Below are 243,645 nucleotides of genomic sequence, written 5' to 3'. Positions count from 1 at the left end.
CTAAATTCTTCTTACCTAAACTTGGCAAAACACAGACACCATTTGCTTCAAAATATACTTTTGTCTTCATCTAAAATTGCCTAAAATGCACAGGAGACTGCTTCTCTTTGGAACGAAACATGCCCTCTTCTACAGCAGACCTTACTGGGAGGAGACACGCAGCACACTGCTTGTCATGGGTGAACGTAAAGGATCGTTCTTCCTTCCCATGCTGCGCCCAAGACCTCTAGTCAGGTGTCCACGCCATCACACAACCAACCTCTTCAGTGAAAAAGTGGCTACTTCTAACTCAAATCTGAAAGATGGTATTTCCAACTTTCTCCTTAAGTATTTATTAAGACTTAATTTTTTTTTCCCCAAGATCTTTACTGGGGCTAGAGTACATGTTCTTCACTTCTTGTTAGAGATCTGTTACTTTACTGTGTGCCAGGCACTATGTTGAGTCCCTTAAGGGCATAATTTCATTTTGTCCCTGTGGTAACCCCCCAGGACAGGTCCTGTTGTCAGCCCTGGAACAGCAGGGGCCTTGCGCACCTGTGACTGTCCAGAGAGCACTCCAGTGAGGTCTCTAAGTTGTTAACTTGTCCAGTTTTCCTACATTGGCTGAATTTATTTAAAATTTTATTTTTCATGGGATGTTTCATCTTTGAAGATATTTGAGAACCAATTTCACAGCTGAGAACAGGTGGGGCGGGAGAAGTGAAGTCACTAACTGGCCTGTGTCAGAAGCAATACTGCTAATCTGACTACCGGGTTCAGATACAATGATGCAGGGCCCCTGGGGCCACTCTAATCAGCAACCAGAGAGACTCCATTTGGCCTTGGTGGTGTTTCTGACTCGGAGGCATAAACAGATGGCATTGAGGTTTAAATGGCTTCTAGGTGAGTGGCATTTCCTTAGCTTTGGAAAAGGAACACCAGAGAAGCAAATCCTGCGTCTAGCCTGTCTGTCCACTAGATGGCGCTAAAAGGATTGGGAATTAAAAAAAAAAAAAAAAAAGGACCCCTGCTCTTGTGCTTGCACAAAATAAATTGCATTGGTCAGGATTTACATGATATATTTACCATAATCACCTAAATGTTTCTAAACTTTCAATAATCCAAAGTGTATCGTGCCTCTGAGTTGTGGCTCCTTGAAGAAATTCTTTTCAATGAAACTGAGGGAAACAGCCAACCAGCTGCCTGAGATTCCCATCATCTCCAAACCACCCAGTTAGTTTTCAAACTGGGGTCAAAAAGTGTCCTCTGATGTCAGCCTCATGTTTACAGGATAAAAGAAAACAACTCATTACTTTAAAAACTGGTGTAGCTGCAAAAAACCGCTTGAAATGTACACATGCCTCGCTCTATTCAAAAGACAAGTTTGCAGTTAGTAGAATTTATCATAAATGAAATTATTCTTTGGGGGCTAGTGTGCAGGTTGTTGCTATGCTACTGTCTGCTGTGAGCTGTGTCAGGAGACTTGCAGTAAGTGCTATGCAGCAGGGGCACTCATCCCCCCCCCCCCGTCCCAATTCCAGCGCCCCCCAGCCCCAACCTTGGGTCACACAACCCCCATGTGGTCTGACGGTAGCACAAGGCAGACAACATCCCCCTACTCTCACCCTGAACTTGTTTCTAAAAAGCAGTCCTTGCCCTTGGCAGCTGGGCTCTGCCCTGAGTAATCCAGACGATCTCTGCACTGTTCTTCGTGAGCCCCTGTAAATGACATCTGAGATGTAACATGGTGCCATAGTGCTAACTAGGACTAAACTGACAGTAATAACTGCTGTGCGTGTGCATGCACACCCATCCTCAGCACCCACCATCTCATCTACTTCTCATGGCAGCCCTGTGAGGTCGGTCACATGATCCCGGTTTTATAGATAGAAAACAACACAGAGAGGTAAAGCGTATTCTTCAAGGTCACACAGCTATCGGGAGGGGAGCCCAGCTGTCTGACTACAAACAAAGCTCTCCCTTCTCCTTTGGTATGCACCCTAAACCTTGCCCACTTAGGCAGAACCTCTTGTCTATTCACTGATAGGTGTCCGGTGTGATCGGACCTGGCAGCATAAACGGAACTTGTTGGATAAGCGCCAAACAGAAAGTGTATTTAAAGCAATCCAGTGGCCAGGAAGCATTTATTTGGTCCTCCTTATGAATGCAGCCTCAGATCAGGGCTTCTTACAAAGGCAGGTGACATAGAGGTCCAGCAGAGGGGTGTCTGCCAACGGGCACTCAGAGGGTGGAGCGTGCTCTCTGGCTCAGAGGGCTAAGGAAGGGCTTCTTGAGCAGAAAGCCTAGAGCTGGACTTTGTGGGGAAGGCTGGAATGTTCTAGACTCAGAGAGCAAGGTGATAGGAGATCAGCAGCAAGATGGCACCCAGGCATCTCAGCCTCAGCTGGGGGAGCGTCCCCTGTCTGAGAGCCCAGACCTCAATCTGCTCCCCAGCCAGGCAGCCCCACTGCCCGGGCCTCTGCTCCCCAGCCCTGTCTCCCCCACTGCCCGGCCTCTGCTCCCCAGCCCTGTCTCCCCCACTGCCCCGGCCTCTGCTCCCCAGCCCTGTCTCCCCCACTGCCCCGGCCTCTGCTCCCCAGCCCTGTCTCCCCCACTGCCCGGGCCTCTGCTCCCCAGCCCTGTCTCCCCCACTGCCCGGGCCTCTGCTCCCCAGCCCTGTCTCCCCCACTGCCCGGGCCTCTGCTCCCCAGCCCTGTCTCCCCCACTGCCCGGGCCTCTGCTCCCCAGCCCTGTCTCCCCCACTGCCCCGGCCTCTGCTCCCCAGCCCTGTCTCCCCCACTGCCCGGGCCTCTGCTCCCCAGCCCTGTCTCCCCCACTGCCCCGGCCTCTGCTCCCCAGCCCTGTCTCCCCCACTGCCCCGGCCTCTGCTCCCCAGCCCTGTCTCCCCCACTGCCCGGGCCTCTGCTCCCCAGCCCAGTCTCCCCCACTGCCCGGGCCTCTGCTCCCCAGCCCTGTCTCCCCCACTGCCCGGGCCTCTGCTCCCCGGGCCTCTGCTCCCCAGCCCTGTCTCCCCCACTGCCCGGGCCTCTGCTCCCCGGGCCTCTGCTCCCCAGCCCTGTCTCCCCCACTGCCCCGGCCTCTGCTCCCCAGCCCTGTCTCCCCCACTGCCCGGGCCTCTGCTCCCTAGCCATGTCTTGGCATGTGCGTGCGTGGAGCTGTCCATTTGGGGCTTTCTTTATCTGGAAGAATCCCCTCCCCTCCTCCTGTTCAGGGTCAGGTGACTGGTCACAGCTACAGTTAGCCCCGACAGAGAAAGAAGGCCAAAAAAGAAAAGCAAAGAAACCAGAGATGGGCTGTAATTTCCTCGCATTCAGTCCTGCCCCTCCCCATGCCGGCCCGGACTGCTGCCCTCGCATAGGCCTTCCTGGGAGGATGGAGACGGGATCGGCCAGTCAGTGCCCAGGCAGGAACTCCTCTCGTTTCCTGATTTGTCACTCAGGCTGCATGTCAGTCACCCAAGTGGTCCGCTCTCCCCTCATCAGAGGCAGAGGTGGTGGCTGGGTGGTGTCCTGGCCGATTTATTCATTAGCAACTTCAGTGTTTAATTTTCACTGCCAGGCGCCAGAGGCCAACGTTATCTTGGGAGTCGCCTTGGAGCCACTGGCCTGCAGGCCCTGGCGGTGCGAGGAGGGTCCTGGGCCCACCACAGGCTGAGAAGAAAGGGAAACGCTCCATGGCCAGGGGTGAGGTCCCCTTTTGTTCTATTTATAAACTGCTGGTTGTGTTTGCTTTTGGGGGCCCCCATATCAAAATAATATCACATGACCCTCCTGACAGGCGAGGCAATAAAACTGCTCATTAATCCCAGCCCCCATCACTGCCCCTCCATGCACCTCAGCAAGGTGTGTGAATAGCCTGGCCTTTCCCTGACCCCGAAAAACCAGCTCAGCAGGGACTGCTTTGTCAACTCCGAGAAAGGGGGTCTCAGAGACCCTCTTCACAGAAGGTACTTTCGTCCTACTCCCCTTCCCCACCGGAGTGACTCCCTTAGCATGCACCCACCTGCGCACATACCCACACACCCATGCACATCACTGCTCCTGTGCACATACTCCTCCCACACCTGCGTGCATGCACACCCATGCAAACACATGCTATTGTACACACACACATCTATGCACATGCACCCATACTCACGTACACACATGCCCATGCCCACCCATGCACACATACCCCTCCCACACTCATGCATGTGCACACCCATGTTCTCACACACACACCCCTTTCACACTCACCCATACTCACGTACACACACATCCATCCACACACATCCCTCTCCTGCACTCATGCACACCATTGCTTATGCATGCACTTACATCCTTACTCACACACGCAGGCTCATGTACACACCTCCCATACCCACCCATGCTCATCCACACCCCTCCCACACCCATGCTCATGCACACCCACACTCATGCACACCCAGCTCACACATACACACATGCTCATGTACACACACCCATGCACATGCACACCCATATGCACACATACACACCTTCCCACACCAGTGTGCACATATACACTTGCTTACTCCTGCTGTGAGTCCATACAACACACACTCATATACACCTAAAGAGACTCTAGAGCCTTCCATATCTGCAGAGTGCCGAACTGAGGAACATGCAAAGAAACATCCTTCCAACTTGAGCAGAATCAGCCCGAATTCCATCCCCTACCAAATAGCTGACATTCCTCCGGGGAGATGCTCTCATTGGCCTGTTTCACCCATGAATGCGAATCTGCTAACAGCCCCCTTGAGAATACTTAGAGGGGGCACCCATGAGTCTGTAGGAGCCCCACACCCATGGCAGGGGACGGGAACACTGCTGATGTGTCCTACAGCACATGCCACAGGTAATGTGCTCACTTGGGAAGAGACCTCAGATTGCCCTGCAAACTGTCCCAATATCACAAGTTAAAGGTCACTGTCTTGGCTGCAAGTGATGACCACACTTTACAGAGGGCAGACACCTGAGTCCCAGACCAACCACAGGACAGAATAATGCGGCCCTAGATGCATGTAAGCAGGTCAGATGTGCCTTGCTGGCAGAAATTCCTGTCAGCTGAGCCTTTGGGCAGGTGCCTTTGATTCCAACAACATGGGATGTCATGCGCCACCCCCCAGTTCTCACATACAATCTTCCCATCAACGAGCCCCACCTCCTGGGTGAGAACCCCAGCTTTCTCTGAGCCGGGCCAATGGCACCTCCCTGCTCAGCATCTCAGCTCGACCTTCTCCAGGCATCTTCCTCAGCATACCCTGGCCAGGCTGGCTGGGAAACCTGATAGTTCTGTACCCCAAAACGACGAGGCTTCCTAAGCTTAAGAGAATAAATTAGCACAGAGTTCACGTAGGCACAGCTGCGGCACGTGGGCAAATTGATTTGTTTGCCATCTGGGAGATTAAATCCCACTGCCCCAAAATGGCAGCAGGTAATGAGCTGTCAGTCAAACGGCACAGAGCCTGGGCCGGGTGCATAATTGAACCCCGGCAGCTTCTCATTAGGTCCCCCGTAGGTACTGGCTACAGATTCCCATCTTGAGGTGGCTTCTGAGCCCCAGCGGAGAATGCACTTGTCCTGCAGCACATGCTCTGAAGGGAAATGCCACCTTGGGCCAGGGCAGGGCCAGCTTCGAGGAACTTCCACTTAACCAAGCCCTTATGATTTGTCAAGAGCCACAAATAGCCCCTCAGGGTTTAATTATGGGCAAATCCAAACAATTGAAGGGTATCAATGACTTTCTTTAAGATGATACCCAAGGGACCCACTGCCCATGGGGTCCTTGCCTGACCCTCCTGTGCCTCCTCATGGGTCCCCGGTCACCCCAGGGCTTCTCAGGGGCAGCAACCCAAAACCATCTCCACGCTGCACTCAGCCCTTTAAAGTATATAAGACACACACATGCACACTGCCGGCTCAATTCCCACAGCGCCCTGGGTGACAGTGTTGTATCTCCACTTGTAAAACAGGTAAGAAAATAAGGGCCCATGGAAGGTCAGAAGCTGCTTCTGAGGTCTTCATAGGCCTGGGACTCGGGGAAGGCTGGTCATCTGCTCTGGCCTCACCGCACCCCTCTGTGAGGCAGAGGCGTCTCTCCACCTCTCCTAACTGTTTGGGGCCACTCCACTCTTGCTTTCAGGCCTGTGCAAACGCCAGTTCCTTAGCTAGAACACGACACTGCCACCACTTATTTGCAATGCTGCCCAGCCCCTCAGGTTTCCCCTTTTAGATCTCCCTTCCACCTCTTCCAGGAAGCCTTCCCTGGTGAAGCTTCTGTCCAGGCTACATGTCCTCTCTTTAGTACACTCTGTACATCCACTAGTCACAGTACTGTGCCTCCTAGACAGCTGTCATGTGCTGACATGGCTGTCTCCCCATCAGACAGAGGGTGTCATTCATTCACACATATTCCCCGAGCCCTCTTGGCCAGGCCCTGTCCTAGGCTCTGGGAAGACTGCAGTGAGCAAGCAAAGGAAGCCCTGCCATCCCCCAGGCCAGGGACAGCGGCTCCTGCACCCTGTGGCACCCTTGACCCCTCACCCAGAGGGCGCAGGGCAGGAGAGGAGCTCTCAGTGGCTGTGTGAATCACGAGTCAAGTGGAGCCCGCCCGGACCTCACAGACCAGTCAGCAGGCAGACTGCCTGACTCAGAGAAGGCAGCAGGAAGGTTAGGGAGAACGTGGTCTTCTTGGACCTTCAGCCCTGTGGAATAGCCAGGGGTACCATCCCGCTGGCTCACTCGCTTCATGTGGCACATGGTGGCCTCAGAGTGAGGTCTGATGTTGGCACGAGGTCCCCGCTCACACCCTCTTGCTATACTGCTAACCACAGCCTGGTGCTCAGGGCATCTCTTGATTTGAAAAGGCCCTGGACCTGGGACCTTCCTGGCTCAAGGCTAAATCCATAGTGCCAATAAACAAGGAAAACATTTGCAAGAGAGACTTGCGGGTTAGGGCCACCGATGAGCTCTTGCCTCTGTGCCAGTGAGCTTGGTGCACAGATAGTACAGGCAAGAGCATTGGCCACAGGGCAGGTGTCCTTGGGGGGGACTAACAGCATGTCCTGAGGATGCAACATACAAGCCTGAGTCAGACAACTTCTCACAGCCTCAGCCTGGGCCAGGAGGACCAGATTCTGCTTTCAGCACAGTCCAAGGCCTGGGTCCTGGTCCCAACAGGCTCCTGTGCCAGCAGAAAGAGGCTTATGGTCACAGGGACAGACAGGTGGGCCTTGTGCATCTCCAACATGGCCCTGATGGGATGCATGCCCAGCCCTCTGCTGCCTGGACCACCACAGCATAGGGGCAGAGTCACATGGTCCAGGGCCCTGGAGAGGCCTAAGACATCTCCAATGACAGTAACCACACAGCCAGAGAGGTGACCGAGCACTGGCAGTGGCAGAGGGGCAAGCTCTCAGTGGACTGAGAAGTCTGCACGCATTCTCTTACTACATCCTAATGAACATTTAGTGTCCCTGTTCTCTTTGTGAGGGAGCCTGGATCAGAGAGGTAAAGTGACTTGCCCATGCCACACAGCAGGAACCTGGCAGGACCAAGATTCAAAGCCAGGAATGGTTAACAAGTCAACTCACGCATTCTGGTATGCTGCCTCACCAAGGCCTCCAAAGGCACATTATCCCATTTAACAGATGAGGAAAAGTGAGGAGAGGATCAGCACCTTACTCAATGCCATAGAGCTAGGAAGGCATGCCTGGGGCTTCCCCCGGACTTCCCAGTGAGACCAAGGAACCCAGCGGAGCCTAAACAGACATGGGAAGCAGCCTTGCTCTGCTCCTCCACAGGCTGGGGACCTGGTCGGGGCCTTCCAGTAATTAGTGGGCTCTTGTTAAGACCCAGCCGCGCTGTTCTTGGGCCAGGACTTGTTTGTATTCCCATGTGGAGGCCCTTGCAGGAAGGCCAGGCCCACGTGCACAGCCCCATAAATCCAGCCGGCGTCGCTCATTACAACGTTCCGCTTCACGACTCCACCAGGCCCCACCAGGCCCCGCTGCTGGGCCGAGCCGGCTGGCCGCCTCCCTGCAGCCAGGCCCGGCTGACCCACGCCGCAGACATGAGCTCATCCAGCACGGCATGTGAGGAAGTGGCCAGGCGGCACTCAGCAGTGAGGGGACAATGTGCCTATTAATGCTGTCAGCTGTCACCCCCCGCCCCCGTCATACACCCGCCTACTGAGGCAGGGCCACCCCTCTCGGCCCTGCCCAGCCTCCAGTCCATGTGAGTGTGCCCCACAGCGGTGGCCTGTCCTCTCTGAGAGTGGCCACAAGAAGTCCAAGTGAGGCAGGGAGGACGTGAGTAGCGGGAGAGGTGGGCTTAGAGCCAGCCGGCCCCCGAGTGCCGTTCTGGCTCCTGGAGGACTGACCAGTGCCCTGTGGGAACTGGGCAGGTGCCTTGACCCCTCAGAGCCTCCATCTCCGCAGCTGTAAAATGGGCAGCTACCATCCGCCCTGGCCACCCATTGTTAGGAACAAATAATGAGACAGAAGTCTCGTAATCAGGGAAGCACCATGGTAATGGCTGGACAGAGAGAGTGGCCCCAGGCCGAAAAGCCCTGCTCTGCAGCCTGTGACCTCGAACCTCTGTACGTTGTCATTCCAGCAGTACAAAACTTGGCTGGTCCTTTATGTGGGGGAGCTGATGGGTCAGCAGGAAATGAAGAGCTGGGCAAGTCACCCACCTCTTGAGGGCATTTCCTCATCTGTAATAGAGTTGGCAGCACAGTGCTGGGGACAGATGCTTAATAAACAGGAGCCACTCCTTCCTATTGCTCTGATTCCCATCCAGGTTAGAAGCTATGGACCTGCTGTAATTAAAATCCGGCTATGGTCAGCATTTGAGAGTATCCAGCTTCTCTGCATGCAGGCCAAGTTCCAGGAAAACCAGCTGGGCAGTTATCAGTACCAAGTATTCCAACACACCTCTGTTGTCTGTGGCTGAGGGTGCTGGGGTCCTCAGCAGCCCCTCCCCCAAACTGGGGCTCTCACGGCTCAGAGAGGAGCTAGGCAATATCCAGTCTACAGGGAAACTTCTAGAACTCTGCAGTTCAACATGATAGCCATTAGCCACATGTAGCTATTTAAATTTAAGAGTTCAGGCATGTGGATATCCTGGGTTCAATTCCTGGTCAGGGCACACAGGGGAAGCACCCATCTGCTTTTCCATCCCTCCCCCTCTCCCTTCTCTCTCTCTCTCTCTTTTCCTCTCCTGCAGCCGTGGCCGAATTGGAGCAAGTTGGCCCTGGGCGCTGAGGATGGCTCCATGGCCTCTGCCTCAGGCGCTAAGGAGAGCTTGGTTACTGAGCAACAGAGCAACACTTCAGATGGGCAGGGCATCACCCCTTAATGGGCTTGCCAGGTGGATTCTGGCTGGGGTGCATGTGGGAGTCTGTCTCTCTGCTTTCCCTCCTCTCATTGAATTAAAAAAAAAGAGAGAGAGAGAGAGAGAATTCAGTTTCTCATTTTCATTAGTTGCACTAAGTGCCACTGTGTTGGGTGGCTTTGTTCTAGAACAGTCCAGGGAGGCCTTCAGAGACACCTCAAGCTTCACACACTATTTAATTTAGTGTGTGGAGTAGAAGCCATGGCCAGGGCATTTCCACCAGCAAAGGGTTCCGTGCCACAAATGGTGACAATGATGGAGGTTGATAATCATGATGGTGGAAACAATAATCCATGTATGGAACATTTCTATGTTCCTGGCACTGGGCTAGGTGCTCTGCAGTCATTATATTTAATTCCTCCTCTCCAATACTCTACCAGGTCTACCATCAGTGACCTGTTACTGATGACAAAGTGGACTCGGGGAGACTAAGGGACTCCATCCAGCAAGGTGATGGGCAAATCCAGCGCTGACAGCAAAGCCTGCCTGCCTCTCAGGTGCAGAGCACGGCCTGACCTTGTCCTATTCTCTGGCTGATGTGTACCAAAGAGGTGACTGTGTTTTCCCAAAGGTGTCTGTCTGCCTTCCTGTCTTTCACTCAGCGTTAAACACTTGCTCCTCTCGGGAAAGCTCAGACTTGTTTGAGCTTGGGCTGGGGGTCCCTCAAATCCTTGGCTGCTATATGGGATCCCATGCCCTAGACAGGCCTGTGAGGGCTACTGCTGGCCACGGGGGCTTCCCAAAGGGCCCAGCCAGGGCCAGGCACCACAGGGAAGACAATGGATGGAGGTCACAGCTGTGCTGCCAAACCTTCAGAAGGAGCATGGCCTTCTGCAAGGGTCAGTCAGGTCAGGGCTAAAAGGGACACCAGGTGTCAGGTGGGTGCCCCAGAGTGTGCCTACGAGCAGGAGCCGCCCTGGTATCCCGGCCCAAAGCCACACCCATGGCACACACAGGACAGAGAGCAGGACAGCGTGAAGGGGCCAGGCCCCTGGAGAGAACCCCTGGCCCCTTCATTTGGTCATCCATCTATCGGCCATTCACTGAAGCGAGAAGCGCCAGGTCCTGGACTCAGTGCCAGGTCACCTCCTACTGATTCCTCTGGGCCACAGAATACCTTTCACCATCCCCCAAACACGCTCTCACTCAACCCCCCAAGAGACTGGCAGGCAGGACAGGGACAACCCTCCAACTTAACAGATGGAGAAACCAAAGCTTATAAAGCAAACGCAGTCTCCAACGGCAGCACTCCGCCTCCTGGGCTCCCCACAGGGCTCAGCACCTGCTAGCCAAGTCTCTATAAAGGAGCATTTGACTGCAACAAGGCACACAGGGGCTCTGCAGCTCTACAGGCCAAACAAGGACAGCAGAGGTACAACGTCCGGTGTCCTTCTCTCCATCAAGGGCCTCATATCCTCTCCCTCTCCCCCACTAGCCACCCCAGGACCCAAGCCACTGAAGAGGATGGTTGAGCTCAGTTGGCCACTTACTGGGGACCTGGGACATTTTCTCTCACCCTCTGCTCGTTTAGAGACCCTGGGATCTCACACACCTCCGCAGGCCCAGGGAAATATTTCTTGGCAAGGGGAACTCTCTCGATCTCACAGCCCCAAGGGCCACACAGGCCAGCCAGCCTTCTCCAGGGACTCACTGCAGCAGCCTGCAGGCCTTGGGCAGAGCTATATCCAGAACCCTCTGCCTGCTGGCGTGAGTCCACTGTGGTCATGCTGGCCAAGCCAGAGTGCCAGGCTGCAAGCTGAAGCCACATCCTAAATGGACTCACACCTCCGTGCTGAAGGTAGAGAGACAGACTGTGCCCGCCCCCAGGCTCTGTTCTACATTTTTCTTGCTGAAGCCCTAGGACTCCAGTTTAAGAGCCTTTTTATAGACTCCTATAAAGGAGAAAGTGAACTTTTAACATGTTTACACTCCACTAAGTCAATACACATAAAAGGGACAACAGTTGAGCTTCCTCTGCCCAGATGGGGTCCAGCAGGCCTGGAGGGCAGCGTCGGTGCCATTCCAGCTCCTGCGGGCACCTGTGGCCATTTCTCATCACCTATGGGCCTGGATCAGGGTCCCCAATTAGCAGGTCACTGTCCACCAGGGCCATGACAAGCACCAATGAAGCCAGAAACTCCTCCCCTGGCTGAACTAATGGGTGGCTCCTGGCCTCACTCAGCCAAGACGGCCGCCAGCTGCACGGTTTCATGGGAAGATTTAGAAGAGGGGAAAGGCGGAAGTTGTAAAGTTTTACTAGGAATTCCCAACCATCCTCCTTTGGCTCAACACTCATGCTGCCCTTCATTTTTAAGAGAGCTTCCTTTCTGCTCTGAACTTACCCCTTAAATCTAAGCAACCCTGTGTCCGCCTCCAGGATCTAGATCTGGGCTCAAACCGTGAAGATGCCCGCCCACCCAGGAGGAAGAGGAAGAAACTGCTCGGGCACCCCAGCGGGCATTCTCCTGCCCAGCCGCACCCTGAAACAATCCCCAAGGATGCCATCTGCCTCGCTGCCTTCAAGCCAACACTGCGGGAGTCACGCTTTCCTGCCTGAGACCTGAGGCACACCTGGAAGTCAGGTTTTCAGATATCACACACAGCTCTCTCTTCATTCTCTCATTTGTCCCGAGCACCTACTGTGTGCAAAGCACAGACTAGTGATGCCCATATCAGTCACTGCTGATTGGACATTTGGTGGGCATTATTTTAGTACTTAAGAAAGCAGACAAATGAGGCCCTGGCCGGTTGGCTCAGCGGTAGAGCGTTGGCCTAGTGTGCGGAGGACCCGGGTTCGATTCCCGGCCAGGGCACATAGGAGAAGCGCCCATTTGCTTCTCCACCCCTCCGCCACGCCTTCCTCTCTGTCTCTCTCTTCCCCTCCTGCAGCCAAGGCTCCATTGGAGCAAAGATGGCCCGGGCGCTGGAGATGGCTCTGTGGCCTCTGCCTCAGGCGCTAGAGTGGCTCTGGTCGCAACATGGCTACACCCAGGATGGGCAGAGCATCGCCCCCTGGTGGGCAGAGCATCGCCCCATGGTGGGCGTGCCGGGTGGATCCCGGTCGGGCGCATGCAGGAGTCTGTCTGACTGTCTCTCCCTGTTTCCAGCTTCAGAAAAATGCAAAAAAAAAAAAAAAGAAAGACAAATGAATGAGTACCTGGGTTCGAGTCCCAGCTGTGCCATTTACTGGCTGTGATATTGAGTGGGTCACTTAGTTTATCTGGGTCTGTAACTTATCTATAAAATAGGAACAATAATACTTCCCTACCTCTGCACATACACACACCATGAGGTTGCTGTGAAGATTAGATCTCTGGTGCCCTGCATATAGCAAGTACTCAGGAAATGGTAGCCGATAGCCCCAGCAACTCTGAAAAGGATATCATTCTCCCCTTTTTGAAAACAAAGGAACTGAGAAAGTTAAATGACTTGCCCAAAGTCATGGAAAAGAGAGACAGAACTGGGCTTAAATCTCAGTTCTTTCAGACTCCAAAGCCCACAGCCATAAACACTAATACAAAACACCCCATGCTTGGGGGGAGCAAAGCAGGCCCCTAAATCAGTAAGAAAGCTCAGTGTCAAGAAACTTAACTAATGTTTTGCAATCAGCAAATCTCCAAATGAATTAGTTTAATTTCAGCATCATGGTTTTGTGTTGTTTCTTCGTTTGCATTGATGATGGCAGAGAGGGAGTGGCATCACAATGTTTTCAGTGGTCTGGGGAGTCAGTCTAGTGCATGTGGCCAGATTCTTACCTGCAGGCTCCTGAGTGCCAGGCCCTGTGGCATCCTAGCCCACAGAGGGCCAGGCCAATGGAAGTCCTTTGTGTACTCAGGGAGGGCTGGAGAAGGGAGGGATTGCAGACAGGAGTAAGGGCCACCTGGCATCCCCCTCAAAGAGCTAGCATCTCTCAGCCACGTTCTGGTCTGGATTATCTGGGAAATGGACATCTCTTTGCAAATTCAGAAGGCCTGTCTGCTAACCACCTTTGCAGAGTTCTTACTTTCTAGAAGAATTTTTTAGAATCATTCCTATAGTTTCTCCTTGTTTCTGAATGGATCAAAAGCTCCACAATGAGACGTCATATGCACTGGCCTGAAGTGATGCCCAAGCCTGGAATCAACAGTGGTACCGGGCAGGAGTGAGTGGACCAGGGGGAATACCTGGGTAGCAGCTGGGGAAACCAAGGCCTGGGAGCCGAAGGGCTGCTCGGGATCCTGGCAGTGGTCTCGTGTCACTGCTGGGCAGGTGAGCATCATTGTCTCGGTCTGTCTGCCTTTCTGCCCCCCCCCTTTATAACAGCCTTGAAATGCCCAAATCCCATGGTAAGTGTGCTGAATTCCTCTTTGGATACAGCGCTGGTTTGTTTCTCTAAGTTGTTAAAAGGTTGGGGATGTGTGGATCAATCAGACTATAGGAGGAGGCCCCCCATGAGCAAGGCTGGCCTGCTACGGAAGATTCCTGAGGCCTGAAAACAAGCAAACACTGAGCTGACCGCCCCAGCATCCCACCCTCATCCATCAGCACAACCCGACAGCTCTCTCCACAAAGCCCGTTGTCAATTAATTGCATGCTCTCTTTTCGCAGATGCGGTGAAGATGTCACTTTAGCACTCGCTCTGACCACACTGAAGCCAGAGGCATTTCTGAAGAAAGAGTGCCCGGGTCCAGCCCCGGGGGGGTTCCAGGGGTCCCACAGGAGGAGACGGCGTTGGCGAAAAATTCTCCACCTATCCTCACCCTGTCTTTAGTGGAGTCCTAGCCATCCCGAGACAACGAGGGGAGGATTACCTGTGAGTCCCTGTTCGGGCACCAAATGCCGGGGTCCAGCCCCAGGGGGGATCCAGGGGTCCCACAGGAGGAGACGGCATCGGCGAAAATCGAGTGAGAGAGCCGAATTCTTTTCTTTCTCTTTATTCTCTGGTTAGCATTTACTGCCAGGCATCTCTACCAAATGCTAGTATAGCTCCCTTTTTATACACGCACACCGAGTTACAATCACATGGTGTTAATTATTATTTTTGTTTTCACTATGTTTGCATGTTTCCGGATAACAGTTAATTTACATCTATGAGTCACAAATCAGGTAGCAAATCATTCAAAATACAAAATAACTTGAATAGCAATAACAACATCAGTAAAAGCTTTTAGAGTATTAGTTCTAAAAGTTAACTAACTTTACTACTGTTGTGAGTTAAGGGGCAGAGAGAGATTTAGCAGACGACTAACAATGGACCACCGCTTGCTCAGGTAAATGGCCTTGAGTTTATGCAGTGTCCTACTTTTTCTCACAAGATTCTAAAAGGCTTGCCTCTAAAGAAATTAACATAACATCAAGAATAGCTTTCATCCAAAGATATGCAGAGTGTACTTGCAAGATAGCCCAACAGCAACACAAGACATTCCATGGATTTCCCTACATTTTTAAATCTCATGAGAACATCTCATTGAGAAAGCCTAGCAATTGCCTTTAGTCAAAAGACAATTCTCTTAGTAAAACATTCTTTTCTTGCTGACTACGCTCTCATCCTAGGCCACACAATGGGCCATCCTACTATACCTTACCTAAGATACTATTGTCTAATCAAATATTACTTATTTATTATATTTAAACACTAGTTAAGTTCTGACTCCATTCTTCTCAGAATATACCACTATTTGCAGATCAAAGAAGAAAGGAATGTTTCTCTACTTATCACATGAAAAGGCTAGGGAGAAAAAATGTTAAGTGAAGGCCAAGGGTGCTCTGTGCACAGCCACTGCCTCCTAACCATTCACAAGTCACAATCTATTCTTTTTAACATGATTAAGAAGGAATTCTCCTACAAACTTAACCCTTTACGAGGGATATCATAGCCAGCCTCTTATGTCTATGAGCCCAGTTCAAGGGGCTTGCAGGCTTTTCTGTGGAACTCACACCCTCTGTCTCATTTCCAAAGAAATCACTACGAATCTACAGGGAAAGCACGGTACTATTATCCCTGTGCCACAAATAATAGCACATACCCAGAAAAGGGGGGATATAAGGCCAGATTAATTCAAAAAGTCAAAGGGGGGAGTATCGTTGTGCCTTTCCTTTGCGGTGACTTTGTCACCTCACAGCCATTGGTCTTCACTGCAGTGACTTTGTCACCCCGCAGCCATTGGTCTTCACTGCAGTGACTTTGTCACCCCGCAGCCATTGGTCTTCTCTGCTGTGACTTTGTCAATCAGCAGTTTTTGATCTTCTTCTGCTGTGACCTTGTCAGCCAGCAGTTGTGGGTCTTCTTCTGCTGTGACTTTGTCAGCCAGCAGTTGTGGGTCGGCTCCTGACAAAGGAGCACAGATCCCACCATAGTTCGGCTTTCTGTGCTGGCCAGGCCCCTTGAGGAAGTTGTGGAGGCACCCCCCAACCACCTGCTTACCCCCCTCTGCCTCCCAGATGTCCTCCTCCAGTCACCTCGCCCATCCCGGCATCTCGGTTTCTACACTGAGCCCCTGGGTTAGAGCGCTTTCCTCTGGGCATTCCTCCCACCACTCAGAGCAGCCCAGCGCCACTGAGCACCATGGGATCCGGGCTCTCTTCAGCATCGACAACCACAACAAGAACCAGGCGCAAAGACCGAAATCCAGGCCTGTGTGATAACACTGCTGTGACCCTTGGGAATAAGTGCTGATTTTAAAAAGCACATCTGAAGACCCTGAGCCTTTGGGAACCACTCAACCACACAGCTGCTGGTGGTCCCTCTGCTGAGGCCCAGAGTGCAGCCTCATGGCCAAGCCCTCATCCACGTACACACCTGTTTCTCAACCCAAATGCCCACATTTGAGCCTCCAGGGGCTCTGGGTGCCAACTTTAAAGAGGGCAGGCACCTGGCAGCCCCTCCAGCCCAACCACACCACAGCTCTGTGCATTGCACCCCACTGAAGAGCTTGACTTGTCTGCTCCAATTTGAAGTCCTACAACCATCACGGACAGGAAGGGGGAGCCCAGGAAGCCCTCGCCCACTGATGCCCAGAGTCAGCTTGCACACGCATGCTCAGATACAGCTGTGCGAAGGGGACACGCAGCCTGGCCACCAGTCAGCTCACCTGACTTCTGAAGAAGCAACAAAGACAGAGAGAAAGAATGCAGATCCAGAAGAACAGATGCCAAGGAGCTTTAAGAAAAGCAGGCTGAGACCATTCCGGGCAGGGACAAATAGCACCGTGTGTCTGAGGCACAGGACAAGGTCTAGTGCATCATCCATGCAAATACATTTTTTAAACTTAATTTTTAAAAAATTTTTCAATTACAGGTTTATTTTACTTTTTAATTTGAAACATTTTAATTGGTTACCTTGGCCTGAATTATTATAATGAATGCTAAATGGAGATTTTTCTTACCCTATCACTTCTGATCAGTTGACATTCTACTCTAATGAGGGTTTTTTTCCTCTTCCACATTTATTTAAACCAGTGTGACCTCACAGGTGTCTGTTTAGCGAGTTCTAACCCCTTACTATCAATATTTATTATGATGCCGAATTGTCCCAGACTGCGCCAGTGGGAGCCCCTTCAAGTTGATGTTCATGTTTCTTTTTTGATCCCTTTAGAGCAGGGGTCCCCAAACTTTTTACACAGGGGGCCAGTTCACTGTCCCTCAGACCATTGGAGGGCCACCACATACAGTGCTCCTCTCACTGACCACCAATGAAAGAGGGGCCCCTTCTGAAAGTGCGGTGGGGGGCCGGATAAATGGCCTCAGGGGGCTGTAGTTTGGGGACACCTGCTTTAGAGGAAAATGGAACTAAAAACCATTTCCTGAGCAAGTAGGTGTGCTATTTGCTACACAGGTGTCATTGTTTCTTGGCCGTCTTAGTGGAAAGAGCTCAGCAGTATTTGTGTGTCACATTTACCAATATGCTCATTTCTGTATTTATCTATCTGGAAGATCATGCATTTACACCAATGTCTCCAATTCCAGTCCAATGATATTCGTTCTAGCTTTTCCCTTGCCTTACCTGGGACGCCCTCTTCTAACAGTGAGAAAACTGGCCCCCATTGTCCTTACCACATGTGCGTGTCTGCTCAGTGCCCGTGTATACCCAAAGTCTCAACCCCATGTGGCTGCCACCGCACTCGACCACCTTTCTCAGGTGGCTTTCAACCTCTTCTGGGCAACATTTATGTTGGAGCTGTGCAAACGCTTTCTTTCCTTCAAATATATAGCTTTAGTGAATTATAAATTACGGACATAAAATTAACACAACTTAAAGGTACAATTCAATAATTTTTTTTGTTTAAATTTCTAGAATTTTGTAACCATCACCACAGTTCAGCTTTAAAATACTTCCATCGAGCCCACAGACTTCCCAGTGTCCATTTGTCGCCAGTCCCCCTTCTCCTGTCTCTGTAGATATGCCTCTTTTGGAAATTTTATATAAAGATAGAATTATATAATCTATCTTCTGTATCTGACTGATATCACTGAACATTATGTTTTAGAAGTTCATTCATGTTGTAACATGTATCAGTAGTTCCTTTTTATCGCTGTATAGTATTCCGTTTAAAGATATAGCATACTTTTTCATCCATTAACCAGTTGACGTACATTTGGATCACTGCAAGTTTGGGGCTATTATATATAAATATAATGCTGGTACGGACATTCACATACAAGTCTTTGTGTGGGCACATATTTTAACTTATTCTGGGTAGTGTGGTAGGCAGAATAATGGCTTCCAAACATGTCCAATTTGCTAGTCATCTGACTTTAAGAAAGCAAGATTATCCTGAATTATTTTACATTATGCCCATATCCTAATCCCCAGAACCTATGACTACGTTATGCTACATGGCAAAGAGGAATTACAGTTGCAGAGGGAATGAAGGTTGCTAACCAGCTGATATTAAGAACACAAGATTATCCTGGATTATCTGAGTAGGCCTGTATTCACAAGGGTCCTTAAAAGTGGAAGAGGCAGAAGAAGAGGTCAAAGTGACGCAATGTGAGGACTCAGCCTTCCCTCTGTTGCTGGTGCTGGTGATGGAGGGAAATTCATAGGAACCAAGGCGCGGTGGGTGGTCTCTGGAAGTTTCTCCATTAAAGCCTCCGGGAAGTAGTGCACCTACTGACACTGTGGTTTTAGTCCAGTGAGACCCTGTTGGAACTCTAACCTCCTGGACTGTAAGGTAATACTCTTGTGTTTTCAGACATGAAGTCTGTGGTGATTCGTTGCAGCAATGACAGAAAACCAATAGAGCAGGCACCTAACAGGGGCTGTTGAGTTGGAGAGTAAGATTCTATTTAACTTTTTAAAAAACTGCTAAACTTTCCCAAAGTGGCTGTACCATTTTACATTCTTTATTAAGTGAGAAGTGGGGAGGCAGAGAAAGAGACTCCTGCATTTGTCCCAACTGGGATCCACCTTGCAAGCTCCCTATCGGACAATACTTTGCCTATCTGGGGCCGTTGCTTCATTGCTCTGCAACCAAGCTATTGTAGCACCTGAGGGCAGGCCATGGAGCCATCCTCAGTGCCTGGGGCCAACTTGCTTAAATCAATCAAGCCATGGCTGTGGGAGAGGAAGAGAGAGAGAGAGAGAAGGGAAAAGGGGAGGGGTGGAGAGCAGATAGTTGCTTCTCCCATGTGCCTTGACCAAGATCTCAAATGCAGGACTTCCCCTTGCTGGGCTGACGCTCTATCCACTGAGCAAACCAGCCAGGGCCCATTTTACATTCTTACCATAAATGTATGGTTTTGATCAGTTCCTAGCACCCTGAAATGGTTGTTTCTGACAAGTTTGTCCAGTTTTATTTGGGGAGATGATTTGCCAGGCATCTCACTGCACTGCACTAACACCTTGTGGCTTTTGGACTGATTTACTGAAGAAGGAAGGAAAGGAGAGAAAGAGGGGGAAAAGCCAAATAATTTTAATTGACTTACTGGCAATACGAGAGGACAATGGATTTTGAGGGCTCAGACCTCTCCCACACAGCTGTATAATTAGGACACACTGTCTCACTCATTTGAGCTTTAGTTTCCTTACGATAAAACAGAATAAATGCCTGTCTCCTGGGTTTGTGATGAGGGTTAAATAAGATAATACGGGCAGAGCACACATTCAACGTTTGGCCTCTAATAGCTATCCTTGCTGATAGTGTTTATAATGGCCCACTCAACAAGAAAAGGTTAAATGTTGCCTGCGATGCTCTATTTAAGAAGATAGAAGGGCATGTAATTAATTACAAAATACAGAGTATGGGCTCCTAGAAATGTAAACACTTGCCCTGGTTGACATAGTTTCCAAGTCAGGCACAGCCTCGGAAACCTAAAAGTTAGCTCCAAAAATTTGCAGTTCATCCGTGGCCAGTGGTTACCCTACACCACCATGTTCTCCCATCAATAACAACTCTATTTCTGTGCGAGACTCCATATATTTAAGTATCTGTTCAGTACGTATTTCCATGTGGTCTTCAAAACAGCCCAGTGAGTAGACAGAATAGGAATCATCACATCTGACAGATTAAGGAAACTGAGGCACAGAGCTGTCAAGGGATTCCCTCAGCACTCTACAGAGACGTGGACAGCTGCTGCCCCCTTCTTTTCTGCGATGCATGTCCCTGGTTTCTAGCTGTGGGTATGCTCCCACTGCCTTCACTGACATAGCTGACCCATAGGGAGTGGGGAGAGATTAGGGTTTATCACATCCAGAGATGCCAGCAGCACGGTCACCGTCCAGGAATACATGCTGACTTCATTACCACCCTGCTCATCTTGCTGGGAGCGGCCATGCATGGCTTGGTGGAGATTCAAAACTCCATTAGAGTTCAACTGGCATTGATTCTGAGCCCTGTGGCAGTTTTAATGCATTTGTGAAGATGGAAATGAGTTGAGGCACCCAAGGCCGATTACACAGGGCACGTCAGACAGCTCCAGAACCCAGTGAAGGCCCTGTCAACAACTCCTCACACCCCTCCACTCGAGGGCGAACCCTCCTGTAGACCTCTTCCCCTCACACAGCCCTCTCATACCCACCACAAGGCAAACCTTCACAAGGGCTTCATGATGTAAGTCCTGCCATTTCTCTGTGTCACAGATGAAAAAGCAAGAGGCTCAGAGAGGTTAACTGGCTTGCCTAGGTCACACAGCAGGCCAGTGGTGGAACCAGGCTCAAAGTCAGGACACTGATACTCAGAACCCCATGAGTTCCTCATGTCTCTCCCCAGGATCCCTTGCCATTGAGACCTCCTAGTCTCACCTCCCTATTGCTCCCTGGGTCGCTTATCACTCTGACTCGAGGAACACAGCCTACAGGATGGATAACTGCACAATGCCAAGGAAGGGGTGTGCATGCCAGCCCCCGAGGTCATTTCTGTGCAGCCTTTCCCTCCAAGGTTCACGGACAAGGTCAATTTCTGATTTGAGGCCCTCAAAGCAAAAAACACGTGGAGGTAGAAGCCATTGTGCAGAAGAGCAGTGCCTGAGGGCCTTTTATTACACTTGTAGGTTTTGATTTTATTTTTTTTATTCTGTTTTGGTTTTTGGTTTTGCTGTTCTGGGAAAAACTAATCCATCAAATGAACAGTGCTTTGTTCTCCTGAGCCAAGTCTAGTCTTCAACTTTGCTGCAGAGCATGGGGCAAGTATAGAAAGCCAAGAAGTAACACAGAGCCTGTTTCAAACCCAAGGTAGGAAATGCCCACTGCCTCACATCCCCTCTCCCTTCCATGCACACAAGTACAGGACCAAAGTTTACATTCTGGCCCCGAAGGACAGACATTTCCTCAAGGCTCTGCTCCAAAAGCCTGAGAAGGGCCGTCAGGCGATCTCTGAGTGGGAGGGGTCACACCGCAGGAACCAGGATGCCATTGGGGGCAGGCCATGTCTCCCACTTGTCTTCCAGAAAGAGTGGGGGGGGGCGTACCTGTAGCTCCCTGCTCCTCTGGTCCTGGGCTGCTCCCCACAGTTCCTAGGGGCAGGGCTGTTAGGGAGATGGAGAAGGTGAACAAGCGAGACTTCACAATTCTAAGAAGAGGCGTTATCCAGATTGATCCAGCCAGCCAGCCAGCCAAGTATTTTTGGCCAGCTGTGCAGCAGGCCACATGCTAGGAATCAGTGAGGAATATTATTAGCACAGCACTTCACAGTTTCCAAAACCATTTCATACATGCCTTCTCGGGTGACTCACATAGTACCCCTATTTGGCAGATTAGTTATCGTGCCCATTTTACAGATAAGAAAACTGATGTCCAAAAGTGATTTGCTCAGGTCTTAGAGCAAGAAGTAGCAAAACCAGGCTGGGAACTTGGAAGTGAGGCATGTAGGTCGACTTTCCTGCCTGTCCCCTCAGCCCTGGGGACAGCCCTTACCTCACCAACCAATCCCTCCCGGCATTCCCAGGGTGGCCCCAAAGACAGGCCTCGACTCCCGTTCCTGCTCCACAATTTTCTAGCTTTACCTTCCTATGCCTAACTGTCCTCGTCTCTAAAATGGGCACAAGAAAGGCTGCCTCACAAGATCTCTGCAGTGACTGAGTGTGGTGAAACATGGGCTGTGCTCTCAGGCACCTGTGAGTGCTCCATGGATGCCAATCGCTCCGTGCCCTGCCTGGGCTCACGCCAGGGTCTCGGGACTCCTGCTGGGACTGACCGGGGCTTCCCTGGTCAGTGATCTGATTTCTTCCCTGCCCTACCCCCCCCCCCAGGAAAAGAGCAGAGGCTGGAGGGGGGAAGGAGGGAGCTGGCGAGCAGGGTCCGGGGCCCACCTCATGGCCGGCCGGCTGGCCCTCCCGGTCTTCGCCTTTGTCTGCACCCCTGTAACTGAGAGGTCTGTCTAGACTGAGTGGCTACTGGAAGTAATCCCGGGAAAATCTCCCTGAAACCCGATCTCTGTCCTTATCAAGGGGCAGGCAGATTAGCCTGATTGATTGAACAATAGACGCCTGGCCTTAACACAATCTCCATGTGTCTGCCGTGCAGAGGGCCTCGTGGAGGAACCTGTCCTGCGGGGTCAGCAGGCCAGCGGCCTCCTCTTAGCCTGCTGGAACAGGGGGCTGGGAGGACCCACTTCTACCAGGGCCAGAATGTAACCTACGACTCCTCCCAGCACTGAGGAGCTGCTCACCATGACCCGGGGTCCCGCTGGGGTTCACATGCCCCACACTGAGTGTTGATCATATCTTTGCCTTCCCTGTTTCACAGGTGAAGGCACTGAGCCTAAGCACCTTCCACAGGAGCCAGGGCACAACCATCAGCTCCCGGCAGTTTGACGTTGAGGCCTGAGCTGTAACCCACACTCCAGTCCTGCTTCTTGGCACTGTCACAGCTGCGGTCAGCAAGCCACAGGCCATAGTCATTGAACAGGTCAGGCCGCTGGGCTCTTCCACGTATCCCTGGGTGTGAGTGGGCTCTGTAAGTGGCTACCTGCACCGCTGAGCCAGTGTCGGCACCAGAGGAGTCATTCTCTTCTGTTTTCTGGCCCATGGAGCTTGGGAACTAACTATAAACAAATCAGTGCTGCCCTGGGTCGTCTCCTGCAGGGCCTTCCAGAGTGAGTGTGAGGTGCAGAGGGCAGGGACACTGGTCACACATCAGGCCATCAGGTCAAGAATAGCAGATCCATCCGCACCACACAAAGCATCACCACGGGGTGGATGCAAGGAAACATGGTCGGGACATTCTGTGATCTTGTGCACAGGGAGGGGCAGGAAGAAGGCGGGTGGACGAGCCACAGCCCATCGTCCCATGATGCACACGTGTAAGACTTCCAACTCTGTCCACATGGTCAGAGCAAGGCCTGCTGGCTGAGCAGCCCCGGCAGGAATGCTCAAGTGAGCCAAGCCAGGTTTCCACCCTCCCTCTCCCATTCATCAATATGACCTCGGGACAGTCACCTGCCCTCTCTGAGCCACATCAACCCCATTTTACAAATGAGAATACCAACCTCCACCCCTACCCTGCTCTGAGGGTTGCTAAGATTGAAGCAGACCCACCTGTGCCCTGCGTGTAGATCAGGCATGGCAAGAGACGACCCCACCCAGAGACTCTCACTGACACGCAGAGTCGATGTAGCCTGTAATGAAATGTAACTAGCTGATAGCCGTGCTCAATCTGGCCCCGAGAGTGACTGCTGATGTCCAGGATCCACCAGTGATGCATACCCGAACAGCCCCTTCGCCCTCCGTCACTGCCCCCAGGGGAGAGTCTCTCTTCCCTGGACACCACCACCTGTGTGGTAGGAAAGCTGCTACACCAAGGCCTCACGCCACAGGCAAGGAAACTGAGGCCCAGAGCTTTCCCCTTAGGATTCAGTGCGAGGTTCCCAGGGACGCATTATCAGCTCATTAACTAGAGTGGGTAATGCTGATCCCCCAGTAATACCTCTGAGGTCTTTTGCAACCTGAATACCCAACTGAGTCCTAATTCATTTTAGCAAATGGTATCCAATGTACTCCTGTCTCTGTGATCTCAGAATGGATAGCCCCTCTCCTCCCATTTCCTGCTAGCCAGGTGACACCTGCACTCACAGAAGTCCCCCCACCTGCCCTCTCCCGTGCCCCTGTGGTTCTGATGTCCATTCTTGGCCATCCCCATACCTTATCCAGCATCTTCCATATCTGTCCAGAGTCAGCCAGACTCTTGGCCCAGGGCTGGGCCCCATTCCACCTTCTGGAAGGCGGGCCTTGGGGTCATCTTTCTTTTCCTGCCCCAGCCTGCTAGCCTGCCAGCCTGCCCACCCCAGAGCCAGTGTCTTCATCTCAAATCACCAGCCAACTCTTCCTGTGACTTCACTTCTATGTAGGGAAAGGCCACTCAGCCCGGCCCTCCCTGCGGGATGAGGCCCATTACGATCGGGGAAGGGTCTAGAAGAGTCCTGACACCATGACGCACTTTGGGTACTAAGAATAAAGGGGCAAAAGGGTAGGTTTTTCCATACCTGCCATTGTGACAAGCATTAGTAGAACACCTACTATGTGCCAGTTCCCAGGCAAGCAGCAGGATGGGAAGACAAACAAAATACACCCCCTGCCCATCTGACTGAGGCCAAGCATGCCAGGGGCCAGAGGGGCTGGCAGAGGAGCTGTGATTGGCAGGACGGGCCTCGGAGAGTGGCTCTGAGAGATGGGCAAGAGGCCTGGGCTCAGGTGTTCTGGGGGACGGCAAGTGTGAGGAAGGGGAGCCCAGGGTCAATGGGCCCAGTTCAGTGGGACTCTGGCAGGAAGGAATAGCGGAGCTCAGATTACAGCATGAACTTTGCAGACCAAGGCTGGGTTCTAGAAAGACTACTCTGGTGGCAGAGCAGCTGATGAATTAGAAAGGTGCAGGACCAAAAGAGTAAGGCACTACTGCAATGGTCCAGGCAAGACAGGGCTCCAGGACCCAAGTGCTTTACCCCTTATAAGCTCTGTGACCTTGGGAGGGTTTCTTAACCTTTCTGAGCCTTAGTCTCCTCCTCGGCCAAATGGCTGTCATGTGGATTCAACCTAATAATACATGAAAAGCATTTAGCATGATGCTTGGCACACAATAAATGCTCAACAAACGTTTGCTTAGAAAAACAATACGTCAAAGGCTGACTTCTAGAGCCTTCAACCTCCCCAGACTCCCCAATCAATAAAAGTAGTCCTTTTATCTAAATCCCTGGGACCAAAGGGAAACCAAACACAGCAGCTGCAGCTCTGCCTCCCAAGATCTGCCGCCTGGGCTTCTCCCATGGGACCCTGCTGCCTCTGCCCCTGCAGCCCAGAAAAGAATGCTGGAGCTGTGACCTGGCCATGAACCTTCCCCCAGCCTCAAACATGCACAAAAACATTTCTTCTGCTCAGCAACAAGCTCCACCCAGTCCAGCAGAGCCTGCCTACAGGGAGCCCATGGAACCAGGGTGATCCGTGCAGAATTACACACCTGCCTGGTTTTGCCACCTGTTACCATCACAGGGGCAGCAGGACAAAAAATGAAAGACATGTTTGCTCTTACTGTTCAGTGCTCTGGTGGTATTCTGGTGCACAGGGCTGAATTCCCGCATAAAGAGGAGGAATTCAATCTGGTGTAAAATGTGTTGATAGAGGAAGGGTAACACAAGCTCTCAAAACCCTGAGAACTTTCGGTTGGTCTTTTCACAAGAAACTTGTGGCATCTTCCCAGTTTCTGAAAGGTTGGGAGGCACACATTCTGCAAAATTAGGGGGGATCACATCAAGCCAGACTCTCAGGGGCTCCAGAGACAGGCCCTGTTGGTTGCTGCTGGGGGGGGGGGGGCAACATGGTAGTAGCACGTCCCAGCTGTGGTCTTTACACCTGCTACACAGTGGTGGGATCCAAATAATATAACAACTGGTTCTCCGCCCTAATGACCGTTTTCAGTATATATATATAAAAAATAATATACCAAAAGGCAGTTTATTTTTTATGCCTTTAATACTAAACACGAACAATAAAAGAGGTACACAAAACTAGATTATGTTATAAGAAAGAGTTTTAAAATGTTAATGAAAAAAATATTAAATAATACCTGACAAAAACAATGAAACTGTTATTTAAGACATTTCCATATTGCTTCTTGATTGGTGTCCTCACTTGCAATTTTTTTCACCTATGGACAAAATGAACATTACTGTGGGTGCTTAGAATACACTGTTGCACAGATGAACATTAAAAAAGAATAAGGAGCCTGAACTGTGGTGGCACAGAGGATAAAAGTGTCAACCTGGAACCTGAGATTGCTGGTTCAAAACCCTGGGCTTGCCTGTCAAGGCACATATGGGAGTTGATGCTTCTTGCTCCTCCCCCTTCTCTCTCTCTCTCTCTCTCTCTTTCTCACCCCTCTCTCTAAAACGAATAAATAAAATCTAAAAAAAAAACCAACTTAAAAAAAAAGTAAGGAATGTAAATTTGTGATTTCCACTTTGGGCAGCTGCTCAGGTGCCCGCCTTAGAGAGCACCTGATGACAAGTGCCATTTTAACAGGTTTGCCGAACTCAACACAAAATTAGGTATCAGTTCTGCCGAACCAGTGCGAACCAGCTGAATCCTTTCACTGCCCCCATGGAGATGCAGGTGACCCACTGCAGGCAATCCAGGCCGGTGGCATTTCAGCCCTGGTGAAAGTGGGATTGCTTCCTTAGCCGTCTCTGGGCCATCAATGTTTTTTGTAGTGAGATGTAGCACAAAGATCATGGGTTTGGGTGTCAGTGAGCCCCTAGGTTGGTTTGAATCCAATTTCACAATTTAAGAGCCACATTGCTTACCCAAGCTAACTCTCAGCTACAGGTGGAAGATAGAAATTAGGAGGTGCCTGACACGAACATTGAGAAAGTAAAATTAAATAATATGCCCATAAAGTGCTGAGCCCCATGCCTGGCACATTGCTGGCACGCCGTTAATACCTGTCCCAACCCTTAAAAGAAGCATCCACGTCAGAACATGGTACATCTCCACCACCACCCCCAAAGTGGGCCAGAGGATCAATTGTCTGAATAAAGCAAAACACTTAAAAAAAAATGACTGTCACTAGATCATTGAAATAACAAGGATTTTTCCCCATGGAAATTATCTAAATGGCCTCAAGTTTCCTGTGTGTGTGCCACAGACAGGGACTGATAAACAAGGGACCCAGTGGCCCTGGATGGAAAGCCAGCCCTTGTCATATTTCCAGGAGTCGGAGGAACAACCTTGCATTTGCAGAAAGCAAGATGAGTACTTAAAACTAAACATGCAATCCCTGTCCCAGAATCACCGCTCAGTGAAGAGAATCAATCCCATTAGAGAGAATCCCCAGAGAGGTACCGAATTCACATCAAACAGTGGTGACGAAAAGTCCCCATGAATGGGACCCATCACCCCCAAGAGTTCCCTCATACCGTTATACAATCAAGTCCCCTCATGGCCAGCTAATGATGAATGTGATTTCAATCATCATCACTAGAGTTTTGCTCCTCCTAAAAGATCATGTAAACAGGATCATATAAGATACACTCCTCTTGCAGTCAGCATAACGTTTTAAAGATTCATCTATGGAGTGGTATATGCCAGTAGCTAGTTGTTTTTTATTGCTGAATAGTATTTCATGTTATGAATGTGTCACAGTTTGTATATCCATTCACTTACTGATGAGCATTTGGGTTGTTTCTAGTTCTGGGCTCTTACTAGTGAAATTATTATTATTATTTATATAGAAGTCTTTTGGTGGACATATGTTTTCATTTCTCTTGAGTAAATACTTAGGAATGGAATACAGTTAAGTGTGTCTCTAACTTTAAAAGAAAACTGCCAACCTATTTCCCAGGGAGGCCATACAATTTTACACCTCAACTATATATGATAGTTATCATTACTCTGCGTCTTTGCTAGCACTCAGAAATGAAAGATAAGTACCATATGATTCCACTTATATGTGGAATCTAATGAACAAAATAAACTAACAAACGAAATAGAAACAGACCCATAGATACAGAGAAGAGACAGACAGTTGCCAGAGGGAGAGGGGTCTGGGTGAAAAAGGTGAAGGGAATAAGCAAAAAACAAAACAAAAAAACCACAAACAAACTCATAAACACAGACAATAGTATAGTGAATATTAGAGGAAAAGGGGGTGGGAGGTAGAAGAGGGTAAAGGGGAGAAATGGTGTTGGAAGGAGACTTGCGGGGGGGGGGAGTGAACACACAATATAATACACAGATGATATATTATAGAATTGTACACCTGAAACCTATATAATTTCATTAAACAATGTCACCTCAAAAAATTCAATTAAAAAATTTCAGCTTTTTCATATTTAAAATATTTTCTTATTCTGCAGATGTATTGAGGTATTAATTACAGTCAGTAGCACTCACCTATGTTAAGGATAGAGTTTGATTAACTTTGGTGGTTGTCTATGTTCATATAAGCACACCACAGAAATTATCTGGGACACTGCCATCACCGGAACACTCTCCTGCCCCTGGGCAGCTGGTCCTCTCCACCGAACCTTGGTCCTCAGCCAACACAGGAATGCTTTTTGCGACCCTAGTTTTGCCTGTCCCAGAACTGCATGCAAGTGGAACCACACATATAGTCTTTTCACTGAGCTCCATGTTTTTTTGAGATTCATGCATTTGATGTGTATATGAATGTTTTGTTTCTTTTTATTGCCAAATAATATTCCATAGTATGAATACACTACAATTCGTTTACCTGGCTGGTCATTAGGTTGTTTCCAGTTTGGGGCTATTATGAATAATGCAAAGAATGTTCATGTACAAGTTCTTTTTCTGACTGCATTTTTTCATTATTTTGGGGTAAATGTCAAGAAGTTTAATCACAGGGTTGTATGGTGAGCATATGTCTAACTCTGTAAAACACAGCCCGACTCCTTTTCAACATGGCTGTATAATTCGCATCCCTGCACAGAGCAATGCAGGAGCACTCGAGTTGCTCCACATTCCTGCCTCTATCACAGCGTCGTCCATCATGAAACTTTTAGCCATCCTAGTAGATGAGTTATCTCACTGAATTTCCCTGCTAAATAAATACATTGAACATATAGTCGTGCACTTGTCATCCATTTATATATGTTTTTGTATAAAGTGTATTTACAGAATCTAATGCATAGATGGTGGGAATGTAAATTGATACAGCCACCATGGAAAACAGTATGAAGTTTCCTCAGAAAAAAACAAGCAAACAAACTACCATATGATCCAGCAGTTCCACCCCTGGGAATGCACCCAAAAGAAATGAAAACACTAACTCAAAAAGATACCTGCACCCCTATGTTCATAGCAACATTATTTACAATAGCCAATACATGGAAACAGCCTAAGTGTCCATCGACGGATGAATGGATAAAGAAGTTGTTTTATTTATTTGTAGATTAAAGAGATAGATGATAGATAGATAGATAGATAGATAGATAGATAGATAGATAGATAGATTATTCAGCCATACAAATGAGGAAATCCTACCATTTGCAAAAATATGGATGAACCTTGAAGGCATTTGCTAAGTGAAGAAAGTCATACAAATGCCATATGATCTCACTTGTATGTGGAATCTAAAACACACACATGTACACACACCAAACTCATAGCATAAGAGATCAGATGTGTGGTCACCAGAGGCAAGGGGCAGAGGGACCAGACACATAAGCACTGGGAATGTGACACAGGACACGATGCCTCCAGGTCACATCCCGTGTGGTACACAGGGGCATTAAAAGAGTAGATCCTAAGAGTTCTCATCACAAGGAGAATTTTTGTTTGTTTCTATATTGTGGCAACCATTTCACAATATAGGCAAATCAAATTATGACTTTGTATGCCTTAAACTTACACAGTGATGTATACTACTTGGGGGGGGGGGGAGAAAATATCTTATCCCCCTCAAATAAATTAATTTAAAAAGAATTATATTTCAAGATTTAAATTTTGCCCCATGGAAGTAAAAGGTTTATGTAGAATTGGTCCTGGTTGAAACTCCTAAATTTGATTTTTTTTTGAAGACAAATGTTAACAATATTAAAATGTGGAGAAATGATAAAGCTATAAAAATAGTAACCACTAGGGTGACACACAGACTGAATGAAAAGGCTAATAACTTGTTAAAAATAAAGTGGAACAGAGTCTGAAGAAAAACATCGATGGAAGACCTGAAGAAACACCTCATCAATAAAGATACACAGAAGGCGTGGAAGCACATAAAATGCCCAGCAAATACACGTGACCACACATTTCAGAACACTCCTACACTTTATGGATAAATACATGAATCAAAACTTTCACAAAACCATACTCTTACTGATGTTCTGTACTACAAGGGATTGCTTTTGTGATACTATTTAAGAAGGCAGGAAAGATGGGATGTGCATTATTTGGTCTAGAAATGTGTTTTAATTTAGAGTTTGTTGCCTAAGAAAGTAAACTTGTATTATCTCAGTAATTCATTTCAGTGGAATATTGAGCCCCTAATATTATTGTTTATAATTATCATAATAATGATTGTGATATTAACTAAAAATGTCTTAGTATATGGATGCAAGCTACTAGTCACATATACAATTTGTTCAAATTCTTTAAAGTCTACAAAGTAGAGATAGTATAACCTCCATTTTACAAATGAAGAAACCAAGTGTCTTAGTCTGCTCAGGCTGCCATAAAATAATAGGCTGGGTGTCTTAAACAAGAGAAATTAACTTTCTCATAGTTGTTAGAGGCTGGCAAGTCAAAGATCATGGTGCCAGCACAGTTAGGTTATAATGAGAACTCTCTTCCTGGCTCGCAGATGGCTGTCTTATCGCCGTGTGCTCACATGGGAGTTGGGAAGGAGGTGGGAGATGACCAAGAGAGCTGCATAGGGAGGAAAAAGAGAAAGCGAGAAAGCTCTCTGGTGTCTCTTCTTGTAAAGGCACTAATCCCATCAGGAGAGCCCCACCCTCATGACCTCATCTAAGTCTGATTATCTCCCAAAGACCCCACTCTTCCAATAGCATCAGATTTGGATTAGAGCTCCAACATATGAATTTGGTGGGACACAATTCAGTTCATAGCACTGAGGTTCAGAGAAGTTAATCTGATCAATTAAGAAAGTGATAGCGGCCAGGCTAAACCTTTGTCTGCCTGACTTGAAAGCTCATGTTCTCAGTAGACAACTTTCCTATAAAGCTGGGATTTGAGACAGCCTTTCTTTATTTTAACTTTTTAATACTTAAATTTAATGAGGTAACACTGATCAATAAGGATACTTAGGTTTTGCCTGACCAGGCGGTGGCGCAGTGGATAGAGCATTGGACTGGGATGCAGAGGACCTGGGTTCAAGACCCCAAGGTCGCCAGCTTGAGTGCGGGCTCATCTTGTTTGAGGAAAAGCCCACCAGCTTGAACCCAAGGTCGCTGGCTCCAGCAAGGGGTTACTCAGTCTGCTGAAGGCCCGCGGTCAAGGCACATATGAGAAAGCAATCAATGAACAACTAAGGTGTTGCAACGCGCAATGAAAAACTAATGATTGATGCTTCTCATCTCTCTCGGTTCCTGTCTGTCTGTCCCTGTCTATCCCTCTCTCTGACTCACTCTCTGTCTCTTTAAAAAATAAAAATAAATAAAAAAATAAAAAAATAAAATAAAAATACATAGGTTTCAGGTAAACATCTCTATAGGATTTGAACTGCTGGCTGCATTGTGTGCCCATCATCCAAAGTCAGCTCAGTTTCCATCACCATATATTTGTCGCTCTTTACTCCCCTCCTCTACTCCCTCTCCTGTTAACCACTTTACTTTTGTCTATGTTCGTGAGTTGAGACAGCCTTTCGATTTGAGTTCTTGCTTTTATGAATGCAGCTCACAAACTGAAAAAGCCAAAGACGAGCAAGCAAAACCCCAAGACACTACAGAAGCAGTTGTAAGAAAGAGCAGTGTCCGTGTCCACACACCACATCCAAGTGCCCTTACAGGGAAACCCTGGGGGAAGCAGTGGAGTGACATTGGTTAATATGCATGTGTGGGTCAAGTAAGTTTGTAAATGTGATATATATGTTTGCTCACTTATAGTTTGCAGTGGGTGTGGGGAACAAGCTGTAAGCAGGCAGGGTCATTATAGCCTAAGGCTTTGTTTTAAGACTAAGCCTTTCCCATCCTTTTAATACTAAGATCTTCTCAACACTAAGCTTTTCCCCACACCCTTGACTGTTGCATGATGTGGGGCGGTGCACTCTTATGAGGAATCCCATTTATGCCTCAGAAAAGTGGCTTTGTATCAGAGACTTCTTTATTTGTATATTGGCTTAAGGGCTTTAATTTCTACACTATAAAATAAGGGAGACTAGGGGCTCTCTCTCTCTCTCTCTCTGTTCCTATTAGCATTGCAGAGAAGAGGCAGCCAAGATACTGGAGTGCTGAAGGAGAAGCCAGTTTGTGCAGAGAAGGAGATGGGAAACAGAGGTGAATAAGGCTGGTGAGGTAGAAACCTGCCGGGGTCCAGCCCGGGGGGGGCATCCAGGGGTCCCACAGGAGGAGACGGCGTCGGCGAAATCGAGTGAGAGAGCCGAATTCTTTTCTTTCTCTTTATTCTCTGGTTAGCATTTACTGCCAGGCATCTCTGCCAAATGCTAGTATAGCTCCCTTTTTATACACACACACTGAGTTACAATTACATGGTGTTAATCATTGCTTCTGTTTCACTATGTTTACATGTTTCCGGATAACAGTTAATTTATATCTATAAATCACAAACCAGGTAGCAAATCATTCAAAATACAAAATAACTTGAATAGCGATAACAACATCGGTAAAAGCTTTTAAAGTATTAGTACTAATAGTTAACTAACTTTACTGCTGTTGTGAGTCAAGGGGCAGAGAGAGATTAGCAGACGAAATCATTAAGGACTAACAATGGACCACTGCTTGCTCAGGTAAATGGCTTTGAGTTTAAGCAGTGTCCTACTTTTTCTCACAAGATTCTAAAAGGCTTGCCTATAAAGAAATTGACATAACATTAAGAGTAGCTTTCACCCAAAGATATACAGAGTGTACTTGCAAGATAGCCTAGTAGCAACATAAGACATTAACTGTTATTACTTCTATGGATTCCCCTACATTTTTCTCATTATCAAAGAATCTTGGAAAGCATATAAATTTCATGAGAACATCTCATTGAGAAAGCCTAGCAATTGCCTTTAGTCAAAAGACAATTCTCTTAGTAAAACATTCTTTTCTTGCCGACTGCGCTCTCATCCTAGGCCACACAATGGGCCATCCTACTATACCTTACCTAAGATACTATTGTCTAGTCAAATATTACTTATTTATTATATTTAAACACTAGTTAAGTTCTAACTCTATTCTTCTCAGAGTGTACCACTATCTGCAGATCAAATAAGCAAGAAGAAAGGAATGTTTCTCTACTCTATCACATGAAAAGGCTAGGGAGGAAAAATGTTGAATTAAGTGAAGGCCGAAAGGCGCTCTGTGCACAGCCACTGTCTCCTACCCATTCACAAGTCACAATCTATTCTTTCTAACATGATTAATAAGAAGAAATTCTCCTACAAACTCAATCCTTTATGAGGGATATCATAGCCAGCCTCTTATGTCTATGAGCCCAGTTCAAGGGGCTTACAGGCTTTTCTGTGGAACTCACAGACTCTGTCTTATTTCCAAAGAAATCACTACGAATCTATAGGGAAAGCATGGTACTATTATCCCTGTGCCATAAATAATAGCACACACCCAGAAAAGGGGGGATATAAGGCCAGATTAATTCAAAAAGTCAAAGGGGGAAGTATCGTTGTGTCTCTCCTTTGGGTGACTTTGTCAACCCGCAGCCATTGGTCTTCTCTGCTGTGACTTTGTCAATCAGCAGTTTTTGATCTTCTTCTGCTGTGACCTTGTCAGCCAGCAGTTGTGGGTCTTCTCCTGCTGTGACCTTGTCAGCCAGCAGTTGTGGGTCTTCTCCTGCTGTGACCTTGTCAGCCAGCAGTTGTTGATTGGCTCCCGACAGAAACCTTTGATTCTAGAAAACTCGGATAAGTCAGTGGCTTTGGGAGTCCTGAATGGAAAGGGTTTTCCCACTGTGTGTATTTTCTCACCCGCTGGGTGCAAGTTAAGATTAAAGCTAGTGGCCCACCAGTTCTTGGCTCTGTTGTCTCATTACCATCTGTCCGAATCAAATGCAACCCTGCTTGGGCCAGGTGGCTGTGATGGTGGCCGTGGCTACTGGCTTTACAGCATGTATAGCTGTCAAGTGTACAATTCTTTAATACATCATCTATATATTGCTTTAATCACATCCTCCTCACTCCCACCCAACCCTAACCCAGAGCCTCCCCATTTTAGGACCTCATATTCAGAGCACAGGGGTGGAATCAAGGACATCAACTGTTCACATCATTAGGTATTAAAACAAACATTGTAAGCTGAAATTTTAACATATTTTAAAATGTTCTTTCTTTAGACTGTCAAAATGTTCCAGTGTCAAAACAGCCAAGTCAACATGCCATGCTCCTGAATAGCACCATTGAATCAGTCAGGTTAAAATGCCCAGCTGAACACTTCCCTGGGTGCTATCCAGCTTATGTGATGGACAACTAAGCCACAGCCCAAGTGCCTGCACGGGGGCGAGGGCACCACCCAAGACTGAGTGCACTAGAGGGTCTTGCTGTGAACCTTTCTGTGCTCGAGGTGGTGGGAGGGAGGGGGTGCTCTAGGAGGCAACTGGAGTCACATGACTAATAGGACCCTAAGTCTGCCTGTTTCTGTGCAAATTCAGGGGACAGTGAAGAGAGCACTAGGCTGGGCCTGGGATTCAGACCTGTCCCTGCCACTGAGTGCCTGGGCCTCAGGATCTTGGTCCTGCTCATCTACTAAAGGAGGCATTGCTCGTAATTCACAGCCAGTGCCCATACAAGTAGCTATTAATCTCATCATCCCCATTACCATTATCATCTTCTCCCTTCCTCCTCTGTCTCCTTCTGCCCTCATTTCTCCTTCTCCTTCCAGGGAGATTGTGAGCATTAAATGAGATCATGGATAGAAAAGGGCTTTAGAAACAGCTGTACACACAGCAAACGACTAACGTAAACTGACTGATTCTGCCGGCCCCAGACAGCAGGGAACACAGCTTATCTCTTCTTCACTACAGTAGCCACAAGAGTGAACCTTTCAGTTTTGAGATTAAAAAACAACAAACAACATACTTCATTGTCCCCAGTGACCTCCTGTAGGTTAAGCCCCGTCTCTCACATGTAACAGCTCTGCTGGGAAGAGATTTGGAGCACTTCTATTTCTGGACGTAACCAGGAGGGACGCGCATAACTAGATCATCAGAGAAGTGAAGCAAAGACTCACTTAGGTTTTAAGTCAACTAACTGGGGCTCGTTTTAATTCTCAGGACTGATCCTGGGAAAGCTGGTTGGCACCTGCGCAGTGAGGAATGCGCCGTGCAGTGCTTCACATGTAGGTGAGACATGTATACTGAGTGCTTACTAGTTTTGCTTTTATTTATTTATTTGTTTTTATGTGTTAAAATATTTAATAAAATATACCACAATAATATTTCAACAATGTAAAGTCGACAGCAGTATTAACAACCATAGCACTGTTATTAACACATGAGAAGCGACTTTAATGTTTAAATATTCTTTTTTTTTAATTAATTGTGTTTACATAGATTCTAGGGTCACCCCGAATGCCTCCCCCCTCCCCCCTATTCCCCTCAACATCTCCCTTGCCCCCTCCCTACAGTGCCCTCCCCCCTTCCCTTCAGGTTTATCCCCTCCTATCATCCCCTTTCCCTCTGTCCTCTTTTCCTCTGTCCCTCTGATCCCTCCTCTGTCTCTATTCCATTCCTCAGTTCACATTATTCCTTAGATTCCTCAAAGGAGTGAGGTCATATGATATTTTTCTTTCTCTGCCTGGCTTGTTTCACTTAACATAATAGTTTCCAGGTCCCTCCATATTGTTGCAAAAGGTAATATTTCCTTTTTCATAGCCCCATAGTATTCCATTGTATATATGTACCATATATATACTAGTCTTGCTTTTAAAAAATTGTATCTAATTCCCACACTTACATTTTTCATGATTCCCACCCACCCCTAGAATATAAGATGCACAAAGAGTGAAATTCTTGCCCGCCTTTTTCTTTCATTATCATCGGCCCAGTGCCTAGAACAATGCCTGACAAGGCAACTACCACATGAATAATTCTTAACAGAATTAACAGCATCCACATCAGGCATTTTATATAACATTTTATAGATGTGGGAATTCAAGCTCAGAGAAGTAAAGCTACTCTTCCAATGTCAAAAAGCTAACAAATGCCAGAGACTAGACTTGTACTTACTCTTTCTGGCTCTGTCTGCCCCAGAAAACAATTAGGCTAAGGCCAGTTAATTCCCAATGCCCTAATGCAAACAGAGATCAAAGAAACAGGCTGCTTGGGAGGCAGAGAACCCACCTTGTGTGAATCTGGGAAGCAAGAATATTCCACTTATTATACAGAAATGGGATCTTTCTTTCCATCAGCCGGAGTTTTCTGGGTCCGCATGTACCGCACATGTGGTGTAAGGGCCCACGTGTGAGCTGGGAAATGCAGAAAGGACAAGGTCCCCAAGGTTCCTACCAAGGTGGAGTAAGCCTCCTGTAGCCTCTCCCACTGATTACGACTGTCAATGTTGGACAAAACTCAGAAGAGCAGCTGCCTGAGGCTCCTCATAAGTATGTAACAGCAGGGCCCTGGCTGGGCGGCTCAGCAGAGGAAGTATCATCCCTGCGTGCCTAATTTGTGGGTTAAATCTCTGGTCAGAGCACACACAAGAAGCAACCAATGAATGCACAGCTAGATGGAACAACTAAGTGGAACAACAAGTTGATGCTTCTCTCTCTCTCTCTTTCTCTCTCTTGCTCAAATCAATGGGGAAAAAAATTTAGCGAGAGAGAAAAACAGGGCGGGTTGAGGGGGGAAGACAAAGGAAGGGAGAGAGATGAGAAGCATCCACTTATAGTTGTGGCACTTTAGCTATTCATTGATTGCTTCTCATACGTGCCTTGATGGGGGGGGGCTCTAGCCAAGCCAGTGACCCCTTGCTTAAGCCAGCAACCATGGGATCATGTCAATGATCCCACACTCAAGCCGTTGACCTTGGGGTTTCAAACCTGGGTCCTCAGCATGCCAGGGTGACATGCTATACACCAGGGGTCCCCAAACATTTTACACAGGGGGCCAGCTCACTGTCCCTCAGACCATTGGAGGGCCGGACTATAAAAAAAACTATGAACAAATCCCTATGCACACTGCACATATCTTATTTTAAAGTAAAAATACAAAACGGGAATGAATGCAATATTTAAAATAAAGAACAAGTAAATTTAAATCAACAAACTGACCAGTATTTCAATGGGGACTATTCTCCTCTCACTGACCACCAATGAAAGAGGTGCCCCTTCCTGAAGTGCGGCGGGGACCAGATAAATGGCCTCAGGGGGCCGCATGCGGCCCACAGGCCATAGTTTGGGGACCCCTGCTATACACTGTGCCACCACCATCAGGCTGGAAAAAACAACTTTTTAAAAAGTAACAGCAGGTAGATTGTGGAAAAAAGTCAAAAACTTCAAGTACAATCAGTACAGTGGCAATGAGTTATGGGTTTTTGTTGTTGTTGTTGTTTTGTCTTTTTTCCCTTTATCACTTTGCTTCAACCCAAGGGTGAATCAAACTAGGAAATTTCAGAGGCAAACACTTCAAGAAATGTCCTCCTTTGGGCCTGCGTGGCCCCGGAAAGCCAGAGATCATGCAGGGTCCTCATTGTTCTAAATTGCCTTTTCCTCCCCTGGCCCTGCCCCAAGGCCGCTGTAGTCTAAGAAGGCAGGACCATGCCAGCCAATGGTGCCAATGCAGCACCAAAAGCCCCTGCCAAAAGCCTGTCCCTTTGGGAGGGGGGTGGGGGGCCCTATTGTGCAAAGAGCTCTATTTTTCCTCTTTTCTATATGCACTTCACTATTTTCCATGAGCCCTGTCACCCCAAACTGTGCAACAATGCCAGTGGCTAAACCACTAATAAAACCCCAGCCATCTAGCAAAAGGACCAGGACAGGGAGCCCCTGGAAACTGGAGAATTGGGAAAAATCCTATGGAGGAGGGATCAGGAAAAGGTGACCCCTAATTCCATGTATCAACCAACACAAACCCCAAGTGCACTTTTCCAGGCTGCATGGATGTAGAACATACTCAAAGAGCATCCAGGAGGCTGCCCACAGTGGGCGAGACAGAACTTGTCATGTGAACCTAACCAGGTTGATGGCCTACTAAAGCAAATCAACATCCTCTATATTTTAACAGGACCCAGAGCCTCACAACATAATGTACAGAATGCCCTGGGTACAATACAAAATTACTCAACATACCAAGAAGCAGGAAAATCTGACCAATTCTTAAGGGAGAGACATCAACAGATGTCAACCCTAAAGCAGATCAGATGTTAGAATTATCGGTTTTTAAAGCAGTGAGGTCATCATCCCCAATGAGGTAAAGATAAATATTCTTAAAGTGAATGGAAAAATTGACATGTCCAGCAAACAAACAGAACCAAATGAGAATTTTAAAGCTGATAAATACAACATCTGAATGTTTCTAAACCACTGGATGGGTTCAATAGTAAGATGAAGATGACAGGAAAAAAAGCAAACCTGAACACAGATCAAGAGAAATTACCCAAAGTAAAAGCAGAGGAAAATTTATTAAGAAAAAAAAAAAATGAACAGACCTTTAGAGACTTGAGTGCCAATTTCTTTTTTTTTTTCTTTTTTTTTTTTTTTTTTTTGTATTTTTCCTAAACTGGAAACCGGGAGTCAGTCAGACAGACTCCTGCATGTGCCCGATCGGGATCCACCCGGCATGCATACCAGGGGATGATGCTCTGCCCATCTGGGGTGTTGCTCTGCTGCAACCAGAGCCACTCTAGTGCCTGAGGCAGAGGCCACGAAGCCATCCTCAGTGCCTGGGCCAACCTTGCTCCAATGGAGCCTTGGCTGCGGGAGGGGAAGAGAGAGACAGAGAGGAAGGAGAGGGGGAGGGGTGGAGAAGCAGATGGGCGCCTCTCCTGTGTACCCTGGCCGGGAATCAAACCTGGGACTCCTGTATGCCAGGCTGACACTTTACCACTGAGCCAACCGGCCAGGGTTGAGTGCCAATTTCAAAAGGCCTTTCATGTCATTGGGGTCCCTAAAAGAGAAAGAAAGATTATCACAGAAAAAAAATACATTTGAAGACATGTCAAACTTAGCAAATTTGGTCAAAACGCATAAATTTTCAAAAAAACAAAAAGTTAAATAGACCTAAAACAGAGTAAATACAAAGAATAGTACACCCAGACATATCTAAATCAAACTGCCAAATACCAAAGATTAAGAAAAATAAATGTTAATCCAGAATTCTATATCTAGTGAAAATATCCTTCAGAAATGAAAGCAAAATAAGTAAATTCTCTTAGGTTCCTTTACTTGAGAAAGGAATCAAGAGAAATTCTCATCAGCAGAACTGCTCTAAAATACATGCTGAAGGAAGTTTTCTAGGCCGAAGGAAAATGACCCCAGAGGGAAAGTTGGATCTTCAGGAATGAAGGAAGAGAAACAAGAAGGGTAAATATAATATAATATAATATAATATAATATAATATAATATAATATGATATGATATGATATGATATGATATAATACAATATGATACTATAAATATAATATAATAAATATAATATAGTAAATATAATATAATAAATATAATATAGTAAATATAATATAATAAATATAACATAATATAATATAATAAATATAATATAATTAATATAAATTTTTGCTCTTGTGAGTTTTTAAAAATACACATTGCCTGTTGAAAGAAAATATGATAATCTACAGAACTCTGAGAGGAGGACTCAGTATGCATATAATACCTATGACAACTATAACATAAAGAGGGAGGCTAATAATATCTTTACAGTTGTAATACTTTTGTATTTTACTTGAAATAGTAAAATATTAACTTTTACTTCCTCAAATATTTAACTTAAGGAAGAAATAATACCCCACAATGTCATCCATAAAATAGAAAAGAATGCAATGCTAGTCAACTTGTTTTATGAGGCTACCATAACCCTAATACTCAAACCAGAGAAATATATTACAGTTGAAGAAACTACAGAAAAGTATCTCTGATGAACATAGATGCCAAAATCCTCAACAAAACACTTGCATATTCAGCAATATATAAAAACATGAGTACATCATAACACTATACCAAGTTATCTTAGGAATGTAAGGCTGGATCAACATTTGAAAGTCAACCAATATGATGCCCTGTATTATTAGCAGAATGAAGAAGTGAAGCCATGTGGTCATCTCACTATAAGCAGAAAAGCATTTGATAACACCCCCAATCTATTCATGATAAAAACTCTCATCAAACTATTATTATAGCAGAAAATTTTCTTAATAGAAGGCATCTATAAAAACATACTGCTAATAACATACTTAATAGTGAAAGTGTTTTCCTCTTAGGATTGGGAACAGGCCAGAATGAGCTCTCTTACCATGTCTATTCAATAGCACACCGTGCTGGCCAGTGCGATAGTCAAGAAAAAGAGACAAAAGGCATGGAGAGTAGAAAGTAAGAAATAAAACTGTCCTCACTATCAAATTTCATGATTTTCTACACAGAAAATTAAAACAGGCGCTGGCTGGTCTGGTCTGTTCAGTAGACAGAGCATCAGCCCAGCATGTGGATATCCCAGTCAGGGCACACGTGAGACACAACCATCTGCTTCTCTCCTCCTCCCTCTTTCTTTGCCTATCACAACCAGTGGCTTGGTTGGTCTGAGCATCTGCCTCAGGCACAGAGGATAGATTGGTCGGTCACAGCGCATTAGCCCCAGATGAGGACTGCTGGGTGGATCCCAGTCGGGGCACATGCGGTAGTCTGGCTCATCATCTCCCCTCCTGTCACTTAAAAAAAGGAAGAGGAGGAGGAGGAGGAGGAGGAGGAGGAGGAGAAGGGGGAGGGGGAGGGGGAGAAGAAGGGGGAGGGGGAGGAGGAGGAGGGGGAGGGGGAAGGGGAGAGGAGGGGAGGAAGAGGAACAGAGCGAGAGGAAAAGGGAGAAAGAAAAGGAGGAGGAGGGGAGGGGGAGGGGGAGAAGGAGAAGAAGAAAGGGGATAAATATCATATAAGAGCAAAGATCGATGAAATAGAAAATGAATAAGCAATAGAAGAAAGCCAATGAAATCCAAGGTGAATAGTCTAAAATGATAAAAGTTAAACTAGTTAGACTTTTAAAGAAAAAGGACTCAATTATCAATACCAGTCATCACTACAGACTTAAGAACCTTAAAGTGAGACTTAAAATAACATTAAAATGTGGCTAAGGTAATATTACAAACAACTATGGGCCAATAAACTTGGCAATAAAAAAATACACTAAAATGTAAATAAAATTGAATATCTGAAAGTTAAATAACCATATTTTCATTTTATTTTTAAATTAACATACAATAAATTGGCTTTTTGATGTATACTTTCTTACATCTTTTTAAAAAGCTGAATTCATAATTTAAAATATTCCCAAGATTTCAGGCCCAGATGGTTTTACTAGTACATTCTAACAAATACTAAAGGAAAAAATAATACCAATCCTACTAATTTCCAAGTAATTTTTTGAAAACAGCATTACCATCCTGATGTTAAAAAAATACAAAGTCAATATAAGAGCACTACAAACTATAAAACATTGTTGAAAGAAATGTATAAAGAGCTAAATAAATAAAAAAAAAATCCCATGATCATGAATCAAAAGATGTAGTATTGCTAATATGGCAATATTCTCTAAATTAATCCATATAGTTGACATAGACCCTATCAAAATTCTTTCTGCTTCTTTGCATAAGATTGCTAGAAGCTAGTCCAAATATTATAAATTGATAAGCTAGTCCAAATATTATATTTATGTGGAAATGCTAGGGATTGAGAATAGCCAAAGCAATCTTGAAAAGAAATAAACAAAGTTGGAAGATTTATATTTCCCAATTTCAAAACTTTTTACAAAGCTACAGTAAATCAAGAAAGTGGGCTGGGTAGCTCAGCGGGTTAGAGCATCATCCTGACATGCCAAGGTTGTGGGTTCAACCCTTGGTCAGGGCACATACAAGAATCAACCAGTGGGCCCTGGCCAGTTGGCTCAGTGGTAGAGCGTCGGCCTGGCGTGCAGAAGTCCCGGGTTCAATTCCCGGCCAGGGCACACAGGAGAAGCGCCCATCTGCTTCTCCACCCTTTCTCCTCTCCTTCCTCTCTGTCTCTCTCTTCCCCTCCCGCAGCGAGGCTCCATTGGAGCAAAGATGGCCTGGGCAGTGGGGATGGCTCCTTGGCCTCTGCCCCAGGCGCTAGAGTGGCTCTGGTCGCAACAGAGTGACGCCCCGGAGGGGCAGAGCATTGCCCCCTGGTGGGCAGAGCGTCGCCCCCTGGTGGGCGTGCCGGGTGGATCCCGGTCGGGCACATGTGGGAGTCTGTCTGACTGTCTCTCCCCGTTTCCAGCTTCAGAAAAATACCAAAAAAGAAAAAAAGAAAAAAAAGAATCAACCAGTGAATTATAAATGAGTGGAACAATAAATAAATCTCTCTCTCTCTCCTTCCTTTTCTCTTTCTTTCTCTCTCTCTCTCTAAAAATAAATAAATTTTTAAAAATTTAAGTGTGGTACTGGCATAAAGAGAGACATATAGACCAATAGAATAGAACTGGCAATCCATTAAAAAAAGCTCATATATCTATGGTCAACTGATATTATTGACAAGGGATGTTGTCAAGACAATTCAGTGGAAGGAAGAGTAGTTTTTTTCAACAGATGATGCTATGACAGCACAATATCAACAGGTAAAATAATGAATTTGGACCCCACTAAAACTCCTGATAAAAATTAAAAAAAAATTATGTGTGTGTGTGGGGGTACAGATAGGGACAGACAGGAAGGGAGAGAGATGAGAAGCATCAATTCTTCGTTGTGACTCTTTTTGTCTCCTTAGTTGTTCCTTGATTGCTTTCTCATATGTGCCTTGACTGGGGAGCTACAGCAGAGCAAATGACTCCTTGCTCAAGCCAGCGACCTTGGGCTTCAAGCCAGTGACCTTTGGGCTCAAGCCAGTGGCCATGGGGTCATGTCTGTGATCCCACGCTCAAGCCAGTGACCCCGTGTTCAAGCCAGTGACCTTGGGGTTTCAAACCTGGGTCCTCCGCATCCCAGTCTGATGCTCTATCCACTGCGCCACTGCCTGGTCAGGCTAAAATTTAATTTTAAGGTGAAAAAAACCTAAATGTAAGAGCAAAAAATGATAAAGTTCTTAGAAGAAAACTTAAGTATAAATTTTCATGACTTTGAATGAGGCAAAGTCTTTTGTTGTGACTTTAACAAAAACAAAAGGAAAAATAAACCAGATATCTTAAAAATTAAAAACTTTTATGCTTCAAAAGATATCAAGAAAATGAAAAGATAACCCAAAAAATGGGAGGAAATTTTCAGAAATAATATATCCACCAAGGAATTTTTATCTAAAATATACATATATTAAAAACTATTATAGCTCAATAACAAAAAGACAAACAACCCAATTAAAAAAAAAAAAGCTAGGCAAAGAAGCTGAGAGATAATTCTCCAGAGAAGATAATCAAATAACTATAAGCACATGAAAAGATGCTCACCATCATTATCCATCAGAGAAATGCAGATCAAAATCACAATAAGATGCTATACTCATTAGATTGGCAATAATAAGAAAGACTTCACAAAGTATTGGTGAAGATGTGGAGAAACTGGAACTCAAATATTTCTGGTGGAAATGAAAAATGATACAGTCACTGTGGAAAAGAGTTGGGCAGTTTCTCAAAAAGTTAGACATAGACTTACCATATAATCCAGAAATTCCACTCCTAGGTATATCCCTAGGAGTATTAAAATCATATGTCCACATCAAAACTTCTGTGCAAATGTTCACAGCAACATTATTCGTAATAGCTGAAAAGTGACAATAATTCAAATGGGCACAACTGATGAAAGGATAAACCAAATGTGGCATATCCACAGTGTAACATTGAGCCATGAAAAGAAATGAAATACTGTGAAGTACATGCTACAACATGGAGGAACCCTAAAAATGGTATGCTAAATAAAAGGAGCCAGACACAAAAGGCCACATGGGGTGTGTTTATAGGAGCTATCCACAATATGCAAAGTCACAGAGACAGAAAATAGATTAGTAGTTGCCAGGGGCTTGGGGAAGGGAAGAATGAAGAGTGACTATTAATGAGAACAGAGTTGCTTTTGGGGCTGATAAAAATGTCCTAGACTCAAATAAAAGTGATGGTTGTACACCTTGTGAATATACTAAAAACCACTGAATTGTACACTAGTTTTAAAATGGTGAATTTTATAGTATATGAATTATGTCTCAATAATAGACCAATATCCCTCAAACACAGATGCAAAAATCCTTAAGACAATATTAGCTAATTGAATCTAACAATATATAAAAACGATAATAATTATGACCATGATCAATGTAATTTACTACATTAACAGAATAAAGGATATAATCATCTCAATTGGTACAAAAAAAGCACTTGACAAAATCAGGTGTCAATTCATTAGGTGAATTAAATTAGGTGTAGAAACTCTTAGTAAACCAGGAATGAAAGGAAATAACAAACCATCATCTCACAGTTTCTGGGGTTGAGAATCTGAGTGTGGCTTAACTGAGCCTCTATGGCTCAAGGTCTCTCAGGAGGTTATCGTCAGGCTGTCAGGGCTTCTATCTCCTGTGAACACGTACTGGCAGGGCATACATTTCTAAGTTCCCTCACATGACTGTCGACAGAATTGAGATCTTCATTGAGCCGTAGGGCAAAGACCTCAGTTCTGCACTACCTTTTGGCTGGACACCTCCCTCAGTCCTTTTCTATATGGGCCTCTCCATAGGGCAGCTCCCAGCATGGCATCTGGCTTCTCTCGGAGCACGCTGGCAAGGTGGAGTGAGACTCAAGAAGACAGGCACAGTCCTTTTATGACCTTAACTTTAAATTGACATGCCATCACTTCTGCTGTGTTCTGTTCATTAGAAGCAAGTAAATAAACCCCAGCCCACATTCAAGGAGACTGCACATGGGTATCCACAAGGAGGGGGATATCTGGGGGCCATCTCAGAGACTGCCTACTACAAAGGGCACCTGCGACAAAATGACAGCTAACAGTATGAATATTGCATTTCACTGTGAAATATTTAAATCTTTCAACCCTAAGATAGAGAACAAGGAAAGGATATGCATTCTCACTAATTCCATTCAACACTATATACTGGTGACCTTTTCAGTGCATTAAAGCTACATACAGAAGTAAACAAGCAAATAAGTTCAGTAATAGGGTACAAAGATCAGTTAGAAAGAAATAAAACACTCTCTTGACGATATATGATTCTCTATGTAGTAAACTGTAAGGAATATGTCCCTACCCAAACCCCATAGTACTAGAACTAATAGAAAAATTTTCAAAGCCACAGAATAAAAGTCAAAATGCAAAATATAAATTGCATTGCTACAACCAGGTACTAAGCAGTAAACAAATGGTATTTAAAACACAATACTTAGGGATACATAAATAACAGATGTGCAAGACCTCTACACTGAAAACTATGAGCTAAGAGAGAAGTTAAAGAAGCTTTAAATAAATGAAGAGCTATACTATGTTAATGGATTAGAAGACTAAATGGAATTAAGGTATTGATTTTCCTCAAATTGTTTTATAAAGTCAACACCATCCCAATCACAATCCCAGCAAGTTCTTTTACAGATACTGGCAAGGGGATTCTAAAAAGGTATTTGGAAATTCAAAGGACCTAGAGTAGGCAAAACAACCATGAAAAAGAACAAATTTGGAAGATTCACACTATCTGATTTTAAGGCTTGTTATAATCCCACAATAATTAAGACAAGGTTGGCATAAAGATCAGCAAATATATCAATGGAATAGAATGAATGACCTAGAAATAGACTCTCAAATGTGATCTTTGACAAAAGAGCCCAGTCAGTTTGACTGAAAAAAGAACATCTTTTTGAAAAAACAGTACTATGTCGGGGGTAGGGGGGATATTGGGGGTCTGGGTGAAAATGGTGAAAGAATTAAGCAGTATAAAATGATGGTTACAGAATAGCCACAGAGATGTAGATTAGAGCACAGGGGAAATAGTCACGAATGGATTAAGAATGAAATCAAAGAAAAAATTAAAAAATTCCTAGAAACGAATGATAATGAGCATACAACAACTCAAAATTTATGGGACACAGCAAAAGCAGTACTGAGAAGGAAGTTCATAGCACTACAGGCACACTTTAAGAAGCTAGAAAAAGCTCAAATAAACATCTTAACCCTGCATCTAAAAGAACTAGAAAAAGAACAGCAAGTAAAGCCTAAATGTAGTAGAAGGAAGGAAATAATAAAGATCAGAGCAGAAATAAATGACATAGAGACTAATGAAACAATACAGAGGACCAATGAAACTAGGAGCTGGTTTTTTGAAAAGGTAAACAAGATTGATGAACCTTTAACTAAACTCACCAAGAAAAAGACAGAGAGGACTCAAATAAATAAAATTAGAAATGAGAGAGGAGAAATAACAACTGACACAACAGAAATACAAAGGATTGTAAGAAAATACTATGAAGAACTGTATGCCAAAAAACTAGACAACCTAGATGAAATGGACAAATTCCTTGAAACATACAATCTTCCAAAAATCAATCTGGAAGAATCAGAAAACCTAAACAGACCGATTACACCAAATGAAATCGAAACAGTTATCAAAAAACTTCCAATAAAGAAAAGTCCTGGGCCAGATGGCTTCACAAGTGAATTCTACCAAATATTCAAAGAAGAACTAACTCCTATCCTTCTCAAGCTATTTTAAAAAATTCAAGAGGAAGGAAGACTTCCAAGCTCCTTTTATGAGACGAGCATAATTCTGGTTCCAAAACCAGGCAAAGACAACACAAAGAAAGAAAATTATAGGCCAATATCCCTGATGAATATAGATGCTAAAATCCTCAACAAAATATTCAAAATATTAGCAAACCGGATCCAACAATATATGGAAAAAACCATACACCATGATCAAGTGGGATTTATTCTGGGGAGGCAAGGCTGGTACAATATTCACAAATCTATCAATGTTATTCATCACATAAACAAAAGGAATGACAAAAACCACATGATAATTTCAATAGATGCAGAAAAAGCATTTGATAAAATCCAGCACCCATTCATGATAAAAACTCTCAGCAAAGTGGGAATACAGGGAACATACCTCAACATGATAAAAGCCATCTATGAGAAACCCACAGCCAACATCATACTCAATGGACAAAAATTAAAAGCAATTCCCCTTAAGATCAGGAACAAGGCAGGGGTGCACCCTTTCACCACTCTTATTCAACATAGTCCTGGAAGTCCTAGCCACAGCAATCAGACAAGAAGAAGAAATAAAAGGCATTCAAGTTGGAAAAGAAGAAGTAAAGCTATCATTATTTGCAGATGATATGATATTGTATATAGAAAACCTAAAGTCTCAGTCAAAAAACTACTGGACCTGATAAATGAATTCAGCAAGGTGGCAGGATATAAAATTAATACTCAGAAATCAGAGGCATTTTTATACACCAACAATGAATAGTCAGAAAGAGAAATTAAGGAAACAATCCCCTTCACTATTACAACCAAAAAAATAAAGTACCGAGGAGTACATTTAACCAAGGAGACTAAAGACTTGTACTTGGAAAATTATAAAACATTGATAAAACAAATCAAGGAAGAAACAAACAAGTGGAAGCATATACCGTGCTCATGGTTAGGAAGAATAAACATCATTAAAATGTCTATATTACATGTTTTCTTTGAATATATGTACCCTGATTTATTAATGTCATCCCATTACCATTAATAAAAATTTATTTAAAAAAAATGTCTATATTACCCAAAGTAATTTATAAATTCAATGCAATACCAATGACATACTTTAAAGATATAGATCACATATTCCAAAAATTTATATGGAACCAAAAGAGAACACGAATAGCCTCAGCAATCTTAAAAAAGACGAATAAAGGGGGAGGTATCACACTTCCTGATATCAAGCTATTCTACAAGGCCATAGTACTCAAAACAGCCTGGTACTGGCATAAGAACAGGCACATAGATCAATGGAACAGAACAGAGAACCCAGAAATAAACCCACAGCTCTATGGACAACTGATATTTGACAAAGGAGGTAAGGAAATACAATGGAGTAAAGACAGCCTCTTTAACAAATGGTGTTGGGAAAATTGGACAGCAACCTGCAAAAAGATGAAACTAGACCACCAACTTACACCATTCACAAAAATAAACTCAAAATGGACAAAAGACTTAAATGTAAGGCGTGAAACCATAAACATCTTAGAAGAAAACATAGGCAGTAAGCTCTCCGACATCTCTCGCAGCGATATATTTGCTGATTTATCTCCACGGGCAAGGGAAATAAAAGACAGGATAAACAAATGGGACTTTATCAAACTAAAAAGCTTTTGCACAGCCAAAGACAATAAGAACAGAATAAAAAGACAAAGTACACAATGGGAGAACATATTTGACAGTACATCTGATAAGGGGTTAATAACCAAAATTTATAAAGAACTTGTAAATCTTAACACCAGAAAGACAAACAATCCAATCAAAAAATGGGCAAAAGAAATGAATAGACACTTCTCCAAAAAGGATATACAGATGGCCAATAGACATATGAAAAAATGCTCAACATCACTAATCATTAGAGAAATGCAAATTAAAACCACAATGAGATATCACCTCACACTGGTCATAATGGCGCTCATCAACAAAACAACACTGAATAAGTGCTGGCGAGGATGTGGAGAAAAGGGAACCCTCCTGCACTGCTGGTGGGAATGCAGACTGGTGCAGCCTCTGTGGAAAACAGTATGGAGATTCCTCAAAAAATTGAAAATCGAACTGCCTTTTGACCCAGCCATCCCACTTTTAGGAATATACCCCAAGGACACCATAGAACGGTTCCAGAAGGAGAAATGCACCCCCATGTTTAAAGCAGCATTGTTCACAATAGCGAAGATCTGGAAACAGCCCAAGTGTCCGTCAGAGGACGAATGGATTAAAAAGCTTTGGTACATATATACTATGGAATACTTCTCAGCCATAAGAAATGATGACATCGGATCATTTACAATAACATGGATGGACCTTGATAACATTATACGGAGTGAAATAAGTAAATCAGAAAAAACTAAGAACTATATGAACCCATGCATAGATGGGACATAAAAATGAGACTCAGAGACATGGACAAGAATGTGATGGTAACAGGGAGTGGGGTGGAGGGGTGGGGAAGGGGCAAGGAAGGAGAGGGAGGGAGGGGGGAGGGTAGGGGCACAAAGAAAACCAGATAGAAGGTGACGGAGGACGATTTGACTTTGAGTGAGGGGTATGCAGCATAATCAAAGGTCAAAATAATCTGGAGATGTTTTCTCGGAACATATGTACCCTGATTTATCAATGCCACTGCATTAAAATTAATAAAAATAAGATAAAAAAATTAATTGTGATAACTATGTACAGGGCCAGGTGGGTATTTGAAGCATTGTGGGGGACAACTGTGTAAAGTACACACTTTTCTGGCCCCTTTGCTATACCTCTGGAACTAATATAAAATAGTGTTGGATGTGAACTATAACCAAAAAAAAAAAAATAGTGCTAGATAACAAAAAATTATAATAATGCTAAAACAACTGGATATTGCCATCAGAAAAATAAACTTTGACTACTACCTCACACCTTTTGCAAATATTGATCTGTAATAAATAGAAGGGTCCTGCTTTACTTTTCCCAAACCCCTATCCAGTTATTCTACCTACTCTGCCTCTCCAACATTGGATATTCTCAGGCTTTCTCATTTTTACCCGTTATACTGTCTAGTGGAAGAGGATCAAATAGAACCTCCGTGTATTTCTGGTTGACAGGAAAAAACAACTTTTGAAAAATTTTGGCACTTTTTGTGATGTTAAACATATATCTACAGGGTGGAGCTAAAGTAGGTATACAGTTGTTTGAATGGCAAACAATACGGTAATTAATAAATTATAATGCAAGAATAAACTCTCGTTTTACATACTCTTAACCGCAAACCTATAATAGCTCACCCTGTCTTTTATAACCAGCAACTCTACTCTTACCCAAAAGAACAAAAATACATGTCCACAAAATCTCTTGTCCAAGAATGTTTATATCAGCTCCATTCATTATAGCCCCAAACCTTAACTACAATCTCTTTCAACAAGAAAATCAATAAACTGTGGTATTTTTATACAATGGAAACAACATTCGGCAATTTCAAAAGTGAACTCCTAAGGCACATCACAGCATGGATGAATCTTAAAACATGCTGCATGAAAGAAACAAGACACAAACAAGCATGCACTGCATGATTTCATTTATAGGAAGGTGAAGAGCAGACAAAGCTCATCTATGGTTATAGTAATAAGAACAGTTCAGTATCAGAGGTGAGAACTGACCGCAGGGGGACAGAGGCAAATTTTCTGAGGTGATAAAATGTTCTATGTATTGATTGTGGTGAGAGTTATGCAGGTGCATAAATCTGTCAAATTCACCAGATTACACACTGAAGTAGTGTGCATGTCACTGTAGGTAAATAATGTACCTTGAATTAAAAAATATGCTAGCTGCTGTGTGGGGAGTGGGGCATGATGGGGCTAGAAGGAAGTGGGCAGCACAGCTGGCAGGATCCAGGAGCTATGTATGCAGGAAGAGATGACAGTGACGTGGACTGATGTACTGGCAGTGCAGCCTGGGACAGATTCAGGGTAATAGCATTCTCTAGACATCTTCCATAAGGTAGCTGCTCACATATCTCTCCTCTCAGTCTCCCATTAGGTACCGCTAGCCCCAATACATTAATTCCAGTCATCACTGAACACTCATGCCAGGTACCTAATCATTTTTCCACTTTTCACATTTTGGAACACTGCCTGCATTCCAAACCAGCCTCTCTACCACTTACTAGCTGTGCAATCTTGGGTAAACAAAGTAACCCTTCAAGTCTCAGGACCCTGTTGTAGAAATGAGGATAATAATTATACATACCTTGAGGCTTATTGTGAGGATTAAATTTAGGTAAAATACATGTTCATCCTTAGGTAAATAGGACATTAATAGAAAAGGGATTAGTTCATCACCTGGCACAGAGTTGGCAGTGAAGAAATGGCGGGTTCTTTCCCTCTTTCCGGCTCTCCCTAACTAGACCACGAGCTTCCCAAGGGAAGGGTGAATCTCCTTCTGCTCTTATTACCCACTGGCTCCGTACTCCGCAGTGAGAGGTATGCTGCAGGTGTGTGCGTCAAGCCACAGTATGTGCTTTCTGGCCCAAAGTGCCATGGAGCATGATGCTTGATGAAGTGGGTTCTGGGTGCAGATATGCTCTTCTGGGAAACAGAATCCAGAAGATTTGAGTAAACCTGGGCTTGCCCTAATTAGAACTCAACAAAAGTCAGGATTTCAAATGAAACTCAGATCGCTGGGAGTTCAGTTCAACTTTGTGGTTGAAAAGTTTTGAAAAAAAATATGGTTCTAAATAAAAGCTAAGGTAAAAAGGCTTACTTAAGGAAAAAGCTAATAAAGGATACTGACTTAAATGGTGCTTTATGAAGCAATATTATGATGCATTAAAAGCAAAAACAAATATGAAACATATGGATTAGATTCTCCTGGAAATATATCACATTTTAAAATATAGGGAAACAGTGTTCAGGAAAATGTGGAAGCTTTGTTCAACTCAAAACACAAATCACTTTCTGAGTTTATTAAAAAGCTTTGCATATTTGTGATAAGCTAAGGATATGCTCCCTATCCTTTGGTCAAGTGATGTCAGACTTTTAATCCTCGAAAACCAATCAATGCACCAAAATCAAACATCTTTGGATGTGAGAGTGACATTTTGTAAAAATACCAGACTTGGAGGAGAAGCGAACCTGGAATCAATGTTAACTCAGTAGATGGGTTTCCACGGGCTTTCAATGAAAGAAGATATATGGCATTCAGTTAAAGATGGAGAATTAAACAAACATACATTTACCTCAACTCCCTCCCAAAACCCCACTTAACTAACAACAAGAAGATGTTTTTGTATTATAATCCTCATTGACAAAGAGAACAGAAGATAATACATTAGTAAGGACACAATGGAAGCTGGACCAGTGGTAGCCAATGTAGCCAATCTGAAAAACCTAGTCCTAAGTCCACAGTAAAGAATACCAAAAATCTACTGGTCAGGAATTGGCAGCAACATTACTTCTGCAATTAGGGGTGAGAGCATATTCAGAAAGAGGAATATTGGTTTATAATCTGTTTGATAACTCCCCAGCCTTCAGATACCCTCCTCATTTCAGGGAGCTCCTCCACCTGAAGACATAAAGATTATTTCCTGGAAAGGAGGAAGCAGCCTTGAGATCACCAAGCACCGTAGAAAGTTTAAGTATCAGAATAAAAACAGAAATATTAAGTGATATTTCACATAAACTGAATTGCCCCCTCAAATTCACACATTAAAGCCCCAAACCCTTATATGCCTATGTTTGGAAATACAACCTTTATGGAGGTAATTACAGTTAAATGAGGTCATAAGTTGTAGGCCTGATGCAATAGTACTAATCTCCTTAAAAGAAGAGAAGGAGGGGACAGCAGAGTATTCTCTCTCTTTCTCTCTCTCTCTCTCTCTGTGCACACAGTAAACACTATGGGAGGTCATCCAAAGAAGGTGGCCTTCTGAAAGCCAGAAAAAGAGGTCTTGCCAGGAACCAACCTTGCTAATGTCTAGCCTCCACAGCAGTGAGAAAATTAATTTCTGTTGTTTATGCCACCAAGCCTGTGGTATTTTGTTATGACAGCTTGGGCAAACATATAATGAGTAACACACATACTAAATAAGAAGGTGGCTAGCTGTTTTCCCCTCTTGAGCTCTCAGAATGCTGGTAGCCAGACTATAATCTCCAGGCAGAAGACTGGAGACAATTTCTCTGGACAATCTGATTAGTCTAAGGGAAAAGTTCAAAAGACATCTACGTTGAAGATTCCCTGTGGAAACAGCCCTGAATAGATTATGCTACATGAAGGGCATATTTTAAACAAACAGACCCACTCAAGTGCATAGAGCTTTCAAGTCAGGTTTTTAGTTACCTCTACTCTTAAATGTGAGCAGACAATCAAGAATCACCAGGCACTTGAGGAAATGATCTAATACAAAATATACAGACCAAAACAAATAGGGGAGGAGGAGAAAACTTTAGTGAAACTAGACTATTCTCAGAGAAGATATTACATTTATAAAACAAGAGTAAGATGCTATTTTTAAAAGGAATGTTTAGGAAAAAGAGAAAGGAGCTCTTGAAAGTGAAAAAAAATTATGGCAGAACAAAAATGTATAAAAACTTCAAAGATAAATATACTGCTCACAACAATTAGGGGATATTTCAAGATGAATATGGAGTGATAACATATCCCCTAATTTTTGTGAGCAGTGTAAAAGGCTTAGAAAATAGAGAGAAGACAAAAATATGGAAATAGAAGAAAAATAAGAATACTGAGGAAACAGCTCAGTAGCTCCAACATCTGAGTAAGAGGAGATCCAGTGAGGTGGAGAGGTAGAACATAAAGGGAGGGGGAATGTGAGAGGAAATACGCAAGGAAACAACTTTCAGAAGTAATAAACAGATTGGAAGGGCATGAGTTTCAAGATGGAAAAGACTCAGTAAATGCCCTGAACAATTGAGTAAAAATATCTCCACCCAAGAACTACATCATGAACTTTCACAACAGAGGCAAGGACAAGCTCTTATGGTAGCGAGGGAAAGAGAGAAACTGATTTCATATGATATAATGGGCATCTTAGCAATACTTAAAGCTTGAAGACAGTTGCACAAGGCCATGGAAATTCTAAGAGAAAATTTATTTCTAATCTAGAATTCTATACCCAGCTAAACTATCAACTAATCATGAGGATAAAATAAATACATTTCCAGATATTCAAGGTCTCAAAAAAAAAATCCAATTACTTCTTTGTAAATTAGTGGAAAATAATCTGCTCCACCATAATGAGGAAGAAACCAAAGAAACAGGAGGATATGGGATTCAGCAAACAGAAGATCCAACAGAAAGAAAACCAAGGGAATCGAGGATGTTAGTGAAGAAACCCAAGCAAAAGTTATAGAAAGCACCAACCCAGTTTAGAAGACTCCAGGAGAGATTTTCTCAAGAAGATGAAGTTGATAGAATAAGGACTGTGAAACCACTTTGAAATTAATTTTATTCAACTGGAGGAAGAGTCTGGTGTTGAATCAGTGGCATAGTTAAAAACAACAAACAAACCTGGGGAGGAGGCAAAAATAATTTTTTAGAGAGAAAATGTTGGCTGGAAAGTACAAGTCATCACAGCTCAGATGTAAATAGTATTTTCAGGGTCAAAATAATCTCATCACTGAATATTAATCTAATAAAATTATGCTGTAACTATTTTTGGAAAGGTAGGAAGTGTAGGTAATGATTAAAAGGAGTTAAGTTTTCATCTACCAAAGCAAGAAGTCAATAGACAATGCCAAAAATGAAAAATTTAAGTAGCATAGACATAAGCAGCTTAGTTAGAGATATAAAGGTAAATAATAATACAAAAAAGAAGAATCAGCTAAATTACTAAAAGTAATTGCTTCTAGGAAGTAGAAAATGAGGCAGAGCTAGAGAGATCTAGGAATATGAGTATGTATGTATGTATGAGTTTAATTTTTTAAATTGATTTCAGAGAGAAAGAGAGAGAAACATTGATTTGTGTTGTTGTTGTTCCTCTTATTTATACATTCACTGGTTGACTCCTGCATGTGCCCTGACTGAGGACAGAACCTGCAAACTTGGCATATTGGGATGATGCTCCAACTAATTGAGCTACCCGGCCAGGGCCTTTGTGTGTCTGTGTGTTTGCAACAAGACTCTAGAACTATTTGACTCTTTAGTTTTATTTATTTATTTTAGTGAGTGGAGGGGAGGCAGAGACAGACTCCCACATGTGCCCCAACTGGGATCCACCCAGCAAGCCCACTAGGGGGCGATGCTCTGCCCATCTGGGGCCATTGCTCCATTGCAACCGGAGCCTTTTTAGTGCCTGAGGCAGAGGCCATGGAGCCATCCTGAGCACCCAGGGCCAGCGCCAACTCACTGGAATCAATCAAGCCATGGCTTTGGGAGAGAGGGGAGAGAGAGAAAGGAGGAGGAGGAAGGGTGGAGAAGCAGATGGTCTCTTCTCCTGAGTGCCCTGACCAGGAATTTAACCTGGGATATCCATATGCCGGGCCAACACTCTACCACTGAGCCAACTGGCCAGGGCCCTATTTGACTCATTAGACTACATGGAAATATAACATTTACTTTAAAATTAAATTTAAAACAAAAACAAATAAAAACTCTAAATAGAAAAAAAGGAGAAGGAAAAGGGGTGAGAGGGAATGAGAGAGAGAAAAAACACGGTCGTCTTGACTTCTGCTCCAATTATAAGAGACCATGGCTCACCGCACATGCTAGTTCCAAAGGCTCTCCACCTCAGACTCCTTCTTGACAGAACCTCCTGTAGCTACCAAGGATTCAGGGGCAGACATAGGATAGATTATGCCCCAAATCTGTACACATGAAAGCATCCTGATGGCCATCATAGGAAATATGCAGATGTACTCACCCATTTGGAGGACTCATTTTTGTCACTACTCCCCCCAGGACCACCTGACTGTGTGGTCTCTGCCCTGGAGTGCACCTGCTAATCAGCACAGGAGTGAGGTTGCTTCTAAGACTGCACTGACAACCCCAGGCCTAGCCCTGTGGGCTATTGTATCCCATTTCTACCAGGGCGATAAAGACACAGGGCCAGCCAACCTATTCTTCAAGCACTTGGGAAGGAGAGGGCTCCCTGGCCTTCGGCTAGCTCAGACGCAACACCTGGGCTTCTGCTTTGCCTGGACCAAAGCATGATAGGACTCTGGTTTATTCTTGAACCATCTAAATAAGTAACGATCTGGAAGCCATTTTTTGGATAGTTAGTAGGATTTCAGAAGAAAAACATTTATCAGTCCAACACAAGAACACAACTTGGAATGGAAAGTCCTCTTTTAAATAACAATTTTAAATACAAATGTTTTTTGTTTTTTTTTTCAGAGACAGAAAGACAGAGGGAAAGATAGGGACAGACAGGAACGGAGAGAGATGAGAAGCATCAATCATCAGTTTTTCATTGTGACACCTTAGTTGTTCATTGATTGCTTTCTCATATGTGCCTTGACCACGGGCCTTCAGCAGACTGAGTAACCCCTTACTCGAGCCAGCAACCTTGGGTTGAAGCTGGTGAGCTTTTGCTCAAACCAGATGAGCCCATGCTCAAGCTGGCAACCTTGGGGTCTTGAACCTGGGTCTTCCGCATCCCTGTCCGACGCTCTATCCACTGCGCCACCACCTAGTCAGGCTAAATACAAATGTTTTAACTACAATGAATAGCTTCAGTTGGCTTGATTTTTTTCTTTACAATTATAAAAGTAATTTATGCAGAAATAAGAAATTCTGACAATACAAAAAAGGCAGGGTAATAAAGAGTAAGTCTCCTAGGACCTCTAAGGAAATCACTTTGATAATTTCTTATGCATTCCCTGGGGTATGTTCTATACATGTAACATATATGCCAGCATATACCTTTTATTTATTTTAATCAAAATGAAAGTGCTCTGTGCTTATTAATCTGCACTTTCTTTTTTCTGTACTGAACATATCTTGGCTATATGTTACAATCTCCAAAATATGTTATAAAACCCACTCTATTCTTTACAACAGCTGCAGGGTATTCCACTGTACACATTATTTTAGTTTAATCTGTCCTCTCCCAGTGGATGTTTATGGTTCTTTTCAATTTTTCTCCATAATAAACAGGAATGTAATAAATATCCTTAATGCATATCATTACATTCATTTATGAATATATGCATATGATAAATTCCTAATGCAAAAAGTTAAATTAAAAGGGTGGTGCATTTTTAATAGAAATTGCCCAACTTTTCTCCAAAAGTCTTGCATCAATTCACACTCCTGGCCTGGTTGGGTGACTCGGTTAGAGCATCATCCCAAAGCACAGAGGTTGCTGGTTCAATCCTGGTCAAGGCACATACAGGAACAGATTGGTGTTCTTGTCTCTCTCTCCCTCCCTCCTTCCTCTCTCACTAAAATCAATAAATACAAATTGAAAAAAAATTCACACACCCCACCCACATATGTGACTATTCTTGTTTTCGAATACTCTTTCCAACAAAAGGCATTAGAAAATTTTTAAAACTTCAACTAGCCTGCAAGGTGAAAATTGTATCTTATTGTGTTAACGGACATTTTCTAAGACGGGCAAACTCATCTGATTACATTTTGTTTTCTCGCTGGAGGCTCAGATGATGCTTAGCAATCTGCATATTTTAGCAATAAAGTTTTTTTTTTTTTTCATTTTTCTGAAGCTGGAAACAGGGAGAGACAGTCAGACAGACTCCCGCATGCACCCGACCGACCGGGATCCACCCGGCACGCCCACCAGGGGCGAAGCTCTGCCCACCAGGAACGATGCTCTGCCCATTCTGGGCGTCGCCATGTTGCGACCAGAGCCACTCTAGCGCCTGAGGCAGAGGCCACAGAGCCATCCCCAGTGCCCGGGCCATCTTTGCTCCTATGGAGCCTTGGCTGCGGAAGGGGAAGGGAGAGACAGAGAGGAAAGTGCGGCAGAGGGGTGGAGAAGCAAATGAGCGCTTCTCCTGTGTGCCCTGGCCGGGAATCGAACCCGGGTCCTCCGCACGCTAGGCCGACGCTCTACCGCTGAGCCAACCGGCCAGGGCTAGCAATAAAGTATTTTTAATTAAGGTATGTACACTGTGTTTTTAGACATAATGCTATTGTACACTTAACAGACTATAGCATAGTGTAAATATAACTCTCGTGTGCTTGATGAGGCTGCAGTATCTCCCAGGTATGCCTGCACAATTACGGGTGAGCTTCTTTTCATTGCTCACAAGCTATTTGTATTTCTTTTTCTGTGAACTGCTTGCTCAAGTCTTTACCCATCTTCTCATTGGGTTGTCTTCCTTTTTCTAATAGATTTTTAAAGGGTATTTATAAAGTAAGAAAATTGGTTAACTTGGAACCAGAATTATGCACCTGATTTTTCTAACGGCACTTGGATAGCCCATCCTACAATCAAGTGGGAGGAGCGTCCTCCCAGGGTCTCCCATGAGCCCCTGAGAGCAGGGAGAGAGCAGGAATGACGTGGCCTCACAGGGTGCCATGTTGTAAGTACTGTCAGTGTGCCAAATGCTGAGTGCTTCTCATGCCTCATCTCATTTTGTCCCTATAGACAAAGAATAGGTTTAGAGAGGTAACGTCACTTGCCTAAGTCTCCCAGGCAGTAAAGAGCATAAACTGAGACACAAACCCAGGCTGTGTGTCGCCAGAGACCCAGCCATGAACCTTTCTCTGCCTTCCATGAGCATGGCAGAAATGGGGGTGTGAGCAGATTCCCCCTGTGGCCCCTGCCTTTGAGAAAGCCTTCCTCTGTTCTCCCGGCACTGTGCAGGGGGTAATGGGTTTCTTGAGTCCCCTCCAGACTAGAAGAGCCACTGTCCCCCAGAGGGCCCAGTAATCTCTGAGTCTACCCTTTCCTGTCACTTTTCCTGCCTTGTCCCTGGCTGAGGGACCCATTTGTGCACAGACAGCCTCATATGCTGTGGGAACTGAAGCCAGATCTCAGGCCTGGCTCTTTCCATCTGTCTGAGGACGGATGGCCAAGCAGATGTCTCTGCCCATTAAAACCTGTGCTTTGGAGCTTAGGCTCTGGAGTCAGATATGGGTTCAAATACGTTCTGGGTAACGTTGGTCAAGGAAACCTCTCCGAGCCTAAGTTTCCTCATCCATAAAATAGGGATGATAATAGTACTCATCACCTATCACAGGGGTTTGGGAAAATTAAACTAGTTAATGAGACCTGTCCTATTTCCTAAACCTGTTCTTCAGGCAGGCACTGGTCAGGTGCTAGCATTATAGAGATAGCCCCGAGGAGCACCTCCCTGCCTCAGTCCAGGTCCACAATCCTCCACAACACAGGCCCCCAAGTTCTAGCCTCCAGCCGAACTCATCTGTGGAAGTGAGATAATGGATGAATCCCATCCAAGGATGCTGAAGCCCCCACCCCCAGGCTTGAGTACACCACTCCTCCCAGCCCTAGGTGGGCTCCTTGGCCTGGAGGGAGAGCCTTTGAGAAGGGAACCCCCAGGAAGAGAAGATGTGAAAGAAGGAACAGGCCCTGCCCCTACCACCTTCCTCACCATCTGTCTTGCTGGTCAAAGGTGGGCCCTCATCCACTAGAGGTGATACCAGGCCCTTTCTCCCAGACACCTAGGCAGCCTTCACCCCCTTTTTCTCTCCTCCCTCTCTTCCTTGGCTGACGGCAGGGCGAGGCAGAGCTCGCTCTGATTAGCCTGACAACATTCAGTCACCAGGGGAAGTCCTTGAAGTTGAGGATTTCAACAAAGCTAAACCACTAAATCCTGTGGCCGCCAGCCTGTCTTCACAGCTTCCCCAGCTCTGCCAGAAATCACACTCACTCGCATGCAGAAACCACAGCCCTGGCTGCTCTGGAGCCTCCCCCACCATGGGCCACCTTATCAGGGCAGGCCCGGCCCATCCTGTGTCTGCCTGCCATCTCTAAGTGCTTCCATCCAGGATGGTCCCACAAAAGCTGGGAAAAGACAAGGCTGCCCCATTTCTGACATCACCAACTTCAAAGGCCACAAATTAGGTGGGGCCAATCTGAATGCCTTGCTGAGTTAAGAGCAATGCTCGGTGCTCTTGGGATGAACCTGTTGGTCTAGGGATCAATCCAGGAGCCCCACAGCTTATCAATAAATATACAGAATTGGGTAAGGATCCAGGTTCTGGAGCCAAGCGACCCCAGTTCAAGTCCCAGCTCGACCACTTAGTAACATGTTGCTCTCAGCGTCATTTCTGACAAGTGCGGATAATGAAATGCACTTGCCTAATCCTCCAAATGTCACTGCGACAGGCCTGACATGATGAAGAGAGCCCCTCCTTCACAGAGATGGAGGCTTCTTGGGGCCCCAGAGCCACCCTGACAGAACCTCAAGTAGCAGAGAGAGCAGAATTTGCTGGCTGGCACTGGGCAGGGGTGAAGGAAGAAGCCAGATGACATGGCATCTGTAGGTTCCATCCCAACTCCTCACCACCTGCCCTAGACCCATCAGAGCTTGGGCTCCAAATCACCCATCCTGTAGGGGCAGGCGTCTGTCCCCTAGGGAATGGGCATCCATGTGGATGGTTCAGAGTTTCAGTTTGGAGTTTCAGTAAGAAGCGTTCTGGAGTTGGATGGTGGTGATGGCTACAAAAGAATGTAAATTTACTTAAAATACCTCCAAACTGTACACCTCAAAATGGTTAAAATGATCAGCCCTGGTCAGTTGGCTCAGTGGTAGAGCGTCGGCCTGGTGTGCAGAAGTCCTGGGTTGGATTCCCAGCCAGGGCACACAGGAGAAGCGCCCATTTGCTTCTCCACCCCTCCGCCCTCCTTCCTCTCTGTCTCTCTCTTCCCCTCCCGCAGCCAAGGCTCCATTGGAGCAAAGATGGCCCGGGCGCTGGGGATGGCTCCTTGGCCTCTGCCCCAGGCGCTAGAGTGGCTCTGGTCGCAACAGAGTGATGCCCCGGAGGGGCAGAGCATCGCCCCTGGTGGGCGTGCCAGGTGGATCCTGGTCGGGCGCATGCGGGAGTCTGTCTGACTGTCTCTCCCTGTTTCCAGCTTCAGAAAAATACAAAAAAAAAAAAAATGGTTAAAATGATCAATTTTATGTTATAGTTTCCCACGACTTTTTTTTGGATTTGACTCTCAAGTAGAGGAGACAGTCAAGGAGAGTAATAAGGTACTTGCTAGCTCTTTCTAGGGCTCAAACTAGCGCCAGGAATTCCTAGCTGCTGACACTGGAAATGAGGCCCAAACTGAGAGCTGGCCACCGCCCAGCAACCCCCCAGCCATCCTGCGGCCCCAGCAGCCCCTGTCTGGAAGCCTCCACACCGGGCACAGGCCCTGAGCTGGCTCAGGAGGGTCTGCCACGCACCCCCTTCACCCCAGGAGGCCCTCAAGTCCACCTCCGCCTGGCTCACGCCCACGAACAGTGGCTGCTCAGGACCTTTGCTCCAGACCCTCAACAACAAGAAATCGGTGCGGAAAGGGAAAGAGGAAAAAGGAATTAAGTCATCCCCAGCTTTTCTCCCAAGTTTCACTGAGAAAAACCAAGACGTTTTTTGGGCCCACTGCCCAGAGACAAAATAGGAGATGAAAATATTTATTTGTTTCTAAGGACCTTGCAATTCCAGGATGAAAAGCCCTCCTTGCTTGTAACTTACTGCAGCTCTAGCTGCTCCCAAGGCAGCCCCACCCCCTCAACAGGCATTTGCCCACTTGCTCAGGTCTTATGGCAAAAGGTTCCACCACCCCACTGGGGAGAAAAAGTGGGATCCCCGTCCCAACAGAAACTGAAACTATTAAATGAGAATTATCCCTTGTTGGCATCAGGGAGCCGTAAATAGTCCAGCCGCCCCAGTTGAATCACCAGAGCTAGCACTGTGTCAGCATTTCTATATAAACCAGGGTTTGCTAGGGGATTAGCTCACAGCCATAAAAAATCTGCTACAGGCTGAAATTTGGCCTAAAGAAAATCTCAGCACGGGAGTAGATACAGAAAAGAAAGCCAGACAGACATTGCCCCCGCCAAGGACAAGAGGGCCTCTGACCAGGACCTCTTACACCGGGACCCTGTTGTCACCAACATGTAAGAAGTCTGTGATTTAAAGCACCACTTGGGGTTGTCATAATTCAAGTTTTGGTTCTTTTAATACCCCCCAAGCCAAAAGAAGGGCTATTTGCTGCTATGAGAAGTTGCATAGGCCTGAGTTTGAGAGTATGTAATCCAAGCTCTCTCCTTCCCCTGCTGACAGCTCAATGTCAAGCAAAGAGAGATTTACCTGGGCAGCAACCCAGTGCTCACGTTGGCTCTCAGTATGCTGTTGGGACAATGGGTGCTGTCTTTCATCCCAAAGGTGAAGTTTTGAAAGCAAAGCCTGGGAACCAGATATATCATAAGGATAGCTCCATATATGACACAGGTATCGTCAGTGCGAAGGATGTTCTGTTTTCTCTCATCTGTGGGTAGTCAGTTAGTCCAACATCATCTATTTTTAAAAAGCTAGAACCCTCTGCACATCACACATAGATGGCTTCCTGGTAGATTAAAGATTTAAATGAAAAAAAAAACCCTATAAAATATATTAGAAGAAAATTTAAGACAATGTGGACATAAATTCAGCGTTGGGAGGTCTTCTTAAGTGAGCCATAAAGAGATTTTACTACGTGGCAATACGGAGTTTTTCATTTTTAGGTAGCCAGATTTTGTCATCAACAAAATTAAAAGAAGAAATGGGAGAAAAAAATTGCAACACATATGGCATAGGGTTTATAGGCTGTTTTAATAAAGTACTCCTGCAAATTAATAAGAAAAAGAAAAAAACAGCAGAGAGAGAGGCTAAGGATATGAAAAGGCAATTTAAAGAGGAGGGAATGTAATTTGCTAGTGAACAGTGATGCAACTTTGCTGGTAGTTAGGGAAATACAAATTAAAACAACAAATCTGACCTACCAGATTGACAAAATCAAAACAGTAATGCCCACTGCTGGTAGGCGTGTGGGGAGACAGGAGAGCTCTTTCTTCCCTAGAGTATGATGAACTGCTACAATCTTTCGAAAAGACATGTAGCAGCATCTATTAACATTTAAAATACCTTCAGTATCACTTCTGGAAATATGTCCTTTAGGCCAGTGGTCCCCAACCTTTTTTGGGCCACAGACCGGTTTAATGTCAGAAAATATTTTCACAGACCAGCCTTTAGGGTGGGACAGATAAATGCGCAAAATAAAATTATGTGACCGGGTAAAAACTGTGGCATTTTTAAATATAATTGTCAAACTTACGAGACAAGCATCAAGAGTGAGTCTTAGATGGATATAACAGAGGGAATCTGGTCATTTTTTAAAAATAAAACATCGTTCAGACTTAAATATAAATAAAACAGAAATAATGTAAGTTATTTATTCTTTCTCTGCGGACTGGTACCAAATGGCCCACGGACCGGTACTGGTCCGCGGCCCAGGGGTTGGGGACCACTGCTTTAGACCATACCTACAAGAATGTTTATTGCAGTAATGTTTGATAGAACAAAAAATCTAAAATCAAAATGAAGTCCACCAGTTAATATATTAAACCAACTGTGTTGTGTCTATACCACTGGATATAAATTAGGCAGCTACTGGGGGGGAAAGAATAAATAACAACTTACACTTACTAACACAGAAAAAGACCAAGTTTGATTTTTTTCATTTTTAATTACTCATAAATTATAATGCCCTCCCTGAACACACTGATTCTGTCAGTCTGTGAACCCTGTGGATTTTTCAGTCGTTTCCTAAGGGCTGCATGTAGGCTGTCTCCCCAACTCGGCTGTGAGCTCTGGGAGTGTGGCCAGTGCCCCATCTCTGGCCACTCCTCGGGGTTCATTAGGAGCCCCATCGTGTTCACATAGATGTGAACTCCTTTCACATCTATGGTTTTATTAATGAGTCTCTCTTTTCTTTTTTTAATTTCTCCTTTACACTACTTAACATTTTTAAAGTTATTCATGTACATCAGAAGGTTTGAATTTGCCTGCGCCTCTTACTGTTAAGAGAGGCCCTTGTCAGCAAATTTACTGGCGAACACAATACCATGTAGTGGTATTAATTGAAAAGCAATGTGAAGATGTAGAATACCGTGCTTAGTATGAGCCAACTTTTATTTTTTTAAAAAAGAGGAAAAGGTAAAACCCCAACATATATCCATACATTTTTTATTTAAGTTTGTATGTGGAGAGAGAGGTGGGTGAAATTACCCTAATTGTCAACACTAAAAAACTCCAGGGAACAGGATTGAAAAGGGGACCACAAACTACAGGTATTAACTTTTTCTTTATATGCCTCTATATTGTTTCTTTTTAAAATATCATTTTAAACAGAAAATTTTTTTGATCACTCCAGAAACAAAGTTCACTGACAAAGGGGAAGTGGTAGCCGAACCTCAGGACATGCTTAATAAACACAATGGGGCTCCTAATGAACCCTGAGGAGTGGCCAGAGACGGGCACTGCCCACACTCTCAGAGCTCACAACCGAGTTGGGGAGACAGCACACATGCAGCCTTTAGGGAACGACTGAGAAATCCACAGGGTTCACAGACTGACAGAATCAGTGTGTTCAGGGAGAGCTTCACGGTAGAGGCTCCCAAGGCTTTGAAAATGGAAAGACTTGGATGAATGGAGGACTAGGGGAGTGCAAGAGGGAGCTACCACGGAACCAGAGGTCCCTGCTGGCACCTGAGACTGGTAATGAGAGGCCCGAGTGTGGGCGAGGGGTAGCACACTGTGGGTGCCCAGTAACACCTCCTGAGCTCTGCCTGGTGCATGGCCTGCTCCTCAGAAGGTGGCACTGGCAAACGGCTTTGCATAGCTTTCTGAACACTGCCTCCACAAAGGACCAGTTTAGTTTCCCTTCTGGGGACTGGTTCTCTGGGGAATGACTCATGGCGGACTGCTCTCTGCCCCAAGGGTTGGGACAAAGGCTGGCTCTCAAAAGTCTGAGAGCCCTATCAGGGAGCACTGGCCTGCAAGGGAGGCTCACATGGAGGGTCACAGAGCGGCCTTCAAATCTGGGCCAGCCCAGGTCAGTTCCCATAGCCACTCCCACCTTGGTTCGATCCACAGCATGTCAGCTCAGACGCAGGCAGTTGTTGCTCTCCCAGGCTAGTGTGTAAGCTGCTCACAGGCAGCGATCAGATCCGTCTGGCTCATGCTTCTCTGACCAGAGCCTGGCCAAAGTGGGACTCAGTGCATAAATGTCTGGTTGGTGTTGGTTCACAGAGTGGGTCTTTGCGCAAGCTCTGGCTTTCTACCTTGGTACCTGGCAGAGCCATCATACTACCAGGCCTGGGAGGTGAGGGGTGGGATCTGGCATGGTCCTGCTCTGCCTATACTGATTCACTGTCCCCAGAGGGTGGGGACAAGGAAGACATGATCTCTCCAGACACATAATTGAGGGCTCTTCTAACTCAACCCCTTAGTAATTTTGTCCAGCTCAACACCTGGCCGTTGAGCCCCCACTAAGCAGCAAGCTCATGCAAGGCCCTCAGCACCAGGGCAGGTGGGCTGCTCCAGCCCTCAGGGGCTTAGAGCCGGCCCACCTTCAATCTGAGACTCGTGGCTTCCCTTTCAGAACCCACAGGAATAATGATACCTTCCTCCTCGTGGGGCAATCACTACTTCTCCCAGCACTCAAAGGGGCCAGCTCCCTACCCTCATTTCAAAATCCTTAGTTTTAAAAATCTTTGCTTTTGTGTCTATGGGTTTTTTGTTTCAGTGGTGAACACACAATGCAGAATACAGATGATATATTATAAAATTGTACACTTAAAACTTATATAATCTTTTTAACCAGTATAAGCGCAATAAATTGAATGAAATTAAAGGAAAAAAAATCTTTGCTTTCTGCATAGAGCAACTGAGGCTCCCCCATTTAGTCAACAAATTTTTAGTGAGGGCTTTTCATTAACCAGGCTGCGATCGACATAGTACGGATAGGGCAGTGAATAAAATAAGCAAAAATCCCTACCCTTTCAGGGCTTAAATTTTAACAGGGGAAGCAAAAGAAAAACTAATTAATTAAAAAGTCATTTATCAAAGTGTTATGAGATAAAGCAGAGGCAGGGCTTGCCAGGGTGGGAAAGGGATATGTTAAGTAGGGTCCTTCCCCGCCCGGCCTGCTTGGCCTTTATCTCCAAGTTGAGTGGTGTTATTATGGCTCCCAAATGTTTGAGGCTCCAGTGAAGAGTTCATCTGTAATGGGATTATCTTTTGCCCTGTTTGCTTTCATTACAGTCCGACTCTCCCCGAGCATGAGAATCTAACCTTATCGAAAGCATATTTTGGTAATCTGATATAAACTAAATTTAAACTTTGACCTCTAACAATAAAACAATAAAAACGTTACTTTCCCCCTCTGAAGACCTGAAATTCAGATTAGGGGCCTGTCAGGTTCAGTTTCCGGGTTTCTCACTGACTTCTAATTAGATTCTAAGCATTGCTGTGAAGGCACAGAGCCCAGCCCAGGCCCATGGTGAACACTGGCCCCTCGGCCTGGGGCTCCCCTCCCTCCCATCATTTGTCAGGTGCCTGTCCCTAGCTTTCCAGAACCCTCCCCTCCAGCTCCTGGTTCACGGTGTCAGAGCACAGTCCCCAGTTAAACTCCTGATGCAATCGCTGCCTGAAGACACAGTGCAAATGTGCTACGATCCCCATTTTGCATGAAGTGCTTTAATCCTGGTATGGCTAAAGGTTAAGTATGAGCTTACTCCAATCGGCCCCCATGTCATGTTCTAATTCCTATAGGTTATCTTATTTAGAGAGAAGGTAAGCACAGTGAACGTGGGGGCCGCGCGGCCAGGCCTCTCCTTACCACCAGGCTCTTCAACCACTTTCCCTTTTTCAGAGTGGGGTGTTCGTGTGGTTCAGGTTTGCTAGACCGAAAATTAAAACCTGGCTTTTACCTTTTTTTTTTTTTTTTAAGAGAGAAATTAGATAAGTTTCAGTCTGGGCCAGAAAACAACAACTAAAAATTCAAATTCAGGGATGTCCCACATTAATAACTGTTCACCGGGGAAGCATTTCCTGTTTATACATTGAGCTAATGAGAATCCATCACTCCTGTCAAATCCACTGAACACCAAATTCAAATGTCAAACCAAATGTAAGAGGTCACACATTTCCTTTGCTAACTAAAAGTGTAATTCATAAATATTATTGCTACCAAACTCTCCATCTACAACATTTGTTTAGAAATATGCACAAGTAATATAAATTGTGATTAAGTTAAATGGGTATATTATTTCCTGTTTTAAGGGCTAACAGCAGCATGAATTATGCTTTACTGCGAAGAAGGCTCAAGTCACAAGCAGGTCTGCTTGAGTTCAGCCCCACGTTTTACACCCTCAGAATGGGTTTTGCATGTTCATTCATAAATACTTTACATTATCCAGCCATGCTGATAACTTTCACTTCTGCTGCCTTATAAAAGAGCTCTTACTATTGAAAAGGTCAGCTAAATGGACATAAACTTTGAATCTGGCTACATTTAAAAATAAAAATGAAAAAACAGAAAAGATTTACGAAGCCAGGGTCTTCATTTACCTCCGTGAGCGTAATACTTGAGTCCAAATTCAATGGAAACTTTGCATCTGTGGCATGATTTAGTGAGAAGGGAATTGTTAGCACAAGAAGCAACAACCAGATTTTTAACTTCCAAAATGAATACCAGGGAGTGGAGGCACAAAGTGGGGAAGCAACCTTTCCTTCCAGTTTTGTCTCCAAATAAATTCAACAAACATCCTTAGTTTTAAAGACCTGCACACAAATTACTATTTCTGTTATTTTAGGAAAACAAAATGTATTCTAGCAAGGAAAACTAGAAACGTAGAACAAACAGAAATAGACGCTCACCGCAGAACCTGGTAGAGAAACGTCCTCAAAGAAAGGGATGGAAAAGGAAGAACTGGAAGCGAAGCTGACCGTCACCAGTCACCAGTCAGTCTTCCCTCGGTTCAGGGGAGTTACTTACTCCTCAGTCAATGAAAACTATATAATACTAGTGACAAAAAAAAAAAAAAAAAAGCTTGTGAGCCAGCAAATAAACACTCCCCTCTCTCTGGCTTGTGTTGGGAAGATTGTTCCCACAGCAGGATGGAGGGCTTAACCCCAAGTCTCGGCAGAACCCCACTTCTCCATGAGCAAGGCCTCTGGGCCCCCTTTCCACAGGAGCCCAGTCCCCCCAGGCTGAGACACATGGCGGAAAGAGGTGGGTGAGACGCTCCTCAGAGGAGCTCTGAGTCATCACGGTTCCTAAACTCTCCAAGGGAGCCAGCCCGACGCCATTGTGCCAGACGATTTTGCAATGAAACCAAGTCTTTGATGTCACAGATTGGGAGAGAGGGATAAACTTGGTTCCTCAAAGAGATAACCAGAATGACTCTTCAGCTTTTGAAGTCTGGTGAACAGTATTTTATAAACCCCAGCTTCAGAAGCAGATAAAAAACAGATACCACTGGTGTTCCTATCTGTGGACGCTGCCCATTCACCGTGAGGCCGGCAGGGGCCACCTCTCATCTGCCCCCAACATTCTCCCAAAGTCAGGCTGAATGGGCAGGCTGGGATTTAGAATAGACACTGCTAGAGAATGGGTTTCAAGTGTAGCTCCCATTAGACATTTAAAATAAGTTTCCATTAGTTTGATCATAGTACTTTCCCATCATAATATACTAGTTATGTCAGTGGGTATTTTAAATATAGTATCTTCATATCTGCTAACTGTGATTTGAAGTCCAGCAAAAGAAATGATTTTTTATTCCACTTTTTTTTTTATCAGGGGATGATTTACATAAAGTGAAATGCTCAGGATTAAGTGTTCTGTTCAATTTGGTGAATACATATGAAGACACAGAACATTTCTTTCACCCAGAAAGTTCCCCACACTCCTCAATTTTCCACCGCCAGAATCAACCTCTAATCTGAGGTTTATCAAATTAGTTTTTCCTATAGGTTGGTTTTCCCTATTCTAGAATTTCTTATAAAAGGACCAAATGATGTGCACATTTTTGTGTCTAACTTCATTCACTCATCACATTTTTGAAATTCATCCATGATACCGTATGTTTTAGTGGTTCATTCTTTTACATGCTTGGTATTCTGTTGTGTGACTACAGCCCAGTGTCTATCCATTCATTCTTCACTGATAGACATCTGAACTGCTCTCTAGTTTCAGAATTTTATGAATTAGGCTGCTATGAACATTCCCATGCAAGAGTTTTTGTGAAAATATACCCAGGTAAACAACTGAGAGTGGAATTCTTGTGTCATAGGATAAATGTATTTTTAACTTTTTAAGAAACTTCCAGTTTTTCAAAGTGGTTATACCATTTCTCCAGCAACGCATGAGAGTTCCAGTTCCTCTACAACCTCTCCCACATTTCACATTGTCAGTTTTTTCACTTTAACCCTTCTAGTGAATAACTTCTAGTGGAGGCCTAATGATGTTGATACTCTTGTTTACTGGCCATTTGTATATCTTTTTTAGTGAAGTTTCTAGTCAACATTTTTACCAATTTTTAATTGGATTGTTTGTCTTCTATTGTTGAGTTATGGGAATTTTTATATGTTCCTGATGTGAGTCCCTTCCTCAGACATGTGTTAGCAATAGGTTGACACATATGTTAGCCTATTCATTTTCTTAACAGTGTCTTTTGATGAGCATAAATTTTTAATTTTCATAAAATTCAATCTATCAAGTTTTGTTTTTATGGCTCATGCTCTCTGTGACCTCTCTAAAAAATCTTTGCCTACCTGAAGGTTGGGAAAATATTCTTTGTTTTTTCTAGTAATTTTACTTCTTTAGCTTTATATTTAAGTCAATGACCCATACTGAACTGATTTTTACATATGGTTAGAGCCAGGAGTCAAGGTTCTTTTTTTTCTCAAATGAAGATCCAATTGTTCCCATACCATTTGTTGAAGAGATTTTCTTTCCCTGTTTAATTTCCTTGGGACTCTTGTCAAAAATCATTGAATCATATGTCTGCGGGTCTATGAATAGACTCTATTCTGTTCCATTTATCTATTTATCTATTCTTTAATCAAAGCACACTGTTTTAACTACTGTAGCCATGTAGTCACTCTTACAATAAGGTGGGGCAAGTCTCCTATATTTGTTCTACTTTTCAATATTGTTTTGGTTATTATAGGACCTTTGCCTTTCCATATAAACTTTAAAATCATTTTGTCAAAGAAAAAATGGTTTGCTGGGTTTTCAAATGGTATTACTCAATTTGGGAGAATTGACACTTTAATAATATTGAGTCTTTGGATCCATAATATCGTATATCTTTTCATTTATTTAGATCTTAAATTTCTGTCAGCAGTGTTTTATGGTTTCAGTTTCATGTATCTTTCATTAAATTTATCCCTGAGTATTTAATTTTTATGCTATAATGTTATTTAAAAATTTTCATTGTTGATTGTTCATTGCTAGTATGTGGAATGGTAACTTTAATATACCCTCCAGTACTGCAAAATAAATTATTTCTATTTATTTTTTTATTATTTATGTGAGAGCAGGGGAGGCCGAGAGACAGACTCCCATATGCACCCCGACCAGGACCTACCTGGCAAGCCTCCTATGGGGCCATGTTCTGCCCATCTGGGGCATTGCTCCATTACTCGGCAACTGAGCTATTTTTAGCACCTGAGGCAGAGGCTAGGGAGTCATTCTTAGCACCTGGGGCCAACTCGCTGGAATCAGTCAAGCCATGGCTGTGGGAGAGGGAGAGAGAGAGAGAGAAGGGGAAGGGGTAGAGAAGCAGATGGTCACTTCTCCTGTGTACCCTGACCAGGAGTCAAACCCAGGAAATCCACATGCCAGGCAGATGCTGCCAGGGCTTCTACTCATTTTTAGAAAAATCCTTTAGGAGTTGCTTTGTATAAAATTATATCACCTCTAAGTAAAGACAATTGCCCATCTTCCTTTCCAATCTAAATGTCATTTATTTCTTTTTCTTATATTATTACCTTGTCTAAGACTTTTGGCTTCTTAAGGTAGAGATAAAGATTATTTTATATCTTTCTTATTTTCTAACATAAGTCTTTAATGTTACACGTTTCCATTTAAAATTTGTGCATCCCACATATTTTATTGTTATGTTTTTGTTATCATAATTTAAAGACATTTCCTAATTTAATTTCCCTTGTGATTTCCTCTCTGACTCATAGTTATTCAGTTGCATGTTGTTTAATTTTCAAATACTTGAGGAATTTTGTAGGTAACCTGTTACTGAGTTCTACTTATATTCCATTTTGTTCAGAGAACATACTTAGAAATACATTCCTTAGAAAGCCTAAGAATCTTATTTTGATTCATTTTATGGTCCAGTTTATGGTCCATGTTGAGTAATGTTTCCTGTGCATTTGAGAGGTATGTGCATTTTTCCTTTCTTGGGTGGAATGTTGTGTAAATATCAATTGGATCAGGTAACCGGCAGTGCTGTTCAAATCTTCCCTATACTCACTAATCTTTCCATTGATCAGTTACAGAGAGGGGTCTTAAATTCTGCAGCTATGATTCAGCTTTAGTTCTGTCAATTTTTGCTTCATATATTTTGGAGCTTTGTTGTTAGGTACAAATTTTAGATTTTTGTGCCTTCTTGATTCCTTAGCTCTTAATGTTATTATAAAATGCCCCTTTATGTTTTTATCATTTTGAAGTCTGCTCATTCTGATATCAGTATAGCTTCACCTGTTTTCTTATGCATAGTGAGTGTTTGCATAGTATATTTTCCCAACCTTTGCCTTTCAACCTGCTTGTGACTTCAAAGTATATTTATTGTAAACCACATATACTTGTTTCTTACTTATTTATGCAGTCTGACAATCTCTGCCTTTTAATTGGAAGGTTGATATGTTTACATTTAATTCAACTGTTTATATATTTTGATATTAAGCATACCAAATTTGGGTTTGTTATTTGCCCTGATGCCTTTTGTTTTTCTGTTAGTTGTATCCTAAATCTTGGGGATGAAACAAATACTTTTAGCACTTCATTTCATCCCCTTTGCTGACATTTTACATATGTAAAAATGTTTGCATTATTTTTTAGTAATTTCTCTAGAGATTACGTTTACCTTTAATCCATTACAGTTAACTTTCAAAAAAAAATTTTTTTTCTCATGAACAATGTAAGAACATAATGACAGTACCTTTCCCATCATTGTGCTCCTGTTGCCATAGGTTTTAGTTCTAAAAGACTATAAACCTCCATGCTCCTTTGTCATTGTTTTTACTTTAAATTATTATCTTTTAAGAATTTTAAAGATGCTTTTTATTTATAGACCTATTTCCTCTTCCTGGTGTTCTTCACTGATACAAGTGCTTCCTATATAGGACCAGGTTTCCATCTGAAACATATTTTTTTCAGCCTATATAATTTTTAGCATTTCCTGCTCCCCTAGAAATTGATTTGTTCAGCTTTTGCATAAAAATGTCTTTGTTTCATGTTTATTTTCAAAGTATATTTCCACTAGGTATAGAATTCTAGGTCGACAGTGTTGGTTGGTTTTTTCTTTCAGTACTGCAAAGATAACATTCCATTGTCTTCTGATTGCTATTATTTCTGATGAGAAATCAATTGTCATTCTCAGCATCTATTCCTTTTGTGAAATCTTTTCTCTCTGACTGCTTTCAAGGTTTGTTGTTGCTGTTTGCCTTTGTTTTCAGCAATTTGATGATCTTGCTTGTGGTTCTCTAGGCTTCTTAACCTGTTGTTTTTGTTTGTTTTGCTTTTACTCATTTTGGAAAATGTTTGGTCCCTATCTCTTCAAATATTTTTTCTTCCCTTTCTCTCTCATTTTCTAAGACTCTAATTACATGTGTGTTAGACCTTTTGGTATGTCCCATATGTCTGATGATCTATTTAATTTTTTCACTTTGGATAATTTTAAATGATATGTCTTTAAGATAATTGATTTTTTTTTTTTTTTGCCCAGTTGTGTCCAATCTCTGGATAAGTCCATTAACAGAATATTTCATGCATGACATCTGCTTTTTCATTTCTAATATTTCCATTAAGGTCTCTTTGTATAGTTTCCATACTCTGCTGAATTTCTCCATCTGCTCATATCTGTTGCTAACCTTTTACACTAGATCTTTTAACATATTCATTACAGTGATTTTACAATAGTTGTCTGATAATTCCAACATTGGAGCCAAATTTGATCTGCCTCTATTGATTATTTTATCTTTTGGCAAGTGGTCATATCACCATTTGGGGCAGCGTTTTTCAACCAGTGTGCCACGGCACACTAGTGTGCTGCAAGACATGGTCAGGTGTAAGTATAAATACATTTAGAAACTATATTATTAACTATATGTATAATATGTACTGTGTTAGAGTGTCATTTTGTGTCATTTTGGTAGGCGGTGTGCCCCAGGATTTTGTAAATGTAAAAAATGTGCCGCAGCTCAAAAAAGGTTGAAAATCACTGATTTGGGGTATATATAGAAACATAGGTTTATATTGAATGCCACACATTGTATGCAAAATATAATAGGTACTAAAGTAATATTCTCCCAAATGGAGAATACTCTTCTTCTATCAGACTGTTGATGTAGAAAGTTGAGTTAGAATCTAGTTTGTATTGGAGCTGGGTTAGAACTTTGTTATTACTTTACTTATATTCTGTGTACTGTATGCTTTAAGTTCTCTCATGGTAGATTATCATTCCCCACACTTAGAGAGAAATCTAGTATTATAAAGCTTCTCTGAATTATCTTACAGATAACAATATCAATAACAAACAACTTCAGAGGGCTCTGCACTACAGAAGAGGATCTGTCAGCATTCCTGCCCCTCTCATGGTGATGCACTGCTGCCCGGTGCTCATTGCAAAGCCCAATATTCAGGACAATTTATTTAGGCAGCTCTACATACTTGTGCCTCAGAGAGAATCACTCATCTCTCCTGCCTTTCCCCCAGTAGCAGATGGCCACTGTCTCATTCTTGGTACAGAACCCAGAGTTTGGGCAGGTTTCTGGCCCTCATCAAGAAGCTGATGACCACTGACTCTTTCCCATGCAATGTCCGAGAGGGGTTCCCCTGGTTCTCCTGCTCTAGTATCAGTGCCATGAAGGCCTATGAACCTCTGTCTTAGGGCAGAGGCTCTCTTAGCACTTCCACCCTCCTCCAGCAGCTGATAACCACTGCCTTTGACACTTGAAAGGTTAGAAGCATTGGAGGGTTTTCGTTGATTCTGCTGTTTCAACTACAGACTCAGACAGGTTCTGCATACTGGCACCACAGAGAGTTCTCTCTCTCTTCTCCTGCTCTGTCCCCAGTCTTTCTTGTGAGCTCTTAGTGGAGGCCCATGGACAAAAGGGAGCAATCAGATACCTCTTGTGTCTTTGGCTTCCAAGAATTCTAAACTGTTATGCTAGCCCATGCTTGGCACTAAAAATTCATTAGCATTCAGCTGTTTTCTTCTTACTTGCTTCTATGATGGCTCTTCCTCCTGCTCCTGTGCCCAAGGTGAAACAACCAGGTGTCCCACTCTCCTTAAAGAGGCTGTCACGCTCAGTTTTAATTCATTATGTTCTCTTATATTCTCAGCTCTCTGACAGACTTAAAAATGCATGCTTTTATAAACTACCTGGTTTTGCGGGTTGTTGTTTTTGTTGTTGGTCTTGTTTGTTTGTTTCTGATCACCTCCCCACTCATTTCACCCCTTTGGCTTATCCTTGTTGTCAAGCAACATTCTTTCACAACTCTTCACATCCTAGGTAAAAGTCCTTATTCTTTTTTTTTTTTTTTTTTTCAGCACCTTAGTTGTTCATTGACTGCTTTTTTTTTTTTTTTAATAAATTTTTATTAATGGTAATGGGATGACATTAATAAATCAGGGTACATATATTCAAAGAAAACATGTCTAGGTTATTTTGTCATCAAATTATTTTGCAAACCCCTCGCCCAAAGTCAGATTGTCCTCCGTCACCCTCTATCTAGTTCTCTGTGCCCCTCCCCCTCCCCCTAACTCTCTCCCTCCCTCCCTCCCATGTCCTCCCTCCCCCCCCCACCCTTGGTAACCACCACACTCTTGTCCATGTCTCTTAGTCTCATTTTTATGTTCCACCAATGTATGGAATCATGTAGTTCTTGTTTTTTTCTGATTTGCTTATTTCACTCCTTATAATGTTATCAAGATCCCACCATTTTGCTGTAAATGATCTGATGTCATCATTTCTTATGGCTGAGTAGTATTCCATAGTGTATATGTGCCACATCTTCTTTATCCAGTCTTCTATTGAAGGGCTTTTTGGTTGTTTCCATGTCTTGGCCACTGTGAACAGTGCTGCAATGAACATGGGGCTACATGTGTCTTCACGTATCAATGTTTCTGAGGTTTTGGGGTATATACCCAGTAGAGGGATTGCTGGGTCATAAGGTAGTTCTATTTGCAGTTTTTTGAGGAACCACCATACTTTCCTCCATAATGGTTGTACTACTTTACAGTCCCACCAACAGTGAATGAGGGTTCCTTTTTCTCCACAGCCTCTCCAACATTTGCTATTACCCGTCTTGTTGATAATAGCTAATCTAACAGGAGTGAGGTGGTATCTCATTGTAGTTTTGATTTGCATTTCTCTAATAACTAATGAAGCTGAGCATCTTTTCATATATCTGTTGGCCATTTGTATCTCTTCCTGGGAGAAGTGTCTGTTCATGTCCTCTTCCCATTTTTTTATTGGATTGTTTGTTTGTTTGTTGTTGAGTTTTATGAGTTCTTTGTAAATTTTGGATATTAGGCCCTTATCTGAGCTGTCGTTTGAAAATATCAGTTCCCATATAGTTGGCTGTCTGTTTATTTTGATATCAGTTTCTCTTGCTGAGCAAAAACTTTTAATTCTGATGTAGTCCCATTCATTTATCTTTGCCTTCACTTCTCTTGCCATTGGAGTCAAGTTCATAAAATGTTCTTTAAAACCCAGGTCCATGATTTTAGTACCTATGTCTTCTTCTATGTACTTTATTGTTTCAGGTCTTATATTTAGGTCTTTGATGCATTTTGAATTAATTTTAGTACACGGGGACAGGCTGTAGTCGAGTTTCATTCTTTTGCATGTGGCTTTCCAGTTTTCCCAACACCATTTGTTGAAGAGGCTTTCTTTTCTCCATTGTGTGTTGTTGGCCCCTTTATCAAAGATTATTTGACCATATATATGTGGTTTTATTTCTGGGCTTTCTATTCTGTTCCATTGGTCTGAGTGTCTATTTTTCTGCCAATACCATGCTGTTTTGATTATCGTGGCCCTATAATATAGTTTAAAGTCAGGTATTGTAATGCCCCCAGCTTCATTCTTTTTCCTTAGGATTGTTTTGGCTATTCGGGGTTTTTTATAGTTCCATATAAATCTGATGATTTTTTGTTCCATTTCTTTAAAAAATCTCATAGGGATTTTGATGGGAATTGCATTAAATTTGTATATTGCTTTGGGTAATATGGCCATTTTGATTATATTTATTCTTCCTATCCAAGAACAAGGAATATTTTTCCATCTCATTGTATCTTTTTCGATTTCCCTTAACAATGCTTTGTAATTTTCATTATATAGGTCCTTTACGTTCTTTGTTATGTTTATTCCTAGGTATTTTATTTTTTTTGTTGCAATCGTGAAGGGGATTATTTTTTTGAGTTCGTTTTCTAATATTTCATTGTTGGCATATATAAAGGCTATGGACTTTTGTATGTTAATTTTGTATCCTGCGACCTTACTGTATTGGTTTATTGTTTCTAATAATCTTTTTGTGGAGTCCTTTGGGTTTTCGATGTATAGGATCATATCATCAGCAAAAAGTGATAGCTTTACTTCTTCTTTTCCGATATGGATGCCTTTTATTTCTTTGTCTTGTCTGATTGCTCTGGCCAGAACTTCTAGCACCACGTTGAATAAGAGTGGAGAGAGTGGACAACCCTGTCTTGTTCCTGATTTAAGGTAGAAAGTCCTCAGTTTTATGCCGTTTAATAGGATGTTGGCTGATGGTTTATCATATATGGCCTTTATCATGTTGAGATATTTTCCTTCTATACCCATTTTGTTGAGAGTCTTAAACATAAAATTGTGTTGTATTTTATCAAAAGCCTTTTCTGCATCTATTGATAAGATCATGTGGTTTTTGTTCTTTGTTTAGTTGATATGGTGTATTACGTTAACCGTTTTGCGTATGTTGAACCATCCTTGAGATTCTGGGATGAATCCCACTTGATCATGATGTATTATTTTTTTAATATGTTGTTGTATTTGGTTTGCCAGTATTTTGTTTAGTATTTTAGCATCTGTATTCATTAGAGATATTGGTCTGTAGTTTTCTTTCTTTGTGCCATCCTTGCCAGGTTTTGGTATGAGGGTTATGTTGGCCTCATAAAATGTGTTTGGAAGTATTGCTTCTTCTTCAATTTTTTGGAAGACTTTGAGTAGAATAGGAACCAAGTCTTCTTTGAATGTTTGATAGAATTCACTAGTATAACCGTCTGGGCCTGGACTTTTATTTTTGGGGAGATTTTTAATAGTTTTTTCTATTTCCTCCCTGCTGATTGGTCTGTTTAGGCTTTCTGCTTCTTCATGACTCAGTCTAGGAAGGTTGTATTGTTCTAGGAATTTATTCATTTCTTCTAGATTGTTGTATTTGGTGGCATATAATTTTTCATAGTATTCTACAATAATTCTTTGTATTTCTATGATGTCTGTGGTGATCTCTCCTCTTTCATTTTGGATTTTATTTATTTGAGTCCTGTGTCTTTTTTCCTTGGTGAGTCTTGCCAAGGGTTTGTCAATTTTGTTGATCTTTTCAAAGAACCAGCTCCTTGGTTTATTGATTTTTTCTATAGTTTTTCTGTTCTCTATTTCATTTATTTCTGCTCTGATTTTTATTATCTCCTTTCTTCGGCTGGTTTTGGGTTGTCTTTGTTCTTCTTTTTCTAGTTCCTTAAGGTGTGAAGTTAAGTGGTTTACTTCGGCTCTCTCTTGTTTGTTCATATAGGCCTGAAGTGATATGAACTTTCCTCTTATTACTGCTTTTGCTGCATCCCAGAGATTCTGATATGTCGTATTTTCATTTTCATTTGTCTGTATATATCTTTTGATTTCTGCGCTTATTTCTTCTTTGACCCATTCATTTTTTAGACGTATGTTGTTTAGTTTCCACATTTTTGTGGGTTTTTCCCCCTCTTTTTTGCAGTTGAATTCTAGTTTCAAGGCTTTATGATCAGAAAATATGCTTGGTACAACTTCAATTTTTCTAAATTTGCTGATATTGTCTTTGTGGCCCAACATATGGTCAATTCTTGAGAATGTTCCATGTACACTAGAGAAAAATGTATACTCTGTCGCTTTGGGATGAAGTGTCCTGTAGATGTCTATCATATCCAGGTGTTCTAGTATTTCGTTTAAGGCCACTATATCTTTATTGATTCTCTGTTTGGATGACCGATCTAGAGCCGTCAGCGGTGTATTGAGGTCTCCAAGTATGATTGTATTTTTGTTAGTTTTTGTTTTAAGGTCAATAAGTAGCTGTCTTATATATTTTGGTGCTCCTTGGTTTGGTGCATATATATTAAGGATTGTTATGTCTTCTTGATTCAACTTCCCCTTAATCATTATGAAATGACCATTTTTGTCTCTGAGTACTTTTTCTGTCTTGTAGTCAGCATTATTAGATATGAGTATTGCTACGCCTGCTTTTTTTTGGGTGTTGTTTGCTTGGAGTATTGTTTTCCAGCCTTTCACTTTGAATTTGTTTTTATCCTTGTTGCTTAGATGTGTTTCTTGTAGGCAGCATATAGTTGGATTTTCTTTTTTAATCCATTCTGCTACTCTGTGTCTTTTTATTGGTAAGTTTAATCCATTTACATTTAGTGTAATTATTGACACTTGTGGGTTCCCTACTGCCATTTTATAAATTGCTTTCTGTTAGTTTTGTATCTAGTTTGATTCTTCTCTTTTGTTTTTCTATCATTTGTTTTTGTTTGTTTGTGTTCCATACTTCTTTCCTCTGTTGCTACCTTTTTTAAGTCAAGTGTTTTTGTGGTGGTTTTTTTAAGGGTGGTTACCATTAAGTAATGAAAAGGGTACCTACCATATTCATTGTAGTACCCTATCTTATAAGTATTTCTGCACTTCATCATCCTTTGCTACTGTTAATCTCCATCCTCTCCCCCCTTTTTTTCCTTTGTTGTCACAGTTTAAGTTTGGTTTTATTGTGTTCTTGGTGGAGCTGTTACTTGTGGTGTTGTTTTCTTTTGTTCTTTGAATCTGGTTGGAAAACCCCCCTTAGTATTTCCTGGAGTGGGGGCTTTCTGTTGATAAATTCTCTCATCTTTTCTGTATTTGTGAATGTTTTTATATCTCCTTCATACTTGAAGGATAGCTTTGATGGGTATAGTATTCTTGGCTGAAAGTTCCTCTCTTTCAGGGCTTTAAATATTGGGGTCCACTCTCTTCTAGCTTGTAGAGTTTCTGCTGAGAAATCTGATGATAATCTAATAGGCCTTCCTTTATATGTTGTACTCTTCTTTTCCCTGGCTGCCTTGAGAATTTTTTCTTTGTCATTGGTTTGTGTCATCTTTATTATGATGTGCCTTGGAGTGGGTTTGTTGGGGTTAAGAAAACTTGGTGTTCTGTTTGCTTCTTGAATTTGAGGCTTTAATTCCTTCCACAGGCTTGGGAAGTTCTCGTCTATTATTTGTTTGAGTATATTCTCCATTCCATTTTCTTTCTCTTCTCCCTCTGATATACCTATTATTCTTATGTTATTCTTTCTGATGGAGTCAGACAATTCCTGTAGGGCTTTCTCATTTTTTATTATTTTTGAGTCTCTTTCTTCTTCTCTCTGTTGTGCCTCAAGTTGTTTGTCTTCTATTTCACTAATCCTCTCTTCAATCTGGGCTGTTCTGTTAGCTAAGCTTGTTACCTCGTTTTTCAGCTCGTGAATTGAGTTTTTCATTTCTGTTTGATTTGTTTTTATAGTTTCAATTTCCTTGGTAATATATTCTTTGTGTTCATTGAGTTGTTTTCTGATCTCCCTATATTGCCTTTCTGTGTTTTCTTGTATATCTCTGAGTATTTTTAAGATTTCTATTTTAAATTCTGTCATTTAGCTCCAAGGCTTCCAATATGTTAAGTCTTTTCTCCATAGATTTTTCCACATCTATTTGTGTTACCTCTCTTTCTTTTGTATCCATAATATTCTATTTCCTCTTTCTTATCGGCATCTGAGGGTGGTCTTATTGATAGCACTAATTAGAATTAATAAAGAGTAAAAAAAAAAAAAAAAGGGTAAAACACCCCACAAAAAAAAACAGTAATAATTTATTATTTCCCCCTTTTTTTCTCTCTTCTCTTTCCCTCCTCTCCCCTCCTCAGGGAAATATCATGCCTATAATGGAGGGCCTGATTTGGGGTGAAGAGTTCAAGGGGCAAAAAAAAGGGAGTAGGGACCTACTAAATGCAAAAAAAAAAAAAAGGAAGAAAATCTTAGACAAGCATAAGATGATTTGCTTGTAAGTGATGGTCAACTAAGAGATATAATGAGAGGGATAAGAGGGAATCAGAAAAAAGGACCAAAAAAGAATAATAAAGAAGAAAAAATAAAAATAATAAGTAAAAATCTGTTGTATTAAGTGGAGCGAAGACTAAATACAATGGAGACCTTGGGTTGGGAGGACCCAAAATGCCACAAAAATAAACAAACAAGAGAAAAAAAAATAAAAACAAAAGCAAAAAAGAGAAATAAAGCCAAAAAAAAAGCCTTGAGTCCCAAATTAACTAATTTGTTCATGATTGAGGATTATATGGGAGGAAAGTAAAATGAGAAAAGAAAAAACGAATAGAAAGGGAAAAATAAGAAAAAGAGAAAAACGAAGGAAGAAATAAAATAGGAGGAGAAAAAAACAAAATAAAGCAAGACAAAAAAAAAAACAAAAAAAAAACAAAAGAGGAGAGAGTGAGAGTTAAGTGTTTTGGAGTATAACCTTAAAGGAGGGTGAGGATGAAGAAGAAAAATAAAATGCAACACTCATGGGTAGTGTAGTTCAAGAAAGGGGAAGCATAAGATGGGCAGAGAATAGAAGGACCGAGGTGGAGGAAATAAAGGCAAAAAGATAGAAGAAACAAATAACAACAACAACAACAACAAAATTAGTGGATCAAGTTGTAAAGTCTGTGGGTTTTTCTTGATTTTGAGAGGTTAACTTCTTCCTTTTTCTTTTCTCCTCCTCTTCCTAGTCGGTGACTCTGTACCCCAGGCTCTGCCCCTGTGTCACTCTTAGGTAGGGATTTGCAGTTGATGGGATTCTATGGCAATGTCATATAATTGGCTTTAGTCTTGCTGGAAGTAAAGGCTTGTTGGCGTTTGCAGGGTCCAACGATGAGAGAGTTTGCTTTCCTGGATTCTCTCTCCTAGTCCCCCCTTTCTGAATTAGCAGCCTGGTGATCCAGCTATAAGGCTGCAACTGCTTCTGCCTGGGGAGTAAGAGGCTCAAAGAGCTGGGAAATCCCCACTCTATCCCCACTCAGTGCAAGGCTTTGGGAAAGGCTCTGAGAGTCAGGGCCTCCAGTGTAATCAGGCGGGGGTGGGAGTCAATTGTTGTCAAGGTGACTGTTCAGCGCCTATCATTTAGTTGGACCTCTCAACCCAGGCTTTCCACACTTTGTAGCCTGTTTTTGCAGGGAAGAAGAGGCACTAGTCTCTGCTTACGACTAGTGTAGTATAGACCTTATTATCTGCCAAGTCCTTCTTGTTAGCATTTATCCCTGAATATGGAGGCTCTATCAATCAGAAGTTGCCCCCGCCCCTTTAGCGAGAGGCACTAAAAAATATCACGCCTCTTGTCTTGGATCGCTGAACTGAGAGAGATCTTATCAATTAGAACCGAGGGTGCGCAGATTTTATGGGTTAAGCTAATTTCAGTGATTGGGTCGCAGCTGTGCTTCTGAAGGTATTTTAGGCTGCCTGCGCGCGCCCCTCCCCCAACGCTTGATTGTTAGCTTGAATGGCTGGGTGAGGTGCCCCGCCCATGGAGAGAATCTCCCAAGCCTCTCCCGCTCGCCCAGCCGCTGGCGGCTGGACCGCACCAGGCGCAGGATAATGGAGCCCCCTGGGTGTGCGGGCCAGCAGGGCGCCCTGGGCGCGTGGAATGCCCAAGGCACGCGCGCGAATGGGGCGCTCCGGGCACCGGTGGCCGGCGACCCCCACTCGCAGTGTGCCGGCCGCTGGGAACGTCAGCGGTGCTCAACCGGACCAGGCGTGCGCGCGGCTGCTCGCGGCGGCTCGCGGAGGCTCGTGGCGGCCGCTCGCGGTGGCGGTTCGCGGGGGCTCGTGGCGGCGGCTCGCGTCCGCCGCTCGCGGCGGCTCGCGGTTCCCAAGTATATGGGCTGACTCACCGCAGGCGCACTCCCTTGCGGCTTGAATGAGCGTCGCTGCTGCGGTAGCTTCCTCCACACCCTCGTCTCTCAGATTCAAGTGATAACAGTCCTTTTGCTTTCAGTTTGTGTGGAACTCCGGAATGCTCCGAGGATAAATTTTTCTGTTTCTAGTTGATAAATTTGTTGTGATTTAGGGGAGAGCTGTCGGACGCGCTTCTCACGGCGCCATTTCCGTGACGTCACCGACTCAAAAGTCCTTATTCAATATCAATATCAATAACAAACAACCTCTCTCTTTTGGTATATATTTATATGCTTTTAGACACAATGTTACTTTTTGTGCATTTATTCTTCTTGAATAAAACTGAAATGAAGTCTTACCCTTCTCCCTGGGTTCCATCACTCCTGCACACAGAGCTTAAGAACAGTAATTAGGGAAATCTGTATACAATAGAAGGAGGGATGGATATTATTAGAATAATGACAACAAGAAACACTGGTTGGCTTCCAGTAGGGAAATCAGGTAGTGTTTTTTTGTTTTGTTTTGTTTTTTATATTTTTAGAAAGTATTTTTATTGATCAAATAAAAAGAACTTGCATTGCTAAGTAAATTTGTGTATCATTTCAAGGGTATTTTTTATTAATTATAATGGGGTGACATTGATAAATCAGGGTACATATGTTCAGAGAAAACATCTCTAGGTTATTTTGACATTTGATTATGCTGCATTCCCATCACCCGAAGTCCAATTGTCTTCCGTCACCTTCTAAAGGTAGTGTTTTATATGCCCACGATTTCACTTATCATGACTCAGTGAACTAGATATGGTTTTCCATATGAGTAAATTCATGCTAAGAGAAATAAAATAACTCACCCCAGGCCACACAGCTAATAACTGGAGAAACCAGGACTTGAACCCAAGCCATCTAGATTCTAGATCTATAACCTTAACTTCCATGTCATAAAGGAGTGAGGAGTTAAATGTTGAAACTAAATAAGTGCTCTTTTATGGATGACCTGACATCTAAGTGCTGACTAATTTGCATAGCTCTCCTTGCATCCAGGGCCAGAGCAACACACACACATGTACACACATACACACTTTTTTACATGAATCTTCCACAAGGAAGTGTCGCTCCCAGACTTTATCTCACTACAACGCCCTCACGTCGCCCCACTGCCTTCAGGAGGAGCTTCCCTCCAGTCTACCTGGCTGACATAACGGGCTGGAGACCAAGGCTGGGTAGAGATTGCAGAGTGCAGAAGCAGAGCAGTGCCAAAGCAGGACCAGCCCGCAGACAGTCCCCTGTGCACAGGGAGAGTCCCTGAGGTGCTGGAGGCCTCTGCAAACTCTTGCAGGGAATAGGGAGTCTTACTGCACTTTGGATCGCCAACTAATAGAACTGAAGGCCAAACCCAGCCTCTTAAGGAAGCAAAAGGGGAAATTCACGTAATTCCATTTACAATTCAGCAGCAGAACGTCCCAGACAAGCTGTCTAAAATAGGCTCACTCTCCTTGAAGCAATCTCTTGGCTGTTCAAAGGAAGACTTTCCCAAGTCACTTTAAGAACTAGAGACATTGCCATTAGGGGCGAAGAGATCAAAAGCACCTTAATCTCCTCTATCAGTGGGGCCAGCCACTTACCAAGTCTGAGAATGTTCCCCATGTGCTGCTTCCTGAGCCTGCCTGGCAGTACCTGCGATTGGTAGCCTGGATCTTAGAAAGTAGAAATATGGTTTTACTTATGCAGGTCTCTATCTCTGAGAGATGCAGGGAACGATAACACAATGGGCCAATCATCTCCCACCCCAATGGCTGCAACGGGTATTTCAAAATTCATAATTGAAATAGCTGTGGTTGCTTTCTTTAAAAGAGGGATCAAAATATTGAAATCCATCCAAGAGCACTGCTTGTGTAACCTGAGAATGGGAGGCATTTGTTAATGCGGCATGCATAAGGCACTTGCCCTTGCGTTCTTAGGAAGGATTCCCTCAACATTCCTCAGGGAGAAGGGGCCCCATGGCTTCAAGCACTTAGGAAGGCATCACTTGTACAAGAGGCTGGTATTGCAGGCTTGCCTGCTCTAGGGTCTCCCTTATACCACTAGGCTGCTACAAATTAAGGTTGCATTAATAGAAGCACGCTTCTAAGAACAAGGAAGGTGAGGCCCTTCTTGCTTCTATATAGCTAATTGGCATGGTTAATTGCCTTCAGAACCTTTGCATTTTAAGGTGGACTTTGCCCAGATGGAGTGAGTTTATTAGAGGGTGCTCAGGATGAGGGGAATTCTGGGACCAGGACATGAAATGGTTGTGGACAAATTCAACCTTTTTGTGTTTTTATTTCTGCTGATGATGATTATCACTGTAACTCACCTTTCTCACTCTGCACTCTGATCTTATATGTACTGATCTTTCTCCCTTGACTAAACTTTGAGCACCTCAAGGGCAAGGAAGATGGGTAGCTAACACACAGTGCCTGGCATGCTCAAGAACTATTTGTTGAATGAATGAATGAACAAAAGGACTGCTTTGGGAGGATGGATTCCCAGATGCCAGTATCTGCCCACTCCACACTTCCGTAGAACGAAGAGATGGTCCTGGTCTGCCCATGGAAAGGGGTAATGAAATTCTGCCTGCTTCTCACAGAAATGACAGGGCTGAAGAACTAGGTTCCTACAGTCTATAAGTAAATTGGGCTCCTGCTATAGTAAGCATAATAATGAATACCAAATCCGAGGAAGCCAAAGATAAAGATGGAAGTACAATCATAAAGCTGTGGGATGTCCGACAAATTGCTTAGCCCTCCTGCGTCCGTTTCCTTTTATTGTGAAATGGCTAAAATTTATGTTAACTCACAAGTGTTGCTGGGAGAAATCAAATAAGATGCTGTCAGTAAAGGCCACATTAAAAACTATGGGCCCTGGCCAGTTGGCTCAGTGGGTAGAGTGTCGGCCTGGCATATGGACATCCTGGATTCTATCCCTGGTCAGAGCACACATGAGATGCAAACATATGCTTCTCTCCACCTCTCTCCCTCTTCTCTCCCTCTTCCCCTCCTGCAGACAGTGGCTTGATTGGTTCAAGTGTTGGCCCTGGGCACTGAGGATAGCTTGGTTGGTCCAAGTGCATCAGTCTCAGGTGCTAAAAATAGTTCCACTGATTTAAGCTTTGACCCCAGATGGGGTTTGCCAAGAGGATTCTGATCAGGGTACATGCAGGAGTCTGTCTCACTATCTTCCCTTCTCTCACTTAAAACAAACAAGCAAACAAACTATGGAGAGCCCTAAGTAGGTGAGGACAAAGGACAAAATAATAATGGGTGTGAATGACAATAGAGGGGGCAAGGGCAGTCTGGCCTAAGACATGAATTTGGAGACTGCAGGGAAGAGTTCTGGGCTTACTGGGCCTGAGGTGCTCAAACCGTTTACTTGTGGGCAGACAATCAAGACAGGTGGGCCACCTCTTTGGATCCAGCCAGTAGGCTGGCAGTAAAGTGGGTGATGGTCAGAGAAGGTACCTGCAGGGGCATGAAAGGGCCTTGTGCCATGATTGGCACATCAGGGCAAAAGGATAAAATGCATTACTGTTGTTCTATGGTATCCAGAAGACACTGAAAAAACAGCCCTTATCGTTGTGTTCCACTCTTGCTTTAGCCACTAGGAGGCTCGAAGTCTAATTTGCAGCCTACCTCCATTAAATGCAAGGGACCAGTGGCCTTTTTTAGAGAACATCTCGCCTATTAGACTGTAAGCTCTAGCGGAGCAAGAACCATGGCTGTTTTGTTCACTGCTGTCTCCACAGAGCCAGGCACATGGTTGAAACTCAATAAATACTTGCTGAATGACTGACTACACCCCTGTTTTCTTACCTTTCTTTTCCCTTTGCCCAGCTTCTTCCTTTATTTAATGTTTATCCTGCTGTAGCATCTGTATTTCTGAAACCACCTCGAATCCTCTTTCATACAAGGTAGGGTACAAATAAATACATAGGAAAAAGAGGACATAACAAATAAAGAATCCATCAGTCACCCTTGCAGTTTATATAACAACATGGCTCTGCTGACCTTTCCCACCCCCATCTAGAGAAAGGACAGGTGGGTGCAGGCACAGAAGATGCTGTTTCTGAAGTTCAGCTTGTCCTTAGGAAGTCCTCCTACCAAGCTGCTCTGGAGATTATGTTACCTCCAGACCCAGCCAAAGGTTGCCTAGCAACACTCATTAGGCTTCTCGCCTCTAAATCCCTCATTTGTTGTGTCTTACATGCACATAGTGCAGTGTTCGCATGACACAGAGCACTGTCTTCCTCCCAGTCTCTCCACCTAAAATAGTCTTGATTTACCTGTACTACCAAAACCTCCTTCTGTGCCTGGCCTGTGACTTCCAGCCTGGACCCATGGGTTCCTGTTGAACACCACAGAGGCGGCAAGCAGACCAAGCTGCAAGCCCCAGAGCCTCCGGATCTGATTAGCACATGTCAGAAGGAAGAAGAGGACAGATGAGCTGAAAGCCCACGTGTGCAGCCAGTGCAGACCCTGTCACCCCAGGGGCCACCTCCTCTGAGATTTTCTGCTCTCAGGCTAACACTTGCTTTTTTATCCAGAAGGGTCAAAAACATGCAAACGTGTAAATAAAAGAAGTGTTGCTTAAGATCGTGTCTAAACAGTGCGCAAAAATAAATATCCTGACTCTAGAGCAAGACAGTATGCAGTATTCATCTGGGGAACCAGAAACACAAGAAGCAATTTGGGGAGAAATAGCTTTAAGAGATTCAAATTTTATCTGTGGCCTTCCAGAAGTCATGAAAAAGAGCAAAGAACCTCAAACTCATAGACCCCCAAAGATGGGGCAGAGGAGTTGACATGGACTTATACCCCTTCCTTCTGACTGAGGAAAGCTGGTCGGCAACCTCCTCACTGCCACGAGTGTAGATTTCACTGTGATCTCGCTGGCTGCTTCTCCAGCTTAACTGCCAGGCAACTGTCCCCTACAAGGGTGTCAACAAGAGAACACGGCTCTTCTCCATTTCACTCAGAGTATACCACGCTTTCTTAACCCTGGCTCTAAAACTAGTCCATTAAGCCTCTGCCTCTCAGCCAAATGTTAAAACGTTAAGCATTGCATACGTTTAAAAAGCAAAAGAGGCCCTGGCCGGTTGGCTCAGTGGTAGAGCGTCGGCCTGGCGTGCAGGGGACCTGGGTTCGATTCCCGGCCAGGGCACATAGGAGAGGCGCCCATTTGCTTCTCCTCCCCCTCCCCCTCCTTCCTCTCTGTCTCTCTCTTCCCCTCCCGCAGCCAAGGCTCCATTGGAGCAAAGATGGCCCGGGCGCTGGGGATGGCTCCTTGGCCTCTGCCCCAGGCGCTAGAGTGGCTCTGGTCACGGCAGAGTGACGCCCCGGAGGGGCAGAGCATCGCCCCCTGGTGGGCAGAGCGTTGCCCCTGGTGGGCGTGCCGGGTGGATCCCAGGAGGGCGCATGTGGGAGTCTGTCTGACTGTCTCTCCCCGTTTCTAGCTTCAGAAAAATACAAAAAAAAAAAAAAAAAAAAAAAAAAGCAAAAGATAAATTTAGTCTTTCTATGATGAAGTATATTTTTGATAGTGAAATGAAGAACAAGGGGAAAGGGTCAAATCAAGACTTTGTTGCTGTGCTGGCCAATATGTAGCCCACAGGTCTAGTTAAGTGTAAATGTAATTAATTTAAATGAAACTGAAGAAAAAAATCTAGTCCTTTGGTTGCACATGTCATATTTCAAGAGCTCAACAGGCACACATGGCTACCGGCCACTACGCCAGACACTCGAGTGTTAACGAGCATTTCCATCATCGCAGGAAGTTCTACTGGACAGTGTGCTCTGGAGCACTCCAGGAGCAGGCTGAGGTCACAATGGTCTGTCCCCAACATAGTGAACATGGTGGCCCTGCTGGATGCCCCCATGTGCCTGGTTATCACCTCTAAGCTAAACCCTCAGTCTTCAGCCTCAGAAAACAAACAAACAAACAAACGCCCTACATTAAAGGCCCAAATGCTTCTGCAAATTTTTCTATTATGCCTAATGCCCATCCCCCTTGTAGTATCTCAACCAGAATTATCCTGTCCACCCATCAAAGGTTACATTGTCACTTATCTCTCAAGCCATATCGTCACACTGCTCTAAGGGTGTAGTGAGTGGAATGGTGACTCCCCAAAAGGTATGTCCACCTGGCACCTGTGCAAGGGAACTTATTTGGGGAAGGGTTCTTTGCAGATGTAATTAAAGATCACCCTGGCTTATCCAGTTTGGGTCCTAAATCCAATGACAAGTGCCCTTCTAAGAAGAGAAGATGAAGACAGGAGGAGGCCGCATATGGATAGATGCAGGAACTAGAATTCTATAGCTACAAGCCCAGGAAAGCCCCAGGCTGCTGGCAGCCACCAGAAGCTACAAGGGAGGCAGAGAACAGACATATCCGCAGAGCCTACAAGAGGAATCACCCTTGCCAACACCCACATTTTGAACTCTGGCCTCCAGGACGATGAGATAATAAATGTCTGTTATTTTAAACCAAGTTTTTGGTAACTTGAATGGAAGGGGTTAATGGCGAATTATGATGGAATGGCTGTCTTTTTCAAGGGAGAGATGTGTTTAGCTTCTATGTCTGGCCTGTGACTTCCAGTCCGAACCCACACGTTCAGCAAACCGCCTGTGCTTTGAGCCCTGCCACATCGGATTTGTATGTGCCAGAAAGAAGACCTGCCAGTGGTGACATGGAGAATGACTAGGGAACAAGGCCTTCTCAGGACTTCTCAAATGATAACACTTCCTACTGCCCGCACGCCTGTCTGCTTGGAGCCGCTCCTCTGCACCACGCAAGGCCAGGCGTACCTCCCTGTCTCCTCTCCGGCTGCTCTCAGTCCTACTCTCACTCCAAGGCTCATCTCCAGCCCCGCCCCCTCCAGGAAGCCTCCTCAAACCACCCTACCTCAGCTTGACATCCACATGCCTTGGTGGAAGGCACCCTGGGTCCTGGGCTTGGCTCACCCTCACTGTGAGACCTGTCAGTCTCCACCCCTTTCTCGATGTCAGTCTGCCAATTTGCAGCAGGAGGGCTCAGGCTAGCCTGCCTCAATAATTTCCAGCCGTCACATATCACGGTCACCAATCTGTCCCATTATTCGTCTTTTTGGCCTGGCATGCAATAAATGTTAAATAATAGCAGGAGTATTAATAATTATGTTAATAAAAAAAAACAGTTATTGAGCTGGACATGATGCTAAATGCTTCACACATGTGATCACATTTAATCAATATTTTTTGACAGCCAGATGGATGAATAAGAGTAGGGAGAGGAGGAGAGAGGCTATACTCTCACCAAGTACCAGAGTCATGAAGGTCGAACCCTTATTCCCTGGCTGGACCCAGCACTGAGCTTAACTTACCACCAGAGACTGAGTAAATACAGGAAGAGACACCAAAGAATTTATAGAAAGAAGACTAAACTCAGGAGGTCTCTGACATCTGAATGGGGCCCCTCCATTACAGTGGGCCATCCTCCCCCATGCCCACCCCTCTCTGGACTGTAGGGGCTTCTGAAAAGACCCAGAGTCCCAAATCAGATAGACTGCCACCACTAAGTGTATGCCACCACTTACAGGTACTGCCCTTAGTGCATGTCTGACTTTTTTTCTCCAGCCCATCTGCCTGCGTGCTCTGGAGCAGAGGTCCCAGGGAAGTTAGAAAAAACCATAAATGGATAGGATTAACCTTCATAGTAATACCTGCTAGCTGTCAGAAATTCTCTAGGTCCGTCCAAAGCAGGGGGTAGTCAACCTTTTTATACCTACCGCCCACTTTTGTATCTCTGTTAGTAGTAAAATTTTCTAACCACCCACCATTCCACAGTAATGGTGATTTATAAAGTAGGGAAGTAACTTTACTTTATAAAATTTATAAAGCAGAGTTACAGCAAGTTAAAGCATATAATAATAATTACTTAACAAGTACTTTATGTTGGATTTTCGCTAAGTTTGGCAGAATAAATCTTTATAAAACAACTTACTATAGTTAAATCTATCTTTTTATCCATACTTTGGTTGCTCCACTACCGCCCACCATGAAAGCTGGAACGCCCACTAGTGGGCAGTAGGGACCAGGTTGACTAGCACTCGTCTAAAGGGAGGCATTCCCTGCCACCTCGGGCTGCTCTCCTGGGCCACCATTTTACACCTTCACTTGTTTATCTCTCAGTATCCTGAGCTCAGGGGCCTCCTTGAGGCATGTGAGTCCTGAGTGGCCCGGAGAAGCCGGGAAGGCTGCTATCAGCCTTGTTCTCATTACTCTGCCAAGAAAGGCCTCGCTCATGTTACACTAGCGTCCAGGCACAGAAGGAAGAGAGCTGGCTGGTTCCCGGGGCACCAGGCAGACTCTGGGAGGTCCTAGGAACTCATCGCTGTTGAGTCCTCAGGAACTTGCTAAATGTACAGCCTTCTCTCCCTTCTCCCGCAGGACCCAGGCCGGGGCACCTCAGAGGGCCAGAAGAAAGGCATCTGGTGCTGTTAGCTCAAATAAGGAAAATAATGCAGGGAGATTGAATTTTCTGCAGACTTGTTTAACTTGGTGACTTCTGAGCACATGGTGCTGGCAGGCATAGGGGAGTGGCTGCCAGCGGTCATTTATTTATCAGCCTATTCTCCAGAATATTCGTAGGCTTATTACATCAGCATGAGTCACTCTTTTGCCTTCCCTGCAAACCTGAAACACGAATCAGCAAAACCCAAGGAAGACATGTGACTCAGAGCCTAAAGGTCTAGATCAGAGGTCGGGAATCTTTTTGGCTGAGAGGGCCATGAATGCCTCATATTTTAAAATGTAATTCCGTGAGAGCCATACAACGACCCATGCACATTAGGCATTATTCAAGAAAAATTTGGTGTTGTCCCGGAGGACAGCTGTGCTTGGCTCCAGCCACCCGCAACCATGCACATGAGCAGTAGAAAATGAATGGATTGTAATAGATGAGAATGTTTTATATTTTAACATTATTTTTATTTATTAAAGATTTGTCTGCGAGCCAGGTGAGCCATCAAAAGAGCCACATCTGGCTCGCAAGCCATAGGTTCCTGACCCCTGGTCTAGAGAGCTGAGGGAAGGAGCTGTCAACCCAGGCTCTACCCCCAGCCAATAAACAGAACGCTCCTGAAAGACCTCAGTTAGGGGCTCCCAGTGGGTAGAGGGGACCCTCCAGGAAGAGCAGCAGGGACTGCGGCGTGGGCCCAAACCCACACTTGTGGGCTCATTCACTCAGTCCTGCTGTGTCAGGCACCTTGCTGCACGCCAGGCAGTCAGCAAGGAATGGGCCAGGCCCTGGCTCTGCCTTTACAGAGGTATGGTTTAGAGAAGGTTCTGAAGTGATTGAATCCCTGTTTCAGTTTCTTAGTGGGGACAAGTTGGGCAACTAGTTTAACCTCTCTGAACCTCAGTTTCCCCATTCTAATGCCTCCTCACAGAGCTGTAGCGTACCTTTGCTGACCCTGGGCTGGAAGAAGGGGAGTGGTCTGTGACACCCTACTGAAACCAGGGAGTCCTCTGCCAGCCCCCCCAACCCCTGACCCTCCCTGTTGTGCCCAGACAGCATGAGTCTGGCCAGCAGGCTCAGTCCCCGGGGCCGGGTGCGGCCTACCTGCATCCCTGGCTGGAGAGGGCAGCTGGTCCTGCGTCTCTCCCCCGACCCCAGAGCCTCAGCACTGGTCCAGGCCGGCCTGCCCAGCATCCACAGCAGCGTTTCTCTCTCTGTGGCCTCTATTATCTGCTCTTTTGGCCACAAAAGAGAGAGTTCTGACCACACTCTCAGCCTCCAGGCCTCATTGCTCCCCAAAGAGACAGCGAGCAGCCTCCTCCCCAGGGGTCATCCCGACCACACTTGGTCACTCTTCCACAGGCCAAAGTCCAAAGACCTCCAAAGGCCAAAGAGCCTCCCCGAAATGCTCATGCTGGACTCTGCTTCCCAACAACCTTCTCTCCCAGGGCTGCAAACACCACCGTCAGGACTGCTGCTACCAGGACAAAGGCTGGGCACTGCCCACCTGGGACTCAGTGACAAGGTGGCCCCGGGCTCGGCGCAGGCATTGAACCACGCTTTTGGCCAGCATTCCCTGAAACCTTCTGTATGCTGGACCACTTCCTGTGGTCCTCACCATCATTGTACACGGCAGGGCTGCTCACCCCAGTGCAGGGCAGACTGAGGCTCGGAGAGGCAAGGCCCGTGGCCCCAGGTCACCATGCAGGGGTTGGTGCAGCCAAGGGAGGGGCCTAACCTGAGCAAGGAGGAGATGAACAGGTAGGATTGTCGGATGGAGGGGCCGAGGTGTAGACAGAAGAACCAGAGAGGCCCCGGAGGCCACACTCAGGGTAGTGACATTCCTGAGGCCACGTCTCCTCCTCATGCTCCCACCAGCCCACCTCCAAGGCTGGCCTCCGACTCCGGGAAGCAGCTTTATAAACAGCAACCTCTCCTGCTCAGGCCTTCTCTGCCTACTACTGGGAGGAGTGACTCTACCAGCCCCAAGCCCCAGGCAAAGAACTCTGTGAAAGCTCAGTATATCCACAAGGCAACAGAGCCGCCTTCATTGAAGGGGGGTGGGGGGAGTCCCTTTCTGGCGGCCAAAACTTGGAGCAAAACCCTCAGCCTAGAGGAGACAAAGCAAACCATCACAGCACTGACTGCATTTGGGTGATGGCACTGCAGTAACTCCTTTTTCTACTTTTGTCTGTCTCCTAAATGTTAAAGGACAATTCATTTAAAAATGAGATTTCAAAAGGGCAACTGTCAAAGGCAAATTCAGAAGCAGAGATGAGGAAGGAGGAAAAGAAAAAAGAAGACAAAAGAAAGGAAACAAGAAGGTGAGGGGCCTGAGCATGAGGACGCTCACCTCCTGGTGGCCCACTTCCAGGGCCACTGTCCCTGCAGAGACAACAGTGACCTCGCTGACCAGCATAGCGCCGGAGCTGAGCAGGGCTTCATGATCATCTAGGGCAGAGGTCAGGGACATAGAAGCCACCACACAGGTCAAGAAGGCAGGGGTCACTCAAATGGGGACTGCACCTGCTTGCACTGGGGTCCCCAACCACAGCTGGCATTTTGGACTCTGGGGTCTTATTGACAACTCCTGCTTCAGTGAAAATGTCTGCTGACCACAGATGTCCACCATTCACTGACTTCCCTCCAAGGCAAAAAGTGGGACCCAGTTCTCCTAAGGCTCCTTCCCAATGTCGTCCTTGACCTTTCCCTCAAAGCAGCCATGTTCACAGCAGGGACCCTGTGTGTCAGCAAAGCACAGCCCCTGTATTCTTCTCGGGGCTGCGGCTCCCACCACTCACACCCTGGCTGCCCAGCACTGACTTCCCAAGAACAACAGCCTTGCTTCAACCCCAAGCACACACAAGTGTCACCACAAAGAGGAGGGGGAAGGTCATCGACTTTCAATCATTCCAGTCTGAGTGACATCTGTCACCCCTTCCCTTTAATGCCAGAACCGAGAGAGGGCCAAGAAGTGGCACCTGTGTCATGGTAGGGGCCAATTACGTAGGCTAATCACGAGTCTGTGCCGGGGCCCGGAGTCACCCAGATGGTAGAGGAGATTTACGGCTCAGACCTGATTTCCCAGAATCCAAGGAAGGCAGAGCAGTGAGAGGTGGACCTGACGGTGTTCTCTTCCAGGTCTCACTGGGAGCCAGTGTATTTTTGGAGGGCTCTGGCCTCACTTGCTTGCTGTACTTTATTGCTGGCAGAGAGACGGGAAATTTATTACTTTACAAATCATACCATTCGCAGCAGAAATGAACTGTCTGTCTGCGGCACACTCGAGCCCAGATGATTTGCGAAATGTCTAATGGTAAGCAGAGTTATGCTATCTGCTTATGGCCTCCAAGACAAAAGCCAACCGTAACGCGGAGCATCTGCACAGTGTAACTCAAGGCCGGCAAATTGGCTGCGACTCATAAATGTTGGCTCAGCAGCATTACATAACTCAGTGTGCTCAGCCTGGGACTCAGAGGAACACGGGGCAGTCCCCGAGCCCAGCGAGTCAGCCCTGACGAGGCTGTGGATGACAGGCAGGGCACCCGGGGGGCTCGGGGCCTGAGGTCAGGGCCAGGCTACGCTCCACAGCCTGGCCAGTCCTCAGGCCTGCTAGCAATCAAGAGGTGGGGTGAGCTTCTGGGCCTGCCTGGGGTTGGGGGGCAGCTACAGTCCTCCTTCTCCAAACCCCTCAGCCCAGGATGGGAGGACGGCCTCGCAATCATTGTAGCCCCAACAAACCAAGCAGCACTCACAACCCACAGGGTGGGCTACTCCCTGCTGGTTGGCCTGCAGGGCAAGCAGAGACGACTGGACACACAGTCACCACTGACAGGCTCAGCTGCATGCCTGTGATGCGACACATCACTGGGGGGAGGGGCTGGTACATCATTTCCAGAGGAAGCCACGTGGTCACTCAGTCTCTCTGTCTCTCTGAGCCTCAGCCTCCTGCAGGGGGTGGGGACTCACAGCTGGGCTGCTAAGGGTTTGCTCTCACGCATGTACACCGAGCACAACACTTAATAATCATCGCTTCCACAAAGCTGTGAAAACAACCTGTGATGTGTGGAAATCATCATCCCCCATTACACAGGTGAGCAAACTGGGCACGGAAGTCATTGCCTGGCCAGGCTTGGATGGTCAGTGAGTGGTAGAGCCAGGAGTCAAGCTCAGGCTCCTTTGGTTTGGAAGTTTTCTGTTTTCTCACAACACCTTCCTTCCAGGATCTCAGGTGACATTGTAAAGCTTTCCACCTTCTCACATTGTGCTGTTTGGGACAGGGCCATCAGGCACTCAATCACTTATTTTCTACATGCCCAGCAATGAGTTACAAAAAGGTTCCAGGAAAGAGGGTCCTCCATGCCTGGCCCCTGGGACTCACAGTGTGATTGTGCTCAGCTGTGAGCCCTAAGGAGGCGTGGAGTAGATGCTCTCTGGGCGGCCCGGGAGGGGCTGGTGATCAGGGAGAGCTTCTGGACCAGAGCTCCTTGAGTTACCCAGGCTCTGCAGAAGGAACAGCCAAAACCCCGCTTCCAACAATCTGGAGCCTACCTGAGGCTCGGGGACTTGAGTGTACCCTTACAGGTCAGGGTCCAGCTGCCCGTGTGTGGACATGCCAGAGTCCTGCCTGGGTACAGAGATAACACTCAACTCAGGCTGACAACGCAGCACCAGGAAAAGGGAAACCACTGGTTCTCAACCTGATGAAGTCTTTAGCTAACAAACAAATAAACAACAACAAAAAAAAACCACTTTCAGAACAGTTGACATAAAAACAGAGAACAGAATTTGAAAACATTCTGATCTTCAAAACTATGAAGGTGATCTTTTTTTTTTTTTTTTTTTTTTTGTATTTTTCTGAAGCTGGAAACGGGGAGAGACAGTCAGACAGACTCCCGCATGCGCCCGACCGGGATTCACCCGGCACGCCCATCAGGGGGCGATGCTCTGCCCATCCGGGGCAATGCTCTGTCGCGACCAGAGCCACTCTAGTGCCTGGGGCAGAGGCCAAGGAGCCATCCCCAGCACCTGGGCCATCTTTTGCTCCAATGGAGCCTCGATTGAGGGAGGGGAAGAGAGAGACAGAGAGGAAGGAGAGGGGGAGGGGTGGAGAAGCAGATGGGAGCCTCTCCTGTGTGCCCTGGCTGGGAATCGAACCCGGGACTTCCGCACGCCAGGCCGACGCTCTCGAAGGCGATCTTATTGCCATAGAGAATTCTGACTGTGACACTTGGTCATAAGAAAAGCTGTTTACTCAGTACGCACCTAAAAGTAGCCTCGCTGTGGTTCACAAACCTAAGAAGACACATGCTTGGCCCAGGGTACTGTTCTCTCCCCCCTCCCTCACTCACCGCACACATTCATTCACCTGCCCACGCATTCAGCAAAGCTCACGTCTCCAAGCCCACTTAAGACCCAGCAGATGGGGTCCTTTGGATTTTCAATTCCTTCCATGTTACATGCCAGGTACAGATTAAACCTCATTATCTCCAGAGAAGCTTAAATTCAGTAAATGGACTTTTTACAGCATATAACTGTCACCTCAATAAGGAAGCCCTTTAGCCACCTAAGTTAACACACACATGTCCACATGAAGCACAGACTGAGAGAGGGTGACAGCGCCCACTGTCAGCACTCACACCCCCACTGGCATGATCATTTCCCACCATCCAACCAGGGGCATTGGCACGTCTCCATCCTAACTTTTTTGGGCACATAACTAATACTTTGTATGATAGCTGCTCAGGACTGGGTACAGTGGCAGTCACTGCTAGGTCTGATTTTTTAAGACAATCTCTTAAAGCTTACCTGACCTAGATGGGAATCCACAAGGGAACTGTCTGGTCACGGGCCTAAGCTGGTTTGAGCCATGACGACACTCAAAGGACCATGAAATAAAGGAGGTTTTTTGTCCCTGTGGGCACACATGGCTCTCTCCACTCCAGGAGGAGGAAATCAAAACCCTCCTGGGCCAAGTCTGAGTGCTCTTCTAAGCCAGGTGCCCACCCAGCCAGCACAGCGACTCTTCTCTTGGTGCATCAATACAACATAGCCCCTGTGCCCTTGGCTCGCACACCCTTTTCTGGGCAACTAGGGAGGACAAAGACTCTGAGGACTCTGAGGACAAAGACTGCGTTCCTTTGACGCAACCATAAAGGCCATTTGTTCCATAGATCTCACCACAGTTGATGACACAAGGAGTCAGTATAACTTAAAAGTCTCAGGAAGCAGTGGGTTTCCCATGACCAGGCCAGGGGCCCAGGGGAGAATGAACAGAGGAGCGGACCCTCTCACAGAATAGCTCACCCAACACTTTTCACCCAACACCACAGGGAGCTCCGAGATGAAGTTCTGTCATAAAAGCTCCCCAACACAAGAAGCTATCCAAGGCCACGACTCTTGACTGCCTGCTCTGGGACACACAAGGAGGAAGCCATGCCTTGGCCATGAAAAGGTCCATCACCACCTCCCACCCTTACCACTATCACCACCTGGACCACCCCCCACCCCCACCCCCCACCCCCGCCCTGTGCTCCTCTGGAGTCTGATCTTTGCACACCCAAAGTGAAAACGAAGACTCCAGCATGTCAATGCCCCAGTGGGGTACCCTTTCTAACCTTCAGTTTTCCTGCCTGCACCTGAGACCATGGCTATCCACCTAGCTCGTCCTGGGGGAGATGCCTCTGAAAGATTCTACCTCTACACACAGAAACTCACTGTACTGGTCATGACCAGGCCCTGCCTGCCCACCGGCAGCCACATTTTGTATCGTCTGCCCTCCTACCTCCCCCTGAAGCAACAATCCATGGACTATCACTGACCTGAGTCAAGCCAATCTTACTCCCTGCCTTGGAACTTTGAGGGAGGAACTTCTCAAAGAGCTGCAATGCAGCAGCTGATAGGGCTGGGAAAAGTCATGACATTTCCTGAAGCTCTGGTTCTCCCTAGGTTAAAGAGACAGAGCAGGGGCAGAGGGTGAGAGCCCTGCACGAGCAGGTCGAGAGAGGCTGACACAGGGGAGGAGCAGAGCCACCATCTCCCAGCCCCGGGGCCCAAAGCCACCGTAATCCAGACGTGCCTCCTGTAGCCCACGCTGAGATGGAAGTTTGCTGTTGGGTCACAGGTACACTGAAACCCATGGAGAGTCCACCAAACTTCTCTCCACGGATTGAGGCCCCTGAGCCTCAGACAGTCATTGCAGGCAGGGAAGTGGGCCGGGGAGAGCCAACCCATGTAGTGCGGAGGAATCTGGAATCTGGCCCAGCTGTGGAACCCTCTGGGGAGCCTCATAACTGCAGATGTCTGGACCCCACTCAAGGGCAATTGAGTGGGCAGGCCTGGTGGGGGGCTGTGCACCTACAATGTCCCAGGGTTCCAGGTGATCAGGATGTTGAGCCAGGTATAGGAACCACTAGTTTGAGTCACCCACACATCGCCTCATGAAAGCAGAACCTGCAGTGTCCAGGTGGCAGAGGACAGAGTTTGGGGAGCAATGTTGTTTTCTGGGAAGTTCCACAGCAGTCTGACAAAACCTGTTCTCTCTTCAGCTTCCAGTTGTCACTTGCTTCCTCCAGGAAGTCTGCCTGCTTACGTGAACTTCTTTCTGAGCCCCACCTTCCCCACATCCTGACATCCACTGTTCCCTGTGGTTTTCGGCCTATATCGCAAATCCCTCTCCCAGGGGGAGCTCCCACCCTGTCCTACTGGACACTCCACCGAGCCCCCCTCTAGGCTCAGGCCTGAATGTGGGTAGCAGGGCTGATGGTGAGAGAAGGATCAGCTCCTTGTTGACCTTTTGGATATACAGTAGACCCTGTGGCCGGGCACTCGGCTGGAAGAAGGGGGCAGGCCCAGCAGGTCTTCACAGGTTGAGACACACAGGAGAGCTGAGCTGAGGCCCCATGACTCAGCCCAGAAACCAGGATGTTCCTGCAACCCCCCCCACCACCACCACCATCACCTCTTCTTAGTAATGGCACTTAGACGGGTGGGTATGGGGGAGGCTGGGCTAGGGAGGAGGGGAAAAAAGAGGGACTTTCTGAAGCTCCTTGCAACCCAGGAGGGAGGCTGGCTCCCCCAAAGCCTGGCCCCAGTACAGCTACTGCCCTGGTCAGCCACAGCGCTGAGCAAGCCTGTGCAGCTGGAAGCGTGCAGGAGTGGCGAAAGCCCCACCACGCAAAATGTGCATTTGATCAAGGTTGAAAACATGCTGTAACATGAGTTCTCCTGATCTATTGGATTTCTGCAAAAGAACCCTGAACTCCTCACTCAAGTTCAACCTCAGGTCTCGGGAAAAATGAGTTTGTTAATTCAAGCAATTCCCCAGTGGTCAGTAGTTTATACCACATGCTTTGAAACAATATGGCCTGAGCCAGGGGAGAAGTTGAATGACTTCTTAGGGGACAGCCAAGGCCTATCTGTTAACCTTGACAGGCTCTGCAGCCTGCTGCACTAGCTGGCCCAGCTCTCTGGAAGCCCCTCCCAAGAGAGTAGAGGAGGGCTCTCGGGGTTCCCAGTTCACACATCCACACGGAGCAGCCTCATTATTCAGAAAACAGCAGGCTTCCCTACAGCCCACTGCACAGGCGGGAGAGCTGGGGTCGGCCATCTCCCACCTCCCTAAGGGGCTTGTGCCTCCAGCAGGCACTGCTCTGACCTTTGCCCAGGACCGTGACCCAGGGTCACCAGGACTGTGACCCTCACCCATCAAGCAGACCCAGGGCAGTGTGCCAACCAGTGTGGATGACAAGTAGGTTCAGCCCACTTGTGGCTCAGCCTCCTGTGGGGAGGATCCTTTTTTCTTTTAATTTATTGAGGTAACATCTGTTAATAACATTACATGAATTTCAGATACACAACATTATAATTCAATATCTGTGTACTCTATTAAGTGCTCAAAACCCAAAGTCTAGTCTCCTTTCATTACCATATACTTGACCCTTTACCCAATTCGCCCTAACCTCTATCCTCTTCTGCTCTGGTGACCACCATTCTGCTATCTTTATCTTTTGTTCATTTTTGTTTTATTTGCTTGTTACTTTTTTTGTTTTATATTCCTCATATGAGTGAAATGATATGGTCTTTCCAATGGAACAGAACCAAGGACCCAGAAATAAACCCACACATTTATTGGAGGATCCTTTCAAGAGAAGATGAATAACTACAAGAGACCATCAGCCCACCTGGTGAATTCCATCCTTCATGCAGTGAGTATCTATTGGGCATCCGTTCCATGCCAGCCTCTCTGTACTAACCCACAGAACATCTCCCAAGTGTGGACTTGGGGAATATACAGAGGGTGACAGTGACAAGGACAATGGCCAACACATACTGACAGCACCCTTCTAGGCCCTTCATAGGTATTAACCATTGAGTCCTCACCACATCAGACCAGGAAACTGAGGCACAGAGATCAGTCATTTGCCCAAGGTGACCCAATTGTTAGGCAGTAGTCTGGGCATCTGGACTCAGGCAGTCTGGCTCCAGAGCCTTTGCCCTTGACCACTACCTGCATCACTGTCCTTGTCATTAATATAGTGAAAGCTTTCATGCTCCTTGCTATCTGCCACATCCAAGCACAACCTAGCACCCAGGAAGTGGTCTCCCCAGGGTATACCCTAGTCTGAGTCTGGGGCCCGAGCTTCTGGCACCCCTGCTTTGCCCCAGTGGACCTCAGAAAAGATTGTCAACCTCTCAACTTCTGTTTTCCTCACTTTAAAATAGAAATAATAAGTATTCATAAAGTTCTTGAGGTAATTACATGAAATAATAAATATTAAAGCGTTAAGCAGTGTCTGCCAATCAAAGGCTAATAAAAGTTAGCTACCCTTTAATAATCATAATTATTAGTAACATTATACTATTAACATATTATACAAAATGCTACATAAGCTGTATAAGGGGAAATTAATGATCTTCATACTGTTATTATTATTTCCAGCTAGGCTTCCATTTCACATTTTACTTAAAGAAAGTATCCTTACTTTCTATCTTGATAAATTGTCCCATGCTCCCCTTTTCTTCCCTCCTCCCCTGCCCACATCCCCAGGGCAACCCCGAGCTCAAGCACCAGGGCTGCCAGGTGTAGGCAACATGCCACCCCTGCAAACAAAACAAGGAAGAAGAACCATGTGCCACTTCTCAGGGGTTTTAGCATCAGAGCCCCCACTGAACTTCATATTTTCTAGCAGAGGTTCACTTACAGCTCCTTCCAGTAAGTCAGCAAAATGAGGATATTTGAGTGACAGAGCAACACTGTTCGGGGTGGAAAAGGGGACTGATGCGTCACATCAGCAAGGACCACCAAAAAAGATGATCCATTTCCTCCTCCCACCCTTTTCTTAAGTGAGAGGTGGGGAGATAGAGATAGAGAGACAGACTCCTGCATGCACCCCAACCAGGATCCACCAGCAACCTCCATCTGGGGCTGATGCTTGAATCAACTGAGCTATCCTCAGCACCTGGGGCCATGCTCAAATCAACTGAACCACTGGCTGCAAGAGGGGAAAAGAAAGAAAAGAGGGAGCAAGATCATGAGGGAAGCAGAGGGTCCACGTATACTCTGACCAGAGATCAAACCCAGGACATCTATATGCTGAGCCAAGGCTCTATCTACTGAGCCAACCGGCCAGAGCCATTTCCAAATTCCAAACCTCAAAGAAAACAACCACATGAGGCCCAGGCTCCTCTGATTCTTTATTCCTACACGTGGGCAAGAGGTGAGGCACTGTAGGCCTGGTCTCAGCAGCATAGGAAGGGAAGGATGAGTCCCTCCTTCCAACTAAGCAGCAGGCTAGGGGCCAGAGAAGCAGAGCCTGGCCCTCTGCCCCTGGACTCCTGGCCAGGGAGAACTGTGGTCGCCCAGACTGGACGTCTCTGGAAGGCTGAGCTACTCCTTGTGCTAGCTGCTGGGCTGAGAGGTCATAGCTCTGACTCGTGGCCAAGTTTTCCATGAAATCATCCACTGCCAACAGGAACAGCTCCGGGAACCGTCAGCCTGTGGCTGTGCTTCCTCCCGGCTGTGGGAATCTTTGCTCCCCCGGGGCTGTGCTAAACCCACTCTCCACACATGCAGGGAGACATGCCGGAGGCCAGTCCTTGTTCTCAGATGAGGTCCTGCCCCTGGCAAGCCTGCCCAGTGCTGGGGCTGAGGCCGCACCAGACCTGACCTAGCTGGCTACTGTCTCCCCAGCACCCACGGAGGGATGAACAGACATAGATAGGCCAAGCTCCACAAGGCGCCCACCCGGCCCTGTCCCACCACGCCCTGGGCACCAAAGGCCCACAGCTGCATCCCTGTGCAGATGCCTCAACCCCAGCTCAGCTGCATGAGCACATGCACCTTTCACATCTGTGGCAACAGGCCCGAAAGGCAACAACAAAAAGAAGCGGCTGGATGCAGAAGCCAGGCTGCTGAAGACGCGCCCTCCGCCCTTCCCGTCTGCACAGGGTGGTGGGAGCTGTGACTGTGCTAACCCAGGCCCCCTGCCTCCAGGAGAAGCTCTTTCAACATCTGACCCAGCAGCACAGAGCAAAGAGAGATAAGAAATGGGCCCAGTTTCCACCCCACCAAATCCTTCAGGATGACCACTGAAGCTGCGAAAAATCAATTTTCTGCAGCTTCTTCAGAAGCCACGATTTATTTTCTGAGTGTGCAGAGCTTTTGGCTCAGCTGTTTCCCATCAGCTCCCTTCATGCTTCTAGGCCGCAAGCACAGCCCACTGCCTCCCATCTCCTTCCTTCCTCGATGATCAAACCCACACCCAAGGGTGAACCACTAGAAACGGCAGAAGGCCCCCAGGGAAAATCAAGCCAGGCGTCAGGGGCTCATCTCTTAATACCATCACCCCACATTTCTGGAGCACAGAACCATGTTCAGAGGGTCCTCACACACACCCGTGTTGGGAGACAAGACTCAGGGAGGGCCAGAGAGGACAAGAGGAAACAGAGCACGGAGGAGCTGCTGACCCCGGGATGGCAGAGCAGGGAAGAGCCTCTCCAGGTGGTGACATCAGTGCCACCATGGAGCGTCAGCCCATACTGACTGGACACTGACTGCCCAGGGCCTTGGACCAAGGTTATGCCCCTCCCCACACATCTCAGGTGCAGTTTCCTGACCCCTAGGCTCTTGACCTTAGTGGCCACAGCAGCTGTGGCCACTAAGGACTTGCTGACATGGGCAATGTCTGTCACATATACATGCCTACATTCAGCAAGGGGCACTGCCAACTGGCCATGCCCTTGAAGGCACCAGAGTCATGGCTGTAATTCTCCAGTAGGACTACAGAGCCAGAGAGCCAGCTGTGTGATCTGAACAAGTCTTACACTGAGAGCTTCAATTCACAGTCTCTTTGCAGATGTCAGTGTGGTGTTCACAGCTGCTCTAGAGCAGTGGTTCTCAAGGCATGGTCCCTGGACCAACGGCAGCAGCATCACCTGGGAACTTGGATGAAATGCATTCTCAGGCCCCACCCCAGGGCTCCTGAATCAGAAAGCTGGGGGCAGGGCTCAGCAGTCTGGTTTTAACAAGCCCTCTAAGCGATTTTGCATGCCAAAGCTTGGGAACTACTGCTCTGGATGGCCACAACGTGGGTGGACAGGATATGATGTGGGGTGTCATTAGCAACTTTGCCCTCCATTAGCCCAGGGTGCTGTCCCCACCTCTCAGCTTGCAAACCTGAAGGAACCCTTCTGCCAGCATGGGCTACTCTTCTGTCTGGGTCTGGGGTCCTCCTATGCCCCCACACCAGACTAGCTACTTGCTGCAGGCCCCCAAGTCCCAAGTGCCTGGCCTCAACATGTATTGATAAATAATAAATTTTTATTCACACCATAATTAAAACAATATTATACAACACGTACCGATCACACCCCCATCTTGGGGGTTCTTTGTACCCGCTGTTCCCTAAGCCAGAACCTCTTCTCCTGATCAGTGTGCTTCACTCGGGTCTCTGGGCAATGTCACTTCTTTAGAGGCCTGTCCTGACCTGCCTTTCTAAGGGCTGTTCCTCATCAGCTCTACCCCTTTACCCAGACAACTATTTCTTCATTGCCACCTAATGTTATAGATTGTATTTTTACTCACTTCTTTTTGAGTTTTTGTTGTTATTGTTTGGTTGGTTGGTTTTTTTGTTTGTTTTTTAACCTATTTTCCTCTCTAGAGTATAAACTCCATGAGGACAGGGACTTTATCTGTTTTGTTCACTGTCACATCCTCTGTTCCTAGAACGTGCCTGTTGTACAGTAGGAGCTCAATAAATATGCTGGTAAGTGAATATATACATAGAAACAAACATCAGAGCTTTAAATGCCTCATATTTACCACTCATGAAGGTGTGAAAACCTAAAACAAAATTGCAAATTAAATACTAACCAACTAGGATGATAGGTTTTGCTAAAGTTAAATTGCCAAGAATGGGTTTAACCATAGGGAGGTGTGGCCTCTGGCCAGCTCTGCTTTTGTATTTTGATTTAATTAATACCAACACAAAGAGAGAATGCCTGAAAACAGATGTAGGCAAACAAAGTGGCATTAATAACTTTAAGGCTTTGTTTGGTTTTATTCAAAACCAAAAAACCTACACACAAGCCTGCAGCACCAATTTTAATGAGGGATTACTCGATTACTCTGCCGAGCTATCCTGCTCACTGGAAGCCACATTAGCCTTACGGTGGTACTCAAATCTGCCTTAAATAGACTCTTAATCTCCTAATCCTAATTCTAGCAATCTCTTCTTCAATCATTTCCCAGCACAGTTATAACCAACAAACTTAAGCGAGTTGCCATGTGTCAAGCCGAGAACTGGTTGCCATAGGAATGTGACCCTGGCCACAAGCAAACAGGTCCCCTAGCACTGGCACTGCCCATGGTGTGTGCTTTGTTCTGCCCTCACTTTCTTCCATCTGAACTAATGCAACCAAAATAAATTTCCTTTGTACCACGAACCATGCCTGTATTTGTCCTTCCCTGGGAGCACACGTGACAATCAAATAGGTCAACACAATTATGAAGATGTGCGAAGGGTTTCTCAAGTCATGCAGCCATACCAGCTCACAAGGTGGGCACCCAGATATTATAGATCAGATCGTATAAATTCTGAAGAAATTTTATCAAAATGGTGATGCAGACCTTTGAGAACTAAGACACAGGGCCCCAACCCTGATCTTAGACTACTTGATGGCCGTGACACTAGTTACTAACTAAGCACCTCCATGGAACACAACCAGGCACAGATATGCAGAATTCCAGCACATGACCAGGCATGAGCTCACCAACTGAAAATGCAACTATCCGGCCACCAGGGACTATTAAAAGTTCCAATCCCAGCAACGCCCGCATGGACCTGCAAACCAGTTCACTGGACTCACACAGTTTTCAAATAGTTCCATAATTTTTGGCATCTGCAGGGTTTTCCAGAGATGAAGACATCATGAGTACCAAAGATTTAATTTAAAGTTTATGTCCTGGCCAGTGGAACAGTGGATAGAGCATCATCCCAGAGCATTGGGGTTATCAGCTCAATCCTGGGGTTGCTGGCTTGATCCTGGGGACATGGGCTCGACCCCAAGGTCACCACCGGTTTGAGCCCCAGTCAGGGCATGTTTGAGGAGCAATGAATGGATGTACAACTAAGTGGAACAACAAGTTGATGTGTCTCTCTTTATCTCTCCCTTACCCCAACCCTTCTCTCTCTCTCTCTCTCTCTCTCTCTCTCTCTCAAAAAAAAAGTTTATGGCAAAGAAACATTTATATTTGAGCACACTATATCCACTTTTTCGAGACTGGGTTTGTTGTCCCTACCAATATGGACAAGAGCACCAGGATTCTGCTTTACTCTGCTTCAGGGAGACTTCTGAGTCGTGTGCAACAGAGCTGGTGGCTGCCTGCAGCGGGGGGGGGGGGGGGGGGGGGGGTCCTTCACCAAGGGGGCTGGACCTAGAACCCTGCCCAATGCTTATTCTGAACTGGCATGCATCTTCAGGATGCGTGGCAAGACCAGACACCCCTGGGGTCAGACCCCAGATTCAGCTGGTCAAGGGAACGGCTCGCCCAATCCCCCGCCTGTATGCAGGTCCCTGCACAACCATGAGACTTGACATTCTCCTAAGACTCAGCTTCCCGGGGCATCCAGCCTGGAGCAGAAACAACCTTCCTTCTCATCCATGCCTTCCGTCAGCCCTGTCTTTGCTATGGGTGTTCTTCACTCAGTGCAGGAACTGTCCAGGGAAGTAACCTCACCTCCATCGGCTCCTCCACACGCTGGAGGAAGCGGTTCTCACAGACTCTAAGGCCCAGCTAGAAAACCGAAACTCAGGCTGCTTGCTGCCTGTCTGAGCTGACAGCCAGCCCCTTAATCTTACTCTCCCGGTGATCGGTCATTCTTTCTCTCTCAAGCACATGCACACGCACAGCCTCCACCCTGGCAAATGTACCCTCCTGCCTCAACAGTCTCCAAGAGAAGCAGGAAGTGGTCTGTTTGCCAAGAAAGTATTGCTCTGCGTCAGTCACCTCCGCTCACCACTCAGGTGTGAGGTGGAAGCTAGGAATCTACAGAGACAAAGGCTGGGGAGCCCCACCAGCTGGAGGCAGCAGGCGGGTCACCTGGGTCATCACATCAGCAGAGAGGGACAGGCCCAGGACTTGTTCAGCAGCAGCACCGCCCCCTACCCAGGGAGGGAGCGCCCCTGCCGGGCCCCAGGGCTTGGCCCTGTGCCCACCTCCCCCTCAGCTGAACTTAGGGAAGCTTCCACGTTCTTCCATGTTGCCAGTGGCCTCAGCATGCCCACAAGCAGACCCTGACTTTCAGCTCAAGTACCTCCGAAAGGAGATCAGGGTCCCAAGAGGCAGAGGGGCTTGTCCGCTCCCCACCCACAGCCCCACTCTAGATGGGAGAGAAATCAGGCCTCTTCCCAGAAACACTTTGCAGTTAACATCTACATTTCTCCTCATCTCTTCACTAAAAAGGCTTTCTTTGAGAAATCTTCTCAACAATTACTGCCATTTAAGGACGAGGGATTTAGAAATGACAAGTGTAAGCAGCCTGGTCAGGCCACCCACCCCATGGTAAATCTTCCCTCCAACTCTGCAAGCCAGGAGGCTGAGGGGGAGCCAATCCTGCCCAGGCCCAAGGTTGAGGGTGTGGCATATCGGGCCATGACCCCCCAGTGACCCCAGCAGGTAAAAAGGGCAGGCTGGTTCCTGCCTCATCTAAGTCACCACACGGTGAGAAGTGAAGGTGTGCTCGGAGGGGGTAGGGGCTCTGGCAGGAGCCCCACCTTGATCCAGGGCCCCTCAGAGAGGTTGTGAAGGACGAGGCCTGGAAGGGAGGGTGTTGGCAAGATCCTTGAGGTTGGTATTGGACTGGACCCTTGGGAGGGGTCGTGAAACAGCACGTGGACCAGTAGCAGCCTCTCTGCCTCCGGTGCCTGAGTACTTCCTATGTATGCACCAGGCGCCATGCTCGGCCTTCTACCCATACTTGGTCCTTACTCCAGAAAGTACAGATGGTTCCCAATTAGCAGATGTGGTAACTAAGAAACCACTAGACTTAAGAAACCTTTCGCACATCTTCATAGCTGAAGCTCTTCCATGTTGCCAGTGGCTTCATCATGCCCCTTCAGAGGTGGGCCTCGGTTTGCTTAATAACTTAGTAATTCAATGAGTTGCAAAGAACTTGCCTAAGGGGCCAGTCAGCAGGTGACAGGATGCTCTCAACCACCCCTTCCCATTCCTGAGCCCAAAGCCACCTAAACGGGGAAAGCAGCTCCTCCTCAGACCGTGAAGGCCAATTGAGCGAGAATGGCTGAACCCGCTGTCCCTCTGTGGCCACTGCCCTGAGCCAGCCCTCTCCAGGGCGGGTGTCTACAAACTGTGTAGCCTCACCCAGCCTGCCCCACCCTGGCCCAGCTCTACACATGTGCTCTATCTGCTTCCCTCCCAGCTTCCTGAAGCATACCTCTGGCATCAGCCCCCAGCTGCTCAAAAACCTTCCATGGCTCCCTATTCCCACAAACTAAGTTCTAGGCAGGCCAGCCACTGAAGGCCTTGTATGATTAGGCAGTCACCTGTCCTCCCTAGATGGCTTTTGAGGACACTCTGCAATATATACACTACCTCCCACTCAAATGAGATTACCCACTGAAGTCCTTGCTTGGCCTGTCTCTAGGTACCCAACACGTCAAAGGTGTGCAGCCGTGAGGCTGCTGCCCAGAGCTGGTGAATGTGCTGAGTGTTAGGGGTGCTCGTCAGCCAGGGGTTGGGGGAGTGGGACAGGTGTGGGGACTCGGTGGATGCATAAACAGGCCACCAGCCTGGGCAGAGCGCACTGCCTGCTCTCCACTGCTGTGGCTCCCTGCAGGACTCTGCACACGCTGCCTCCATCAGGGGATGTCCCCGCCATATTGGCTGCCCTGGGCACCTCCCTGAGGGGCCTGGCACTGCTGAGTCAGCCCTCTCCCACAAAGAGCACAGCACTCTCAGCTCTGTACAAAGTCACACAAGCACAACCACTGCTGCATGGCTCTTGCGCAACTCGGCACCAGCTTGGCAGTGTGTGCTTGGGGATTTTCTACGGCCGCACCCAGGGCAAGTATCTGTGCATGAGCACCCTGGGCCTGGAGAGTGGCAGCCAGGCCCCTGGGCTCCAGGGAGGCCTCTGCAGACCTCGAAGGGAGCCACTGGGTACAGTGGTTCATGTGAAATATGCATCATGGCCACCTGGGCCCTCTGAGGCCTCTTCCACTGCAGGCTGACCTCTCAACAAGGCCACTCCCCTCACCACATGCCTTCATCTGCCTGTTCTACCGCACCTCCCAAAGCCACTGAGGTCCTGGGGGCAGAGCCCACCAGGTGCTGGGCTGGGGACCACAGCCTGAGCTCCTGCTATGCCACTGGCTCAGAGTGACTCTGGCAAAGCCCTTGCTCCTCTCTGACCTCTCTTTCTTCACACATGAAACGAAAGCTGGGACAAGACTGGTGACTTTCCAGCTTTGTTCCTGGAAGCCCTGTGGTCAAATTGGGGCCTAGAAGTCTATGGGAGCGGAGCCTTCCTGTCCCTGGCGCATAACCTGAGCAAGTGTTTCCCCTTCACAGGACAGAGTTCCAGCCCCACCTTTTCTTCCTACCCAGATACAGGCTTCCAAGAAGCTACAAAAGGGAGGTTGGGGCCAGAGGTCAGTGGGCCCTCCGCCCTGGGCAGGGCAGGGCGAGCAAGGACCCGCTGACAAGCCAGCCACCAGCATGCTGGTGCTGGCAGGGCCTCAAGGGGCCACCTCTGACCCCATTAAAAAAGAAACTGCATGAGAATGGGTCACTACTTTAGCCAAGAACTTGGCCTCTAGAAGACATCCCTGGTGATATGGCAGACAGGAAACCTAGTGTCAGCTTTGGAAGTCACCAAAGCCTCAAGGGTCTGGGGACCACACAGACAGAGTCTGAGTTGGAAGGCCAGCAGGCATCAGGTATTTCCTCACCCCTAGGAGACCTCTGTTGCCCCTCGCCCCTTCCCACTACAAGAGGCAGGCTGGATCAGTGGGGATCCAGACAGGATAAGAGCCCATAGCCCATGCCTAGTAAGCCATCAGGGACATAGTTACAAAGTTGGAGGGGCTGCAAAGACAAGCAGCGGACAATGATCCAAGGATCAGCCTTAGCAAGAGAAAGCCAACACCACCCCCTAGGACTGGAGGAACAGCAGGTGAAAGTGCTTCCGCCAGGGTCATCCCATAGGAGATCAAATAAGTGACAGCTGGAGCCATGGAGGAGACAGCTGCTTCAGGGGACGGTGCCACCCTCGCCAGAGAGATGGAAAGAGGTGCCTTTTCTTCTCCCTTTCTCCTGCCTTCCAATCTCCTGCCAGTGCCTCCCATTGGCCAAGCCTAACTGTATGGGAGTTGTCAAGGGAGTCTGGGAACTGTAGGGCCAGCCACTGTGCTACCAAATGCAGCATGGAGTGGATCTGAGAAGAAAAAAGGCAAATGACAGCCACATAGACACTATCAGACTCTTGCCTAGACCCCTAGACTTCCATATCCTACGCACATTTCGAAGTGCAGCTGAAATCGCCTCTCCTCGGGAATCCTTGGTTGCTGGGCCTGGGCCGCCCTGATCTCCGTCTCTCTGGCCGTGATCCCCCTGCCCACCTGGGGTCAGGGCAGGAGGCCCTTGCTAAACTCTCCCCAATCCCAACGCTGTCTCAGCGACTCAGAAGGCCTCTGTCACAACTGAGCACCAACTCTGATGTTCCCTTTTGCCCTAAACTCCCCAACTGGGTTTATTTCTAAGAAAATAATTTTTTTAATGAAAATTCCCAGGTCTTTTCTTGAGGGAATGACTATATATTGTTTTGTTGTTTTGTTAAATTAGTGAAGCACTCCCATGTGAATGGCTGCTGGCCTGGCCTGACCTCGGGGTGGGGGGGAGGGAGAATGGGGAGAGTCCACTGGCCGCCTCCAGAAGCCACCCTCTGAGACGTGCAGTTTTTGAGCAAGAGACCCAGAGGGAAAGACATTTACTTTTCCAGTACAGTGGGGTCTGGGCCTTTCCTTTCAAGGGCCCCAGTCACCCTGCCTGCCCCAAGCCCTGCCTCCTCGAGCCTCAAAGGGTCAGCAGTGGCCTCCTACTAGGCTTTTTCTTCCAGCCTCTTTCCCAACACTCATCCACCGGAGAGCTGCATTTTAAAAAAGAATCCTAATGGAGCCACCGCCCTCCTGTCACATCGCTGCTCTCTCCCAGACACGCCCAACTCCAGAGCCAGAGAGAGGAGGCCGCTGAAGACAGCTCAGACTGGCTTGTGAGGACATCGCATTCAGTGACATCATACTGAGAGCTTGAAATCAGCCACAGTGAGAACATTTACACCATGGAAATCAGCAAACACTTCAGAACAGGGATTTTTTTCTTCCTGGAAAGCTGGTTGTTCAACACTGACCAGTACATCACTAAATTGGGTCTTAAGCCACCACCACCACCAACCCCAGCCCATGTCCTGCCACCTCCTCTCTCCCTCCAGCTGTTCACCAAAGCCACCAGGTCCTCCAGGCTTGCCTGCCGTGCTCATGCTTTCCCCCAGAGGGCGTGAGCAGCCTCCTGTCCTGAGTTCAGATCTAGCTGGGCAACCTTAGCAAGCTGATTCCCCTTCATCCCCTCACCGATGGTAGGTAGGTGGTAGCCTGGGCTATCACGAGCGTGAAACGAGAGCACAAGCTCAGCATGGTGTGCGCTCCACCAATGTGCTCAAAGACAGAAAGATCTCTCTGCCAAGAAAAACCCTCCCTTGCCCCGAGGTTCGGCCTAAATCCCACCTTGTTGGTGAACTCGGATCTGTGAACCCAGCAGAACTCCTCTGTTCCCTCCTGGGCAACCCACTCCTGGTGACCGTAGCTCAGTGATGTCACACCAGAGCCCCCTGTGAGAGCAGCACAGGCAGCAGTGGGGGTGGGGGCGTGTGTATGCAGCTCCAGTGAGAAGCAGGATCACGGGACCGCGAAGGCCGCAGGTCCTCTGTGTCCTCACCCACAGGCCGTGGAAACCCGTGCTCCCTCCCTTGCTAAGACACCCCTGATCAGGATAAGGAAGCTCCCTCCGGGCCTCGGGGGCACCTGCAGGAGGTGGAGGCACTGCGTGGGCAAGTGGCCTCATGTGAACTCAGGGTGAATCAGCCTCAGAGAGCTCACCTCCAACCACCAGTCCATTACAAAAGTGAGGAAACTTCTAGAAGATGGCACATTCATCAGCCCAGCCTGGATGTCACTGCCTCGCTAGTCCACGGGAGTTCGGCTTTCTGTGGGAAAGGCAATTCTACAAATCACCACTTGTCCCCTGAGCAAGCAGAGAGGGACTAATGTCATCTGACCTCTCAGAAGGTCAAGAACTAGGGCTGGGCTGCACTCACCCAGTTTCCTGGCAAAACAGGCAAGGTCGAGTCAAGCTTCACTTCCCTGTGAAGAGCTCAGCAGGTCCCTAGCCGCTGGCTAATAGGTGTCATCATTCATCACTTACTAGTTGTAACCTTGTGCAAGTTAACCTCCCAGGGCCTCAGTTTCCACCTCTGGAAAGTGGAGGCACAGTACCTCCTCTCCACCATCCTTATTTGGGTCGTTACAACCAAATAAGTGCTCCGAGCAGGGCCAGGCACACAGTGAGTGCTCCCCAGAGTCGGCTCTGAAGCAGGGAAGCGTCAGCATGGCCTGCTCCGACTGCACTTAGAAAGCGGACACTACAGAATCCCAGGTACTAGGAACTCCAGTGATCATCCAGGGCCACACATTCCTTTAGAACCTCAGCACTGCTTGATCACCTCCAGTGATGGGGAACTCTGTACCTGCAGAGGCCACACAAGTCACTGCAGATATCCCCAAAGAGAGGGGAAGGGGAAATAAATGAAGGGGCCAGTGGAGGCTGGGCACTGAAGGTCAATTCTGCCAAGTTCTCAGATGATCCTGAGGTAGGTCCAGGCTCCAACCTCCAGCAGCTGCCCCTGCCTGAGAAATCCAGTTCTCCAGGGAGCAGAGGGCACCTCTGGGGAGCCAGACTTGAGTGAAAAGATGTGGAAACAGGGTAGCCACAAACCAACTGTTTCCGCACCACCAGGCAACGGGAAGGGGACAGAACAGAGAGTGGCCCCAGGCCGGCCCAGAGGCAGCAGAGCCGGGAAATCAAATCGTCCAGATAATGAGGCGAATTCTCGAATTCTCGCAGAGACACCAGCTAATGAAGGCAGCACAGGAAGCCCCATGTCATGGGCCCAAACTGTTTATACAAGTGTTAAAAGTACATTTCAAAAGAAAGCAGGGAGGCCTGAGGAAAACTCTCTGCTGCCTTTGGTAAATGATTTCTGAAAACCACATTAATTTGTTTTCTGGAAGGTGTTTGAAGTCTCTTGGTGCACCCCTTGGGCAACTTTAATTCCTCCTCCTAATCCTCTATTAAACCTGATGCTCACCAGCACAGCCTACTTAGGGGATTATGATTTTTATTCTTAATTATACAGATATATATTTGGGTCCATGTGTGTTTCTCTGCTTTTATGTAAACTAAAAAGGTACTGTCAGCCATACTTCTCCAAGATGTCCTAAATAGCCCAAGCTTCATGAACACACTAGGGTACTTAAAATGACATTTAAAGGTTCAGAGAACATAATTTTAAAATTAATTTTGAAGCCTTGTAATCTTATAGCCAGAGATGAATGGGTTTGTGGGAAAGTGTGAGGAGCCCGGGAGGGAGCTCTGAGCCTGGGAGGGGAGGGGATGGGCTTCACCTTTGCCAATGAATGGGACCTCCAGGAACCAGCACCACAGTCCCCATGGGGGTCAGCAGGGCAAGCGGGAATGTACAGTGACAATTACTGTAACTGTCATCAGCTGCAGCAGGAAACTCCTCTTCTCAAACTCCGACTATGTGCCAGCTGTTGTATCAAACTGTTATCAGCCCCACTTTTCAGATGAGGAAACTGAGGCATGGGATAGTCAAGTGGACTTCCCTAACTGAGGTCCAACTGAAAAGATGGTGGGGACAAAAATAACATATGAATAACAATGACGATAATAGTTATTGAGTGCTGGCACCAGGCACGGTTTACATGCAGTATCTCATTTAACTTTCACCAAAAGTTGGTGAGATAAGTCCTGTTATTAACATAACTTTACAGATGAGGTAACAGGCTCAAAGAGGTTTTTTTTTAAGATCACACAAGTAGTAAGGACCTCTGACTTGAACTCAGACCAGTGAGACTCCAGAACCTAGGCCCTCACTCAGTCTTTTCTCTCTCACTCCACAAACTGATGGCATGTTCCCTAGCCACAGAGGACTCACGACAATGGCACAACAGATGTGACAAGGTAGTACCCTTCCTGCTGACTCTCGAGTCCCAGTGACCAGAGGTCTCTCTGGGTTCTGGTTCATCAGGACTCCAGTAGCTGAGGGGAGAGAGCACTATGGGCTAAGGTAATCTGGGAAGGCTCCCTGGAGGAAGGGGACAAGAGGTAGGCAGCAGAGGGACTGAATCACAGAAGACAGTAAAGTAGGTAAGAACAGAAAGTGTGCTCAGAGGCACGTGGCTGTAGACATCAAGGGGCACGTGGGCAGAAGGATCACGGGAGAGGTCTAGTCTGAGGACAGACTACTAGGGGTCAGATAATCATATCAATAGTTCCACCAAATACACTCTCTCTGCCTCACTATTTGTAACCAGGCCTGAAGAAAGTATCCCTGCTCCCGTCCAAGGCCAGCTCCTTCCCCTGCCACCAAGTCCCACATCCCATGCTCTGGCAAAGATGTCACTCCTATCAATGTCCCCTCTCTCTTTGGGCCGTTAGACTTCTCCTCCCTCTTAGATCATTCATACCATTATACAAATTTGCTGTATTTTCTCCTGTGTTTTCAAAACAAAAGAAAACCCTGCCTTGACCCCCACATCCTTCTCAAAATGCCACCCATTTCTCTGCTTCTTTTGGCAAAACTCCAGAGCTGTGGGGGAGCTGGACAGAACTGACATCTCCTCCCAGGCTCGGTCCCTCTGCGCTCCCTGCTCAGGCTTCCCCCTGCCTTGCACTGCACTGGCTCTCACGGCTCCAACAGCACAGGTGCTCAAAGCCCACTCCCCGCAGTCTCTCCCCAAAACCCTCCTTCCAGGGTGCCACACTCCCTGGGTTCCCTTCCCCCCACTGTACCTTTCCAGTCACCCTTGATCAGTTCCTCCCACATCTTCAGACTGCACTAAGGGCTGTCTCTGAGCTCTTTTCTCTTCTCTCTCCATCCACCATCTCATCCAGTCCTGTGGCTTTAAATACACTGTCACACCAGTGACGCACAATGTCTACCCCCAGCCCCTACGCTCCTCTCAGCGCCACACTCCAGACTCAGCAAGTCCCAAGCTGATTTCCACTCCCCCAAGCCTGTCCTTCTGCAAAGTTTTTCCTCAACCTCAGCAGATGGCTATTGGGCTAAGGGAAAGAGGGAAATCGGGAATTAACTCTCAGCTTGAGCAACTAGGTGGACGGAGTGCCAATCCATCAGAAAATCCTAATCCTACTGACTCTGCCTCCAAAACACACCTGGACCCACTCACCTTTCTCCATTCTCTCAGCTTATACCATCATCCTTTTGTATCTTGGCTCTAGCCTTGTACTAGCCTTCTGACCTTCCTGTCTTTACTTTTGTTCCCTACAACTAACTGTCCATTCGGCAGTCAAAGGGATCTTTTTAAAACACAAATCTAATCATGTGACTATCCCAGCTTCCCACTGTACTTGAAATTAACCCCAAACTCTTAGATAATGACCCATATAGCCCATAGGATCAGAATTATATCTCACCCATATCATTGTCTACCACTCCCTTCTGGATTCCTGAATCCAGCTGCCTTGCCCATTCTGCATCTTTAACACACAAGACTTGTTCAACCCCAGGCCCTTTGTATTTGCTGTTCTGTCTACCTGTAATGCTCTCCTGATTTTCTCACAGCTGACTTCCTTGTCCTGCAGAGCTCAGCTGAACTTCCTCCTTGGGGAAGCTGTCCCTGATTATCCAGTTTAAAAGAGCTCTCCATCATATTGCCCAAATTTAATGCCCTCCAGTAGACCTGTTACACCTGATGGTTTTCTTGTTTATGTGTGTACTGCCTGTGTCTCACTGGAATGTAAGCCCCAGGAGGGCAGGGACCTTGTCTGTCATGTTCACTGCTGTAGCCCCAGCATCTAGCATAGCATCTGGCTCAGACCTGATGCTTGGTCACCGTGACATGAATAACTGATTCCTCCTATCTCCTCATCCCTCTTCATCCCTCCTCCCACCACCCATCTAACTTTCCCCGAGAACTGGCCTTTCCCATGAGGCCCAATGTCCATGTGGTAAAGATCAGCATCCTGATTATGTCAGGGCTTTGGGTTGAGAGTGAAGGGGAGAGGGAATCACAGTGGCTTTCTTTTTCCTCCCAACCTTCCTCATCTCCTGCTGCTCTGGACCACACCTGCTGTGAGCCTGGGGATTAACTGCCAAGCAGGCAGCCTTGGGCTCGGGAGCATGGGCTCTGTAGTCGGACAGGCAGGACTCAAATCCTGGCTCCTCATTTAAGGCCAGGGGCCCTGAGCAAGGCTTCTCACCTCTCTGATCCCTAGTTCATTCATCTGGAAAATGGGCATAGGAACAACACCTCAGGATAATCTGAATGAGATAGTAGGGCCTGGCACAGAGCACGTGCTCAATCGCAATGAAGTGGAGGTGTTATTGATACTATTGCCCATAGCAAGGGGACCAGGACTGGGCCTACAGAGGACAGAGGCCCTACACACATTCTTCCTGGAACTGGGGCCAAGTGTGGCCAACAGATCTCAAGCCTGAGAATTCAATGCTGTCTCTACTAATCCCACCAACAGGTTCTAACATCCTCACCTCCTCTCCCCTGCATTCCCTCTTGGGGGTGTGACAGGGCCTCAAGGTTATGCCTGACAAGGTGGTATTACAAATAACAGAATCCACTTATGATGACACTACACTTAATCCTGTACTCTCCCCTGACAGGGGGCCAAGCTTCTCTCACAGAGGAGCAGTCAGGGCACTGATCCATCCTTGATGCTAGAGGCACTGAGAGGACAGATGGCTCACCCTCTGTGGCAGCCAGGGCAAGGTCCAAGCACCACCTCCCACCCCATACCCCATCCATGGAGCACTATCTGGTCATTCCGGTAGAGAGACCACATACAGGACCCCTCGAGGAGGGACGGTGTCCCAGGCAGCCAAAACCCAGAACCTCAAGAGAATAAAGACAAGCCATAGACTGGGAGAAAATATTTACAAAAGACCTGTCTGGTAAAGAACTGTTATCCAAAATATACAAAGAACTCTTAAAACTTAACAAGAATATCAACAGCTCAGTTACAAAACTGGCCGAAACCCTTAACAGACATCTTTCACAGAAAAGCACATGAAAAGATACTCCATATCAGGTGTTATTAGGGAAATAGAAATTTAAACACCGATCAGATACCACTACACACCTATCAGCATGGCCAGAATCCAGAACGCTGACAACCACCACTGGGGACGACGTGGGGCCGGGGAGCTCCCTGACTACTGGGGGGAATGCAAATGGTGCAGTTGTTCTGATAGACAGTGCGGTGGTTTCTCACAAAACTAAACATACTCTTACCATATGATTCAACAATTGCATTCCTAGGTGTTTACCAAAACGAGTTGAAAACATCTGTCCACACGAAAACCAGCACACAGATGTTTATAGCAGCTTCATTTATAACTGCCCAAACTTGGAAGCAACCAAGACATCCTCCAGACAATGAAATATTATTTAGTGCTAAAAAGAAATGATTTAACAAGTCATGAAAAGACATGGAGGACCCCTAACTGCATGTTACTAAGTGAAAGAAGACAATCTGAAAAGGGCTTCATACTAGATGATTCCCACTGTACAAAATTCTGGAAAAGGCAACATTAGAAAGACAATTAGAAAAAAACAGCAGTCATCAGGTAAAGGGGAGAGAGGGATGAACAGGGAGGACACAGAGGATTTGGGGGCAGGGAAATTACTCTGTATGATACTATGATGGTGGATACATGTCATTACTCGGCTGTCCAAAACCATACAAGGTACAGCGTCCAGCGTGGACCCTGATAGACACGGTATGTGTCAGTATAGGCTCATCAGTTGTAACAAATGAACCACTCTGTGGAGGGATGCTGATAACGGGGGAGGCTATGCATGTGTAGGGGCAGTGCTCTGAATGTAAAACTGCTCTAAAAGCTAAAGTCCATTAAAACAAAAGAAAAAACAACAGCACCAAGCCTGGACCCTGGGCTTCCTTCCGATACGCATCTGGGGGACCAGCCCAGCCCCGCTGCTGTAAAGATTTTGCACTGCAGTTAGAACACTAAACTACACTTAACACCTGCCAAGTCTAATTACATGACTAAGTCTAATACCTGAGAGCTCTAATTACAGCTACACCGGCAAAACTTTGGTCCACTTAGACCCTCGTAGCCAGAGAAAAAGTTAGGAAATGAGCCTGACAGCACGGCTTCCTGACAGGGCGCACTTGGGCCACAGGCAAACATCCGGCTCAGAGCAGTCCTGTCCTCTCAGCATTGTGCCACGATATCTTGTCCTGAACACCCTTCCCAGAAACCAGTGCCCCCAACCCATTTGCCTGGTGCCTCCAGGCTGCCAAAGTGCATGCTCACTCCACCCCCCGGCCTTGGAGCAGCCCAATGGGAAAAGGACTGCTGGCCTCATTTTATAGACAAGGACACTAAACCCAAAGACAGGCAGAACTTGCCCAAAGCCCCACAAGGGGATAGATGAGGTTCCCCCAGCATTCGCCATCAGTGCATTACCTGTCCACATAGCCTGCACCTCAGCCTGCTCATTGCTGCACAGCCCGGCCCAAGCCTTACCTCCCACAGTCAAAGCTTTACCCATTTTAGCCTGGGCATCACAGGCTTACAACCCCCATTCCCAGGCCTGTCTGTGACCTTTAGTCAAGAGCAAGCACTTGAGACATCTTTTCCAATCTCTGGGACGTCCAGCAGAAAAGCCCAAGCCATAGATAGAATATGCACACAATGGCCCGTGAGGCTGTGGTTCAGGAAGCTGACCCTGGGATGGCTGAGCCTGGCCAAACAACATTGGTAAAGAGGGTGAGGGAATTCCACAGAGAAGGGGCTGGCTCTCGGGGGAGGAGCTGGGCCAGCATCGGAGTGGTGGGACAAGGCAGGGAGATTAGAGTCTATAAATATTTGGAAGGCACAAACAACCTAGAGATATACAATTACCTTCCCCAGTAGCCAAGTGTTTTAAGATGTCAAGCAAAGCCTGACCAGGTGGTGGCGCAGTGGATATAGTGTCAGACTGGGATGCGGAGGACCCAGGTTCTAGACCCCAAGGTCACCAGCTTGAGCATGGGCTCATCTGGTTTGAGCAAAGCTCACCAGCTTGGACCCAAGGTCGCTGGCTCAAGCAAGGGGTTACTTGGTTTTCTGCAGCCCCACAGTCAAGGCACATATGAGAAAGCAATCAATGAACAACTAAGGTATTGCAACGAAAACCTGATGATTGATGCTTCTCATCTCTCTCTGTTCCTGTCTGTCTGTCCCTATCTATCCCTCTCTCTGACTCTCTATCTCTGTAAAAAAAAAAAAAAAAATGTCAAGCAAAACCTTGACCATCATTCACTTCCTGTCTCACAAGGCTGGAGGAGATGGCTGGACACTGGTTCCACTCTTGCAGCACAGAGTGTATACAGTAATGTCTGACTGCTGATACCACCCTCATAGGACCTCCTGGGATGGGGACAATAAAGAACATGCACAGGAGCAGTCTCACATTGTCCCATGGACTTCCGGGAACTGCAGGGGAAACTACTCAGCGCCCAGACCAACAGAAGGGGCCCGCACCACCACAGAACCTTCCCGGAGAGAGGACAACACTGCCAGCCTCCTGGAATCCCTGAGCTCCTCAAACAGAAGGAAAAAGTGAGGCCCAGAGAGGGTCCAGGTCCTGCCCCAGTCACAAAGGGCAAATGAGAGTCCGAGCTGCTCCCTGCCTGTCCTGATGCCCAAGCTAGTACTGCCCCATCACTACCACCATCACTACCAGTTTTCCCTGGGTCCCTCCCACACTGTTCGGCCTATTCTGTGCCAGCTGTCACGTGGCCCTCCCGTCTTTCTGACAAGAGCTCTTTGCTGCACCGGGGGGCCTTCCTGTAAAGGGTCCTCACTCCCTTAAACACGGTCCTTCCAGGGCCGACAGCTCAGAGCGGAGCACACACCCAGAGAAAGGTCAGGGAAAATGGGTATAAAATTACATAATAACATCTGATTCACACACAAAGAGAAGGAAAGTTCTCTCAACCATGGAGAGACCCACAGGGACAAGTCAAAGCAAGATGACCAAAGATTTGATTGGTCTTTGAAAGCTTTGTTTGGTCAAAATGTTTGCTCTTATTTTTAAAACGTCTTTGTCACAGATAGAAATTGTTCTCTAATTTGGTCATACATTTGGATTTCATTATTTTCAGAATGTATTCCAGACATCTAAAATTAAACAGATGTCATCAACCCCGTTTAGACCTAAAAGACTTGTAACCAAACAGTGACTTCAACCCCAATGCAATACTGACTTGGAACACTGTGTTTTAGTCATTAAAAGTTTTAAAACTCGGCTCCATTTTTCTCATTTCCTATAATGAGATCTCTTCCCCCTCCTTGAAATACGCCAATTCTGCAAGGGTCAGTGGAAAGTCAAACTGGAGAGTAAAGCAAATTTAAATATGAAAAAATGGAAGAGGAAAATATGAAATCCTTATCCACTGAAACCCTGACCAAGAAATTGAAGCCCGGCTTCGTCACAAAGGAGGAAAAATGGTAAGGCAGAGATATAGAACCCGCGTAAGTGCAGGAAGGGGATTTGGCTTCTAAAGCCTGAATTGTTTTATCGTTCTTTTTCTGACAGAGATTAGATTAGTGAGAATCCTCCCAGCCTGCTCCAAGCATCCTGGGGACACTTAAGAAAAAAAAAAAGACGATTCTTTCTCTCCTCCTACCCTCGTCTCTGAGCTCGTCCCAGGTGTATTTGTTAAACCACACAACCAGGGCAGAAGACGGCACCTGTTTGAGAGGCCCAGTGCCACAAGGAGTGGCAGGTGGGCCATGGGACATGCCTAGGGAGCAGAGTAGGGGCATCCGAACCCCCTGGGCTTGAAGGTCACATTTGGGGTCGGGCCCACTTGGCCACAAAATGTTTTCAATACATCAATTTCTTAAGCAAAATAAAAAGAAATAGAGATGGATGAGAGCAAAATATAGACCATAGAGGACCTTCGTCTCTCCCATGGGACCTCTGACTGCTGGGTTCTGAATAGGGAGGCAGACCCCCAATATCAAACCCCAGTTTAGTTCCCAGTATACAGAGCTGGGTGTTCTCAGTTGTAGACGCACATGCTGAATGCACACTGCCCACCCTGCTCCCTTTTCTGACTGAACTCGGCTCAGGCCCCATTTGGCAGGCCCCTTCCTTCCCCAGATCCCCAGATGCCTGCGACTGTGGGGGAGCCAACACTGGAGGCAGGGAGGGAGGGAGAGCCCTGAACCACTCACCTAATTTCCTGCTCCCCTCCCACCAAATACCTATCTGTCCTCATTCCTCCCCCTAGGGCTCTGCTGGGCAGAAAAGTGCCTCAAAAGATGGAAAACCAGCTTGCTTCCAAAGGATGGCACATCCTGGGGCACACAGCCCTGGATGCTGAGTCCAGTGAGGGGTGAGGGGTTCAGACCTCAGGGAATGACATGACCAACCATGGACCAACCACGGATCTGGCCCCATAGGGATTGGCAGGATCCTGGTGGGGTGTGCCACGTTCACTGAGGAAGGGAGGCAGGCAGGCAGGCAAAGAAATGCAAGCATGGCAACCTCTGTCAGAGGTCAAAATCAAAGAGAAAAAGGTGATGTCTTTGAAACATATAAATGGTCTATTTGGGCCCAAGTTGGACTTGTTTAGTAGGTTTTAAACATGAGAACACACCCAAGCAACCTCGCCAAAGCCAACTGTAAGTTCACAAATGCACTTACCCTCCAACTCTTGGGCCGGCCAACCTCTCTGGGCCTGGATTCCTTTGCCTGCACCTTCATAACTGCAAACAGCATTATCCCCGAACCAGAGCTGGATAGATGAGCACTAGGGGCTCTCCGCACCGCTCCACTGAGAAGGGTTGCGTTCCAGAGCTCGCCAGCGAGGTCTGCCTGCACTGTGGGGGGACAGAGAGAGACAGCACTTAATTCTACGTACCAGCCCGGAACCAATCCTTCTGGCTTCACAGATGTGGAAAGTGAGGCCCAGGGAAGTAAGGTGGATCCGTGCAAGAAGATCACACATTAGAAGAGAAGATCAAGTGTTAAAAACTCATCATTCTAGATTGGAAAACTAGATTTTTGCCCACTTTTATATTTCAGTCCTCAGTGTTCTCTGGATTTGAATGGTGTTAAAGACTTTTCAGAGCACCTCTAACCCATTGCCTTAGAGTGAGCCCCACACCCCTAAGAGATGAATCAGGCAGGGGAGACTGAGGTCAGACAGGTATAAGATAACACTCTAGCTTACCTAGAGAACCAGTGACCACAGCAGGACAAAAACCCAGGCCAACCTTCCCACTAGACCACATGCCCATCAAACTAGCATTTCCACCTACCAATCAGACCTGCTGGAGCTGTCAGAGGGCATCACATGTCTGAGATGGGAACCTGAGGAATGGAGGCGGGGTGGGGGAGGTGGAGAGAGAGTTAGCTCTTCAACTCACTGGGGAGTTAGTAAACAGTGACGACTTATTGTGGGAGCCATCAAATGCCCTTTACATCACTTCTGAGAATCAGAGAGGAGCCAGCTGACTGAGAAGACACCATCACTATCGGGACTCTGGACTGACTCCCTCAGCCATATGGCCAGCTAATGCCACTCATTTCTCTAACAGGTGGCTAACAAAGCTCTCCTAGTGCATACAACAAACTGAAGTCACAAAAGGAGCAAATTACCTAGTAATTATTTGCTTTACCAAAGGATTATTTCTTCTTTCCTTCTGGGTTCTTTTTTTTTTTTGTATTTTTCTGAAGCTAGAAACGGGGAGAGACAGTCGGACAGACTTCCGCATGCGCCCGACCGGGATCCATTCAGCACGCCCACCAGGGGGCGACACTCTGCCCACCAGGGGGCAATGCTCTGCCCCTCCGGGGCATCTCTCTGTTGCAACCAGAGCCACTCTAGTACCTGGGGCAGAGGCCAAGGAGCCATCCCCACCACCCAGGCCATCTTTGCTCCAATGGAGCCTCGGCTGCGGGAGGGGAAGAGAGAGACAGAGAGGAAGGAGAGGGTGAGGGGTGGAGAAGCAGATGGGTGCTTCTCCTGTGTGCCCTGGCCGGGAATTGAACCCGGGACTTCTGCACGCCAGGCCGATGCTCTACCACTGAGCCAACCGGCCAGGGCCACCCCTCTGGGTTCTTGTCAATAGCAAAAAACCCTTGTACTAGCATTTGGGTCTGATCCTATTCACAAAGATTCTGAGTACCTCAGCCACTCAGAAGCACAGAGTTACTCACAGGCCGGGACATGACACTGCCCTGCACATTGCACCCGGTGAACAGCTCCTGGCTGGTGTAAACACCAAACCTGCCCACATAGATGGTCTGTGCGGAGAAGGGGGCATGACCACAGAATGAATGCCAAGAAAAGTGGACACAGTCTCCAAGACAATTCCCAAAGGGAAGGCTGGATAAGCTCTGGTTCTTGTCCAGACTCAGAGAGAAACCCTCATTCCACAGATGTGGATGGAGCACCGACTGCATGCCAGGCATTGCGCTGGTCACCGGAGGACACGGGGCAAAACCAACAACATTCCTGCTCTCCCAAAGCTTACGGTGTAGAAGGATGTCAAGACAGATGTCAATGCCATGCCTATGAACTCCTACTGTAAACTAACCTAAGGACTCCGAAGGAAAGGAACTCTGGTCTAGGAGAGCTTTTAATAAAGGCAGCTGAGCTAGCCTTTATCAAAAGTCTTTCCCGAAGTAACCGTTAACATCTAAAGGATAAGTGACAGTTAATGAGGCAAAGGTAGGTGGGGCAGAAAATGGTCCAAGAAGCAGCAAGAAGATCATGTGTCAAGGCCCCAGGGTAGGAGGGAATGTGTTATGTTTGAGGAACTAGCAGAAGGCAGTTCAAGTGGCTAGGGAGCAGGGAGCCAGGGGAAACATGACAACAGACAAGGGTTCACAGGACATGCCAAAGAGTGTAGTCCTTATACAGAGGACAATGGGACACCACTGGCACTCTTAAGCAGATGAGTGTAAAGGTCAGTCTGTGTTTGCAGAGAGGGCTCTGCTGCTGAGTGAAAAAAGGACCGAGGAGGGCAAGGTAAAGAGTGGGTGGGCAGCTAGCCGCAGTCAGGGTGACGGACCACAGTGACAGAATTAGGGTGGCACCAGTGAAAATGGACAGAAGTGGAGAGATTCAAGAGCTATAGCATATGAAACTAACAGGACTTGGGCTGAATCAGACAGACTGGGGGCTAGACAGGAACTGTGTCAGGGACATCTCCCAGGTGTCCAGCTGTGTGAAAGGATGGACAGACATACATGCTCTAAGGTGGAGGACCCTGGAGCAGTGCAAGGTGGGTGCGCTGGGGCAGTCGGGGCAGAGTGAGGCTGAGATTCCTGAGACAGCCACGTGGAGATCTGGAGGGTGCAGATGAGTATCCAGGTCCCAAGGGAGGACACAGGGCCTGTACAGAGGGGTGGTCCTTTTCCAAGGCTGTTCAGGGACAAGTTCCAGGACATTACACCTCTCTTCCCACAGCCCTCCCCTCCATTTCCTCCCCTTGAATATTCTTCTATCTCCCTATAAAATCACCTTGTAAGACAGAGCTGCTTGCCCCAGAAGCCAGACGTCTTGCATGAGGAAAATCTCAGTCTTTTTCCCCTAAGGAAGCAGCAAGAGAAAATAAGCTTCAACTGAGTGGTGAGGATTAAGTGTAGACACTCAGGAGAACTTCCTGGCTCCAAGGGTGAGACACTGGAATGCATTAGTAAGCAGGAGTCTGCCTCTCCTTCCCCTGAGGTCTCTGAGATTGGGATGAGTTGCTTTCTTGGGAATCCTGGAACACAGCCCTGCCAAGGAGCAGGGGATTGGACCGAGGGACTGCTGATGCTCCCTGGCCCAGGTGAGTAAGTCCTTTCACAGGAACCGCATCCAACTGGCAAGAATCACTCCATGCACCAAGCACCCCCTATGCACAGCTCCAGTGCCCAGGGGCTTTGCCAGAATTCCCTCATTTGATCCTTGCTCAGTGCCCCTGGGCGAGCAGGAGCCCCATGTGGAAGGTGCAGACACCAAGGCTCAGAGAGGTTAGGTAACTGAGCTGGCACCACACAGGGAGGCAGGGACCTTGCTGGGATAGGGACATTGCTGGGATTTGAACCCTTGACCCACACCAACACCCACACTCTTTCTTCTCCCTCTTCCCCACCCAACCCCCATGATTGCCTGTAATTCTAGAGAGGAGCCTGGTCACGGGTGCTCTTAGAGACCAGAGTAACATAGACTACAGGCAGGGCAGGAATGATCCATAAATAGCATCTCAGTACAAACAGTAATATAAATATTTAATTACATATTATATATAATTTGAAAAGTTATAACAAATATATTACACAACTGTACACAAAGAAGAAAAATATGCTGCTCATTACCAAGAAAAAAAAAAAGATGGGGAAAAATGCTGTATGAAGCAGAGCTGTGTGAAAACAGACAAAAGGTAAAGCTTTGTGCCAGCTTTCAAGGTATTTCATACACTTTTGCCAGAGTGCATTCCAGAAACGCTGTGGCTATTTGCACCCTGCAGTGCATGAGGGCTCCGGCTCCCTCCGCCCTCCGGAGAAGAAATGCCCACTAATCTGTAAGATTTCTTACTCTCTTCAGCTATCCATGACGAGACTGTTATTTCCCCTCTTTGTCCTTTGTTTTTGTTATGCTTCAAGTTCCTGTTAAGCATAACTTTCTAGAAATTCAATATTAATAAGGTGGGTTACAAAGTTGTTTAAGATGATAATTTAAAGCAAAAAAAAAAAATCAAAATATCTGTCACTTGCAAAGACGCTGCTTTGCGAGATTTTAATTCTGCTCCCTGTGGTTGACCACTGACCGTGCCCCATACCTGGGCTTCCCTCTGAAGGGAAGCAGGTCTGCCCTGAGCTTGGGGCTCTTCCGGAGAGGGCACTGGTGGCTAGCAGGTGTGCACCCTCCCAGAGCGCAGGAGTCAATTTGACCCCTGCCTCAGACAATAACGCTATCCTGCCTCCTGGGCCCTAGAGCCACCTGGACCTTTGCTTACAAAGGTGGCATCACAGCACCCAAACAAGAGAGCCCCATAGGAGCCTAGCTGCACCCTTCCAGGGAACACACCCCATGAGGCTCATGCTGGGCCTTTCCCTAACCCAGGTCTCTGTCACATGTACACATGAGCACCTGTCTCCAAAAAAGCAACTGATCAAAATGAGCCCATGCCACTCAATCTGCTTACAAGCCTCACAGTGCAGAGCAGATCACCTGTGCAGAGCGGGTCACCTGAGCCACCTGACCTTCCCCCTACCTCACCTCACCCTGAGAAAAGAGCTGGGAGCCAATGGCATGCCTTCGAAACACCCTTTTCTTGCCCTTCACCTTATTACATTGTGGGAAAAGTTGAGAAGTATGTGCCCTTCTGGCCCAAATAGTTGATGAAGCCAGTGTAGAGGGTGTTTCTCCGCAGTATCCCACTCCGTCTGTGTTGCCCCTGAGAGGGCAGATGGTTGATGCAGGGAGACAAGACTCTCTAACAGGGGAGCAGGGACTGGGGGGAGGCCCCCAAGCTGTGTGAAGCAGCTGCCACCATCTGGGACCTGAGCTCATGATCAGAGAAGTTCCGTGGCGTTGGGTCCCGGTGCCCCCAGAGAGCAGCTTGCTTTCCTGGAAATGCACCCCCCCCCAGCACCCTTTGGACTCTGCAGCTCTTTCTCTCCCCAGGTTGCCCAGCTATGCAAACAAAGGCATGTTTAGGGGAAGAATAGGCTCAGATTTAATAACCCTCAAATCGGGCTCCACATGTGGCTATTGTTAGGTAGATTTAAACAGCAATTATGGAGGTACCTCCTTCCTCCTCAGCAACAATCTAGGCCCTTAATCCAGCTAAGACCCAGAGAGTTTAGGGTTGAGCTCACGGAGATGAAGGTACCAATTTAAGCAGGGCCTACTCGGGCTGGGGGAGCTGGAATGCGGACTACAGCTCTCCCTAAATCTACGCCTTATTGCCAGCAGGGGCGGGGGCACAAATAGGGGACTGCCTGGCTGAAGTCTACATGATAATTTGGCTTCCAGAGAATTCACATAAAAAGTCCGCAGAAAAGTTTGGATGAGAATTCAGAAAGAAAGGCAAATGCTCCCATGCAAGTCCAAGGCTCAGGCTGAGATGGGGGGGTGGGAGGCACGTCCCCCTTCTAGAACTCTGCGGCCCCTGCTTCCTTACCTCCACAGGAGACAGTCTGAACACCTCAGTTGGGTGTGCAGGGCAGCCCACCACTGACCCGAGGGAACTTAAGCGTCCACGGGGCAAACATCACTGGGGAGCTAGGGCTGCATCAGGAGGAAGGCAAAGCCCCGTGATGTGCTTCAAAGGTGCTGTTTGCAACTCCACCCCTGTACCTTGGCTCCCAACTGTCCCCTGCCAGGATGCCCTCCCTGCTCCCCACTGTCTGAATCCCTCCTTCCTATGAGTCCAATCTACAGCTCCCACTGCCTCCCTGGGGCCCAGGCCTCTGAGACTGTGCCCACACTGTCTGCACAAGCTTGGGGGGCTCACACTTTGCCCCAGTTGGGGAAAGAGGCAAAGAAAGACAATAAGTGACTCCTCTCCGCTGGCTGGGGCTGGCTGCAGCAGGCCGACCCCCACCTCCAAAGGGCAGCCCTTCACCATCCTGTGTCAGCAGAGGGAGCCCTCCTGCGGCTGAGGCCCTGCCCTGGATGAGTGAGTCCTCAGCGTCCTCAGCTCCCCCATCCCGCCCCAGCCCTGGAGGCCAGTGACTTCTGATGACTCAGCACCTCTCTAGTTACCCATCCTTTCAAGTCTGGGTTTTCTTATCCAAGTTTTCAGAGTATTAGCTGGTTCTGCTTTATCACAAAATAATAATAAAAACCATTTGGTGTCAACTATCATCTTGGATAAAGGCCTGTTTTGGTCTAAAGAGGTGAAGGGACTGCAGCCAGCATTCGCGGAGCGCCTCCTCCCTGCCAGGCAGGCACCATGCGAGGGGACACACATACCCAGGACAACAGCTTCAGACAGCACAGACCTGGATTTGAATCCCGGTGTCACCACCTGGTGGCTGTGTGACCCTGGGCAAGTTACTTCATTTCCTCACCAGCAAAGTGACGATGACAATAATAACAAGCACAGGGGTTGTCGTGATGACTGAACTAAATGAGCCCATGCAGTCATTCTCAACTGTGGGCCTGACCAGCAGCACCTGGTAGCTTGTTTGAAGTGCAGACACTCCGGCCCCCCCAGATATACCAAAAGGGACCGTCTGGGGGTGACTCTGCCGGGGAAGGTGGTGTACACTCAGGTGTGAGGGTCTCTGAGCTACCGTGGAAGGTGCTTAGGAACAAGCAGCTGGTAAGCAGGCTGTTGTTGCTGTTTCAGGAACCACCATCTGACTCTACCTCTCCTCCAAGATCAGGGAAGGTAAGTCACTTCTCCAAAGTCAAACAGCTGGAACCCAGGCCACATACCTCTGAAGATCCCAGCCTTCCCCAAACCCTAAAGCAGAATAAGCACTCATGGCATTCTCCACACTGCTAAGAGGAGGCTGGCATGGCCAATAGCTATAAAAGCTGGACATAAGGAGGGAGAGGGGGAGGAGAAGGGGTACAGAGAGAACTGGACGGAGGGTGGCGGAGGACGATCTCTCTTCGGGTGATGGGTATGCAACATAACTAAATGACAAGATAACCTGGAAATGTTTTCTTTGAATGTATGTACCCTGATTTATTGATGTCACCCCATTAAAATAAAAATTTATTTATTAAAAAAAAAAAAAAGCTGGACATAAACCTGCAGGGAAAGCAAAGAAACTGAGAATGGAAATGATCCCTCCAAAAATATGAGGTGCAGATAGAACGCTACTCCTCATCAATAATGGAAATGGGATACACACCAAGGGATCCCCGGGACAAAGCAACTAGATCCTCTTGGCCATCTGCTTGGCACTAAAAACAGGTACTTGAGCTGTGCACAGAAAGGCATCTCTTTCCATAAGTACTTTTCGAACATGGAAAACACAATTATCAGCTGGTTGAGTAACTTTGTGACTTTCTCTCCGGGACTCAATTTCTCCATCTGCACAGAGGAGAAGCAGAAGCCCCGATGCTGCAGCCTTAGGAGGTGCTGTTTCTCCTCCCGTACCTGCAATCTGGCTGAGGCCTCTGCGCTCTCTGTGCCTTGGTGCAGACCCCCCCCCAACAGACAGAGTCTCCTTGGCTCACAGTCCACAGAGTCTGAGGGTGCTATGCACCTATGAGGTGTGAAGCATGGGCTACATCTGCAGGCAGAACCCAAATAAGCCTGAGCCCCAGGCTGGCAGGTGCAGCAGTTCTGGAGAGAGCAGTGCTGGTACCTGGGAAACCACTGCAGAGAACTCACTGCTGCCCTGCTCCCATGTGTTACCCAAAATTAAAGACCCCTGTGGGTTCTCTTTGTTTCCAGGGGACAATCCAACTAAATTTAATCTGCCTCAACACTCAGCATAATGCCTGGCAAGCCGGAGGTCCTCAATAAACTCTTATGGACAAATGTAACAAATGCACATAAAGTAACATTCTCAGTGTACCCCGCCCTGCCCCATTAAACTCATTGCCTGGATAGAGCCCGTGAAGCTCCTCTGCCCACCACACTGTCACAGGGCTGCAGCTCCACCATGGGCTATCTTAGCTTACCTGCACTCATCACACAGCAGCCACACTGACAAGTTTTGTGTTGTTGTTTTTTTTTAATTTTCTAGAAGCTGGAAATGGGGAGAGACAGTCAGACAGACTCCCGCATGCGCCCAACTGGGATCCACCCGGCACGCCCACCAGGGGCAGCGCTCCGCCCACCAGGGGGCGACGCTCTGCCGCGACCAGAGCCACTCTAGCTCCTGGGGCAGAGGCCAAGGAGCCATCCCCAGTGCCCGGGCCATCTCTGCTCCAATGGAGCCTTGGCTGCGGGAGGGGAAGAGAGAGACAGAGAGGAAGGGGGGTGGAGAAGCAGATGGGTGCTTCTCCCATGTGCCCTGGCTGGGAATCGAACCCGGGTCCCCCGCACACCAGGCCGACACTCTACCGCTGAGCCACCTGGCCAGGGCCCACACTGACAGGTTTTAACTCCACAAGGAAACCAACCTCTGCCCCACCTCAGGGCCTGTGCACATGCTAGTCTCACTTCTGAAATGCTCTTCCCCTATTCTTCACTTGCAGATTCCTTCTTTCTTTAGGACTCAGCTTGAAAGTCACCTTGTCAGAAAAGCCACTCCATCTACACAGGTCCTTCCTGTTATCCCCTCTTTCTGTTTCTTTAACAACAGCCTTCCCAACTTGCCATTATCTTTTAGTTTCTTTACTTTTGTTTTATCTGACTGTGTTCTCACCTCCAATGAAATGTGAGTTCTGGTAAATCAGAGATCATGCCTGCCCTGTTTACCCCTATATTCCCAGTACCTGAAACACTGAAGATATGCATATATACTTAGAATGGGTAAGTAAATGAATGAATGAATGAGTTCTGAGAAAGAAAGAGAAAAGTAATAATAATAGTGATCCAAAATGAATGAGGAGAGTGCTAGCATCCCCTGGTTGCAGGAGGGGTGGGGTGCAGGCAGGGCAGGCCCCTGCCTCCCTCAGAGCCAACAAGATGCCATAGTGGCTTTGGACCTGCAGCAGGCAGACAGAGTGTGGCACTGGAGAGCTCACCATGAACTGATGGTAATACTACCTGACCTGTCTGTCACCTGCTACCCCTGAACCAGGACATCTGTGGGCCATGATCACCATGAGCAAGCTAGGGGCTTGGAGAGGAGATCTTTCCCTTCCCTGCCAACCTATCCCTTCTCAAGACCCATTGTGAGTCAAGGCCAGTGGCAGGAAATGGTGTCGGACAGATAGATATATTTTGCTCACCCTGTTAAAGATGGCCACTTCCCACATGGGGTGGCTGATTGCCTTTCGTGCTGGGGGGGGGCTTTCACCCCAAAAGGTTTTTAAAAAGGAGAAGCTAGGAGGCCATTTGAGGAGAGTGATTACATTCTTGTAGAGAGGAATAGCGCATGGTGTAGCAGGGCAGGGAAGCCATGTGGAGGAGGCAGCCAAAATGGCGGAATGGGGGAAAGAGAAGCCAGTTCGTGGAGGAGAAGGAGATGGGGAACAGAGGTGAATAAGACTGGTGAGGTGGAAGCCTTTGATTCTAGGAAAATTCAGATGAGTCAGTAGTTTGTGAGTGCTGAATGAGTGGGTTTTGGAGCCCAGTGTGTTTGTTTTAACTTGCTTGCCGGGTGCAAGTCTAGAATAAAGGGAAATGGACCACCAGTTTTTGGTTCTGTTGATTCCTTATCGTCTGTCCAAATCAAATGCAAACCTGCGTTGGCCAGGCAGCTGTGATGGTGGCCGCAAATACTGGCTTTACAGATGGGAGAGGCACCCAGCCGAGGGAAGCAGCCGTTGACGCCATGTTGGTTCTACCAAACAGGCCCCCAATGGGAGCCTGGGCTCATTAAGTATTCCTTGTTCCCTGGGGTGGGGGTGGGGGGGGCGCCTACAGAGAACATCAGACTCTGAACCTAGTCCCTGGATGGATCCCAGCCAGCATTTCCAGTTTATGAGTTTCTCTAGGCAGATATATGCCTGACTGGGCTGGATTTATCATTGGAATTTTTGCCTTTCATAGGAGTCTCAGCTTCTCCTTCCCAGACTTATATTTGAAACAAGCTGTGATGGATGGTCATGCTAACAGGAAAACTAACAGCTGGTCACCATTTATTTATGCAAAGAACCTCATGCCGGGAAAGACTTCTATATACCACATACATGCCAACTGAAAGCCCTTCTGTATCATGCACAGGCCAGCTGCATGTGGTGTCCCATGAAATGGGAGTCATCGCTTCCACATCCGCTTCCCACACCCCTGAATCCCATCCTGAGGATGCGGAGGGGGTTCTCTTCCCGCTCCTGTCCTCACTCATTCGTGGCCTTAGACCAGAGTATTTACACAGCACAGCCAGCAAGATCCATTAGCAGGGTGTAAATAGCTCTCAGCTCTTCAAAGACCAGAGTGATCCATTCTGTGAGGTCTGAGTTAGCCCTGCCAGGAGCTTGCATTTCAAGCCTTATTCATCTTCCTGATAACTTCCATAAAGGGCCAACACTGCCTTTTTGGTATGCTGGACCTGCCAACAGCAACCCAGTGGGATTTTCACAAGAAATTTGCTGAGCTCCTACTGTATACATAATTCTGTTCCTCTGGGAAAGAAAGAAAGAGCAGGAAAGAAATACATTCACAATTTTCTAGGAAACAAGGCACAATGGATAGGAAACACTGTGCGTCAAATGACACAGAAATTCTAAGAAACCAAGGTCAGAGTGGCATCAGGTATAGTGGGTGAGGCCAGAGAGAGTGGCTGAGGACACAGCCCTAGCAGTCAGAAAGACTAGGGTTCGAATCCTAACTCTGTCTTTTTGTAACTGTGAGACCTGGGACAAATGGTTTATACTCTCTGGGCCTAGGTTTCCTCATCTGTAAGAGGAAGGTAAGAATGGTAATTACAGGGTCTTGTGAGGACTAAAGGAACTAGTACAGGAAATGTACTTTGCCGGGTGTTGGTCAAGAAAGTTTGTAAAATATGATTTTTATGTTTGCTCACTTATAGTTTGCATTGGGGGCTGGGCAGCGCCAAGTATATGTGGTCTGTGAAATTGCAAATTACCTTTCTGCTTGGGAAGAGCCATTGTTTTGCTAATGTTTGCTGGAGGAGAGGTTTTTGCACCAGAAAGTTTTGAAAACAGAGAAAGAAGACAGAGTGCTGAGAAAGAAATCATGTTTGCAGAGAGGAGCAGGAAAAGGAGAGAAATCATGCTGGCAGGGAAAGAGAAGGTGTGCAGATGGGGAACCAGAGCTGAGGAGCTTTGGGAGCCCTACTGAGGTGTGTGGGGTCCTTTGATTCTAGGAGGAACCGGAGAAGATTCTCCTGGTTGTGGAACTGGAGAATGAGTCAGTGGCTTTGGAAGCCCTGAGTGAAAGGGAAGTGTTTTTCCTGTGTGTTTGCTCATCTGCCGGTGCGAGACTTTAATAAACAGAATGGCCCACCAATTTTGGCTCCACTGTTTCTTTACTGTCTGTCTGAATCCAATGAAAACCTGCATGTGCATGGCCATGATGGCAGCGGCCTCTGGTCCTACGCAGGGCACCTGGAAACACTTAGGAAACATCACTGTGGTTTGTTCTAAGAGGAAGATTTCCAGAGAAGAGAAAGTGAGTTTTTAAGCTTTGGAAACAGTGAGGAACACAGACCCAGGCCCTGATGTGTCATCCTACCCTTGTGGGATGACGATGTTGGCACATGTGGCCCGCCTCGGATCAAGTCAGAGGAGAGGGAGGGACCAGCTGTTGGTCTTCCAACCAGTGATAGAAAATTTAACTTCCAAGACTTCCGATCAAGATAGCAGCACAGGTAAATTTGGTACTTGCCACTTCCCACAACCACATCAAAATTACAACCAAACTAAGAAACAACCATCACTCATTGATACAGAGAACATTTTGATGGTTGCCAGATGGGAAGAGGGTTAGGGATTGGGTGAAAAAGGTGAAGGGTTAAGAAGTACAAATTGGTAGTTACAGAATAGTCATGGGGATGTAAAGTACAGCATAGGGAATCTAGTCAATAATATTCTAATAACTATATATGGTGTCAGATGCATACAGGACTTATCAAGATGACCACTTAGTAAGTTATATAATGTCTAATCACAGGGTTATGAACCTAAGACTAATATACTAATATATGCCAACTGTAACTGAAAAAATAAAAATTATTTTTAAATGAAAAAAAAAAAGAAAGAAAAAGTCACCCCCAAGAGCCACTCAATATTCCAGGAAAAAAGAGTCAAATTCCCATAGCAAATTAGCCCCATAGAAAAGATTGTCCAAAAGCACAGGGTTTGACAGTCCTTGGCGGGGGGCAGGCCTGTCATTCAGGGAAATGGAGTCAGATCATGGCTATGTGACAGGACACAGGATGATGGATGCATGGAGATCACCTGCTCCTTGGCAACACTCCCATCAGCTTGGTCGCAGAAAAGAGCTTGGAGGAGAGGAGCACAAGGCTTGTACCCTGACAGGCAACTGTCACTGGCTTCTGTTTCTAACCAAAAACTCCTCCTCTCTGGGTCAGACTCTAAGTCAGAGTGCAAAAGGGAACACCTGCAGCTGTATGGATCTTCACAAAGCACTTCCCCACCCTTTGTCTCAGGTCACCCTCACAACTACTCTGAGGAATAGGTGGAGCTGACATGAGTATCATCTGCACTTTGCAGATGAGACTGTGGATCAGAGAGGATAAGCAACCTGTTCAAAGTCACAGAGCAAGGCAGTGGCAATGCTGAAACTCAAACCCAAGTCTTCCAACGCCTGATCCAGTCCTTGTTGCCTTTCTCCTCTGACTCTCTCCTCATCAGTCCCAGCTCCCCAAATCAGGACAATTTGAACAGTAAAACTATATGCTACATCACAAAAAGCCTTTCAGCCAAGCATGAGATTCCATGGGTGCAAATGACATATTGCATATGGCAACTTCCCGGATGTTCCCAAGACTGCAAGAGCGCTCCTAGAGTGAAGACAAGATGGTGTCAAGAGGGAAGCAACTTGGGTTTTTGTCAAGAGGAAATGGCAAAATAAATTGTGTGTGCACATGTGTGTGCGTGTGTATCTGATGGTATTCCACACATGTGTGCATGCACATATACACACACAGATGTTGATCTTGCTGTATTAGCATGGATAGAACATCAAGACATTGGTGAGTGAAAATGACCAGTTGCTGAATGAGGCATGCTATATGATCCCAAGGGCACTGAAAAAACAATGAAAACAAAACCACATTATTGTGTCTAGATTCATAAACACGTGCAAATGCACAGAAAAACATCTGGCAAGACCCACACTCTACAATTTATCTCGCATGAGCCCCTGAAGAACCACTCTCCAGCCTTCTTCACTTGTTCTATGCCCTGGATGGTTGATCTGAATAAACTGCATCAGTGGGTCTCCTTCCCTTCCAGTCAATGGCAAGTAGTAGTAGGAGAGCAAAGGAATGGAGGAGAATGTGATAAAGTACTTATTCTCCCACTTCCCTCCCTGGGGTCTCTATATACTGGCCACATCCCTCCACCAAAAGTCACAGCTCATTTCCAAGGTACCCACACTCTCTTCTTCCAAGTTCTAGTTCCTTGTGCCTTCAGGTGAGAATGGCTTCCTGCTGCAGCAGGCTCTGGGGTGCTGCACTATGCTTGTGGGGCCCCTTCCCACAACTTTGTTCATTGTTTCTATACAGTGTGTCCGTAAAGTCATGGTGCACCTTTGACTGGTCACAGGAAAGCAACAAAAGACGATAGAAATGTGAAATCTGCACCAAATAAAAGGAAAATCCTCCCAGTTTCTGTAGGATGATGTGGCAGCATGTGCACATGCGCAGATGATGACATAACACCGTGTATACAGCGGAGCAGCCCACGGCCATGCCAGTAGAGATGTGCATGGTACAGAGGAAAGTTCAGCATGTTCTGTGGCTCACTAAATTCGAATCCATGACCAAAGTGCAACGTGAATATTGGTGCATTTATAACAAAGCGCCACCGCATAGGAATAACATTACTCTGTGGGATAAGCAGTTGAAGGAAACCGGCAGTTTGGTGGAGAAACCTCGTTCTGGTAGGCCATCAGTCAGTGATGAGTCTGTAGAGGCTATATGGGATAGCTACCTAAGGAGCCCTAAAAAATCTGTGCGTGAGCCCATATCTAACTGCACTGAATAGGTATGAAACTGGGAGAGTTTTCCTTTTAATTGGTGCAGATTTCACATTCTATCATCTTTTGTTGCTTTCCTGTGACCGGTCACAAGTGCACCATGACTTTACGGACACACTGTATTAAAACCTCCTCAAATTCTCCTACTTAGAATGTGCCATCTGTTTCCTCCTAAGACAGAGCCCAAACTGATAACAGTGGTTAACTGGGGCGGGAAGTGGGGAGAGAGGAACAAACACCAGGATCTGAGGTGCAGTCACCTGTAGTGACATCAGCCTCTTCAGGAACTGTGTGTGCTGTATGGCTGCCTTTACTGTGAAATTTTCAAGCATACACAAACATAGAATACTATAAAAAGGTCCCAGCTTCAACAACCACCAATTTATAACCAATCTTGTTTCAACTATGGTCATAGCCACTCTCCACCCCATATTGTTCTTTTGTTTTGTTTTGGTTTTTTGAGAGAGTCAGGGAGAGAGAGACAGGAACATCAAGCTGCTCCACTATGTGCCCTGACTGGGGAATCAAACCAGCAACCTCTGGGCTCCGGGACCATGCGCCAACTGAGCCATCCGGCCGGGCTCCCATATTGTTTTAAACCTAATCCAAGACATCGTATCACCTGTGATTTTTAAAATTTATAAAGAAACTATTTCTACATTGCCTGGGTGGTTAAAAATTAAAACAAAAGCATTCTTAATTTTAGAGCTTCTAAGGGTGAGGAGACTATCCCTATGTTTTAGTTTGTATCTTGGTCAAGGCCTTTCCCTCCCATCTGTCTTAGCACCATGGCTCGGAGGCTGGCCAGGAGGCCATGCTGGCCCCCATAGTGGTCTGGGTCTTTGGTGGCACTGGAGGTCCTTGCCAATCTGTCCTAACTGTGGAGGATCTCATTCTTAACCCAGAGCCACAGGAATACCTCCCATTGGAGCATCTTCTTTTGGGTTCTGCTCAGCCTAGGTTTTTGTTTTCGTTTTAATTTTTGTTGAAGTGCCACTTGATATTTTTTGGCTTTATTCTAGGTTGCCACATTCAGTTGTAGACCGTTCATTTTCTTTGCAATACAGTATTCCATTGTGTAATTTATACCATAGTTCACTCATCCATTCTACTCTTGATGGGAATCTGGGTGGTTTCCAGATTGAAGCTATTACAAATGGTGCTGTTATGGACATTCTAATACACGTCTTTCAATGTTTGATGTCCATATGCACAGACTTCTGTTGGGTATATACCTAAACGGAATGGCTGGATCATAGAAGGCACATGTTTAATCTTGGTAGAGACTGACAGTTATCCAAAGTGTATATGATTTCTGGTATTCATCATCCTTGCCAACACCTGGATATTTTCTGGGTTTCTTTGTTTGTTTCACTTTAGTCATTCTGGTAGATGTGATGTATCTCATTGTGATTTTAATTTGCATTTTCCTGATGACTAATGAAGCTGAGCACTATTTCACATGGATTTTTGGCCATATGGACATCCTCTTTGATGAAGTATCTTTTTAGGTCTTCTGTACATTTTTCTAGTGAGTTGTCTTCTTTTTCTTATCAATTTGTAAAAGTTATTTATATTTATATATTCTGGATACAAATCATTTATCAGACATAGGTTTTGTAAATTCTTTCTTACATTCTATAGATTGCCTTTTCAATTTCCTAATGGTGTCTTTTGATGAAGAGAAATTGTTTATAAAATTTAACATGGTTCAACTAATTTTCTTGTATGACTAACAGTTTTGTGGCTTGTTCAAAAAAATCTTTGGCCCTGGTCAGTTAGCTCGGTGGATAGAGTGTTGGCCTGGTGTGCAGACATCCAAGGTTCAATCCCTGGTCAGGGAACACATGAGAAGCAACCATCTGCTTCTTTTCCCCTCCCTCTCCCCCTTCTCTCTCTCTTGGCCTCTCATGGCCAGTGGCTAGATTGGTTTGAGCATCAGCCCTGGGTGCTGAGGATAGCTCAGTTGGTCTGAACATCATCTATAGGTGATGAGGATTCAAATATTGGCCCCAGACAGGAGTTGCCAGGTGAATCCCAGCCAGGGCACATGCGAAGTCTGTCTCTCTATCTCCCCTCCTCTCACTTAAAGAAAAAAAAAAAAGAAATCTTTGCTATGCTGCTTTCAGTTTATATAAAGTTTTTTTATGGAAAAAAATACACCTATTGGAAGTTGAGTAAGAAAAGCCCTAGGAAACCACTAATAGAGACACCAAATCAGCAGTCCCAAGAAGCTATGAGGTTGCCTCAATTAGAAAGACAAACTCAATTTTTTATTATCTTGTTAGCAGCCACTTATAAGAACCAATGCTCTCCTCACCTATAAAGATGAAAAGACAGCAGTTCAGACTGAATTCATCTTCATCAAGAGGAAAATGTAAGAGCTTAGAATATTTTTAAGTTTAAAACTAACTACTGAATACTTAAATATAGGCCAATGACCAACAAACAGGATAAGAGCTAGGGTCTTGAACCATAAGGCATAGTAAAAAAAATACCAGCATTAGAAGTGAAATGGCTTCCACAGGATAAGTGTTTTTAGGAGGAGCAGTGCTCTTGCTATAAGGGCCTCTTCGCTCCCAGAAGTTTGCATCCTATCCTGTATGGAAATATTTCTAAAAACTTCCACCAGGGGGCATTTATCCCACTGAAATTCATAAATAAAAACAAGATTAACACACTTAGTGGTGATATCACAGAACTATATGTTAATCTAAGGAATTTTAAGTGTCTGTTAAAATGACAAAAGTTTCTTTGAAAATCAATTATTTTCACGGTTTAAACAGCAGTTAAGTCTGGAATGCAATGGTGGCCTAAGCTTAAACCTCTCCTCACATCTAAAAAAACAAAACCAACAAACAACTACAAAACTTAGGGCCACAGGCCCTGGCCGGTTAGCTCAGTGGTAGAGTGTCGGCCTGGCGTGCAGGGGACCCGGGTTTGATTCCCGGCCAGGGCACATAGGAGAAGCGCCCATTTGCTTCTCCACCCCCCCCCCTCCTTCCTCTCTGTCTCTCTCTTCCCCTCCTGCAGCCAAGGCTCCATTGGAGCAAAGATGGCCCGGGCGCTGGGGATGGCTCCTTGGCCTCTGCCCCAGGCACTAGAGTGGCTCTGGTCTCGGCAGAGTGACGCCCCGGAGGGGCAGAGCATCGCCCCCTGGTGGGCAGAGCGTCACCCCTGGTGGGCGTGCCGGGTGGATCCCGGTCAGGCGCATGCGGGAGTCTGACTGTCTCTCCCCGTTTCCAGCTTCAGAAAAATACAAAAAACAAAAACAAAAAAACCTTAAGTTCACAAAAGGAAAAAAAAAAAAGTCCATCCGTCCATCCATAACCATGTTTTCAGCATTACTAGGAGCTAGATAATACTTAGTTAAATGTAAGCACCAAATTCTAACACAGCACACTCCACTGCTGTAAGTGTGTGTGTGTGTACAGAGAGCAGAAACGGGGAGTCTTAAGAAATTCTGTGAAAAACACAGAACGGGCATGGAGGACATAGATGAAGCACAGACAGACTCATGCCTGAAAGGGCAAGTATAACACTAACTGCAAAACATTTGTCATTTATACCTGAATAAAGCCGAAAAAGAACACTAAATGTAAAGTATTGAGCATAAGTCTGAAACTTAGAAGTTCACAACACTGGCTGCAGAGAAGGTAACTGAAAGTAAATGGGGTCAGAGGTAGCAATGTCAGAGAAATACAGCTTCTGGGAAGAGAAGAAAATAAAAGATGTGTTGCCCATTAGAGATGAGGTAGTAAAGAAAAAGAAGAAAATAGAGGGAAAAATTAATAGCCCTGCAAAAAACAAATCATAGAAATAAAATACACCAAACCCTCCCCATCCCTTCTGCTAGCACTATCCATTCAATAAACTGTACTTCACTCCACAAAATGCCTAAGAGTGTGTGGGAGGGGGAGAGGGGAGAGGGAGGGAGGGAATCAGACTAACCCCATACTAAGCTACTAAAAGAAAAAAAGATTAAATATGAACCAAGACATTTCAGCTAATAAAAACCCCTTTGCCCACAAAATCAACCATGAAGAAGAAAACTATAAATTAACATTTCAGACTAAATTAAATATTATAAAACAAACATTTGAAGATGTTTTTAAAAAGTAGAATAAAAAACCACAAAAAACAAACAAACAAACAAAAAAGTAGAATCACACATAAAAACTAACAGTAGAAGATGACTTTCAAAATCAGGAACAAATGCAATTAGAGTTGATGAAATTCAGGAAAAATTTTAAAGACAACATCCAAACTATCTTATAAATAAAGAATAGATTACAAGGTGCCCAAAAGAGGATAGGTTCAAATGAAAATTTGAAAAGGGATATTAAAGAACGAGTGTAAAACAAAAAACAGAATGAAAATAAGTTGTAAAGAACTTAAAAAGGGTCAGAGAGGAAGTAGATGAAATGGAAGGAAACCAAAGAAGGTCCAACATATGTAAAATTGGAGTCCATGAAGACATAAAACAATGAACCTGAAATAGTATTTAGAAATACAATTAAAGCAAACTTTCCAGAAATATAAATCCTACATCAACATATTGAAAAGGTCTACTGTGTCCCTTAAAAAATTGACCTGTTACAATCAGGTCTGAGATGTATCCTAGTAAAACTATTAAAGTCTAATGGCAAAAAAGAATCCTGAGGACTTATACATGAAAAGGTCAAGATAAATGAAAGGTTATTCAGGTAACAAATTTAGGTTGACATCAGACTTCCTAAGGATAACATACAGGACAAGAATGAAGTAGCATTTTCAAGACACTGAACAAAAGAGAGTAAAGGCTAAATATTTCACATCCAGCGTTCACCCAACCAAGGTTTACCCTACCAAGAGAAAACTGAGGGAATTTCAGCAATTGGCCTGAGTGATCATTAAACATATATAGTTATAGAGCTAAGAATAAAATAAGGGTGTGGTCATAATAACAGAAGAGTAAGTACATAAACATTAAATGTTCTGACAAAGTAGAAAGAATGACTTTTAAAATGATAACAAAGGGAAAAGTGAAATAGAACCACTGATTATTATTGATATTTAGATAACAAGTGAGAGTTAAAGAATATCATTTAAATCTAACAGACCAGATAGTAAATATGATATTTAAGGAAAGGGGGTGGGGTTGTAGTTAGGGCAATACAAAAGGTATAAATACAAAGGCAACCACCAGATCAAAAATACAAACTTTTCGGCTCTGGCAGTTTGGCTCAGTGGTAGAGCATTGGCCCAGTGTGTGAAATTCCAGGGTTCAATTCCCCCATCAGAGCACACAGGAGAAGCACCCATCTGCTTCTCCACCCTTCCCCCTCTCCTTCCTCTCTATCTCTCTCTTCCCCTCCCGCAGCCAAGGCTCCATTGGAGCAAAGTTGGCCCGGGCACTAAGGATGGTTCCATGGCCTCCACCTCAGGCACTAGAATGGCTCCAATTGCAGCAGAGCAACGCCCCAGATGGGCAGAGCATTACCTCCTGGTGGGCATGCCGGGTGGATCTCAGTCAGGCACATTCAGGAGTCTGTTTGTCTCCTCGCTTCTAACTTCAGAAAAATACCAAAAGAAAAACAAAACCAACTTTTCTAAATACCAAGGAAAATTAAACAACAACAGAAATACATCAAATAGAGCAAGAAATTCAGTTAACATAACACATGCAGCCCTAAACCAGCATCTCAGCATATTACTTAAAGGGGAAACCTAGCGGCATCCCTACTGAAGTAAAGAACCAGGCACAACACCCCTTTCCCACTATTAGCAGTGGACCATAAGTATCACTAATGCAATTAGACAAGAGAGAGCAATAAGAGGCTTGAGAACTGGAAAAGAAGGAAAGCTGACTCACATAGGACATGACAGTATCTAGAAAACCGAGAAAGTAAATGATAAAACTAACTCAATTTCTCAAACTCTTTGATCTCAGAACCCCTTTATTCTCTTAAAAATTATTAAGGCTCTCAAAGAGTTTTGTTTATGTGAATCAAATCTATGGATATTTGCTAGATTAGAAATTGAGACCGAATATTTTTAAATATTTATTAATTAAAATAATAATAAACATGTTAACATAAATAGCATATTTTTAAAATAAGCATAAACAGAAACTTTCAGTGAGATGAATGACATCATTTTATATTTTTATGTATCTCTTGGTGTTGTAGAAAACAGCTGGGTTTGCCCACCTGCTTCAGCATTCAGTCTGCTGTCACACATTGTGTAGCTTCTGGAAAATTCCACTGTACAACTAAGAGAGAATTAAAGTTAAAAGGGCAAATTATGGCCCTGGCTGGTTGGCTCAGTAGTAGAGTGTTGGCCCAGCATGTGGATGTCCTGGGTTCGATTCTCAGCCAGGGCACACAGGAGAAGTGACTATCTGCTTCTTCATCCCTCCCCCTCTCTTCTCTCTCTCTCTCTATTCCCCTTCCGCAGCCATGGCTCCATTGGAGCAAAGTTGGCCCAGGCGCTGAGGATGGCTCCATGGCCTCACCTCAGGTGCTAGAATGGCACCTGTTGCAATGGAGCAACACCCCAGATGGGCAGAGCATCGCCTCCTAGTAGGCTTGCTGGGTAGATTCCAGTCGAGCGCATGCGGGAGTCTGTCTCTCTGCCTCCCCGTTTCTCACTTAAGAAAAATACAAAAAAAAGGGGCAAATTATGTTTTTGTATTATTATAAAAATTGTTTTTGAACTTGTGAATTCACTAAGTGGGTCTCAGGAACCCCTAAAGGTACTGGGACCATGTATTGAGAGGTACTGAATTAACTCAAATAATAAAATAATTAAGCAAGGTAGTAGGATATAAAATCAACAACAAAATCAAAAGTCAATAGTAAGAGTCAATAGCCTTCATAGACACAAATAATAACCAACCATAAGATGTAACAGAAGAGAAACCCCCATTTACAATAGTAATAGAAAAGTTAAAATACTTAAGAATAAACCTAATAAGAAATGTTGAAAACCTATAAGAAAACTATAACACACTCCTAAAGAACACAAAAGTAGACTTGAACAAATAAAACAGACATCCTTTGTTCATGGTCAGGATGTCTCAACATCATTAAGATGTCTGTTCTCCCTAAGTTAATGTTCAAACTTAATGTAAGTCCAATAAAAATTTTCTGCAGCTAAACAAGCAGATACTAAGGTTCATATGGAAAAAGTAATCTGTCAGAATAGGTAGGAAAACACTAGAAATGCAACTAGCCCTACCAGATAGTGTATATATTACAAAGCCTCTATAATTAAACCAGTGTGGTGATGGCAATAAAGAGGGAGATTAATGGAAGACACTATCAAGTCCAGAAATCAACCAAACTACATGTGAAAATCTAGAATACAATAAAGATGATATCTCAAACCACTTAGGCAAAGATGGGTTTTATAATACAACGTATTGGTACACTGGATAGACATTTGGAGGAAAAAACTAAATTACAGTAGATCCATTGCTTATCTCACATACACAAATAAATTCCAAACAGACTAGAGAGCAAAGTATAAAAAACTAAATTATGTCTGTACTAAAATCAAACATGAGTGAATTCTTCAATAACCTGGTGTAGCAAAGCTTTCTGATTATGAATCAAATTTCAGATGAAATCAAATTTAAAAATTGATCGCTCTGACTACAAATTATTTAAATTTTGCATGGCAGAAAATACCACTAGCAAAAAATCAAAGGACAAAAATCAAACTGGAAGAAAATATTTGTGATAAATATCACAAATAAAGGGCTAATATTCCTTTAAAAGACCCCCCAAAATCCTATAGAAAAGTAAGCAAAGACTTAAACAAATCACCAAAAAGACATAAAAATGCTTCTGAAACGCAATAAACAATTCAAATGCTATAGAGATGTTCACTTGAAACCTATGTATGCTTATCAATCAATGTCACCCCATTAAATTTAATTTCTAAATAAAAAAGAAAGGAGGAGAGAGTAATGGCGGGGTAGGAAGCGATACTGATAAATCTCCCCCAAAACTCAACAAGATCTTCAACCAGAAACAGAAAAACCTATACTTGGAGCTTCCAGATGCTTCGCAATACACCCAAAGGTATGATTGAGTGAAAAATTGGCTAAATATATAACCAAACCCCGAAGGAAATAGGGAGTAAGAAATGCTCCGCCTTCCTCACTAACCTAAACAGGGCGGCTTTCTCTGGTAACTGTGAATATAGAAACTGAGGCGGGCAAAGGGGGTGAATAGATCCAGGCCGCCGCGGCACAAACGGCCGAACCAGGCTGTGGCACACAGATCCAAGCCGAGGAAAATCTGATCCTGTGGCAACCCGGGCAATACAAGCTAACACTCGCGCCAAACCCAAACAAAGAAAGACAAGCGGAGCGGCCATTTTACCCGGTCTCCTGGTCGGTGCGCAGTTAGTGGGCGAGAATTTCTTCCTAGGCCCCGAGAGTGGGTGCCCGTGTTGCCCCACGGAGAGGCAGGGTCAGAGGCCTTTCTGTGGGCCGAGGACAGAGTCTCTGGGCAGCCCCAGCGCCCTGGGAAAGCCACGCACGGGAGGGAGTGAGAACTACTACCAACGGTGGAGATTTTCCGTGCTGGTGAGGGTTTCACTCAGGGAAACACGGCCGGCCTCATATCCTGGTTTGCGCGCGCAGATAAGGAGTGAGTGATTCCTCCGAGTGCCTCGGCAGTGCGCGCCCGTGTTATCGCAGAGAGGGGCAGAGTCAGGGGCCTTTGTGTGGGCCAAAGCGGAATCTCGAGCCGCCCCAGCGCCTTGCAAAAGCCGCGCACGGGGACGGAGCGAGACTCAATTCCAACGCTGCAACTTTTCCCTGCGGTTGGGGGTTTCACTCAGAGCGTGAGACTGCTGGCTGGATATCCTGGTCGCAGACAGTGAGTGAGAGTTTCCTCCAAGCACCCCGGAAGTGGGCGCCTGCTGTGTTACCGGACAGAGTGGCAGAGCCAGTGGTCTTTGAGTGGGCGGAAAGCCCGCCTGATTATGCTAGCAGCTCTGACTGACTGAGCCTTACCCAGAGCCCTGTGCTGAGTGGAAATAGAGTGGGGAGTTGCCAGCTCTTTGAGCCTCTTACTATCCAGGCAGAGGCAGCAGCAACCCCATAGCTGGATTATCAGGCTACTAATTGAGGAAGGAAAGACTAGGAGAAAGGCTCCAGGAACACGGACTCTCTCACTGTCAGAGCCTATAAATGCTAATGAGCCTCGACTCCCATGAGAATAAAGCACAATACATGACATTGCCATAGAGACTTATCAACTGCAAGCCTCTACCTGAGCGTGCCAAAGGGGCAGAACCCGGGGTACAGAGTCACCGACCAGGAAGAGGGAGAGAAAAGAAAAAGCAAGAAGATAACCTCTCAAAATCAAGAATAATCTGCAGACTTTATAACCTATCACATTTTATTATATTTGTTCGTTTGTTTCTCTTATCTTCATTCTTGATACTTTTTTTTCCTCCTCCAATTTGGCCGATTAACTCTCTACCAGTCTTACTCTCTCCTCTCCTTGAACTACACTACCCATAAGTGTTACATCTCCCATTATCTTTTCTCTTCTCTTCCTTTCTCTCTATGAGGGTTGCACTCCAAAACCCTTAACTCTCTCTCTCTCTCCTTTCTTTTTTCTTCTTTTAGTGGTTCCCTCTTTTTTTTCTCTCTCTCTCTTTCTTTTCTCCCTCTATATTAGTTTCTTCCTTTCTCCTTTACATCTCCTCTCATTCAAACCTCAATAACAAGCAAATTATCTTATCTGGGACTCAAACCTATGTTTGTGGCATTTTGGGGGGTTTTTACTTCACCTTTTTAACTCACTAGCAGTGCTCCCATCCCTGGCTCTCCATATTATCTAGTTCTTGTTCCACTAAATACAATAGTAAGTTTTTAATTTGTCCCCCCATTTTTCCGTTTTCCTCTTATTCCTCTCATCATAACTCTTAGACAACCAACACCTAAAAGCAAATCATTTTATTCTTGACCCAAATTTTTTCCTTATTTGCTTTTTGTGGGTCCATACGCTCTTTTTTTTTTCTTTTTTCTTTTTTTTTTTTTTCCTTTTTTTCTTTTTTGCCCCTTTATTACTTTTCCCCAATTCAGGCCCTCCATCACAGGCATTGTTTGTTATAACTCACAGTCCACCACAAGATTTTCTCAAGAAAGAGGGGAGAGGAGAGGAGAGGAAAAAAGGAGGGGGGGGAATAATTTCCTTTTTTTAAAAATTTTTATTTTATTTTATTTTTCTTTATTTCATTTTTAATTTTTTTTTTAAAAAAACAACTCTTCGATTTTTTATTTTTTTATTTTTTTTAACTTTTTATTCTTTATTAAATCTCATTAATACTATCAACAAAACCACCCTCAGATGCCATTAAGGAAGAGAAAATCGAATATCATGGATACAAAAGAAAGAGAGGTAACACAGCTAGATGAGGAAAAATCTATGGAGAAAAAATTTAATATATTGGAAACCTTGGAGCTAAATGACAGAGAATTCAAGATAGAAATACTAAAAATCCTCCGAGATATACAAGAAAACACAGAAAGGCAATATAGGGAGCTCAGAAAACAACTCAATGAACACAAAGAATATATGTCCAAGGAAATTGAAACTATAAAAACAAATCAAACAGAGATGAAAAACGCAATTCACGAGCTGAAAAACGAAGTAACAAGCTTAGCTAATAGAACAGGTCAGATAGAAGAGAGGATTAGTGAAATAGAAGACAAGCAACTTGAGGCACAACAGAGAGAAGAAGAAAGAGACTCAAAAATTTAAAAAAATGAGATAGCCCTACAAGAATTATCTGACTCCATCAAAAAGAATAACGTAAGAATAATAGGTATATCAGAGGGAGAAGAGAGAGAAAATGGAATGGAGAACATACTCAAACAAATAATAGATGAGAACTTCCCAAGCCTGTGGAAAGAACTAAAGCCTCAAGTTCAAGAAGCAAACAGAACTCCAAGTTTTCTTAACCCCAACAAACCTACTCCAAGGCATATCATAATGAAATTGACACAAACCAACAGCAAAGAAAAAATTCTCAAGGCAGCCAGGGAAAAGAAGAATACAACATATAAAGGAAGGCCCATTAGATTATCATCAGATTTCTCAGCAGAAACTCTACAAGCTAGAAGAGAGTGGACCCCAATATTTAAAGTCCTGAAAGAGAGGAACTTTCAGCCACGAATACTATACCCATCAAAGCTATCCTTCAAATATGAAGGAGAAATAAAAACATTCACAGATACAGAAAAGATGAGGGAATTTATCATCAGAAAACCCCCACTCCAGGAATTACTAAAGGGGGTTCTCCAATCAGATACAAAGAAAAAAAAAAAAACAGAGCCACAAGTAAAAGCTCCAAGAAGAACACAATAAAACCAAATTTAAACTGTGACAACAACAAAAAGAAAGAGGGGGAGAAGATGGAGATTAACAGTAGCAAAGGACGATGGAGTGCAAAAGTACTCACAAAATAGTTTGCTACAATGAACAGGGTAGGGACCCTTTTCATTACTCAAAGGTAACCACCATTGAAAAAACCACCACAGAAGCACATGAGATAAAAAAGATAGCAACAGAGGAAAGATGTATGGAATACAACCAAATAAAAACAAAAGATAGAAAAACGAAAGAGAAGGATCAAACAAGACACAAAACTAACAGAAAGCAAGATATAAAATGGCAATAGGGAACTCACAAGTATCAATAATTACACTAAATGTAAACGGATTAAACTCACCAATAAAAAGGCACAGAGTAGCAGAATGGATTAAAAAAGAAAATCCAACTCTATGCTGCCTACAGGAAACTCATCTAAGTAACAAGGATAAAAACAAATTCAAAGTGAAAGGCTGGAAAACAATACTCCAAGCAAATAACATCCAAAAAAAGCAGGTGTAGCAATACTCATATCGGATAATGCTGACTACAAGACAGGAAAAGTACTCAGAGACAAAAATGGCCATTTCATAATGGCTAAGGGGACACTGAATCAAGAAGACATAACAATTCTTAATATATATGCACCAAACCAAGGAGCACCAAAATATATAAGACAGCTACTTATTGATCTTAAAACAAAAACTGACAAAAATACAATCATACTTGGAGACCTCAATACACCGCTGACGGCTCTAGATCGGTCATCCAAACAGAGAATCAACAAAGACATAGTGGCCTTAAACAAAACACTAGAGCACCTGGATATGATAGACATCTACAGGACATTTCATCCCAAAGTGACTGAGTATACATTTTTCTCCAGTGTACATGGATCATTCTCAAGAATTGACCATATGTTGGGCCACAAAAACAACATCAGCAAATTCAGAAAAATTGAAGTTGTACCAAGCATATTTTCTGATCATAAAGCCTTGAAACTAGAATTCAACTGCAAAAAAGAGGAAAAAAATCCCACAAAAATGTGGAAACTAAACAACATACTTTTAAAAAATGAATGGGTCAAAGAAGAAATAAGTGCAGAGATCAAAAGATATATACAGACTAATGAAAATGACAATACGACATATCAGAATCTATGGGATGCAGCAAAAGCAGTGATAAGAGGGAAGTTCATATCGCTTCAGGCATATATGAACAAACAAGAGAGAGCCCAAGTGAACCACTTAACTTCCCACCTTAAGGAACTAGAAAAAGAAGAACAAAGACAACCCAAAACCAGCCGAAGAAAGGAAATAATAAAAATCAGAGCAGAAATAAATGAATTAGAGAACAGAAAAACTATAGAAAAAATTAATAGAACAAGGAGCTGGTTCTTTGAAAAGATCAACAAAATTGACAAACCCTTGGCAAGACTTACCAAGGAAAAAAGAGAAAGAACTCATATAAACAAAATCCAAAATGAAAGAGGAGAAATCACCACGGACACTGTAGATATACAAAGAATTATTGTAGAATACTATGAAAAACTTTATGCCACTAAATTCAACAACCTAGAAGAAATGGATAAATTCCTAGAAAAATACAACCTTCCTAGACTGAGTCAAGAAGAAGCAGAAAGCCTAAACAGACCTATCAGTAGAGAAGAAATAGAAAAAACCATTAAAAACCTCCCCAAAAATAAAAGTCCAGGCCCTGACGGCTATACCAGCGAATTTTATCAAACATTCAAAGAAGACTTGGTTCCTATTCTACTCAAAGTCTTCCAAAAAATTGAAGAAGAAGCAATACTTCCAAACACATTTTATGAGGCCAACATAACCCTCATCCCAAAACCAGGCAAGGATGGCACAAAAAAAGAAAACTACAGACCAATATCTCTAATGAATACAGATGCTAAAATACTAAACAAAATACTAGCAAATCGAATACAACAACATATTAAAAAAATAATACATCATGATCAAGTGGGATTCATCCCAGAATCTCAAGGATGGTTCAACATACGTAAAACGGTTAATGTAATACACCATATCAACAAAACAAAGAACAAAAACCACATGATCTTATCAATAGATGCAGAAAAGGCTTTCGATAAAATACAACACAATTTTATGTTTAAGACTCTCAACAAAATGGGTATAGAAGGAAAATATCTCAACATGATAAAGGCCATATATGATAAACCATCAGCTAACATCATATTAAATGGCACTAAACTGAAGGCTTTCCCCCTTAAATCAGGAACAAGACAGGGTTGTCCACTCTCTCCACTCTTATTTAATGTGGTACTAGAGGTTCTCGCCACAGCAATCAGACAAGACAAAGAAATAAAAGGCATCCATATCGGAAAAGAAGAAGTAAAGGTATCACTTTTTGCAGATGATATGATCCTATACATCGAAAACCCCAAAGAATCCACAAAAAGACTACTAGAAACAATAAGCCAATACAGTAAGGTCGCAGGATACAAAATTAACATACAGAAGTCAATAGCCTTTCTATATGCCAACAATGAAACAACTGAGAAGGAACTCAAAAGAATAATCCCCTTCACGATTGCAACAAAAAAAATAAAATACTTAGGAATAAACATAACAAAGAATGTAAAGGACTTATATAATGAAAACTATAAACCATTGTTAAGGGAAATCGAAAAAGATATAATGAGATGGAAGAATATACCTTGTTCTTGGCTAGGAAGAATAAATATAATCAAGATGGCTATATTACCCAAAGCAATATACAAATTTAATGCAATTCCCATCAAACTTCCAATGACATTTTTTAAAGAAATAGAGCAAAAAATCATCAGATTTATATGGAACTATAAAAAACCCCGAATAGCCAAAGCAATCCTAAAGAAAAAGAATGAAGCTGGGGGCATAACAATACCTGACTTCAAACTCTATTATAGGGCCACGACAATCAAAACAGCATGGTATTGGCAGAAAAATAGACACTCAGACCAATGGAACAGAATAGAAAGTCCAGAAATAAAACCACATATATATAGTCAAATAATTTTTGATAAAGGGGCCAACAACACACAATGGAGAAAAGAAAGCCTCTTCAATAAATGGTGCTGGGAAAACTGGAAAGCCACATGCAAAAGAATGAAACTGGACTACAATCTCTCTCCCTGTACAAAAATTAACTCAAAATGGATCAAAGATCTAAACATAAGACCTGAAACAATTAAGTACATAGAAGAAGACATAGGTACTCAACTCATGGACCTGGGTTTTAAAGAGCATTTTATGAATTTGACTCCAATGGCAAGAGAAGTCAAGGCAAAAATTAATGAATGGGACTACATCAGACTAAGAAGTTTTTGCTCAGCAAGAGAAACTGATAACAAAATAAACAGAAAGCCAACTAAATGGGAAATGATATTTTCAAACAACAGCTCAGATAAGGGCCTAATATCCAAAATATACAAAGAACTCATAAAACTCAACAACAAACAAACAAACAATCCAATAAAAAAATGGGAAGAGGATATGAATAGACACTTCTCCCAGGAAGAAATACAAATGGCCAACAGATATATGAAAAGATGCTCATCTTCTTTAGCTATTAGAGAAATGCAAATCAAAACGGCAATGAGATACCACCTCACACCTGTTCGATTAGCTGTTATTAGCAAGTCAGGTAATAGCAAATGTTGGAGAGGCTGTGGAGAAAAAGGAACCCTCATACACTGTTGGTGGGAATGTAAAGTAGTACAACCATTATGGAAGAAAGTATGGTGGTTCCTCAAAAAACTGCAAATAGAACTACCTTATGACCCAGCAATCCCTCTACTGGGTATATATCCCCAAAACTCAGAAACATTGATACGTAAAGACACATGCAGCCCCATGTTTATTGCAGCATTGTTCACAGTGGCCAGGACATGGAAACAACCAAAAAGCCCATCAATAGATGACTGGATAAAGAAGATGTGGCACATATACACTATGGAATACTACTCAGCCATAAGAAATGATGACATCGGAACATTTACAGCAAAATGGTGGGATCTTGATAACATGATACGAAGCGAAATAAGTAAATCAGAAAAAACCAGGAACTGTATTATTCCATACGTAGGTGGGACATAATAGTGAAACTAAGAGACATTGATAAGAGTGTGGTGGTTACGGGGGGAGGGGGGAATGGGAGAGGGATAGGGGGTGGGGAGGGGCACAAAGAAAACAAGATAGAAAGTGACAGAGGACAATCTGACTTTGGGTGGTGGGTATGCAACATAATTGAACGACAAGATAACCTGGACTTGTTATCTTTGAATATATGTATCCTGATTTATTGATGTCACCCCATTAAAAAAATAAAATTATAAAAAAAATAAAAAAAAAAAAAGAAAGGAGGAAAAAAGCACTCAGGTTTAGCTGGTTCTGGCTCGGCTGATTGGCTTGAATTGAGCTCTTGACTTCTCTGAGGCTTGATTTTTTCATATATTAGAGTAAAAGGATTGAGTCAGATAACCTCCAGGGTGTCTCAGCTCTGAGTGTGAAATTGGTTTGTCTCTGCTGCAGCCGTGAAGTTACAGAAAGAGGGTGCCCTCTGCTTGTCCACCAGCCTTCCATTCTCCCTTTCCCCCTAGCCCCTCATACTGGGGGAAACATCCTTTTGGAGAGTCAGGGTACAGGAAAAGAACATATATTCAACATTACATATAATCAGAAATGCAAATTAAGACTTCACCAGGACACAATTTTTCACCCATCAGATTGGCAAAACTTCAAAATCTTGACAATACACTCTGTTGGCAAAGCTGTAAGAAAACAATCTTGTACGTTGCTGATAGGAATGCATACTGAAGAATTTGACAATACTAACAAAACTGCCCGTTTATTTACCCTGATTTAGCAATCCTACTTCTAAGAAATTACCCTAAAGATACACCTCCAACCATTAGAATATACACACATAAAGTTTATTCATTGCGCCCTAATATCAGAAACTACTTAAATTCTCAAACACAGGAAATTGGTCCCACATTAACTATGTTACACAGATACAATGGAATAAGTAATATGCTGCCGTGGAAAAGAAAGGGAAAGGGCTCTATAAATTGCTAGAGTGATTTTTAGAAGATACTGTTAAGTAAAAAAGCAAGATGTGGCCCTGGCCAATTGGCTGGCCTGGCATATGGAAATCCCAGGTTTGATTTCCATTCAGAGCACACAGGAGAAGCAACCATCTGTTTCTCCACACACACACCCCTTCCTCTCCTACAGCCATGGCTCGATTGGTTCAAGTGCATTGGCCCCGGGGACTGAGGATGACTCCATGGAGCCTCTGTCTCAGGCGCTAAAAATAGCTCAGTTGCAAGCATGGCCCCAGATGGTCAGGGCATCAGCCCTAGACAGGGGTCACCAGGTGGAGCCCAGTTGGGGCACATGCAAGAGTCTGTCTCTCTGTCTCCCCTCCTTTCACTTGGAAAAAAGAAAGTAAAAAAGAAAAAGCAAAATGCAAAAGAATATATATATAGTAGGCTACCTTTTGTATAAGAAAGAAGGGAAATTTAAAAAATCATACATGTGTTTGCTGATTTTTGCAGAAAGGGAAGGGAAGGGAAGGGAAGGGAAGGGAAAAAGAAAAAAGAAAAAAGAAAAGACAAGAAGAAAACCCAGAAAGATGTAAAATGGGTTCCCCGAGGGGCAGGGAGGAGACAGAGAGAACAGAACAGGGAAAGGAGTGACACTTTTCTAAGTCTACTTTAGTGCAGGCTTTTGGAAGCATATTAATATTCTACATATTTGAAAACCAAATTAAATCAACAAGGATGGAGAGGAACAAAAACCAAGCAAATAGAAACAAATGAACCAAACTGTATTTCAAATAAATCTAATCATGAGAAAACCTCTGACAAACCCAAAATAAAAACCACGCTGAAGAGAAGAAGAAGAAAAAGAACTAATCCAAGCCAGTTCTAAGAGTACATTGAGGAATATACCCTCAGCCTAGAGGGGAAAAGAACTGCAAACTGAACATGAACTCTTTAATTAGGCTTGTTTTCCATGGTGGTGTGTGGGTGTAGCAGTTTTTATGCTATTTATGTACACTGTAGGGTTGAAGATATGAGTAAAGGTATGATATTGTCCAAGGTTCTCACTGGGAGGAAGGGAGATTTAAATATGGGACGAGGGGAGGCAATTAAGAGAATGTGGGGATGGGATGGATTTGGGGGTAATATCATAGAAAAAAAATATATATGTCTATGTATAATATATGTAATTTCAAATATGTATACATATATGTATATATGGTTTGTTTATTTATTTATTTATTTATTTTTCCTTAAGTGAGAAGTGGGGAGGCAGAGAGACAGACTCCCGCATGAACCAGAATCCACCCAGCAAGGCCCCTACCAGGGGATGCACTGCCATATGGGGCCATTGCTCTGTTGCTTGACAACCGAGCTATTCTAGCACCTGAGGCAAGGCCATGATGGAGCCATCCTCAATGCTCAAGGCCAACCTGCTCTGACCGTGGGAGGGGAAGAGAGAGATAGAAACAGAGATAGAGAAGGGAGAGGGAGGCATAGAGAAGCAGGTGGTCACTTCTCCCGTGTGCCCTGACCGGGAATTGAACCCAGGACGTCCATAGGCCGGACTGACGGTCTACCACTGAGCCAACCAGCCAGGGCCTATATGGTTTCAAATGTATGCATGTATTTATACATTTCAAAGCTAGGATATATGAGTGTATATGTGTGTAATATGTGTCTTCTTGATTTTAAAAGGTCTTAAATCTAAAGCACTCAGGAGCGCCCTGGCCGGTTGGCTCAGCGGTAGAGCGTCGGCCTAGCGTGCGGAGGACCCGGGTTCGATTCCCGGCCAGGGCACATAGGAGAAGCGCCCATTTGCTTCTCCACCCCTCCGCCGCGCTTTCCTCTCTGTCTCTCTCTTCCCCTCCCGCAGCCAAGGCTCCATTGGAGCAAAGATGGCCCGGGCGCTGGGCATGGCTCTGTGGCCTCTGCCTCAGGCGCTAGAGTGGCTCTGGTCGCAATATGGCGACGCCCAGGATGGGCAGAGCATCGCCCCCTGGTGGGCAGAGCGTCGCCCCTGGTGGGCGTGCCGGGTGGATCCCGGTCGGGCGCATGCGGGAGTCTGTCTGACTGTCTCTCCCTGTTTCCAGCTTCAGAAAAAATAAAAAATAAATAAATAAATAAATAAATAAAGCACTCAGGAGCGTTGGATATACCTAGTACCTAGATCTTGTTCTTTAAATATCATTCCGCAGAGAGAAAGAAACCAGGGTTCCTTAGTGAAATGGTTGATATCAAAACTAGAGTTTGACAAACCCAAGCTAAGAAGCAACTGCATTCTGACCTGCTCTTCATCAAAACATGAGTGCCACAAAAGACAAAGAGAGGTTGAAGAACCATTCTGGATCAGAGGTTGTTTAAAAGAGACCTGACATTAAATGCAGTGTGTGTTCACAGACCATATCCAGCTGTGAAAGAAGAGGTTTGGAAGAGGGACCACAGAGTAGGGTGAGTGATGTATGTTTAGGATTAACTATTGAATGGCAAAAGTCTTATAATTCTGAAAGGACTTCTGAGCTCTTGATTCCAAGACAAGCTACAAGGTAAGCCTGGAACATCTTGTTAGTGCCAGAAAATTAAGTCAAAATAGTGATGGTAACATGTCAAAAGGATGCCAAGTTTGAAGGGGTCTCACTGGCTATATCTGGAACAACTGGAGCATCAAAATAAATAATGATAGCAATCTATTATTACCCATTAAGTAAAATAGGAGTCTATGAGATGAAGCAGCCACAGTAGAAGGGAAGGGAGGGGCAGGAGGAAGGGAAGAAAGAAAGAAGGAAGGAGGGAAGCAAGCAAGGAAGGAAGGAGGGAAAAGAGGGAAGAATAGAGGGAAGCAGGGAAGGGAAGGAAGGGAGGGAAGGAAGGAAAAAGGGAAGGGAGGGAAGGAAGGAAGGAAGGAAGGAAGGAAGGAAGGAAGGAAGGAAGGAAGGAAGGAAGGAAGGCTCTTCATCAAAGGAAAGTGTCAAGTGATAAAAGGAGAGAAAATAGTGTAACTGGAAAATCACCATTTAGCCACATATATATAGGTTGGGGCAAATCATTGATGGATGCTAAATTGGGGATGGGGATGGACCTGAATAAGGAGCAGGATATTTGCATGTCAAAGCATCTCCCACACAGATCAGTTACTGGTTACAAGGGGAAAAGATAGCCCTACAGTACAGTCAGTCACCAGACAATACCTCTACCAGGAAATTAAAGCTCACATCACCAATCAGGGCAGGTAAATCGGCTGTGCCTCCAAATGGGACACCCTGAAAAGATATAGTGAACAGCCCAGCAGGGAAGCCCTACACTGACCATATTTAATTTGCCCAAAGTGTATGTATGACTACAGGGGAGGCCCTTAAAAGAACATACCCACAGGACCTCCTGGAGAAGCTCTGGACATTGTGGAGGCCTGGAACCAAAGGGTGTGGTCTTCATCTGACCCTTGGCCAACACGGACATGGTCCAAAGGGCAAAAACCCCAAACTCTCCTAAGCAGGTGCTCAATGATCTGTGTAGATCTGGCTGCAATCAAGGCCCTGTGAGCAGTCCCCCAATCTTGGCTGGCCAACAGACGCTGTCAGCAGCCACCCAGTGACTCAGCCAATATAAAAATGGGTGAGGGAGGGGAAATGGGAAATGAGTGATCATTCACATTTAAATGCATTTTTCTTCCTGGAGATTTAGTCTGGATTATTGCATCTGACACCACTCATAGACTGAGAATGGCTTTTGTGCAGAAAACAAAAGGAAAATGTGACAGTGCTTTTATTTTACGTTCTTAAAGATTTATTTAGTTGAATTATATCTGGCATCGGTACGCCCATGGATCTGTCAGATTGCATTGGCATAAGACACGGCAGACCAAGCGAGGAGTCTGCCTTTTCCATGTCTTCAAGTTGTTCCAGCAAATCTGGAATTTCACAATGTCCTCTCCCACAGCCCAGTGAAATGATTCCAACAGGGCACGCAGGGGTGAGGGGGGGGGGAGAGAGAGAGAGAGAGAGAGAGAGAGAGGGAGGAGGGGGCATGGAAAGTCAGGGAGAGGGGCCTGAAGTCCATGATGATAGATAGCTTTGTCATCTCCTTTAGTTCTTCCCACAGTACTTGTTCCTACGCTCTTGAATCTCATTTGGGGTCAAGATGCAATCTGGGTTCAAGCTAACAACAAGGGCTTTGATTGCAGAGGTCTGCTTACTGGGGTCAACACAACACTCCACTGCCCAGGCCAAGATCACACAGCAAAGAAAAGCAGGGCTGAATCTTATCTCTAAGACGGGGGTGACCTAGAGAGCAGGGCCTCTCCCAAGGATTAAGTAGCTAATAGCAATGACACTCAACAGCCAGAGCAAATGCTCTCTAAGTGATTGCTTGACAACAAATAACCCAGTTTACTGTCTCCAAGTTCATTTCATCTTCTCCTTCCTCTGCAGATAAACGCTAGGATGAATTTCCCAACTGATCATCACAGGATTTGGCATTTGTTTTAGGGTTTTTGGGGGGAAGTGTTCTATCAGCCCCCCAAATCCATAGTGCCACTACAGCCTCACCATGTCTCAGATCTGTGACCCAGGAAAGTGCCGACATCTTCCTGAACAGCTCGATATCCCAACCAGGAATATTCTCACTTAAAAGACTTTTCCACACACCACTCACCTCTGGGATCTGTTATCTAAGGAGATAAGGTTAAAACAAATGAATTTGCAGCAGCTGGGGAGGAAGGCTAAGAAAAGACTCAGGGTCATTTCCTACCCAGTGACAGGAAAGATCAAAACCTGAGTTTCTTCAGGCTGCTGGGGGTTGCGGAAGCACAGCCGGCCCGGTCAGCGGTGGTGGACAATTACTGCCAATAAAGTATTTTCTCTCTCTGTTTGCCACAACGCTGGGGAAAGCCCTGGAATGCGAGATGCATAAAACTGGAGAAATGGCCTGCCGCCCAGTCATCTGTCTCCCCTCTAAGGCACCCACACAGGCTAAAGGAACAGCATCAGCATAGTAGGTGACTGCTGGATGGGGTCACCCAGGAGCCTTGGGAAAACCTGTACCCTTTGCTGCTGAAGGCGAGCAGAGAGAATCCCAAGGTCCCCCCCCCCCCCGAATCATTCGCTCAGCTGAGCGGCTTTAAGCTCTAAGAACCTGAAAAGCGTGGTTACTCATCAGACAGGTGCCCCCAACTCTTCCAAGGCACTGAAAGACCTGATTTTAGAACACTATGTCACCACAGAAACAAGCCAGTCTGTCAGAATTCCTCTGCAGAGCGTGAGAAGGGGGGACAGACGCAGCTGGCTGGTGACCTCTCCAAGCATAATAGCGGCCAGCGGTGTCAGGTGTGTTGAAAGTGCATCTTACCTTTGGGCACCCTGTGCATGTGTGGGGGACAGTATGTGCAAAGGTGCATGCACCCAGTAATGTATTTCCGCCAGAGGGGCTAGAGAGAAAAGGGAGGGGATGGGAGGGAGGCCGCTTTTGTGCTTGAGGTAAATAAGTGGCTGGCTAGGGCTTTTCCTTCTTTTCTTTATGTTCACAGGGCTGGGAGGACTGAGAGTTTACGGACTTCTCTAACATTCCTCCCTCTCCATAAAAATGCGACTCCTGGCTGAGGAGGAGTTCTCTCCCTCCATAGCTGGCCAACCTGAGAGGTGGCGCTGAGCCACGCAGAGGTTCCCAAAAGCCCATACCTGGCACATGAGGTTTCTGACTATGGGGCACTGCTTTGTACAGAACTGCTCCAAAGGTAGTCGGCACCCAGGAGGCAACATGCCAAAAATTTTCTCCTACATTAAATTACGAGGTGAGCTGAAAAAACACAACTAAATCACCCCGAGACCAGGACTCACATGAGCCCCTTGACTAAGAAAATAGCTTTTCAATGCTGGGTTCTCAACAGCCACTTGGCCAGACACCAGAGTCGCTCTCCAGAATTTCAGAGACCAGGAGGCAAGAGCACGCTGACCTTAGATAACTGGGAGACACTCGCCTAGGCACAGGCACTCTTGCCTTCCAGGGCCAACCTCCCTGTACGAGTGGAGAAAAGGTGTTGGCATTAGACATAAGTCGGACAGAAGGAAACAGCTTGAACTTTGCTGGCAAAATGAGGGTTCTCCAAGACGTCCAGCCCGGCTGGGCCTCAGACACTGTGTTTAATGCTCACGCATGCTGTGGGTCAGCAGTGATGCAGACTTTGTGTATAAAACTACCATGGAATGAAAAACACTGCATCTCCAATGGGCCAACGGCTGGTCTGAGGGCCAACTGCAGCTGTGATCCTCAGTCCTCTCTAGCAGGGCCTGGGGAAAACCATGGCCCAGACCCTCCACAAAACATGAACGTGAACATCACGACCATACTTGTCCTCTGCCCTCAGTGCTATTAAACTGCATGTCACATGTTTAAAGCCAGGTCCAATCTACTCCTAAGAATTAGTCCATTCAGTACCTGGAGAGAGGTTTAGTTTTGCCCCCAGTGGTTCAGAAATGTGACTGCTGCGCTGCTCTGGACCAAATTTCCCCAAACAGCCACCAAACAAGAGCCCCCCCCCCCCCTTGGTCAAAGACTGCCTTTTAGAGCCCCCTGCATGAGTGAATCCGAGACTGTTTGGGGTGTGTTCCCAGCTTGAAGGCCTAGGAATCCACCTCCACAGAGCAGAATGGCTCACGCATGATCTCTGAGGATGGTTGACTGAGCAGTGAAAGGCCCATGGCGCCCAGTGAGAGGCACTGCCCTGTCCGACACACTGGAGCCCTACTTTTCTCTCTGATCTTTGGCTGAAGTCCCCGGTGCTGCCAGTCCATCAACACCCTGGGAACTCCCCGATGAAGCAAGGAGTGAGAGAGACCTGGGTAGAACCTTCTGCCCTGTGGCCAAGGTGTACAGGCTGGTTTTTCACTCCTTCTGCTCCACTGCTTCATGGCAGAGCAGGGCCACCTTGTCAGCCACATACCCGAGTCTCTCACCCAGTCACACCAAGCCTCCCAGGGCCACTGTCATACGAGGACCGAGGGTACGCTGGCTTCTGCTTTCAGAAACATTGTCCACCCTCGATTGGCCTGTGGCTGCCTCAGAATCAGGGCCCTGGACATGATACTCCTGGGCAGGTTGGCTCATTTGTGGTGTCTTAGCCAGATGAGGGCTCAGAGAACGGGGGGACCAGCCTGAGGGGGCTTCAGGTTGGCCAGCCTGCGGACCTTGGCTGGAACGTGGAGCCATGGAGCCGTGAGGCAGAGAAGTCATTAACAATTCTAGACAGGGTTTGGAAGCCTGGCCTCCAGGCCGGTCCCAAAAGCACTGCTTCAGCAGTGTCACCACCGCAGGCGGCCAACAGGTGGCAGGAGAGCTTTGGGGAGCGCTCACCTGAGGACCAGGGTCGGTCTGGCTGCAGCAGCTAGCTGCAGAGGCTGAGGTCTGACTCAAACACAGGAGGCAGGAGAGACACTAGGGAAGGAGGAGCCAGAGAGAGGAGAGAGGAGTGGGCGGGTGGGAGCCAGCTAGCAGTCTCTCCTGTTAGCCTCTGAGCAGAGAAGACACTCCGGGGTTTGAGCTTCACCTGGGGGCTCACTTGGCTTGCTATAGACCCCTGCAGGGCAACCTGCCCCCCCATGCCCAGCCTCCATGCTGGTCCCCCCAGGAGCCCGCAGCACCCACTCCAGCCTGGCACCTCGGGGTAGACCACAGACCAGGGCCAGTCTGATCCAGACTTGTCCTCTGTCCACAGGCAGGTTTACAATTACTTGTAAAACACAGGCGTCCGGAGGGGGAAGTGGCTGATGGAGGTGAGAGCCAGCCCAGAGATACGGTCCTTGCTGTCCTCAGCACCCCTTCCTGGCTTCCTGCTACAAGCAGTGATGATAAAATTACATTTCTTGAGAAGCGGAATGGTAAGAGAGGAATTTTTCCTCTTTATGAATAACACTTTCTAACAGGGAACCCTGTGAGCAACCCCGCGTTTTGTGAAGCAGGGCCTCACACGTTACAGACAGTGAAAGGAATCCATCTCGTTTAATTGGTTCTGCTCTGGTCAGAACTGAGGTCTCCAGAAGCCTCCCATACACTACACAATTCTAAGTCTGAGAACCCTAAACTAATGATGTGAAACTAATGTAGTGTAACACCAAGTGCCCGCTCTGCCAGTAGGAAATAATTTCTGCAGTGCTTCTAAAAACCAAACCAAACAAATAAATCAAATGACTTTACAATGTGGAAAGGCCGTGAGCGGCTAGGCTGGAGCTCTGTTTGGGGCAGCAGGCAGTTTGGGCGGCACAGAGTGTCACAGCCACCGGCCACAGGCAGCTCTGCTGTAGCGCCGGGGGCTCCGGGGGCCTGCCGACGAGAGCAGCTTTGGAGCCTGACTCAGGAAGGCAACCTGGGCCACAAATCCAAAATGACAGTTTTAACAAATACGATTTCAGCTTTTATATTTGGATTTAGGAAGGGGATGATGGCCTTACCCAGGAATCACTATTAAATAATAAGCTTATAACATATTTGCTGACGGCACTGCACTATAGCTCTTGCTTCAAATTAATTTTAAAATGTGTGGCTGATGCAGCTTGTACTTAGAAGGGAAACAAGGCTGGTGACTGGGAAGATTTAGTCAAGGGCCAAACATACAGAAATGTGTGCAACGAACAGCCAAAGGAGCCTTTAACATTCAAGTCGGTTCTTTAAAGGTTTATAAGAAAACATTTTTTTCCTAAACTGATTAGAATATCATTTTCTAACCTTTAAAGCCAGCTTGAGCCCTGACAATTTCAGCTTCTCCGAAGCGTCGGCATGTTTTCATGCATTTACTTTATTGTGAAATTGCAATATTTGTTAATGAAAGGGAATTGGTTGCATCTGTCTGTTTACAAGTTTTTAATATCCACCCGTCATTTGACCAATGCAGAGAGCAAATAAATATTCCTCCCCTCCAAGTCATTTTTTAAAATTTCCCAGAAACAAGCGTTCCTTTATTATCTGTGACCTACTCAAATGAGAACTGTTGTTAAAGAGCTGCAGGTTTTTATACCTGCTGGAGTATTTAAAGCCCAAAGCGCCATATTTCTCAGGAACATTTTTTGTGGAGCTTAAATACAGTCTTACCTGCATATCTTACATTACTTGGGTTTGGGGAACCTATATTGCTTTGGAAAAGACAAACAGGCTACCATAAAACAGGAAATAAATAAGCAGTCAGGACATAAGCAGATGGTGTCTGTTACCCTAGTACTAGAAAATATGTGTTTATTTTGGAAAATGCACACAAATAAAGGGGAAAAATTGGGACGATTAACTTAGACTCAAATAATAAAAGCAGCTGCCTGTCACCCCATGTCCATGTTGGGCTGCAAGGGACAAGTTCACACAATACTGGGTTTGAATTTAGTGAAGACATTAAGGTAATACGAATCAGTGCTGACACTGTAGGTCTAGAGATCATTTGTTATTCTCTCAACCACCAGAAGGAGAGCATCGATGGGAACCTTTTGTGTGGGAACCTTGGCATTTCTAAGAGCAGAGGCACAAAAGAGAATTTCCTTGCTGTTGTTTAGAACTGATTGCAAGCTAATACCTGACCGCGGCCGACTCTCCTGCCGTTCCCCGCTTTCACATTGGAAGCATGTGATCAGCCCTCCAGATGCCCGTTATTAATTGCACGCTCTTTGATGTCAGAAGGTTGATGGAATCTACAAAGGCATTCACGGAAGAAAATAATGCCTCCTAAAAAAGTCTCAACTCACTGACTGCTGATCGCCGCGTGTCCCCCCTTTCACTGCTCACCTTCAGTGGCACTGTGAAAATACCCCCAAACCCTCACGTTTTGCCAAGAGTTTTGGCAAAAAAAAATAATAATAATAAATTTCAAAGCCTTTCTAAAATTTCTACTTCACTTAAGAGAAAAAAAATGGCATATTTGCTCATTCAAGAAGTAGCTATGTAATTACAACCAACAAATTTCTAAAATGCTGATGTTTCAGAAATTTGCTTGAACAGAATTATAAAGAAAGAAAAATGGTCAGAGGAGAGATAGGACAACAAAGTTTAAACAGTTCCATTGGACAAGTGAATAAAGGTCACCTCGTTACAAACGCCTATACCTCACTGATGTTTATTTTCTCCCAAGAGAGAACTTTATTTTTTAAGGGCTTATCAGGAGGGAAATCGCTAACGATAGGTCAATTTCTTTTCTCAGGCAGAACTCAGAGAAAAGAGGTTGTTATAACACGGTTTCTTTCTAAACAAACAGACTTTTGTTTTTACAAACCATTTATTTGGGGGAATGGATTGGAAGAAAAATTTTCCTCTGCAAAGAAAAATGTATAAAAAGCTACATGTGCAGATCACTTGACCCACTGCCTATCATAACATCTTCACACATCTCAAGGATTGAACGTAGTGAAAGAAAAGAGTCAAGTGGGTTTGAAGGGCAACGGCATGGCTCGCTTGGATGGCTGCTCTCCTATGTGGATCTCAGGGGTGCAGCCACCCCAGAACTACTTGTTTATCGTGAAAAAATATTTGAGCCACCAAATCTTGAATTCTTTCACATTTTGGGGCAAGGGCCTTTTGCCATCTGGAATTAGGTATTGAAGCTTGTACTTTCAAATACTACATTTTCTATCAGTCTCTGGAACTCTCTCAAACACAGAACTGGACAGTCTCACCTTTCCAAAAAAATAGGCATGGAGTGAAACAATGAAAAATGAGAATTTTTAAAGGAATGAAGCTGAAAAAGAAAATGATCACAATGTGTATTTCTCAGAGTTCAGCTAAATAACCTCCGACAAATCTCGAAAAAAAAATACATGACTGGGTATTTGCTATTTGAAATTATGCACAATTAAAAGTAAAGTAAATATTTAAAACAATCTTCCTGCTCAGAAGCAGAATTGGAAAATAAAACATTTATAGCCAGGAATCTTGGGATCTTGATTCTTCTTCTCTTATACTTTGCAGGGGTACAAAATAAATGTAGAGATGTGGTTCCCAAATATTTAAAGATTCTCTCTAGAAATAACATCCCGGCTTCAATGTGTACAAGCCCCACAAACAGTCAGTGTATCAGCCCAATGCAAACCCTCTCCGAGTTCCCAGTAAATCTAAATATGTATGGAATTAAAATCGAAACAAGGGACAAATCCAGTGTTGGTCCTTTCAAAATACTAATTTAATAACTCTCCAAGAAATAGTGTTTTAGGAAAGGCAACCCAGATGTCAGCGCATAAAATCAAGCTATAAAGTGCCCTTCAAATATATTTCAATCATTTTTAAATATTTACATTTAATAAGGACACATTTTTATGGCAAGAGAGAGGTAATTACATTTATCATTCATGGAAAAATGTAGCTTTAATGGATTGTATATTGATTTGTAAAGGTGAAATAGTAACCTAAAATGTGTCATTGTCCTTTTTTTTCCTTCTGCTCCCCAATTTGTTGCTTCTGCAGGAGCAAAACATGGAATGCTCAATGTGGCTGCTTTAGGATTGAGGAAGGTGGAAGCCATTGTTTAAAAATATTCACACTCACTCGTTCTCCTGTCTTTTTTCAACTTCTGCTATTATGCTAAACTGAAACCCCAAGTATTTGTGCTTTGGGGATAATTAGAAGAATCTTATCAGACTTTTATAGCCCTTCCTAATGAGGCTATTTATTTGGCAAACATTAGCCAAAGGATTAGTAACACCTTGATACAGACTATATTGAAGCTGCTACCCTCCTGCCTGCTATACACAAAAGCCTATCTTATCAGCAGAACAGTCTTAGTGCAGGCAAGCCTGGCTTCTGACAATTCACCAGGGGTCAGCCTTCATTAGTCAGAAGTTCTGAGACGAGGGGCTGAGGCAAATTCAGGTTCGGCCACTTTGAGGCCAGCAACCCTGATGCAACTCAGGGCGGTGGGTTGCCGGGGGAAACGGGAGGGGCAGAAGCCCAGGAATCATCTGGGTGAGTCTTGAGGAAAACACCGCTGACATTCAGCACAGTTCCCCTGGAAAAGGACCTAGGCCTCTGGATCCCAGGGGCCTGCCTCTTTATCAGGAAACAGATGCACTTCAGGGATCTCGGAAAGCAAAACACCATGGGCTTCTCCCCTCGTCCGGGGCAGCCGGGAAAGAGTCGAAGGGAACCGGTTACCTGTCTTCAAACACCTCCCTCTGAGCTCATGCCCTCTTTATTTTGATGCTTTGACAAAATCTCAGAGAGGGAGTATTAATTTGATTTGAAGTGATTTTAGAAGTGATCTAAGATGAATTCATAAGTAAAATACTCTCACCTCTGGAGGGGAGGGCAAAGGGCTTTGCATGTCTGGACTGGGAAGTCCTGACACATTCTGGAACTCGAAGAAGGACAGACCAGAGAAATAAACAAACCATTCGGGCACGCTTTTCAAAATCCGCCAGCGTGGAACTCCCAGGCCAAGGCTTCTGACTTCATTTTGGGCAACCGGGCTGAAGGGGGACAACCTTGAGGTGGGATGACAGGGGTTAGGATTGCAAATGACCTAAGGTGGATAAATATTTGTAAAACACTTGGAGAGTTAACGAGCTACACGAGCACCTAGCTACAGAGAAGGCCTCCATTCTGTCACTTAGGAAAATTTTTGGAGGAGCTAATATTTGAGACCCAAACCAAAACGTGGCCTGAAGGAGCAGACTCCAACGGGCCCATGGCCAGGCTCTGGGTGGCAGAAGCTTCCATAAGAACACTGTATCGTGAGTTTGCCCCACAAAAGAGGAATTCTAAATTATTAGTTGCTGCCCTAACTGTGAAGCCCCTCCTCCACTGATAAGCCCACCTGTGAGTTCTTACTGGGAACAGCAGGTCATCGCTCCTTTCTGACCAAGCCATTGGACCCCCAAAATAATGTGAGGTCAAAACAGCCAGTTTAGGTGGCTATGACCCCTCCTCCTGAGGTCAGATCTTGATAACATCCAATCCTCTGAAGGGAGGAGAACTGAGGCTGTCAGCTCAGCCTCGATCTCTTTGTCTAAGGCCAGCACCCTAACCACAAAAACAACTCTTGCAATTGGCACTGCTTCCATCACCATAGCAACTGGTGCTTCTTGAAAGACTAACACATGGTTTGGGACTCACAGCCAAATTAAAATTTCTGCAACTCAGTTTGCTCCTCAGTCACCCCCTAGCCGTCCCCTGAGACCTTCAAGAGCGCAGGCCCCAGGCAGCAGGATGACCATGTGGCAGCGCTGGCCCACAGCTGCTGGACTCAGTCCCGGGACCCGCAGCATACTAATGCCTCCACATGCTGAAACAGGTGAACTCCCAAGGCATCCATCAGGCTTCTATGGCAACAGAATATTATTGGACCAAGGTCTCCATGGGGATAGGGGAGCAGAAAGGTAGTTTCCCATTTCTGTTATAGAAGCAGCTGTGTCAGTGAGCATTTGGGCCTCATGTGGCCAGAGAAGGCCATGCTGGACTCATGTCACAAGGGGCAGGGGCCTTGGGATGCTCACTCATTGACACTGGCAGGTTGGGAAGAAGAAAGGAATTTACGACCCCTCCTGTCCCAACTAGCCACATTGACCAGACTCTACGACAGTGTAGATATACCCTGAGACCCTGGATTCCACCAACCACACAACTTGACACCCAGCGCCCCTCAAACACCGCTTAGCTTGATTGAGTTGGCATGTTTGTCTCTAAACTACCCCCCCCCAAAAAAAAAAAACAATAAGAAAATATTAGGAACACTCAGGCCCAGCCTCTGCAGCATAAGATGCGGCATTGGCCAGGATGTGAAGAACAGCTTGGTCTAAACCTTGGCCTGTTGGACACGTCTTTGGCCGCGTCAGTCTCACGGCTGGGTGAGATATCTGTTCCTGACAGTCTGAGTCAGTAACAATTTGCAGTGACGACCTATTCTGCAAACTAAGAGCGACTGGAGATGGGCTATTAGCTACAGCTCTTTTCATGTAGGATTGCTTCTACTGGCACTAATATGCCATCATTTGAAAGCCTTAACCCAAATGGACGGGCGTCTGCCCAAAGCCAGGGCTGCCTGGACTGAGGCAGCAGGCTCCATGTGCTAGCTATTACCAGGTTGTTTGGTCCTGTCCCCAGTCGGCATTTGTTGCTGTGCACTGAGAAACTGCTGTCAGGAAATGTTCTTTTCTAAATTACATAATTAGGGTATTGGGGAGTGTAGTGAAGGCAGATTAGGGGCATCACTTGTTCTTACTGCAAGCTATGATTCAAAGCACATAAGTAAACACTTAAACTATGTGAATGGTTTAATATTGGTTAAACAATGATCTCAAGACTAAACTCTAAGCATGGTAGGTAGAAGGAGCTGGAAGGAGAAAAAACAAAGAGTCGGCTAAATAGTGTGCATTGATTTACAGAGAAGCGTGGACTTTGACCCGACAGATCAAAATCAGGATTTGGAATGATTACCCAAAATCAAGTCGTAGGTTCCCGCCCTGCAAGCTGATGTTGGGTCTGGGGGCTAAATGGTCAGGGTCGGGGGTCAAGTTCTTCCCTCAGAAAGACCAGCTTCTCACCCACACCCACTTCCAGAAACAGAGACGCAGGCAAAGTGCTGGCTCGAATTGCGTTTCATTTATTGTTTCTAACTACGGGCCACAGACTTCAACTTGATTAGAAAATTGTGCTGACGCTTCCTGTGAAGTGCACCCTGCGCTTTCCAGGGGAACTTCAGAAGGGAGTTTTGTGCATGCACCCGCTTCCCCCAAAATGGCAGTGACACTTCTGGGCAGTACCCTTGGCCAGATGTTTGCCCAGACACCTGGGCAGGTGGAGGGGCCACCCTCAAGAAACAAATGCCCAGGCCGAAGACTCAGCCAAGGAGCCACTGTTGATCAGTGCAGTTTCTCAGAGGCCCTGCGGGTGCAGCTCAGAGGACAGACAACAGCTCCCCGCTCATTCCCAGGATGGTCCACCCAGCTAGTCTCAAGATCTTTGCCAGCAGGAGGACTGGAGGCCAGCTCTGGCCCTGTCTGCATGGAAACTTGCAACCCTGTCATCTCCTGTCCTCCTGGCCCATCTTTTCTGTTCTCTCATCTGAATCAGGTCAGGAGACTGACAGTTGAGCTGGAAGAAGGTTACCAAGTAATAATACCACCAATAATAAAAACTATTTGACAGTTTTTAAAAGCTTACTCAGCACTAAGCATCTTGGAACTAATTACTAATCATGCTCAGTCAACACAAGAAAACTTGGTATTATCTATTTCCATTTTTCAGATGATAAAATTGAGGTTTAGTAAGGGTAATTTGCCCCAAATCACACAGTAATTTAACAAACATACAGAGCTCTAATTTTGTGCCAGGTGCTAGTCTATATGTCTTATAAAATTAATGAATTAAATCCTCAATGCAATCTTAAATAATAGATACTGTCATCCCCACTTTAAAATGAACATACTGAGGCACAGAGGTACAGTTACTAGCCCACATCACACAGCCAGTATGAGTGATAAGCCTATATTCTAATGTTGACTTCAAAACCCAAGTTCCTAACCTCTCTCTCCACAGAACTCAAGGCGGTCCTTGACAAGAGAAGGAAGCAAAGTCATTTACCACATGCAGACACTGTGCTGATGTGGAGAGAGCACTGGGCTGAGGGTCTAGAGCAGGGGTCCCCAAACTATAGCCCGCGGGCCGCATGCAGCCCCCTGAGGCCATTTATCCGGCCCGCCGCACTTCCGGAAGGGGCACCTCTTTCATTGGTGGTCAGTGAGCAGATGCATCCTGTGCTTCTGGAGTACTGTATGTGGCGGGGCTGCAAAGCGTGGTGTCGCTCACATACAGTACTACTTCCGGTGACGCGGGATGCATGGGTCAGGACTCTGGAAGTGCGTCGTTATCACTTGTTACAGCTAGCAGTGACAAATATGGAACCAGACATTGACCATTTCATTAGCCAAATGCAGGCCCATAGTTCCCATTGAAATACTGGTCAGTTTGTTGATTTAAATTTACTTGTTCTCGGGTTTTTTTGTTTGTTTGTTTGTTTTACTTTAAAATAAGATATGTGCAGTGTGCATAGGGATTTGTTCATAGTTTTTTTTATAGTCTGGCCCTCCAATGGTCTGAGGGACAGTGAACTGGCCCCATGTGTAAAAAGTTTGGGGACCCCTGGTCTGGAGGCCCCAGCTCTGCTATGCAGTGACTGGCCCTTCTTTGGGCCTCACCGTCTGAATCTGAGGTCAGTGGAGTCCAGGGACCCTCCATGATCTCAAACTCAGCAGATAAGTCTTCAGAAAAGCCTAGGAGATGGGAGTGGGGGGCTGTTCCTTTCTAGCCCTATTCTCCACCCTCCCTCACTCTCCCCCTTGAGCCAAGCCTGGGGAATTCCCTACTTAGGATTCTTATTCACACCCTTCCTCCCTTCCATCTACACAGATGTTCGGGCTCCCAACCAAACATACAACCACCTCCAGTGAGATTTTCATCTCTGCGGGACCTATGGGTATAGGATATAGAAGGTGAATAAAAAGTGAAAATCCTGCAAAGATAAGTTTCTTCTCACTTATATGTTCAAAATATGTCCAAAAATAAAAATAAATATAGCCCACCCGTCCACATAAACACATCGCTGTAAACAGCTAAAGTGCAGTGCGTGGAGGACCCATCAGGACGCCAGGACAAAACCCTACAGCTCAGCCCAAGGCTTCCTTCTGCTCAGGGCCAGGCCAGCAGCTGCTCTTGGGGTCATCTGGGGACTGCCCTTCTCTCCATGTTCCCTGTGGCTCCAGGGCCCTGCTGCCACCTCCCAATTTCAAGCAGCCCCTGACAGCTGGGCTGGGCCAGAAGCTTGGATCAGCTACATACACCCCAATCCTCATTATTCACAGATTCCATATATGCAATTCACCTACCTCCTAAAATTTATTAGCAACCCCACAAGTCAAAACTCACTTTCATGGTCACATGTGGACACGCACAGGGCAGGGAAAAATGTGAGTCTCCTGCCGTGCCCTTCCCAGCTGAGGTCAAACAAAGCGACTTTCTGCCTTCCTGTTCCAGCTCCCACACAGCAAACAAGTGCTCTATCCACTGTCTAAGCGGTGCCACATTCTTCACGTCCGTGCTTTTTGTTGGTGATTTTGCTGCTTAAAATGCCTCCTAGTGCAATGCTGAAACACTGTCTGGTGTTCTTAAGTGCAATAAGGCTGCCATGCACCCACCAGAGAAAATAGACCTGTTAGATACAGTGTTGTTACATGTTAACTGTGCTTTTGAGGTTAATGAATCAAATATATATATACTTAATCATACATATATGTATGCATATAATACATAATATGCATGTATACATATTATATAGTACATATTTTATATATTATATGCATATATGTACATTAAAAAGAAGACATCTTTTAGAAGAGACTCACAGACAAATTTATATAATCCGTTGATGACTACATTGTGACCAGAGGCCCACAGGCACCAAACCCTGTATTTCCCCAGGAGCTATAGTTCAGTATTTGCTAATTCATTGTTTGCGGAGACTTTCTAGAACATAACCGCTGCAGAGAATGAGAATTCACTGGAGTTTCATTTCTACTGGAGGCCACGTGGGCCTCTGAGGGGGCGCAAGCGTGCAGGAGAGGTGGGGCTGGAGGCTGTTGTCAGCTGCCACTCATGCGCAGTGTCTCCCCAGACCAGGCCAGGCCTGTCACCTCAGAGAGCCATCTTTGTCTTTGGCAATAGTGTTCAAAATTGTAATAATGACCGCTAACACCATTGAACATTACTGGGAGACAGGCACATACTAAGGAATTCCCACTTACCACACGGAGCCTCATCTAGCCCTCCTGTGCCCTGTGAAGCAGGGGTGGGGTCAGGCCTCACCCCCAGGGAGCGGGCGCTGTTGCCGAGAGCAGCCAGCACCTTCACTGCCCCTCACTCCTCCAGGCAAAGGCCTGCATGAGGGTTCAGCTCCAAGGACTTTTAGACCATTTACAGCTCAGGGGTGCACAGCGAGGAGGGAGGAGCCAGGTACTCCGTCCAGTCTTGAGACAAGTGGCCTTGGAGGGCAGCTACCTGTCCCCAAGCTGGACCCTTAAACCTTTCACGACTGAGCTCCAGACTACTGCAGAGCAATGCTACCTTTCTGGGGACTGCAGTGGACAACATAGTGACTTCCCCTACCACGTAACAGCCACCAGGCAACTCACCTTCTCCGCCCCAGCCTGGCACCAGCCTGAGTGCCAGTTCTAACCCTCCGTTCCACCCCAGCTGAGATGTAAGAGCAGTTGGCAGATAGGTGGCCCTGGGTCACTGTCAGCTTTCTTATGTGGCCCTGGGCAAACACCTCACTTATCTAATGTCCCGCTTTTCCTGTCTGCAGAGCAAAATGGAAATAATTGCTCTCCTGCCTCCAAGTTTTCAATTCACATCTACTCTCTCACAATTTTAGAAAGAAATACAGGCGGGGCTGGTAAAGAACACAAAGATAGAGACTATTCACCTGATTCTGTCAGCAACAATAACAAAGTAATACTCCCTGGATACTAAAAAGAAACAATGTGGTGGGGTGGGGGGAGGAAGTGGAGGAGGGTGGAGGGGAGATAAATGGTGATGGATGGAGACCTGACTTGGGGGCAGGGGTGAGTGAACACATAATACAGTGTACAGATGATGTGTTGTGGAATTGTGCACCTGAAACCTGTATAACTTTGACCAGCATCACCACAATAAACCCAATTTAAAAAACAAAACAGGCCCTGGCAGGTTGGTTCAGTGGTAGAGCATCAACCCAGCATATGGATGTCCCAGGTTTGATTCCTGGTCAGGGCACACAGGAGAAGCACCCATCTGCCTCTCCATCCCACCCTCTCTTCCTTCTCTCTCCCTCTCTCTCTTTCCCCCTACAGCAGCCATGGTTTTGTTAGAGCAAGTTGGCCCTGGGTGCTGAGGATGGCTCCATGGCCTCGTCCTCAAGCACTAAAATAGCTTGGTTGCTGAGCAACAGAGCAATGGCCCCAGATGGGCAGAGCATCCCCCATAGGGGCTTGCCAGGTGGATCCTGGTTGAGACACATGTGGGAGTCTGTCTCTCTGCCTCCCTGCTTCTCACTTTAAGGGGAAAAAAAAGAAAGAAAAAGTGACAGCATTCATCATCCCATTTTTAATATTTTTTACTAAGGCAGGATAGGCTGGGCTCCTCAAAAGAAAAAGCCAAATTCTCAAACTAATCCTGCCACTGAGCTTCCCATGGAAGGAGGCATACGAGGCATACAAGGCATTCACAGCATTCACTGACCAGTAATGGGTGCTGATTACCTCCAGGACACTGACAGTGTTACTCATGGGCAGCAAGAGTGAGAAAAGCTCAAAAACAGTCCCCTGAAAGGTGAGGAGAGGAAGCAGCAGCCCCTTCCAGCTGGGCCTCAGAAAAGATATAAATAGGGCTGAGTGGCAGGAGGAGGGCCTGGACCATTCTCTCCTCCTGCTGTGAGGTGGGAGCCCTGACCCTGGAGTCCCAACAGCCCCACCTGCCTCCTAGCTTTCTCTGCCGGAAACTACATAGGGGCCCCAGTCTGGGACAGCAGGAGCCCAGGTAAGCCGCCCCAGGTGCAGAAGTGACCTTGGCTGCAGGAAGTCCTGTCTCCTGGCTGTAGCTAATTGCAGCCTCTGCAGAGGAGCCGACCTAATTACACAAAACTATGTGACTCCCACATTCCTCCCCCCCCCCACATACACACATCTCACCAGAGATGCAGCCCCAGACTCCCACTCTGGCCCTGGCCTCTCACTGGTTCCTCTTAGCCCCCAAAGGTGGTTCCGCCCCTCCAGCTCTCTAGTAGCTGTATGGGGTTGGCCCAGCAGCAGTTTCCTCCCTTGCCTGCCCCTGGGGCACTTAACCCTCATCTTTGCCTAATGTAAATATTTAATCCTGCACATTTAGGATCTGCCCATCACCTGCCTCCACCCTGTTCTCTGCTCATCCAAATGGTCACCCAGGAGAGAGGGTAGGACTTCAAGGGGTTCCCCTACCCTGCAGAGCCCCCCACTCAGCCTGGCACCCAGCTGACACCTAACCATCATCCATGGCGGTGACAGCCTGGGTCAGTGTGCGTGCTCTGAGCTTCAGTTGTCTCATCCTGTCCAGTGGCGCTAACACCACCTCCCTCAGTTTCTTAGAGATTAAAATCAAATGTGGTGCCTGGCATATAATAGGTACTCCATGAACATTTCTTGAAATCAAGCCTTACGTCCACTGAGCATTAACGATGGGCCAGGACCTGGAGCATCTGAGATGGCTCAGCCGTCCCCATGGAAGTGCCCCACTCCATCCGCTTTAAGAGACTTCTACTTCTGCCAGCCTGTGCCAGCCCCTTCGTGACACAGAACCAGCACAGAGGAAGGATGAGACTGGAGAAGGCTGACATGGAGGGTGGGCCCATCTACGTCACAGAGAGCTGGGCAGGAGGGGCAAGGAGAGAGGCAAGGCTGGGTGTGGGAGGGAACTATAGCAGGTTACAGGGGCTCGCGTGTTCTGCTAAGGACAGGACAGGGACTCCCAACTGTCAATTTTCCTTTAAAGGACAATAAAGGGACAGCTTTCTCATTATTTCTACCTGGATGACTACGTAGAGACCTGGGTCTTGGGGCTGTGAGGGTTACATACCATTACCTCTGAATGCTCACTGCACCCCTGAAGCATATTTTTGTCCCCATTAGACAGATGAGGAAACCGAGGTTCTGAAAGGTTAAATAACTTGCCCAAGATTACCGAGCATGCAAGAACAGAGAGGGGCCTTGCCCAAGCCTACACTCCAAACCACTTCCCACTGCCCCTGGCTCTTACTCCACAAGCACTTTACTCTAGAACAGGGGGTGGGCAGGTGCCCACTAAGCAGCAGCTGCCAGTACTTGAGGAAATACTGCCTCCTGACCCCACCTCCCTCGTCTCAGCAAACAGAGTCCGGAGCCCTCACAGTGGGCAAGGGCCAAACCTCAAAGAGGACACGCCGGGGAGGAACAGACTGCCTGGATGAGCCCCTTGTCTAGTGGTTCTGTGCTGGCAGAGCCAGGTCAACTATAAGGGTGACAATGGGGTGGTGACATCCACCAGCCAAGATAGCTGTGCTCTGCCTAACAGGGCTAGGAAAGCTAGGGAGGCTTCTGGGAGGAGGTGGTCTTTGTCTACCTGGAAGGATGAGTAAATAAATGAGATGGAGATCTGGTAGAGAAAGCAGGACAGGCAAAAGTGTGAAGATGAGAGCATCAGTTTCCATGGCATGGGAGGGGAGGCAGTCAGATGGGTGTGCAGAAAGAGCCACAGGCCCAGGACGTGGACCTGTGTGTGCGGGGAGCCATAGGCAGAGATTTGGGCATGCAGCTGGCAACACAAGTGTCGGCCTTCTTCAAAGGGCCTGCGTGCCTGGGTGAGAAGTCTGGCTGTCCACCCGGAGGCGATAGGGAGGGAGACAGTGGGAGTTGGCCTTCAAAAAGCAGGGACCTGCTCCTCCCTGAGCTGAAGTTTCCCGGGAGGCGGGAGGGGGGGTTGCAAGGGCACCTCTGGCTCCACCTTCCCTAGAGCCCTCAGGCCCTCCTGGCAAGGGTGGGGGGCAAAGGTCACAGCATCAACTTTTGAATCCAGAGAAATGTTTCTTCTAGCCTTTGAGAGACTCATTACACAACAGGATTGTATTGATATAATCAGAGTAGAGAAGGCTCTCCTCTCCCCATCTGCCACACCCACCTGCGGAGGGTAGCTCCATGACACCACCAATAGCACTATAGAAGGGGCAATACCCCCTTCTTCAGTGCCACCTTGCCTGGTTCCCTGGGCCACCCCTGTGCATCCTCCCCTCCCCCAGGAAGCCTTCCAGGACTGCCAGAGGCCACCCCCAGCCAGCCTCTGACATCCCACCACACCACCAGACACTCTGGGCCCTCACACATGGCCTCCTTTCCCTTTTCCACCTAATCCCTACTTCTCCTTTAGGCCTCAACACAGATGTGGTTTCCTTCTGGGAGCATTCTGTGATGCCACCCTCCTCTGCCCCCACCGTGCTCTGTGTCTGTGGTCAGAGCGGTCATCAGGTCACCACCCCCATCGGGCCAGCCATCCTCACAGGATTGTGACCCCTAGGGCAGAGGCTGCTTTAGCCTCTTCACCCCAGCTTGATAAACACCAACTGAACGAACAACCCACAACCCCCACATCCTCAGACATCACTTCCTGACCTCTGGACTGAAGGGGCCATCCCATCTCCTAGCCTAACTATACTATGGCCGAACAAGACCAGGCCCACTGCCTCCTGCTCCTCCAGTGCCTGCTGGGCCCTCCAGCAGTGCTGTCCACAGTCAGTGCACATTGCAGATTCCGTGTCACAGTCCCCACGATGCCTGTGTGCCCAGCCTGGACACCCTGCTTACCCGCAGCTGACCAATCTCCCTGGGAGGGGCCTTGGCCTTGAGGAAGTCCCGGGCTACCTGCCCTGATTTTGCAGAGTGAGCCCGTCTGCATGGCCAGTTGTCACCGTGCTCTTCGTACAACCAGCCCAGTCCTTTCCTTCGTGCCCCAGCAAACCAGAGCAAGCCCGAGGCCAGTGGGCACCTCACATCACCCTAAATGCCTTAGCCTCTCCTAGGCCACAGCCCTGAGGCCCTCACACTGGGTCCCTTTGCTTTCTTGGACCTCAATTCCTCATCTTTAAAATGGACTCAGCACACTCATAGACCTTACAGGGACCCAAAGTGGCTTTTGACCCAGGAGAGCACACCTCATACTGGCCCCCTTCACTGTAGGAATTCCTCTAGAAACTTCTAGCCAGATCCCGGGAATGTATGCAGAAGTGGGAAAGGACTGTTTTTCTTCCGCTTGGCTCAGTCCTACATGGACCCAGAGAGAAAAGGGAAGACTCCCCTTCCCATCTCATTCCTACTCCTCCTTCAACAGGGGTGCTATTCCCTCCACAGTGAACAAATTTGTGTTTGGCCAGTCACAATCCTAGTCCAATCATGAGGCTATTCTCAGTCCCACCTTCATGCTTCAGCCGTCTGCCTCACCTAGAGTGCCCTCCCCACCCCACACCTGAAGCCTACACCTTTAAAACCCAATTCCCAGTGCCACCTCCAGGACACCCTTATGCTCTAATGTGCCCACACTAACCTTTCCTTCCCCATCTTCCTCGCCCACCTGGTTAGGACCAGATTTGATTACTCCACGAACTGTGAGCTCCTTGGACATAAGGGACATGCAAGGGCTAATTCTCTACCTCACATCCATCCCCAATAAAGTCCACAATTTCTCAAGCAGTTCTAAATTACTGAATATATAAATAATGAATGAGTAAGTAGATGAATAAGTTTGGTAAATATTGAATATTCAAAACTCAAAAATATATGAAACATTATCCTTAATATATAAAGAGCTCTTATAAATTATCAACAGGAAAGGATTTAATGAGAAATGAGAAAATTATGTAGACAGCTAATTCAGACAATAATAAATATAAGTGGCCAGTAATACAGTGTGTCCGTAAAGTCATGGTGCACTTTTGACTGGTCACAGGAAAGCAACAAAAGACGATCGAAATGTGAAATCTGCACCAAATAAAAGGAAAACTCTCCCAGTTTCATACCTATTCAGTGCAGTTCGATGTGGGCTCACGCACAGATTTTTTAGGGCTCCTTAGGTAGCTATCCCGTATAGCAGGGGTCCCCAAACTTTTTACACAGGGGGCCAGTTCACTGTCCCTCAGACCATTGGAGGGCCAGACTATAAAAAAAACTATGAACAAATCCCTATGCACACTGCACAGATCTTATTTTAAAGTAAAAAAAACAAAACGAGAACAAATACAATATTTAAAATAAAGAACAAGTAAATTTAAATCAACCAACTGACCAGTATTTCAATGGGAACTATGCTCCTCTCACTGACCACCAATGAAAGAGGTGCCCCTTCTGGAAGTGCAGCGGGGCCGGATAAATGGCCTCAGGGGGCCGCATGTGGCCCGCGGGCCGTAGTTTGGGGACCCCTGCCGTATAGCCTCTACACTACAGACTCGTCACTGACTGATGGCCTACCAGAATGGGGATTCTCCACCAAACTGCCTGTTTCCTTCAACTGCTTATCCCACCGAGTAATGTTATTCCTATGTGGTGGCACTTTGTTATAAACGCGCCGATATTCACGTTGCACTTTAGTCACGGATTCGAATTTAGTGAGCCACAGAACACACTGAACTTTCCTCTGTACCATCCACATCTCGACTGGCATGGCTGTGGGCTGCTCCGCTGTATACACAGTGTTACGTCATCATCTGCGCGTGCGCACATGCTGCCACATCATCCTACAGAAACTGGGAAGGTTTTCCTTTTATTTGGTGCAGATTTCACATTTCTATCATCTTTTGTTGCTTTCCTGTGACCAGTCAAAAGTGCACTATGACTTTATGGACACACTGTCTACCAAAAAAAAAATAGACTTACTGTCTCAAGTAATTCAAATACGCAAATTAAAACAACAAGATATTTATTTTTTCTCTAGTAAAGCAGAGGAGAGATTTAAACTAAGCAAAGGCAACTTAGCAAAAGGTCTCAGAAGCCTGAAAAAACATACTTTTTCAGAAATTCAACTTCTAGGCATATGTGCTACAATTATATGAATGACGCTCGTACAAGGATGTCCATTACAGTGTGGTTGATGAAGGCTGACACTCAGAGGTAATCTATATAATCAAATATAAGAGACTGGTTTCAAAAGCTCAAGTACATTCCCACATGGGCCACGGTGCAGCCCTCACCAACAATGGTATAGAATGTGAAAGACCACCATGACATATTGAGGTATATATACAACATTCTCCATGATATGTTGCTAAGTGAAAACAAGTTTGAAAAAATGGGTCTTGCCTGACCAGGCAGTGGCGCAGTGGACAGAGCCTCAGACTGGGATACAGAGGACCCAGGTTCGAAACCCCGAGGTTGCCAGCTTGAGCGCAGGCTCATCTGGCTTGAGTGTGGGATCATAGACATGACCCCATGGTTGCTGGCTTGAGCAAGGGGTCACTCGCTCTGCTGTAGCCCCCAGTCAAGGCACATATAAGAAAGCAATCAATTAATAACTAAGGAGACTAAAGAGCTGCAACAAAGAATTGAAGCTTCTCATCTCTTTCCCTTCCTGTCTGTCCCTATCTGTCCCTCTGTCTCTGTTACAAAAAAAAAAGGGTCTTACTGTTTGGTTAGAAAAAAACCCTGTAAGATTCCAAAATGTTAACAGTGGTTACCTCTATTCAAATATATTTGTTCCGGTTTTTCTTAAGTTTAATATATTGTACTTATGTAGAATAATACTTGCAAACCAATTATTCAGTGATAGAGCCACTGATCAGGAGTCAAGATAGGACAAGCCCCGTAGTATTTCCAGCCCCACCCCCAAACACAACACACACGCAGGAGTTGGCACTGGCATCCACCTAGGTTCATGCGTGCACTTCCACTCCCCACCCCGCGGAGCTAGGTCAGCAGCCTAAGGCTCGTTTTGATCCTCAAGTGAATCTATTCACCAAGCAATGTAACTCATTGCACCCCGGAGCAGAGTCCTAACAGCCACCAGCTTATGCCCTTTCCAAGAAGGCCCCAGCAACCTCCTGCAGCAGGAAGTAGCAGACAACTGCCCTCTGGAGAACTGCCACTGACCACAGGCTCCAGGGAGCCCCAAAGCCGTGTGAGGATGAAGATGATACGGTGGAACTGGCCATGGGTGTAACCCAGCCAGCAAGAGCATTAGTCTATTAATTGCAGCATGAATTCATTTAGAAGTTGATGACTTCATCCATCACACTGAGGCCCTGTAAGCACTTCCCTGGGTCTTCCTCATTCCATAAATGTGGAGCAGAGCAGACATGCAGTAGGTGTTGGCCCAGTCAAGCCCAACAACAGGGAGGAAATGGACAGTGATGCAATGCTGACCCAACACCGGGCACAAAGGTTGGCACCTCACACGTAACAACCCTCAGAGCAGCTCAGCAAGGAGACTGGGAATGCCAGTGTCCTTACCTGTAAACTGGGGACATGAAACAGTTACGTGACTTTCTCAAGGTCACACAACTAAGAGGCTGAGCTGAGACTTGAACACTGATGTTCTGCCTCTTCCATGATACCACACTTCCAAGGTGACAGGACTGACTCAGTTCTCCAACCACTTAACCCACTATCCTCAAAGCCCATGGCCCAGAATCAAAGCTGGGTGAATACACAAACCCAGGGTCAGGTCCTCCCGCCCAGAGTGCCTTTGCTCACAAGGGAAGAGCCTGGGGTTGCCCCTGTGCTAAAGATGATACTGTGGATCAGGGAAAAAGTGCTCACCTGGCCCAGAGGCTGTTGCTCATTTGGTTTCATCACAGCACAATGAGCCTTCCAAACTATCACGGGGCAACGTGGGTGCTAAGAGAAGGGCCCCAGCCCCAGCACCAGCCGTTAGGGTGGGCCTGGTGGGAGGTGCTAGGTGAAGGAGAGGCGAGAAAGGGGGGCCTGCCATGAAGGGCTCCTCTGCTGAAACCTCAAAGCAAAATATTTTCATTCATGAGTTCATCCAGCCTAAACATGCATCTAATCCCTGGGAACTGACAGCTGAAAAGGGCTCCCAGGCGAGAGACAGACAGAGCGCTCAGTTCAAAGGCAGAAGGAGCCAGGCTTTACTGCTTGTCGCCGTGACCATGGGCAGACCCAGGGAGCTGCCTGGGCTTACCATCTCCAGACCATCCAGGAGGCCAGCTTCTTAAAGGGCCCACAGGCTCAGCACCATTCCCTCTCATCTGCCCACCCTCTCCCTTACCTGGACCTCAGGTCAGAAAGCGGAGCGGCCTCTCTGCTCAGTTGCTGGGTACAGTTTTATTCTCAAGATGGGTCCTAACTTGATGCAACAGCAATCTGGGGTAGGGGTTGGGGGGCACAAATGGGCCTGGATATGCCTTCTGCCTAAGCAGACCCCTGGTCGTTGCCAGGAAAGGACCTCTGATGCCCAGTGACCATGCAGAAAGGGGAAGGATGGAAGCTGTGCTCAGCACCAACTGGACACAGGTGGTCATCAGCATCTGCCTCTCTCACAGGGCTGGCTATGAGTCCCGGGACGCCGCGTGGGCTGCTCTGGGCCTCGGGCACTGGCCCTGGGCAGAAAGTATTTACACAATCCAGAATTTGTCATCCCTTCTGGGAGACCAGGCTGCTTTAGTGACTTTGAGTAGACCCCCCCCCCAAAAAAAATCCCTCCTTGGCCCCTGCCTGATACTTTCAAGAAAGCTGTCTAGAAGAGCAAGCCAGCCCCTTGAGAAACTAATTTTGCATGAAGGCAACACTAGGAATATACTTTCCCATTAGGGTCTCTTCTCTCTCACTCAGCAGAAGCAATCTCTGTAATCCTGGTGGTGCCACCAGATCTTATGTGAGGAAACTAAAACACCTGGACTGGGCATGAAACTGGTACCCAGAGAGAATTCCGTGGCCCTGCTTCCTGCGTTTCAGGCTTGGGACCCCTGCTCCTGGCTGCAGCTTTATCTCCCTCCCCCCCCTCCCCCGTTTCCCATGGGAAGATAGAACAACGGGTCCCAAAGAACAACGGGTGCTTCTTGCCATGGAGCCACGTGACTGTGTCGCCAGGCGCCGGGCGTCTCACCAGCTCTGTGCTCACCCTCACCCTGTAAGGGAAAGCCCAGTGTGATAGATGAGGACACTGAGGTCTGGGGAGGTGAAACAACCACCTCCAATCCCACGGGAGTGAATGGGAGTGTCAGGACGCAGCCCAGGGTTCCAAAAGCAACGTGAGCCCAGAGATAAGATCCAGGCAAGCCCAGGACCTGTTTTCTCCAAGGAAGTCTGACCTAGCAGCCATCTGTTCTCAGGCATCCAAAGAAAATCAGGGGGCTCCAGGAAAGAGGTCTCCAGCCTCAGGAATGGCACAGTGAAAGCCAAACGTGGGTCGGGGGGTGACCCACTCACCTCCTGCCTCCTTTCCCACCCTAAGCAGCCCGTCTTACCCACTTGCCACCCTGCTACATCACCACTGCCCTCTGCCCATTCAGAAGGGGACCTTCTCAGAAACCCACTCACTCAAAGGTTGACCTGTCCAAAGGAAATAGTGTCCTAATGGGAGCATTTTTGGCACTGTGACAGGCAATGACTTCAGGCGCCACGAAGGGGATATTCTGGGACTTCCCCTAAAGTACAAGCCCTATGTGAACTTCCACCTTACCTCTGCTTGGAGCCAGATTCAGTTAGTAGAGAGAACTCTCCACTCGGAACCAGAGCCCCAGCTCTGACTGTGATCTTGGAGAAGTCCTCTCACCCACCTGAGGCTCTGTTTGTTCATCAGTGAAATAAAGATGACAGCTCACAGTGTAAAAATACTGCCACCAACGGGACAAGGCTGCAGCTGGGATGTGGTCTTCAGTTAAACTGCTAGAATTGAAGACTGCCCTCCGTGCCCTGTCACCCCTCAGAGCAGGGTGGCAGTGTGCACCTGGTATGCCAGGGCTCACCTCCTCTCCAAAGTGACCCCCCGAGGAAAACCCAGGGGCACATTTTCGGATCCTTATGGTCCTTGTGTCACTTACAGATCCTGCTCTGGGATACTGAGCTGCAAGATGGGCATTGAATTCAAAGGGTTGGAATGGGGCAATGTGGCACAGTGACCAGGACAAGTGGCTAAGCCAGGCATATGAAACTCTAGGCTTCCAGCTCTGCTCCATATTAGCTGTGTGACCTTGAGTGAGTTACTTCACCACTCTGAGATTCAATATCCATATATTTTTAAAGTTTTATATTTTATAAATGTCTTAGTGTCCTTATATTTTAAATAATACTGTCTACCTCTGATGACCCTTGGGAGGACCGAAACCATACAGGTCTTGGCAGAGTCTGGCACACATAAGTGCCCAATAATCGGTATGCTCAACCCCATCAAATTATGTAACAACTCAGACCTGAACAAGGGTCAGAGAAGGGTCTAGATAGGTGCCGTCCAATAGAACTATAAAGCAAATCTCATACATAATTTTTAGTATTCTAGAGGCTACATTTTAAGTAAACAGAAACAGGTGAAACTAATTTCAATAATACAGTTTATTTAACTATACGTACCCCAAATATGATTTCAACAGGTAATTAATATTTTTAAAAATCACTAGTGGGACATTTTACATTCTTGTTTTAATATTATGTCTTTGAACTCTAGTGGTTATTTTATACTGACAGCACATATCAATTCAGATGCTAGATTTTCCTCAGAAATGCTTGATCACTATTTAGGTCTTATAAATTTTACAGTTATAAAAAGTAAATTTACATCCCTAAGTTGTTCCAAAAATCCTTAGAAGTTTTCTAATAACTTTTTGAGTCCCTGGATCTGCTCTGCTTTTTATAATTCTCTCTCTCTTCCTTGCTGTCAGGCTACTCTAGTTTTTAAAATTAAATTTAAATTGATTAAAAATTTTAAATATTGAAAATTCACCTCCTCGGTGCCACCAGTCATATTTTAATTATTCAAAAACCTCCTGTGGCTAGTGGCCACTGTCTTGGACAGCACAGGTTTAAATGCCCCAGAAAAGTGGGAGGACCATTTGCTAGGGGCTCCATCACAGCAGAAACGGGTCCCTTCGACAGTGCTGGGACCACAGTACAACAGAAGCAGGTGATGCCCTGAGGTTCTGCAGACCCTCTACTCCTCCAGAGCCGCCTGTTCACCAGCTCCCTCCCAGAAAACATCCCCTGAGCCACCCACAGTGCCAATTTCACAGCTTTCTTGGCCAGGAGAAGTCCCTCAACTCTTAATATGGATGTGCCTCGGTTCACAGCCCAAGACTTTACCGACAGCCATTCTTGGAACATCAAGGTAAAATGATGCAGATGCTTGTCAGTTTGCTCACTAGCCTTCCCTCTTGAAAACATGAGCGGACATTGGGTTGTTGCTGTGAGTGCTGTAGGTTTCTGGGTATGAAGAAAGGGTAACAGAGCAAGAGCGAGGAGGGCAGCCTGCCAGCAGGGAAGAGAGAGGAAACTATAAAGACAGACCCAAGGGCCAGAAAGTATAGCCCTGGGGACCATTTAGTGTGGGGCAAACGGTGGCCCAACTCCCAGAGACTATCCCTAGATCACAGCCCTTAACAAGCATGACAACAGCCTGGAGTTACCAGAAAAGTATGTTACATACTCTCTTGCCTTCTGAATCAGAGAATATAGGACACAGTGAAACATGGAGATATTTCCATGAAGAATAATAAAAGGACACTTCTGAGCTAGCTAGAGAGCCAGGAGCTGCCCATTTTCCAGAAAGCCAAGATATGATGTTAAGGATACACTAAGACATGTCTACATGTGTATCTATTTTAAAATAAAAAGTAAACAACAGAAAAGGATACAGAAATCATTTTGACTTGGTTGATAAGACTACTCTTGTGTGTAGCCTGATCTCTGGATACATGATGTTTGTTTATTTTTCTGATACTTGATTTCCTCAGTAGAATCTAAGCTCCATGCAGGCAGACTTTATTTCTTTCACTGCTGTATCCCCAATGCCTGGCACTCAGTACATTGGATGGATGGATGGATGGATGGATGGATGGATGGATGGATGGAAAGATGGAAGGATGGAAGGATGAAAGGATGGAAGGAAGGACAGATGGGTAGAAGAAAGGATGGAAGGAGGATGGATGGAGGGAGGGAGGGAGGGGAGGGAGGAAGGGAAGGAGGGAGGAAGGAAGAAAGGAAGGAAGGATAGAAGGAAGGATAGATGGGTAGAAGAAAGGATGGAAGGAGGATGGATGGAGGGAGGGAGGGAGGGGAGGGAGGAAGGAAAGGAGGGAGGAAAGAAGAAAGGAAGGAAGGATAGAAGAATGGATGGAAGGATGGATGGAAAGAAATATGGATGGAAGGCAAGATGGATGGAAGGAAGGATGGATGGAAGGAAGGATGGATGGAAGGATAGATAGGATGGAAGGATAGATAGAATGAAAGGACAGATGGAACGAAGGATAGAATGGAAGGAAGGATGGATGGAAGGAAAGATGGATGGAAGGCAAGATGGATGGAAGGAAGGGTGGATGGAAGGAAGGAAGGAAGGAAGGAAGGAAGGAAGGAAGGAAGGAAGGAAGGAAGGAAGGAAGGAAGGAAGGAAAGATAGAAGAAAGGATGGATGGAAAGAAAGATGGATGGAAGGCAAGATGGACGGAAGGAAGGGTGGATGGAAGGAAGGAAGGAAGGAAGGAAGGAAGGAAGGAAGAAAGGAAGGAAGGAAGGAAGGAAGGAAGGAAGGAAGGAAGGAAGGAAGGAAGGAAGGAAGGAAGGATTTACTCCCAGTGCTCCCTAACTTCAACATCCTCTGCACATTCAAGGAATATTTGTTTTCCCACAGGTCACCTGCTCAAGGTTTTGTACCAAACACATATTTCATACACAGAAAGTTCTAGATGTTCAGCTCAAAAAACCCTGTCCTTTAATCACTTACCCACATCAGACTCCAAACTGTTCCCAGTGTCGTGCCTCTCTCTCCAGGCCACAGTAAGAAGGGGTCAACAAGCACAGCCCTCCTGCTGCGGCACCAGCTGTGCTCCCCTCACCTGGGCAGTCAGACTCTGGACTTGAGTGGAGGAGAGAGGCTGCCCCAACCACCAGCCCCCAAACACACACACACACACACACACACACACACACACACACACACACACACACACACACCGCAGACCGCAAACACCTGCAGCCATAGCTCTCTCTCTTTTATCTCAGAGGAGCCGAGTCAGGGCTTGGTGGCTCCATGTGATCTGCATGTGGGGGGTCCAGAAAATGGAGCTGCCTGTTCAGCAGCATTTATACTTGTGTTAAACTTCTGCTTAATCAGACAAATCAAATGCTCTACCGAAGGCCAGCTGACTGCAGGACACACATTTCCGGATTAACAGCTCTGTTAGAGATGATTCCAGAGAGCAAATTACCTCTCTGTGATGTCCATAGTTATATTCACATAACATATAAATCTCAATGCACTTTTAATAAGCAGTTAATACTCTGATATAAAATATTTACATCTCAACCAAATTCATCCTGCATGGAGAAGCCCTGGCTTACCAAGTTATTAAACCCACAGCCATCAATCAGCCACCCCAGCTAAACAGAACCAAGGAGCCGAAGCAAGCTTCCCTTACTCTCTGCACAGGCTGATGCCTTTCCAGCCTCAGGCTTCAAAATCACCAGATGCCTTCTGCCCTCTGTTCTGCCCTGAGTGGTAGGATCTCAGTCACGGCAAAGCCATCTTCCTAGGACTGAAGCCATCCTCCTAGGACTGAAGCCAGAAGCCTGAGAAACCATGTGGACTCTCCACCTTCACTCCAGCCGTGGACTGATGTGCCATGAGGACCTGCGATGGGTCCTAGGCAAGCTTCCAGAGCTGCCAGTGTAGACAGATGAGATGCGTACAATCTCTGCAAAACTCATGGCATCACCAGCCAACCACCTTGTGTATCCAGCTCAAACAGCATCTCCTCCATGAAACCTTGAGCAGCGGCCACCCCAATTCATAGAGCAGCTAGACCACTGCAGCCAGTCATCCTTGATGTCTCTCTCTCTCTCTCTCTCTCTCTCTCTCTCTCTCTCTCTCCCCCACCCCTTCTATTTCTCTCTCTCATACCACATCCAACCCAGCAGCAATTCCTACTGTCTTCCCTTCAGAATACACACAGACTCACCCCTTTCTCACAACCTTCACTGTCATTGTGCTGGTCTGAGCCCTCTCTAACTCTCATCACTGTAACAGCCTCACCTCACATCTGCCAGTCTTGGCACAATGGAATATCCACAATGGGCCCTGGCCCACTGGCTCAGTGGATAGAGCATTGGTCTGGCATATGGACGTCCTGGGTTCAATTCCCGGTCAGGGCACACAGGAGAAGCGACCATCTGCTTTTCTCTCCCTCCCTCTCCCTCTTCTCTCTCTTCCCCTCTAGCAGCCAGTAGCTCAATTGGTTCGAGCAACAGCCCCAAGTGCTCAGGATGGCTCCGTTGGTCCAAGCACTGGCCTCAGGTGCTGAGGATGGCTCGATTGGTTCAAGCATTGTCCCCATTTGGGGGGTTGTCAGGTGGATCCCGGTTTGAATGCATGCAGGAGTACGTTTCTATCTCCCCTCCTCTCACTTAAAAAAAAAAGTTTTTTAAATGTAAATCAGATCACAGGTCTAGGTTCAAAAGTCTGCAATGGCTCCTCATTCTACTCAAAATTTTTCAGGTGAACTCTCAGACCCCACACCAGAGCTTTGCCACTGTCTTTGTGCTGTAGACGCTGGCAATGTGCTGACGCCAAAGGACTCTGTTTTGAGAAATGTTAGACATGCATAAAAGTCACATGGCATGACAAATGAAGCCAATTACATTGAAATGGTTAATTGAAAAAAACTGTGAGACAGTGATGTTGTGTGCATTAAATCATAAGATCTTGTGGCTACTGTAATTTTGAACTACTGAGAAGCAGGAATATTTCAAGATATCTGGAATAGCTTTAACACGTAAGAAAAATATCTGTAATTTCCACTGTTGACAAAGGGACAGCTGACTCTCTACTCCTGCAGGGATTTGCCTATAACCATAAAAGACAGGTAGGTTGAATTCCAGTTAAAAGTTAATAAAAATAAAGGTGTCATTTTTTTTCCATTCAAGCTCAGAAACCCCATCAACTCTATCCATGACGCCCCTGAGAGCCCAAGGTATTAGGGTGAGAACCCAGATCCACTGCTCTCTCCCCCTCTGCCTACCCTCTACCCCGTCCGTCTGCTGCTCCCCACGGTGACCCTTCCACTCCAGGCCACTGGCCTCCAGCATTTTCTCCAACACAGCAGACACATTCCTGCTTTAGGTTTTCTGCTTCAGTGCTTCTCTCCATCAGGGACGCCCCTGCTCCTGTCTACATGGATAACATATTCACCTCCTTCGAGTCTCTGCTCAAATCTTATCCACTCATGACTTCCTTAGCAGGACCCTCAAGGCTGTCCACGACTGTCGGTCCCACCCACCTCTCCAGACCCATCTCAACCTTTTATCCTGAATGTCCCCATCTCTCTGTATCTACTGTGGTTTTACCATCTTGCAACATTTGTCCCCATCTCTGTGAGACTGCACCTGGTTCAGTTCACCTTCGGTCCTTAGCATCCAGCTCCAGGCCTGAGGCCCACCTAGTGCCCAGGGACTTCTCTATGGATGAAGGAAAGCATGAACTGGTGGAAGGGCCAGGAGCAGAAGCCAGTCTGGCTCATGCAGGCAGAAGGCTCACTGATACTAGGCACACGCCTCGGGTGCGGCCTGTCATCCTGACTCCCGACTGAGCATTTCACAGGGGACCCACGGAAGCTGGCTCTCAGTTTGAAGAGACAATCCAGCTAATAACAGGATTAGTTCAGGCACATCCCCTAAACCATACACTTGAAACCTCTACGTGGGCAAATGTTTGGCCGGCCTCTGCCAGGATCCCTGCCCTCACCAACCACAGGTTGCTCCCCATCACATACAACTCCTCAGCTCTGCCAAGCCACCCATGGGGCCCCAAGCAGGGGCTCAGAGATGAGCAGCCTGCTTCAGGAGGCCCTGACATCCCAGTGCCACAAGTCCCCACTGCACAGCCCTGCCAACCTCCACCACCTGCTTTTATCTGCGCCAAGAAAAGTGATTATGCAGGCAGCTCAGAAAAGGAGACCCCAAGAGGACAAACCCCAGTGGCTCTGAGCTGACAAGTGACATGCGGTAGCACTTTGGGGAGCAGGCTCCCAGACTGTGCCAAGCCCACGGTGGGCAAAGGGGCTGAGTGGCATCGCAAGTGCCAGCATCCAGTGGCTGAGTCTGAGAGGGTACGAGCCTGGACCATTATGGCTTCTGCTTCCTCATACACTCCCGGCTCTATTACTAGCTCCCTTAAAATTGTGAACTGATGATAGTAGACCCCAACTGTGGGGGACAATTGTACAGGAGTTGTGACAAGGTTCACAGGGGTGGTGTTAACCAATGGCTGGACAGCAGAGGCAGCTGAAATGTTCAAGGTTGGGGCCAGGGTCAGAGAGAAGCAGCTGCAAAGGTAAGTTACAGAAAGTGTGATGAGATAGGTCTGCTCAAGTCCAAACCACCCCCTCATTATTGTCCTAATTACACCACAGCAAGACCTCAGACAACTAAAAATTATCAGAGCTGTGCTGTCCAATCTGATCTCTGCTAGTCATATGTTGCTAATTTAAATGAACATTAATTAAAATTTAAAAATTAGTTCTTCAGTCATACTAGCCACATTTCAAATGCTCAATAGCCACATGTAACTAATGGCTAGTGGCTACCACATTGGTCAGCACAAAATAGAACAATTTCTTCATCACAGATTACGTTAAATAATATAATTGCTACATTTAAAAAAAAAGCCCTGTACAGTGCCTTACAGATAGTAAGTGTTCAATATCCTTCAACCTTCCCACAAGCTCCAGTCACTCCTGAAGCTTGTCACTGATCATGCTACCTCCTTGAATAGCAATTGCTCAGTCACCACAGCATGCCACAACTGCCTCTTAATACCTACAAAACTAGTGACTGGACACTACCTCAGACATGGAAAAGTCCACAGTGTTACAGCCATGCTTACCATTGCCAGGGTTGTTGCCAAGGCAGCAGGAAGATAATCTCCACCTCATTTCTGCCTTCCAAATGTTGCACAAAGGCATCTAACTGGTAGGATCTTCTTGCATCAGACTTCAGTTGTAAGGGGATCTGAGACGTAGTCTTTGTCTTATCCCCATCTGTATACAGGAAGGTACACTAGGAGGAGGGTGGTGGAATGGATGCCTCATGTCAATCCACTTCACCCACAACAGTCACCCACAGGTGTCATTTCAGTCATCCCCAAGGCAACCCAATGAAATAAACATAAATATTATTCCCAATTTGCAGATGAGGAAATTGAACCTCAGAGAACTTAAGAGACTTGCACAAGACCATATAGCTAGGAAGGAACATGACTAAAACCAGGACTCTCCAAATCTAAAGCTCATCTTCCTAATCTTCACATAAATGTCAGAGTCATCCTAGTCCGCGAGGGATCCAAAACATAAGGTAAGAAGTAACTGAGGTGCATGTTCAAAGAATGGCAAAAAGTTGCACAAAAACGAACTTTATGGACAAAGTGGAGGAAGCAGAGGTCATAACAATAATAAATAGTAGTAACTGCATATCAGGCACTGCTCTAGGTACTGGGGGTGCAGGGGTGGCCAAAACAGACATGGCCCTGACTTTGCCTGAATGGATTTACAATCTGGAGGTGAAGAAAGGTATTAGTCAAATAACCACATAAATGAACTCATAAGTCAAACATTGTGAGAACTAGCAAAGAGAGAAGCTCACTGTGCCAGTAGAGGATATAATGGGAGACCCATACCAGTGCCAAAAGTCAGAGAAGGCTGCCTGGGGGGAATTACAATTATATCAAGAGACTTTGGCTCTCATAAGGCGAGCCAGTGAATTTGAACTGCCCTCTCAAAGAGGATACCTTACAAATCCTGAATGATAAATAAGTCCTGGGGATATAATATAAGCATGGTGACTACAGTTAACAATACTATCAATATATTATATGTTTGACAGTTACCAAAAGAGAAGTCTTAAAAGTTTTCATCGCAAGAAAAAATGTTGGAACTATGTATAGTAACAAGATGTTAACTAGACTTATGGTGGTGATCATTTCACACTACACACAGATTGAATCATTATGCTCTACCTAAAACTAATATAATGTTGTATGTCAATTATACCTCGATTAAAAAATTAAATTAAAATACTGAATAAAATATTTTTAATCCTCTAAAAAGAATCAAAAAGCTAATAAGATAGTGAAGAATTACCAGGCTAAAACCTACAAAAGGGGAGGCTATACAAAGACAAGTTAAGCATTCAAATTTACTTTTGCCCTGAGACCTTTTTCTGATCCAAAAGAAACAGATGCAAAGTTGAAAGATAGTTGTGGTGACCTCCTAGGATGACAGGGACAAAAGTCAAAGCCTAGGTCCCACCCACAGTGAGGAGTTTAACTCACCACATACAGTAAAGCTGAGCCTCTAAAGGGCTTCATTCTCAGAGTGAGGCTGAACCAGAAATAAACTAGCTCTCTTGTGGGCCTGCAGCTCATGGTTCATATAATCTGAGAGTTCAAGGGATCTCAAGTTTTAATTAACTGGTGGTACCTCCAGCAGAAGCAAATGAAAATCTTCTATAAAACAACTACCCCTAAAAATATTTTTTCAAAATAAATGACCAGCACATGGTCAAAAATAACCAGGCACATAAGGAAATAAGACACCATAAGTCAGACAACTAAAAAAAAAATCTCAAACACTTCAGATAATAGAATTTTCTCACAATCTAGAAGACAATTATGTTTACAGTGTATTAAAAAAAAAAACAAGATGGAAAAATATCTGCAAGAACAACTTCTCAAAGAACTGAAGGACTGCCAGGAGTTAATGAGGTAGAAAAAGCAAGACAGGGGATATGAGAGGAAAGGTTTTCTCAGCAAAGGGTCAATGGGCTCCATACTCTGTCCTGCCACATAGACTCTGTACATTAGATACTGTGGACAGAGGCCAGCATGGCTGGAGTACAGAAAACAAGGGCCAGGGGTATTAATATGACATTAAAAAAACAAGATGAGTAGGGACAGGACTCTGATAAGCATTTTGGTGTATCCTGAGAGCAACTACTGAAAGTTACTACTGAAGGAGCATTGAAAGGTTTTAAATAGAAGTTGACATGAACAAACTTGGGTTTTTGAAGGTCAGTCCAGTCTCCTGACCAGCTCTGAAAGGAACCTTTCTCCTTCTGCTCTCTGGGAATTCGCTCAACATTCCTGAGATCCACACTGAGCTGACATTACTGCCCTCATTGACTAGACAGAAACAGTGAACCCCTGAGAGAGTCAGTGACCTGTCTTGAGGGACCTGTTGAATGACTTAAGTCTGTTTGGCTTATTTCATCGGAGAATACATCACAGAAAAAAAAAAGTGGGGCAGTTTCTATTGGCAGAATTAACTAGGGGGTCCCATTGCCTGAGGCCTTCTAGGCCTCAATATCCACATCTCTAGGTAGAGTCTCCCAGCACCATGGCCTTGGGCAGTCTGAGCTCCCAGCTGACATAAATCATAAATCCCCAGGAGGGAAGGCAGTGTGCGTGTGTGTGTGCGCGTGCGCATGTGTGTGTGTGCGCGTACGTGCACGCACGTGTGTGTACGTGTATATGCACACGTGTGCATGTGGAGGTGGAGGAGGAGGAGGAAGGGTGAGGCAAGAAGGAGGACCAAAATCTTCATCCTCAATGCTGAACTGAACTCAGAAGTGCAGTGTGTCCAACGTGTCAGGGGAGCAATCCCCACAAAGGGAGCCACATTTTATTGGAGGACAAACATACCTGCCCAGCGGCTCATGAGGCTCCCCCCACCAGGTGGGTGGCACTGCGGAGACATCGCCCCCCAGAGCCCAGCCACTCCCACCCACACAGCATTCATCACCCCCACACCACCAGGCCTTTGTCCACTGTCCTGCCCCTCACCCCAGAGCAGGCTCCGGGAGGATCAGAGAGAGGTAATGACTCCATCAGAGACCAGTACCCACCCAGGTTCCCTGCTCTGAGCTGGCCAGGGGTGCCCCCAGGGGGGAAGCAAGCAGACCACTGTCAGCTCAGGCACCCCTGGCAGTAGTGGCCCCCTTGAGGGGAAAGTTCATTTCATCAATCAGCCCATTGTTGGCCTGCCAAGCACAGGCTCGTCCTCCCCCGGTGTGTCACTGGGCGCTGTTGACACAGATGTCAACTGTCAAGGGTGCCCTACGCCTCCCTCCCGGGGCGTCCTGCAGGCCCAGCAGAGGGCCTCTGTTGCAACGCTTTCCACTGGCCCCTTGCAAGAACCAAGATTGCCACACCTTCGGAATTGCCAAAACTTGACTGGATACTTCATCAGGTGGATTTGCCATGGCGGCTGCCACTGACACGGACAGGTATGGCAGATACTTGACTGTCTGCCAGATGACAGATACCAACTGAGTGAAACCTGCAGACTTCACAGTTTCTGCGGTGCATGCTTCCTCCTGTCCTCCAAAAGGAGAGGCCGTGCTAGCTTTCTGGGACCTACTTCCAGCACAGGAAGAAGGGCCACATCCTCGAAATCGGCATATATGCAAGCCCAGCCAGCAGGGAGAACCCACAGCAGTGGTTGAGCTGTGCCATCCCCATCAGACCCACACTAAGCCTGTCTCTGGAAAAGACTGGGGAACAGTGGGTACAGTGGGATCCTATGCAGTGGACACCAGTGATCCCCATCTCTATTCTTGTCCTTCACTCATTCCAGTGGACATCAGGATAGGGGACAGCTATACCATGGCAACCATAGGCGGAAGAGACCATAAAATTACAAGAGTGTGATAAAAGTTCCTGAAATTTATTTAATGCCAGCTCCCAAAGAAAGCTATTAGAACTCAAGGAAAATATATCATCCATGGGCTACTTCACCCCTTTGATTCTGCTGAGTCATTTGTCATGTCCGTGGTCTCCAAAAATATCCACAAACCATAGCAGAGGCCATGGGAAAGATATAAGAAGGAAAATAGTTGGGGTCCATTCCTAGTTAGCTCCCGGTCTAGACACACACAGATCGCAGCACAAGGCAGGGTTTGTGCCCAGAACTTGGCCTGTGAGAGTCCAAAGGCAGGAAAAGCACTGTGTGTAAGTGGACAAGGCAGGTACGGACCCCAGAGAAGTTGGGTTTGTTCCAGTTGAGCCAGGTAGAATCTAGGAAGGAGCAGTGGCTTAAACCGGAAGTGGGAATGTATGTAGTGTTATGTAAGGACATTGAGCCTGGAACCACGGACTGGTAGAGACCTGATGGAAGCCACCATCTCCCCTATTGTTCAGGTAGGGAGACTGAGGCTTGCAGGAAAAAAGGACTTCTCTGAGAGCAGTCAGCCAAGTGGAGATTGGTGCCCAAGGCCACTGTCTCAGCCACCACCAAAGGATGCTGCCCCAGTACTCCCTGGGCTCTTTCTCAGAGTAGCTCTCCCTATCAGACAAGATCTCATCTCTGGGGCCCCAAGTCTACAGAGCTGTAGCAAGAGCTTGGGGAGAGGGGCAGGGGCAAGGAACCAAACAGTGTCCTGGCCTCACTCAGGCCAAGACAGGTTGACAGCATGGGGCTTTAAGTCTGCTCATTTTGAAATATCTGTGAAATAATTATTTTGAAATCTCATTCAATTTTGAAATTTTCCCATGATCAAACCAAATCTGGTTTGGATGAGCAAATCTAGTTTGACACCTTGAGCAAAGGCACAGGATTTGGTAACCGGGCTCCCCTGTCCTCATGACCTTGGGGGCTGGCTCCACAAGCCCTACTTTGCGGCCTGTCAGCAGGATGGGAACTGGCACGGTGTGGGGTCTGCCCTGGGAAAGTGCTACTGGCAGGAGGCAGCAAATGTGGGGAACAGCCAAGGCTGCTCACGCCCCAGGTTCACTGTGTCTGGTACACAGCCGTCTCCAATGAATGTGTTACTCTTACAGTGCTGACACTGTAATTCTAAAAGTCATTCAAGTGCCTCGGTTTACCTATCCAATAAAGTCAGCCCATGGCTTCTTCCCTCTGAGAAGCTCCCCTAGTTGAACGAAAGCATTGTTAGGGAAGACCTCTGAGCTCCACCGACTGCAGAGCGGAGTACCCTGACCTGGGTCTATACATGTAAGACAAGTCTACGAGGGGCCCAGAGCCAAGACAAGCTAAAGTGGCTTTTTCACTGCAAAGAGCAGGTGTCCTGGCAGCTCCCATAGCAAACCACAGAAGAAGCAAACCACGTGGGAAGCTACAGAGCTGAGGCCACTAACCCTTTAATTCAGAAGGTCCTTCAGAGGGCACATCATCCCACCAGCCCCACCATATCTGCAATACCAGGCTGACACCAAGAATGACCCCCAGATGAAGACAGCAGTTGTAGTCTGCTATGCAGTTGCAGTGAAGAACATTCTGGAAGACCAGCCATATTTTCAAACTCAGGATTTCTTTCCTGGGACCAAGAAATCAAATATAACACCTGACCAGGTGGTGGGCACAGTGTACAGAGTGTCGATCTGGGACACCGAGGACCCAGGTTTGAAACCCTGAGTTGCCAGCTTGGATGCAAGGTCGCTGGCTTCAGTGCAGGATCATAGATATGACCCCAAGGTCGCTGGCTTGAGCAAGAGGTCAGTGGCTCAGCTGGAGCCCCTCCCCCATCAAGGCATGTATGTGAAGTAATCAATGAACAACTAAAGTGCCACAACTATGAATTGATTCTTCTCATCTCTCTCCCTCACTCTCTCTTGCTCACTCAAAAAAAGAAAAGAAATTAAAGATGATAACCTACATCAGTGATTTTCAACCTTTTTTATCTCATGGCACGTATAAACTTATTACTCAAATTCCACAGCACACCAAAAAGTTTATTACATTTTTTTGCTAACCTGACAAAATATTGGTATAATCTTGATTGATTTACAAAAAGAAATAATAATAATAGTAATTACCTATACTTTTTGCTCCAAAGTGACTTTTTAAAAAATCAGATGCCTATACTTGTATTCAAGGATTTCTGGTTCCAAGAATTAACCAATCAGATGTGACTTTATTATGTAACATGACCAATAAGATGTAACTCTATTCTATAACATATTTATTGTCCAAGACAGGACATTCACACCCTATTGTGTTGGATGCTGTCATTTTTTTATTTGACAGTCTAAGGGGAAAAGAGGTGAGAGCTCCTGACTAAACAGTCAGATATTGCATGTTTTAAAAAGTCTTGCGGTTGAAAATCACTGATCTACAGGAACAGGGTAGGGGGCGATCCCTTAGGGCGGGTGCAGAGTACTTGGATGCGGTGGTGGTAGGTCACACCATAAAATGCCTCAATTGACAGTACTTGTCTTTCCCTCTGACCCTGATGGAAACGGATCTGTTTTTACACTGCAGCAGCACGCACAGCTCTGCTAGTTATGCAGCAGAAGTCATGACTTGGTTCAATCACGTTTGAGAAACAGCTCAAAGCACTGTTCACTTGTTCAATAAACTTCTGAGTGTCTACTAAACAGCAGCCATGGCACTAGAGAAGCCCCAGTTTGGCAGAGGCATGCAGAGGCCTTTCCACTGGAAATGAACAAACAGAGCACGCTCACGCCAAAGCTGCCCCCACTGCCCTGGCCCTGCTCTCTCCATCGTGACCAGGATCCCCCCTGAGGCCAACCTGAGGAAGACCTACAAACACTTCAGAGCAGTCAGGAGATCATGAGTCCTGACCTGGAATCAGCCATGCAAGTATCTTCAACTCTCTAAGCCTCTCCTACCCCATCTGTGCAATGGGCATAAAAGGAGTTACCCTGAGTATCTTCAATAAGAGCCAATGCGGGAAGGGGGGTGAGGGGAATGAGCTAACAACAAAGGTGATGCCACTTATCGTTATTGTTTAATTCCTCCTGCAAAGCAAGGTGCTAGGGTCCCCTCCTTAGGAAGGGTCCTCAACTCAGTCTTCATGTCCTGTCAGTTCACAGCCACTCTAAACAGGTTTCCTGGCTGGGCCACCACCCCCTCCTCTCACCAGAGCTGTGCCACAGCCCAAGCTGAGAGCTAGTCACCCTTCCTGCCCCAGGCGGAGGCAGGAGAATGACACAACTCAACACCCTGATTAATCCTGCTCAACTTCAATGCTAGCAGAGTTGAGGGAAAGAAGCAGATCTCCACTGTGACTCACCTGCAAACAAGGTCATTACCCACAAGACCAGGGTTGGCCTGACCCGGAGGTGACCCTGAGAGTTTGGAGGAAGGTCCTCTCTCCACCCTAAACTCTCTCCCAACATCTATCGTGGCTACAGTTCTATCAGAATGAATTTCTTTGGATGCTGCAGACTTTTGAAAGCTCAAGATTTCCCTGTTAATAATCGTCAACATTATAGCACATATGCCAGTCATTGTTTTAAACACTCTACATGGATTAACTAATGTAATCCTCATAACAAACCTATCAGGTGTAGTCCTATTAGGCCCATTTTACAGATGAGGAAAAGAAACTTAAGAGAGATTAACAAACATGCCCATAGTCACAATAGCTAGCAGGTGGCAGATCCAGGAATTGAACCCAGGCTGACTGACTCTCGAGCCCATAATCTTCATCTTCATGCCTTTACCCAGAGGGCACCTGGCTTAACGAGAGTGGTTTATAAGCCATTTCCAAAGAGCCCTAGAGTTCCATGGTGGTACTCAGGAGTTGCCGAAGGGGGGATAAGGCTCTGGTCTCCTCCCCTGTTCTAACCAAAGCAGCTTTCTTATACAGAATCTCAATTTTAAAGAGACAGTCTAACTGCATTTGTAAAACTGGATCCCACCACCAAAAACAGTTCTGTGAAGTTTCTTCTTCAGGGAATTCCCAGCTTATAATTTAGGGAGCTTCATTCCCACAGGCCTTCTGATTTGGGGGATGACATACAAAGGGAAGTCACTAAGAACTTGGAAGGTTTCAGAATCTAGCTGAGGGCCATCTAACTTCAGGGCCTTGGAAACCAAAGGTCCCTCTTTCATCCCTAACTCTCTAGAGCCCAGAAAAAACAGGATCACAGATCCAAAATGTGAATGTCACCAAGCAAATGGATTGGGGAAGCCAATCACACACACATTTCTACACACACTTCCACATACTCTATAATGGACCCGGTGAGATGACCTGTGAGTGGTCTTTGGCCCCTGGTCAGCCACACCTGCGATCAGGCATCCTTGAACATCCACCTGGGAGCCACAAGCCCAGGAAAGGGCTCAGGTGTACACATCCTCCTTCCTAATCTCATCCCTAACCCAACCAACCAGCAAGCTTCTGAAAAGCAAGGGCAAGTCTTGCTCAGCTCTTCCCCAGCCCCCAGGGGAGAAGCACAAGGTTCCATGTGCAACACCTGCCGGACAGGTGTCTGCGTCTGGGCTGCAGTCAGCCACCTGCAGCAGGGGACCCAGGGAGCAAGGAGCTGCACAGGGCTTGACACCAGATAGGCCTGAGAGCAGGCACTCCAGTTTTGCTTGGAAGCCCAGCAGATTGTCGACATCCTCAGTCTCTGCTTCCTGTCCTTCCTCTTTGGCTACTGCTTCTGCCCCCAAGAGAATCTTCAACTTGAAAATGGGTCAATTTCCTTGCTTGACCAGGCGGTGGCGCAGTGGATAGAGCGTCGGACTGGGATGTGGAGGACCCAGGTTTGAGACCCAGAGGTCGCCAGCTTGAGCAGGGGCTCATCTGGTTTGAGCAAAGCTCACCAGCTTGGACCCAAGGTCACTGGCTTGAGCAAGGGGTTACTCGGTCTGAAGGCCCACAGTCAAGGCACATATGAGAAAGCAAACAATGAACTAAGGTGTCGCAACAAAAAACTGATGGTTGATGCTTCTCATCTCTCTTTGTTCTTGTCTGTCTGTCTGTCCCTATCTATCTGACTTTGTCTCTGTAAAAAGAAAAGAAAATGGGTCAATTTCCATCAGGGTAGGAAAAAAAACAAGTATTATCAATTGAGGCATTTTATGGTATGACCTGCCACTATTACATCCTAGCTATCTGTACCTGCCTTAAAAGATCTCCCCCTGCCCTATTCCTGTAGATCATCATCTTCAACTTCTGAGTTCCTCTGTCCCAGGAAAGAATCCTGACTTTGACAGAGGGTCATGGCTGTGGTGGAGCCCAAATCTCTTCTCCCTCCCTTGGGGATAGTGGTGACCACAGAAGATAAGGCAGGACTGAGAACTATCTAGGGGGAGGGAGCCAACCCCACCTCTCTCTTCCCAGACCACTGCTGAGGGCACAAAGCACCCGAATATCACGGACAGAATCCCAGGGCACCTCACAATGCTCCCAATTGTTCATCGCACACTCCTTCCCTCTCCTGCTCCTCCACTCTCCCAATCCCTCCACAGGGAGCCTCCACTCAGCCAGGAACTCTGCAAGAACAGCCACGTCCCTTCCTGCTTTCCCACCTCAAACCACACACCTCAGGAAGGCGGCATCCAACCTGGGGACAGCAGGTAGTCAATGTGGCAGCATGGTGGCCACGCAGGGAAAAAACATAGGAGCAGTTTGTTCAATGGCCACAACACGATGTTCCAAAAATGCCTTCACTTCCCTGTGACTCAGTCACTGCCTGGCCCACTGAGGGTATCCCGCCCTTCACCTTGGCCCCCATTGGTAAGCGACACTCTGGCCTGAGCGGCATCTGTGCAACTGAGACACAGCAGCCGTGCTGCACAAGATCCAGAGCACGGTGTGCTGGGAAATTGCGGCTGCTGCCCTGAAAAAGTCACAGCCTATGGGAGGCGAGCCCTCCACCCAGCTGCCACTCCAACCCTTGCCCCCAGGAGACAACCTCAACCACATCGTGTTGGACAAAGCCATTGCCGGACAAAGCCATTGCCGGGCAAAGCCATTGCCGGGCAAAGCCATTGCCGGGCAAAGCCATTGCCGGACAAAGCCATTGCGGGACAAAGCCATTGCCGGGCAAAGCCATTGCCGGACAAAGCCATTGCCGGGCAAAGCCATTGCCGGGCAAAGCCATTGCGGGACAAAGCCATTGCCGGGCAAAGCCATTGCCGGGCAAAGCCATTGCCGGAGCAGCTCAGAGGCGCTGAGGATCTCAGGTCAGGCCCTCCATCCCCCAGTGAAGAAGGGGCAGCCAGGAAGTAGAAGAGCCCAAGAAGGCTGGGACACCAGGCTCTGTTGTCCCCAGAGAGTCAGCCTTGCCCCTGTCTCCCACCACACTTATGGCACCCTCAAAATAACATCATACGCCCCCTTCAGATGGTGCCCAGGAAAAGATGTTCAAGACACACCCCTCCGCCCACATGAAGGAGCCCCCACGCCACTCCCCAGAGTGGGCGCCTCTCTCCAGCCCCACACTGGCAATTATCCCCAATTACACAATATGACAAGGGGCTGGGGCCGGAGCACTTAACTCAGGTCCTGCATTATGCAACGTTTTTAATCCTCTTACTTAAGGTAGAAAACCGATATGGTGCTCTGAGTTCACGTGAATGACTAGAAAAATAATTCTAAGAAATAAAAACACCACCATCAATATCGCCTTACAGGCTCCCTGAAAGGATTAAAAGAATGCATAGTCTGAATTGTCAAATGCACTGCTGAATTCTCTCCTTGAGCCTTTTGGATGCAACGGCTTCTCCAGGGGAGAGGGACAGAACAGGGATTCCCTGAGCAGGAGAGTGACTCCTTTGTGGCTTTGGAGTGAGCTCCATCAGTGAGAACCCTAGGTCCCTCCAGCCTGTACTCATGGCCACAGCCAGGACTGCCAGAGCCCCTGCCCCCACCCAGTGCACCCAGGATGCGAAGGCTGTGCTCCCCCACCCATGCAAAGTGCCCCAGAGCCAAAGCTCCATCCTTCCCTCATCCCTGAGGCAGGTCCCATCTTACAAGGCTGGGAAAGATCCTCAACTGCCTTGCCCTCCAGAATGTCCAGCCCCTATAGACCCATGTATAGCCCCTCAGGCCACAGAGATAACTCCACAGTAAGGATCAAGAATCCTTGAGCAGCTCAGGACCTAACCAGGTGGGGAGCCCTTATACCCCCATTAAAAGGTCCTTAGTGCCCTGGCCGGTTAGCTCAGTGGTTAGAGAGTCAGCCTGGCATGCAGGAGTCCCGGGTTCAATTCCCGGCCAGGGCACACAGGAGAAGCGCCCATCTGCTTCTCCACCCCTCCCCCTCTCCTTCCTCTCTGTCTCTCTCTTCCCCTCCCGCAGCCAAGGCTCCACTGGAGCAAAGTTGGCCCGGGCGCTGAGGATGGCTCTGTGGCCTCTGCCTCAGGCACTAGAATGGCTCTGATTGTGGCAGAGCGGTGCCCCAAGATGGGCAGAGCATCGCCCCTGGTGGGCATGCCGGGTGGATCCCGGTCGGGCGCATGCGGAAGTCTGTCTGACTGCCTCCCATTTCCAGCTTCGGAAAAATACAAAAAAAAAAAAAGTCCTTAGGAAGCCATGGGCTCTGTTTTCTCCATGATGAGCTGTGTTGTCATCCTTGCCAGGCTGCTATGCCACACTGAACTCATCTAAGGTCACTTAATACTCCCACTGCCACCCAGCAATAGGTGGGCAAGCAGCAGGGCCTGCCCTCCAACACCTACACCCCAGCCCAGGGCCAGCCCCTCGGAAGGAAGGGAGCAGCCTAACACTAGCAGGTACAATTACAGTGGCTGGGCTCATTAAAGCCTGGGAATAAAGAGCTGGCCTGGTAATTACACCTAATCCCCTTAGAGCCTTTGTCTGCTAGCAGCACTGCCATAAGCCTAATGGTGTGAGATAAGTGGCCAAGCTCCCAGCCCTCCCCAGAGCTGCCTCAGGCGGGTCTAGGGTGGGGACACTCAGTTAGCTGAGCCCACCAGGGTACCATTCCTAAAAGTCTCTTTTGACAGGACCCTCCAGGAAGAGGCAGGCCGCATGGCCCCACAAGATGATGAGGTCCCTGGGGCTACAAGATGGCAGCAGCAGTGGTAGCCAGGAGGAGGGAGAGGATTCCTGATCCTGAAGGGAACTGATGTTTGGCCAGAAAGTTCAGGCAACATGGATTCATGCCACCTGGACCCAACGGGCATTTCCATAAGCATTTTCTGGTCATGTTCAAACATAATTCCTGCACTTGAGGTGCTGGGCACAAGATGTGGGCTGTGGTGTAGCGCAACTCAGTGCCCAGCCCTCAAAACTGATGGGCGGGTGACTGTCTGCTACAGAGGACTCCGAGGCTTCCATAGGTGTTGGCCAGCCCTTTGCTCCTCAGAAGAATGCAAAGGAGTGGAGGGGGAACCTAGCACCCTGGATTCCACGGCCCCACTTGGTAATTGCATCCCAAGAGGCTGGGGTCACACACTCACTCAGGAGACCCACAGTGGACCTCTACAGGACAGCTCCAGCCTGTGCATGCTCTCATTTCCCTGAGAACACAGTCCCCCCAGCCTCTTTCTTAATCTCTCTTTTAATAGAGACTTCGGCCCTTACCTATTTAAAGAGGGGAACCCCTGGTGACTGTTTCCAAATCTTCCCACTTGTCTAGAGAAGTCAGAAGTCCAAATTTTTAGGATGCATCTGCAGGTCTCCCATTTGCAAGCTTTGTTGTCCTGGATTTGTCTGTTTTGGTCCCTTTTACTGCACCTTGAACCAAGATCCTTGAGAGCAAGAACTGTTATCTCTCTAGTCCTGACACCTAGTACAGAGCCTGGCCCACAACAGTGCTCATTAACCGCTGGGTAAGTGAATTAATGATGGATAAACCGTGAGGGCAGAAAGGTTAAGTCACCTGTGCAAGATGAACCAGCTGGTGAGGACAATGAGCAGTGAATCTCAGGCTCAAGGTTAAGTGTACCTGCCACACAGCTTCATGTTGCTTCCCTCAGTCCCTGTCTACAAGATTAATTCAAAACAAAACAAAACCCTTCTTTCATTTTATAATTCTGTTATCCACAGTTGGACTTTAAATTCTAGTGTTTCAAGTTAAATATTACAGAGCCTCCCGCACCCCACCTGGCAGATGAGAGCCAAGCTGCAGACCCCTCCCAGGTATGACAACTGGGGATGCATAGTGCATGGGGTAGGTGCAAAGGTTCGCAGGCCTAAGCAATCCCACAACACAGGAGAAGACCTCAGGAGGAGAAAGGAGCCCCTCTCCGAACCTACCAGGCTGCTCTTATCCAGTCTCCTGAGTTCTGTAAACACCAGTAGGAAATGTAAATGGAGCCTTTAGACCAGTGGTCCCCAACCCCCGGGTCGCGGACCGGTACCAGTCAGCAGAGAAAGATTAAATAACTTACATTATTTTCGTTTTATTTAAATTTAAGTCTGAACGATGTTTTATTTTTAAAAAATGACCAGATTCCCTCTGTTACATCCATCTAAGACTCACTCTTGATGCTTGTCTCGGTCACGTGATACGTTTATCCATCCCACCCTAAAGACCGGTCCATGAAAATATTTTCTGACATTAAACCGGTCCATGGCCCCAAAAAGGTTGGGGACCACTGTTTTAGACAACAGACTCTTGTCTGGAAGCTCTATTTCCTCAAGGGCTGAATATTCAACTATACGAAGTTATCAACTCATGAGGATAATGCACAAGAGCTAAGCATCCAGTTCAACGTGGTCCTGGAATACTGTTTGTTTTAATTATCTACTGGTACATACCAACATTGCAAAGCTGCAAAAACGGTGTCCACATGGGCCACAGTCTCATCTCAAGGCTCAAATGGGGCAGGATCGAGCCCTTTCGATCTTACATGGTTGTTGGCATAATTCAGTTTCTCACAACCTGCTTGACTGGGGGTTTCCTGCTGGCTTTCAGCCAGAGGCCACCTTCAGCTCCTAGCTGCTGATTGGCTGGAGCCTGCCATCTGCTCCTTGCTATGCGGGCCTCTCACATGGCTTCCTCAAAGCCAACAAGGGAGAGAGCCTTCTAGCAAGGCTGATGTTACAATCTTATGATAAGAGTGACATCCTGTCACCTTTGCCACATTCTATTAGGTAGAAGGAAGTCACAGGTCCTTACCACACTCAAGGAAAGGTGGGGGAGTGCACAAATGCCTGTGCACCAGGGGGAGGAAATAATTGGGGCCATTTTATAGTGTCCTCAACACTGCCTAACACAGAGTTTAAAAAAAATTATTGCATACATGTAACCTTCAAGAAGCAAGCAGCTGTCTGCACAGAAACTCAGAAAGGCAAGCAGGTTAGAGGTGACGGGTGTCTCTGAACGTGCAGGCACAGTTGGTTAGAAAACAGAATGGTTAGTCTTCCAAAGGAGCAGCTACACTACCTATCCGTGCCTTCCCTGATCCTCATCATCCACATAACTATTTCTCTTCCAAACTTTCCAAAGATCATAGATCTATGCTCTGGATTCAGGGGCACGAAGCAAAATGGAAGAAAGTAATGAGGTGCCATTCTGAAAACAGGGATTTTGTGAAAATCGATATATGGACAGCAGAAACCCTCAGTCACCTTTCTCCTTTTGGCACCAAGAGCTGCATGTGTCAAGCTGAAACACTCCTCATTGACATCAACCAGCCCATGGAAAAAAAATAATAAAACTAACAATACCATTATTTGAGGGTCCCCCAGCAGAAGAGCTGGCTCCTATCCAATCACATTACAGGGAAGCCCATTGGTCAACAAGTCCCACCCATGCCCAAAGGGCTTCCAACCAGGATGTTGGTGCCCTGTCTTCAATATGAGCCAAAATCATCAGACATTGCAAAGAGCCTCCCAACACAAAAAGACAGCACTATGACCAAGAGGAATCAAAAGGAACTCAGAGAAAAATACAATATAAGGAGCAAAGGAAAACTCCATAGACTCTAGAATTATGATCTTCAGCAAAATAAGAGAACTTAGAGCACATATCAAATAAGAACTGAAAGTTATAAAGAAGAACAAAGAACAAAGCAAGAGCTCTAAGAAATTAAAAATAGAAAAGCAAGAGTAAGAAATCCAATAGAAGTTTGTAAGATAACAATGTAAACTGTCTAGGACAGACACAGACAACAGTGTGGTGACAGCCAGAGGGAAAGGGGGTTGGCAGTAGGTGGAGGGGGCAAAGCGGGGGATGGGGATGGAGAGACTCTGCTTGAGGCCGTGGGCACATGATGCAGTGAACAGATGGTGTTTTGTTGAGTTGTATGCTTGAAACCTGTATGATTTTGTGAACCAATGTCATCCCAATAAATTCAATTAATTAAAAAAAAAAAAGCAAATGCAATACCTGAAAAAAATTTAAAAAAAGGAAAACAGTCTAGAACGATAGTTCTCAAAGTGTGTTCCTCAGATGCTAAGAGTTCCTGAAGCCCTTTCAGGGGATCCACGAAACCAAAATGATCTTTGTAATAATGCTAAGCCATTATACGCCTTTTCCACTGTGTTGACACTTTGCTGGTGCAAGAGCAACTATGATTAAACTCATGGTGGCCATGGCAGAAATCAAGGCGCTGGCACAAGCTGGGTCAGTCATCACGGTGTTCTTCACCACCACATACTCGCAGTAAAAATAAATGACAAATTTTCTCTTGAAAATAAAGACAACTTCAATTAAAAAAAGACAACTGGTAATATTTGTTACTAACAAAATTGAAGCGTTCAAGCAAAATTACAATTTTAGGGAACCAATCTACTACTATGAGTAGCCTGAGAGCATACTTTTCCACTGAGATCAGTGGTGATATTTATAAATCTAATGGTTTTTATATAAAGAAATGTGTTAACATTTTAAAGATCTGCATAACTCAGTGAACCAATATTTGCCAAATGATCAGTGAATGATGTCACAAAATCAGGCATAGGTAAAATTCATTCATGGTACAAGATAGAGCAGGCATGGCCAACATATGGCCCGCGGGCCGGATACGGCCTACGTAATGAGTTTATGCTGCCCGAGATTAAATTTTTAATATTCTTCTCACAACACACTGTGGAAATGAAATAAGTGGTACTTTTAAATCATTATACATAAACTACAATATTTCTAGTAATCTTCAGCTCAACTTATATTTGTGAACAAACTTTTTCTTTAATGAATCTAAATAAAAGTACAAGATCAAGATTGAATTATTCACATTTGGAGGCTGGGTTAAGAATAGCTACTACAAGTATAGAGCCAGATATTAAAAAAATAATAGGCGATGCAAAGCGCCTCAACACGTCACATTAGTTTTTTTGTTAATTTGTTGTACTAAATTACTTACATGTATTCATAAACAAATTACATAGTAAAATTTTGTTTACTTAAACAAATCGTTTTTGTATTTAACATTTTTTAATTTTAATATTTTGTCCGGCCCGTGAAAAAAGTTTTCTTTCTAATCTGGCCCAGGAGCAAAAACTGTTGGCCACGCCTGAGATAGACCAATGGATGTTAATGTAACAGATTAAAGAATTCACCTGACCCGGCAGTGGCGCAGTGGATAAAGTGTCAACCTGGGACACTGAGGACCCAGGTTCAAATCCTTATAGTCACTGGCTTGAGCCCACGGTTGCTGGCTTGAGCAAGGGGTCACTGGCTCAGCTGGAGCCCCCCAGTCAAGGCACATCTGAGAAAGCAATCAGTAAACAACTAAGGTGTTGTAACTATGAGTTGATGCTTCTCATCTCTCTCTCTTCCTGTGTGTCTGTCCCTCTCTCTCATTGAAAGGAAAAAAAAGAAAAGAAATTCACTAAGATTTCAGATTCCAGACTCAAAGTAAGCTTTAAGAACTTATTATAGAGTTCTTATGTACTCTCAAAGAAAAATATCCAGTTATCTAAAAAGGCAATTAAAAATACTTCTTTTTTCCAACTACACATCTGAATAAAACCAGACTTTCTTCACATATTTCAGTCAAAATAACATGCAACATATTGAATGCAGAACTAAGATGAGAATATAGCTATCTCGTAAGGCACACATTAAAAAAGAACGGCAAAAAATACAAAGCAATGTCAATTTTTTCACTAAATTTTTGCTCTGAAAAATATATTTATGTTTTTATAACTTCTTCTAGTTATGTTAGCATGTAATGGTTTTATTTTAATAAAAAATGTTAATTGCTGGTTTAATTTCTAATATGATGAATGTCAATAGGTATGACCCATGTAAACAAAACTCTTAGGGATTCTCAGCAATTTTTAAGAGTGCCAACAGGGATCAAAAGCTTTGAGAACTGCTTCTAAACAATGAAAAAGATGGAAATTAGAAGATAAAGTTAATTAAAGAATCAGTTCAGGATGTTCAGCATCAAAAAAAAAAATCCAAAAAGGAGAAAATGGATGGAAAGTGGAAATTTTTATCAAATAAGTAATGTAAGGCAAATTCCTACACCTGCAGTTTCTAGATTTTAAGTATCCACAAGTGTCCAAAACAACACATTTTTAATGAATCATTAAGCAATGGAAATGTGACATTTCTGTAAGCTGGTGACCAAGGGATGATCCACATAGCTACTGGTGAGGGGACAGAGGGGAAATGAGGAATGGCACAAAAATGGTCACATTCTAAGGACTAGGACGCTAGAAGATAGTGGGTCATCTCCATATTGATGAGGGAAAACAATTTCAACCTAGCACTTTCTATTTAGCCAAACTATTAGTCAAGTGTAAAAATCAAAGCTATCTTCAGACAGGCAAGATCTCCAAACCTTTGCCTCCCGTGAACCCTTTCTCAGGAAAAGCCTGGAAGATGTGCTTCTTGAAAATGAGGCGTTGGGGCCCTGGCTGGTTGGCTCAGCGGTAGAGCGTCGGCCTGGTGTGCGGGGGACCCGGGTTCGATTCCCGGCCAGGGCACATAGGAGAAGCGCCCATTTGCTTCTCCACCCTGCCCCCCTCCTTCCTCTCTGTCTCTCTCTTCCCCTCCCGCAGCCAAGGCTCCATTGGAGCAAAGATGGCCCCGGGCGCTGGGGATGGCTCCTTGGCCTCTGCCCCAGGCGCTGGAGTGGCTCTGGTCACAACAGAGCGATGCCCCGGAGGGGCAGAGCATCGCCCTCTGGTGGGCAGAGCGTCGCCCCAGGTGGGCACGCCGGGTGGATCCCGGTCGGGCGCATGCGGGAGTCTGTCTGACTGTCTCTCCCCGTTTCCAGCTTCAGGAAAAAAAAAAAGAAGAAAAATGAGGCATTGGGACACAGAAAATATGCCCCGTTCAGTCAGACAACTGGAGGATCAACAATAGAAAACCAAGCAGATAAAAAAGCAAAAACAGTTACTGGTATCTAATTCCATGGACAACAGAAAATCCATTAGGAAGGAACCGGGATCACGGTCGACACCATGGATATAGTCACTCCACTGCAGACATTTATACAGTATAACCTCATGCTACCACGTGTCAGAAAAATGGGAAAGAGAAGTCGTCGCACATCTATTTGGTCAGGGAAACCTGATACAGCTAGTACTCGACTTACGACCATGATCGGTTCCAAGAGACCGGTAGTAACAGGATTTGGTTATAAGTTGAGTAGGCTATATGTACAGTACTGTGAAATGATGTTATAAAAATCTTTAAGTCATATTTTATCATAATTTTCTTTCATTATTGTTATATATCATAATTTTATTTATTTTATGCCATTTATATAATCTCTACACCATTTTGTTTCTTATTTTTACATTTTTCAGGTTTAAGTAAAACACTGCATTACCAGTACAACTGGTTTAACATTTGCAAAGACAATTTCCTCTTGGTAGACATCTTGGGAGCGGTTTGATGAAAAATACCCAAGACACAAAACACAAATTGCTGTACCGAGTCTGGGATAACATTTGAAATGGTACATGCAGAGATGGTAGTGCTGTCAGAAGCTGGTCCTCACTGTCGTACGCCCAGCTGGGCAACGCTTGTGCTGCCAGAGCTGAGCAGTCATGGCTAGCGATTGTGGTTGTAAAGTCAAATGGTCGTAAGTTGCATAGGTCGTAAGTCGATCAATATTTGTATAGGGAAACTTCATCCCCATATTCCATAATTGAAAGTCAAAAAATGAGAAAACTGAAAAAAATGTTTTAAAAAATAATATAAGCCTATTATTCAGAAATACAGTAAATAACAAAAGAAACAACTAAAAGAATTAAAAACAGTTAGCTCTAGAAAGCAGAAACCAGAGTTGGGAAGCAAAGGGTACTGGGCTGCTGCTTTTCATTATAAGTTTATTACTGGTTGGCTATGATTATATAGTCCTCTGATAAAAATAAAAGATAAATTAAATACTACTCAGGCACCAGAAGAGCCAAACTGCCCTCCTCATAGTCTCAGCCTAATAAACATTCCTTGAATTTTTCCTTGTCTCTACTCAGTAAGTACTAGCTAGTTTTAAGTACCAAGAACAGTATGATTTGGAGATGTAGGAAGTTTGGGTCCCTCTAACCCAGTGGTAGTCAACATGGTCCCTACTGCCCACTAGGGGGCATTCCAGCTTTCATGGTGGGCTGTAGCGGAGCAACCAAAGTATAAATAAAAAGATAGATTTAACTATAGTAAGTTGTTTTACAAAGATTTATTCTGCCAAACTTAGCGAAAATCTGACATAAAGTACTTGGTAAGTAATTATTATTATATGCTTGAACTTGCTGTAACTCTGCTTTATAAATTTTATAAAGTAAAATTACTTCTCTACTTTATAAATCACCATTACTGTGGAACCAGTGGGCGGTTAGAAAATTTTACTACTAACAGAGATACAAAAGTGGGCGGTAGGTATAAAAAGGTTGACTACCCCTGCTCTAACCAAATGTGTTACCTCACTCTCCTGTGGTTGATACCAGAGCCACCCCAATAACCCCTGCCATCGTCATCATCATTCACTGGATCTCAGCGCCAGGTCTGATTCACAGGAAGAACTGTGGGGGTATTACATCTCCCAGTGAACAGAGGGAGCTCTTACTTATCCTGTTGTCCGGATGAGCCTGGAGCTCAGGCAGTCTAGGAAGCTTGGCCTCCTCCCTGGGGGCAAGGGGCGTGGTGGAGCGGGGATGCAACTCCAGGTACTGGGCATGTCTCTCAAACCCACCTTGCACTTCTGAGATATCTTCTGCCCTTCCCCCACGAGTCTTCTACACCTCTACCCCCAAACCTCAGAGGGTCACCTGCCCCCCGAAGGACTTCAGAACAGTCTGCCCAGCAGGTCAGATGCCCTCAATAATCCCCACACGTTTAGGGAAAGCTGAGACACTGTACCCCTGGCACTCTATCACCAGGGGAGTAGAGGGGGACAGGCTTTATCAACCTCATCTGACACAGGAGGAAATTGAGACCAGGGAGAAGAAAGGACTTGCCTGAAGTGACATAACAGGAACCCAGGTGGCCTGACTAACCTCCGGTGTCCCTTCTGTTACACACCAAATTACCCCTTCCTTGTCCTTGTTCCGACCCTGGGGTTGGCCCACTTGCAAGGAGGAAGAACCATTCATGGGTTTCCAAAGTCCAGCTTTGATTTTATTCAGTGAAAACGCTGGTAAATGGATACAAAACAGACACTGTAACAGGCAGTGGGATGTCAGGAGGGGAGGTCAGTGAATTTCGGTCGCAGGGAGCAGGGCTGAGATCTGGGTGCCAAGACAACCAGGCTTGGGGAATCTGCTATGGGGAAGCCCTAGAGGACCGACACACATCTGGGTGTCCAGGTGACCCATGGGCTTTAAGGAAACACTTGGCTTCCAGAGGGACCCAGAGCAGTTACAGCGGAGCCAGGGCATGGGGAGGGCAGAGCAGATGACCAGCCTCCCCATCACTTCTTCTCCAGGTCCCTGCTCAGGGCAGCCCAGCTGGGGAAAAGGAAGTGCTCACCCAACATTGATTAGAGCAGTGTTTCCCAACCTTTTTTGTGCCATGCCCCACCTTAACCTTTCTAAAATTTTTATGTCCGCCCCTATGTAACATACATAATTTTTAATATTAAAAAATTGATTTGTTCACTTAATAAACATAAATGATAGGTTCTAGGAAGAAATCACTATGAAATTGTTAACAAAACACAGTAAGTAAAATTTCAAAACATATAATGAAAAACAGAAATTTAAATTTCAAATAATTTTAATACAGATTTTTCTATATTAATTTATTATTTTAATTTAGTGTGATCCTTGCGCTTGATGCTTGCTGCACAGAGATTTTATATTAGGTTCCAATTTGGTTAGCTTTAGTCTCAAGTCTCCACGTTGTGTTATATCCAGCCGATTTCTTTTTTTTACCAGTAAATCATTTACAGCACTAAATCCACATTCAGCTAAAAATGAAGATGGAAACGGTAGCAATAGTTTTCTTGCACATTTGGTTGAATTTGGGTATTTGATTTCTGTTTCCTCACAAAGCCATGCCATCCCTCCTTTGATATTAAATAAAGCTTTAACTGACTCATCATTTTGCAATTCTGCGAGTTCTTCTTGATACTGCATATTTGATATATCAGACAAATCCACTAACATTGGCTGCATCATCCATGTTGGGAAATCAATTTGTTTTAAATCAGAAAATCTTTCTTTTAAATCAGCCGATAGAATATTCGAGTGATTGACAATAAATAACAAGTAAAGCGGTATCAGTTACTTCACATTTTTGGAGCCAATGAAACTGTTTATTAAAGTTTTTGTTGTTAATATGTTTCTGACATAACTCAATATTGGTAATGAAACCAAATATCTTTGCTTTTGCATCGACAAGAGTTTTATTTGTTCCTTGAAGTTGCTTATTTAATATATTTAGTTTTTCAAAGATATCGGCTAAATAACTCACAAATGCTTTACCATCTATTGTTAACAGATACTGCATTTCAGGTTTGTCACTTAAAAAATCACTAAGAGTATCAAACAGTTCCATAAATCTTTTCAAACAGTTTCCTTTAGATAGCCATCTTACTTCAGTATGAAGTAAAAGTCTCACATGGTCTTCATTTTGTTCTTCACAAAATAGCTTGAAAAGATGCTCACATTTGGCACTAGCTTTAATAGCATTAACACACTTTATTACTGTATGTAATACTTCATTCAGAACAAGCGAGATGTTTTTAGCTACCAAGTTTTCCCTATGAATAACACAATGCACAAGAATCATTTCTGGATTCTCATCTTTCATCAATTTTAAGCAGCCATTTTTGTTGCCCATCATATTGGGAGCACCATCTGCAGCACAAGATGTTAAGTTTTTCATTGGTATATCATTGACATCTAAGTAGTTTTTTAGCTTATTATATATATATCTTTGGAGGTAGTGGTGCTTTCTAATCTTTTACAGAACAACATTTCTTCAGCAAAATGTCCTTTATCAATATATCTTACGTAAGTTATCAATACTGCCTCACTGTCTCTCAAAGTTGATTCATCCATTTGCAAGGAGAATTTTCTTGTTTTCAGCTTTTCAATAAGTTGTTTTTCAATATCCTCACTCATTTCGTCTATTCTTCTGCTAACAGTATTGTTACTGAGTGGCATAGCTTTTACATCTTTGTCATCTTTTTCAAGAACTGTTTTAAGAAATGCTGATATTGATGGTTTTATTAAATTCTCTCCTATAGTGTGATTTTCTCCAGTTTTAGTGATGAATAAAGAAATTTGATAACTAGCCTCAAGAACACGATTATTAGTTGAAGTATGAGCAGTAAATAGAGACTTTAATGTTGTTCTTTTTTCAAAATTTTTCTTTAAAGTTTTAAAGTAACTCAAATCTGAATTAATATGAGCACTATGTTTCACCTTCAAATGCGCCTCAAGATGACCTCGTTTCATTGATTCGTTGGTCAAGCATTGCTGGCATAATAGACAAAAAGGAATCCGCTCATCGTGAACAGCGGGTATGAACCCAAATTTTAAATATTCCTCCTAATATTGACGAGTTTTTTCTTGCTTGCACCACTCATTTTACTATGGGCTATAAGAAATAAAAGTAAGATCAATTAAAAACTAATATTAAAATATGTGTTAAAATATATTCAATGTGACATAGAGTAAACGTATACTAAAAATTCATATTTCTTTAAATGTATATAACACATTTACTACACTACCACCGCAAATCAAAAGGTATCTATATTTTTTCCACTTGATAAAATTTCCTGGAAAGTTATGCTTCTAAAATTAAAATTGTCGTGCATGCACTATTATAGCCCCAATAATATTTATAAAATATTATTGCTTTCTAGCCCCGATGCAAGAAGTACTTAATAAAGAGTTTAATATTGATAAAAATAAAATCAAATACTTACCAATTATATCTATACAATATATATATGTATATTTATTAAATCAACGAGCTTTTACAACAGTTTTGACTGACACTTATTTCAAATTAACACCAACTGAATGATGTGAAACACTACAGAAGTTGCGATGGGCCAATTAGGTGAGAATAACTGCGTTGTTTAGCGAGTTTTTAAAACGTCAGGGCGGCAGACGGCACACTCCGCGGTGAACCCAGGAGGAAGTTTACTTGACGATGCCAATCACCCAGTTGATATTTTGGTCTCGTCAAACGAAATTATACTTAATAATTATTTACCGCAATTATTTAAGAATTGCATTTTTTGTTAAATTTGGCACCGATATCTAGCATTGCATTTAAATGGCCCGGGGTGAAAGAGTTAAAGTCCTGTCGAGTCCATTTTCAAATTGCCCCCCTTAACTATCAAATTGCCCCCCTGTGGGGCGTGGGCCCCACATTGGGAAACACCGGATTAGAGTAAACTGTGCTAGAAAGATCCTGGCCAGGAGTCTTTCCTGAAACTGAAGACACGTCACACGCAGGGCTGGGCACAGAGGACAGTGGCGGATGCCTGCTAAATGAACTCTAAACCTACAAAGCCAGTCGCTGCTCTGTGGCAGCAAACTGGCTCTGCCCACATTACAGGAGATCTGGCTCTTTCTAAAAAACAAGGAAATGGTTCCATGGACACCAGAGAGTCTTCTTTCCTTCTACCAAGGCATGAATGGTGAGCCAAGGAAGTTATATAAAGGATTCCCCTTCCCCCACACTGATTGCTCCCTAGATCAATGCTCCTTGAAGTGTGGGTCCCCATCCACAGCAGCAGCCACATTCGAATTTGCGAGAGATGCAAATTTCCAGGACCCACCCCAGACCCAATGAATCAGAAACTCAAAAGGTGGGTGGGGCCCAGAAATCTGTTTTAACAAGCTCTGCAGGTGATTCTGATGCAAGCTAGTTTGAAAACCAGTGCTCTAGATACCCTCCCCCCCCCATAAGATCCTGCCTGTACAAAGCAGGCTTCTACCTCCAAACCCCCCAGAAATAACTGCTGTCATAGATCACTTAACATTATCATCAAATCCCTCCAAAATCATTTATTTAGCACTTGTTCTAAGCATATCTATGTAAACTGCATGGATATATAGTGCATATAATATGTAAGGGAAAAATATAAATAGGCTCCTAACTTGTTATAATTATGTTGTTTGTATGTTTTCCCACCTACTCCCTAAGATCTTCCAAACTTCTTCTGAGCATAGGAACAGCCACCCATCCCTGGGAATTTGGCCACAGGTAGTTCAGTCCACTCTAGATGAGCAGGGAGTTAAACTGGCCACCAGCCGGCTGAGTTCACACCCAGCCCAGCCCCGGGGTTTACAATCCAAGACTTGTCTGAAACTCCAGTCCCAGGTTGTTCCATCCCTCCCTCCTGGACATTTCTTGCTCACTACGTGCCCTCTTCCTGCTCCACAAGTCCTATCACAGAGCACGTTTGTCCTGCCCCACCCCCACTCTCGTCACAGCCTCCGATTGGGCCTCTACATCTGACTCCTCCTCCTGCTCCTCCCTGACTAACCTCACCCCATCAGCTCCAAGATGCTAGTAGCTCAGGGCACCTCTTGTTCAGGGTGCTGCACTGTGCTTACTTGTTACCCGTGTCACACAGGAATCAGTTATGGGCCATGGGAACTGAAGGACAGCTCAGCCCAACCTGTGTATTCCGGCGGGACCCCTTAGGAGCACACCACAGGCCAGCCCAGCTGGAGACCTGGGCCTGCAACATGGATCCCGCGGAAAGCCTCATGAAAGCATTCCAGGGTGTAATAAACCCGTCAGGCCCTGGCTAATTTATATCTAAGTAGATGATTTCCCATTTTTCAGAATGTAAATGTTTAGATTGCAGCATTCCCCTGCTTCAGCATCAGGGGTCCTGGCACGTAAGTGGTGGAATCAGCCTGCCTTCCTCAGGGATCCTTAGATGGAAAAGCCACGGTGCCAGCATCCAGCTTCCTGCTCTCAACAGCGCATGTACAACCCCCTGAGCCCCCACCCCCACCCCAGAGGCGATACACCAGCATTTGCTTAATGTCAAGAAGTCTCACTTCTACAGGGAATGGGAGGAGAAATGGAGCTTTCAAAGGCAGGGCCTCAGAGCAGGAAGAGCAACTCAGATTAGCTAGGTATTCCAAGATGTCATTCCTTTTATGCTTCTTTCCAAAATGTCCCTCATTTGCTCTGGCTTCAGATAGATTTTTATTAGATATTTGTACTGTATAAACAAGCAAAAGAAGTAGATTAGTGAGAATAAATATAACACAACAATCCAAGGGAACAGTCCAGTTTGGCTGACCGGGCCCTGAGCATCCCACTGCCTACTCTGTCCACGGCTGCGTGCATTAACCAGTGAGACCCTGCCAGCTGACACCCTGGGTGGTCCATCCGCATAGGCAGTCCCAGAAAGAGAAGCCCCACCAAGGCAGCCATGAGCCCAGGGAACCACTAGCATCTCCTTGGGATCTAAACATAGGACAGCCAGCTCCCTGAGACCAAGGGAACTCCAGGCAAAAGAAACCACTGGCATCCAAGGACTTGAACTACTTCAACCAAACCACGCCCATCATCCCGGCACCATGTTACACAGACAGGTAACGATTAGCACAAGTGTGAGCCCTACAAGCCACATACATAGACTTCCTCTCTCCTCATTGGCCAAGTGAGACAATGTCTGACCTCCCCACCTACAAAGAATGATGTGAGAAGTCCAGAAGGGGAAGGTTTGAGAGTCCTAGAAGAAAGGTGGCTTCAACCAAAGCATTCAATGGCAGCAGAATGCTGAGCCTCTGAGCACCAGCTCTGGCAGATGCCACGCTGCCCGGTTCTAGTCTACCACCTCCTGCCTGTGTGTCCTTGGCCAGTCACCTCACCTCTCTGAGCCTCAGCTTCCTTACCAATAAGATGGAGATGATACAGTATCAATCTCCCTAGGTTGTTATTCATTATTAACATTTATTGAGTATTGATACTGGCTACTGTCCTGATCCAGGGGGCATCCAAGTGACATCACCTGAGAGTGGATTGTGCACCTAACCGAATGATCTACTCCCTTGACTGCATACTGGCTGGACAGCGGCGAGTGATGCTCAGGCAGCATTTGTGAGACTGAGTTCTAACATAGAGACCTGCAGCACATGGCTGGGCAAGAGGCAGACACCAGCCATACCTGCTCCTGAGCACAAGCAACAGGCTCTGACCCACCCAGAGGGCCAGGACTCAACCTATGGCTCTCAACTCAAGGCAATTCCACCCCCTTTATCAGGAGTGGCAGCATGGGATGGTTGGTGTGATCACCACCATGGCCTGCACAACCACAGGACCACACATCTGTTCTAGGGACCCATGGCAAAATGAGAAGTCAAGCCCATTTGGGCCTCCCCCTCCACAGTCATGGTGCCTGAGCTTCACCAAGTTGCTTGAGGGCAAGGCATTCAGGTATCTGCTCGAAAGTGAGCCCAAGTCCCATCTCAGCTTTGCCCAGGTCTGAAGCTCACAAGGGGTTTCCGGAGTCCTGTCTCAGGTCTCTGACAACCAGGCCTTGTCCAGTTTCCTGTTCAGCCCATTTCCCCTTCCTGGTCTAGGCCAAGGGGACAAAGGATTAGCAAGGACCACCCCACTCAACCCAACCAGACAGTCCATGTGACTGCCCCGACTGCCTGGCCAACCTGATCATGCCTCAGAAGCCCTCCCTGCTACACCATGGGCAGCCAGGCTAGAATTTTTATTCCATGAATTTTCATCCTAGTAATTGGAAGCAGCTCTCCTCTGTGCTCCTGTAGGATTTAATGAGCTACATGATGTCACATTTCCCACCGAGGCAACTTAAATCGGCATTTCACCCGGGGATGCTGCCACCCCATGGATACCACGCTGCCCCAGACCTCAAGCCCTGCCCATAGCCAGCATCTCTCCCTCTCTGAGCTCCAGCCTCCACAAAGCAGAGCCAGGAGCTCCAGCCTCCAGAGGGCCCTGGGACAGACCCCTTGGTAGAAAGTAGAGTAGAATCCTCCTTGGACCCATGTCCACAATAAAGGGTAATAAAGGCCTTTATGTGCCTATAAAGCAAAATTCCTGCAAAGCCTTTCCATCTCAACATGCCACGTGCAATAAAATGACTACTGCATGTACACAGCCCTTACGCGTGCCACAGTCTACTCACACGCACTGCCACCAGGTGACATAAGTATCCCCCTGACTTATGTACATGGGGGAAGGGTTCAAATTCCACTGCTGGCACCTATCAGCTGAGTAACACATGCCTCTCACTTCGTCTCATCTCCCCCATTGGGAACATGGGATAGCAATAGCACCTAATTCACTTGACAGTTGTGAAAACCCAGTTTGAATGTATTCATTCATTCAATCATTGAACAAACATCTATTGAGTCCCTATCCTGTGCCCGGTCTATTCTCACACAGGTGATATCACCCTGATTGACAAGACCCATTCCCTTATGGCGCCTCCTTTCCAGCAGCAAGTAACAATGGTATGAACTTAAATATCTGATAACACAGAGTACAGGGGACACAGTGAGACAGGGACCATGGCAGTGCTGGGAAGGTTCATTCAGACTGAGGACTAAGGTCAAACAAGGTCATGTATGTGAGCGCTATATAGCTGGAAAATACATCTACTATAACATACTATGCTAAAATATTGAGAATTATACATTGTAATTATAGTAGTTGATGCGCTATTATCCTGAGTCACAGCACAGCTGGGCTCACCAAATTGTGAGGTGCCTGCAAAACCCAAAAGCTTTAGCAGCCTCAAGGGAGTGGTCACTGCTACTCCATCAGGGATGATTTACAGGGAGGCTCAGCTTGGAGAGAGATATACCCTTCCCACCCAAGTCCCCCGCCCCTTCTCAGGGCGAATCTGTATGACCCCCCCCCATAAAAGGGCCAGAACCTCATCTGTCCTGCCAAGTGACAGCACATGGCTCTGAATGGGTCAGGAACAAAGCAGGACTCAGAAGATGCTGCAAGTGCTGGCCAGCCCCACAAACACCCCAGCCCCACAAACACCCCAGCCCACACACCGGTGCAGACAGAAGGAACCCTGTTTTACCCCTATTAACAGTAACATCCAGCTAGGACAAGAGACTCTGCAACACCTCCCCACTTCCCGCTCTGCCAGGACTGTGTCACCCACCTCAAAAACCAGCTCAGACAGTCCCTCAGCTCACCACACCCCAGCAAGCAGGGTGATGAGCCAGACCCACTAACCACAGCCAGCAGCTGAGCAACAGAGGTGCAGTGGGTCACCCAGAGGTCACATGGGCATACAGCCTGTCCTGAGTGAGAGGCCTTGACCCATCCATGTCTCACCTCCCGCAGGACCAGTTAGGTCTATCTGGACCAGGGGTTATCACTGGCCTTCTATTGCACACTAGGCCTTAGGCTGAGCATCACAGCTGGCACGGGGGCAAGGCAGCACTGGCTCTGCCATTGAGGGGAGATGAGGATTCATGCCTTCATTCAGCAAATGCATCCTAGATCAGTATCACACCATCCCCCCTTAGAGAAGCTGTGCACAGCAAGGCTTTTGCCACAAACATGTTGAAAGCAAGTGGAAGCTACAGAGGTGTGAACAGAAGTACTGATAAGTGGCAGTGGAGGCCAGACAAGAGCGGGAAGGAATAGAAGAACAGGATCAGGGCTGAGGCAGGAGATGGACGTCCTGCAGCTAAGGCTAATAAAGCTAACTAGGACTGGGCTGGGCACAGCAGGCCAGGACACATGCATCCAATAGGTTGTCCACAACCAATCGGGATGACACAGTGAGAGGGACACGGTCTTTCCTAAAGCCATCAGCAGCAGAACTGAGTCCCAAGGACCAAGAACAGCAGTCTTATGCCGAGCCTGGGGCACGTGGCTTATGAGGCGCTTAGCGAAAGCTCCCCAGTGTACACCTACAACCTGCCATTTTGAGGCGTCTCTTCCTTCGCCTGCTCTAAGGACTGCCCAGAAACCTAGCCAGGCATAGGACTGCAGGGGGCCATTCAGCTGCCAGAGGGACCCTCAGCCCTTTGAGGAGAACAGGGTGTCTGCTTCCCTTGGGAAACCCCACTAGGACATAGGAGAGTAGAGATTCCAGGGGCACAGGGCACAGGGCTGGAGTGTGACATGGGCCTGCCTGGGTGCCCAACCTGCTGCAGAGAATATGGAACAAGCATCTTCACACTGGGCATGGGCTGGGCACCCTCCTCCCCCATCCACAATGCTCCAGGCAGCTGGGCAAAGCTGCTCATCTCATCCTTTCCATGAGGTCAGCTCACCAGCATCCATCAGGCCCAGGACCCTTGACATTCTGGGGCCCCAACACTTCAACCCAGTCCCTTGGCAGCTACCTCATGTCACATCTTCTCCAGACTCCAGGGCCCAGTAAAATCTCTGACAGGGAACTGGAAAATCCAATGCTTTTACCTCCTTTCTGGAATAAAACGCTGTGTGGGCGGGGGGGAGGGGGTCATGCTGCCTCTGCTCACACACCTTCAGAGCTGCAAAGTAGCCCCAACTTGGCCGGGTCCCTAGATGGCCTCTCTGATAGAAAGTTCCTCCTCATAACAAGCTGACATCTGTCTGTCCATTTTTTCATAGGACAGCCTGGGTGCTGCCCTCCAAGGACACACAATCAGACAGCCTCTTCTTCTTGCTGAGAGCCCTCAGCTACGTGGAGATCCCAAGTCCCTCACCATCAATAGTCATCGGCAGAATAGGAGCCACGTGCCAGGCAGCAAGTGAGGAGACAGAAGAGCCCAGCCCTGCCCATCTGATTAGAAGCAAATGAGAAGGGGACTTGGGTCAGCAAGATAAGCACTCCCACAAAGCTGAGCCAAGAACTGCAGGAGCATGGAGAAGGGTGCTGCCTACTTTTAGGGGTCAATGGAGACTTCACAGAGGAGACCACACTCAAGAGTGGACCCGAAGTCACCAGAGCAAGCCACCACATGGGAAAGAGCATGCCATTTACAGAGAAGAGCAGGTGCCCAGCAAGGTTCAGGGCTGGTAGGTTCTGAGAAAGACCTGGTTCTTACAAGGGGCAGAGCAGGACAGGGCTGGAAGCCTCTTCCCCTACTCCCACCCCAACCCCACCCAGTCACCCACTCCAAGTTCCCAGCCGTCTTTCCAGGGCTCCTGGCTTCTCACAGCCTCCTGAGCAGCAAAGTATCCTTCAGGGGTGGAGAGCTTACAAAGCTAGCTTCATTCATTCATTCATTCATTCATTCATTCATATTCTCTCTCACGCACACATACACACATATATACACTCAGTCTCTCTCACCTGCTAAATCACAAGGCCCTGGGAGGCCTGTCCAGCCAGTCATGCCTCCTCCCTCAGCTCACTAGACCCTGGTGCATGTGAATTGAGATGAGGTGGCAGGGAATGGCGCAAGTCTCCTTCCTAATAACGCTTTTCTCCCTACAGGAACCATGGCGCCTTCTTTCTCCATGCAGAGACAGAGATGGCTTGGGGCATGCTTTCCATCCTTGAGGATCACACAGGCTTCTTCCAGACTCTGGAATGGCACCACCACCACCCCCTCTGGACCAGAGCTCATTCTCCCAACAAATATTAAGCTCCCGCTCCATTGTGTGGATTTACATTTCCGCCCTTAGGATCTGGCAATGAATCCCTATACCCCTAACAACTTCCAGCCCATTTACTCATTGAATACACACAGGCCTCCACCTTGGGCCTCACTGTTGTACACATTGGAGACACAGATAAGAACTTGACGACTAAGGGCCCTGGCCTTTGTGGAGCTGACTTTCTGGAGGGGAAGACAGATAATATGGCAAGTGCTATGAAGAAAAAGTGACAGTGGGGTTGGGGGAGCACTTTAGACTCAGTGGTTAGGAAAAATCTAAGAGGTGACCATTGAGCTGAGATCTGAATGACAGGGAGTGTTTTCCATGCAAAAATCTGGAGCAATAGTGCTTCAGTCAGGGAAACAGGAAGTGAAAAGGATCTGAGGTGGGCATAAGAGTGGCTTGTTCAAGTAACAGGAAGGCCAGTGTGGTTGGTCCTTAGTGAACAAGAAGGTGCTATGAGAGAGCCATTCACCACCTTTATTCTAGGCTAGGTATGGGGTTCCCCCCTACTTGCCCCTCTAGTACCATAAGAATGGGCTAGGTTATACTGCGATAACAAACAACCCTGAAGTCTCCATAGCTTCACCCCACACAGGGTCACTGCCTCTCTACATTACATACCAGTCATGGGTCAGCCGGGGTTTCCCGCTCTGCCTAATCCTCACTCCGGGGTCCAAGCACACAGCTCAGCTATTCTCTGCAATTCTGTGCCAGCAGAGAGTCAGGCTGATCATGTGCTGGGTTTTTAAATGGCCACTCACATCAAGGGGACAGGGAAGTGAAGTCCTACCACACGGCCAGGAGGAGAACCAGAAATATTTGATAGGCGGGACTTAGGACGACCATAGCAAATACATGTTTACGGGATGGAATCCTGGAATCAATGGTGAGACGGGCCTAAGAGCTGTGGGGCCATTGTCATTGACTGACAGGTGACAGTGGCACTAATGAAAGCAGAGAGTCAACTTGACAACGGGAGTACAGGCGGGGTCGGAAACCATGCATCTCTTCTCTTTCCACCTATAGTGAGCCTTCCTCTGACTGGCTCTTTTGTGACCCAATCATGAAAGCCACCCAGGAGACCCTGCACACATCAGACTCATGTCCTCCAACCTCTCTCCCTTGCCCAGATCAGCCTCCAAGTGTATTGTGTGGGTCCCTTCCAGAGGCAGACGGTGGTCTGAAGCAACAGCCTGGACATCAGAAATGTGTCCTATTTCCCCCATTCTGAAGTCCAAAAACACTCTGGATTTCTCCCTTTGCTTTTCTCTCCCTCTACATGGGCCACCGAGGAGAGAACCTCCAATTCTGATGCAACCATGACGCCTCTGGGTGAGGCCAAAAAGTTTCCAAAACCATAAAGATGTCCAAACATTGGCCCAGCTTCCTCCAAACAGACATAAACTGCCTCGCTCACATCCGGGCCCACCACACCCCATCTCAGGGCCTCAGGCAGCCCATTGCTACTGGGCGGTGAGAGTGGGGACAGGAGAGAAGGACTCGGCCACACCCAACCCAACTGCCACATGGCTCCAGGGAAAGGGGTGTCTGTCTTTGATGGTGCCTACCTTCACCCCTCAGCTGAGCAGTGACAGCCTGCACACTAGATTCTGTGCCAAGCTGCCTAAATCCAGTTACTTTAAATCTGTTTATCCCATTTCAAGCTCTGTGTCACCACTTGTTATCATAATAGAGAGCACCTGGACGTGTCTCGGAAAAGCAACAAAGAAGCTTTGGAGAGTGCAGGGGATTGCCAGGAACACCAACTGTGTTTCTTGCCTGATGCCCCAGTTGTGACAAACCAGATTCCTTTCTTCCCTTCACATGAAAAGTCTAATCCAGATAAGCCAGCCAATAATGGCTGCCTGGTCTCCCAAAGACCTTCCTTCCAACCTCGTCACCCCTGCGCCTGGTAACCAGACTCACCTGGTGACTTCAGCCTGGCACAGGGCTAAATGCAGATCCTGGCCAGATACCAGGTCCCAAAATTGTCAACGATTTCCCTCCCCTCCATGAGCCAGGCCAAGCTGTCCAGCAATAGCCAGAGCAGCTGGGGATCAGGACAGTCTTGAAGGGCAGGTATGCCCATGCCATAGTCATTTGCTTAGGCCAAGAGGGTACAATGATCATCCTGACTGAGTCCTGCCAACCCGTCCCCTGAGACGCCAAAGACAGCTGCAGCAGGGCCAGTCTCTGCTACTGTAGCAGTGGTACAGTGGACAGTGGACAGGCTACACAGCAGTCCCCAAACAGGCTGGGATGAGTAGATGCTCTGGCGGCTGACCCAGAGTGTCACCCTCTTGCTGATCTGACTCCTGTGGGGTTTTAAGACCCAAGCTCTCTCTCCCAGCATGACTTCCATCATCACTGTCAGCACTATCCCAATGGCTCCCACTAGTTAATCACTTGCTACGCCCCAGGGCCCGCACTAGGTTCTTCAGATGGTGCCTGAAGTGATCCCCATGGCAACACTCATCATCATCACACTAGACCAGTTAAACAATGAGCTTCAGCCAACATCTGAGAAGCAGCAGAACCTCACATTACCCTCTATGTCCTGTTCTGCTGGCTCTCATCTTCAATTAAAAAGAAGAAAGGGTGACAGAGAGCCCATCGGGAATGCCTTCCCACTCAAATTTTACCAGGATTCAGGGGTCAGGTCCAACCTCAGCTTTTACTCTCTGCGTTCATTAGTGGCACTGTCGCCTGTCAGTCAATGATGATGCCCTACAGCTCTCAGGCCCGTCTCACCATTGACCCCAGGATTCCATCCAGTAACTAAGCGCATGCTGGGGTCAACCAAAGTCCCGCCTACCAAATGTTTCTAGTTCTCCTCCTGACCATGTGGTAGGACTTCACTTCCCTGTCCCCTTGATGTGAGTGTGGCCATGTAAAAACCCAGCACCTCTCCACTGAGCACCTACTGTGTACTGTCTATGCACAAGGTGTGGTGCAAGAGACACGCAAGGAGAGAGTAGCCGTTCCTGCTCTCAGAAGGGCCTGGCCTGGGGGACATATCTGTGCCTGGCACACAGAGACAGAGCACAAGACAACAAAGTTTATGTCCTTGAAAGCAAGTGGAAGCTACAGAGGTGTGAACAGAAGTACTGATAAGTGGCAGTGGAGGCCAGACAAGCCAACTGCCCGTGATGGGAAGGCCACACCATCACTCACGTAGTTGAGGCGACTCTTGCTCTCCAGAGTAAGGTGAAACCTTCAATGTCTAAGGGCACTGGCTCTGGCATCAGACCCAGGAGTTCAAGTTTCATGTCTGCCACTCACTGCATGTGTTGGCTATTGCTATTACTATACTACAACTACCACGACCACTACTCGTCCCTTGGACCCTGGAAAGCGACCCTGGAGTGAACCATGGGCAAAGAGAGCAAGTTAGTGCGGCCAGAGAATGACTGCTTGGCAGGGCCCTTAACCTCAATCCCAAGGGATGCAAATGTGGAGCGAAGGAAGAGGATCCCAGGCCAGGGGAGTGGATTGTACAGAGGCCAAAATCGGTACGTCTAGGGAGGGCAGGTTGGCAAATTTGGGTGGAGATTGAGTTTGGAGAGCAGGACGCAGGGACCAGTCACATGGGTAAACTTTGTTCTTTATTCATGGAAGCTTCTAGTGGCCAGTGCCACACAGAACTGTCATGAAGGGGAAGGAGTCAGCCAAGGAGCCAAAGTGGTCAAAACAGGCGAGCTGGGGTCGCTGTGGTCATAGAGAAGCCTTGGGGGGGGGGGGAGTGCGGCAGGGCTGCCCATGGTAAGGCTGGGATGAAGGGAAGAAGGCAGCACACGAGCAGGCCTTGAGGACTGAGGCCTCAGAAGGCGGGTAGCAGGTGCATGGCAGGGTGTCCCATCAGCAGCCATCCTAGCTCCAAGTCCCAAGAGCGGCAAAGCTCTGAGAGACAGCATGGTGCCTATCCTCCTGCCTCAAGGTGGGACTACCTGCCAGGCTAGGCAAAGATGGGGCTGCCCCATTCTTCCTTGCTCCATTTCTCCATCACCAGGAAAAGTGAAGTCACAGCCATGCCCTCTCCAGGCAGACATCCCCCGCCTCACCTGACCCTTGGCGGAGCAGCCCCACCAGCCCTGCCCAGGTCTCCTTTGCCACCCTGCCCTTTGACCATTGTATGAGCTGAGCGAGCACTGGTGGCAGGTCTCGGGAAAGAGCCGACTGCCCATGATGGGAAGGCCACACCACCACTCACATAGCTCCTGATTAAACCTGCCTCAGAGCTGCACCTAGTCTTTAACACATGGAGAAGAGCTCAACCACACACAACAAGATCAATGCAAAACAAAACTACAACGAGGTACAATTTTTCACCAGTCAGATTGGCAAATATCAGCACACTTGATACTGCTCTACATAGGTGCATCTATAAGGAAGAAAGCCACTTGCACTTTGCGGGTGAGAGAAGAAATTGGTGCAACCAATATGGCAGAATTGATCAAACTTAAAAAGGCATGTACACTTTTATCAGCATTTCCACTTGTAGGAATTTCTCCTACAGGCGCACATGCTCACTGAGGTCCCTGCTGCAGCAGCACTGCTTACTGCAGCAAAGACAGAAGGCATCCGCAAAACCCATTGATGGGGCACTGGTCAAAAGAAATGTATGGTCCATATATACAACGGAGTACTATGCAGCCACTAAAAAGAATGCAGCAGCTCTGCATGAGCTGATATAGAATGAATGTCAAGATTTGCCAAGCATTCAAAGGAATGGTCATGTTGCTGTATAGAGTACACAGTTACTCATGTAAAAGAAAAAATCTGGAAGCATCAAATATATGCAGAAGCACTTGACCAAGCATGTCTCTGAGAGGGCCCCAAGGATGCACTGGAGATGATGGTCACCTCTGGGGAAGGAAAATGATGGGTGGAAAGAAGTGGAGGGATGCAGCTGCCCCGTCTACCCTTTCGTACCATATGCCCTTCGACAGTTTCAGCAGGTGTCCATAGTACCTTAAGGAAATCAACACATGAAGCCTCCTGTGGGGCAGCATTTCTCTTGCCTGCACCCCTCTGTTAAGATTCTTCCCACCCCCACTATGAGAGGTTGCTGACAAATGTACCCATGTGTTATTCTCCCCAAATCCTCCAGTGCCCAACACTGTGCCTGGCACAGGCACTTGGCAAAGCTGTGTGGGGAAGTGCTACCACTTCAGGCTCCAGGGTCTCCACTTCTCTGTGGCTGGCTGGCCAAGGCCAGAGCTTGCTCTTCTACCCAGGGTGTGTGTGGAAGGCCACCAGCCATATATTTCTGCAGTGAGCAGCCCCTCCCAAAGTACATCCATGAGGGCCCATACTACATCCTGGAAAGCCTCAGAGGCAGGTATGGCACTGCACAGTGCCCACAGAGGGCTGCCTGTGGTCCCAGCAATGGCCTCTGTTGACTAATTTCTGTACATAATTCTACCCAGGATGAGTCAACAGCAGGGCAGACAGGACACCCCACAGGCTGGCCCCAGAGCTATTAAGAAGGGTGGGGAGGCAGAACACTGGGTGTCCCAGCCACTGAGAAAGAGGCCCAGGCAGGCCCCCCTCAGATCAGGGCCTCCACTTGCAGGGACTCCAGTGAGAATCCCCCAGGCTCTGCCACAGGCCCAGCCACCAGGGATGGAGGAGGGGCCTGCTCCTCAGCAGCACCCCAGACTGGCCCTGACTCTGTTGTTGGCCTCTAGGCCAGCCCAATCCACCAGATTCCACCTAACCACTCCAGAGGCAGCCACTGATTATGCAATGCCATCTGTCAAGCCCTGTCTCCTCCAACAAGTCACTGTGACCTGGCAGTAGGCCCAGGGACTGACCCTTCCGAACCCTACTGGGTACCTGCCTGAACAGGCAGCCTTTCCAGATGCTCAGATCCTTTCCCACCACTTACTGCCTGGAACACCTGGGCCCAGTCCTCTCATTTCCATGTCTCAGTCTCCCTGCCTGTACAATGGGCTTCTGACACTCGTCTCTGAGGGTTGTAGCAATTGAATGGGCTCATAAACCCAGCACAACTAGCACGTGGTCTGAGCTCAGTAACTGGTGCTGCCGTCAGAATTCCCAGAAACCCATCCCTTTCTACCTCCTGCCGGTCTGGGCAGGGAGGGCCATTCCCACCTGGCCGTGGCGCTTTGCAAAGACCAGTAGCAGCACTTCCATCCGCACCTTTGTTTGCTCTCAGTCTCCTCTCCCGGCCGGCCAGGCCTCCCCAGCCCCAGCCCCTGCACCCAGAGTGGCAGCAAACCCTTGTCAGCAAACAGCACATTAAATGCTTCTTGGCCAGATTTCAAATGATATCACAGAACTGAACTGCTCGCTTTGAGCGAATGGAAAGGAGGAAGGAGGGGCACCCGGCAACTGGTGCAAGAGCCTGGGATGATGGGTAGCTCCAATTACTAATTAATTGACTGCTCAGATGGAACAAATCTGAAACCCCAACAGGTTGGGCAAGCGAACCTTGGGCTCCCTGCCAGCCTCTGTCATCAGAGGAGAGCAGAGTTCTCTGGTCTTGACCCCCTTCGGGAGGGTGAGCCCTGGAGTCCTGTCGCCCACTGTCCAGAGGAGCTAACAGACCTAACCCTGTCCCAGCCAGGAGATCCCTGGACTTGTCCCTCAGTCACTCGCTCCGCCGGCATGTGCTGAGCTCCCACATGTACCACTAGACAGGGCACTCCAGGAGGGGGAGACTCAACTCTAGCGCTCACTGAACTCCAGCCCTAGCACAGCACCTGGCGTAAAATAAGAACAAAATTTGCCCAACAAATGTACGTTGCATAAATGAAAGAATGAATGAAATACTGAATGCCAAGCATGACGCTAGGTTCTTGGGATATAACACTGAACAAGCTGAACCCAAGCCCTGGCCTCATGGCACTTACTTTCTGGTGCCAGGATTACTGTTAGCAAATAATCACACAATTAAAAACAATACTATAACCACAGTAAGCGCCACAAAGAAGCCCACAAAGACCAGAGGATGAGGAGAACATGTCCCCCGACACGGAGGCCAGGGACCCAGATGCTAACAGTGAGGAGGAGCTTGCCACCACCTGTGTGCCAACCCAGAGTGGCTTCTCCCAACCCCATATTCCCTGGGTTCCCCCACACACATGGGCATGGGCACACCTCTCTACCACAGACCACCCACTCAGTGGTCTCACCATCCATCGGGTGGGGTCGTGTGTTGTGTTGACTGGGGAGGAGTTCCTGCAGAATTGTGACTCCGGGGCGCTGTCCTGATGCAGTGGGCACAATGGGCATGAATGAACACACAGGGCCTGGAGACACCCAGGTTATGTGAGGCCCCAACCCCCAGGCACTTTTCTCCACAGCCAGGTCCTGGGGACGTTCTGAGAATACCCAGACCGCCCTTCGCTGCTGAAGTCCCTGGGCCTCTCACTGCCTGAGTGGCAGATGCACACACACCCCATCCACCTTGCGCTCCTGGAAATTGAGGAGGGCACATTTCTGAAAGCGTATTTGGGGAGGGTGGGACACAGGCCTGCATTCAAGTCTCAGCTCTGTTCCTTCCCGTGAGATCTGGGAAAAGTTACTGCGCTGCTCTCTTCCATAAGATGGAATAAAACAATTAGCACCGAAACAGCCACCATGTCACGTATAGGAAAGTATAGCCACTCAGACCCTTGAGGTTGGTTAGGGATGACTTCCATTACCCTGGTTTCCTCTTCTCATTATTACTGGGGTAGAGTATGGGAAACCATCCCAGATCCCCCATTTCTGCTTCTCTCGACAGGTCTTTCCACCTGTCCCACCTTTTCCACCCCAGGTGCACGTGTGACCAGCCCCCGCCTGCCTCCTCCTTGAACTAGGAATCATGCAGCCTGTGTTCGGGGTCCTTTTCCACTCAGAACTGCCTAATATTTGGAAAGTGGCAAATCATTTTGAAATATGATCTGTATCAATATTAATCAGTGATGCTCCAGAATTTCCATAAAACAGGGGCTCAAAGGTGGCCATTTGCTCAGGAGAAGGGCTTGATCCTTGTCTAGAAGCACACACACTATTTCTGCACGAATTATGTATAATATTTATTTGAGGTATGTTGGGGAAATGTTGATGGAGAGTAGTGGGGAGTGCCCTCAGCACCGCCATTGCTATTAGTAACAGCAAAACCCACCTGCACTGATTGGACCAAGCACTGTACCAAGGACCTTCCACACACTGTCTTATTTAATTCTCTTAATAACCAGTGAGTATAATCTCCATTTTCACAGATAAGTGAAACCAAGGTTTAGGGAGGCTACGTAACTTGCCCAAGACCTTGCAGCTGGCTCAGGACCTCCGGTGAGACTCGAACCCAGGTGTGGCAGATGGCAAACCCACCACTGCTGTTCAGTACAACTGCTACCCTCCTGGCCTCGCTCCCAGCAGCCCCATGCTCCACTCGAGGACACCCGTCCCACCCACTCGACCACCCAGGCCGCCAGTCTGCAGCTGGAGGGCTTCAAACTTCAAACTTCCCACAAATGGATTTCTGAGCAGGGTTTTTTTTTTTTTCCTGGCGGGAAGCTGACAAGGCTGTTCCTCTTGGTTCCTGCTGTCTAGGGCTTTTGAAAACATTAGCAGGGCTAGACCAACTCAGGAGGCTGGTGGGCACTGGCTCCAGTCTGAGCCCCTCATGTGGGTCCCACCCCCAACTGAGGGAAGTGGGGGGGCTCCCAAATTCCCCTGAGGAGTGTGCTCCCTCCCTGACACACCTGCCAGTCTCCTGCACAGATGCCGGCCCAGCCCCTGGGACCGCACCACACGGCCTACGGCGAGGCCGCACCTGCAAGGAATGTCTGTAAATCCTGGGGCTCTGCGCAGGGCAGCCGGATCGCAGGGAACAGCAGCAAATCCAGGATAAAAGCAGAAGCCATCCTGTTGACAATTCATTCTCATTTCTTCCCCAAATCCATCCACAACAGAACTGTTAAGCTCATGTTTCCTCTCCTGTTGCAAACAATTGTAAAAATGATTGGTATCTGCCCTCGGTGTAGAGCCCATCTGCTCATCCCCAAGCTAAATCTTTCTGAAAGGGCTGCATGTATGAAAAACGCGTTCCCCAGACACTCGGCAGATAATAGTTACTGTTAGAAATCGTGATTGCTCAGTTCAGAGGAGAGAAATGCAAAGGCTGGCTGACATACTGCAGGCTTTCTGGACTCTGGAGGCCTGCTGTAGACTCTGGGCTGGGCACTCATGATGGGAGACTGGGTTGTTCCACCGAGTAATAGTCTGCTTCTTGACTTCCTCCTGCATGAGTCTCTCCTGCCTTTGTCTATGGCTCGAAAATCTCTTCTCAAAGTAAAAAATGGAATTGGGGAGATGGAGAAAGGGACAAGGAAGATAGCTCAGATAGGTCCAGGACACCTGGTTCTGATCCTGGTTTTGACACTGACTGGCTATGCCTTCAGGGAAGAGTCTTCACCTCACTGGGCCTTGGTTTCCTCAAAAGGGACATTTGGGACCTCCAAGGCATCCCAGGAGTGAGACATAGAGACTGAGAGATGTGTAAGCCAGAAAGCACCGAGAAGCCTCCTGCCAAGAGCCAGCCCCAAGCTAAGCCAGGGAGCCAGCGCCTGGGGCAATGTGGCTCCAGCTAGGTGCAAGCACGCAGAGCTGCAAGGGGCTCAGATAATGGAAGAAGAAAACATCTTCATAGCTTGAAGGGACCCAGGATTGTTGCCATGATACAGATTATTTTTTTCAACAACATGAGTTTTTACGGATGATGAGAATGGCTTTTATTTCCCTCCATATCCCTCTCCCCTTCTTCTAGCAACAGCCTTAATTTTATTGAAGGATCCATCCCTCCCATACTCTCATCCACAGAGGGCAGAGCACAAGCAAATAGCTAAGTCAATTAGGACATGATCTTCTCCTGGCCGAGCAACTGGTTCAGGGCAGGGCACCTGATTAAAGCCAATACGATCAGAGTGAACCCTAGAACCTCCACTAGAATTGCTGGGACAAAGCTTCTCCATCTGTCCTACTGGACCAAACAGAGAGCATGTGGGGGTAGGTAGAGCTGCAGAAGCCATCTTTTAACCATGTGGGGACTGAGAATAGAACTAACCAAGGAATGGGATGAAATAAACCCTGTCATGGAGACAGTTTGGACTCTGGGTCTAGCCACACCAGATCCACCATGGACTACTTAGAGAACATTAAGGAAGCATCACATTGGATTCCTCCCAGTCCTAATCCCCTCTGTAAAGGAGTCCTTTGCTTATTGAGAGATCAAAACAGACCCAGGAGCCCATCCAGCCAATTCTCTAGGTTAGAAGTGGATTCATCCAATCCTCTATTATTCAACAAATACTGCTGAGTGCCAACACTGTGCCATCCATAGTGACCAAGTCACAGCCCCTGGCCTCAAGAGCTCTCAGATAGGCAGACACAACCCCACAGACTGGCAGTTGTGCTGCAATGTGATGACAACTCTAACAGAGGACTATGGAAGTGGTGTGTCCACACAGCCTCTAACCCAGTGGGGGGAATTACGGAAGGTGTCAAAAGGCAACCAGGTACCCTCTTAGATTTACAACCAACAACCTTTCACTCATTGATCTCGGTAGTCCTCAAAGCAACCCTGTGGCAGAGGCTGGCTGGGGTCACCGCCTCACTTACAGAGGAAGAGGCAGAGCCCAGAGAGAGGGCATAACCTGTTCAGGTTCACATAGCAGTTTGGGGATGAGCAGGGCAAACCTGTCTCACCAAGTGTGCTCCATCGCATATGTCACAACATCCTTTCTTACTTGATAACTGCACAGGGCCTGAGTTAGAAGGACAAAAACCAGCCATTTGCCCCCAAAGGGTGTCAGGAGTCCCTCAGGAGATACCACAGGGAGTCAGAAGCAGGCCATGCATCTGCTGCCAGGTAAAGGGTCCATGTTCCTGCAGCCGTGACAGCAGCCCTCTGGACACCTCATGGGCCCGGGGCCAGGCTCCTGGGGAGGGCTTCACCATCACCAGGGTCCTCCCAACAGGGGGTAGCTGTCAGAGTCATGAACACATCACACACAGCCTGAGCAGAGCCCTGACCATTTGGCCACATTTAACATGGTCTGTGGGAGTGGTAAAGGGTTTGTGGCCACTGACCCGAGGGGAAGGGCTAAGTACCAGAATCCCCGGACACACCATCCTCGCTGTGAGCGATGAGGCCCAGGGGCGAGCAAGCGTGAATCCTCTCCTGCCTTTGCTTTATCATGATATGATGAAGACCAGAAGAAAAATAAAAGCTATTAAAAGAGATTAAGAGTGTGGACTTCGGAATCAGAAAGTCCTGAGTTTGAGTCCATTTATTAAACTGTGATATGTCTCTTTAAAAAATATTAACAAACTAGTAACAACAGCCACTTCGAGTTTCTGAAACTCCATTTCCTCAACTGTAGAATGGAGATCACCCACCTCCCAGAGCTCACAGGTAGTGCATGTGAAGCACAGAAGGATACATAGTAATGGTGAACGAACAGTAGTAGTAATATGAGAATGCTATCTTTTGATTGGTATTACTCTTCCCACACAGAGATAGCCACTCTCTGTCCCCTGGAGAAAATATACACAACTATAGAATAAAACTGGAGACACACTCATTGAAAACAAGAGAGAAAGAAACTAGGGTCCAGAATAATGCGCCCAAAACAAAATATGAGGGCAAATGTATAATTTCACAAAAGCAGTCATGCTCCACCCGAGCTCTGGAGCCTGTGACTGGAAAGTCGTGTCACCCCAGAGCCTGTGAGTGGCAGCCAGGATCTGAACCAGAGCCCTGCTCTCACCAGCACACCCTGCTGCCACCCACCCAACTCAGGGTCATTCCTGGTTCTACTACCTAAGAGCACTAATACCTAAAATCTCCCACATTGGTCAACGTCTTCTAATGTACATCATATACAATCAGAACCATTAACCTCAAAAAAAGTTCCCTGGGGGGGGAGGCTAGAGTCATCATGGGTACCATTGATCACCCACAGACCACACTCCAGGAAAGCCCGCCTTTAGAGGAGAGAGTCCTGTAGGGTCCAGAGCCATCACTACCCAGTGCCAGACAACAGCCTGAGGGTTGGGGACCCAGGGCCACCTGGAGGAGGACAAACAGCAAGGAGGCAGAGACATGGGGGCGTGGACCAGCAGCTCAGAAGGAGAGCAGGTCATGAGGGCACCTAAACTCCACACCTGAGGGGGTTAGCCATGCAGAGACCGTGTCCCTGAAAGAACACAGAGGGGACAGGGCTATCCCTCAGCATCTGCCCTGGCACTGCCCCCAAAGGAAGTCCCATCACCAAGCACCCCTCCAAAAATCCCTCCTTCCCTTCAGCTGTTTCCATGGTAACAGGTGATCCTCTTGGTAAAAAAAAAAAAAAAAAAAAAAAAAATCTGTTTTTCTTTCTCTCGAAGGTCACCTAAAATGAGACACCCCTGCCTGTCCTTAACACAGGTATTTTTAAGTCTTGAAGGCCAGTCACCACATCCCCCAAGCCGGCCTCTCCACCCCCACAGCTGAGACATGGTGTCACGTCACACCACGAAAGGCACCACCTATGTCCTTCCCCAGCGCCAACACAACAACACTGATGGGTCCATTTCAGGGACACAAGAAATTGGACACTTTAGCAAACACTCATTGCTATTTCCTCCTCCTCCAGTTTTCTGGCTCGGCGACTGCACCAGGTGGCCCCTTGGGCCATTCCTTGGGCAGCAGGAGCTACCAGACACAGGACACGTCACTGGGCTGCTCCCAGGGAGGACTGGAACTGCCAAGAAGTGGAAGGACGGCCTCACACTGCACGGACAAGGGCTCTGAGAGGCAGAAAAGAGTACATATGAAGCTCCACCGTTTCCCCTGCTCCTGGTGCACTGCTGGTCCCGCACACCGTTTATTCCTCAGCTGCCACACTGTCTGCTCTTGACAATCTGGGAGAACGCTGTGCTCCCCAAGCTCTCCACGGACACATCTCACAAGGACCGGGTTTTCCCCAATGACTTCCCGCAGCCCCAGCCCCCAAGCTGGATGATCCCTGAGGAACACTTATTTAGTGGAGGAATCAGGCCACTTTGGGCAAATGTCCCAAAACCACACACCTTCTAAAGCTCCAGAGGTTTCCTGGGCGATGCCACCATTCAGAAAGTGCTCAGAACTGGCATCTCATTCCAATGTCAGCACCGCCATCTCTTCCTCTTCCATCACGTGCCTCTGCAGCCACCTCCCCCACCCCTGCCAGGCTGACGGATACATCCTGTCCCTTCCCCACTGGGGTCTCTTCCCCACTGGGGTCTCACCCCACACACACCCAGCGTGTTCAAAGGGATTTCAGTTAGTTGCTTCTCAGATGACACACGTCAGCCATCTTGTCCCCATTTTAAGACAGGACTAGATAACAGTGGGGGCAAGGTACAAAAAGAGCTGGACACAGGCAACAGCAGAATCAGCCGGCCAGGGAGAAATGCCCTGCGACATCTGCTCAGTGGGGGGTTCCAGTAACTTAACAACCGGTTCTCTGCCCTAATGACCACTTTAAGTATTAAAAAAAACAATATACCGAAAGGTAGTTCATTATTTCATGCATTTAATACTTAAATAAGAACAATAAAAGAGGTACACAAAACTAGATTATAAGAGTTTTAGCCCTGGCTGGTTGGCTCAGCGGTAGAGCGTCGGCCTAGCGTGCGGAGGACCCGGGTTCGATTCCTGGCCAGGGCACATAGGAGAAGCGCCCATTTGCTTCTCCACCCCTCCGCCGCGCCTTCCTCTCTGTCTCTCTCTTCCCCTCCCGCAGCCAGGGCTCCATTGGAGCAAAGATGGCCCGGGCGCTGGGGATGGCTCTGTGGCCTCTGCCCCAGGCGCTAGAGTGGCTCTGGTCGCAACATGGCGACACCCAGGAGGGTCGCAACATGGCGACGCCCAGGATGGGCAGAGCATCGCCCCCTGGTGGGCAGAGGGTTGCCCCTGGTGGGCGTGCCGGGTGGATCCCGGTCGGGCGCATGCGGGAGTCTGTCTGACTGTTTCTCCCTGTTTCTAGCTTCAGAAAAATGAAAAAAACAAACAAAACAAAAAAAAAAAAAAAAAAAAAAAGAGTTTTAAAACATTAATGAAAAATATTAAATAATACCTGACAAAAAAATAAAACTGTAAAAGATATTTCCATATTGCTTCTTGATTAACATCCTCACTTGCTATTTTCTTCACCTATAGACGGAATGAACATTACTAACCAGTGCTTAGAAAACGCTGTTGTGCTGATGAACGTTAAACAAGAGTAAGGAATGTCAATTTGTAATTTCCACATTGGGCAGCTGCCCAGATGCTCACCTTAGAGAGAACCCTGATTACAAGTGCCATTTTAACAACTGGTTCATCAAACTCAGCAAAAAACTAGGCATCGGTTCTGCCACACCGGTGCGAACTGGCTGAATCCCACCACCGAACCTGCTTCCCAGTGAGTGGCCCTTGTACACAGCCAGGAGGGAAGGCACAGCATGGTCTCCTTGCAGTCACTGACTCTTGCCCCAGCCCTACCTCCCACCTGGTGTGAGGCTCTCTGCTCTGGTCCCACATGCCCCTCACAGGGCCAGCTGGACCTGAGCAGCGGCAAGGCTCCAAGTCCCAGACTCCCTGCAAGAGAGAAGGCCTGCTGAGCCCGGCTCTGGCCAGTGGGAAACCATGTCCTGGCCTGCTGTCTCTCTCAGCACCGAACATCATCCTGTCTATGCCAGGGCACAGAGGGGAGTGGGAATCACCCAGGTGAGGGTCTTCAGCCAAACACCAAGTTCCTCAGAAAAGACTGAGGCAGAAATGGGCCCCACACCAGCGCATGCCTGAAGCACGTGGCCTGCAGTTGAACTGCCTGCGTCAGAAACCAGCCCCGCCACTCTGGCTGCTTGACCCTGGACAAGACCTTACTGCTCACCTCTGTAAGATGTGGGTGATAATATCCACCTCATAGACTCATTACAAGGGTTAAATGAATTAATACCCATAAGGCACCTAGAACAGCCTCTGGCAGATTTGGAAGCACTGTGTTAGCTTTATAATGTTTTAATTTTGAACTTAATTATTATCACTAGACCCAGAGCTGCGCCTCTGAAACAAATGGCCTCCGAATTTCTATAAAATCCTAACTTTTGTCCTACTCATGCAGCACCTTAGAAGCCACGACTGGCCCAACTCCACCTCCCTCTGTACCCTGCCATCTGCCTCCCAGCACATCATGTGGCTCTGGGCACATTGCTGGCGCCTGGTCGGTGTTTGCTGAGCTGAACCAATGAAATTCCAGGTCCCTTTCTACCCCACCGCCAGCTTCTGGATGTCACTTTTCCTCTGTCCCCAGAAAGTAAAGCACCAAGGCCTACATGGTACTGCCACCTCAGGAAACCCATAAAAATACAAAGCACAGCAGTGAGGAAATGAAACTTTGAGAAACAAGATGGTGATCATAAACAGATGTATGGGGACAACCCCAAGTGAAGCAAGGACACTTTGGATAAGTCACATGACTATTTGCTTGCAGGGAAGATAGAATTAACACTGCAATTGAAGCCCCAGGAATGAGTGTGCAGCATCACAAAAACCCTCCAGCTCAACAGACCCATCACCTGGTACCCCCAGGACTGCTTCCCCAACCAGACACATGGGCTGGAGAATTCCAGAAGTGCGAGTGCCCACATGTCCACACCCTGCAGTTGTAACAGACACAGGGCCTGCCAGTGTTGTGGCCCCACATTTGTACAGGCAGGACCCAAGTGTTTACCTAAGGCCTGCAAGCCCTTCCCGCATGATGCAAGATGCCAGCAGCAGCCTCAGTTTCCATTGCATAAGAATTCCTAGAGCAAGACCACAGGGGCTCACACCTCTCTTTTCCGCACAGGGGATGCCACAGGGAAGGCGAGGCTCAGGGTTGAGTGAGACCCCTGTAAAGCAGCCTAAAGGCAACTGCCCTTAAAAGGGGGCTCTATCAGCTTCCCACGGGCCTTTCTAAGGGCCCCGAGCACTAGTGAGTCTCTGTGTGGAAGCAAACATATAGAGAGAGAAAGGAGCGGCACTGAACTCCCCAGAGCCACGGACTAACTTCTAGAACAGTGAGAGCCCAGCTACACCAGGAGCATAAAATCAGGGGCTCAGGTTCCAAGAGGCATCCTTGGAAGTAAGAACTTGACTGCCCTGGCCAGGTGGTTCAGTGGATGGAGCATCGTCCCACCACGCTGCAGTCGTGGGATTGATCCCAAATCAGGGCCTGTATGAGAAGTAATCAATGAGTGCACAATGAAATGGAATGAGTTGATGCTTTTCTCTCTCTCTCTCCCAAATTAATGGGGAAATTTTTTTAAAAGATAAACAAACAAAAAAAAGAATAGTGCATATTAAAAAAAAAAACTTGACCTTGACCCTGCCGAACCCCTTGGACCACATGATAGCGCCTAAGAAGTGCCAGTTAAATATGTTAAACTGAGCAATTGCAACTAGTACAACCCAAGTCTTTGCCATTTTATTCAAAAATGTTTACTTCATGTTTCCCTATTAAATATAAGCAACTTCTCCCTTGTATATATTTGCACCACATTCACACAATGTGTTCCCCATCAACATTTGAATTATGGGCACAGGCCCTGAAATGTTAGTTTTGTGCTAAGATAAATATTAGAATAATATTCACTCTGCCTTTTTGAAGTAGTCAACATCACAATTTGGGATTGAAGAATGAAGGCACCATTGGCTTTGTTAAGTAACCAAAGTCTAACCAGCGACCCTCTTGGGGGAACGGGATCACAATGGCCTCCTGGAACCCCTTGACCGCCTTTGTCATCATTTCATGTGCTGACAGTGGCCGCACAGCCCCTCTGGGCAAACCCCGAGTCTCCGAGGCTGACCTGTGAGGAAGACAGTGTTCCTGGTGTGTCCAGCATCTGCCACCAGTAACCAAAACAAAGGGCATCTGAAGCCCCAGCATCACCACTGCTAACACGAGCTCTCAAAAGAAAAGGAAAGAGAAAGGAAGAAAGGGAGAGAGGTAAGGGAATGCTTACATACCTACCCCTGCCCCGGGAATAAATCCCCTCCGTTTCCTCTGTGGCCACACTGGCTAGAAAACAACTGGTCCTCTGTTCACATGGCCTTGCACCCCTCACAGGTAGCCCACCTGAAGGCATGCCCTGTGGACTGACAAGCAAGAACCACTCAGGGGACACTCAGAAATACAGCGCACACTGCTCGGCCACACAGATTCACATGGGGCCGTATCTCAGGAAAGCCACAGGGCTCATATCCAGGCTACCCACAGTCAGCAGCCCGCCCCTGGTTCTGGCAATTCTGATCTTTCTGGTCATTTTGAACTCACAAAGATGCATGGGTTGAGCCAAGAAGCTATCCCTCTGCAGGTGAGGGCGCTCTAGGGGTCATGGTTCAGAGCCCAGCAGCACTCTTTCAGGCCCTCTCCCCAGTTCCTTCTCTCTCACGTGTCATAAACCACAGCATAGGGCATCGGGGCAGGGGTGAGGACCCCCTCTTACAGATGTGGAAAGTGAGGCTGAGGGAGGCTTCCCAAAGACGAGCAGCTGGTGAGGGAGCCCTCCACATGCCCACCTCCAGAGCCTGTGCATCATACCTGCTCAAGGGATCCGCCCACGAACTGCATCTCTAGAACTTTCCCTCTGTGCTCTGGATGTCTGGAAGACTAGATTCAGGGTCTTATAGCCTCTCAGGACCTCAATTCCTTCAACTGTAAAATAAGAGGACTGTCCCAATTAGTATTATTGTTGCTGCCACCAAAAGTGTTGCTGCACAAAAATTAGTACTGCATGGTCCCTTCAAGCTCTTACCCTGATCATCCATTCAAAGTACACAGAGAGCCATGCCCAGCCGAGAGCAATGTACCACCTAGGAAGTATCTGCTACCCTGACCCCCTTCTTCTCGAAACCCCTCCATGGCCCAGCCCAGTGACCAGCACCCCCTGAAACTCGACTGACGGGGCACTGCAGAGAGGGCTGCTGTCGGCAGTGCACAAGGCCGGCAGCTGTCTCCTGCCTTGTGACCATGCTCCCTTCCCTGCAGGAGAAACATGGTGCACTGGAACTGCCTCGGAGAGCATTAGAGTACGATCATTTGAGCTCCATTCAGTTACTCCTATGAAACGTATAAGCAGAACACTATAGCTGGTGGTCTCGATTCCTGTTAAGAAAAATAAGTGGGTTTGAATTTTAAACTGAAAGATATCTCTAACCAAAGGATTCAGATGAGTGAAGGAACTTTAGACCTTGTCCTCTCTAACCGCGTTCTGCTCAAAAGAGAAATGTGCCTCATTTACCAGGATTCTGGACTCATTCTGGTGATGTGCCCAGTTTAAACCCAGCTAATTAAATTAAGCCACAGCCACCTCACTCCAAACCGGAGAGAGGGGGCCCATAAATTATGCTGCCCTGAGCTCCCCACAAATTGCCTCTCCCCAAAGAGGACTTCTCCATTTGAGAAAACACATCCAAGGCAGTGTGTGGCGGTGAGGCCCTGGTAATTGGCCCTCCCCTTGGCGTGGCCTCTCCCACTCACCCACCAGCAGAGAATAATGAGCGCCAAGGCTTGGGGAGGCTCAACAAACAGGGGGAGGAAAAGGTTCTGAGCTCTAGGACCCAGGCCAGCCGGCCAGTCTTGCTCCAGCCAGCCCAGAGTGGCAGGGAACCATCAGGGTGGGGAGGGCCTGAACCTTCTCCTAGGTGTGGCCTCACCGTTCTCATCTTAGACATACTTCTCACAGCCCACAAGCCACACGGCAGGTAGTGACCTGGACAGTGCACGGTCAGCAAGTCCTCTGGGGACTGCACACTGCACAAACCTCGGGACGGCATGCGTGAATACTTGTGTCTGGTAGTCAGCACCCCGGGGTAGAGGCCCCAACTCTGCAGAGTATGTAACCAGGCAGGACTTCCTGGAGGCACAGCAAGAGAGGAATGACCTTTGGGACCCTCACACCGTTACCTCTGCCAGGGCCCCCTCACTCAGGTTGTTTTCTTCTTCTCTAAATGCCCAGGGTGGGGGAGGCAAGCAGAGTCGCTCCAGATAGCGTCTCCGCCTATCTGTATTCGCTGTACAAGTTACTATTTTTCTGCCTAAAACAAAAACAGAAAAAAAAAAACCCCATCATCTTAGTTACAGGAGTGGCCCCCATTATGTGCAGGAAATCCCCTCAGGTATGAAGGAAAGAAGATCAGCAAGAGATGAGCAGCAGGGAAAGTGAAAAGGCAGGCGGGCCGGGGATGGAAGTTTGCAGAGCACTAATCCCCCTGCACCAAGGGACTGATTTTAACAAGGCAGGCTGTTTGCAAGACGCTCTGGGTTGACTTACATGTGCTGTTGTGGCAGGCTCTTCTGCTTTGTTCTGCATTCAGAATTTTCTCATTTCAGGCTTTCTTCTTCCCAAAATGACTGCTATGATAACCAGCCCCATTTTGGACAGTGCCTCAATTTAAGGAACATTTTTTTTACATGTCACTTCTCTATTACTATGCTGCCATTCAAAAAAGAGAGAGTGATTTCAGGCTAACTCACCATCCACATCTGCCTCTGTGCCCCGCTGAGCGGGACAATGTCCCTGGGGACCAGGCAGCATGCCTTGGCTGAGGGGAAGGCTGGATAATTGGGCTCTGCAGCTACGAAACCCCAGCAGGCCACAGGAGAGCCCCGGCAGGTCCCTCTCCACACAGCTTCCTCAAACTTCTCTAGCCGGATTTGGACAACAGCTATAATCGTGGCCATGATTGCACCGCAGGCTCTGTGCCAGGCACTTTACATGCACCATTTCCTTCTCACAGCAACTCCGAGGAGGGCACCATCATCCCCTCTTATAGACAAAGAAACTGAGGCTTAAAGGAGCCAAGGAGCTTGGCCGAGGTCCCACAGCTGACCACTGATGGAGCTGGCTGTCCCCGCCAGGGCTGACTCCCAAACACCCATTCTTTAGCCACCTGCCTCTCAAACCCTGCAACCTTCTGCTCCCACCTGCGGTGGGGCTTTGAGAGGCTCTGGGTGCAGGGAGCGAGGCTGGGAAGAACTGGTGGACATAGAAGAAAAAAACCTCAGGTCTTCTAGGTTTCCCTGCTTTCCTAGTAAGCCAGTCCCAGCATGCCACTGGGAGGGTGGATTCTCAAGTGTGCCATGGACAAAGCTGCCACAGTCCATCAACACATCCCAAGCTGGGGAGCAGTGCGAGACCATCCAGGTGTTGGATGGGCAGTGTCAGGGGCGGTGCCAGGAGCAGCTGGGACACCAGAGGCTGCTCCTCTCTAACCACCGACCATGTCTACCACAGGGCTGAAGCAGGAGGCAGCCGGCTAGGCCACATTCTGAGTCACAGAGGAGTGTAGGTGACACCAGGAAGCCGAGCTGAAAATTGACCTTCTCCTTGAGGTCACCACAACACTGTGCTGGTCACAGGGCAAGCCAATGGCATACCCCACTTCCAAGGGGGAGAGGGCAACTGGAGGGGCATGTGATGTGACCAGCACTAGAATCCACCAATCCCTCCTGCCAGAAAGGAGGACCAGCAGACGATGTCCTCAGCATAGCCAGCACCACGTGACAAAGGCCAGCGCCAGAGCAGGCGCCCCTCCCCTCCGTGTGCTCAGTCACTGGAATGCTGGGATGCGGCAGCCACACCTCCCAGCCAGCACCACTTCTCTCAGGCCCTCTTGGGAAACACATGCCTGACTGGCACTCACTTCGAAACCTGAATCTCCAAGTTGGAAAACCCAAGATTGTAAACGATCAGACTGTGTTCATTTTGCCAGGCATCACCCACAGGACCCAGCACAGCTCTCGGGGTGTGGCTGCCATCAGCCAAACCAGCCACATCTGCTTGCATTTCATCACCAACATGGTAAAGTTTGACTTTCAGGTGACCTTGAAATTCACAAACTCCAGCAGGGGTGGGGGTGGAAGCAGGGGATAGAAGTCAAGGGAAAGCCGCTAAAAGGAAGCAGAAATAAAACAAGCTGGGACTGCCCTGTGCCCCCCAAAATTAAAACCAAATGAACATATCAAAGGGCACTTATCCCAGCTATTCAGGCTCCGACACTCTTCGGCTTTAATCAAGTCCCTGGGAGAGAGAGCCCCAAGTGGCTGTAATTTCCTACCTGCCTTCACCTGCACAGCTCAGGCCTGAATCTGGGAGTTATTTGGGGGGGATTGTTCCCTAACACACAAACCCTTCCACAACACCTTCTCCCAAAGCCCTGACCCCTGGGTGCTGACACAGGACGTCTGCTGGCCAGCGATGCCCAGGCCCCGGGGAAGACTGCAGGATGAGTGGGAGGGGTTCCTCTCCTTTTAGGGTAAGGAAGCCTCCAGAAGAAGCCTCCATGCAGGCCCTGGCTCTGACAGAGCAGGGCCCTCAGACAGAGAGCCTCGTCACCGTGGGCAGGGGCTGGGTGTCAGAACTGGAGGTGATGTCTGACATCGCAGCTGCACCTTTGCCTTCCGTCCACCTCTGGGTGGGGCAAGCACCCAGGCCGAGGCGAGAGGCCTGCCTTTCGGTCCAAGCCCTCCCCTCCCCCTGCTGTGGGACAGCAGGCAAGTTTTAGACCTTTCTGCACCCCAGGGGCCCCTCCGCAGGACAAGACTGGATAACGAATGACACAGTTTGTCCTAACACAGCAGCACATGGTTACAGATAAAGGTAAATAAAGCTTCTCACTTTTCAAAGGCCCTTCAGTCTGACCTCACAAGAGCCCCACCAGGTAGGAACTGTTGAGTCTGCTCAGAGAGGGGAGATGGGCTGCCTGAGGCCACGCAGCTGGCTGGCCGTTGGGCTGTGATGAGACTTGGGTCGTTCTGCTTGCCCTGTCTGCTCTGTTCCATGGCTCCCTGATGCCTCTGGGGCTTCCCAGCTCTGGCATTCACACGCCAGACACCTCCATGATGTTCACTCCTGAGGCATCTTCTCCCCAAGGGAAACTATAGTGTCTGTTCCGGAGTGAGGCCTCAGAGTCCCAGAGCAGAGGGAAGCAGATGAGAGAAGACGCTAGAACAAGCTAAAGGCACGCTGGGAGGGGTTGGGTACCATGCTCCGCCAGCCCCACCTACAGAAAGAAGAGCTTTGAGCACTGGCATCGTGTCTGCTGAATACCCAGTGCTTTCCCACACTTCATCTCATGCCATCCCTCACAAGCCTCCAGGACAGAAACTATGATCATTTCCACTGGACAGATTTCTCTGACAACTATGTGATTGCTTATCCTGCATCAGGCCCTGGATGAGACAGCTGGGCTCAGGGAGAATCAGGGAGGAACCCAAGGTTCTACTCAGAGTACAATGTCAAGCACACCAATGTCATTTGTGGATAGAGTCCTACACACATTCCAGTTTTTTCTTTCTGGGATTGTCCTCCCTCGCCCTGGAGGCTGCCTTTTTTTTTTTAATTTAATTTTTTAATTTATTCATTTTTAGAGAGGAAAGAGAAAGAGGAGAGAGAAAGGGGGGAGGAGCAAGAAGCATCAACTCCCATATGTGCCTTGACTGGGCAAGCCCAGGGTTTTGAACCGGCGACCTTAGTGTTCCAGGTTGACGCTTTATCCACTGCGCCACCACAGGTCAGGCGAGGCTGCCTTTTTGATGGTCTGTTCTGGGAAGCAAGGACTATGTACAAGGAACCCCAGGCAGACGCTTTTGAGCACTCTGGCCTTAGCTGGACTCCACAGCCGGCTGCATGTGGGCCGCACCCTGCCACAAAGCCCGGACAAATCATGCCAGGTTTGCCAGGTATATGGCTGACTGGCACTGGTGGCACAGCCCCCACAGGGCATCACGGGTATAAGGCTGACTGGCACTGGTGGCACAGCCCCTACAGGGCATCACAGGTATAAGGTTGACCAGCACTGGTGGCACAGCCCCTGCAGGGTATCACAGGTATAAGGCTGGCCGGCACTGGTGGCACAGCCCCTGCAGGGCATCACAGGTATAAGGCTGGCCGGCACTGGTAGCACAACCCCTGCAGGGCATCACAGGTATAAGGCTGGCCGGCACTGGTGGCACAGCCCCTGCAGGGCATCACAGGTATAAGGCTGACCAGCACTGGTGGCACAGCCCCTGCAGGGCATCACAGGTATAAGGCTGGCCGGCACTGGTGGCACAGCCCCTGCAGGGCATCACAGGTATAAGGCTGGCCGGCACTGGTGGCACAGCCCCTGCAGGGCATCACAGGTATAAGGCTGACCGGCACTGGTGGCACAACCCCTGCAGGGCATCACGGGTAGGTGGTGGTAGCTCCACGGGCCAGCACATAGCCATGGCCTGGGGCCCATCAGTGGGCAAATCAGCCACAGTTCAGCATCATGGAGGCTGAGGCCAAAGCAAAAGCCCAGTCCCCAAAGCTCTGAGCCCCAGTGCCCATGCTCTGTAGGTCCTCCTCCTCCTCCTCCTCCTCCTCCTCCTCCTCCCCCTCCTCCCCCCTCCCCCCTCCCCCTCCTCCTCCTCCTCCTCCTCCCCCTCCTCCCCCCTCCCCCCCTTCCCCTCCCCCTCCCCCTCCTCCTCCTCCTCCTCCTCCTCCAGGCAACCCTGAGCTGTGACCAGATGGGTCATCTTAGATCTTCTTCATAGACACCCGGACAGTCAAATGATGTGGACTCCCAGGTCTGCAAGACCTTCAAGCTTACAGGGTCCTTGCCCCTAAACCCAATCCTTGGCTACCCCCAACAGGCAGTGCAGCCCTGCCATGAAAAGGAACACAGATTTTGGGGGTCAGAATGCTGCTCTGACCTTGACCTTTCTGAGGATCAGTTTCCTCATCTATAAAATGGAGTTACTAACAAAACCGTGGGTTGGGTCGGCCAAGCTGTCAGCCTTAGACAGGAGCTAGGAGAGGGCCAGGTGCACCAGGTGAGACAAAGTCAGGACACCTGTGAAGGAAATGGGGTAGGCATGTGGAGGGCTGGAATGCCAATGAGGAGGGCACCGGCACCTCTCCATGGCCCCTAGCTTGGTAGGTGGCTGAGAGAGGCCCCAAGAGGGTGAGGACAATACCATGGAACAGAAATGTGTGGAGCAGGCTGGCCACAAGCGGTAACTGAGCACCTACCAAAACCATGTGAGAGGACAGAGGAGTGACCAAATGTCCAGCCCTGTGGTGCCCACAGCTCAGTGTGACCTCCCTAGTGCAGACAAAGGGCCTTGAATCCTGCCCTGAAGTTCACTTCCAAAACCCCACGGTGCTTTCTGGCTCCCAGGCAAGGGAGGCTCGGCACTAAACCAGTCCCCCATGTGCTCTGCCCTCCTTAGCCAGCTCTGGCTTCCAGGCTGCTGCACGGGTCCCGCAGTTATCTCCAAAAACTGGGTCACCTCTGCCCAGCTCCAGGACAAACCCCTGCCACACTCACAGAGCACTTCTGTGCACTCACAGCCCTGCCCCGGGTCTCCCAGTCTTGAGGAAGCGGGGGGGGGGGGGGGGGCGCGAGAAGGACGTGGTGGGGAACAGGGGTCCTGTTGATCATAACTCTTAGGGACCCAGGAGGACTCACACACACCATCAAGACTGCCACACACACCCCCAAGTCAGGAGTCACTGCCATCCCCTCCAGGGTGATTGAACAGCTGTGAGCCCACAGGGATGTGACACTAGAATGAACCAGAAGTAGAAGCCAGTTCTTCCCGTCCTGCAAATGCTGTGCCAAATGTAGCACTTGTGGCCCTGAGTAGAGCCTGGTGGGCGCAGCAATGGAACTACCCTGTCCCAGGTTCAAGTCCAACGCCTGACACTTGCCAGCTGTCAATAAAGGCCCTGAGCCACAACTTCCTCACCTGTGAAATTAGGGGGTGAGGGTGCACAGGGTGTTTCTATGAGGAATCAAGGAGGTGACGGACATTCTCTGGTGGGTGCAGTAGGCAGCACCCTTCTCCAGCACCTGAGTCCTCTCACTGGACCCAGAGTGTCAGGCTGCATGGCCCCAGAGCCAGGGAAGTTCCCCTCTGTAGTGTGAATCAGAGTCAAACCAAAGACCGTCATGTGGGGTCATCCCTGGACAGGAAAGACGGCCATGTATCCCTCGACGGTGTAGGCCTAGAGGAGCATCTTTGCTGGGGTACCCCTGAGACTGGAGTCCTGCTTTGATTAAATCCCCGTTCTGAGGAGGAAACAACCCTTCTCCCCTCTGCCTCCAACAAACAAGGCTGCACCAGCAGGACCCACATCCCCAGCCTGCAGCCAGGACCAGCCCACGGCAGAGCAGGGCAGTGCCCGCAGCTCCGCTCTGTACAGGCAGCTCCGCAGCCAGACGGTTCCTTGACAGTTATTGGCAGGGCCTCACTACCCAAGGAAGGGATGGGGGAGGGGGAGAAGAAAGAAAAGCCAATTTTGTTTCCCAGGGAGAAACGATCGCTGCTGACAGCTGTCCGTAGGAAAGCGGAGGCGCATGCCCACGTAATCTAAACTCGAGCAGCCCAGGTCTCCCCTCAACCCAGAAATGAGCTTGTTAGAACAGCCTGG

The 243,645-nt window shown here is 46.8% G+C and overlaps 1 long non-coding RNA gene across 2 annotated transcripts; it reads right to left on the bottom strand.

The window, feature by feature from the left end:
* Positions 1-25,849: 25,849 nt before the first annotated feature.
* On the bottom strand, positions 25,850-183,412 carry LOC136333411 (uncharacterized). Of its 2 annotated transcripts, none has more exons than XR_010731029.1 (3): positions 183,241-183,412; positions 121,310-121,485; positions 25,850-25,947 (listed from the first exon to the last, which is right to left on the bottom strand). It is a non-coding gene; the product is annotated as an uncharacterized lncRNA (long non-coding RNA). The 2 variants fall into 2 exon arrangements; XR_010731030.1 differs by lacking the exon at positions 25,850-25,947 and adding an exon at positions 38,882-39,044.
* Positions 183,413-243,645: the final 60,233 nt, after the last annotated feature.

The sequence above is a fragment of the Saccopteryx bilineata genome, chromosome 4 (genome assembly GCF_036850765.1).
Source record: "Saccopteryx bilineata isolate mSacBil1 chromosome 4, mSacBil1_pri_phased_curated, whole genome shotgun sequence".
NCBI lineage: Eukaryota > Metazoa > Chordata > Mammalia > Chiroptera > Emballonuridae > Saccopteryx > Saccopteryx bilineata.
Note: the sequence above shows the minus strand (reverse complement) of the source record. Positions and strands in the feature narration are given on the sequence as shown.